The following is a 246,016-nucleotide window of genomic DNA, read 5'->3' as shown; positions in this document are numbered from 1 at the left end:
GGCCGGCAACTGTTGCAATGTCACTCGGCAAAGGACATGCAAAAACGGAGGTGTTGAATCTCCATGCACAACAAAGGCACAGAAATGTCATGGCTCCGCAACGTCCCATCTTACATCAGCCTCAGCAAGAGTGATGCTAAAGAGTGAACTGAATTAACTTCTTTCCAACGTCACACACATTAATATGCTGCTAGTAAATAATTATATATTATCTTGCAATAGCAGTTTTCAAATAAATCACTTTATCAAACATAAGTGTTGGAGAACAGCTCTGTAGATATCCGGATCACAACAGGCCGCAGCAAATTGTCCAAACCACGTCCAGTCACCCGAACGCCACGACTACGGGCCTGGCGTAGTTATGGGGGAGCAGAGACTGATTGGTTGGGATTGGGATGACCATACTGTTGAGATAGTGAGGCTCAGAGGGGACCTCCAAGCGCAGGGTGTAAAAGGACTTTTTAAAATGGTTTTGAACATGATACTGACTGTTGCTTGTAAATGAAATGTACTATTTGTATGAATGTTATAAAGATGTGATGTTACAGAAATGAGTATTCAACAGCAACAGTGTGCAACCTCTGGGGTTGGGTTCGAAAGAAACAAATTACATGTACTCACATTACTGTAATAGAGTACATTTATCTGCAAGTATTTTACTTTGCTACCTTGGAAAACCCCCTCATTATTGAGTAAAAAATGAAGAAGAAAATGCAGTGATTTATTGTTATGTCAGAATCGTTATTTTTATGGTTACGTACCAACGAAATTGAACGCAGCAAGGTGAAACGTAAACGCGTTAAAATTAATTTGTGAATCGGGATCAAATGCTTAAAGGGACAGTGATATGATACAATTTGATATGGCACACGTGAACACGTTGAGGTGACCGACCTGTATCAGCCAGACAAATTCAGCACCTTTTTCTCGCCACTGTAAAACCCGCCTATCAGCCCAATAACGGAACCTGATACGACGGTGAAGGGTTTAACGTGTATGACGTTTTTTGACGCAAAATAAAATAACGAATCTACAAAACTAATTTATTTATCAACCGGATAAATAGTCTTAGATCTGTATAATCTGACTCCAATATAACTACCAAGACTATTCACTTTAGATGGGTAGTTGGAATGAAGAGAACAATAGGAACTGAATAATTTATAAAGTCAGGAAGAACTAAAGACTCTGCAAATTTGCATTGACTTAACGAATCTTGATCAGCAAAACAGTGGCCAGTTAATAGATCAAGTATAATTAATAAAATAACTTTCTACCATGCGGATTTGCACCGACTGATAGGCTGATCACACCAGGGGTAGGAGAAAAGGAACTCTCTACGGTTCACATAAAATACCTACTTACGTGCTATGGGATCAAGAAGTTCTTTAAACATACATAAATCTGGCGTGTTGCCATACGATCAGAAAGTTCCCCCTATAACCAACAACTTTAGTTGACAGAATATTCTATAACAAGACTGGAGATTAAGGATATCAATAGTTACATTTATTATGATACATAATCTTCACAGTTCTACAGATATAGTAAATGCAGTTCCTTAATTGTCCAAAACAAAATAGAATGATAGAATGAAAATCAATCCAACATACCCAACAGATGTTACACACAGCACTGGATTAAAGAACAGGTAGCAGAGCTCTTAAAACCATCGCATGTGTGGGAGAACCTGAATGCAGTAACTCCTAGAACGGCATGTCACCTTCCCTTTTGTATCCTCGATCTGGGTCACTTTGGGGGGGTCACTATACGACCCCCTCAAGTGTTGGAGATCTTTGATGTTGTTTATGATTTGGTTTTAGTAATAACATATTTGTTGTATCTTATATCTGTTTAATTTATGTGACAGGGGACATAAGCCAATGAAAATCAATCTAAACACGCATGTATTGTCATGATACCTCCATATATATATATTGTACTCAAGTTAAACACTCAAGGAACCTTTCTGCTTCCCCCAGAGGTGAGAGGGGCTTTCCCGCCATCCTCAGGATGATGAATCTGTGGGAGAGATCTCATCCACCTGTTCTCGTGACCATTTGGTAATAATTGTCCGTGGGGGTCAATCTTTGATCTTGTGACCATTTGGTAGAGAATAGTCTGTGGGATCGATTACGTTTCCTGGTTCTCGTGGTTTTTCTGAGGTGTCAGGATGTCCCCTGCTGGGACAGGCCTGGTCCTGCCGGGAACCTTACACCCCCAAACTTCTGACAAACATTTCATCTAAATCGAATGATTCCATCTTACGGAATCTAGAAAACGACGAGCATGCTATTTGTGTCATAATTTATGGGTCCATAATTCAGGCTCTTGCTAAATGTAATGTATAGAGGGCACTAAAGGAGTTGCTGCATGGTGAGGAGGCTTGGTGGTCCAGGACTTTTCCCAGTGAGGTACAGGAACCTGTCCTCTCCCAGTATCCGTATCCAGGTGTCCCGCTTCTCTTCCAGACCCTTCATGCATGATAAGCGAGACTGGTGAGTGAACATTAGCGAGATGTCCAAGCAGGCATATTCATGCAGGTTATCACAGTTCGACTCGGGGAAAGCAGGAAACACGTAATGGTGCCATATCTATCCCAGGACTAATTTCAAGAGCCAGATTGGGTCACAACCATCACACAGAAAGTGGAGAACGGCCCACAAGTCCAGCTTCTCCAATATCACATACACTACATAGAGTTCATTTGGACAGTCTTGTTTGCATTTACCGTCCTGCATAAGTGAGTATAAGTCGTAGGGCTCCATCTCTTCTATCCTTTATAGAAATGCCTACACAATGTGGGTCTCCAGATTGCCCTCATCCGCTCTCTACTTAAAGTAGAAGACCCCCCTTACGGCAACACCCAACTCATCACAATACTAATCCATCAAATACACAAAGTAGGCATCGTGTCTATGGTACATTGCTTCATTCATGGCATGTTCAGGTAAATAGTACCGTAAACGTGAACGTAATTGCTCTAGTTGCACAACAGACTCTTTTTTTTTTAGATACCCCAAAAATATTTTTTCTAATTCCATTTAAAAAAAAAGAATATATCATATATATATTTAAATATATATTATAATTTTTGCTTAAATAGATGCTATTTAAAAAGAAGAAGTCTGTCCGGGACAGACGTTTAAACTTCACCTGAGCGGTGAGAGAAACTTCTTTAATGCAGCTGATTATCTGCACATAATTAGTGTTTTATTTAATGCATTATTTGTCATTTATAATTATTTTATCCAAAAAGTCTGCATTTTAGAACCTGCTGCCACAGGAACAGATTATACATTTTGAATGTATATTGTATGTTTTTTTTGTTGGTTTCTGACTGTGATTTTGGTTCCTGTCCAACTGAAAAGCCTGAACGAATATGGTGGACTTTCCTTCTAGACACTGGCTGCCATGGTCCATGAACTTTCTGTTTATTTTCACCCCGGTCTACTAAAAAGTAGACTGACGTCTCTCCGTCAGGAAGTCCAGGGTCCAGTTGCAGAGGGAGGTGTTCAGGCCCAGCAGGCTCAGCTTCTCGACCAGGTGCTGAGGAACGATGGTGTTCAATGCTGAACTGAAGTCTATGAGCAGCATTCGTGCGTATGTGTCCTTATTGTCCAGGTGGGTGAGGGTCAGATGCAGGGTGGTGGCGATGACGAATTGCAGTGGGTCCAGGGTGGAGGGCAGCAGGGTCTTCATATGTTTCATGACCAGCCTCTCAAAGCACTTCATCATGACAGGTGTGCTGTCCTCACAACACTTGACCATGTGAAGCTAGACAGCCAGCGAACAAATAAAAGAGGTCTCCACACAAGGCTTGCTTTTCTTGCTTTTACTGAAGATCTTTTATAAACTCATATTTTAACAACCAAAAAGTGATTCCAATACATATCTGCATGCTTTATGAACACATCAATACTCACAAAGATGAAAGTTTCCGGAGGCACAAGCGTGTAGGGCACATTTAGCGTGTACGTGCGCTGTTTCCTCCCTTAATTCTGCTGAAGCACTCGTTCACATTTCCGGAGAAAATACGTCAAAGCGGCAAAGACAAGTCCATTGTGAGAGCGTCCATTCGCTCATGTTTCTGCACGTACAACGCAACTCGGATCAGATTTTAAACCCAAAACATTTTAACAGTTTTTAGCATGAATTTACTTTTTTTTACTATTTTTAATTATCACCTTATTTATGAACTAATTACTGCCTTTGACCTAAAGGCATCACACTCCCCGCTTGATATAACCGCATTATATCACTACAAGGATCAATACACAAACATATTAGGTCATTTTGCATCAAAGAACATTCACTCAGTCTCTGCAAGCAAAACGATAATCTCCCAAACTGGTCTGAGAAACACTTTAACAGTTCCATCTTGTACAGTCCGCACTTCCACTTTGCGGACCTTCCCGTCGCTGCTGGGGAATGTTTTTACTACTCGTCCCATTGGCCATTCGTTCCTGCTGACTTGAGAGTCCTTTAGCAGGACTACATCTCCTTCTTTGACATTAGGCCTCGTTTCAGTCCATTTTGTACGGCTTTGTAAAGTGGACAAATATTCCCCTTTCCACCTTTTCCAAAAAGTATCAGCGAGGTGTTGAACATGTTTCCACTGTTTTCCAAACAACTGCCCTGACGAAAAGTTCCCAGACGGAGCAGAAACGGCACTCATCTTCTGCGTTAGTAACATTGCTGGTGTAAGTACTGCAGGACTGTCAGGGTCAGTGGATATGGGGACAAGAAGCCTCGCATTAATAATTGCCATCACCTCGGCCATAAAGGTGCTTCACACTTTGTGACGTGTTTGTTCAGTTTGTGACATCATTGTGTCTAGAATGCGCCTGGCGACCCCTATGAGGCGCTCCCACGAGCCTCCCATGTGAGATGCGTGAGGAGGGTTGAACGTCCAAACACATCCTCTCTCCTGCAGGTACTTTCCTACTGCTGTGTTTTCTGAATCTAGGCCCAGTTCCTTACAAGCTCCAACAAAATTAGTGCCTCTGTCTGAGCGCAGAAGCTTGGCTGGGCCCCGAATAGAGAAGAACCTTCTTAATGCATTGATAAAACTATCAGCAGACATAGTCTGCTGAGAAAATGCATGGTTCCTTTGCATAGTTCATTTACTTCCATTGTGCTTGATGAACCTGGGCTGTAGCACTTTGGTATTTGAAGGTTTTCAAAAACTTGCAAAGAGTCTTTTCATGAGACCCACAACTCATGTTTTTCAGGGGGTAAGGGTGTGTCCCAGTCAATCTCGTCAGATGACAGTTCTCTAAGTAGTGCTTTGCCCTGCATTATTATGAGAGCGACAAAGCCTAAAGGGTCATAGAGGCTATTAACCGTTGACAACACGCCCCTACGTGTGAATGGTTTGGTCTCTCTTGATACATGGTAAGTGAAGCTGTCAGATTGTAGGTTCCAACAGAGTCCTAAGCTTCTCTGAACTGGGAGAGGGTCTACTCCTAGGTCTAAATCTTTCAAGTCCTTTGCACGATCCTCAGCAGGGAAAGCTTCCATGACTTGACTGCAGTTTGATGCCACTTTGTGAAGGCGTAGGTTAGACTCGGCTAACATGTTTTGCGTTCTCACAAGCAGGTCAATTGCTTCTTCAGGTGTGGCGACTGATATGAGCCCGTCGTCGACATAAAAGTGCCGCTCAACGAACTGTCTCGCCTCAGATCCATGTTCTCCTTGACCCTGTCGTGCTGCTCGTCTCATGCAGTAAATGGCAACAGCAGGTGACGGGCTGTTCCCAAACACGTGGACTTTCATTCTAAACTCAACTATGCTTTTTGTGATGTCATTATCCTCATACCACAGATAACGCAAATAATCTCTGTGGTCTTTGTGCACCACAAAGCAGTAAAACATTTGCTGCACATCAGCCGTCAGCACTTGGTTGAGGAAAGTTCCATCACATTCTGCACTTGAATCAAACACGACCCGTATTTGTTCTGGCTTCTGTGGGTGGTATACACCAAACGTGGGCAGATACCAATGTTCTTTATTTTCGGGCAGGGGTGGAGCAAGCTCAGCTTGATCGTTATCCAACATTTTTTGCATGAATTGGATGTAATGATCTTTCGTTTTCGGCTTCTTTTCTAAAGTCTTTTGAAGAGAGCGGAGGCGTGTTAAGGCTTGCTCTCTGTTGTCTGGGAGCCTTCTTCTCGGAGAGCGGAAGGGTAAAGGTGCAACCCAGCTGTTCTCTTGGTTTTGATGAACTTCATTGTCCATTATTGTCATGAATGCTTTGTCGTCAATAGACATAGCTTGTTTATCATCACATTCAGCTCTAACAAACACAGAGTGTCCTAAACTGTCTGTGTCACAGATAGTGTCTATAGTGACCCCATAATCCTCCTTGACATGAATGGTGTTTGGGCACGGTTCAAAGTAAGATGCACGGCCAATATCCAAGGAGTGTGTTTTGTAGACGTTGACCTCTGACTGACTGTGTGCTTTTCCTAAGCACACCTCCCCCACAATAACCCAACCCAGGTCTGGCCTTTGGGCGTAAGGTGCATTATTGTGTTCATTTATTTGCTCCCGTAACTTATGGACCCTAAGGATGTCCCTTCCCAGGAGTAAAAGGATAGGAGCATGCTGGTCGACCGGTGGGATGCTGTCTGCAACTGGGAGTAGATGTGGGTGATGCTGAGCTATCTCTGCAGAGGGTATTTCTGTTCTATCGTCTGGAATAGAGTCACATTCGATTAAAGGAGGTAACTGGATGTTGACTTTTCCATCCATGGACTCGAGGAAGAAGTTTACGGCTCTCCTGCCTGATGTCTGTGCTTTGCCAGAGCAAGTCTTTAAGGTGTATGGAGTGGGTCTAGCTTCAATTTCAAAAAGGCTAAAAAACTCTGACTTAGCCAGTGAACTATTGGACTTTTCATAAATTTTATTTATTTTATTGCTCTCTCTTTCTGGCCTGCAGGATATGCTTTGACTAAGCTGATCGTAGAACATGAGCGTGGGCTATCGCCTTGGCCACATACCTCTGTGCACTTTGACATGACTGAAGGTGAGTTCTCAGTTTGCTCTTCACTGTCATTGTTGTCTGGTGTAGTGCTCTTTGGAGCAGGACCAGGATGCATTCCTGATAAGTGTTTAAGGCTGTCACACTCGATACACTTAACCACTGCCTTACAGTTTTTTGCAATATGTTGGACAGACCCACAGCATCTGTAGCAAATGTGATGCTCTTTTAGATAGGCCTGTCTTTCTTCAATCTGTTTGTCTCTGAAAAGCTTACACTTTTTGAGAGGGTGTGGTTTTTTGTGGATCGGGCACTGCCGATCTGGTTCCTCCATCTTCTTTGGACTAGGACTATTTTGGTGAGGCTCTGCTGTAATATCCATTTTGTGAGTTTTTTTCATTTTCGCGTGCCGCTGGACAAATTGCGTGAATGCTGAGAAAGGAGGAAATGACACATTATGAGTCTCTTTGTACTGCGTTCCTACAGTTGTCCACCTTTCCTGTAGGTTGAAAGGAAGTTTCTCAACTATTTGTCTGACTCCTCTAGCTGTGTCCAGGTATGCAAGTCCTGGGAGAGCACCATCTTGTTTATCACACTGTAGCTCCATTAAGATGTCATTAAGCTCTTGCAACTTAATATTGTCTTTATTTGTTAGTTTGGGAAAGTCCTCTACCTTTTTCAAGAGTGCGTCCTCAATAGCCTCAGCTGAGCCGTAGCACTCTTCAAGGCGTTGCCAGACCATGTTGGCACCTGCAGCAGGATTGAGGGTGTGTACAGCACGGATGTGTTTAGCCTGTTCAGATGACTTTGGACCCATCCATTTTGTTAACAAGTCTAATTCCTCTCTGGGGGACAGATTTAGGTCTTCGGTTGCACTAATGAATGAGGTTTTCCATGCCCAATAGTTTTCAGATTTATCATCGCTCACTGTGCTCACTAATTCTTTGCGGATTAGGTATCTTGCAAAATATTGTGCATTGTTTAATTCGGGTATGAAGTTGTTACGGTTGCAGGTGTGCTTTGGAGGATTGGGCAGGTATGTGTCGATTGTACATGTGTTCACTGTTTGCTCCTGTTTCATTCCTCTATTTACGTTTGAGTGTTGGTTGTAACAGGATTAGTTATTTGTGTACTGTCTTGTACGTCTACCTCATGGTTATTTCTTTCAACAGACTGTACTGTATTGTGCTGAGTGTCTGGGAAGTGTAACTCACATTGTTGTTGAACGTATTCATTAGTACACTGTACTAATGGGCTCAGCTTCCTCACAAAGTTCTCTGCAGAGCTCCCCGCTCTGGATTCCTGCTTCTTCATAAACTGAAGCCTCTGCTTCAGCTGCAGCTATAGCTTTTCGGCAATGTAGGACATATAGATGAGCATCGAGTTCTGCCCTCTGTCTCATCATGTCGGCTTCCTTTTCAGCGTAGGCCAGTCAAGCTCGTTCTGCTTGAGCTTTAGCATAGGCCCTTGCAGCTGCAGAAGCTGTAGACGATGAGGATGTCTGTTGAGACTGCCTTGTGGTTGCTCTGGATACCTGCGATTTGGTGTCGAATGGTTGTGACCGTTGCTGCATTGTAGCTGGTTGAGTGATAACTTCATCTAGCTGTTCAGCAGCGTAGTCTTTGAGATAATTCCTTCCTGAGCATAGACTCATGTTGCTTAATGTAGCTCTGTATGCTTGAACGTGCCGAGTAGTCGTCTTTTTACTGTGCTGTCCTCACAACACGTGACCATGTGAAGCTAGACAGCCAGCGAACAAATAAAAGAGGTCTCCACACAAGGCTTGCTTTTCTTGCTTTTACTGAAGATCTTTTATAAACTCTTTTCTTATATTGTAACGGAAACATACAAAAAAGGAAAAATAAATGACTAGCTAATACACACGTTTCAATGCCACACTTAATTATTAGCCTAGCTTAAACACATGCGCATTGCATTACATTAGCGTCATATTTTAACAACCAAAAAGGGATTCCAACACATATATCTGCATGTTTTATGAACACATCAATACTCACAAAGACGAAAGTTTCCCAAAGCACGAGCGTGTAGGGCACATTTAGCGTGTACATGCGCTGTTTTCTCCCTTAATTCTGCTGAAGCACTCGTTCACATTTCTGGAGAAAATACGCCAAAGCGGCAAAGACAAGTCCATTGTGAGAGCGTCCATTCGCTCATGTTTCTGCACGTACAACACGACAAGATGAGTGCCGTTTCTGCTTTGATACAGATGTCCCATTCGGATCAGATTTTAAACCCAAAACATTTTAACAGTTTTTAGCATGAATTTACTTATACTATTTTTTAACTATGAACATATTTATCAAATTATTTATGAACTAATTACTGCCTTTGACCAAAAGGCATCACAACGGGTGTAAGTGCAGCGGGGCGGTAGACATTAAGACACGACACTGAAGACTTCGTCAGCTTGGGCACGACACGTAGGAACAACTCAGTGGGTGTCTAAGATGTCGGTGAGAACATCTGCCAGCTGGTCTGCACATTCTCTGAGCATCTTCCAGGGATGTTGTCTGGTCCAGCAGCCTTTCGTGAGTTAACTCTGCAAAGTTGCTGTGTTTATAACCACGGCCGATAGACACATCACCTGATCAGTGGGAGGAGGGCTGGATTTCCTTGCAGTCACGTCGTTCTGTTTGTTGGATCGTGCATAGACGTCATTCAGTCATTCCCTGTAGCTTCTCTACTTTTTGGCCTTTTACCATTTTTAATAGAGCTGCCTTGGCTATGAGCTTCTCCCCTAATGACTGCTTTAGTTTCATCCCGTACAATACTAGGGTTTTCCTCTCCGTTGTCATTATCCTGTTTGAGGTCTGTCTCCATTGCCCTACTGAAGGCAGGATCATTCAACAAACCAGTATTTAACCTCCATAATGTCTTCTGAACATCTAGATGCCAGAGTGATCAGAAAGATCCCGCTGCCGCAGTAAAGTAATCTAGTAATCTAAAAGTAATCTATACTTCAGTGCGCTGCATGTGGTGCAGAGTAAAATGTGCATCCTGGTGTTGATCCAGATGTAGCTCGCCATACTGAGGTCAATAAGGTGATTTTTCACCTCTCAGCTACAGAAAGATGTGGTTCCTGCCAGAATGCCACGCTTATCCTCTCCTTTTTTATTCTTGCAATAAATCTACTTCTTTTAAATGGTTATTTAACCCATTTACGTCTTAGAAGCTTGTATTAAAGATTTCAAGTTTTTGAAAACTTTGGGGTCCTCATAGTTAAATATTGATGAATATGACTGACGGATCATAATGTTAAAAAATGCATAAAATCAGTACTAAAGTCGGTACGTTATTATTATGTCAGGATCTTTATTTTTATGGTTTAGCACAGACGAAACGGAACCCATCAAGGTAGAACGTACACGTAAACACGTTAAAAATGAAGTGATTCACTATTAAATGCTGAAAGTGAGATGTTTGATGTACCTGACCTGCATCACCAGACTCTTACAGAGAACGTTTACTGCCACCAAATTCAGCATGGCCTTATCTTTTTCTCACGTCAACATCTGACACACATTTCCTGTATTAGAATGTGTGTAAAATACGGTAATGATTCCTTTGCCGTCTCCTCTGATCCATTCAAATAATCTCATTGAAAAGGAAGACAGGATTGAGATTGATAGGAACTGGTCGGTATTTTGAGATCTCTAGAAATTCCCTGTAGTCAGGGCACTAAAGGAGTTGCTGCATGGTGAGGAGCTTTGGTGGTCCAGGACTTTTCCCAGTGAGGTACAGGAACCTGTCCTCTCCCAGTATCTGTATCCAGGTGTCCCGCTTCTTTTCCAGACTCTTCATGCATGATAAGCGAGACTGGTGAGTGAACATTAGTGAGATGTCCAAGGTGGAATGTAGATGCCAGCTATCATATCTGAACCAAAGTGAACTTTGAGAAACGTAACAGACCCACATCTATCCCAGAATTATTTTCAAAAGCCAGATTGAGTCACAACCATCACACAGCATGTCGCGCAGGGCCCACAAGTCCAGCATCTCTAACATCACAAACACTACTTAGAGTTCATTTGGACAATCTTTCAGCTTACCATTCCGCATTAATAAATATAAGTTGTGGGGCTCCGACTCTTCTATACTTTATAGGAATGTCTACATATTGTGGGTTTCCAGCATACCTTGAACCGCTTTGTCATGAAAGAATTAGGTTGCAAATGGGGCATCCCAAAGACGATTCTTATATTTGTCCAGCAAGTACACAAAATAATCATCATGTCCGTGGGATAATGCTTCCAACATGGCATCATCATAACTGAGGTTTAATAACGATGAGCGTAATTCCTCCAGTTGTTCTAAAGACTCTTTGTTTTTCAAACGTTCTTTAAATTGTTGTTCTTCTTCCATTTTTTTTTTTTGTAAGAAAATCTTGCTTAAATAGATGAGTTTGAGACTCAGAAGACTAAAAAGAAGACATCTGTCCGGGACAGACATTTAAACTTTGCCTGAGCAGAAAGACAAAGTTCTTCAATGCAGTTCTTTATAATGTGCTGTTTATTAGCACATAACTGTAACCACAATTAGTTCTCTTATTCTTTATTTAATTATTTTATCCCAAAGTCTTAATTCCTGATCTGGACCGACCACCAGAACCTGATCCACATCCGCTCATCCAAACAGCACAACCCCCGGCAGGCTCGTTGGGCTTTGTTTTTTGAATCTTTCGATTTCCAGCTGGCCTACCGTCCCGGATCCAAGAACACTAAGGCAGACGCCCTACCCCGTGACCGCTCAAATCAACCCGGTCGCCTATCGGCTGCGCCTCCCCTCATCTCTCACGATTGTCTGTGTGGTTACACGCCTGACAGGGGTCCTCATAGTTTAATATCGATGAATATGCCTGATGGATCATAATGTTCACAAATGCATAAAATCAGTACTAAATTTATTATTATGTCAGAATCTTTATTTTTATGGTTAAGCACAGACGAAATGGAACCCAGCAAGGTAGAACGTACACGTAAACGCGTTAAAAATGAAGTTCTGATTCACTATCAAATGCTGAAAGTGAGATGTTTGATGAACCTGACCTGCATCACCAGACACTTACAGAGACCGTTTACTGCCACCAAATTCAGCATGGCCTTATCTTTTTCTCACCTCAACATCTGACACACATTTCCTGTATTCGAATGTGTGTAAAATACGGTAATGATTGCTTTGCCGTCTCCTTGAATTCATTCAATAATCTTATTGAAAAGGAAGACAGGATTAAGACTGATAGCGACTGGTTGGTGTTTTTAGATCTGTATAAATTCCCTGTAGTCAGGACACTAAAGGAGTTGCTGCATGGTGAGGAGGTTTGGTGGTCCAGGACTTTTCCCAGTGAGGTACAGGAACCTGTCCTCTCCCAGTATCTGTATCCAGGTGTCCCGCTTCTTTTCCAGACTCTTCATGCATTATAAGCGAGACTGGTGAGTGTACATTAGCGAGATGTCCAAGGAGGTATATAGATGCTGGCTATCAGAACTCCACCCAATTGAACCGTGAGAAACGTAACAGTCCCACATTTATCCCAGAATTATTTTCAAAGGCCAGATTGATTCGCAACCATCACACAGCATGTCGCACAGGGCCCACTAGTCCAGGATCTCTAACATCACAAACACTACTTAGAGTTCATTTGGACAATCTTTGAGCTTACCATACCGCATTAATAAATATAAGTCGTGGGGCTCCGACTCTTCTATACTTTATAGGAATGTCTACATATTTTTGGTTTCCAGCATACCTTGAACCGCTCTGTCATGAAAGAAGTAGGTTGCAAATGAGGCAGCCCAAAAACGATTCTGGTATTTGTCCAGCAAGTACACAAAATAATCATCATGTCCGTGGGATAATGCTTCCAACATGGCATCATCATAACTGAGGTTTAATAACCATGAGCGTAATTCCTCCAGTTGTTCTAAAGACTCTTTGTTTTTCAAACATTCTTTAAATTGTTGTTCTAATTCCATTTTTTTTTTTTAAAGAAAATCTTGCTTAAATAGATGAGTGTGAGACTCAGAAGACTAAAAAGAAGACATCTGTCCAGGACAGACATTTAAACTTCGCCTGAGCAGAAAGACAAAGTTCTTCAATGCAGTTCTTTATAATGTGCTGTTTATTAGCACATAACTGTAACCACAATTAGTTCTCTTATTCTTTATTTAATTATTTTATCCCAAAGTCTTAATTTTACAATCTTCTGCCTGAATGAATATTGTGGACTTTCCTTCCAGCCACTGGCTGCATGGTCCACGTTCACCTTCTGTTTCCCTCCACCCTGGTATAATGGAATCAAAAATTATTCACTTTTGAAAAAATGTCTTCATGTGTCCAGTTGTCACGTCCTCTCCCATGAAGAAAACGTCACCGTACGACCTTCTACTCTTACAAACAGCACCCAACCCGTCAATCTAATCTATTTACATGATGTCATCCCGTACAATACTAGGGTTTTCCTCTCCGTTGTCATTGTCCTGTTTGAGGTCTGTCTCCATTGCCCTACTGAAGGCAGGATCATTCAACAAGCCAGTATTTAACCTCCATAATGTCTTCTGAACATCTAGATGCCAGAGTGATCAGAAAGATCCTGCTGCCGCAGTAAAGTAATCTAGTAATCTATAAATAATCTATACTTCAGTAATGATTGCTTTGCCGTCTCCTCTGATTCATTCAAATAATCTTATTGAAAAGGAAGACAGGATTAAGACTGATAGCGACTGGTGGGTGTTTTGAGATCTCTACAAATTCCCTGTAGTCAGGACACTAAAGGAGTTGCTGCATGGTGAGGAGGTTTGGTGGTCCAGGACTTTTCCCAGTGAGGTACAGGAACCTGTCCTCTCCCAGTATCTGTATCCAGGTGTCCCGCTTCTCTTCCAGACTCTTCATGCATGATAAGCGAGACTGGTGAGTGAACAGTAGCGTGATGTCCAAGGAGGAATGTAGACGCTGGCTATCAGAACTCCACCCAATTGAACCGTGAGTAACGTAACAGTCCCACATTTATCCCAGAATTATTTTCAAAGGCCATATTGAGTCACAACCATCACACAGCATGTCGCGCAGGGCCCACTAGTCCAGGATCTCTAACATCACAAACACTACTTCTAGTTCATTTGGACAATTTTTGAGCTTACCATACCGCATTAATAAATATAAGTTGTGGGGCTCCGACTCTTCTATACTTTATAGGAATGTCTACATATTTTGGGTTTCCAGCATACCTTGAACCGCTCTGTCATGAAAGAAGAAGGTTGCAAGTGGGGCAGCCCAAAAACGATTCTGGTATTTGTTCAGCGAGTACACAAAAAAATCATCATGTCCGTGGGATAATGCTTCCAACATGGCATCATCATAACTGAGGTTTAATAACCATGAGCGTAATTTGTCCAGTTCTTCTAAAGACTCTTTGTTTTTCAAATGTTCTTTAAATTGTTGTTCTAATTCCATTTTTTTTGTTTTTTAAGAAAATCTTGCTTAAATAGATGAGTGTGAGACTCAGAAGACATCTGTCTGGGACAGACATTTGAACTTCGCCTGAGCAGAAAGACAAAGTTCTTCAATGCAGTTCTTTATAATGTGCTGTTTATTAGCACATAACTGTAACCACAATTAGTTCTCTTATTCTTTATTTAATTATTTGATCCAAAAGTCTTAATTTTACAATCTTCTGCCTGAATGAATATTGTGGACTTTCCTTCCAGCCACTGGCTGCATGGTCCACGTTCACCTTCTGTTTCCCTCCACCCTGGTAAAATGGAATCAAAAATCCATCATTTTAAAAAAAGATATAATGTTTTGAAAAGGGAGATAGCATTAAGGCCGATATAGACTGGTATGTATTTTTAGATCTCTATAAATTCCCTGTAGTCAGGGCACTAAAGGAGTTGCTGCATGGTGAGGAGGTTTGGTGGTCCAGGACTTTTCCCAGTGAGGTACAGGAACCTGTCCTCTCCCAGTATCTGTATCCAGGTGTCCCGCTTCTCTTCCAGACTCTTCATGCATGATAAGCGAGACCGGTGAGTGAACAGTAGCGAGATGTCCAAGCAGGAATATAGATGCCAGCTATCATATCTGAACCAAAGTGAACTTTGAGAAACGTAACAGTCCCACATCTATCCCAGAATTATTTTCAAAAGCCAGATTGATTCGCAACCATCACACAGCATGTCGCGCAGGGCCCACTAGTCCAGGATCTCTAACATCACAAACACTACTTAGAGTTCATTTGGACAATCTTTGAGCTTACCATTCCGCATTAATAAATATAAGTTGTGGGGCTCCGACTCTTCTATACTTTATAGGAATGTTTACATATTTTGGGTTTCCAGCATACCTTGAACCGCTCTGTCATGAAAGAATTAGGTTGCAAATGGGACATCCCAAAGACGATTCTTATATTTGTCCAGCAAGTACACGAAATAATCATCATGTCCGTGGGATAATGCTTCCAACATGGCATCATCATAACTGAGGTTTAATAACCATGAGCGTAATTTGTCCAGTTGTTCTAAAGACTCTTTGTTTTTCAAACGTTCTTTAAATTGTTGTTCTACTTCCATTTTTTTTTTTTAAGAAAATCTTGCTTAAATAGATGAGTGTGCGACTGTAAATGCTCCGCGCACGTGAAGGTTGCAGTCTCGGATGTTTCTCTGGAACTTTCCCCCTGCTCTGAGGACATCGAGCTTGTTCTCCAGTGACTGGACGTTGGCGAGCAGGATGCTAGGCAGAGGTGTGCGGTGTGCACGGGCCCTCAGCCTGTTCCTGACGCCCTCGGGGCCGCCGCTTTGCGTTGAGTCCTCCTTTGTTCTTCCTCAGCTATACAGGTGTGTGTGTGTGTTTTGTACAATACTGACCTGCGCGGGACACTGTGGCAGGTGAGGCGTTTCGTAGATGGTGGCTGACCTCAAAAATCTGATTAACAGACGTAATACACACAAAAACCACATGCTGAATGGAATGGTCCGCTATTAAATAGACGCGCAAACACAAATCTTAAAATGCCAAAAGACCTCAGTTTTTTGCCATTTGTTCTTTTTTAGGCAAAAAAAAGTCACATGAAACATTTATTACCATCGGCAGAAATTCGGATTAATTTGATTAACTGAACACATTAACTGTACCTTATCATCCATGACTGTTTTCAGAGACTCACCGACATCACCATCCAGCACAATCCACTTCGTTCCAGCATGTGTGGTGTTATGTAGATCACGCATGATGCTCGAGAAGAGACCTGCCACAGCAGACGATAGAGCAAATACAGACCAAAGTCAGACAACATTTTTCTTAACCTGTTTATGCCATGTTTTAGAAAACCGATTTGGCGGAAAAAGAAGATTAACAGCAAAGTCATCATACACATGAGTCCTTGAAAATGTGTATGATGTAATCACAAGACATGAACACCATCTTTCCACTCGCGTGTGGCCAGGCTCGTGATGCCGAACAGCTCCTTGCAGAGTTTGTACAGGGTGATAAGCTTCTTAGCCAACCTTCTGGTCTTGATTTGGAAGCCTTCGGCCACCAGCATGGTCTCACAAATGAGCTCGAAGTCTGGGACCACCATTGCACATGGACTGGGAGAGAGAGAGAGAGAGAATGTCACTACAGCACAGTCTATAGTTCAAGGCAGATAGAGGATGGGCCTTCACTCACCGGAAAAGAGCCTTAAGATTCCCTGGCAGCTCGGTGCGGCCAGATCATGTTGTTCAGTGAATCATCTACACATTTTATTGGCTCCAGTTTAGCTGATGAAATAACCCACTATGAACCTGGTTCCACAGGCAGTAATAGCAACAGTGGGCATTCCATATCAGCAACATTTGACTGGTAACTCATAAAAGAATTCCATTCATCATGTGTGCATGGACGGCATAAAATGGCATAGAATATAAACAGGTATTAACACTTACTTGCAATGCTACCATTGCTACCATCCTCTACAGAGATCCTGTTGAACTTAAAGCAGCCCCAAGCACCGGTCTGGGCCAGACCCTTGAAGATGTTTCCACAGGACTGAAGGAAAGACAAAAAAAAAATTATTTGTGAAATGAATTAATTGGAAATGACAAACCAAGTGAAATAAAGCAGTCTTTACTATGCAGCAAATTGTTACGTTTAGTTTGGGGTGAACAAATGCAGTAACTTCCACCAGGAAGCTGAGCAAGTGCAGCAGTGTTATCTTGTAGTCCATCTGCTCATAGTGGTTAAACATGGAAACCATGATGCCCAGGGCCCGACACAGATCTTTGATGGTCTCTGTTTTGCCAGTGCCTGCAGGTCCAACTAGGGCTCCGCCCATGTCAAGGTGAAGTGACTGAGTTACAGTTATATAGCACCTGTTACACACACACACACACACACACACACACAAAATGATGATTTCTCAAAGCTCAAATTTGATGGCATCTTAACTTCACTTTTAATTTGTGTCTGACATACTTTACAAGGAGTGAAACAGGAACATCATAACCTGCTGCGTGACTAACCCGTCAGTTTGGGGGGTGATGACCAGTCGTGGGGTGTTACCAAAGTACTCATAGGAGTAAGGGAACTGGGCATCGCAAATGTTAACAAAGCAGTCCTGATCTGTCTCATCCCAGCGGTGTCTGAGCTGAGATAGCCACAGAAAGTCTAGAGAGTTCTCCAGCTGCAGACCAAGGACATGTTGAGCCAGTTATTCTACTTATAATCAGGCAATAAAACTGGCAACATGCACAAGACACTGCGCACATATAACCAACGACCAACCACTGGAATGAACTCATAAATGGGGGCATATTCATAAAATGCAGTCATCATTCATCCTGAATAGTGCAGTGACTTCCATATTTTGACCTGCATCACCAGACACTTACAGAGACCGTCTGCTGCCACCAAATTCAGCATGGCCTTATCTTTTTCTCACCTCAACATCTGACACACATTTCCTGTATTCAAATGTGGGTAAAATACGGTAATGATTGCTTTGCCGTCTCCTCTGATTCATTCAAATAATTTCATTGAAAAAGAAGGAAAGATCACGGTCGATATAGACTGGTCGGTATTTTTAGATCTGTATAAATTCCATGTAGTCAGGGCACTAAAGGAGTTGCTGCATGGTGAGGAGCTTTGGTGGTCCAGGACTTTTCCCAGTGAGGTACAGGAACCTGTCCTCTCCCAGTATCCGTATCCATGTGTCCCGCTTCTCTTCCAGACTCTTCATGCATGATAAGCGAGACTGGTGAGTGAACAGTAGCGAGATGTCCAAGGAGGAATGTAGATGCCGGCTATCAGAACTCTACCCCATTGAACCGTGAGAAACGTAACAGTCCCACATCTGTTCCAGAACTATTTTCAAAAGCCATATTGATTCGCAACCATCGCACAGCATGTCGTGCAGGGCCCACTAGTCCAGCATCTCTAACATCACAAACACTACTTAGAGTTCATTTGGACAATCTTTGAGCTTACCATTCAGCATTAATAAATAATTTTTGTGGGGCTCCGACTCTTCTATACTTTATATGAATGTCTATATATTTTGGGTTTCCAGCATACCTTGAACCGCTATCTCATAAAAGAACTAGGTTGCAAGTGGGGCAGCCCAAAGACGATTCTGATATTTGTCCAGCAAGTACACAAAATAATCATCATGTCCATGGTATAATTCTTACTTTATCCAGTCTTTGATTTTCGAATATTCTTTTAATTCTAATTCCATTTTTTATTTTTTTTAGACAAGATGATCATGCTTAAATAGACGAGTGTGAGGCTGTGGAGCAATGTTATTACATCAATAATCTGTCCGGGCATTGGTCACAGCTGTGGGCATGGAATTTGTAAAATGGGGCTTCTTTACTGTGGTACTGCAGTATCACTTCAAAGAAGTTTTATTTTACAAATCCGTTGTTTCTTTACGTTTGACGGTCTTCGCGTGGCGGTCTTTAACGTTCTTTAATGTTCTTTTTTGCCATTCTCAGCACAATAATAAATGGTCTGTCTTCCTGACAGACCCAATAATAACTAAAATAGGCCGGAATGAATACAGTGTAAAGTTATATACCTCAAAGTAGCTGGGACCACAGTCACCAAGAAAACCATTGGAAACACATTACACTGCAATGGATTAAAATCCTGCAGTGCTCGCAAGGTCCCCCTGCTCAAGAAGACACATGTGCAGGCCCGTATGAAGTTTGCCAATGAACACCTGAATGATTTAGAGAGTGACTGGGAGAAGGTGCTGTGTCAGATGAGACAGAAATTGAACTCTTTGGCATTAACTCAACTCGCCGTGTTTGGAAGAAGAAAAATGCTGCCTATGACCCCCAAAACACCGCCCCCACTGTCAAGCATGCAGGTGGAAACATTTTGCTTTGGGGGTGTTTTTCTGCTAAGGGCACAGGACAACTTCACCGCATCAACAGGAAAATGGACAGAGCCATGTATCGTAAAATCCTGAGCGACAACCTCCTTCCCTCTGCCAGGAAATTGAAAATGGGTCGTGGATGGGTGCTCCAGCACAACAATGACCCAAAACATACAGCAAAGGCAACAAAGGAGTGGCTCAAGAACAAGCATATTAAGGTCATGGAGTGGCCTAGTCAGTCTCCTGACCGTAATCAAATCGACAACCTATAGTCATTGCTGCGATCAGCGTTGTTTCGTATGTGTATGATACATTAAAGGATTAAACCCTCGAGTCGCTCAAAAGATAAAAATTCCCTTGCATGTATCATATTTTACATTTTTTAAGTGTTTAAATTGATTCGTGTAAGAATTTAAATTCTTTATTGAAGAGTTTCTTTAATGATTTTCTTTATTATTCTGTGTTCTTTTAGTTCCCTTTAGTTTCACTGGAATAGAATCTCTGTGCTTTAATTTAAATAAAAAGGATCTACATATCCTAAAAAAGCCGGGGACTGTAGAAACTGAGGCATTTCTAAATCCAGATCCACTCCAACAAGGTATAAAATGAACATAGACTAATTACTGTATCACTTACAATGTGGCATGTAGATATGGCTGGCACAATAGATGAACTCACAAACCAAACTGTAACCAGTAATAACCAAGATTTGTGACATTTTAGATTACCGGTATTACATTGAACATCATGAACCATGTCCCACAGTGAACAATTTTGATAATAAGTGATCAGGGATTGGAAATCACCCACCCACTCTCACAAGGGTGATCTCAGACGCCTGAAGATTGTAAAAGACACGGAACCACCACTATCGGCTAAATTTGAATTCCCAACTGACCAGGAAGGACGAACAAACAGATACACAACCATGAACCAATTGTGATCTCCCTGAATACTCGAGTGCCCCAGGGGATCAAGCGGCCGTCTGTAAGATGGGGCGTCGCAGGGCCAAGGCCTTTCTACGCTTTTGTTTTGCATAGCGGCAGTCTGTAAGAAGAGATGTCGCGGAGCCATGACATTCATGTGCCTTTGTTGTGCATGAAGATTCAACACCTCCGATTTACATGTCTTTTGTCGGACGGCATTGCAACATTTGCTGGTCCTCCCCCGAGCCAAACGTGTGAGGTGTCGGCCGTCGGTACCACCCACTCTCTTTGTCTTCCCCAGACAGGAGGCACCGGGGCGTGACGTCAGAAACAACAGGTTCTGATTGGTCTGTGACAACTTCCTGTAGGCCAGGTGTATAAAAGATCTGTTAGGAAGGGACTGGGCTTTCTTGCTCAGGGGTTTTTCCATGGAAAGCCTTCTGGCTTCCGAGTCTTATCTCTTCTCCCATTTTTCTCATAGCTTTTCTCTCTCTCTCTCTCTCTCTCTTTACTCTTTCTTTCCATTTTAGATTTCTCTGTAACATTGGTACCTTTTTACATCCAATATTCACATTTAACTGCAATAATAATTTCCTGGTGTTAATAAATTAGAAACTGTTCATCCTTTTAACCTCTATTGTGCCACGCCTCTTTCTGCCAGGTAACATCAAGTTGGAGTGGTTTGAATACAGTGCTTTTGCCTTCTGGCGGTGGAATCTGCTTCTACATTAACGAAGGTTGGTGCACTGATGTCACAGTGTTACAGAAACTCTGCAGCCCAAACCTGGAAACTTTTTTCACCCACTGCAAACCATTTTATTCACCGCGTGAGTTCTCTTCCTTTGTTCTGGTCGGAGTTTACATCCCTCCTCAGGCCAACGCTGGCTGACCAGATCACCACCCTGGAAAGGAAATTCCCTGATTCTCTTTTTATTGTCCTCGGGGACTTCAACAGAGCAGAACTGAATCACGAACTCCCAAAATACAGACAACATATCGATTGCCCCACCAGGGAAAAAATGACACTGGACCACTGTTACACCACCATAAAAGTTCCCCGGGCAGCTTTGGGACATTCTGATCACTGCCTGGTCCATCTTATTCCAGTTTACAGGCAATAACTCAAACGGGCCAAGCCTGTGGTCAAAACTGTGAAGAAGTGGACCAATGCAGCAAAGCAGGAACTGCAGGACTGTTTTGACTGCACTGATTGGTCTGTTTTTGAAACTGCATCTAAAAAATTTGGATGAACTGACAGACACTGTGACATCATACATCAGTTTCTGTGAAGATTAGTGTGTACCAACCAAGACCTTCTGTACATACAACAACAATAAACCATGGTTCAGTCCCAAACTGCAGTATCTTCGCACGTTGAATACACGTTGAAGATGTGCGTCGGCTGTTCCAGAAACAGAAGACCAGGAAAGCCGCAGGTCCAGACAGTGTCTCCACCTCCTGTCTCAAAGCCTGTGCTGAACAGCTGGCTCCCATCTTCACCCACATCTTCAACAAATCCCTGGAGCTGTGTGAAGTTCCCACCTGCTTCAAACGCTCCACCATTATTCCGGTCCCCAAGAAACCCACCATCACTGGTCTGAATGACTACAGACCTGTCGCCTTGGCGTCTGTGGTCATGAAATCCTTTGAACGCCTGGTTTTAGCCCATCTAAAGAACATCACGGGACACCAGCTGGACCCCCTGCAGTTTGCCTTCCGGGCAAACAGGTCGGTGGATGATGTAGTGAATATGGGGCTGCATTACATCCTGCAACATCTCGACCGCCCGGGAACCTATGCCAGGATTCTGTTTGTGGACTTCAGCTCGGCGTTCAACACCATTGTGCCTGAACTCCTCACCTCCAAACTCTCCCAGCTCAGCGTGTCACCTGGTACCTGCCAGTGGATCACCAGCTTCCTGACAGACAGGAAGCAGCAAGTGAGGCTGGGGGAGATCATTTCTGGAACACGGTCCCTCAGTACTGGTGCCCCTCAAGGATGTGTCCTCTCCCCACTGCTCTTGTACACCAACGACTGCACCTCCAGAAACTCAACTGTGAAACTCCTGAAGTTTGCAGATGACACCACTGTCATTGGGCTCATCCAGGATGGTGATGAGTCTGCATACCGACAAGAAGTTGAGCGGCTGGTACTCTGGTGCAGTCAACACAACCTGGAGCTGAACACGCTCAAGACTGTGGAGATGACGGTGGACTTCAGGAGACATCCCTCAACATTGCTCGCCCTCACCATATCAGTCAACCCGGTGTCTATTGTGGAGACCTTCAAGTTCCTGGGCACCACCATTTCCCAGGACCTGAAGTGGGAGAAGTGGGAGATGCAGGTAGCCCTGAACCACTTATCCCTAACCACCTACTCACCATAAAACCTGTGATGACATTACCACCTCCTGGGAGATTCATCAGAGAAGACATGTATGCTCGCAAGCGGTGGCGTCATGTTCAGTATCTTGCAGAGCAATTCTTGAGTTGATGGAAAAGAGAATATCTCTCCAATATTGCTACCAGACAACGCTGGCATACTCCAATAAGGAACTTGAAGGTCAACGACATAGTCACAGAGAAGACCGATGACTTGCCATGGGGTGAGTGTAGGCTGGCTAGAGTTATCGAGACAGTGACTTCTAAGGACGGACTTGTAAGAAAGGTAAAGATACATTTTGGAGACAAGAAGTTGGGACAGGAAGATCAGCATTCCAGCAGGCCTTCTGAAAATTGGTTATGTTGCTAGAGACTGTTTAATCATTCTTTCGTTCTAGTTATATCCTTTACACCAAATGGGTTTATATATTGACATTCTTTGAATTCTTATATAGCTACATGATCATACTGTTTAGTAAATCTTGAAGAAGAGTAAGGTCATTTTTGAGTTTTGAAATCATTCATGTTTTAGTTTAATTTATATGTAAAACACTCATAATTTGGTGGGAGTGTAAATGACTTTTTCTGGTTATTGTGTAACATGTTTAAGTTTTGCTATCATAACTTTACTTGTGTGCCTTTATTTTGTAAGTTCCTGTGAGACGGATACTTTTATTTTGAAAAACGTAAGTTGACGGCATTAGCGCGGAGAGCGAAAGTTAACCGGGTAAGGACATAAAACAATGGAAAACACGGAGATAAAGGGAAATAGCGTTACAGAAAGTGTATTTTTTATAGTTTTCTTTGTTTAGCTCCTGTCGATAGTGGACACAAGGTTTGTTGGCATTTCCTGTACATTTATTTCAACTCTTTATTTATGTTTAAGAGAGCCAAAACTACGGCTATACCTAGCTTGTTATAATGACGGTTTATTTGGTTTTAGATTGTTAATTTGGATACAGTGCTTTTGTGTGTATAGAGAGAGAGTTTTTTACTGGTTCTCTCCAACGTTTTACATAAGTTTAAAAGACAAAAACAAGATAAACGGGGTTGGAGCAGTCCCGACGGCACCTGACCTCACCGGCGCCATCTTGGCCACGCAGTTCCTACCTCTATCAATCAGGAATTTTAGGCCTATACTTCCTTAGGAACCTTACTTATCTTTTTTCATTTAATGGACCAAAATGGTGTTTACTCTTCTCTAAATAATTTCACTGAAATAATGATTGCAAACAACCATTCTGTCATACGAGTGTTTGTAGTCCATATGCTGCCATATGAGGGTGTGAGGCTGCGCGGTCCCTTATGCGTCCACCTTCGGCATATTCATGTCATCAAAGGTCAAACACATGAAACACGACAAACGTTCAATCATGTCCTCACTCGACACACATCAATAGGTATCGAATGAAAGGGAATGGAAAGATGTTCCTCTTGGTTTCCAGGTAGTAAAACAGTGCTTCCTCACTCCAAGCTAGCCTGCAGCAACACATGGGTCAGGTGTATGTGTGTGTGTGTGTGTGTGTGTGTGTGTGTGTGTAGACAGGAAAGAGCAATTCTCACACAGGAAAAAGAAATGATGCTTAAAGGGTTAAACAAAATACCCCATAGATGTAAACAAGAATCAATATGTCCATGATAATTATACACCTAGCACTGCTTAAAAAATGTAACAAACTAGTCCACACCTCCCCCTCAGGTCCTCTAGTCCAGGTTGCTTGTGGCCTCAATAATATCGGAAGGTTTTTTGTGAAGGTTGTCAGCCAGCTCTTTAAAATCTGTGTTGATGCCTTCAAAGCATCTGGAGTCCTGTGTAAAAGAAATTATGTTTGCACAGCCAGTTTTTATCAAACATATACTCTGTCTTGTTCTAACCTCAGGTAACTGGGAACGAATGACTTAGGAGCCAATGAATATGCTCTCCAGATGGGACCAGGTCCTCTTTACCTCCAACCAAATGGAGATGACTGAATGAGCTGTGGAGAGCGGCAGCTGCCTGCCAATCTCCTCTTGAAGGTGAGCAATGTGTTTAAAGGTCTCCGAGAGGTTCTGAAGCTGTACTCCAAGGTCTCCATCAACTTATCATCGCCCTTCAAAAGAGATAAACTTGGCTTCACTCCTGTGTTAATTAAAAACGCCACCAAAATTAATTTGAAAACATTTATTTTTGCATTCTTACATTTAAATTTCATATTGTTTTAATTTAAATGTAGTAGAAAATTAAAATGCCCCGACCAGACGAGGGTCTTAATAGATTCCGTGGTGATCAGGTCAAACACCTTCCTACAAAAACCTTGTGTGTTACCGTACCGGGAAACCCAGCTTTAGGATTTTTCACCTCTCAGCTGCAGAAAGATGTGGTTCCTGCCAGAATGCCACGCTTATCCTCTCCTTTTTAATTTTTGCAATAAATGTACTTCTTTTAAATGATTATTTAACCCATTTACGTCTTAGAACCTTGTATTAAAGATTTCGAGTTTTTGAAAACTTTGCCGTCTCCTCCGATTCATTCAAATAATGTCATTGAAAAAGAAGGAAAGATCACGGTCGATATAGACTGGTCGGTATTTTTAGATCTGTATAAATTCCCTGTAGTCAGGGCACTAAAGGAGTTGCTGCATGGTGAGGAGGTTTGGTGATCCAGGACTTTTCCCAGTGAGGTACAGGAACCTGTCCTCTCCCAGTATCCGTATCCAGGTGTCCCGCTTCTCTTCCAGACTCTTCATGCATGATAAGCGAGACCGGTGAGTGAACAGTAGCGAGATGTCCAAGGAGGTATATAGATGCTGGCTATCAGAACTCTACCAAATTGAACCGTGAGAAACCTAACAGTCCCACATCTATCCCAGAATTATTTTCAAAGGCCAAATTGAGTCACAACCATCATACAGCATGTCGCGCAGGGCCCACTAGTCCAGGATCTCTAACATCAAAAACACTAGTTAGAGTTCATTTGGACAATCTTTGAGCTTACCATACCGCATTAATAAATATAAGTTGTGGGGCTCAGACTCTTCTATACTTTATAGGAATGTCTACATATTGTGGGTTTCCAGCATACCTTGAACCGCTATCTCATGAAAGTAGAAGGTTGCAAGTGGGGCAGGCCAAATATGATTATGATATTTGTCCAGCAACTACACTTAATAATCATCATGTCCATGGTATAATTCTTACTTCAGCCAGTCTTTGATTTTCGAATATTCTTTTAATTCTTATTCCATTCTTTTTTTTTTTTTGAGACAAGATGATCACGCTTAAATAGACTAGTGTGAGACTGTAAATGCTCTGCGCACGTGGCTCAGCGGCCATTTAAAAAGAAGACATTATTCGCTTTGCTAAATTAATTGTGATCAGATACGATATTTAAGTATAAATGTAGATGTTATTACATTAATAATGGATTGACCTCTTGATATGGGTTGGATAGAGTAATAAATGTAATATAAATCAAATAGGCCGGCATGAATACAGTGTAAAGTTATATATAGAATAAAGTTTGGTCTACAAAAGAGGTGGAACCTCTTTTGTTTCCTTTTTTTTTTTTAAATAAAGCTGAAATAATTTTTGATCATAACCACATAACATGTTGTCAAGGGAAGTTCCTCTCCTCACACGCAGTAGCAAATCCATATGTACCGGTCTGTATTCTAACGTTGGTCATAATGGTGACATGTTTGGACGGTGGTGTTCATGGCGTTAAGATGAGTTTCTTTGACCTTCTGTCCGGACCTGATGTGCTCCTCCATTGCTGAACACTCACCTCTTATTGTTCTTCTTGCCCGAGGGTGGCGGAGACTTTTTAAAAGGCTTCCTGCTCAGGGCCAGTGGGTCGGTGCTGTCTCAGGGTGTTGTTGTAACTGTTCTAAATGCCCTTCACGACGTTCAGCATCTTCAGGATCTTTTCTCATCTGTCAGGGACCGGACTCTCCCTCATCCTCCCTTCTAAGCCACGCCCTGCCACACTGGCCCTGTCCGGCTGCCCCGAATCTGCTCTGGCCAGTGACTTTTTCACCTGTTTGAAGACTTTGCTGCTGGTATTGTATTCTCGGGTTTGACCCTGTCTGAGATTTCTGTTATCAAGGCCATCTTCAAATGATGAACAACCTTTTTTCAACTAAATCAGGGGACTGGTTGCCAGATCTGTATATACTTGTTTGTCCAGAAAGCTGGGGAACGTTGTGGCCTGATCTTCTAGAAATCTTGATGTGTCAGGTGCTGCAGAGCTGGTGCATTTCTGGTGCAGAATCCGGAAGCTTCTGCTCACCTTTAAAAGAGACGTAAACAGATTTAATCACAAAATGCACCACAGACACCATGGCAGGATCAGACTGGAAAAAATCTCCGGTTTTCTGCTTGGAGTCAGCTTATGCAAACATGATGAAACGCATGTTCACCCAGAGCCCAAACTAATGCCTATGAGAACCGGAGGGAGGTGCCAGGGGGCGGTTTTAATGGCCAATGGCATCACGGGCAAGTGACATTGGAGGACTTAACAATGGACTGTCAAGCTTCAATTCAGAAGAGGACATACTCTCAGTTCATTACGCGTGTTTGGAGTAACCAGGAGCGCTCCAGAACACACAGCAATACCCACAGTGTCTAAAGATGCAGTGAGGACAATAGAGGTCAGGAGGTCTAAAAGAAGTCGAGAACAGGACAGGTCAAGCCACACGACATATCAATTACAGCATTGTTTTTCCAATTGGAGAAACATTTATTTTTGCATTCTTACATTTAAATTCAAATATACCTGCTTTCATATTGTTTTAATTTAAATGTAGTAGAAAATTAAAATGCCCCGACCAGATGAGGGTCTTAATAGATTCCGTGGTGATCAGGTCAAACACCTTCCTACAAAAACTTGGTGTATTACCGTACCGGGAAACCCAGCTTTAGGATTTTTCACCTCTCAGCTGCAGAAAGATGGGGTTCCTGCCAGAATGCCACGCTTATCCTCTCCTTTTTAATTTTTGCAATAAATGTACTTCTTTTAAATGATTATTTAACCCATTTACGTCTTAGAACCTTGTATTAAAGATTTCGAGTTTTTGAAAACTTTGCCGTCTCCTCCGATTCATTCAAATAATGTCATTGAAAAAGAAGGAAAGATCACGGCCGATATAGACTGGTAGGTCTTTTGAGATCTGTATAAATTCCCTGTAGTCAGGGCACTAAAGGAGTTGCTGCATGGTGAGGAGGTTTGGTGATCCAGGACTTTTCCCAGTGAGGTACAGGAACCTGTCCTCTCCCAGTATCCGTATCCAGGTGTCCCGCTTCTCTTCCAGACTCTTAATGCATGATAAGCGAGACTGGTGAGTGAACAGTAGCGAGATGTCCAAGGAGGTATATAGATGCTGGCTATCAGAACTCTACCCAATTGAACCGTGCGAAACGTAACAGTCCCACATCTATCCCAGAATTATTTTCAAAGGCCAAATTGAGTCACAACCATCATACAGCATGTCGCGCAGGGCCCACTAGTCCAGGATCTCTAACATCAAAAACACTAGTTAGAGTTCATTTGGACAATCTTTGAGCTTACCATTCCGCATTAATAAATATAAGTCGTGGGGCTCAGACTCTTCTATACTTTATAGGAATGTCTACATATTGTGGGTTTCCAGCATACCTTGAACCGCTATCTCATGAAAGTAGAAGGTTGCAAGTGGGGCAGGCCAAATATGATTATGATATTTGTCCAGCAACTACACTTAATAATCATCATGTCCATGGTATAATTCTTACTTCAGCCAGTCTTTGATTTTCGAATATTCTTTTAATTCTAATTCCATTTTTTTTTTTTTTGAGACAAGATGATCACGCTTAAATAGACTAGTGTGAGACTGTAAATGCTCTAGAGGCGCACGTGGCTCAGTGGCCATTTAAAAAGAAGACATTATTCGCTTTGCTAAATTAATTGTGATCAGATACGATATTTAAGTATAAATGTAGATGTTATTACATTAATAATGGATTGACCTCTTGATATGGGTTGGATAGAGTAATAAATGTAATATAAATCAAATAGGCCGGCATGAATACAGTGTAAAGTTATATATAAGAATAAAGTCATAAGAAGTCGAGAACAGGACAGGTCAAGCCACACGACATATCAATTACAGCATTGTTTTTCCAATTGGAGAAACATTTATTTTTGCATTCTTACATATAAATTCAAATATACCTGCTTTCATATTGTTTTAATTTAAATGTTGTAGAAAATTAAAATGCCCCGACCAGACGAGGGTCTTAATAGATTTCGTGGTGATCAGGTCAAACACCTTCCTACAAAAACTTGGTGTATTACCGTACCGGGAAACCCAGCTTTAGGATTTTTCACCTCTCAGCTGCAGAAAGATGGGGTTCCTGCCAGAATGCCACGCTTATTCTCTCCTTTTTAATTTTTGCAATAAATGTACTTCTTTTAAATGATTATTTAACCCATTTACGTCTTAGAACCTTGTATTAAAGATTTCGAGTTTTTGAAAACTTTGCCGTCTCCTCTGATTCATTCAAATAATGTCATTGAAAAAGAAGGAAAGATCACGGCCGATATAGACTGGTAGGTCTTTTGAGATCTGTATAAATTCCCTGTAGTCAGGACACTAAAGGAGTTGCTGCATGGTGAGGAGGTTTGGTGATCCAGGACTTTTCCCAGTGAGGTACAGGAACCTGTCCTCTCCCAGTATCTGTATCCAGGTGTCCCGCTTCTCTTCCAGACTCTTCATGCATGATAAGCGAGACCGGTGAGTGAACAGTAGCGAGATGTCCAAGGAGGTATATAGATGCTGGCTATCAGAACTCTACCCAATTGAACCGTGAGAAACCTAACAGTCCCACATCTATCCCAGAATTATTTTCAAAGGCCAAATTGAGTCACAACCATCATACAGCATGTCGCGCAGGGCCCACTAGTCCAGCCTGTCTAACATCAAAAACACTAGTTAGAGTTCATTTGGACAATCTTTGAGCTTACCATACCGCATTAATAAATATAAGTCGTGGGGCTCAGACTCTTCTATACTTTATAGGAATGTCTACATATTGTGGGTTTCCAGCATACCTTGAACCGCTATCTCATGAAAGTAGAAGGTTGCAAGATGGGCAGGCCAAATATGATTCTGATATTTGTCCAGCAACTACACTTAATAATCATCATGTCCATGGTATTATTCTTACTTCAGCCAGTCTTTGATTTTCGAATATTCTTTTAATTCTAATTCCATTCTTTTTTTTTTTTTGAGACAAGATGATCACGCTTAAATAGACTAGTGTGAGACTGTAAATGCTCTGCGCACGTGGCTCAGCGGCCATTTAAAAAGAAGACATTATTCGCTTTGCTAAATTAATTGTGATCAGATACGATATTTAAGTATAAATGTAGATGTTATTACATTAATAATGGATTGACCTCTTGATATGGGTTGGATAGAGTAATAAATGTAATATAAATCAAATAGGCCGGCATGAATACAGTGTAAAGTTATATATAGAATAAAGTTTGGTCTACAAAAGAGGTGGGAATCCTTTTTTTTTTAAAAATAAAGCTGAAATAATTTTTGATCATAACCACATAACATGTTGTCAAGGGAAGTTCCTCTCCTCACACGCAGTAGCAAATCCATATGTACCGGTCTGTATTCTAACGTTGTTCATAATGGTGACATGTTTGGACGGTGGTGTTCATGGCGTTAAGATGAGTTTCTTTGACCTTCTGTCCGGACCTGATGTGCTCCTCCATTGCTGAACACTCACCTCTTATTGTTCTTCTTGCCCGAGGGTGGCGGAGACTTTTTAAAAGGCTTCCCGCTCAGGGCCAGTGGGTCGGTGCTGTCTCAGGGTGTTGTTGTAAGTCTTCTAAATGCCCTTCACGACGTTCAGCATCTTCAGGATCTTTTCTCATCTGTCAGGGACCGGACTCTCCCTCATCCTCCCTTCTAAGCCACGCCCTGCCACACTGGCCCTGTCCGGCTGCCCCGAATCTGCTCTGGCCAGTGACTTTTTCAGCTGTTTGAAGACTTTGCTGCTGGTATTGTATTCTCGGGTTTGACCCTGTCTGAGATTTCTGTTATCAAGGCCATCTTCAAATGATGAACAACCTTTTTTCAACTAAATCAGGGGACTGGTTGCCAGATCTGTATATACTTGTTTGTCCAGAAAGCTGGGGAACATTGTGGCCTGATCTTCTAGAAATCTTGATGTGTCAGGTGCTGCAGAGCTGGTGCATTTCTGGTGCAGAATCCGGAAGCTTCTGCTCACCTTTAAAAGAGACGTAAACAGATTTAATCACAAAATGCACCACAGACACCATGGCAGGATCAGACTGGAAAAAAATCTCCGGTTTTCTGCTTGGAGTCAGCTTATGCAAACATGATGAAACGCATGTTCACCCAGAGCCCAAACTAATGCCTATGAGAACCGGAGGGAGGTGCCAGGGGGCGGTTTTAATGGCCAATGGCATCACGGGCAAGTGACATTGGAGGACTTAACAATGGACTGTCAAGCTTCAATTCAGAAGAGGACATACTCTCAGTTCATTACGCGTGTTTGGAGTAACCAGGAGCGCTCCAGAACACACAGCAATACCCACAGTGTCTAAAGATGCAGTGAGGACAATAGAGGTCAGGAGGTCTAAAAGAAGTCGAGAACAGGACAGGTCAAGCCACACGACATATCAATTACAGCATTGTTTTTCCAATTGGGATTTTGATTGGAAACTGTGTCAAGCTTTTAGAACATTTGTGTGATGTTGCAGTCTTGGTATGATGGGTTTCATTTCATGGATACCCGGAAAATTATAATAAGACACTCTTAGGTCTCGAAAGGTCACTGTCGCTCGTAAGACGTCTCAGATGCGGCCCATGTCGGAAGGATGGCTGTGTTCTGCCCTCATCCCGGAAGCGTGTCAGTGTGTGATAGGCTGTGAGCCCTTGTGCGTCAATGGGTCTTCCTACTGCACATTAACAAACTGCTTATACAGCCAAGCGTGTGTGTATGTGTGTGCAAAGGAGTGGTCCACCTCTCACACACACACACACACACACACGCACGCATATGAAAACATGTAGATTTACCAAACAGTGGATGAGATTGTGCCCTGTAACGTCCTTAAATGTAGTGTAGCAGTGGTACAGTGTCCTTTCGCCCCTGGTGGGGCAGGTGACGTGCTGGTGGAAGTTTGGCGCTGCACGTTTGAGGCTGGCATTATTAAAATCTGGTGCTGTGTGAGCGCCTCCTGCAGCTCGCATAAGGCAGTGTCCGTGTCCGCTGATGACGTACTCCCGAGGAAGGTAAAAGGGACGACATTTGATGGACAGTAGTTCCAGGTTGGGTGAGCAGGAGCGTGTGAGGGGAACAACGCTGTTTCACCAGCTGTTGTTTACCATCAAGCACACGGCGCCTCCCCGTGTCTTCCACGAGTCCCGTGTCCTGTCCACACTCGACACACATCAATAGGTATCGAATGAAAGGGAATGGAAAGATCTTCCTCTTGGTTTCCAGGTAGTAAAAGAGTGCTTCCTCACTCCGAGCTAGCCTAGCAGGTGTGTGTGTGTGTGTGTGTGTGTGTGTGTGTGTGTATAGACAGGAAAGAGCAATTCTCACACAGGAAAAATAAATGTTGCTTAAAGGGCTAAACAAAAATCAATATGTCCATGATAATTATACACCTAGCACTGCTTAAAAAATTTAATAAACTAGTCCACACCTTCCCCTCAGGTCCTCTAGTGTGGGTAATAGTCCAGGTTGCTTGTGGCCTCAATAATATCAGTTTTTTTGTGAAGGTTGTCATCCAGCTCTTTAAAATCTGTGTCGATGCCTTCAAAGCATCTGGAGTCCTGTGTAAAAGAAATTATGTTTGCACAGCCAGTTTTTAATCAAACATATACTCTGTCTTGTTCTAACCTCAGGTAACTGGGAACGAATGACTTAGGAGCCAATGAATATGCTCTCCAGGTGGGACCAGGTCCTCTTTACCTCCAACCAAATGGAGATGACTGAATGAGCTGACGAGAGCCGCAGCTGCCAGCCAATCTCCTCTTGAAGGTGAGCAATGTGTTTAAAGGTCTCCGAGAGGTTCTGAAGCTGTACTCGGTGCTCCTACAAGGTTTCCATCAACTTTTCATAGGCCTTCAAAAGAGACACACTTGGCTTCACTCCTGTGTTAATTAAAAACGCCAGCAAAATTAATTTGAGAAACATTTATTTTTGCATTCTTACATTTAAATTCAAATATACCTGCTTTCATATCGTTTTAATTTAAATGTAGTAGAAAATTAAAATGCCACGACCAGACGAGGGTCTTAATAGATTCCATGGTGATCAGGTCAAACACCTTCCTACAAAAACTTGGTATATTAGCGTACCAGGAAACCCAGCTTTAGGATTTTTCACCTCTCAGCTGCAGAAAGATTGGGGTTCCTGCCAGAACGCCACGCTTATCCTCTCCTTTTTAATTTTTGCAATAAATGTACTTCTTTTAAATTATTATTTAACCCATTTACGTCTTAGTACCTTGTATTAAAGATTTCAAGTTTTTTTAAACTTTGGGGTCCTCATAGTTTAATATTGATGAATATGACTGATGAATCAGTGGTGGCCTAGTGATTAAGGAAGCGGCCCCGTAATCAGAAGGTTGCCGGTTCGAATCCCAATACACCAAGGTGCCACTGAGGTGCCAAAAAGACGAAATGGAACCCATCAAGGTAGAACGTACACGTAAACGTTAAAAATGAAGTTGTGATTCACTATCAAATGCTGAAAGTGAGATGTTTGATGTAACTGACCTGCATCACCAGACACTTACAGAGACCGTTTGCTGCCATCAAATTCAGCATGGCCTTATATTTTTCTCACCTCAACATCTGACACACATTTCCTGTATTAGAATGTGTGTAAAATACGGTAATGATTGCTTTGCCGTCTCCTCTGATTCATTCAAATAATCTCATTGAAAAAGAAGGAAAGATCACGGCCGATATAGACTGGTAGGTATTTTGAGATCCTTATAAATTCCCTGTAGTCAGGGCACTAAAGGAGTTGCTGCATGGTGAGGAGGTTTGGTGGTCCAGGACCTTTCCCAGTGAGGTACAGGAACCTGTCTTCTCCCAGTATACGTATCCAGGTGTCCCGCTTCTCTTCCAGACTCTTCATGCATGATAAGCGAGACTGGTGAGTGAACAGTAGCGAGATGTCCAAGCAGGAACATAGATGCCGGCTATCAGAACTCTACCCAATTAACCCGTGAGAAACGTAACAGTCCCACATTTATCCCAGAATTATTTTCAAAGGCCAAATTGAGTCACAACCATCACACAGCATGTCGCGCAGGGGCCACAAGTCCAGCATTTCTAACATCTCAAAAACTAGTTAGAGTTCATTTGGACATTCTTTGAGTTTACCATTCCGCATTAATAAATATAAGTTGTGGGGCTCTGACTCTTCTATACTTTATATGAATGTCTACATATTTTGGGTTTCCAGCATACCTTGAACCGCTATCTCATGAAAGAAGAAGGTAGCAAGTGGGGCAGGCCACAAATGATTCTAATATTTGTCCAGCAAGTACACATAATAATCATCATGTCCATGTTATAATTCTTACTTCATAAAGTCTTTGATTTTCGAATATTCTTTTAATTCTTATTCCCTTTTTTTTTTTTTTTTTGATAACACTTAAATAAATGAGTGTGAGACTGTAAATGCTCCGCGCAAGTGCCTCGGCGGCCATTCAAAAAGAAGAAATTTTTTCTTTGCTAAATTAATTGTGATCAGATACGATATTTAAGTATAAATGTAAATGTTATTACATTAATAATGGATTGACCTCTTGATATGGGTTGGGTAGAGTAATACATGTAAAATAAATCAAATAGGCCGGCATGAATACAGTGTATTATATAAGTTATAAATATAATAAAGTGTAAAACCCGGGAGAACAGAGTAAAAAAACACAAAAGCACTGTATTCAAATCACTCCAGCTTGATGCTTCCTGGCAGAAAGAGGCGTGGCACATTAGAGGTTAAAAGATGGAACAGTTTCTAGTTTATTAACACCAGTAAATTATTATTGCAGTTACATGTGAATATTGTTTGTAAAAAGGTACCAATGTTACAGAGAAAACCAAAATGAAAGACATGAGAAAAAGATAGAAAAGGACAGCGCAGCCTTTAGTCTTTTCTCTCCTCCCATTTTTCTCCTGGATCAGGTGATTAAGGTGATCCAGAAGAAAAATGGGAGGAGAGAAAAGACTCGGAAGCCGGAAGGTTTCCGATGGAAAAACAGCTAAGAAAGGAAAAAAAAGTCCCTACATGTGAACAGATCTTTCTACATATGGGGTGGTAGTAGCCTAGTGGGTAACACACACGCCTGTGAACCAGAAGACCCGGGTTCAAATCCCGCTTACTACCATTGTGTCTCTGAGCAAGACACTTAACCCTAAATTGCTCCAGGGAGACTGTCCCTGTAAATAAATATTTTTTTAAAAAAGTCCCTGATTGTAAGTCGCTCTGGATAAGGGCGTCTGATAAATGCTGTAAATGTAAATGTGAATGTACATCTGGCCTACAGGAAGCTGTCCACACCAATCAGAACCTGTTGTTTCTGACATCACGCCCCCGGTGTCTCCCATCTAAGGAAGACAAAGAGAGTAGCACACATATGAAAACCTGTAGATTTACCAAACGTGGTGCTGTGTGGTGTTGTGTGAGCGCCTCCTGCAGCTCGCATAAGGCAGTGTCCATGTCCGCTGATGACCGACTCCCGAGGAAGGTAAAAGGGACGACATTTGATGGACAGTAGTTCCGGGTTGGATGAGCAGGAGCGAGTGAGGGGAACAACGCTCTTGCACCAGCTGTTGTTTACCATCAAGCACACGCCGCCTCCCCGTGTCTTCCACGAGTCCCGTGTCCTGTCCATGCAGTGAACCGACATTTGATGGACAGTAGTTCCAGGTTGGGTGAGCAGGAGCGAGTGAGGGGAGCAACGCTGTTGCACCATCTGTTGTTTACCATCAAGCACACGGCGCCTCCCCGTGTCTTCACCGAGTCCCGTGTCCTGTCCATGCAGTGAACCGAGAAGAACTCGGCCAGCTGGATGGCGTTCGTCCATGTCTCGGTGAAGCAGAGGAGGTTGCAGTTCCGGATGTCTCTCTGGAACTTTACCCTGGTCCTGAGGACATCGAGCTTGTTCTCCAGTGACTGGACGTTGGTGAGCAGGATGCTAGTCAGAGGTGTGCGGTGTGCACGGGCCCTCAGCCTGTTCCTGGCGCCGGCTCGCTTCGCCGTCCTTTGTTCTTCCTCAGGATCTCACTCGGCCAGCTGGGATCCAGAGAAGTTAAAATATACGTATTGTAAGTGCATTGTATACTACTAGAAACAAGAGTGTCTCTACTGTACTCAATGCGCTCAATGGTGGTGGATTTGCCGGTGAAGCGTTGTTGAAAATAGGTTTAAAAGACAAAAACAAGATAAACCTCACCGGTGCCATCTTGGCCACAAAAAAAAAAAAACATTTTTCCCCTGGTAGTAGTTAGTAAAATATACTTTATGTCAAAAATTATTGATGACTTATTGATATAAGGTGTGATTTATTACCTCCTTACCTCCCCCTGTTTCCTCCTGGACACCTGCGCATTCCAGACCGTTCTCTCTCACAACCTCTGACCTTTCTCTAACCCCATCCCCTCCCTATGGCTATGGTGATGTGTGTGTGTGTTTGTGTGTGTTTACCATGGTGGCATAGGGTAATAAAAGAGAGTTGTCTCTGAACAGAGTACGACAGATTCTGTTACAATGGCCAGCCCGCTTGCCGCAGCTATGAAGAGACTTATTACACCTACGCCTGTTACAAACAGGATAGTTTGTGATACACCATTTGCGGCAAAAAGGAGTAGGCCTCGATCCTTGGTGAATTTTCTTCAGAACCCTGGTGGCTGTGAAGAATATGAATGCATGTTATCTGATGGACGTGTCGGCGGTTATATTTTTGACAAGAAGGAGCGTCATGTGAGACTGTACTCGGTGGACACGGACCAAGAGTTTACACCGGACAACCAATTGTGTGTGTCGTTTTATGCTGAAGACTGGAGTTTGTTCAAGAATAATGGATGGAAAAATACGGGGCCATTTTATATATTGTGGGCCGGTGCTATGGATCAAAACAATTACTACATGTGTGGTGGATGTCAAGAGAGGGAATCAGAGGGAGTCTCACATTTACGTGTGTAGTGGTAAGAATGTCAGTCGTGTGGTGCCAGACTGTGAACGCCGTGTGTATGGATTGCCACAGGATGTGAAAGTGATGTACCCGTGGAGAGATGTGGCCATACTCCACAACGTCTTCAAGAAGTTTGACAGATTGTTTAAATGGAGCGAGATTTTGCCGGATACAACGAAATCAGGGTCTGCCTTTTTCATGAGGAGGTGAAGTGTGACAACGCCGCATCACACCCTGAACCACCGCCCACACCGGCTAACCATTAAAAAGCAGAACAGGCCCTCAGACCCCAACACAAGCTGATTGATCACAGATTCTGTTAAACCATGGCTGTAAGACTGAATGGTGCATTCGGTGCTGCTGAAGACGGTTGTTGGATCGACAAACTGGCTGACAGTCTGGGGATGCAGAATTTGACATACATACCTGGACCATTGGTAGACAACCCGTCACTGCAAACCTCTGATGAGAAGCCACCGCCGGCAGCGGAACATGCGTGCGATGCCTTAAACCCATGGGGTGGTGACGAATTGGATTGTTCGACACTAAAGGCTTTTAAACTCATAAAGGTTTGCGTGTGCAGAATCCTCCAAAACCTGTTATGGCTGCATGGTGGACCATCCGAGTCAGAGCCAACACCCATGTCTCTATGAGCCGGAGGGATATTTCTACACGACCAACATGGACAAGATAAAACAGAGGCTTTTCCAGCCGGAGACACATCACCTCATCACAAACGTTCTAAGATCATGCGGCGTCTATGTACATCCTCAGAAAATCAACGGTGCCATGGGGGCGTACGCCTACAAATTAGAAGATGACCCTTTCTTTCTTCAGAGGTTGGATCAGATAACTGAGAGGCTTGCTGACTCACAAAGCGCTGATGTGATTTATGAAGCGCTAAAAAGTTGGGGTGAGAAGTCTGTTCTGTAAACATGGGTTTCGGTCCGTCAAAAGATTTTGTTAAATCTGAACTAACATCATTGTTGTGTAATGTTATTGCAGATGAAGTGTTTGATTTTAACACTATTTATGTGACATCTACATTTAAATTTTTTACATTTACAGCATTTATCAGACTCCCTTATCCAGAGCGACTTACAATCAGTATTACAGGGACAGTCTCCCTGGAGCAATTTAGGGTTAAGTGTCTTGCTCAGGGACACAATGGTAGTAAGTGGGATTCGTTACCCACTAGGCTACTACCACCCATATCTAGCATACGTTTGGACAATCTTAAAAAACACATGATGTTAGCCAGAAGAATTTCTATAGTTTGGTCTAATCTTGTACATACGTGTGTAAATGCTGACGGGTGTTGTCATGCGTCTATACGTCGGATCATAGAAAGCATGTTGTGTAATCATAGTTTTAAAATAGGCCACATCATAACGCTGTGTGCTTACGTAACCAATGTCTGTATTGTTAAACTGCGTGAAAATGTTATAATGAATGTTTATACCATCGTCGAGATGTTCATACCTTATTGAGAGAGATTTAGATATGTGTGAAATTTTTACAATACCTCGACAACGCATAATTCTTTTTGAAAAGAAATGTTGTGTAACCATAACAGACTGTGTCATTATATCACGAAGCAACCCATCATGATGGACCTTTTAAAAACATACTACTATACGCCAGACAGCGAGGGCTCCTTCGGTGGTAAAACAAGGTTAAAAGATGCCGTGTTTAAAAATACAGGGGTCAGACTGTCTAATAAGATGGTTTCTAACTGGTTATCAGGGGAGGATGCATACACGTTACACAAACCAGCGCATTTAAAATACAAGCGGAATAGAGTCATGGTGTACGGTATAGACAAACAATTCCAAGCAGATCTTGTTGACATGTCTATGTATTCAAAGGAAAATGATGGTTACAAATTCATGCTTATGTGTATAGATGTTTTTAGTAAACACGCGTGGGCTCGTATTTTAAAAAACAAGACAGGAGCCGAGGAAACTAGAGCATTTGAAACTATTCTAAAGGAAGGTTGAGTACCTCAAAAATTACAGACCGATCCTTTTCAACAAAGGATTTCAAAATGTAATGAGAAAACACGGTATCACCCATTTTGCCACAAGTAGCGAGTTAAAGGCTAGTGTCATCGAACGTTTTAACAGGACTATTAAGGGTAGAATGTGGCAATATCTGACATCGGTCAATTCTAAAAGGTTTGGGTGGTAGTAGCCTAGTGGGTAAGACACTCGCCTGTGAACCAGAAGACCCGGGTTCAAATCCCACTTACTACCATAGTGTCCCTGAGCAAGACACTTAACCTAAAAGTTGCACCATAGGGGGACTGTCCCTGTAAATACTGATTGTAAGTCGCTCTGGATAAGGGCATCTGATAAATGCTGTAAATGTAAATGTAAAAGGTATATAGACGTACTCCCTGATTTAATAAAATGCTAGTTACCATCGAAGCATTAGGATGAAACCTGTAGAGGTATGCTCTGGAAATGAAGCGCTAGTATTTAAGTCATTGTACGGCGTGAACGATGCAAAGCAGAAAAATGTTACGTGGAATTACAAAACAGGCGACATTGCAAGAATTTCTAAAGCACGAGGTGCATTCTCATAAGGATATGAACAAAACTACACAGATGAATTCTTTACTATATCAGCATGTATCCCGTGTAATCCACCGGTCTACAAATTGATAGATTATGACGGTGATATAATAGACGGTACCTTTTATGAAGAAGAATTGCAAAAGATCAAACTAATCAGTAATAAACCGTTTAAAGTTGAGAAAATTTTGGAAAGGAAGAATGTGGGGAAAAGACGTATGGTCTTTGTGAAGTGGTTGGGCTGGCCTGCAAAATTTAACTATTGGGTTGATGAAAAAGACGTAGTAGATATTTAAATTGTTTGTTCCAGAATCAGTCTTTCATTCACAATAAAAACAACGCCATGGGGGACGAGGGCTTTTATGTAACCCTGCCGTGTAATGCCTCACAGAGCGTATACCCGATAATACCATTTCAAAGTATAGGACCAAACTCGCGAGACCTATCATATTAAAGGGCGATTGGGAAGTGGCGCTTATTGAATTCCAGTACCCAAGATCATTTCCCGACTTTTGGAGAGGATGACAAAATCATCTTTTTGACCAATAATATAACAGGTCAGAGAATGGGTGTTACAATACGCGTAGGTTATTACACAAGTATCATGGATATAGTCAAAGAGATCAACAGCTACACAATGGTACACAGTGTTACATTTGGTTATGATGACATTATTAATAAGGTTTATGTCGATTCGGACAAACCTATCACCATAGTGATATCAAGCAAATTTAGGATTATTTTAGGATTTAAGAACAGCGAATATTTTGACACAAGCATTACCGTGGATCCGTTGGGTCGATCATATGCATCATTCCCGGCCGACCTGTACGGTGGCGAATATAGCCTTTTTGTCTATACAGACTTTATAGAATATCAGGCAGTGGGTGACTATTTTGTACCCCTTCTACGATGTGTACATATAATGGGGAAAAACAAAGAGTTTGTCACAGTCAAGTATGACAGAGCACACTACGTACGTGTTTAGAGCGATATAGCTGTAGAAGTGAAATCAGATCAGAATCGTGCCATACCATTTAAGTACGGCAAGGTGGTTACAAAACTACACTTCAGACCCACGAAACAATCTCAAAGAATTTGAGAAACTATGAAGGCGTTTAATCCGTACACGATAGACCCTCATCGTTATGTGGCGTATTATCAAAACCAAGCGGCCAGTGGGATTCCCGTTTTTTACGGCGCGCCTTCCATGTACGGCGCAGGGCTTGGTGGTATTTTTCAAGGTCTTTCGAATGGCGCTACCGCTATTGAAAAAAGGTTTCGCTAAAGCAAAGCCCCATCTACAATCACCGGCGAATAACATTGTTACCGATGTAGTAACGAACGTCATGAGACCTAAACAAAGTGATAGCGGACAAGATGGTTCGGGAATGATGGTAATGGACAGGAGATATGGACACAAACCACCGAGTGTAAAAAGAATCACACATGGAAAGAAAAGCAAAGTAAAGAAGAAACAAAACTCAGTGTCAAAAAGAAACTTGAGGGGTAAACAACGCCTGCACGAGTATCAGACTAAAAGAAATGTAAAAACCATCTAGTCATGGCGTTAATACATGGGATGTCGGATGAATGCGTAAAGTTAGAGCTGGATTTGTTCACAGTCCCCATGACGCAGTTGTCTATAGAAAAAAGTACATACATCGAAGTACCGCCTATCTCGGCACTGGCTGACTCTGCACCCCTGGAGTTTTTCATAGCTGGAAACGGTGAAGACTATGTTGATTTAAACAATACACTATTATACACAAGGCTCAAGATCACTAAACCGAATGGCACAGACATAGATGATGGTGCAGCAGTCGGATTGATTAATTATCCCGGAGGTCGACGTATCCCTGGGGGATTGGTTGATCTCACAGAGTTCAAATACATACCCGTACAGAAGTAGAGTGTTTCATAAATTATGATCGCCACACCCTGGAAACGCTTTTCTCTATGGGCCTATTTTATAAGGAAACTGCGGGTCATATGGATGCTGCAGATCCGACTGGAGCAAACCGGGGATTGAACAAGAGGGCCGCATTCACTAATGCTAGTTGTTACGTCCCCGGACGTATGCTCCCACGTGTTCTGTGTGTCTGGCTGTGTTTTTTGCGTCCTGTCCCTTTTAGGTTGACTTCGTGGGAGGAGTTGAGGCCTACCAGCTCCATCTGCCATTGGTCACCTCCACCTATTTAAAGAGACTTCAGATGGTGTTCGGGAGGTCCCCAGGGTCTGCTAGAAAAGCTGCTTGAAAAAAAAAAAAAAAAAAAAAAAAAAAAAAAAGAAAAAAAATACTCTGTATTCGTTACTGTTACTGTTTTTGTATTTAATGTTATTCTTATGGGTCAGAGAGTAACGTAATTTCAATTCTCTGCATGTCCTGTACATGTGGCAGAATTGACAATAAAGTTGACTTGACTTGACTTGACTTGACTAGGCCCTTATGCTTTTGGGAGGTCCCCAGGGTCCACGGAGATCTGCATGGAGCTCCGTTGGGGATCTCATTCGTGATTCTTGTTGCTTTGTGTGATAGACCCTTTGTTGTTAGCCTGTTAGCTGTTAGCCTGTCATGTGCCGTTTTTGGTAACTTGTACGTGTTTTGAGATATCCCTGCTGTTATCCCATCCCTTCCTTTAGGCTGTTTTGATGTTAGTTAGCTGTCCTGAGTCCTCTGTCTTATTGAACCTGTTAGCACACTGTAAATAAAAGCACTGTTTGTATCGTTTGTTTGGTTGCATGTGTAACAGTGGACCTCCTCCTCTCCACACCCTTGTTGCATTTCTTAGACCCCTAGACTTAGGAACGTGACATAGTAGTGTTGTTGAATTATTATCTCCCATACACAGTGACATGTTTTTTAAAAAAAAAACTCATGTTGAACGGCGTAAATAAAAAATTTTGATTAACACGTGCTAAAGACGAATTTTGCTTAATAAACATACTAGCAGCGTCCATGTTTGTTAAAAAGGTTTCGGTGTCACCAGCTGTCAGGACACGCACAGGCCTTACTCACAGCAACAGCTAAATATCCTATCGACAGGGTTTACTTAAAAAATTTCTCTGTGCCCACCGGAACACACGTCGCTAATCAGGAAAACCTGTTTTTGGGGACACTACCAAAAGCCATTGTGATTGGGATGGTTGATAATGACTCATTTTCAGGATCTTGTGCTAAAAACCCTTTTGCATTCAAACATTATGATTTAGAATTCCTAGCAGTGTATGTGGATGGACAGCAATTCCCGGCCAAGCCGTTTCAACCACAGTACATAGAAGGATCTGCTATAAGAGTTTTATCAGTTGCCGTTATCAACCAGCAGACATCTAAAAAAACGGGCATTGTCTATCGACAGAGAGGATTTCTTGAATGGATACACACTCTACGCTTTTAACCTCATACCGTACGAGGAATGCAGCCAACACAAGTCGTTAATTAGATCAGGGAACATCAGGTTGGAAATGCGTTTTAGACAACCGCTTCGAAACACTATCAATTTAATAGTCTACACTATATTTGATAGCATAATCGAAGTGTCCAATCACAGGCAGATTCTTGTGGACCACTACTGAATTAATGAACACCGTTCAACTATTAAATATTAAGGACAAAATCTCCACAAACACGTGTTTTTTTAGGCATCCTGCCGTCCGACCAATTACCCAAAAGACCTGTGTTAACATTACCAGCATCTGTGATAATTAACACACACAGTTCGGACCAACCGGGTGAACACTGGTTAGCTGTGTACATAACTGAAGACTGTCGGTTGTTTTTTTGACAGTTTTGGAAACAAGCCAGACAGCAAGATGTTTCCATCAACCGTTTATACATTTCTAAAAACTACATGTTACAATGTACAATTTTCAAATAAACAGGTTCAGGATTTATCATCGGTTACGTGCGGCGAACACTGTGTATTCTTTCTCTACCACATGTCAAAGGGTTTGAGCTATGAAGATGTTTTATCTAAATATTCCAGCGACTTGACTAAAAATGATAAAAAGGTCTCGTTATTTGTGAAAAAACTACACCCGCATGTCTATAATTGTGATATGTTTAAAAACTCCCAACGTATACAATCTGGTGAGGTGTTTATGAAAAAATCTTATTCTAAATAAATGAGTCGAAAAACAAATACATGTATCATTGAGTTTGTTTATTGTCATTACATGTTCAAACACATTTAAAACAAGACTGTATACACTTTTTTTTTTTTATGTAACCATGCACTTGTATCTAAACGCGGCGATGAAAACACAAGTGGTTCCGAATCATCATCATCACGGGTGGTAAAAGTCTTGTTAATGTTTTTAAATGAATCGACCTCATCTTTAACACGCCTGTTTCTAACCGTAGAAAGAGGTATGTTCAACATTGCTATAGCACTCAGGAATTCACGCCACCCCTTGGGTCTCCTATGAGGATTCATAGCTTGAGGGGTGGTAACATTCTTAACCAAATCGAAAATGTGGGATCCTGGAATGACCGTACCATTGAAAACAAATTCACCCTCTCTACCCCATGCAGCAACCCCCTGTGATTTCATCATTTTTTTTCCTAATATATACCGGACATTCCATTTACTTCTCTGCAGTACATTTTGTAAAACCTCTTCATCCACGGTCGCTGCTTCTGTGGGTGATGTCTGTACATTTTCAGATGCCTGTGGTAGGTTAAGCGTTATCGATTTAGTCTCATGATCACCCTGCTTAACCAACGATATATACCTCTGCAAGAGTGACGAGTATAATTTCACTTTTTCATAATCCCCCAAATCAGTTCTGTCCAAAACGCTTTTTATCGATGCATCCAAATCATTTTCCGCACGCTGTCTCAGAGGCATAGGTGCACCATCGTTTTTTAACCTGTCCAGCTGTTGCTGGGGTACCAAATACATCTTTTCAGCGTGTTCCATTATCCCCCCTGTCTTGATGCGATTAGGCTGCTTATAAAGGGGATGGCTACGCTTAACAGAGGTAAAAGGAACCCACCCTCTTGATTGATCACATATTTTTTTTCTTAATAATTTTTTTATCAGCTATGAATTTTATAGCTTTTTTCTTTTTTTCCAACTTTTTATATTGTGACAAAGGTATTGTACCGCTGAGCACGTTCAAAGCCACTTCGCAAAAGGTTAGAATTAACTCATTCGAAGATTCTTGTAAAATGAGACATCTCTGCATCGGCTTAGCCTTAAGTAAGAGTTTTAGAAGCGGCAGGTTTCTATAAAGACGATTAGACATGTCAGCATCTAAACTTTTTTTTTCTGAACATAGACCGCCGGATACTGTGAAAGCAGATCGGTTCTGAGACGAAAAATGTCAGGCGTTCTAGATTTATAATCAATCATGAGGTAACCAAAGGGTTTTTCAGTAGCGTTTTTAAAACATTCAAGGAAGAATTTGGTATTACCAGGATACATCTGTCTCGCTAATACAGCAATCTGTGTATTGTCTCTTGGGTTTTTGAAAAGTATTAGGTAATTGGTGTTTAAACTGATTGTTCTGCTGGATTTCCCCTGAAAAAACAAATTCTGAACCATGTAGATAGCGCTGAGATTTCTATGATGCACGTATTGTGTAAACACTTTTTCAACCTGCTTATTGCCACTTGCAACATCCATTAAGTCATCGATAATTAATAGCGATGGTTTGGTCGGCGGCAAGAGTTGGTCATCAGCTAATGTGTCAGGGATCCCTTCTATAAATTTGATGCTTCTGATTTTTAACAACTCGTCATAAAGAGGTTGCCAGCAGTCGTAAATGTAGACTATGTTTTCAATCGTCGTAGATATTAAGCGGTCGGCATTGGCTATTAATGTTTTCACAAAAAATGTTTACCCAGAGTTTGACGGTCCGCTTACTATACACGAGAACAGATGTTGCAATCTGAGGTCAAATCCTGAGATGATATACACAAATTTTTATTGTAGAAAATTACACACAAGCATATAATAGCATAAAAAAATACAAATATAAATATACAAATGTTACAGACATATTGAAAAATCACACATACACAAATAATAGAAACATTCATATATAGAATATGTTACAGACATGTTGAAAAAATCACACAGATACAAATAATAGAAAACTGTACATATATACAAATGTTACAGGCATAATGATGAAAAAGAAAAGGTTTTATTTACATAGTTACCTGCGACATCTCTCAAAGTCATCTTGCGTCAATACCCATAGGGGAGCATCGTAAAGTCTGGGAGCAGGACTCGTTTGGTGTACACAGCTTTGAACCTTTTGACATCTGATTTGTTATGTAATGTGAGGTGTCTTTTATTCCTGGTAATTGTGTCTGTGCGTGTTAAAATATGCTGTCTCTATCTGTTACATAGCTTTTAACCAAATCAACCAGAGAGCGTAGATTTACAACTTTTGAATTCTCAGCATTGATAGTGATTCATGGATGTCTTACCGTTAGCAGTGATGTAACCATGTTTTCGGACCACCTGAACAAAATTCTGTAATGTAATCCCCGGGGCCTACCTCGTCAGTAAGATCACCCAGATATGGACCTAGGGGCGGCTCCCAGTGACCATCTTTTGAGACAAAGATTTCTCCATCACAGAATATAATTCTAGGCGTGCATGAGCAGTTGTAAACGCTCCAAGAAACACATTAATGTCGCGCATTTGAGCGCCATAACCGTCTGCATAACGCCACTGAACCAATGCCACTTCGTCCGAGACAAATGCAAAATCTGTGATTTCATGACCACCCCCAAAAATGTAGCGCGCAAAGTCATCAGGATCTTTCAACAGCTCTGTGAATGGAAGGTTTTCCCGCATTGAAAACCGGCCCCAAAGTGAATTCAAAAGGAGTTTGTTAATACTTCTCCTTGCAGGGTTTGAGCAGATTTTTTCAGGATTCAGACGGATACCCTGTTTTTGAAAATAATCTTAGATGTAGGCATGCTTTTCAGCATCCGTCACAACCCCCGGCGGGTACCCACTGGCTTCCTACTTGTATTGTAGAAACATTTTCACATAATCTGTAAACAAAGTTTCTGATCTTTGTTCAAACAGCCACAATTCAATACTAACCCAACAACCCGAAAGAGATCTCTCACAGTCAGTATGAGTACATGGTGATGTTTGATTCTGAAGATGACATGTTCTACAAAGCAGGAACATTAGTTTGCCGCCACATCGGTAAGGCAACACAGGGTGTAAGAGACCCCGTGGCAGGTACACCGTTGCTTTAATCAACCTGTAGTACTTTTCGAGACTATCAAAGTCTTCAAAATGATCTGCGGGTGGCCGATCGGATATTCCTTTGATGATTGACAAAATGGGTAGAGACTGGTGAAATCAAAGTAATGGATTTTTTCACCATCTAATGTTTTGTGATAGAGTTTGTTCGTTCGACCGCCAAAGAGACTGTCTCTCGCCTTTAAACGACTGGGATGTGTATATGTTGACATGAACTCTATGACTGATGGGTCGACCTGTTTTAAACGAAGCCACTGGCACTCCCACATAACTTCGACATTTAAGCCGTACACCTTGGTGAGGGTTTCAATCTTATCATCAAAACCCCTCCTTAAAACACTGTACGGGAGCCTTGACAAAGGATGAGATTGGGTGGGTGTGTATTTACAATCATGTCCATGATGCATACACCCATTAAATTCTAAACCATGTTTACGACCATTTTTTTCATAATAGCCGTCAAGACAGTATTTTCCAACCACCACCTCACCCTCTGTCAGAGCGTGTTGGATGTTCACATGCCTGGTTGTTTTGACATATTCCAGCCATTCGATGCTAATATCTGAAAATGCTTTGTTTTGGCATGTGTACGCGTTGTTATGTGTAAGAGCGAGTGTATCACGTGGTAGGTAGTGTGTTTTGTATATAGCCATGCAGCACGATGCCAACGTGGTCTGACCAAAAGGGTCTAGAGCCGTGCATTCTATAAACTCATCACGGTATTTCAGACACACATCTCTTAACAGCACAACGTCGTTTCGACCGTAGAAACGGAGTTCCTTCTGAAAGTCAAAAACACCGCACGCAGCTTCATTGTACCAATCATCAAATTCACGTCTGCCAGCATTAGACATGTTGTCATATCCATAAAAGGTCTTATCCGGGTATGGCCCTATGTAGTGGTTGTTGTTTTCTGTGGTGGTGAGATTTAATGCCACTGTTCTTTTTGCCAGACTCATCGGTAGAAAAGAATAGCTGTCGATAAAACGCTGCTTAAAACATGCATCAAACATGAATATCAGACGGCATCCAGTCATTGTCACATCTAGTTTGATCCCGTTTTTGGAATAATTTTCCAAAAGTATGAAATTGTCAAACCCTGCAGCATTGTGTGCTAATAATGTGAAACCTTTGAACCTTGGTCGACGGAGCCAATTCACAAATTCACGCACACATCCTTCACCCTCGGCCGTGAACTCCACACCTGTAAATGTAATTGCGCAAACAAAATTTGCATGATGTTTGCCGTTCTCGAAACGTGTTTCAAAATCAAAAAACATTTATCGGTTATCTGTCTCCTTCAATCTAATGGGTTGTATGAAACATTCATGCTTGGCGTCCGGAATCAGTGAACACAGCGTGGCATCGGACACGTGTGCGGTTTGGGGTTTTTAACACTAACGTGGTAACGTCTGTTACAATTCGTACAAAATTTTGTAAGATAGCAATTTGACGCTACCACGCTAGGATCGCTCTTCACAGAACGGGGCTGTTTATGTTTGTCAAAACAAAAATCAGACTTGCAAAACCTCCCACAAGACGAGCAATATCTCGAAACAGCGACCCTTGAAGGGCAGCCGGGGTCGTTACAAACATCACACCTATATTTGCAACCATGGTCTAGGAACGAAGTGTAACCGGCATAGCAGAATTCACAGACGTATGGCACCCCCATGAACGCTTTGATGTTTAATATTCCATAGTAATGGTTGTCGTGTATGTATAAGAAGGGTGTTTTTGCATGCGGTACAGTGCTAGTTTGAAATTTCTGCAACACCCCGGCGTCTGACCTGTAAAAGATCACAATCTTGATGTCCAATAAGCTCTCAAATTTTGGAACATCATTAAAGCCGACTTTATGGTGAATAGGTAGCCCGCAACCTATTCAGCATTACGATTAGTTTTTGTGTGGCATATCATCTGAAAACCATAGAATAGACACCTTTGGAAAATGGGTTGTTCATAAAACAACATTATGATTAGTTTATTTATCAGTAGGGGTATGAAATTAACTTTGTTTGAAAAGAGGAATAGTTTCTACTCTCTAGAACTTGAATCCTTTCACATTTTCTTTAACTAGAAACAATTTTAAAACCTATTTCATTAAAATAAGGTTTCTGTTTTAAAAGTTAGTCTGTATGTGCGCAGAACATTTCCTCTGCATGGTGACAGGGTGCGTTCAGAGGTTGCGAGAAAATGGTGGATAGATGGGGTCATAGACCATCGGCGATGACCCTAGTTGTAAACAAGTGAAAAGATTCAGAGTGTTAAAGAAAGGTCAGAGGTTGTGAGAGGATCTGCATGTGTGTGGGTCAGGGAAATCATAAAAGGGTTCGTTTATTTTAGCAGTAGGGGTATGAAATTAACTTTGTTTGAAAAGCGGAATAGTTTCCACTCTCTAGAACTTGATTCCTTTCACATTTTCTTTGACTAGAAACAATTTTAAAACATATATCATTAAAATAGGTTTCTGTTTTAAAAGTTAGTCTGTGTGTGTGTGTGTGTGTGTGTGTGTGTGTGTGTGTGTGTGTGTGTGTGTGTGTGTGACAATACGATCTCTGCATGATGTCTGTGTTGCGTTCAGAGGATGTTAGATAATGGTTTAGGAGGGATGGGGTCATAGGCCATCGGTGATGGCCATAGTTGTAAACAAGTGATAAGACATCTGTTTTTTAAAGCTTGTCTAAGTGATTTTATATGGCATCTGTAATGCAACACAAAACTCAGAGTGTTGGAGAAAAGGTCAGAGAGGTTGTGTGAGAATGTAAGAGGATGCGCTATTAAAGCTAGTCTGTGTGTGTGTGTGTGTGTGTGTGTGTGTGTGTATATATGACATTTGTAAGGCCACACATTGATTCAGTGTTTGCGAGAAAGGGGTAAAGGTATACCGGCTTATGACCTCTCCCACAACAGCCATAGTTTGTAAACAAGTGATAAGACATCTGTTTTTTTTAAAGCTTGTCTAAGTGATTATATGACATCTAAGAATGTGAGCGGATGTGCGGGTGTCCAGGGGGGAGAAAGGGGAGAGGGAAGGAGGTCATAAATCACACATTTTTTCCTTATATCGATAAGTCATCAATCATTTTTGACATAAAGTATATTTTACTAACTACTCCTGGTCCTGGAAACATGGTTCCCCCAAAAGCCCAGACAGTGGCAAAGACAACATAGAGCTTGTAGAGCTCCATGGGGCTACCAGGCGGCGTCTGGTCTGGGGTGAGCAGGCTCTCCAGCAGATAGCAGAGCGTCTGCACCATGCTCTGCTCTGGGACTGGAATGATCTTCTTAAACCTGCACATCACATAAGAAGTGATTACAAAGCAATAAATGTATAAAGCTGTGGCTACTTAGCTTTTGGAAATCAAACATTGTGAAAGAAGAACAAAATAATAAAAAGTTGGTCTGTTAACATAATAATCTGAAGATCTGCTAATTTGTCATTATATGGATTTTTGTAAACTTCACATGTACTATTTTATCTGGTTCTAGTTATAGTATAGTGTGTCTGAGCAAGAAACACGCAGGAAAGTCCAAATGTGTGGAGTTTCCCCCACAAAGGAAGTGTTAGTGACAGAAGAAATACCTTACCTGCACAAATATAACCAATTACCAAACACTGAAATAAACCCATAATCTACATTAATCTACATTAATCTAGATTAAAATGGCTCATTTGAATTCTGCCGAAGGCATTCAGAATATGTGTGCTACCCAAATAATGACTAAAAGTAAGTCTTTGAGAACGGGTTTCTCAAGCCAGGTGACGCATTAGACCAGGGGCTCATCTCCTGTTTCCAAAATGCATCACAAACTGCTTGAGAAAGCTGTTCTACTATAATTGGTGATGAAAATAAATTATGTTCAATAAGATGTACTTGTGTTTACCAACTGTTTATTCAGTTAAATAGCTGCATCCATGTTACCACGTCACGTTTGATGTGGTAATTTCACAGTTCGAAGACTCGTTCTCGCCCCCTACAGTGCAATTCGGCTAGGTATACATCCGCGCTAAAATATCAAGGTGAAAGTCATCATAGTGTAGCGGTTCTTCTTCTGCGTTGTGTAACTTTTTGATTTTGTTTCTTGAACCGCAAATGATGAGCTGACACCCAAGAGATTTTCTGTGCAAAGTGTATTCTGTACAAAAAGCAAGGTCGCGTCAGAACATCGCATCACACATCGCGTCTTTCTGCACCTCTCTACTCACGCCATGTGTCCAAGAGAACTGAACATTAACATAAAGCATTCACAATTTACAATACTGCATTCCTGTACAAAAAGCAAGGTTGCGTCAGAACATCGCGTCAGAAAATCGCGTCACACATCCCGTCTTTCTGCACCTCTCTCTACAATATACAGTATTAAAAGAACATAAAAAAATTCACAAAATAACACACATGCAAAATATTCCTAATATGTACATAAATTAAAATGAAGGAAATAACTTTTGGCACACAAACCCCACGCACCTCTCACAACTCACGCCATGTGTCCAAGAGACCTGAACCGGGTCTCAAAAACAAAATAAAAGTCTTTAGAAAATAAGAAAATAAAAGAAGAAAAAAGAAATATACTTATAAATCTAGTGTAACCATTTAACTCCAGCACAATAGCTCCAAACACAACTTTGTGAATAGATTAACAGCGATATTTTTTTTATCGCCAATAAAAGTCTCACGTTAACGCAGCATGTTTTTAATCAAGCGATAAGAGGCTCACGTTAACGCAGCACGTTAACGCCGATAACGGCCCACCACTAATATATATATATATAAACGTTCGGGAAACAAGTATTTATTAATAATAATAAATAAACACAAATAAACGCGGCTCGGTGGCAGAAAACAGTGCAACCTAACCGGGTAAAAATACAAACGAGTCCGCAGGCGTGTGGCGATTGCCAGAACGCAAAACACACGTTAACAGAAACAGGTCAAGTTCACACACAGAGTCCTCAAAAATGCCATCTCTGTAGTGGGGCGGAGTAACAGGCTTTTAATAGCTGTCAGAATGACACCAGCTGGCAACCTCACCTGGAGCAAATCCTGACAATGGTGAAGAATAAATGAATGCTTCTGGACACCTTCTCATTCAACATGTATTCTTTATCTTCATGACCATTTACGTTGGTAGATTCTCACTGAAGGCATCAAAACCATGAATGAACACATGTGGAGTGGAGCGGTTAAGGAGGTGGCCCCATAATCAGAAGGTTGCGTGTTTGAATCCCGATCCGTCATGGTGCCACTGTCACCAAGGGAGGAAATGTGTCACCGTGTGCTGTGCTACTGTGTATCACAATAACTTCACTTTGTTATTAAGAAAAATTTGTTAAAGTGGAGCATCCAAACGATGACCTGATCCCGCTTGCTTTTATAGTTCGGTGAGGTTTCATTTGTCACATACATGATGAAGTAAAATGTGTATAATATAATTTTAAATAAATAGAAATGTATAAATGTAGAATAATTTTTTTATTGCTTAATTTTTTTATATTGGTCTAGTTGGCCCATTAATTCTGTATATGACGTCTTGGTGCAGAATTACAGCCACTTTGATCCAGTCCCACAATGAGATTTCCCAGGACGCGCTGTTTCACCGTCTGTAGCTGTAAATGCTAATGAGGAGGAGAGAGGGCGGGGCCAGTTGAGGAGAAATTCGCGCAAATTCACAAACCACGATGTTTGGCGACGACAGGAATTCCAGATCTGACCTTCTGAACGCTCTCTGAACTGTGAAGCAGCTATCGATGTAAATTTCCCACTTGTGGGACTAATAAAGGATCATCTTATCTTATCCTCATTTCTAGCCACTGCAGGACCACAGACAGGCTAGTGGAACTCGTATTAATGTTAAATCATCTCACAAAGTCACATTTTCATTCGTATATGGAGATAAGATGAATTTATGGAGCCTATATGGGGATAAGTAGATGTTTGACCTTGCTAACCTGGTTGTTGGTGTGTGTGTGTGTGTGTGTGTGTGTGGCAGGTGTCCAGCAGGTGTATGTCTGCGAGCACTGCGAGAGGTGTGCCCTGCTCTACAACGACCGGCCCTGGAGACCGGCCCAACCCGTGCAGAGCAGAGCAGAGCCAGGTGGAAGTCCACCGGGGGGACCAGTGGAGGGGTCTGAGACGACCACAGGCATGTCGATGTCGCCCCGGACTCCACCGCTGTCCGTCAGCGCCCATAACCTTGCCCCACGCCTGCACCAGTAAGGCTGGCAGATGCCAGATAACCACACTTCACCAGAACTGTTGGATCGGGCTCCCCCTGCTGGCTGTGCGATGTAGCACAACAACACCAACGCTCAGTCACAACTAATAAGATTTAAAGGTCCCCTGACATGAAAATGCTCACTTTATGAGATTATTTAACATTAATCCCCCAGCCTGTCTATATGGAGATCATTTACTTTCATATTTCACAAATAAATATCACACCATGGACAAATATATCATACAAATAAATATGCATTTACAAACCACCGTATATATTTGTGAATAACATCTCTTTGTGGATTTATGAAACTTCCTTGACGGCACTCTCCTCCTCGTCCTCATTAGCATTTAAAGCTATAGATGTTTTCTATAGCCTGGGAGGTGCTGTATTTACATTGACATTTACAGCATTTACCAGACTCCCGTATCAGTAGTTACAGGGACAGTCCCCCCCTGGAGACACTCAGGGTTAAGTGTCTTGCTCAGGGACACGATGGTAGTCAGTGGGGTTTGAACCTGGGTCTTCTGGTTCATAGGCGAGTGTGTTACTCACTAGGCACACCATTTAATTGTGGGACTGGATCACAGTGGCTGTAATTAAAAGGGGACCAACAAGACCGATATAAAAGCCATAAAAGAATCTTAATGTCACGGGACCTTTAATAAAAAACGTAGTTTATTTGTAACATGTTTGACATTATTGATTATTAGAAAGTGGGGTAAAAGCGCAGCTTTGCATGGCCCCGCTGGGTCTTTGCAGGATGCTGGTGTGACGCCGTGGGCTCCGTTCCCTCGCAGTCCAGGGACGGGACCCAGTGGTGCCACCCTAAGCCAGGCACTGGAGGCGTAGGCTGTAGCCTCCCCGGCCGTGCGCTTGTCCTGGACACTGTGACGCCCTCACTGGGCACCAAGCTCCTTTAAACCATGTCAAAGGTCAGCCACATACGAACACAGCTCGGTCACGTTGACAGGCACTCTGGTGACGAGCTCTGCCGAGGTCTCGTCCACGCGACGCCGAACGAAGGTGCGGTGTTGGCGCTGTACTGTACGGGCGGGTAATATTACAACCGTATTCGTGACATGGCTATAATTTTGTTATCGATTGCTTCACAAGTTCTGGTGATTATTATGAACCAACAGGAAAGTGCAGTTGTAGAGGGAAGAAGTTGAAGGGCCTTCGGTACGCTGTTGAAGATTCGTATGCGTACGCTCACGTTGCACGTTTAACGCACAAGGTTCGATCTCGTACCGACGGCGATCGCGGCCGGCGTGCTGTCGGAAGCCACGCCGTGCTGCTGGTCCAAGTCCGGAAGGTGGCCGTCTCTCAGGGGACACACGGCGTCTACCCCCTGTCCTGGACGAGCCGAGGGTGCGCCTGTCCCGTCCTCAACCCAGGTAACCCAGGAGGCTCCGCTTTACTTAAAACCCCGCCCTTCGCCGACACCACCGTCCCATTGCAGGCGAGGAGTACCTGCTGGGCGGACAGGTGGCGCCAGAGAGCCGGCGGCTGCTGGTCACCATGCGGAGTCTGGCTGTCCCCTGGCCGCTGGGGACGCACGTGAACGGCGCACTGCGACAAGGCTGCCTCTGAAGAGGGACCGCGCACGCACAGCAGCGAGGACGTTCACGCTTTATTCATCAAAGCGGCCGGTCTACCCGTTCTTCTGGAACGGTCTAGAACAGCGGCACATGGCCTTCCATACTCTCACCCTCACGCTGCAGCGCTGGGTGGCTTCACATCATCAAAAATGTAGGGGTATTCTGTTTTAATCAGGGTTTTTTTAAATTTTTTTATTCTAGATCAAAATGTAAAGATAATTATTTATTTATTTTACTTTTTGCTCAAAATATGCCGTAAATGCTCACCAGCCCGTCTGGCCACACCCACTAGAAATGTTAATCAGTTTGTCACCTCTTGGATACGTTAACAGTCGTTTGTAATATTTTAGTGTCGAACGATTCGCACATTCACACTAAATTTGGGTCTTTAAGTGTTAAAGGTCACGACCCCTGGTCTTACTGATTTTCGTAGAAAAGCCAGGTCGCACAGGATCTCTATCAATATTGCTCATCACAAAGCATGTCTGACTTACGATGTTTTTTTTGAATAGTAACGAGAATGATGATTTGTGGCGGAACAGAGAGAAGTGCCACCGTTTTCTGTTTAATCGTGACAGATTAAGACAGGGAGGACATTAAGGCGTCGAAGAATCCGCCGCCTCCTGCTGGTTCCGGGACCCAGCGCAGAAGCGGGCCCTTCGTCACCGCCCCCATCACGGGGTGAGACGTAGAAATGACGAATGACGGAACACAAAAGTGACTTGACGACCACTGATCTAAACTGACAACCACTGTTTAGCTACGGATTAAAAACGCGGCACCGGATCGCGGCCGTTAAAGTCTTTCTGGGCCAGAACCCTCCACGAAAACCCGCGCCGCACGGCGCCGGCGTGGGAAATACGACACTTGTTCGTTTGTGGAGGCCGGGCGGTGGCCGCAGTCGGTCTGCGTGATGAGCGGGGAGCGGAGCGGGGCGGCACTAGCTCGCCGAGGGGCTGTCTGGGGGCAGCTGGTCCTCGGAGGTGGAGGGCGGGGCGGGGTCAGAGTCAGTGGGCGGGCTCTCGGCCTCTTCCTCCTGGGGGTACAGCTCGGGGTACTTCTGCATGCACTCCTGCATGCCGCGGAAGTTCTCCACGCAGTCGGCGCCCTTCACCTCCTCCTTGCTGTAGTGGAAACAGGAGAAGGCTTCTTTGAACTGCTGGCCGCACGGCCCGCTGGCCATCCCACCCAGACAGGGACAGTTCCAGTTGATGTCACCGTTCGGCAGAATTAGACCTTGGAAAGAAAACACAGGGGGTTACCAACAGAACGCGGGAAATATCCTGCATGGTGGCACTGGTAGTGGGCAGGGTAGGGTGTGTGAGAGCTGTCAATCATTACCTACAGGCTCCTCCCCCTTTTAAAGTCCCACACGAAAAAAAAAAAAAATCAATAAAGTTTATCTTTTGGGTTTCAGGAACCATTAGAGATCAACAAGAACCATGTGGACCACATAGCTAAAGTTCTCTATTCAACAGTCACGCGAGATTTTCTCTGCCTCATTAAACATTTACCAGACGCCCTTATCCAGAGCGACTTACAATCAGTAGTTACAGGGTCAGTCCCCCCTGGAGACACTCAGGGTTTAGTGTCTTGCTCAGGGACACGATGGTAGTTAGTGGGCTTTGAACCTGGGTCTTCTGGTTCATAGGCGAGTGTGTTACCCCCACTAGGTTACCTCCACCCAAAAACAAAAAGCTAAATTGTGAAAATGAGAAGTAACTAGTCCAATTTAAGGCGTCTGCAGAGGCGTCAAACTAATAGCTACAAATGGGAAGACTGAATAATTTAATACACATTAATAATGCACATTTCAACTGTGGTCAGAAGTTTTACATCCACGTACATTAATTGGCCAGTGGTGGCCTAGCAGTTAAGGACATTGGTTCGAATCGGCAGGGTCCCCTTGATGAAGGTCCCGTCCCCACACACTGGTCCCCCGGCCGCCTGTCATGGTGCCCACTGCTCACCAAGGGTAGTGGTTAAATACATTTACGTCATTTACCAGACGCCCTTAGCCAGAGCGACTTGCAATCAGTAGTTACAGGGACAGTCCCCCCCTGGAGACACTCAAGTGTCCTGCTCAGGGACACAATGGTAGTAAGTGGGGTTTGAACCTGGGCTTCTGGTTCATAGGCGAGTGTGTTACCCGCCAGGCTGCCACTACAACCCTCAAACCAATACATGGAGGTTTCTGAGTTTTCTGTCGAATACAGAAACCAGCAGCGCTGGTCCTGAGTCCTTCATTCCGCCGCTCACCGTGGTCCTCGTACGGGTCGTCGGGGTCGTCAGCGACGAGCTCCGCGTTGCTCGGGGCTTCGTGGTCCTCCTTGGTCACGAAGATGATTCGATCCTTGCCTGCAAACACGACGTAAAAAATTACGAACCAAGTCAGAAAGTTAAAGTATAAAATTGGGAACTGGCGAGAGGATTTATAGAAGCGCAACTACCGCAGGTCTCACGGCTTCCTGCATTAAATTAATTCCCGACGCGTTTAATTAACGCAACAGAACACGCGGCCACGCCTGCACAACGCTAGCCGCTAGGCTAACGCTTCCGGCGCGGAAACCTACCCTCCTGTCGGCAGTAAGACATTTCCGCGGCCGCAAGCACGACGCAAACCCGCACGGCGACCTCCGTCCGCAGCCCAGCAGCCTGGAAGACGCCGGCACGCCGCCACCCTTCACCTTCACCCTTCCGCCCGTGTGACGGAGAGGACCCCACTTCCGCCACATGTGCTCGGGCGGTCCAGAGACGCGCCTGCACCAAATTCAGACCCGAAATACCGAATAATATCTACAAATATTATATAAAAAAAATCGAGTGAGTTTCATTGAAATTTTATTTTGTGTAATGTACCAACAATAATAATAAAGAGATTGTCATTGTGAGACACTGCAGCACAGCACACGGTGACGCGGTGAAACGTGTCCTCTGCATTTAACAGTCCCCCTTGGTGACAGTGGGCACTATGACAGGCACCCGGGGAACAGTGTGTGGGGACGGGACCTTCATCACGGGGACCTCAGTGGCACCTTGGCGAGTCGGGACTCGTACCTGCAACCTTCCGATTACGGGTCCACCACTGCGCTATATACGGCTAATACACACACACACACACGTTCATCAACTACACACAGAAGCTTTATTTATCCACCACTGACGCTTCAGTGTTTTTTCATCATTTTTTATCATTAGGAATTTAAAACGTTTATATAAGTTAAGCAGTAATCTGCATTCAAGACCAAGGACAAAACACAGGCAAATTTCTCTCAAAACGTTTTTATTTACAGTTGAATAGCAATTGGCTCTTTGAGAATGTTGACCGTCATAAAAACATACTGATACAAATATTTATATTAATACCTGATGCGCATGTTAACCCTAACTGAGGCGAGCTGGACGCCGAACCCCCGTTCATGCCGACCTTGAGACGTTCGTCGAGAATTTTAACCGCTTTTCGCGGCGTAAAAACCGGCAGAGAGGAGACCAGAGACCAGACGAGCTCGGGCACGTTCCCTACTCTCACCACCAGAGACGTCCAGTCTGCACTTCAGCCCTTAGGGCTACTGAGAAGAAGACAAAATAAATGAGATGCTAGAACAAGTGCATCCATAAAGCAAAACATCGATCGTGCGCATAGGATTTAAAAAAAAAAAAAAAAAAAAAAAAAGAAGTATTTATAGCAGAATTGGGTTTGTCTGGGTGGCCGACGGGATTCTTTTAGAAGAGAAGCGCTCCCATGCTGCCAACTTCACTCTGCTCTTTCACGAAGATCTCAAAGTACTGGTAGATGATGGTCACAGCCAGTAAGATACCAGTTCCAGATCCGATGGCGCCAAGGAAGTCGGCCATGACCGAGAGGCCGCCGATGCAGAGGCCGCCGAACGCGGCGGCGGTGGGGATGTACCTGAAAGACGGCGACGTAGATTCAGCCGCGGTAACAGAGCCGTGTCCATTAAAGCGGTCGGCAAGAGTCGAGCTCTTACCTGTTGAGTTCATGGACCATGGAGGTTTCTCTGTGTCCCCGCATGACCATCTGCTGCTCCTTCAACTGCTTGGCCACCTATTTGGAACAAGCCAGTTCAGACACTACAAATAAAAACAGATACGAAGAGACAAAAATAAATGAAAAAGAAAAAAGGATTCTAACATCTTTGGCCGAGGATCCGGAAACCTCGATCCACGTCTTGGAGAAGAACGCGCACGAGCCCAGCATGAAGACAATGTAGATGATGGCGTGAACCGGGTCGTTCAGCACCGAGCCGAATGATTCTGGAGGGGAGAGGTAGTAGCACAGACCACCGACTGGGTAGGCACGAGCTGGTCCTCCACTGGAGGTGTCCTGTTCGTTACGAGAGAGAGAGAGAGATCGAAATATCATATATAAAGAGAGTAGCAGAGCGGTTAATAATAATGCAATAAAATTTTAAAAAAGAACGATTCGCCTTGAATGAAGTAAGCGGAATACTTACAGACCAGGTTCCGAGCAGGTTAACCAGGAAGTTTCCACTGAAACGAGTGGACAGCATCTGAGAAATGACATACAGGTTGGACACCAGGGCCGACTGGAGGATGATGGGAATGTTGGAGGTGTAGAACAGCTTGATGGGATAAGTGTTGTACTGGCCACGGTAGCGGGCGGACTTGATGGGGAGGTCCACCCTGAAGCCCTGTGGACAAAGGTCAGGTGAAAAACCGGGAAGGGACGTGCAGGGACGTGTGGGAGAAGAGGGACAGACTCACACACCTGGAAGTATATAACTACGGCAAACACGAACACGGTGGCAATCAGGTTCATCAGATTGGGCAGGTTCTGGCGGTAAAAGGCCTCTCTCAGGGCGCGGACCTTGTCTGAGCGGGTGGCCAGCAGATGGAAGAGGGCGATGATGGCTCCTTCAAACTCGGTACCTAAACACACAAAAAAAAACGTCAGATGCCTCCCAGAGGGATTAATAAAGTTCTACCTAGCTACCTAACGACAGTACACTGAAGAAGGTAACGGTCCCCTGGCATGAAAATGTTTAACACTAATACGAGTTCCCCGAGCCTGTCTAAGAGTGTTTTGGTCGTTGTGCTTCACCGTTCAAATAGCGGCAGCTCAGACGGTCGGCTCTGGAATTTGTCCCCTTATGATGTCATAAGGGGAAAGGTTTCCGCCCAGAGAAATTTATATATTTTTTTTAACCTTACTAACCACCTTCATCCAGGGGACCTCAGTGGCACCTTGGGATTCGAACCGCAAACCTTAACCGCTAGGCCACCATACAGCCCTCCCTTAAAACATTATCTCCACCGACCATCACGGCTTCCAAACGTGCGAAGCACTGCAGTGATCGGATGTAAAAGTGAGCACAAATGTTTGGTTTTTTTGTGGTTGGTGACGGCATTTCCGCGAATGTCCCCTCAACTTCTATAGGCCACTCCTCGTCCCGCCCCTCTCCTCCTCATTAGCATATAAAGCTACAGACGGTGAAACGGCGCGGGACTGGATCAAAGTGGCTGTAATTCTGCACCAAGAACCTTCAGATACAGAATAAGGGGACCAACAAGACCGACACAAAGGGGAAAAAAAGTCTTCATGTCCTGTCAGGGGACCTGGTGAAGTAAAGGTTTAGAGTTCGGCCATGTTGGACAGTTGTACCTCGGCCAGTGTTGACCGTAGTGGGGCTGAAGGCTTTCCAGACGATGGTCTCGCAGATGTTTGTAGCGATGAAGAGCGAGATGCCGGAGCCCAGACCGTAGCCCTTCTGCAGCAGCTCGTCCAGCAGCAACACGATGAGTCCGGCGACAAACAGCTGAAAAAGAGAGTCCCACCGCGGCGTGATTACGTCCTCCTCTCTCCCCCCGACTGACCAATCAGCAACTGATAAGAGGGTCTCACCTGGATGATGATCAGAAGGCAGATCCCGGCGCCCATCTCGGAGGGGTCTCCGTACATCCCGGTCATCACGTACACGATGGCCTGGCCGATGGTGATGATCATGCCGAACACTGCAACGCAGCACAGCGGCGCGGTGAGACCGACCGCGAAGGCCGCGGCGGGAGGCGGCGGCGGCGGGGCCGCGACTTACGTTTCTGGGCGCCGTTGAACAAGGCGCGGTCCTTGGGGGTGTCACCAACCTCGATGATCTTCGCCCCGGCCAGCAGCTGCATGATGAGTCCGGAGGTGACGATGGGCGAGATGCCCAGCTCCATCAGCGTACCTGCACACCGGAAATTACACGTAAACGCCGTTTCCTCACCGCATTACGTCAGATTACGGCGACCAGGCGGACGAACCGACCTCTGTTCGAAGCCAGAATCACTCTCATCCAGTAGAAAGGGTCGGCCGAGTCGGAAGACATGATTCCAAAGAGCGGAATCTTGAGAAGAGAAGAAGAAGGTCCGTCAGCACCACGAAGCGAAGATGATTATGATGATGGGGGGAGGAAGAAGAACTCTTACCTGGCAGCACACTAGAAAGATAAAAAGAGTGATGGCGGTCCATAGCACCTTCTCCCTGAACTGGATCTGCAGGAACAGCACAGATCGGGTTCATTTAAAATAAAATAATAAAAAAAAACGATTTTAAATGTAAAAATAAAATAACACCCACCTTTCTCTCGGGCTTCTGGATCTCCGGCAGAACCGCGCAGAACGGCTTTATCACTTCCAGAAATTTAACTGCGGGCGGAGAAGACGCGCGGCGTTAAATTAGACCGAATTGGAGTAAAACGCGTCGTGATATAAACGCCGCGGTTAGCGTTAGCCGGCTAGTCCGGGATTAAACGCGGGCGGGACGGAGGCTGCCGCCGACTCACTGGCCATGGCGGAGGATCTCCTGCTGCTCCTGCTCCTGCTCCGTCTCCTGCTGCTGGTCCTGGTCCCGCTGCTGGTCCTGCTGCTACTGCTCCTGCCGTCCGGGGAAGAGGGAAGATCGCGGCGCGGCGCGGCGCGGCGGACGGAAGAAAGAGCGACACGTCATCACAGCCGCCGCTGATACACGTCAGTGCTGCGGCGGCGCGCCTCGACCCCGCGGCGCCCGGACGAACGGCGGCGCGGGAGGGCGTTTTTTTTTTTTTTTTTTTTTTTTTATTCAACTGTTCCTTTTTATTCGTTTTATTTACGTAACGGTGTCCATAGCCGCCTAAAGTGCGTCTACGCGTTATGAGTTTCACACGCGGACTGATAAAAATTGTAAAGAATTCGTGGCGGGGCGCCGTTCGACCAACGTCGCTTTTTTGTTCATGTAAAAAAAAAAAACCCGCGCTGTGCCAAGAAAGGAGTCTTGGGACCTCATTTGATTAGAAAATATTTTATATGGTATACAAATCTTGAGAAGATCGTTCAAGCACGTCCAAGCAATTTGCTTTATTTGTACATTATTCGACGTTTACTGGGAGGAAAAAGTACAAAAAGCGGGCAACGTTACACAAAGTATTATCGCTGGAATGTCTGACGGCGCAGTTCGAGGGAAGTACTTCCGGGTGGCGGCGTAGCGGGTTGTTGCTTATTCTTTTATTCTTATTATTTTATATGTGCAGCATAAAAACCCAGGGACGTCACGGTTATTGACAACGACTCGGTTATTTTCACTGATTAACTAATTACGAACACTGTAGGTCTGAATCATTAACTAAATTAAATCCGCTAAAACGCCCAATCAAATCAATGAAAACCAAACGTTGATAAAATGTTGATTTAGTGTTTGCTTCATAATTTCCTTATTTGTCGTGAAAGAGACTGAGCTGCAGTGCAGCCTTGTTCTCCGTCTGTACACTTTTGCTTCTATGAGATAATTAATTATTTCCCAGAGTAGCAAGGAACCGAAAAACGCGTCTCTTCATTTTTAATAAGAATTTCCACGAATCGCTCATTAGAACAAAGAGTAATAAAAAAAACTGCACCCAGAAAAAACATGCTGCTTTTTATTCACGCGATTTTGCTGCGATCACAGAAATATTGCATTCCAGTTTCGAGATCATGGAGTATTTATTTATTTTGTAATTTGTTATGTTTTTTTTTAAATATTTTAAGTTATTTTAAACGCCACGTTTGCGTTGGGACGCTGCTGTGCTGCGTGGCGTCGGCAGGTGGCGCCACTAACATGGGCGTTTAAGGATTTTTATTTATCCCCCAACAGCAGGATAAATAAGAGGACAGATGTTGTAACTAAACACTAAAACAAATCGTATGACGTCATACAAACAAGAACACAGCCCTTAGTTTCAGGCAAAATATCTGCGATAAATATGTGTTAGTGGCCTAGTGTGTTTATCTCACAGTCCCCCTGTTAGACACAGACAGAGTTAAATTCACCAGTTAGGCTGTCCTAGTTAGGGTACCGGGCCACTGTAGCACCAATATACCATTATAACCACGTATTTCAGTATCGGTCGTACAGTGCCACCGTCTGCCGCTGCTTCTGTTTGTTTTTCTCCGAGACACGGAATCAGGCGCCCAGACTACTGGCAGACCCCAGTGATCAGACCAGCAAATAAATCCTGGTTCCTGACAACTGCTAAACGAGGACAAAACATGAAACAAACCAGAGGGTCACCACAGCCACCACCACCGTTACAACTACAGCTCCAGGGATCTTCAAGTGGACCAGTAACATCATTATGGACACGTAATCTAGACCATGACACTGACTACATCCTGGACTTCTCCAACCCTACAACTGTAGGACTTATTATTATATCATCCCCAACCCTGCACTGACACCATTTGCAGGCTCACTCTACCCTGGAAGGGGGTCCCTCTCTCTATCACTCCTTCCCAACGTTTCTTCCTCTCTTTTTTTCTCTCTCCTAGAGATCCTTGTGTGCAGAAGGGTCAAGTGTGGGGGGGTCAACTGTAGGGCCTGTCAAAGCCCATTGAGTCATACTGTATGTGATTTTGGGCTATATAAGAAATAAATGTTGTTGTTGTAGTGGGTAACACACTCGACTATGAACCAGAAGACCCAGGTTCAAACCCCACTTACTACCATCGTGTCCCTGAGCAGGACACTTAACCCTGAGTGTCTCCAGGCGGGGACTGTGATTGTAAGTCGCTCTGGATAAGGCCGTCTGTTAAATGCTGTAAATGTAAATGTGTTTCTGGACATGTCTATGTCCTGTGCTCATGGAGGGACCCCTTCATGCTGGGCTCCGGCCTGCTCCTCCACAAAGCCGCGCTTGTCCGGCCCGGTTACATAACGCGTTATCACACTTGTGAGCGAGCACAGGGACGGCGCACTTTACCCGCAGTCTCCCGCCACTGTTCACGTGCAGGGGGACAAGTCCCTGAGTGTATTTTACTCCGAGAACACGCCAACGCGGCAGCAGGAGCAGAATAAAACCCGACCGCGATGACCGTGCGAGGTGAAAAGCTCGCTGTGCGCGCATGTGGGCCGCTGCCCCGCCCGCTCCCAACGGCGGACGTTTCGTGGAGGGCGTGGGACGCGTAGGCCTTTTCCAGGACAGGAATGTGCCGGCGTCCAGGATCGTCGTTCTGTGTGAAATGGGACAGTTCGCACCCGAAGGTCCCCAGAAGACACTGCAAGAGAGGAGGATGGAGCGTGATTACGGACGGTTACGTAAAGCCGGCCTCCGGGCCACCGTGAGAGAGCAGCGGTGGATTCCTTCATCCGTCCCATCCAGACCCGTGTGTGTTTGAGACCAGTTTGGGTCTGGAACTGTTATTAATTATTACCCGATATCGCCCGGCGGAAGTCGGAGGGTCAGCCCGGAGCGCAGTGCTAATCCCGCGTCACCCTCGCTCTTATGTAACGTCCTAATTCGCTCTTGGACCGGATTTTTCTCTTTTTCATCCATGTGGAGACTCCGCCGCAGGTTCGCGTTGTTTAATTACGACCAGTATTGACACGGACGGAGATATTTGGTGGTCAAAGTCGATGTTCAGGGTTCAATTGTGGGTCTGCTGCCCCGGCTCCAGTCTGGAGCAAGTGGGGGAAGACGGGCGGCCCGCCGGGATGCGACCGCAGGCCAGTTTATGTAACCCGGCCCCCGGGGAACCAGGACGGTTCCGGTAAAACGGATTACTCACCATGAATCAAGATGCAGAAATAAGACGTGAAAACACTAACGTAGTAAAATGTCTTCTTTTTGGTTTCCGTTGAGGGTCATGAGACAGAAAATGAGGAACCACGTGTGAGGAAAAGCAGATTTACATTTACAGCATTTACCAGACGCCCTTATCCAGATCGACAGGGACAGTCCCCCCCCTGGAGACACTCAGGGTTAAGTGTCCTGCTCAGGGACACGATGGTAGTAAGTGGGGTTTGAGGCCACTACCACCCTGGCCACTACCACCCTGGTTTAGATCTTTGGAGGGTGGCATGTTGTCATGTTGAACTTTCGGAGAACTTTCCTCCCATCAGGTCCCTTCTTCTGCAGATGGGTGGTGGACCATGAGCACCTCTGCTCTGGTCCATGAGAAGACGTGTTTCAGGTATTCCTCACAAAAATTCCAGAAATGGAATCAGGATTAAATCTTGGATCTTTATTCTTCTCATTTAATGACGTGCAAAAACCCATGACTCAGTGACTGCTGACTAAGGCGAAACGTGTTCTTCTGGAACAAATCCGTCATTTGTTGGAAGGATTTGTGTCACTCAAGGACATTTCGGAGCGAATGAATGAGAACCTAATGCGCTTTGAGCCGGAAAGGTGCGTGAAAACACCGGCCCAGGTCTGAAGGTCCTCAAGATGGGAAGGACACTGGAGTCCTGCTTTTTATGGTCAGTGAAAAGGTTTCACTACAAAAGTTCCTTTACTGGGATGGCTGTTGCCGCCCAAGACCTCCATTCACCAGATCCAACTTCTGTCCATTCGCATTACCCATTATCTCATTTTAATGTGGCTCGTAATCCTTGTTCATGTTGAAAATCAGAAATTATTCCACGCAGATGATGAGGCTCAGACGGTCGGATCTGAAAAACGCTGATTTGTCCCCTTATGACGTCAGAAGGGGACAGGTTGCCTCCCGTTTCTCATGCTTTTTCTGCCCCGGCCCTAAAACATGATCTCCGCCGACCATCATGGCATCCAAACGTGTGAAGCTTTGCAGATGCTCGGTGATTGGGTGTAAAAATAAGCAGAAATGCATATTTCTTGTGGTTGGTGGGCGGTGTTGACGACGTCATTTCCTCGACTGTCCCCTCAACTCCTTTTGGTCGCTGTTCTCATCAGCATTTAAAGCTACAGACGGTGAAACCTCACGGTGGGACTGGATCAAAGTGGCTGGAATTCTGCACCAAGACAGAATTAGGGGACCAACATGACCGACATCAACGCCAAAAAACATTCATGTCCTGTCCAGGGACCTTTAAAAGGTGGAATTTATTCACGGTACAAAACCAAAGACACACAATATAACACAAACGTTTTATTGTTTCGTTCCTCCAACATACTGCTCACAACACCGCTGTACAGTATAGAGGTATCAGACACGTCAAATAGTTATTAATATTATTATAACATTAATAATATGGAATGTAGCTTTTATTTTAAACCACAATTCGCCTTTTAAATGTCCTTTTAGTCTTCTGTAAGTAACGTGTCGCGTAAAGGTCCGTTCAGACTCTCTCGAAACGCCCGGCGGGCCGCGCCGGATTCCCTTACAAACGCAGCCGTCCCCCCTGCTCACGGCGGGGCGTGGCGCAAGTTCCTTCTGGAATGGGGCCGGGACTCGGCAGCGTCCTCGTAATAAATAGGCGTAAACAGGAGACAAAGAGACGCGTCTTCGGCGTCCCGCACCAACCCTTTTATATCCTCTAAGTCAACTTAAACTGCGAATGGCGGGAAAAGAGAAAATAATAATAAAAAAAAAAAAAAAAGAGGACACGAGGGACACCGCCGACGCCACCGTCCCGTTCCGCGGACGGAGGGGGACGGACCAGGCGCGTCCCCCCTGCGGCACCAGCGGCCGCCTGGAGAAGAAGGCTCCGCCGGAGCTTTAATCCGCGCCGTGGTCCTCCAGCTGGGAGATGATGGTGATGAGGTTCTGCAGGCCGAAGATGTAGCCGCTGTCCTGTCCCTCGTGCACCACGCTGTCCTCGCCGTAATGCCGGCAGGTGGTGTGGGCGAAGTCGATCATGCGCACGTCCACCGCGGGGCCGTCGGAGCGGCGGGACGGGCCGCCGCTGGCGCCCTCCTCCTCTCCGTCCTCGTCCTGCTGGTCCGGGGGCCGGCGGGGACACGCCGGGGCGCCGTCGTAGATGATGAGCAGGGAGCTGGAGTAGAAGCGGTACGACTCGCAGGCCTCCAGCGCCGCCTGCATGTCGCGCAGCCGGCGCAGCACCGGCGCCAGCAGCTCGCGCCGCAGCCGGCGGCCGTTGTGGAAGAAGCGGAACAGCGCCTCCTTGAAGCCCGGCAGCGTCAGCTTGCGGCCCTGGTACTTGTTCATGAAGATCAGCTGGCCGACGTCGGGCTGGTACACCTGTCCGGGGGGGGGGAGAGGGACGGCGGTCAGGGCGGCCGGGGGCGCGCGCGGCGTTACCGTGGCGACGGGACTCACCTGCATGCCGCACAGGCGCACGCCGATGCCGGCGGACGTGCTCTGCTGGCACTTGCGGATCTGCACGGCCTTCTTCTCCTCGGAGGCGTCGTCGCCGTGCTGCCGCGTGCCCATCTTCAGGTCCAGCACGCACGGCACCGCGTGGCGCCACGTCAGGTTCTCCAGCAGAATGAATTCTGGGAAGGCGTTCGGGTCGAGGAGAACAACAACATGTGCCGGGGAAAAAACCCGCTTACGCAAAGCCCGCTGCAAAACCGGACCGCGGCAAAGCCGGCAGGCCTGACCCCATTCGGGGACCGGGAACGTCAGGATACTGTACTGGTTCCGGTGCTTGGCGTTCTCCTTCATCCGCTGCAGGTGCTGCTGGTGGCACTTCAGGCTCCAGGGGTTGTGCTTGAGCTGGGGGGCGCCGTGGTTCCTCTCCAGGCCGCAGTACAGCACCTCCGCCGGCATCAGCCAATCGCGCTCGTCCTCGCGCTTCAGGCTGAAACGGGAGGCGGACACGTTTATCACCGAAAAAAAGATCCTTTCTGTACGTCACACCACGTGACCCGCGGGGACACGCCGCTCGCAATCGCCCTCCAAGGTCCAGGCCGAGTCACGCCCGCGCCGGCCTGGTTACGTAACCCCGGCGAACTTTGGACGCGCGGTGAAATGTGTCCTCCGCATTTAACCATCACCCTCGGCGAAGGGGGTCCTCACCTCTTGTCCTTGTCCTTGCGCGCGTGCCGCGCCCGGTCCTTGCCGTAGCCGTCGTTGTCCAGCAGCAGCGCCGGGGGCATCTTGTTGGCCCACTTGGCCTTGTTCTTGGGCTCGCCGTCGGCCGCCGGGTCCACGTTCTCCAGGTCGCCCAGCTTGTTGTGGAGGGGGTAGGCGATGAGGCACAGGTTCCCCTCCTCGTCCTCCTCGAAGCTCACCGACACCACACCTGCAACACAGCGGACCCGGTCAGACACCGTCCCCCTGGTCCCGGACTCACTTAACCAGCGAGAGAACAAATACAAGCACCACCGGGCAGGAAATGTCGGCACAGGACGCTTTATTAGCAGCAAAGAATACAGACAGACAGACGTCCGCCGTCGGCGTACAGCGAGCGCGTCAAGAGTGCCGGAGAAGAGTCCAGAATAAAAAGATGGTCTTCAGGGGACACAGGGACGAAAAAAAAAAAAAAAAGAAGAAGAAGTCCATCAACTGAAAGAAGGTGGCAGGCGGTGGAGGAGTCTGAATCCGGGTTTCCCCAGACAGTCCGTGGAGGTGGCCGCTCGGTCCATCTTCCAAAAAAAACCACCGTCCCCTTCCCAAATCCATCAAATTCACACCAAAAAAGAAAAAACAATCACGTGTGTGACGCCAGGAAAACAAGCAGGAAACACGGGCGTCCAGATCAATAACCTGCATCCATCGCTAGAGCAAGAGAATCAATAAAAATAAAAAAATTAAAAAAACACAGCAGGGTCGGGCTCTAGGACCCGGAAGGACGCCCTCGCAGGCGGCCCGGCTGAGTGACGTCACGGCGGCGCAGGTTTAACTCTTCCCTGCCCGCGTCCCCAACATGGCGGCAGCGCCGGAAGAAGGGCTTCCAAGCAGGACTGAACCGACTGGTTCCGTACGAGCCCGTCACGGGCCGATTTCCCCGCCTGGAGTTCAGTAAACATGCGACTGTGCGCCGCTGAACAACGTGACAGAATAATAACAACAATAACGATGATGATGATATTAATAATAACAATACTTACCCACAGCGCCCTCCAGCAGGCCGCGCCGTTACTGCCCCGAACCCACAGCCCCCGCCGGCCCCCGCACACGCTCACCTCGGTACTGCGGCGTGAACCTCCGCATGGCCGCGGGCAGGCTCTTGTAGAACTGGTGTTCGCGGGGGATGAGCGGCTTGCAGATGGTCTGCTCCCCGAAGCGGAGCACGCAGGAGTGGCCGCCGACCTGGTGCACGAAGGGCTCAAGCAGGACGCCTTTCCCCTCGTACGGCTGCTGCTCTGCCTGCATCGCCTCGATCGCCGGACTCATCCTCCACGGGCATCAGAAACGCGTTTCCCCGGGACCGGCGGCCGCTTCTCTCGGTCTGTCTCTCGGTGCGCGGCGGAGCTGCTCTGACGCCCGAAGCGCGTCGCCGACTGTTAAAACTGTCACGGCTGGACGCGACGCCCCGCCCCCCGGGGGCCGGCCGGCCAATCGCGTTGCGCGCCGGCCCGGGCGCCGACCAATCGCGGAGCGAGACGGGCTGTTGAGTGGCAACGGGCAGGGCGACGGCAGAAGGCAAACAAAGGTGGAGAGAGGGAGGGAGAGAGAGAGAGAGAGGCGGGGGGGGGGGGGGGGGGAGGAGAAGAAGAAAAGCAGCAGCAGAAAAACACAGAGACTCAGCTCTTCTGCTGAAGACTCACAGGCACATCGTGGCAGTGTGATGGTCACGGTGACACCAAGAAATGTGTCCTCTGTATTTAACCGTCACCCTTGATGAGCAGTGGGCACCATGACAGGCGCCCGGGGAGCAGCGTGTGGGGACGGTACCTCCATCAAGAGTGGTAGTAGCCTAGTGGGGGTAACACACTCACCTATAAACCAGAAGACCCAGGTTCAAACCCCACTTACTACCATCATGTCCCTGAGCAGGACACTTAACCCTGAGTGTCTCCAGGGGAGGACTGTCCCTGTCACTACTGGTTGTAAGTCGCCCTGGATAAGGGCGTCTGGTAAATGCCATAAATGTAAATCAAGGGGACCTCGTGGCACCTTGGCGGATTTGAACCAGCAACCAGAAGGTTCCTTGTCCGCTAGGCCGCCACTGGCCATCCGCTGCCCTATATTTACATGTCCTTTTGTGTAAAAAATGTCACAATACATTTAGATTGTAGTTAAGTAGTGTCTCGTGAGCGCAGCAACACAGTGTGCAGGATCCTTCCTCCCAGCAGCGTGGACATTTCATCCCCTGTGGTCCCGTCTTAATGCCGATTAGAGGTGGAAAAACAAGGCCGGGATTAGGCAGTCCCACCGCGGACGTGTGCGTGCACGCATGTGTAAAATCTCAGCGGTTTTAGGAGCCTGTTCGAGAGGTAGACATTTACATTTACTGCGTTTACCAGACGCCCTTATCCAGAGCGACTTACAGTCAGTAGTTACAGGGACAGTCCCCCCCTGGAGACACTCTGGGTTAAGTGTCTTGCTCAGGGTCACAATGGTAGTAAGTGGGGTTCGAACCTGGGTCTTCTGGTTTATGGGCGAGTGTGTTACCCACCAGGCTACTAGCACCTCGGTAGACATAGTTTGGGTGACCGTTTTCCCACTCCGCCTGTAATCTCCGTAATCCCAGCGGGGGGGGGGGGAAATGGGACAGCAAGTTCTGCACCAGACCAGCTAGCGTGCCAGGTAGACACCTGAGTCGGGTGGCAGACAGACACCTTCAGACAGGTTAATCCGAAGCTAAATGTGCGACGCGGTGCGCGCGTGTTGTAAATATGTCACAGGGGTTCATGCGAAGATCCCGGCCGAGAATGGACCGCGAGAGTAGCGTTTTCGGCTCAGACGTGCGTTCTCAGCAGACAGACTGGAATGTGGAATCAGCAGTAGATTAACAGGTTACTCCGTGCCGGGGTGGTGACTTGGTGTACCGAGCGTGTAAGAGATGACTGGCAGGGAAGATAAGCTACTTGGACTCCCCAGACGATAAGACAGCATCACGTGGGGAAGAACGAATGCTGACAACAACAGGACACGATAATGGCCCGATACTAAAAAAAAAAAGTGAATACACAGCAGCACACGGTGCACACAGTGAAATGTGTCCTCTGCATTTAACCATCACCCTGAGTGAGCAGTGGGCAGCCATGACAGGCGCCCGGGGAGCAGTGTGTGGGGACGGTGCTTTGCTCAGTGGCACCTCAGTGGCACCTTGGCGGACCGCTAGGCCACCGCTGCCCCCAAAAGACTGCCGAGACCCCGGACTCGAACCGGGGTTGCTGCGGCCACAGCGCAGAGTACCAACCACTATACGATCACGACGATGCGTCCGTTCCGCCATGTTGCGAGGAACCCATGTCGATTTAACAATAGAGAAACGGAAGTAAAAAATTGTTCCTGGATCTGGAGGCAGCAGCCGGGTGACCGTGGAGCTGTCAGGTCGTTTCTGACATTTACATTTACATTTACGGCATTTATCAGACGCGACTTATAATCAGTAGTTACAGGGACAGTCCCCCTGGAGACACTCAGGGTTAAGTGTCCTGCTCAGGGACACGATGGTAGTAAGTGGGATTTGAACCTGGGTCTTCTGGTTCATAGTCGAGTGTGTTACCCGCTAGGCTACTACCACCCTGACCACCCGATGTCTCTGGTTCCGCGTTCCACGGCCGTTAACGGGGCCATTTAGCAGAGTTCCTGCGTCCCGGCTGCCGGGCGAAGCTGGAGCAGCCCTCGCATGAAACTGATCCGACGTGGTGCCGCAGGAGGAGCTGGTCCAGACGTGACCCACACCACAACATTAACACGGTCACGCCAAATAACGCTCCGGTACAGCACAACATGAGGGACAGTCTGACCCATAAAATATATATAGGTAATATTGTAATAATTACAAATACTGATTTCGGATCAGCCAGTACAGTATCAACATAATTATAAAACCCCAAAAACAATCCTTTTATGCATAATGAACGTTGCATATATGAAGAGTTAACTTTTTAAAATGTAATTATGAAAATAAGTGACCTTTTCCACAATTTTCTATTTTTGTGAGGCAACGATGAAGCCATGGGTCAAACTGGCAAGGACATTTTTTGCGGTAAAGACATTTCACACGTCCTCCGAGATGGAGGACATGGCCGCCAGACACGCGTGAAGAGCTGTGCCTCCGTCCATAACTCTCTTGTGACAGAGGGTACACAGGGCAGCGGCCGGCATCCTTTGCCCGTGGCGCCAGGTGCCTGGTGACAGCGCGGAGAAGTGAAGCGGAACTTCTGAGGTAGAGAGAGGGCCCGACTTGTGTGGGAGGTCTGCCGGCGGCATATAGACGAGGAGCTTGGCAGTCGTGCCGGTGCCCACGTGAGGGCCGGGCCACGGGCAGCGGAAGAGGATTAGCCGGGGGGGGTAAATATGAAGGTGAAGAGAAGATGAACACGTATGAAGAGCGCTAGATTTACATTTACAGCATTTACCAGACGCCCTTATCCAGAGCAACTTACAATCAGTAGTTACAGGGACAGTCCCCCCCTGGAGACACTCAGGGTTAAGTGTCTTGCCCAGGGACACGATGGTGGTAAGTGAGATTTGAACCTGGGTCATCTGGTTCATAGTCGAGTGTGTTACCCGCTAGGCTACTACCACCCAGTAGTTACAGGGACAGTCCCCCCCTGGAGACACTCAGGGTTAAGTGTCTTGCTCAGGGACACAATGGTAGTAAGTGGGGTTTGAACCTGGGTCTTCTGGTTTATATGCGAGTGTGTTACCCGCTAGGCTACTACCACCCAGTAGTGACAGGGACAGTCCCCCCCTGGAGACACTCAGGGTTAAGTGTCTTGCTCAGGGACACAATGGTAGTAAGTGGGGTTTGAACCTGGGTCTTCTGGTTTATATGCGAGTGTGTTACCCGCTAGGCTACTACCACCCTGTAGTTACAGGGACAGTCCCCCCCTGGAGACACTCAGGGTTAAGTGTCTTGCTCAGGGACACAATGGTAGTAAGTGGGGTTTGAACCTGGGTCTTCTGGTTTATATGTGAGTGTGTTACCCGCTAGGCTACTACCACCCTGTAGTTACAGGGACAGTCCCCCCCTGGAGACACTCAGGGTTAAGTGTCTTGCTCAGGGACACAATGGTAGTAAGTGGGGTTTGAACCTGGGTCTTCTGGTTTATATGTGAGTGTGTTACCCGCTAGGCTACTACCACCCCGGGCTAGATGCCCGTCATTCTTCCCAGACTCTGAAGTGTAATTGATGATAATTAAAAAAAATAAGATGGGACATAATAAGACTGCGAGGCGCGTGTCCAGCGACCGAAGTCGGGCGTGTCCTGATCCAGAGCACGTCTGCCAAGCGTCCTGCCGTGGAAAATATTCACCTGCTGCCCGACGGGGCCGAGCAGATCCTCGCAGGTCAGAGAGTAAACCCCGCCTAAAAATAACGCCGGCCACTAGGCCTAATAATACACACGACCCCGAAACACACACACACACACACACACACACACACACACACACACGTGGTACGAACCCAGGTACGAGCGCTTTAAACCGTTCAGGTCTTTACTAATGCACGATGTGCAGAAGCGTCACGTATCCAGAGTCCATCTAGAGTCCACGCTGAAACGCTGGTACGGACTCATCTACACCCGAAAATGCGCACATGAGGCAGGACCACGCCCTTGCACGCCATCACGTCACCTTTACACATGTGGCTTTCATGAATAATTCACTGTGACAGTAGAGTCACGGTCCAAATACGCAGCACGGGACGTCTCGAGTCCCAGTTTGGATCAAAATACAGGTCGTCCCAGCTAATTGGCTACATTTGGCGCCTGATATAATTGCATCGATGTGAATAAATTATTAATATGAATAGTGACTGTCATCTAAATACTGGCTGCAATTGAGGTTTCAGATTTTCTATCACATTTTAAAATGATTCTTCTAAAAGTTATTTTGAAGTAACTGTCTTGTAAAACATGTACAGAGGGCCGTTACGTAGTTACATTTCCATTTAGAGCATTTACCATCCAGAGAGTCTTACAGTCAGTTGTTACAGGGACAGTTCCCCCCCTGGAGACACTCAGGGTTAAGTGTCCTGCTCAGGGACACGATGGTAGTAAGTGGGGTTTGAACCTGGGTCTTCTGGTTCATAGGCGAGTGTGTTACCCACTAGGCTACTACCAGCACCAGTTACGTCCACCCTCTGGATCTATATAGGACGGACGTAACGCCACCCTGGACGAGTATTGAACTGTGCTTGTGAAAGTGGGCCGTTGGACACGCACACACACAATATGGGACATGTGTTTCCCGTCCAGCATCCTGCCCGGTCCTCTCTCCCACCCGCCGCTTCCTGCCGAGGGGGGTTCTCCCCGGAGAACGTGGCCATTTTCACCCGAAAGGAACGTTTTACACGAAGCAAACGGCAGAGCGATAAACACGGTCCTCCAGTGTCAGCGTTCTCCGGTGGCTCACGGGGTGAAAGGTCACCGGCTCCAGCCCCTCAGCGGGTCGCTTTACAGGAACAGAGCGAGGAGCATGTGTTCGCAGCAGGACCGGCGGCGGAGTCTCTGCGTGAGTGTGGGAACACAGGTGGTCCCACGATGCTGTGGTCCACCCCGGGGCTGTGAGGAACACCGCGAGGACCGTATATTATGTCCCAGCGCTTGTCCTTGTTAAGACAGAAACAGGAAGTGATCTGTATGTTGGAGAGGAGGAGCTAACTACCCACCCAGACATGTTCGGCTGGTGCGTAGATATTTATGACGCTCGGCGGATATGAAGACGAGGAAACAAGTTTGAGTAGCCTGGTAGTAGCCTAGCAGGTAACACGCTCGCCTAGAAACCAGAAGACCCAGGTTCGAACCCCACTTACTACCATCGTGTCCCAGAGCAGGACACTTAACCCTGAGTGTCTCCAGGGGGGGACTGTCCCTGTAACTACTGGGTGGTAGTAGCCTAGTGGGTAACACACTCGCCTATGAACCAGAAGACCCAGGTTCGAACCCCACTTACTACCATTGTGTCCCTGAGCAGGACACTTAACCCTGAGTGTCTCCAGGGGGGGACTGTCCCTGTAACTACTGGGTGGTAGTAGCCTAGTGGGTAACACATTCGCCTATGAACCAGAAAACCCAGGTTCGAACCCCACTTACTACCATTGTGTCCCTGAGCAGGACACTTAACCCTGAGTGTCTCCAGGGGGGGACTGTCCCTGTAACTACTGGGTGGTAGTAGCCTAGTAGGGTAACACACTCGCCTATGAACCAGAAGACCCGGGTTCGAACCCCACTTACTACCATTGTGTCCCTGAGCAGGACACTTAACCCTGAGTGTCTCCAGGGGGGGGACTGTCCCTGTAACTACTGGGTGGTAGTAGCCTAGTGGGTAACACACTCGCCTATGAACCAGAAGACCCAGGTTCGAACCCCACTTACTACCATCGTGTCCCTGAGCAGGACACTTAACCCCGAGTGTCTCCAGGGGGGGACTGTCCCTGTCACTACTGATTGTAAGTCGCTCTGGATAAGGGCGTCTGGTAAATGCCTTAAATGTAAATGTAAATGAAACAAATTCCACCTGTCACCTCCTGGTATTTGTTCTAGAGGGGCGGACCGTGTCACACGCCCGGCTTTTAGAAAACTGTAGCAAATTTTTGGCTCCAAGCGAAATGCTTTGTCCATCATTCAGACAACAGCAGCCATTCCACGACGAAACCGCAGGTCTGAGCTCTGCAGGGAACACCCTGTACCGGGGACATTTGTTTAGCGTTTGAATATGGCGGCGCAAGGCTTCCTGGTTGAGGGAAAGTGGACGTTGCCGTGGCGTGAGCGTGAGAGTGACAGAAGCCCCCACCCTGTCACACGTCAGCCCATCTACGGCACATCTGGCAGCTTTATCAGCGGTCGCTGCCCGTCCTCAAGCTCCTCCGTGTCCTACATTTTACACACACACACACACACACACACTTCCAGATGCCAATCCCCACGCAAATAGCTCACCAGCCAGGCGAAAATAAGCACCGCTCTCATTAATAAAGCTCGGGTCGGACGTAAACACGGCCGAGTGACGAGACCCAGAGAGAGAGAGAGACGGAATGTCGGGTGTTACGGGGCCGCAGGCTCTCCGGCCTGAAATTAAGACCCCCGCTTTGAACTTTTGCACGGAAATGCGATCGCGCTCGATCGTCCTCGGGGTGCCATTAATAAATGCGGTAGCGGGGCGGGAGAGGACCTCGGAGAGCACACGCGTCTCATGACACGCGGCATGCATGTTCAGGCCCACGTCACACCGTGGCAGGCCGGAATGCAGCCGGACCGCCTGCGGGGTCACGTGCAGACGTGCCGGAGGGTGACGGCACCCCGATGGGAGACGAAGGCGGGCGGCGGCGCAGTGTGTTTTGGTGCCACGAACCCGGCGCTCTGCAGCGGTGTGAGGAGACGCGCATGTGTTTCTGCAGAGCTGAGCGGCGAGAGCCCCTCCCACCCGGCCAAAAATCCCAACGCCCGCCTCCCACTTCACTCCCCCGCTCTGCATTAATCCCCTGCACTGCGGCCCGGCTTCCTGCTGCAAACCTCCGTTCATCTTTTAATACACAAATACAGTGTGTGTGTGATGCAAGCACGTGAGGGTCTCTGTGTGTATGTGTGTGTGTGTGTGTGTGCACGCATGTGTATTGATGTGCCACTGGATGTGTGTGTGTGTGTGTATTGATGTGCCACAGGAGATGTGTGTGTGTGTCTGTGTGTGTGTGTATTGATGTGCCACTGGAGATGTGTGTGTGTCTGTGTGTGTTGATGTGCCACAGGAGATGTGTGTGTGTGTGTGTGTGTTTATTGATGTGCCACTGGAGATGTGTGTGTGTATGTGTGTGTGTGTATGTGTTTTGATGTGCCACAGGAGATGTGTGTGTGTGTGTGTGTGAGTGTGTGTGTGTGTGTGTTGATGTGCCACTGGATGTATGTGTGTATGTGTGTGCCACTGGATATATGTGTGTGTGTATTGATGTGCCACTGGAGATGTGTGCGTGTGTGTGTGTGTGTGTGTGTGTGTTTTGATGTGCCATAGGAGATGTGTGTGTGTGTGTGTGTCTGTATTGATGTGCCACAGGAGATGTGTGTGTGTGTGTGTGTGTGTTTATTGATGTGCCACTGGATGTGTGTGTGTGTTGATGTGCCACTGGATGTATGTGTGTATGTGTGTGCCACTGGATATATATGTGTGTGTGTGTGTGTGTGTGTGTGTGTATTGATGTGCCACTGGATATGTGTGTTTGTTTGTGTGTGTGTGTGTGTATTGATGTGCCACTGGATATATGTGTGTGTGTGTGTGTGTGTGTATTGATGTGCCACTGGATATATGTGTGTGTGTGTGTTTGTGTGTGTGTGTGTGTGTTTATTGATGTGCCACTGGAGAAGTGTGTGTGTGTGTGTTGATATACCACAGGAGATGTGTGTGTGTGTGTGTTTGTGTGTGTGTGTGTGTGTGTGTTTATTGATGTGCCACTGGAGAAGTGTGTGTGTGTGTGTTGATATGCCACAGGAGATGTGTGTGTGTGTGTGTGTGTTTATTGATGTGCCACTGGAGATGTGTGTGTGTGTGTGTGTGTGTATTGATGTGCCACTGGAGATGTGTGTGTGTGTGTGTGTTTATTGATGTGCCACTGGAGAAGTGTGTGTGTGTGTTGATGTGCCACAGGAGATGTGTGTGTGTGTGTGTGTTTATTGATGTGCCACTGGAGATGTGTGTGTGTGTGTGTGTGTGTGTGTGTGTGTGTTTATGTGTTTTGATGTGCCACAGGAGATGTGTGTGTGTGTGTGTGTGTTGATGTGCCACTGGATGTATGTGTGTATGTGTGTGCCACTGGATATGTGTGTGTGTGTGTGTGTGTGTGTGTGTGTGTGTGTATTGATGTGCCACTGGATATACGTGTGTGTGTGTGTGTGTGTGTGTATTGATGTGCCACTGGATATGTGTGTGTGTGTGTGTGTGTGTGTGTGTGTATTGATGTGCCACTGGATATACGTGTGTGTGTGTGTGTGTTTTGATGTGCCATAGGAGATGTGTGTGTGTGTGTGTGTGTGTGTGTGTGTGTCTGTATTGATGTGCCACTGGATATATGTGTGTGTGTGTTTTTGTGTGTGTGTGTGTGTGTGTGTGTGTGTGTATTGATGTGCCACTGGAGATGTGTGTGTGTGTGTTTATTGATGTGCCACTGGATGTATGTGTGTATGTGTGTGCCACTGGATATATATATGTGTGTGTGTGTGTGTGTGTGTGTGTGTATTGATGTGCCACTGGATATATATGTGTGTGTGTGTGTGTGTGTGTGTGTGTATTGATGTGCCACTGGAGATGTGTGTGTGTGTGTGTGTTTTGATGTGCCACAGGAGATGTGTGTGTGTGTCTGTATTGATGAACCACAGGATGTATGTGTGTATGTGTGTGCCACTGGATATATGTGTGTGTGTGTGTGTGTGTGTGTATTGATGTGCCACTGGATATATGTGTGTGTGTGTTTGTGTGTGTGTGTGTGTATTGATGTGACACTAGATATGTGTGCGTATGTGTGTGAGTATGTGTGGGGGTCAAACTGACCGCTGGCTAAAGAAGGGCAGCCAGTCCTCCATTTGAGGTTGATGATGGACCCGTCTGGCCTGCAGCCACCGCCCTCTTCTCTCCCCCTCCTGACCCTCGGGTAACTGCGCGCTGGTGATACGTTCTGAGAAGCTGAAGGTCACCGGCGAGCTGGAGGTGTCACGACCGAGGAACCCCGCCTGCCCCCCCAGTATCCTTTATTTTCCAGACACTGACACACACTCAGCGAAAGAGAAACAACACAAGACTCGAGAGAAAACTAAACCTGGGTGTGATGCAACCGCTGCAACCATGGACACGTTCCCAGAATGCAAGAGGAGATACAGGGCGGCCAGGTAAACAGCAGCAGTTTATCAAAATGGCCGATATCATTTTTATTAATAACCATTAATGTGGTTCTGGAGGGCCAGCTGAGGTATGAGCCACATCCAGCCCTTTAAATGGCACGAATCCCCACTAAACCCGCTTGGACCTCTCACATGCTGCCCACTGTCCCCACCAAGACTGTCTGCGTCCCTATAAATATCTGTCACTCGGCCCCCTCTACAGTTGCATAAGGCAGCCGTCTGAGCCACCAGCCCACAAAGAAACACCGGTGACCTTCTGGAAAAGTAGAGAAAAGGGGCACAGATGGAGGTGGCTCTGGGGACGGAGGACGGGGACAGGGGAGGGAGCACAGATGGCGCTTGCTGAGGATGTAACCTGAGAAAACGGGGCCAAAACCATTAAAGTGGGCCGTAAAAGTATAAATACATTGTAAATAACCGCCGTTGGCTGCCGGATCAGAACCGGGTTGGGAGGGACCCCCGCGGGTCCGCGCAGGACAGGGTCCTGCCGCGCGTGTTCGCGTTGGGGGTGGAGGCCTGCTGATTTACGCCAGGAAACCCGCTGTTTATATTACACAAGTCGGCACGTTTGAAAGCGAAAAGGAGCGGCGTGTCTCCGGCCCACAGGAAGTGGAATGCGACGCCGTGGCTCCAGCAGGAAGTCGCTTGTGTCTATAGGAGGAAGAGTCTTACGTAACGCGGGTGTAATGCTATCTCGCTCGGGACTCCGGCGCGGGGGACACAGATTTCTTCCCCGGCACGGTTCCTTCTTCTCCTCAGATCCGCTCGGATTAAGGAACACGGTGTTCCAGGGACCAGACTTCTGCATTCGGGTCATTGTGGCTCATTTGTCCAATAAAAAGCACACGTGCAATCGATACGGCTCCGGCTCCCATCCTGGAATATAATTAGATGGTCATATAAAGGATATATTGCCGTATGGCGGAACAGAGAGAAATAGGTAGAGAGAGAGAGAGAGAGAGAGAGAGAGGATTGCTGAAGTGGGGGAACTGCCAGAAATGCCTCCACCGCTGCCAAAGTGCGGGCCGAGTTTAAATATAAGCCCGTCGGACCACGGCGAGGGACGGGGACATGTAATGGCATGGATGAGAGAAGAGCTTCACCGCGAGAGGATCGGAGTTCACTTTCCGCCCACAAACAGACGCTTCGCGGCGAGCCCAGCACGTCCAGTTCCGAGCCGGCCAGAACACAACATACACATCTCATAATACACCGGCACGTTTCACGTGCAAATAAATATATACGTTCAGAACGTTTCATGCCACATCATCTTTAATTAGACACGGACACGGTGAAAGCGGGGGTTTTTTATTTTATTTATTATGGGATACTTGCGTAATTCAATTCACTCTCAATCACTCCTGGACTCAAGCCTTGCACAAACTTTTAATTGAAGTTTTAAATGTTTTTACCTTGCACATTTACCTTGTTATACTTTGTCACTTTATACTTTATACCCATTTGCACACCTTCGCCCTACCTGTAACACATATTTTAGGTTTTATGTTAAAGACATAAAAGTGTAATATTTGGTCATGTTTGCAATATTTGCATGTTGGTTTTCATTGTTTACTTGCAACATTTGCAATGCTGTGGTCAGTAACAGTCGCTAGAGCATCTCACTGCAGACCATACCGTGTATGCCACAAATGAAATTTGAATGGCTGTGCATCACACGTATGCGGGCGGGCGTGCATGCGCGGCGTCGGTTCAGGTGTGTCTTGTCACTGGTTTGCGGAAACGTGCACGGAATCCCCTTTGGCTCATGTTGGCCTGTCCTCGTCTCACCCGCGTAGCGTCCCCGCACATGATCCTCCTATAGATGAGGCAACCCCGTTCGTTTTTCCGTCTGCCCGCGCGTGTGTGTGAGTGTGTAAATATGTCATGGGCTAAATTTGGAAATATTGGGCCAATGCTTAGAAAGTGCGTATTAATAGACCCGCTCTGCGGGCTATATAAGGACACGGCAACCTGCGAGTGTTTGCACACTTACACACAGATTCACCCTCGTCCCGCGTTCCCAAAGTCCACGGCGCCCTCAACGGCCATAACTCAACAACAACCACTGTCCCAGCAGGCCGAGAGGCCGCACGGTGGAGCCGAAATCCGAGAGCAAACATCAGGCGATCAAAGATTGCCAGGCGCTGACAGCGGGGACGACGAGAGCCGACTGGACGCCGGCCAGAGGGAGCCGGGTCAGAAGAGACCCGGAATACGGCGTGTGTCGGTGGCTGGAACAGAAGGGACATGCAGGTCACATGAGGGTTTCCAGGAACCTCTGATCTGGGGAAAAGGGCTGAAAGAACAGAAAAGAAGGAAGAACGCGAGCGGTGGCCCGGCGGTTAAGGAAGCGGCCCCGTAATCAGAAGGTCCCCACACACTGCTCCCCGGGCGCCTGTCATGGCTGCCCACTGCTCACTCAGGGTGATGGGTTAAATGCAGAGGACAAATTTCACTGTGTGAACCATGTGCTGTGCTGCTGTGAGTCACATGTGACGGTCACTTCTCTTATAAAAACACAGCGAAAGCGAAAGCAGGAACAGCACATCGCAGGAAGTGGAAGTGAGACCAGCGATCGACAGGAAGTGTTCTCACAGCCGGAGATCCTCTCCTTCACCACCTAACATTACGTTGTGGTTGATGATTTAGTCTTGAAGACGTCGCTGTCCGGGCGTCACCCCGTGCCGCGTGACTTGGGCTCAGCGCCGGCATCTGGTCGCGACATAATGGCGGCATTCTCCACCGGTGTGAGAAATAAGATGAAGGCCCGGGTCACGTGGCCAAAAATGACCAGGAGTCACGGCCCCAGAGTGAGCGTGAATCGGCGTGAGTCGCCCGTGCACTAGTACGGCTAAACTCGTTCAAACATGAATAAAAAAAAAAGGGCAGCCGTAGGAAAAAGTGGGATTTGGTGCTCGCAGGTATCAGATTCCGGCTGTGAAGTGATGCCACAATGCCGCCAAAAGTCTGTGGAATCTCACACACACGTACCGTGGGCTCCATTTTACAGCATTTACCAGACGCCCTTGTCCAGAGCGACTTACAGTCAGTAGTGACAGGGACAGTCCCCCCCTGGAGACACTCAGTGTTAAGTGTCCTGCTCAGGGACACGATGGTAGTAAGTGGGGTTCGAACCTGGGTCTTCTGGTTCATAGGCGAGTGTGTTACCCGCTAGGCTACTAGTTGTACCCAGAGACACGTAATGACACCTCGGAACAGAGAGGGTTCCTCAGTCGGCGAGACCACCAGGTCAGGGAACCCGTACAAAGGCCTCATACGCACCGGGCCATCGTCAGGATTTCACGGAAAGATCCCGGGTTACGGTCTGAATGAAACATGTCTGAGTTGGCGTGAGACTCGCTTTGAAACCAGAGGCTTGTAACGCGAACCCAACCGCGACGGAGGCAACGGGCGCTCGATGGCGCGCCGCGAAGAGTCGGCGTGGCCTCGCCGCGCCCGGAAGGAGACGCGCGGGGCGGTGGCTGGTCGCCGGCGTGGCCTTCATCCGGGGAAACTGGACTCCCGCTCATTCAACATGGATGAGAGAGACCGCGCCAGGCCCCGGGACACCGGCGCCAGCGCGGTTCTCCTGATCCGCGGTGCCGAAATAGCACCAATCAATCCACTGACGCAGGTCCACCGGCGCTGGCATTTCAAACGAGTCGGGTCACGCAGCGGCTTACGCCAGCGGACCTGCTGCGGTGGAGATCGTCTCGCACGCCTCACACACGTCCTGGTTTTGGGGAAATGGCCCCAGAACCCCGGCACCACGTTGGCCCCACGGATAATGGTGGCCATCGGCCGCGCTCCTTTAAGAAGCGCTGTTACGTAACAGGCCGATACCCAGAACTGGGGGGGGGGGGGGGGGCAGGAGAACCAGATGTTGCGAATTCCTCAAGAGCACAAACAGGGTCACCGGGGTCAAGAGAACCGGCGCAACGCCAGCGTGAAACGCGCATTACTCTCAGTTACCAAGAAACAACGAGTCAAAGCCGGAACGTTCCACGTCCAGCTTCCTGGGATCCACTGACTGACCGCGCAGACCGTAACTTGTGATAAATTATTACGGATGTTGCCGCCGGTTGGACCAGGTCCGCTCGGCTTCCTCCATGTTACTAGAGAGGAGAATAAAGCAGGTCACGGGTTCCAGGGAGCGTCAGCTCCACGACTAAAAGGACGGAGGAGCGTGAAGGTGTAAGAGGAGCTCGCCGGGACGGCAGTCCCCCCGGAGCCCCAAACGGTACGGCGGGGTACCATGGGCCTCCATTACGTCTGCAGCTACAAACGTGAGGAAGACGATCCGCCTGTTAAGGTGGCACTTCTGGCCAAATATGGCTCCAAGGGCGTCACGTTACGCTCCTAAATAATGAATAAGTGCTGGAGAGGGACACGGTGAAAAATAGATTTGTCATTAACAGCTCATTAGTCCTCCTAATAACCGCGTTTGTGCGCTGAATCATGCAGACGCACAATAAGTGTTTACGCAGCGCAAACAGGGGCCGGCCGCGGCGTGAAAGGGCGCTTATCGCGGCCGCATCGGGGCGGACGCCGCTCGGCCGGCCTGTGTGGGCTCTTTGTGCTCGCCGGCGTCACTTCGGGGACAAAGCGGCCTCCTCACTGCTCCTGCCACCGGGGACACTTCACATTCTGTTCCTTGACTCTTGACCCCGCCTTTAGGCATTTGCGCCGAATAACGGCGATAACGAAACGGTCTGGTCGGTAAAAAAAGACCACCTGGCGTATTCCTGTGAGCGTGAGTAAGCACTTTACGCCGCACGCCGGCTTATCACAAAAGCAGCCCCGCCCTCGGCATCAGCTCATTTTCCCATCAGCCACCTCCGGATTTGGGCCGATGGAGCCGCTGCTGCTGTTACCATGGCCACCATGGGTGTTAGTAGCCTGGCGGGTGACACACTCGCCTATGAACCAGAAGACCCAGGTTCGAACCCCACTTACTACCATCGTGTCCCTGAGCAGGACACTTAACCCTGAGTGTCTCCGGGGGGGGACTGTCCCTGGATAAATGTAAATAAAGCGGCGGAGACGCCGTGGCACGGGGCCGGGCACACCGAGGCCGTAAGTCAGCGTTATGCAAGCCGGCGGCCGGGCCAAGTGTGCCGGCATTCCTGCGGGGAACGTCTCTTCCGCTCCGGACTGGTGATTAATTGGCTGCAGGTCCAGGGCCCGTTATCGAATCAGCCCGGCTTGTGCTCGAACTGTACAGAGGGCAGCGTGGAGGGTGAAATTCCACTCAAAACGCCAGGCAACGACCTTTAACTCGTGATGGAAGAGCCGCTCGATTTGAACTTGCATGATGACACGCATGAATTAAGTGGCGTGTTTAGTGGACGTTTGCCGCGTCGAGGCGGATTCTGAAACTGAAAGTACAGATTGTCCTCTGACTGGCAAGCAACCGAATCGCAGCACCGCAACCTAAACCGAGGAGAACAGGGTCCATTACGGACATCGGCACCTCGCCGCCAGCTCTCCGACTCGGAACATTATGCCCTGGGCCGCCCGTCTCCGGTCTCGGCTTTTATTCCCGCTCCTTTTGTGTCTCTGTTCAGCAGGAGTGCATGTGCCGATGAGGCCTTCGCGGTAAGGGGCCGAGTGAGTGGGCCATTCACCGCGCTCTCAATGGCCATGACGCAAATGTCCACCTCTCCGGTCCAGCCAAGGCCAAGTCCCTCACCCCCTGTTCCTGCTCGTTCCTCAGGCCTCCAGAAAAGTGGCCCATTGGTCAGCATGACGTCTGAAGAGCAACGAGGTCTGTAGGAGCTGCGTGGCACGTTGGCGCCCCCTCATGGTAGACCCGGGAGTCGTGCAAGCAGTAAAAGCCAAAAAATAAAGCCAGAATTGACGTGTGCGTCTAAAATCTGTATCCTGTTCTCTTTCATTTTTAAATAAGTGCCAAAAACAATATATTGAAATTGTAAAAAAAATAATTATTAACCCTAGATAGGTAATATTAACAAAATATTTTAACAAACGCAATATAATACAATGCACGGCGCAGACCGCTGGTTATTTGGCTATAAATGAATAAATGCGAGTTTGTTTCACGGGGAGAGAAAAGTAGACGCCCGTCGCCGGCTGCCGAAACCCGGGATCGAACCAGGGACCTTTAGATCTTCAGTCTAACGCTCTCCCAACTGAGCTATTTCGGCCAGCACGCCGGGGCTTCGCGTCACTTCCGCTTTATCACGCCGATCGACGTCACCCAGTTTCAGCTCCTAAAGCACAGTAAAAGGCAATGGTATATCATTATATCGAAAATATTGATTATAATGATATTAAATTTGCCTGTTTGTTTAAAAGACCAACATAACAGTTAAACAGGTAACGGTCCTTTTTTACAGAAGGCGTACTGAGGCATCCTAGTCCACGACCTTTCATCGTCAACGTCATATTTTCATAAATATCAACTTTCGTTAAACAATTCTTCAGATATTGACCGATCATCAGCTTTTGCGCGCATGATGTGAATTTTAGACACCAGGAGGAGATTATTAACTGTAGAGAAATCTCATCTCATGCCACCAGGCAAAAGAAATGGCTTGTTCATTCCAAAAAGCTCAGGGTCATAGGTCAAAGCATAAAAGCGTAGATGGAGGCCATCGCCGATACTCTCAGTTTATGGTGTGCGCTTTTTGTTGTCTGTTTTCATCAGATTGTGACACGTTTTTCTTTATGGTAGCTGCATTTCATGGTAAATGCAGTGTGTGCAGGTTACGTGAGAATGCATGCATAAGTGTGCTTATGAATGATATGGGTGGGCTGATTGTGTGTGTGTGTGTGTGTGTGTGTTTGCGTGCACCACGGCCTGTTGTGTAAGTGAACGCGCTCTGATTTCTCTCGCCGCGCTGCTGCTGCCCACACAGTTGGGATGCATCGTCTCTCGGCGAGAGAGCAAGCTTGAAAACATCGGCCTTTTCGGGCCCGTGTGAAGAGGCTGGCTTCGCGCCGAGCGAATAACCTTCATCCGGAGGCGCACAGGAGGAGCTGGGACAACAAAACACCTGCACCAACGGCCAAATTTATTGGAACGGACGTACTGCACATACAAGAAAACGGCACATAATTACAACATTATGTGTACATGCAGTGCATGGACATCGGATGTGCAATTGTCTGGACACAAACACGTCGTGTGATAAACCTATTAGACAACACCACGCCTCCGCAGGAGCCCGGCCTACGTTACATCGCTCCTCTACCTTACCCTAGCAGGAAGATTTGTCCATAAAACACACATAATAATAGCTCTGAACGTGGTAAGACAATATTCAATTCCCAGGAGACGTTAGAAAAATAATCTGTAGGTGTTCTCTCTCTGAGCGTTTCGTGGTGAAGTGATGGGATTATTGGAACATTTCACTTGGTGTGTTCATGAACTAACTTTCACGTGTGTCTGTAATATATATAGATATATATATATACTTAAAATAGACAATGTGTGAATGAGGTAAGTCAATATTGCACATGAAGCAATGCACTGAAAAGGATTGTACGGTGGTTATAATTAGCGTTTAAACCTGACCCTGAATCTGGGACTATGTACATCCATCCGTTTTCCAACCCATCCAGTCATCCGCTCAGTCGTGCAGTAAAGCCTCGAGACCCATTAAATGGAAATTTCGCAAAACCGGCAACATTCCGTCCCGAACCGTACAGGCAGAACGTTCGGAACACAGTCAGCACCTTGGGTACCCGCTGAGAAGAATTAAGGCATCAGTCGCTTTTCAACGTTGCGGCTTTCCAGAGATTGGATCCTTCGTCCTGTACGGGAGAAGCTGTAGGACGGACCGTCTGTGTAAACATCGACTTGTTGTGAGACCACACAGCCGCTGTGTGGAGGGGCGGGTCGGACGGGTTCGAGGTTGCTGGTGCTCGCAGGGTGGAAAAAGAAAGAGGCGTCTCCTGGTAGCCTCAGGACTAGTGGACGTCTTCGTGGACACGGGACACGCTTCGTACAGGGGGGTACTCTATCGGACGACGCTCAGGAAAGGTTTGGTAGAAGCTATGTTACACACGAGTGGAAGATTTACATTCATGAACACATGACGGAGGCCGCTGCCTCGGGTGAAACACCGTATTGCTGTGCTAGTGTTCGCGAACCTGCTGAACCCCGTTTTTTCGGAACTCTTGCCCTTTAGGCAGCTCCGGCGTGGGGCGCCCCGGCTCCTGATTGGCGGATCGGTCTGCAGTCGGAAGTAAATGTCGGCGGCGGCGGGGGCCCCGCCCGTCCTGGAAGCTCCGGGCCTCAGAGCGGCTCGGTCAGGCAGCGGTCGGTGGCGTCGCTCCCCTCCAGCCTCAGCTTGCGGCCCTTGCGGGGCTCCACCCACGAGTTGTGGATCACCGTGCCGCCGGGCGAGGGGTCCACTTGCAGGAGGGACACCACCCGCTTCTTCACCTTGGCCCGGAGCACGCGGCGCAGCTTCTGCCGGGTGAAGGCGTACAGCAGCGGGTGGGAGATGGTGGTTCCGTAGGCCATGACCAGGAAGCAGAGGCGGAGCCGCACCAGGGTGTCGCTGGGGCCCAGGCTCAGAATCAGGACGTTGGTGACGGAGATGGGGGCCCAGCAGCCCAGGAAGGTGGAGATGATGAGCAGGGACATCTTGAAGACGCGCCGCTGGCGCTCCCGCCGGTCGCGGTGGCGCTTCACCGCCCTTCTCAGGGCGATGATGGCGGAGACGGAGGCCTGGACGCCCACGGAGGCCGGGGCGGGAGACGCAGCGCTGTCGGTGCCCACCAGGGGCGCTGTGGACAGGGGCGGTGGGGATGTCGCCGTCGGGGTGGGCGAGGATATTAGGGGAGGGTGGGACAGGTGTCTGGCGCGGTCCGTTCCCTCGATCTCGGCCAGCTCGCCCTTCCTCTTCCTCCCACGGCGCCCCCTGCAGCCCAGGCCCCCGCGGCGCTGGGTCTTCCTCATGTGAGAGCCGATGCGAATGTTCAGGGCGCGCAGGATCCGCGAGTACGTGAAGAGCATGACGAGCACCGTGGCGAAGAAGATGGGCACCTGCAGCAGGAGGTGGTAGTACATGCCGAGCCCTATGTGGTAGCCTTGTCCCCCGACGCACAGCAACGTCCGGTTCCGCCACGATGGTGACTGTGCGTCACCAGGCGCCTCGGCCTCCGACTCCGAAGAGAAGAAGTCCACCTCGATGAAGGGGATGAAGAAGACTGCCAGTGACACCGCCCACACAGCGGCCAGCAGCAGCCCCGCGTAGCGCGGCGTGAGCAGCCGGTTGGCTGGCCGTACGGAGATGTCGTAACGATCCATGCTGATGACCAGGACGTTGATGGCTGTGGAAATGCTGGCGAAGGTCACGCAGGCCTCGTGAAAGCAGCAGATGAGGGCCAGGTCGCGACCTGGGGGCAGTAGGACGATGACCACCGTCAGGGGCAGGCAGAAGACGCACACAACAATGTCCAGGATGTGCAGGTTCACCGTCACCATGTTGCTGACCGAGTCCACCAGGTTGGACTGGGAGCAGTAGAGCACCAGGACGGTGAGGTTGCTGCTGAAGCCCAGCACCAGCTCCAGCATCAGGAAGCTGGTCATGGACACCTGGAAGCTGATTGGGTAAGGCATGTACCAGCCTGGGGGTGAGGAGGAGGAGCCACCTTGGCTCTCCAGGGTCCCGAAGCTGGCCACTGTCCCTGTACCATCGCTGACCGTCTCCATGACGACACCCTCCTGCGGTGCTTTACCTCACGCACTGGCAGGACCGCTGGCCCCCGTGCAGGTGTGTGTCCATTTCCTTCCTACCAGTCAGAGAGCTGGGACAGTCAAGGACAGTCCTGTGGAGAGAAGAAGCAGACAGATGTTTACTAGGTCATTAACATTACGGGCACTTCCACGTCTCCGGATCGCCGTCGCAAGCACTCCACATTGTTTTGATTGTTCCTTTCCACCTGACCTGTCCATCATCCAGAGCTCTCTGCTGGGTACCTGTCCAGAGACCGTCCATGCTGTCAGACCCGCAGCTGCTCCGTCCGGGCAGGGACCGTCCCCTGATTCTAGTCAGACAGCGTTACTGTCATCAGCTGTCACCCCCTCCCAACAGGAGACAGGTTGTCCTCGTCCAACCGCGCACCTTCCAAATTAATGAGCGTTATTGGCTGGCTCAGAGTGGGTGGGACGGGTTGCGTTTATTCAGGCATCGTGCCACTAATCGCCAACAGACGCTGGCAGTGGAATCTTACAGGCTCGTGTCAGAAGGACATAAGCACTCCCCTGAAAAGACCCTGAGGTGACCCAACTTTCCTTCCTCACAGGCTTTTCAGGGGTTAACGTGGCAAAAAATGTAAAAGAGTCCTTCTCTTACTATTGTAAGGATCTGTTATAATTTGTTAGTTAAAGGTACCCTGACATAAATTTTTTTACTTTTATATCGGTCTTGTTGGTCCCCTAATTCTGTATCTGAAGTCTCTTGGTGCAGAATTACAGCCACTTTGATCCAGTCCCACAATGAGATTTCCCAGGACGTGCCGTCTCACCGTCTGTAGCTTTAAATGCTAATGAGGAGGAGAGAGGCGGGACAAGGAGGAGAGCAGCCAATAGAAGTTGAGCGTCATCACCAACCACAATAATTGGCGCAGACAGGAAGTCGTGTTGTGTTTTTCCAGAAAAAAAAAAAATGAGATGATGTTATAGGGGCGGGGCCGGAAAAAGCATGAGAAACGGGAGGTAACCTTTCCCCTTATGACGTCATAAGAGGACAAATTCCAGATCCGACCGTCTGAGCTGCCGCTCTCTGAACGGTGAAGCAGAACGACCAAAACACTCTTTACACGACCGCCATTTCTAGCCACCGCAGGACCGCAGACAGGCTGGGGGACCTCGTATTAATGTTAAATAAGCTCACAAAGTCACATTTTCATGTCAGGGGACCTTTAGCAATCCAAGCGTATCAATCATTTGTTTTCTTGTGCATTTCCCTGGAGGATGCAACAAAGCATGATGACAGAAGACTCATTTTCCATTGCAGATCAGTCCAGAGCGCCACATTACAGCCCTTCCAAGCCATTAGAAAGGACGAGGGTCAAGGGTCCCTCTGCACGGGATCCAGGACGCAGACCTGTTACTAATGCGCAGGATTGAGCTTTAATGTGACGAAATGAAAAGGGACAGTGGCTGACGTGACGGGGACCGCCGCAGTGTGTACGTGGGGGGTCCCGGTTAACCGGCGATAAGAGAGGAACGCTGAGGAACAGCGCGGCCTCAGACTATTGTCTTTAGAAAACGATGTCAGAATCATAATTGCTTTACTCTCTGAGTTCCTCAAGCATGTAACAAAAGGCAGCGTGTTGAAAACACACACACACACACACACACACACACACACCCCACCGAGCCGCTGTCTGGTGTTGTTGTTCCCATAGCAACGGTGCTGCAGTAGGTAGTAATGAGTGGAGAGATGCTGGCGGATGCTGCCAGCGGAGTGCAGGGTCCTTCAGAATGTCACCACGTCGGGAGAAGTGACGACTCGGTTGCGGCGCGGTACGAAAGGTGACGAAAACAGGACGGCAGTGAAGGAAGCGTGCGAGCGCAAGTGACATTGACGGTGTGTGTGCGGTGACTCCTGATTTCCAGCTGCCACCGTTCATGATCAGAATGACACACACACACACACACAGACAATAAAAAGGACATCAGTAGCGGGGACAACTTCAGTGCCTGGTGACACTCGCCTCCATTATTGATGAGCTTCAGGAATCCCACGGCACTGCCGGGGCAGTGTGTGAACGAGGGAGGAAAAAGAGAGAAGGCGGAGGGAGGGAGGGACAGGTAAACACCGCACTCCGGGGATGGAGGGACGGACAGAATGAGGCTGTGTTTGTTTTTCCTCTCTTGAAGCCTGATACCCCCCCCGCGCCTCGGTGACTGGCCGGACCGCCGTGCCGCCGTTCCCCCGGTGACAGTGATGGAGTCGAGATGAGTCGGGCGAGATAAGCTGTCCATTTCACATCACGCCACTGCGAGGCGATTGGACTTGACCTTCATCTGACCTCTGGGCTCAGTGCCGCGCGTTTGGTTTTCCGCACAGCGGCGTATTACGTTCGCTGTTGAGCAGCCCAGGTGCTAATTAGCTCGCCGGGGAGCTCCGGGCCCTCAGGTAATCGGCTTTAATCACTTCCGACCCCCCCGAGAGACTCGCGGCGGAACGGGGCCGGATCACAACTCCCTATCTCAGGCACGGAGACGGCCTGTCCTGACCTTTAATTGCTTATTATGGTCATTCTTTACCTGTAAGTGTCAGGGCGCCTGCGGCGAACGGCTGGAGCCGGGAAGGACCTTTTCTTCCAAGCTCGCCCCCAATTACACAGGTAAGGACGGAAAAAAACGTCCCTCCATCCTAACAAGTAATAATAAAGAGCAGAAGGAGATCTATCGGCCGGATTAATGCTCGTCTGAATAGGAGCCACGCGACTAACGTTACGTTTCTCAGCAGAACCTGCACTAATTTCATACTCTCATTATACTGCCGCTGCCTATCACACTTAATAACTAATAATTACATTCAATTCTGCCTCTCTCCATTTACCTTCTCTAATCAATCTGCACGCCTGCATGGCTTTCATCGGCATCACGGCACATGCAGGAACTTTTCAGGACAATGTACTGATCAACAGTCTTGTCATTCATGGGAGGGCCAGCGCCACGCCCAACGACCAATATTGTCCTGCCATCGTAGTTAAATACCCAAATGGTCTGAAGGACAGTCCGCTTCCACTCTTGCACCGTATACGACTCCCCTGAGTCCATCGATTGCGCAGGGCAGAGGGTGCAGTCATTGTCCAGGATGGACAGCATCTATTGTCCATTAATGGATGTACTGGAATCCATTGATGAAGGCCCGATAACTCAATATCTCATCATAGCTGCAGCCAATGTTGACTCCTGACCTCTCCGGATCTCCTGAGACCAGGCCTCTAACGAAGATGAAGTTTTTATTGGTGTAGAAAATAGCATGAACGACGTCCTTTGTTCACATGTGCAGTACTGACCTGAACTCACTTGCTTGCTACCCAGATACAACCCGTCCAACATCGAGCTACCCAGATACAACCCGTCCAACATCATGATACTCTGATACAACCCGTCCAACATCAAGCTACCCAGATACAACCCGTCCAACATCGAGCTACCCAGATACAACCCGTCCAAGATCGAGCTACCCAGATACAACCCGTCCAACATCGAGCTACCCAGATACAACCCATCCAAGATCGAGCTACCCAGATACAACCCGTCCAACATCAAGCTACCCAGATACAACCCATCCAACATCAAGCTACCCAGATACAACCCGTCCAACATCGAGCTACCCAGATACAACCCATCCAACATCAAGCTACCCAGATACAACCCGTCCAACATCGAGCTACCCAGATACAACCCGTCCAACATCGAGCTACCCAGATACAACCCATCCAACATCAAGCTACCCAGATACAACCCATCCAACATCGAGCTACCCAGATACAACCCGTCCAACATCGAGCTACCCAGATACAACCCGTCCAACATCATGATACTCTGATACAACCCGTCCAACATCAAGCTACCCAGATACAACCCGTCCAACATCGAGCTACCCAGATACAACCCGTCCAAGATCGAGCTACCCAGATACAACCCGTCCAACATCGAGCTACCCAGATACAACCCATCCAAGATCGAGCTACCCAGATACAACCCGTCCAACATCATGATACTCTGATACAACCCGTCCAACATCGAGCTACCCAGATACAACCCGTCCAACATCGAGCTACCCAGATACAACACGTCCAATATCAAGCTACCCAGATACAACCCGTCCAACATCGAGCTACCCAGATACAACCCGTCCAACATCGAGCTACCCAGATACAACCCGTCCAACATCAAGATACTCTGATACAACCCGTCCAACATCAAGATACTCTGATACAACCCGTCCAACATCGAGCTACCCAGATACAACCCGTCCAACATCAACCAACTTCATTTCCTGACAGATACTGATGAAACTGTGGCTGGTCTGATCTGGTTTCAACATTACAATTTATACCAGACAAAAGAAGAACTTATTTTTCGGCCCATGTGTCGTAATATTTGCCAGGACGGCTCAGATTTGATGACCTGGGTTTAGTTTCTGGAGGTTTAAAAGGCTCAAGTGAGGTGAACTTTTGTGATTTTTTTTTTTTAAATAAATCTGAATTTAGAAGATACATGCTGTTCCCGTATCGAGCTCCCCAGTTAAACGTGTGTTTGGAGCCCCGGAGATTGCACTTCTGAGCTTCGGCACATTAAAGATGGAGCTGCTCTGGCTTCGGGTCCGCTGTCCCACGCCCGTAAATCACTCACCCTCTCTCACGGCGTCCCACTCCATCACACACTCGTGCACAACCACAGCACATGCCGTCTGTCTTACTGAAGCCACTTTACACGTCTGCAGCACCAGATGCGAACGACCGTACACACACACACACACACACACAACCTTCACGGTGAACCCTGCATTAGCCGATAAAAACAGTGAAGGTGCAATATGAAGAATAAGCTGATATCACGATGATGGTGAATACAGTGAGCTCCACTGAACCATTTTACACACAAACTCCAGTTGATGGTGGAGCATCACATGATCCATAGATATGGGTCCTGAAGTTCTGCTGTCGCCACCTGGGCCGGAGCATGAAGCATGTCACCAAGCCACCACGCCGCGCAGGACCGCTGGTGCCGATGGAGGTTCGCATTGTCCTGCTGTTGAGCTGCATGAATAATTAAACTGCACTTTTACAGGAATATCTTAGATAGGAGGGAGGCGGAAGACAGAGGAGCAGATAGAAGCCAGGGGGGGTGACAGTCCCGTCTCGGTCCCGGCAGAACCCAGAAAACCCCGCCCCCTCTCCCCACCCGCCTGCCGCACCTGCTGCTCCTTCTCCAGGGAATATTCCCGGCGTTCCCATGAGGAACAACACACACAGCGTCTCAGCACTCCTGCGGAAGGCTGTTTTCCTGGTCACCCTCAATGGAGCATCTCTCGAAGGAACCCAGGACACACTCACACACACACACACACACACACACACACACACACAGTTTCTAAGCCAACATCAGACGAGGAGAGAAAATCCATGTGGTGGTGAAGGACATGAGAGGAATATGTTGAAGATCTCTCTCCCTCTACCCACCTCCTCCGGTGCCGCTACATCCTCCTGCAGGTGTCCGCTGCCCCCTCACCCCCCGCGGGCTGCGACCAGCTCCAAACTTTACCGCTTTATAGTAATATTATAAATAATATTGTAATAATTTAATGTCCTGCACGCATGGCGGTTCTTCCCTTCGTTCCTCCCGATCGGCGCGGCGGCTGCGTCGCGGACGCTGGAGACGCTCCGTCTGCGGGCTGCGGGGGAGGGCGGGGCCTCGCAGCGCAGGGGGAGGAGCTACGCGCTGCGTGCAAGGTCATCGGAGACTCCTCAAGGGTGGACGTGTCTGGAGGACGGGGGTCTCCTCACACACGCTGGAGGGGACCGACTCACGTCCCAACGCCCTTGACGGTCGGCAATCGATCAGGAACAGAAGCAGCAGGAAGAAGAGAGAGAGGCATTTTACACACACACACACACATACACACCACACACACGCACACACACCTCACACACACACATACACACCACACACACAAACAGACACACCACACAAACGCGCACACACACACACCACACACACTCACCCACACACCACACACACACACCACACACACACACCACACACAACATACACACACACCACACAAAACATACACCCACACAACACATACACTCACACACACACCACACACAACACAATACACACCACACACACAAACAGACACACCACACAAACGCACACACACACACACACACTCTCACCACTTACACACTACACTACACACACCACACACACACACCTCACACACACAAACAAACACACCACACACATACACACCACCACACACACACCTCACACACACACAAACAGACACACCACACACACACATACACACCACCACACACACAAACAGACACACCACACAAACGCACACCACACACACACACACACACCACACAAACCACACACCACAACAACACACACAACACACACACCACACACACACACAAACATACACACCACACACACGCACACAGACCTCACACACACACATACACACCACACACACACAAACAGACACACCACACAAACGCGCACACACACACACCACACACACTCACCACTTACACACTACACTACACACACCACACACACACACACACACATACACACCACACACACACACACCACACACACACATACACATCATTCACACACACACCACACACACACACATACACACCACACACACACAAACAGACACACCACACAAACGCACACACACACACCACACACACTCACCACTTACACACTACACTACACACACCACACACACACACACCTCACACACACAAACAGACACACCACACACATACACACACCACACACATCACTTACACACACACACACTACACACCACACACATACATACATACACACGCACAAATAATAAACAAGCTCCAGAAGGAAAACTATCCACACTGCTGACAGCGTGATGGATCATCAGCACTGATGGCCTACAGGACGGAAGGAACATCTCCCTGAATGTGGGCGAGATCATCTCAAACACTCTGAACTCTGCCTCCCTTCTCGAAAGGGAAAATTTTTTTTTTCCTACATTGTACTTGCAAGACACCATCTACCGGAATCAAATTCCTTGTATGTGCTTGCACTTACTTGGCCAATAAATACGATTCTGATTCTGAAGTGAACGTGAAGTGAAACACCGCACACAGTGAAACGTGTCCTCTGTATTTAACGTCACCCTTGGTGAGCAGTGGGCGCCCGGTGAGCTGTATGTGGGGATGGTACCTTCATCAAGGGGACCTCGTGGCACCTTGGTGGTTCGCGATTTGAACCAGCAACCTTCCCATTATGAGGCCACCACTGTCCCTGTGTTGGTGTGGAGTTACATGTCATGCAGGCGCAAAGACTACAAAAGAATCAGGAATGGACCACACGACATGGACACATCGGTTTTTATTTCAGCCGCGCTTCTCTTATTATGTGACGTATTGACAGGAGGAGGAAAGTGGAAGTGGGGTGTGTGAGAGCTGTCAATCAGGCCTACAGGCTCCTCCCCCTTTCAAACATTGTTTATCTTCTCGACGTTCCGTACTGATGACCTGAACGGCTGGATCTTCTCTTCCCAGCGTGAAATCAAAGTCGGATGAAAGGAGAACAAGCAATTAGCTAAAAGCCTAAAGCTCCGCCTCCCTCCTGTGAACTCACCTGTACGGGGCCTGACCTAAAGCTCTGATCCGGCCCAGTCGCCCTCGTTCATGCGGGGTCAGGGGGTTAATCCTGCGCATGGGGTCAGGAAGGTTGCTGCACGACCTTCATCCCGCTGCCGCAGGGATTTCTCATTCCTTAAACCGGACCGGGAATTTGGATTCCCGTCGCCGCATAGCAACCCGACAGTTTCATATTCATCCTTTACAGCAACAGTTTACTAACGCGTTCATAATACCGACTCCAAGCAGGAGAACGCAAGGTTGGATAATCAGGGTTCTACATATTCATCTTTTCTTATTTCAGGAATGAAGCATGAATCATAACCATTAGAGTTTGTTACTTTAAACAGGAGAATTTATAAAAGTTCCTCCTGAACCCGTAACAGTTGTACATTTCATGGTTTTCCCGTCTCCAGCCGGGACCGAGGGGGTGAAATTCCCCTAAAAGCCGCCCGGCGTTCTCCCGGTCATTAAAACCCAGCTTCGGACAGGCCAGTCAGAGCAGCAGAAAAGCCGCCGCAGGAAGATGGAGGTTCCATAACGAGTCCTTTATTGCCCAACATAAAAATACGGAAGTAGAATAACACAGAAGAGGTGACGCTGGAACGTACAGGAACGCGAGTGCGGACAGTAGCAGAAAATACTCGGAATGGACACGCACTCAAACATTCTAAATAATAATAATAATAATAATACTAATAAGTGCTTTTCATGCATGTCAGCAGCAGCAGCAGCACGGTAACAGATCCAGAAGAGGGGTGACCCCGCCCCCACACTCCGCCACGCCCTTTCCTCTAAAGTCCAGTCAAAAGCTGCTCCTGCCCCACAGCAGGCCGGGCAGGTGTCGGTCCGCCGGGGCCTTCAGGTGGCGCTCCGCCGCCGCCGCCTCCTCCTCGTCCAGCAGCTTCTGCATGTAGCACGAGGTCCCCACCAGGACGTGGCCCGTGGTCTGCATGGTGAACAGGGTCCACCGGAGCGCCTCCCTGAGGGGGGTTTTAACGGACTTTAACGTGACGCGCTCCACTTCACGATCAAATTACATAAAATAAATGATAATAATAATAATGACACGCTTACTTGATCATCCTCTTGGCCTCGTAGCAGCGAAGGTCGTAGGACACGGAGTAGATCCCATAAAGCGTGGCCTTCACATTCAGGCAGCCAATAAACTCCTGGGGGTGGTTCTTGTACAGGTCGAAGGTCAGCTTGGCCACGTCCTTCCTGCGCGCCGGCTGCCGGTCGGGGCGCTGCGGCACTACGATGTTCGTCTGGATGCAGGGGACGAACACACAAGATCTAGAAATGCGCGGTTCTGCGGGTTCCAAAATTTCAACGTCCTCCAATGCGTAAAGGGACTTTAAATTAAAAGGGATTTTAAATTAAAAGAGAAAATTGCAAAAAAGATCATTCACAAAAGCTGATAAACCCTGAGTGTCTCCAGGGGGGGACTGTCCCTGTCGCACACTGACCTCCAGCGGTGTCCACTTCTGTCCCTTCTCCAGCACGATCAGGATGGTGTTGTCCTTCAGGGTCTGGAAGAACTCTTCGGTGTCCACCCCCGTCCCGTCTTCATCCAGGACCAGGGCACTGACGCAGGACACATGCAGCCCGTCCATCACCTGACCACAGGAACAAACAGCACAGTCGTCCACCCGCGTCCCTCACGTCACCGCCGGGCCGAAAACGCCACACCCACCTTGTTCAGGAGGTCGCGGAGGCTGTCGGCCATTATGCCCTTCTTGATGGTGCGGTCGGCGTTCCCGACCCGGAACGGCCTCATGCGCGGAGTCACGCCCAACAGCTGCTGGGTCATGGAAGCGCTGGCCGAGACGCTGGCAGTCACACACCTGCCAAACACACACACACAGGAGAGACTCTTAAAAACACACACACACACCCGGCCCCCAGTCTAGAACCAAACACACACACACACACAGGAGAGACTCTTAAAAACACACACACACACACACACACACACACACACACACACACACGGCCTAGAACCAAACACACACACACTGCCCCCCCGGTCTAGAACCAAACACACACACAAACACACACACGGCCCCCGGTTTAGAACCAAACACACACACACAGGAGAGACTCTTAAAAACACACACACACACACACACACACCCCGGCCCCGGTCTAGAACCACACCCGGCCCCCGGTCTAGAACCACACCCGGCCCCCGGTCTAGAACCAAACACACACACACACACAGGAGAGACTCTTAAAAACACACACACACACACCCGGCCCCCAGTCTAGAACCAAACACACACACACACACACACACACACACAGGAGAGACTCTTAAAACACACACACACACACACACACACACACAGGAGAGACTCTTAAAACACACACACACACACACACACACACACAGGAGAGACTCTTAAAACACACACACACACACACACACACACACACACAGGAGAGACTCTTAAAACACACACACACACACACACACACACACACACACACCCGGCCCCCAGTCTAGAACCAAACACACACACACACACACAGGAGAGACTCTTAAAAACACACACACACACACGGCCTAGAACCAAACACACACACACACGGCCCCCGGTTTAGAACCAAACACACACACACAGGAGAGACTCTTAAAAACACACACACACACACACACACACACACACACCCCGCCCCCGGTCTAGAACCACACCCGGCCCCCGGTCTAGAACGGGCGATCTTACTTTGAAAGGGACGTGGGCGTCAGCATGCTGAGAGACTTCTTGGCGTAGTCCATCGTCATCCAGCTGAAGAGCTCTGGGGGTTCAGAGAGAAGCGAGTCAACGTCCTGCCGCGGTTCCTTACCCCACACACACACACACACACACACACACACACTTTAACAGTCCAGGCCCAGCGACCCCTGCGTGCCGTCGAGCTCCGGATACCTGTTCTCAGGATCCCTGCGTCCGGGCGAGTCCGCGGCTCCGCCCTGACGCCCCGCTTTTCTGTCTCGCCCGCTCCCCACGCCACTCCCTCTCTCGCTCACCTTTGACCCAGTGCAAGTGCAGCGTGTTCGCGCGGCCACGTCGTTATTGAGCAACAGCGTTTCCGCTGCTCCCGCGCGATCACGTTTCCTGCTTCAGACAAAAAAAATTATAATAAAAATCCCAGAAAACAGATGAGACCGGTTCTCCACAGAAAAACGTTTACGAATCGAAGGGGATTATTTGTTGTGTCAGTACTGGGTCAAAGGTCACTATGACAAACCAACGGCCGAGCACATGATCCAAGCGCCAGGGTGTAAAATTAATGGCCCCGATCACTGAAGTCAGCATCTTATCACCCATCACGTCACAGAGTTCCACACCAGATTATATCAAGCAAGCAAGCGGACACTTTATACAGATTTACATCAAAAACATCCCTTCATACAGAGTCCGGGAACGAATACGAGTACCAATACAGACAGACAGGCAGAGAGCGAGAGAGAGGGAGAGCGAGTGAGCCAGACAGAGAGCCAGACAGACAGGCAGAGAGCGAGAGCGAGCGAGCGAGCCAGACAGACAGGCAGAGAGCGAGAGCGAGCGAGCGAGCCAGACAGACAGGCAGAGAGCGAGAGCGAGCGAGCGAGCCAGACAGACAGACAGGCAGAGAGCGAGAGAGAGCGAGCGAGCCAGACAGACAGACAGGCAGAGAGCGAGAGAGAGCGAGCGAGCCAGACAGACAGACAGGCAGAGAGCGAGAGAGAGCGAGCGAGCCAGACAGACAGACAGGCAGAGAGCGAGAGTGAGCGAGCGAGCCAGACAGACAGGCAGAGAGCGAGCGAGCCAGACAGGCAGAGAGCGAGAGAGAGCGAGAGAGAGCGAGCGAGCCAGACAGACAGGCAGAGAGAGAGAGCGAGCGAGCCAGACAGACAGGCAGAGAGAGAGAGCGAGCGAGCCAGACAGACAGGCAGAGAGAGAGAGCGAGCGAGCCAGACAGACAGACAGGCAGAGAGCGAGAGAGAGCAGCAAGTTATATTCTGCGGTGTATAAAGGACTCATTTGAAGTGATTAGGAGAGCGTGAGAAAAACGCTAAAATGCATTACGATGAGAGACGCCTGCTGTCTTACACACAGACACACACACACACACACACACACACATCATTAGGGTCCCGGAGACACGCGTGGGGACACCCGCTGGGCCCGAGGCTTTTAACGCAAACCGGGGAGCGGCAGGAACTATTAAAAGTCGGAGGTCAAAGTGCACGCAGGGGTCGCTGAAAATGTCGCGGCGCTCACCGGGGGTCCGCGACGTCTCCGTCCAGCTGCTACATCCCGGGCGACGGAGCTCCTGCACATGTCGGCTTAACATGAAGCGTCGCGTCGCGTCCCGTCCGCCGCAGACCCACGACTCCCCGCGTCCCGCAGCGCCGCCGCGTTTTCCCGCGCCGCGCACCTGCCGCGAATTAGCGAGATTCCCCCACTCATTACCCGCACCGAGCAGGTCCACGTCACGCCGAGCAGGTCCACGTCACGCCGAGCTTCCGCGTGAAAACAGCGAACCTGGCAACCCGGAGCCAGGCGGACACAGGGGGCCCTGGGGGCCCTGATTATTGCTGCATACGTCTACTGTCCTCACGTTTGCACACATATTCACATTTATCGCACAGGGCACGTTATTTGCGCAATATTTTAAGGAAGCGGCCCCGTAATCAGAAGGTTGCCGGTTCGAATCCCGATCCGTCAAGGTGCCACTGAGGTGCCACTGAGCAAAGCACCGTCCCCACACACTGCTCCCCGGGCGCCTGTCATGGCCGCCCACTGCTCACTCAGGGTGATGGGTTAAATGCAGAGGACACATTTCACTGTGTGCACAGTGTGCTGTGCTGCTGCGTATCACAAGTGACACTTTTTTTTTTTTGTTTTACTTTCCTTTACTTGGCAGACGCTTTTATCTAAAGCGACTTACAAGAGGAAGACACCGGCAGTTCTCGTTCGGTTTCTATATTGAGTTACAAAACTGAGAGTCCTGATAAGACACAACTTGTCAAGAATAGAACATGCAGGGGAATTGTTATATGAATATATATATTGTTTTGTGCATGTTAGACTTTTGAAATACAAGCGAGTTTTCAAATGTTTCTTAAACGTGGTGGAAGTCTCGGCTACTCGTCCTGTCCACTATTTACCGTGGGCTTGGATTGATGTGGATGCAATACTCGGCAAAATGGATTTGTGTCTTGTGGTATAAAAGAGGGGTAGAGAGGTCAGATTGTGCATAAAAATAAGAACGAGACGAGGCTGCTGCACGCGAGAGAAGGGACAATATCCGCTTCCCATTGTCGCTTTATCTCTACGGCGAGATCTTCCGCTCGGTCGGCAGGCGCCGCTTTTGAATGAAAAGGCGCTGGCGTCATCACTGCGCACAGACACGACACAAATATATTTCATTTTATTTTACAGTCGGCCAACACGCGCTTTTAAGTAAAGGAACAGAGTAAAATGAACCGACGTGCACTACGATAAATTGGCATCTACACATGTAATTGCATACAGATCTGTGGGCGCAGATACGTTCACTTCCTGCCTCAGTCTCTGGTCCAGCGCCTACTTCCTCCTGCCGATACGAGCCATCAGCTCCGCGTTGGCGGCCGCCTTGGCCCTCAAGTCGTGGTGCTTGGCCAGGTCTATCAGGACGCTCAGGATGGTGGTGGGCACGTCGAGGGACAGGGCGAAGCGGGAGCCCTGCGAGGCGGGACGCAGGCCCCTGCCCTGCCGGAGGAAGCCGGCGGCCAGCCGCCCGTCCAGCGGCTGAGAGCGGGCGCGGCCGGGCAGCAGGAGCAGCAGCAGCAGCAGCAGCAGGTGGGAACACGGACCCGTCATCGCCACGACCAGAGGCTGCTCGACATGGAACATTTACTGTCATTGTCACTTCTCAAGGAACCAGGACATTTAAATAACAAACACATCAAATTAAAATCTAAACAATATTCCTATCGTCATCCAATTAAACATAAAACTCAATATCAGAATTTATTTGATCCAAAAGCCCTAATGTAGCTTCCAGTGAAAAGTCGAAATATTTATTCAAATTTGATGTCACATACACAGTCATACACGGTACGATATGCAGTGAAATGCTTTTAGCGACTGTTACAGACCAGATTATTGTGAATATTGCAAGTAAATAATGAACCAATATGCAAATATTGTAAACATGACCAAATATTACACTTTTATGTCTAATATTTGTAGGGTGAAGGTGTGCAAATGGTATAAAGTGACAAGGTATAACGTATAAAAGAAGACTCCCTCACCAGATATTTCCCGGCGGATGCAGCGGACGGTCCGAGGAGGAGCTGGATCTTCTCGACTTCCCTCCGCGGCCGCGCCTTATGAAGGACCGCCGACCGAGCCCAGCCTCCGCCTAATCGTCCCCGTCTCTCCCCCGTCCAATTGCTCTTCATTTCCTCCCCCCATTCAGACAGTCGAGTCACGCTAATTACAAATCTGTTCCTGCGCCCCGCGTCCTCGTTGGGACAATGGGGACAGGGGGGCCTCGAGATCCTTTATGAGAGCCACTCTCCGTCTTTAAATGAAGGCATGATTGCCTTTCATAACGCGAGACGCCGGGGTCATAATTCACTCGTAATGCTGGACGAAAGACAGGATGCGACTTTCTCCTTTCAAATTGGGACCGTATTCCATGTTCAGTCAGATGAAGACACAACAGCTCTGGGCTGCGGTCGTATCGTTTATCTGAGGTCACGACGAGGAGGAGGACGAAGGGACAAGACTGTCGGCCCCAGTGGACACAGGAAGCGGAGACGAGCCCCTCGGACTCCTCCGGCCCTGAACATCAAGGCATCGTCTTCATCTACCTAATGATGGCCTTACTGCGCGGGCCGCATGTGCACGTCGGGCCCCGGGGCCAAGGTGGACGCCGCCGTCGCTCCTGCTGCGTGGGACAAGATGGCACCCACTGGGGACAGAGAGACTCACGCGAGTGTGACGGAACAGGTCGGAACGTGACGAGAGAACTTGGCCATTTAATTTTCCCTTGACACGGAGCTTTGAGGACGAAGGTGCGAGTGCCGCGGTGCTTCAGCGGCGCCACGCAGACTCCGCCCACGTAAACCGGAAACGGCGCGTTTACGTAAGCAGCGTATCACATTTTTATATTTACGACTCGGCAACGTTGGCCGAGGACGTCATCCCGCCTCCAGGCGGCTCATTACGGAATGATGTGTTCAGGAATATGGAACATGCCGGAACATGTCATAGAAGTGAAGTGATTGTCATATGCGATACAAAGCAGCACAGCACGCGGTGCACACGGTGAAATTTGCCATCTGCATTTAACCATCACCCTTGGTGAGCAGTGGGCACCATGACAGGCGCCCGGGGACCAGCGTGTGGGGACGGTGCTTTGCTCAGTGGCACCTTGGCGGATCGGGATTCGAACCGGCAACCTTCTGATTACGGGGCCGCTTCTTTAACCGCTAGGCCACCACTGCCCTGTTTGTTTCCCTGTTACCTGCACAGCGGAGAGGACGGTTGAAACCGGACGTGTAAATAGTGCCAGTCACATAGGACATGCACACATGGACGGGCGACAAGCACAGAGTCCCTAATAAAAACGGCACGTACACCGAACAACAGGGGGGACAGAGAGGACGGCTGAATGAAACCAACGGTCCATTTTCCACTTCTTCATTGTAAAAAGCGGGGGCCTAGCGGGTAATGAAGTGGACTCGTGCCGAGGTGCCACCGAGGTCCCGTCCCCACACACTGCCCACTAATATGCAGGGGACACATTTCGTCATGTCTTTCAAAAAAGTAAAACGTCAAACAGGATATTTGAGGCGTTTTACTGAAGTTGGTAGCGAGAGCTTCCGTTATGTACGATCGGTGACAGAAACACAGCACGTGATGAACAGCGCGACGCGGCGAGCCTCGTGCGGCGCCCTGGTTTCAGCGCGTCGCACCCCCACCCGAATGAAAACGGCCAGGACGCCAGGACGCTGTTTTACAACCTTTATCAAGAGGAGACGATTCATGGTGGAACACAAATCTGAACACGACAAACCGACACATGTTCTCGCATTCATACGAGCAAGCGAGGGAACAGGAGGAGCGAGGAGCGCGGTGGGTTTAGAACCGGAGCCAGAACATTGCACTGCGCACTCTGTTGTAGTCCGGCAGCTGTTCGACGGGACCTGGGGACAAAAAACGGAGCACGTTTGGATTAATTATTATTAACATTCCCAGAACGTATAACTACAACGTCCCCGCGCGCAGATGACAACTCACCGACTGCGGACACGGCCGGACACTTGTCGTAGATGTACTTGCTGCAGACGTCGCGCACCACCTTGGGGGTCACGGCCTACGGCAGAACAAAGTAGAGAACTTTTAGACGCGGTGCATTCTGGGAAACCGGGACGAAACCAGGACTTGGGGAGAAAGAAGAAAAAAAAAAAAAAAAAAAAAAAAAACCACTCACGTCGATCCTGGAGTCCCACTCAGACAAGGGGATGCGGCGGCCGTAGAGCAGAATGTGCCTGCCGATGTCGTCACACACCGGGGTCGTGCCTGGCGGGGGAGAGAGAGAGAGAGAGAGAGAGAGGATCTAGCCGCTGTACTCTATATTCGCTCAGGATTAATCGGCGCGCTGGCGAAACACGGCCGCCTCTCACCATTCAGCTGTCCCACCAGACTGGCCTTCAGTGCATTCTTGGCTCGGGCCACGTCGCTGTCTGTGACCGTGGTGCACAGGTTCATCCTGCAAAACCAGGACACCGCCGTCACATTCGAGCAGGAGGGCGAGTGACTGGCTTAACGGTGCAGAGACGCAGAATTTGGGCCACAAATTCAGGGTTCTCACACATTTTTACAAAATTATTTCCCATCACTTTTCAATTACTCAAAGGCCAATTTTCACGACCATACGTTCTTTGTAATTTATGTGCAAATTTGAAGGGGGGGAGGGCGGCTCCATCAGTTTTGGGTACAGATCATCAGCTGTAGGTCTGGGATACGGGATCAACGCGCTCACAGCACCACGCGACATGGTTCTCTGCGTAAAGCCAGCAAAGACACTATTAGCAACATTTCCCACCTCGACCCAAAGCCGGACTAAAATTTCCCTGACTTTTCCATGTTCAATATAACGTTTGGCCGCTGAGCAGAAAAGGGCGTATAAAAGGAGCCATAGAATTCAAAACTGGATTGACGATGTCACCGTTGAATATGGGCAGCTTGGACCCGATGAATGGAACGAACCGTCTCGGACATCCTCTACACGCATCTTTCGTTTGATCATTTGGGCTGAGCCAGACCTACGGTTCTTCATTTCAAGCCAAATCTCTTGAAATGTACACTTGCCTGGCACGTTTGGTAAGTTAAATAAGATGAGATCAACCTTTATTAGTCCCACAAGTGGGAAATTGCATTTGTTACGGCAGAAAGTGGACAGAAACAGAGGTAATAGCCGCCAAAAAATTACAATTGAGATCTACACATGTGCAATGGGTAAAGTAATGGGTAAAATGCAATGGGTACACCTGTACAGTTGGTAATTACCGTGACGTATTTGAAGTGTGTGTGTGTGGTCAACGGTGAGTCTGACAGTGGTTGGAAGAAAAGTCCTTCTGAACCCAAGTTAGCGACTATATGCGACTAACAAAATGTAATCACATAAGGAGTAGTTTTCTCGAAGTATGTAGCTCCGGTAAAACATGTTACACATTCATGAATCGGTCAGATTTCACATTTCCGGAATTCCAAACTTTTGAAGACCTGGAATTTGGCATTTCCAGGTTGTTCACGGACACGGGAAGCCTGTAATGAGTTCGGAACCATCGGACCGCGGACACTGACCAGGCATTCTGGGACCAGTGCATCATGTCCTCGATGTTGTGCCTGTCGGTCACAAAGTAGATCCCCAGGAGGCCGGTGTCGCTGTACGGGGAGAGGAAGGTCTGGAAGCTGTGGCACAGGCCCAGTTCGGCTGCCTGGCGGGCCAGGCGGCTGCTCAGGTTCTGCGGGGAGACGGGTCAGGTCATCAAGCGCACGCGGGCACCGATTAGCGGTCCGCTCGCGCGGCCTCACCGTTCCGCCGCCGTAGGTCACGTCGTAGCTGCCAACGATGCTGTTGGCCACCATGAGGGGCACGACGTCAGGGCTGGTAGCAGGCGGGCCTTCTACGGCGATGGCCACGTGCGCCAGGGGCAGGGCATCGTCACGGAAACGGATCTGTGTGCACAGAATCCAGATTTGGGTCCCTGGTCGGGAAGGGAGCTTGGGGCCCCCCCCAGGACGGTAGACTCGTACCTCGCTTCCGGTGAAGCGGCAGGGAGCCAGGACGGGAACGGCGTCCGCCTCGTACTCGAACGAGACGCCGCTGAAGTGCTTCTGGGCCAGCGCCACCAACTCGTCATGCTGCACGCCTGCAGGGCCAACGTAAGGAGAAACTCAGACGATTGCAGAAGGTGGCGCAACGCGGCGCCAAGCGTCTGCAACGCTTCAGCTAGTGGGCGAGAGAGCGAGACCCACCGCCGGCAGCTGCCAACACCATGCGAGGAGCCTTGAAGTGGCTGCTGATGTACTCCACCAGGTCCTGACGGGTCAACGTCCTGGAGACACAAACCCACCACCAGGAGTCATACTTTATTTATCGCGGCTATCGCTCACAAATCTGCCCATCCTGACGTATAGTGTTGTTTAAGTCAACAACATTCGTGATGAAATATTGAAGACGAGACGTGAGATAAATGCTAGTCATGTGACGATAAGTATAACAAAAGTGAAGTGATTGTCACTTGTGATACACTGCAGCACAGCACACGGTGACACAGTGAAACGTGTCCTCTGTATTTAACCACCACCCTTGGTGAGCCGTGGGCACCATGACAGGCGCCCGGGGAGCAGCGTGTGGGGACAGGACCTTCATCAAGGGGACCTCGATGGCACCTTGGCAGATCGGGATTCGAACCGGCAACCTTCTGATCACGGGGCCCCTTCCTTAAACTCTAGGCCACCACTGGCCCCCCCACCACAAAAAAAAAAAAAAAAAAAAAAAAACAGGGGAGAGCACAAACTCAGTCCCCCACTAACAGAAATTATGATACAGTATGAGACAAGCACGTCCCGCTGGGTCCATCAAAAAAAAAAGGGGCCTAGACAACAGCAGCATTGTATCTGGGTTAAAAAATGGCTGCCGGTTAAGGGAGCGGCCCCGTAATCAGAAGGTTGCCGGTTCGAATCCCGAGCCGCCAAGGTGCCATCAAGGTCCCCTTGATGAAGGTCCCGTCCCCACAAGCTGCTCCCCGGGCGCCTGTCATGGTGCCCACTGCTCACCAAGGGTGATGGTTAAATGCAGAGGACACGTTTCACCGTGTGCTGCGCTGCAGTGTCTCACAATGACTATCACAATCTTCCGAACATCACTTCCAAGCACAAAGACAGCCTTCTTCTGTTTCAACGTTACAACAAATTCACAACTTAGGACGAAAACAGCGACAACGTGACTGCTGTTACCGAGAACGTTGCCCCAGGTGAATGGTGGCTGTCAGCTACTTCGCATAAATGTCAAACTTGCGGCCCACAGGCCACTCTATATAGATCTATTATTGTGGAGCGCTGATAACACGCAAACTCCAAATCCCACAATGCAGCGCTTCGGGTGCCTCGCCGAACGCAATCCTCACAGCCGAATCTGTTAAAGGAGCCGTTTCCAGGTCGACGGCAACTAGGTCGTGAAGCAGCTGGAAAGGCGCCGTGCGCAGGCGGCAAGGTGCACACTGCATTATGGGATCTGTGGTTTCGTGTCATCGGTGCGCCATGTCGCCGGGCCATGATAATAGATCTATATAAAGCGGCCTGGCCGAGTTTGACACGTGCTCTAATCCCACACGGCCACGGACCGTTCTGATCACTAGATTGCTTGGCTGAGCACAGCGGATTATGATAAACAACTGCCTGCGAATTTACATGCGAGTGCTTATTTACATCCAAACACTTCAAAATACTTAACCTCTCAAGGTAGTTCAACGTTCATCACCGCTTACTTTACATTTACAGCATTTACCAGACGTCCTTATCCAGAGCGTCTTACAATCAGTAGTTACAGGGACAGTACCCCCCTGGAGACACTCAAGGTTAAGCGTCCTGCTCAGGGACACAATGGTAGTAAGTGGGATTTGAACCTGGGTCACAGGCGAGTGTGTTACCCGCTAAGCTACTACCACTCTGGGGGTTTTTGTGCAGGCATTAATGAAGCTCATACAGCTTACTTTAGATTTGTGTTTCTTGTACTCATTTGTAATAAAACGAGCCCAGTTTAGGTCACAAAAAGGCATTATTTTAATCGATAGATAGGTTGGAGTGAGTATGAACTCCGGCAAGGGCGACAAATCTGATAAAACAGTAATAATAATTTTAAACATATTATTAAATTGAAAACATAAAACATAATATCAAAATAAAAATGTAAAGGTGGTTCTTATACCTGGCATTGCTGGACGGGCCCAGGGGACTCTGTCCCATCGGGGTGCCCTGGAAGGCAGTGGTGTAGAGCAGGTCGAGGCAGACTTCCTGCAGGTTCCCCTCTACCTCCTCAAGCTCCTTCAGCACCACGCCGCGCTGCTGCTCCAGGTCCGCCTCGCTCAGAGAGCTGCTCTGCACCACCTCCGACAGGAGCTCCACGGCTGTGCGGAACACCAACCACGTGAGACGTGATCACACGTTGGGCCCAGGAGCAGCCACCTGCCACTCACCTTTGGGAAGGTCTTTAGCCAGGGTCTTCATGTAGTACGCGGTGTGCTCGCGGGAGGTGTACGTGTTCAGATGGGCCCCCATGGATTCCACCTCTTGCTCCAGGGCAGTTTGGGGGTACTTCTTTGTTCCCTGTAAAACAGACACGTGAGTCACACGGGGACCGGTGACAAGTGACACTTGGTGACAAGTGAAACTGATGTGCGGACACCTTGAATGCCATGTGCTCCAGGAAAAAGCCGGTGCCGTTGTTCTTTTCAGACTCATAGCGGCTTCCGCAGCCAATCCACAGTCCAACCTGTGCGACAAAGTCACAAAATCAAAGTTTAACAAACCACAAACAGCAAGACGTGTGTAACACAGGCCTTCAGCAACTTTCCGACTTACTGTGCACGTAGGCTGGCCTGTCTCTTCAGTCGCAACCCGGAGGCCGTTCTCCAGGGAAGTCAGTCGAGCGTCCGGAGCCCCCAAAACACTCTGGGCGTAGGTGACCGTCGCCTGGCCACGTCTCAGCGACAGAATTACGGGCTGGACATGCACACGACAAAGCACACACCCGCCCATAACTCACTGCTCACAATTCGTTTCGTGGGCCATAAGAGCAATTCACTTGATGTTTTCCTTTTGGTAAAGGCTGGGGTGGGAGTAGCTGAGCTCTGAACCAGAAGACCCAGGTTCTAACCCCACTTACTACCATGGTGTCCCTGAGCAAGACACTTAACCCTGAGTGTCTCCAGGGGGGACTGTCCCTGCAACTACTGATTGTAAGTCGCTCTGGATAAGGGCGTCTGGTAAATGCTGTAAATGTAAACCACTGTCGGAATGACCTTGCTAAAATCTGATGCTGGCGGACAATATTTTCGGTAGGAAAACAAATTAATAAGTTCATAGATAAACATTACTACACGTTACATGACAATGATGACGATTATTTGAGATGGCAGGGCTTTCATAAATGTTGACCTTCCCGAGACATGCTAACGCTAACCGGCTGCAGCGCTGCCTATGAACAGCGCTAGCTTAGCCTAGCCTAGCCTAGCCTAGCCTAGCATGGCTACCGTTGGCCAGCGTCATTCAGGACACCCAGGCGAAATACGCCCGTACACGCAGATAAAAAAAGCGGCGTTTGGACTCAGATTAAGCCGGTACGACGGACTTACGCTGCGAGCTTTAGCGAGGGCCCGACCCACAGCACTCCCGGCTCGGCACACGGACGCTGCCATCTTTTCCCAGCGGAGAGTCTGTGAGCTCGGCGACGCGCACGTAAACTGTCGTGGACGCGCACGTCAAACCGTGACGCGTCGAGCGCCGGCGCGAAGGAGGTCAGAGGGGTGAGGGACCCGTCTTCATGTGGAAAAAACGCACGTACGCTCACATCCGTTCACACTCTTCCCCATTCGGTAGGTGATGTTCTCAGCAGCAGTATTGATGAACGTGAAAATGTCAAATGTGACAGTAAAAGTGAAGTGATTGTCATTGTGATACACTGCAGCACAGCACACGGTGACACAGTGAAATTTGTCCTCTGTATTTAACCCTTGAGCAGTGGGCGGCCATGACAGGTGCCCGGGGAGCAGTGTGTGGGGACGGCGCTTTGCTCAGTAACCGAACCGGCAACCTTCTGATTACGGGGCCGCTTCCTTAACCACTAGGCCACCCGTGTCCCACTGAGCCCCTCGGGATAAATACAATTTTTCTTACCTTATCTTACACAAACAGGTTGTTCTGAAAGGAGAACGTCTTTCCTGCGTAAATCATACCTGCTTCTACCCAGAATCAGAAACTAAATTAGGAGAACTACTGAAAGTGCCTATTAATCCTATCAAGCCCAGTTGCCAATTAATACAGGCACAAAGACAGCTTTTGAAGGTAGGTTGAGTGTAATACGTGATTCTGTGACTGGTAGTCGCCCCTAGTCTCCCCTCCCACTCTGAAGTCTCCCTTGCTCCATACACTACTAGTCGAACCTTTGGCTGTACCTACTCATGTACTTTGTACATTATAGACACAGGACTATGAAATAACACACACAAGTTTATGCACTAAACCAAAAAATGGCACACGAGGCAAAAAGTTGAAGATTTGAGGCTCTCTGAAGCAGGGGAAAACTGCTTCATGGAGACTTAGATGGAGCCGTTATGAAGATGGAGCCGTCAAGAAACACATTTCGTATTTGTAGTACGAGGAGCAAGTGAAGTATGTCCGAGGAATCTGCTTTTTCCTCTTTTTACCTTCATGGCGGCTTTGTGCATGATTGTGATCATCGTCAGCCGCTCGATGCTCATGAGTGAGGGATAAGAAAGTGTTCAGCACTTCAGCACGTCCCTGTTGTCCAACTTAAGGTGGTGGAGAGAAGACAAAATGCTGCGGTCGCGGTGAGGACAGGCCTAATATGTCAATTGCAGCCAATTGCTGTTGAAGACTATAGTTTATAATAAAATGAATAAGTCTAGCCTTGGTAGGTATAGGTGCAGAGGCTATTTAATCTGTGCAAAATACATTTGTTGTAACAGAGAACCCATTTTAATACCAGCACACTCAGATATTATTCATGCCCCGTCCAGCTCGGATTGTCCTGCGCTGATGGTGACGGGAGAAGTTCTGTAATCTCTGGCCCGTCTGTGGCACGATTGGAGAACGGCTCAGGACGTTGGAGTCTCTCTCAGAATCTTGAAGGCCAATGACCTCCAGGGGAAGAACCGGCCCGCGGCGGCCCTCGGCACCTGGACGTGCCGGTCCTGGCCTCGCCCCTGGTTTCTGCCAGGAGACATCTAGACTACGAGGTAGATTCTGGGCCGGGACCGCTGTAAGTTGGCTAGGAAGCCTCCACGTCTCCATGGCCTGTACAGGCCTCCGTGGCACGGCTGATGGCTGCACCCTGGAGGTGCTCAAGGTGAGCTGCCTCACGACAGCTTTAATCCACCTCTTTGGGGGCGTCTTCTTCTTCGCCGCCCCCACGTCCTTCTGCTTGCGTTGGGGGCGGACAGAGGCTGGATGGACAACGTGAGGCTCGGCGGCCGCAGAAGACTTTCGAGCACATGGTCGCCGTATCTGGCATCCCTCGATGAGCAGATTGACGCCCAAATACTGCGGCACGTCAACTGCAGCCTGCGGTGAGACAAAGGGCATCAGGGAGGACTTTTTAAAGGTCCCCTGACATGAATTTCTGCTTTTATATCCGTCTTAGGGGTTTTTCCAGAAATAAATTGTCCCCTTGTGACGACATAAGGGGACAAATTCCAGATCCGGCCGTCTGAGCTGCTGCTCTCTGAACGGTGAAGCAGAACGTCGCCATTTCTAGCCACTGCAGGACGAGCTCTGGGAAATACTCATGTCGGGGGACCTTTAACCGTCAAAACGAGAATTTGCTCACCACACCTGTTTATAGATGAGCTGAAAGCCTCCCGTGTTGGCGTTTCGGTCAAGCCGCCGGTCCAGGACGACCCTCAAGGTGTCTTCCTGCACTGCTGCACAAAGACGAGCGGTCACCGCCGTGGACGGCGCCATGGTCGGGCTGGCGTTGATCTCGATCAGCCAGGGCCGCAGGTCTGGACCCAGCATGAAGTCGGCCCCGTAGAGCTCAAAGCTGCCGCGCCGGGACTCCACCAGGTCCTGGGCCGTCTGCAGCGCGCGCACCACCGCGGCCTTCATTCCCGGGAGCGCCGCGCCGGCCCACTCGGCGGCCTGGCCCCGCTCCGACAGGTAGGCACGGAACCGGCCGCAGGACCATATGTTGTCCTGTGGAAGTTCGGGGTGGCGCTGTTGCGAGGGCTGGAAGTGCTTCTGGATGGAGTTGTTGCACAAATGCACGGCACTGCGGAAAAAAGCAACCAAAGTTAACCAAGAGAGAACCCGAGGAAGAACGTTGTTGAAAGAGGTGGGCATCTGCCCCTGCTTCACCTGTCCATCGTCTCTACTGTGTAAGGCTGAGTAGAGAAGCGGACGTAGCATTTGTCGTAAAACCACACCGTGAGAGGGTTCCAGTCTGTGACCAGGAACCACTGCCGCAGGTCAAACTTGGTGCCATGAACCAACAGGGGGCGCTCCAGGTACTTCTGCGCAACCCACTTGCTGTCCTTGATCAGTGATGGGTCGCCGTCCACCAATCTCAAGATCTCATCCAGGCGTTTGGAGCAAATGATCCCTAAAACGATGACAGAGCAATATGGCGTCGCGTTGCACCAAGTTTCCCGAATTTGGTTTGGGTCCAACGTCTCACCTCTGCCACGGGACATGGCCCCAGGCTTGATAATCCAGATGTTGTGAATGCCATCGGTGTCCAGCTGTGGACTTACCTGTCTTAGCTTGTGGAGCATGGCCTGGCAGCGGTCAACATACTGAGCGCTGCTCTCCACCTCAGCCCCATCGCTGGAAGGAAGACAGAAATGTGGAAGCCACCCGACCAACGGCCCGATGTCCCCTCCAAGCCACTCGAAGCAAGGACACTTACTGAACCGCCAGGTAGTAGGCGTGGACCAGCTCTGACCACCGTCGCTCCGTCAAGGCAGGTAGCGCTTCCGAGGAGATGTCTATGTCACTGTGGTCCAAACTGTCCAGGAAGTCCTGGCAGACCTTCAGGGCACTTTCAATGATTTTGGAGGACACCATGCCTTGCCGCTTCCATGCTTTCTTCTGAGCTGGGGGAAGAAGCACAGACCAAAGAAGCTTCATAAGTAGTTCCCTTGTGACTCTTCTTCTTGACATGATGCTCACCATCTGTATACAGCTGACCTACAGAAGGGTTTCATCTCAACTCATGAAGACGTCATGAGTGAAAAGTACTGAATGTCTCGTTCCTGACCTTGTTGTTCTGGTTCTGTCGATTCCAGAGATGCGCTTTCTTCTCCTGCCCCGCACTCCCCTCGGCCTCGCTCCACAACGCACTGGAGTAGGCTTGAGCACGCTGTCCTTCTAAAGTCCTCTACAGAATGGACATCAGCAAAGAAAAGGTCAAGGATGCAGAAGGGTTGGTAGTTGACAGACCTCTAAAACAGGTTCAGAAATGGAGCGCTGACCAATGAACGCGTGTTTCTCATCTTCGGCTCCTAATCTGTAGCAGCGCGGGAAGAACGTGTCCGGATCCGCAGCATCGAACCATCGCAGGTTTCTCAAGTTCACACACAAGCCCACCTGCAAAAGAAGGAAAGCAGCGCTTTTACAGGACACAGGCGAAGATCAGCTCACCCATCCAGGCGTCATCTCTGACCTTCGTGGTGAAGGTCCCTGCCTTCGCAAAGTGATTGGTCATCTGTTCTTTCTTCAGAAGACGGGTGTCAACAGTGTCTCTGCGCGTTGTCCAGAAAAAGAAGGGCATCTCATTCCTGACCATTCGGGACTGCAAGAACAACATATTCCACAAGTGTGTTTGTAATGTTAAACCATGGCGCTGTTGTTAAGTGAACTTCGGTGATGTCCTGGGATGCAACGGATGCCATTAATATCGTCAATTACGATTTTTTTTTATATGAATCAGAACTGGCGTCATTACTTAAACCTCCGGCAGACTACAGTCATTTTTTTCAACAGGCATCTCAGCAGGCAGCCAATCCCCTGGCTACCTGGAGGACCCAATGTTTACATAAAGTAAAGTGAAGTGATTGTCACACGTGATACACAGCAGCACAGCACACGGTGCACACAGTGAAATTTGTCCTCTGCATTTAACCCATCACCCTTGGTGAGCAGTGGGCGGCCATGACAGGCGCCCGGGGAGCAGTGTGTGGGGACGGTGCTTTGCTCAGTGGCACCTTGGCGGATCGGGATTCGAACCGGCAACCTTCTGATTACGGGGCCGCTTCCTTAACCGCTAGGCCACCACTGACCCCGCTGGGGGACGTATCAGATATTAAGCTGATAAGAACAGATTCTACACTTGATCTTAGCCAAAAGGCCGAGAAACGACATGAGAGGCGCATAATTCTTAATAAAAAAAATGAAAAAAGCAGGAAAGCTGGAAGTAGTTCGGACATCAACCAAACAAATGAGGAAGCCCGTTTGCATGAATTAGATTAGATAGTAATAATTATAATGATTATTATTGGAGTTGCTTCTGTCAAGCGGTACTGTTAATTGTAAGAATGGCTCTGTCTCTCTCCGTGTCTAATAATGATCTAATTAAACGATGTTTGTCACTTCTGCATGTGAGAAGTGAGGACTGCTTCTTCAGTTTGACTCCAAAACGTTTAAATACATTTCTTTCATTATTATTCTTTATTTTTATTTTTCCTCCCTCTGTAGTATCATCATCAGTATTGGTACCGAGTTAGAAACTTAAGCCTTGGTGCCATATAACATGACCCCTCACCATCAAATCATGCAGGTCGTTGGGTTCGTCTTTTTCCACGTCCTCTGGACCGTCTGAGGAAGGAAATGGGACAATCCACTCACTGGGACACCAGAGGTGAGAACTGAGAAGTGGGGTCTTCTCCTTACCGACGTCGTCGTATCCACTGTCGTCTTCGTCGTTGCCGTCGTCGTCGTCTGCATCTCGGTGCCGGAGACGAGGTGGACGCGGCAGGCGCCGCTCCACCCAGCCCCTGTCCCTCAGGGCGCTGCGGACTACCGGGTACGGGCCCTGGATGGAAAAGACCTTCCGCATCTGGCAAACAGAAAGGCCGCGTTACGGCGGGATGCGCGGGAGCAGGACCTGGTGAGGAAGAGCGGCACCACCTTCACGGCGTTGTCCACCAGCGCCTTGGCGGTCCTGTGCCTGTCCAGGTTTATCACGGGAAGGCTGAGCGCGCTGCGTCGCACTTTAGCTTCTGTGGGTGGCGCTGAAGGGCAGAAAACCGGCTGGTCAGTTGCTGTCGTGTCCATTAAAAAAAAAAAAAAAATCTTCATCTCTGTCCTGCTCGCGGGGGATCAAGAGAGCGGCGCCATGAAATTCGAACACTTTAATCTCTTACCGGTCACTTCATATTTAATTCAGCATTGCGTTCAAACACTCAATTGTACACAGCGCAGTGTTACAGGGACAGTTAAGTGTCCTGCTCAGGGACACGATGGTAGTAAGTAGGGTTTGAACCTGGGTCTTCTGGTTCATAGGCGAGCGTGTTACCCACTAGGCTACTACCACCCTACTTTCAGTACCCCACCACCCTTACAATCAGTAGTTACAGGGACAGTCCCCCCCCTGGAGACACTCAGGGTTAAGTGTCTTGCTCAGGGACGCGATGGTAGTACGTGGGGTTCGAACCTGGGTCTTCTTGCTCATAGACGAGCGTGTTACCCACTAGGCCACCACCACCCTATTTCTACGAGCTACGGAAGTGGAGAATGATCACTGGGCATTACGAGTCTCCACTTCTTCCCCACGAGCCAGACGTCCACTAGAGAACGTGGATTTGGGAGCCGTCCGGTTTGCCCAACTCACCGGCGGAGGTGGCAGAAGGTGGCAGGTGGTTTTCTTCCGTCTGGACCGTCATCTTCAACTATGGCTCCATCTGCTATTCTGGGCCATGTTTCCTCTCCTTTCTGGTGTTAGTCCGTCAGTCGTGTTGCCTGGACATCTAGGGAAGACATAAGACGGATAGAAAGGATTATAGTTGTGCAAATCCACTATGAGAGAGAGCGGGATGAAATTCGGCCGCATGCAGCAGCCGTTCAGGCGTACGGATCCGGATTCGGAACAGGAGCCGGATGGGTGTCACTGGTGCTGTTGATGGGTAAGAAGGTCAAATTGCAAAGCAGCAGACACCTTGGCCACACCTGTAAGACCTTTTCACACCGACCATGCAGGTCCAGGCGACACACCTGCCTGACAACCAAACAATGGCCTGGTTCTAATAATACCCCTGATACGGACAGAGAATAACAGAACCTGAAGAAACCGTCCCCAACAGCCATTATAATCCTAATCTATTTTATATAATTAGACCACATATTACTACAAGCAATTAAGCACTAATGAGAGAAATAAATGGGGCCTATTTAGATGCATTATGACTGGTGCACTCATTAAAATCTGTTTGTCTAACAATATGATTAAGATAAGATAAGATTTTATTAGTCCAGAAAGTGGGAAATTTACTATAAATTTACTATTATTGCTATATCTTGGGGCATGAACCAGAATACCCAGGTTCGAACCCCACTTAGTACTATTGAGTCCCTGAGCAAGACACTTAACCCTGAGTGTCTCCAGGGGGGGACTGTCCCTGTAACTACTGATTGTTACAGGAGATGGTAGTAGCCTAGCGGGTAACACACTCGCCTATGAACCAGAAGACCCGGGTTCAAATCCCACTTACTACCATTGTGTCCCTGAGCAGGACACTTAACCCTGAGTGTCTCCAGGGAGACTGTCCCTGTAACTACTGATTGTAAGTCGCTCTGAATAAGGGCGTCTGATAAAAAATGCTGTAAATGTAAAAAAAAAATGTAAATATTTTTTAGCCGTCGCGAGTCGGCCGCCATAATTCACCACGCTGTTGTTATGTATGGAAATATTGAATAACCTGCTCCTGTCGCTGCATCGGCGCTTCTCCTTTATTCCTGGTATCCGCCGTGAGCGCGTCTGGTGTGTCCACCGTCTCCATAACAACTGCGCGTAAAAATGCGCCCGAGGACACGACGTCGCCGTGTTAATTAAACGTCTTATAATTACTTATTATCCGACGTGAGCGTGTGCGCGCTTTACGCGCGTCTCGTATGTCCGCCGTCTCCATAACAACTGCGCGTAAAAATGCGCACGGAGCGCGGAGACGCCGCGACAACACGACGTCGTTATGTTAATTAAACGTCTTATAATTACTTATTATCCAGTTGTCATCATCTGCAGAGCGCCGAGAGCGTCGAGCTGTTTATCACGCACCGCTCTGCATCGCATGCGACAATATATCGTCGCGCCGCTAGGAGGCGCCGCACCGCAAGTTACGCTGCGAGAAGAGACGGAGAAAGAATCTCTTGTAAATTGGGAACAAACGTTTTTCTTTGTTGTTTTCACTGAACGTTCTTTGTTTGGTGGAATATAACGAATGCAGCGGCGGTACGAACGTCCATATCTCGGGGGAAAATGTCGTTTCTGTGGGGGTCACTGTTCCCTTCCCAGGAAGATGAGGTGATGCTGCTCATTTCTACATTTACATTTACAGCATTTATCAGACGCCCTTATCCAGAGCGACTTACAGTCAGTAGTGACAGGGACAGTCCCCCCCTGGAGACACTATGGGTTAAGTGTCTTGTTCAGGGACCCCATGGTAGTAAGTGGGGTTTGAACCTGGGTCTTCTGGTTCATAGCTCAGCTACTCCCACCCCAGGTGATATCAACCTTTACCAAAAAAAAAACAACCAGTGAATTGCTTTTATGGCCCTTATCCAGAGCGACTTAGAATCAGTATTTACAAGGACAGTCCCCCCTGGAGACACTCAGGGTTAAGTGTCTTGTTCAGGGACACGATGGTAGTAAGTGGGGTTTGAACCTGCGTCTTCTGGTTCATAGGCGAGGTTCATTTTCTCCACCCTACTTTTATCACAGAGCCTCGCACATGTAGACAAACGGACAGATGGACGAAAATCCCCAAAGCTGCATCATGTCCCTCTGGCAAATCTAAACGTGAAAAAAGGGCGGCCCGGCGACCTGTCAACACGGCGTGGTGGCGTGTGGGGAGATGAATGGGCGCGGGTCTGAACAGGGCCCGGCTCTGTTTGTTCTTCTCGGGCAGGTGGGCTCGGTATTGTACCTGCTGTTTGCTCAGCGACTCCCATCTGCCGCCATTCGTTGGCTCCTGACGTCAGGCTCGCCGAACGCCTCCAAAACGCAGCCCTGCTCTGGGGCCACCATTGTTCGCCTGCTCAAGAGAGCGGCCTCTGTCTCCACGAGGTCGCGTCCCACTCCGCCTCCGTCCCGGCGTTCCAGAGGCCGCGCCGCGCTTCTGCCCGCTGCCGCGCCCCGGCCGCTCCGGCACAGAGGGGCATTGTGCTCCGTGTCAATGTTTCTACTATTGTGATGTCATAGTTTGTCATCCTGGGCGCCGAGGTTCCCAGCATTCCCTGTCAACGGCCCCGCACTGTGATTCCACTGTAACCTTCGCCCTTTGACCCTCGACGTGCATCATTTGAGTCTCATTTGCATGCCATTTGCCTGGCAGTTGGAGCGCTCGTTGCGCTTCCTCCGCATTCGGCGGCGGATGCAAATGGGAGTTTCTCCTGACCGAGGAGGCCGGCGTTAAATAAAGAAAAGTGAAGTGATTGTCTCTTGTGATGCACAGCAGCGCAGCACACGGTGCACGCAGTGATATTTGTCCTCTGCATTTAACCCATCACCCTTGGTGAGCAGTGGGCGGCCATGACAGGCGCCCGGGGAGCAGCGTGTGGGGACGGTGGGGACCTCCTGATTACTGGGCCGCTTGCTTAACCGCCAGGCCACCGCTGGCCCAAGACAGGCGGGACTGGGATTGTTCGTGCTCATGTCACGTAAAACCATATTAATACAGCGTAAAACCGTCACACCGGAAGCAGGGAACACTTCGCTCGCCGCGTAATGAATAACGATTTCGTGAAGGTCCACCGTTTTAATCACCACTTTCTAATTTGGCGTCGCGGAGGTCAGCGTGACGGCGAATGGCGGAGGCCGGGTGTGGGGGGGAGTGTGCAGATAAGAGGAGAAATGTGGAGTGTCACGCGGCGGCCTGCTCCCCCCCCCCGATCGCCCTCGCCGGAGATAACGGGCCGCGCTGATACCGACGCTGTCAATCATTCCGGCGCGCACGGCGTGACTCCCAGACGCCACCAGCGTGCAATCAGGGCCGTTACATCTGCAGGAGAAGAGAGGAGAGGAGGGGTAGAGCAGAGCAGAGGAGAAGAGAGGAGAGGAGGTGTAGAGCAGAGGAGAAGAGAGGAGAGGAGAGGGCCGGGGGAGGGAGAGAGAGCCACTTGTCTAAATATAGCGAGTGCGGGCCTTGTTCCCCTGTCCTTATAAAGCACTCTGGTGGATCTGCGCGGCGTCTTCCCCTCCGCCGCTGGGAACCGGGCCACCGCGCTTTTTCTTTCGGGCGGCTTTTTCTTTTTTTTTTTTCTCTGTCTTGAAAGTAAAAAAAAAAAAAAAAAAAAGACGATTTTATAGAATCTTTATCTGCTTCCACAGGAGTAAACAGTGCGGAGGGGAAACAGACTAAAATAGGGAGAGAGATGAGGAAGAGCGCTCCGCTTGGGCAAAAAAGGAGAAGGTTTTTGAAGAGCTTCCTCACCACATCATAAAAAGCTCACAGTAGTTTCATTCAATCCTAAAATTGTCATTGTGAGACGCTGCGGCGCAGCACGCGGTGACGCGGTGAAACGTGTCCTCTGCATTTAACCGTCACCCTTGGTGAGCAGTGGGCACCATGACAGGCGTGTGGGGACGGGACCTTCATCACGGGGACCTCGGTGGCACCGTTCCGATTACGGGTCCGTTTCCTCACCCGCTGGGCCAGTGTCTCCCAACCCGACCTTATGTAGGCTCAGGTTTTAATAATGAGTGTGGCCGTTTGTAAAGATGGGCCAGTGGTGGCCTAGCGGCCTAGTGGTGGTAGTAGCCTAGTGGGTAACACACTCGCCTATGAACCAGAAGACCAGGGTTCAAATCCCACTTACTACCATTGTGTCCCTGAGCAGGACACTTAACCCTAAAATTGCTCCAGGGAGACTGTCCCTGTAACTACTGATTGTAAGTCGCTCTGGATAAGGGCGTCTGATAAATGCTGTAAATGTAGCGGTTAAGGAAGCGGCCCCGTAATAAGCAAGGTTGCCGGTTCGAATCCCGATCCGCCAAGGTGCCACCGAGGTCCCCTTGATGAAGGTCCCGTCCCCACACACTGCTCCCCGGGCGCCTGTCATGGTGCCCACTGCTCACCAAGGGTGATGGTTAAATGCAGAGGACACTTAAGAAAAGAAATGTGGGTTCAAATGAAAACTTACTGGCACACCAACATGATATTCTGGGGGTGTAACCGCACTCTACAGTATAACGTATTGCAGTTCGACGTGTTCCCGTGAGCGTTTCAGGGCGTCTCCAGCAGCCCGCAGCTGTCTCTGAGGAAGGACACGGACAGGAGCGCAGGTCAGGGGTCATCCGTGCACGAGGGCACCTGTTGCCTGCCTCGCACCCGCACACAATGAGCCTCACAGGAGGGCGCCGCCCTGGCGGTTTTCTCTCTGAGTTCAGGCCTGCCGCAGGGTTACATAAAGCGCCTGCCGGAGTGTGTGTGAGTGTGTGTGTCACCGTGACAGATATACGACAGGACCGCTGTGTGTGTGTGTGTGTGTGTGTGTGTCACGACACAGCAGATGGAACGCAGCCTTTTCTGTGACTCTTCGGTGCTGAGTGGAGGGTCCTGAGCTCCTCCGCCAGGTGGTGAAGCTTTACACAGCTGCGGGGGACGGGGGCGTCTTCTACAGACCCCTCTCTGTCTCACTGTCACTGTCCTCAACCATCAAATCTTCACCTGACAGCTGCTGCAGACGCCAGGCTCCACAAGGCAAACACACACACACACACACTCCATTTAGAAAAAGCATACTTGCTAACTGTCGCTTTTAATTGACTCCATGCAACTGAGACGATGTGGGAATCACAGGGAATCCCGCTTCACGATATCGATATGCTGCAGAATATCATCACAGTGTCACTGAACGGGAAAAAGTACCTGAAACTACAAATGAATCGTGCCATTCTTTCAATTGAAAAGGTTCTGTTTTCCCCCTAAACTGCCATCAGGGACAGGTTTAAGCTTGATTGGTGACGATTGATGATATCAGCATATGGATTATTCATCTCCAAAGATAGTCTCAACATGTACTGCTGCATGCATGTTAATCCAAACCCGCCACAGATCAGCTCTGCACTTACACAATTCAATAAATTCACTTTTACATTTCCAGCATTTACCAGACACCCGTATCCAGAGCGAATTACAGTCAGTAGTTACAGGGACAGTCCCCCCCCTGTCTTGTTGAGGGACACGATGGTAGTAAGTGGGATTTGAACCTGGGTCTTCTGGTTTATAGGCGAGTGTGTTACCCCACTAGGCTACTACCACCCTGTAAATAACCCAAAAACAACGATCTCCTTGTCAACAGCAACTAACCATCGTGTATGAAATTCAGACACATGCAATAATTATATTAGGTCATGATTCATACACTGCATTCCAAATTATTATACTAATAATGTTTTTCTCTGGTTTTCCTAAATAGTCGATGCAAATCAGAGAGACTCTTTAAAGGTTAAGTAGGTTTATTGTCATTCCAGCCATACATTTACATTTACAGTATTTACCAGACATCCTGTCAGTAGTTACAGGGACAGTCCCCCCTGGAGACACTCAGGGTTAAGTGTCCTGCTCAGGGACACGATGGTAGTAAGCGGGATTTGAACCTGGGTCTTCTGGTTGAGTTCCCTATTGAGTTGCTGAGGTTGTTATATACATGTGCAAAATGCAGAACAGAGTTAAATGGCAAAATAAATAACAAATAACTTGTTCTTTCCCATATTAATAATAATAATATCATTAATAATGTGGTATGCCCTTATTCTTCTTCTTAGTCTTTACTTATAAAAAGCCCTGAGACACGAAACCGTTCATCTCTGACACTTAATTTGCATAATAATTATTTGGTGTATTTATCGTACAAGACAAATGTAACGTGTGCGGGACGACACCGGGCCTGCCGGGGACAGCAGAAAGGCGGTGACATGTTGGGGACCAGATGCAGCCTCCAGATAATAAAACCTGGCAAAGCGTGGAGGATCTGCAGCAGCTGAGCGTGTGGACACGTGTAGGACACACAGAGAGAGAGAGAGAGAGAGAGAGAGAGTACAGGACCGCTGGCCACGCTGCGCTACTGACAGACATGGAATCCCCACACACACACACTCACACACACACACACACACACTCTGCTGGAGTGGTTTAGAGGGCGGGGCACGAGGGCGTTTTCAGCGTCACAGCCTGAGCGCTTGATAACTGGCCTTGAGGAGGAGAACCTCGCATGAAATTACAGAGCGTAAGACACCAGTGTTCCGAGGGGGAAAGAGACACCGACACACACACACACACACAGTTCAAACACGAGTATCTGTGTGCGGATCTGGCAGACAGTCAGGAAACTTCCTTCATTATCACTTCCCGGGCCGAGAAGGTCCATCAGCGCTGCAGATAAACGGCGTCCCCGTCCCCAGCTGGTCACTTTATCTCCGGCCACTCAGAGGCGCGCCGCCGAGGCCCCGAGTGGCCCACTAAATTTAGCCGTCGTCCACGGGGGTTTATCTGTGGACGGTACCCACAATGCACCTGAGCTTGCGCCCTCTTCTGCTTCGTATCAAGCCATCCGGGACGAGGGGTCGAGGCGCGGTTACAGAGGCGGCGTTCCGTCCCCGGCCTGTTTATTTAAGGCCGTAGCTCCAGGAGAGAACCACCTCGCTGTAGCGCTGCCAGCGGTTCAATTTGCACGTTCCCCTTGTTTGGAGACGGTCAACAAGCAGCGGCGTCTGGAGGGAACGTCTTCTTCCAGCGGGGGCCGCGACACCACTCTGCCCGGCAACAGCGGCGTTTTCGGGGTTATAAAGGAGCTGCTGCGGGGAGATAAGCAGGGAGCCCCACGACCGTGACCTCCATCACACAGATAACACACACACACACACACACACACACACCCCAGAGTAACCACGTAGATCGAGCCAACCCGCGAATAACCAGAACCAGCAGCCACGGAGTATTAAATACAAATACTTTATTTCCAAGACAGTAGATATGGCTTCTTCGCAGATACTGAAAAGGGCACGACCGCGACTCAAGGCCACAGGGACGCCTTTACGTTGAACATACATGCAGCGCAGAACTTTCTTTTAAAATGTGATTCAAAAAATAATTATAATAATAAAAAAAAAAAAAAATACAATACAAAATGTCCACTTGTAGCACGTCGAGTGAAAATAACAGAGATAAATCTCCAGATGTCCACGTAGACGCAGTGGAAGCGACGTCTGAACGGATCCAGTGCACCTGTTGAGTTACCTGCCCCCCCTCAAAAAAAAAAAAAAAAATCCACAGGATTTTCCTTCAAATATCTCAACATAAATACTGCAAAGTGTCCTCAAAACCGCGTCCACATTGTGGACGCCGCCGCAGACGGACGCCGAGCTGCCTCGACGCCGATCATCTGAGATAAACATGGGTCAGCTGGACGGGTGGACGTCTTCAACAGTAGTCCTGGTCCCCCGTCCGCGCGGGACGAGGAGGGGAGGACGCGGCGCCCCCTGCGTGCGGGGTCCACGCGGGTGGCCGCCAGGGACCGTCCCTTCCGGGTTTCGGCGCTGCTCGGCAGCAGTTTGAAAAGCCCCGCCCCCCCACACCCACACCTGCCAATCACGTGAGGTTCACGTCGACTGAAGAAATGAAGAAACATGGAGAACGTCGATAATCAATGCGGAAAACATACAGAAACATGAATAAAATAGAGATTACCTTCGTAATAGTTGTACTAAAAAGTGATAATAATGATAATAGAAAATTGAACGAGATAAAATAAAACACAGTCCTGAACCTCTGGAAGCCCTTCGAAAGCGAACACACACACCGTGAACAGCCCCGCCCGTGTGTGTGTGTGTGTGTGTGTGTGTGTGTGTGTCTGTGTGTGTGTATGGGGCACCACCCCGTGAACGGGCTTCATCCGATTCCGACAGCGCCATTTTGAGGGCGGGGCCTCACTGCATGCGGTCGGGCTGCACGTGCTGCTGCGGCGCGTACTGGATGTAGGCGGGGGCGGGCGTGGTCGCCGCGGCCAGGCTCTGCTGCATGGTGGCGGCGGCGGGCGCCACCACCTGAGCGCCCGAGCTGGGGCTGGCGGCGTAGCCGTAGCCCACGAAGCCCGGGGACGCGGCGTACGGGTACTGTTCGAAGGCGGCGGAGGCGTAGTGGGCGTAGGCGCTGCTGTAGTCCAGGTACTGGGAGGACAGGGAGGACGCCACCTGGGACGGCAGCACCAGGCTGGGCTGCACAAAGGCTTGTGGGTAAACGTACTGCTGCGCCAACCTGAGGACGGAGGTAGAAGCGGGACGTTAGAAATACACACGCACACACACACACACACACACACACACACACACACACACACACCAGAATAACACAAACCAGACCCGCCACCAGACTGGACCGCCAGACGCGCGTTATAAAGGGGGAGGGGCTTCTCTCGTTTCAACAGCGCACACACACACACACACACACACACACAAGCTGCAGTACGGTGCAGGATGTCCCCTGCGTGGAGGACGAGGACTCAGGCAGCCAGTCTGCTTCGTCACGCTGAGCCCACACACACGCCCCAGATCTCCGTCTTCTAATAACTAGGGTGGTGGTGGCCTAGTGGGGTAACACACTCCCCTGTGGACCAGAAGTCCCAGGTTCAAACCCCACTTACTACCATCATGTCCCTGAGCAGGACACTTAACCCTGAGTGTCTCCAGGGGGACTGTCCCTGTAACTACTGATTATAAGTCGCTCTGGATCAGGGCGTCTGGTAAATGCCGTAAATGTAAATAATTTGGCAGAAATGACCTTGAAACAAAATGTCACCTTTAACTTTACTTGTAGGGTGCAATATTCACTCAAAACACAAAAACACCACAACAACCACCACCGCAAACCATGCAAAGGCAGGAGGGAGGGAGAGAGAGAGAGAGAGAGGGGGAGAGAAAAAGAGAGAGAGAGAGAGAGAGGGGAGATAAATCACGTCCTTCCCTCGTCTCACACACACACACACACACACACACACACAGACAGACAGCAGTACTTAAAATCTGTCAAAACACACTGCACTGCACTCTCAAGCAATCACCAACACCTCCGGCGGGCCTGAGCTCAGCCGACGCCTCCTGCGTCTTCTCCGCGCCCGGCTCAGTCTTCAGCTGGGGGCGACCAAGAGGGCACGGTGGACAGTGGTGGTTAGACAATATAATATCGCGACTAAAACACACACACACACACACACACACACACACACACACACACACACACACACACACACACAAGAGCTCTGTGGTGGGCGGGGACGCTGGACAAGCGTCCCTCACATCGCTGCCGAGATGAAAGAGGCGGCAAATTTGTTAATGTCTCGTTGCCGATGCAGCGGTCAAGGGTGTTTTTGTTCGCTCTTACACACACACACACACACACACACACACACACGCTATTCAAAACACCCTCTGTTACAGCTGCACACCATTCTTCTCAGAGCGGAGCGTCCCACACGTCCACGACAGACAGGTAGCGTAAACACACACACACATTCAGAGGAGATGCTCGTCCACATTCTAGAACAATCCTTCCATTAACATGAAGAAACTGAGGAGACGCCGCGGTCTCGGGTTCTCCGGGACGTTGGGGGGACGTGGGAACGCAACGCGTGGTGCTCGACTGGGAATTCTAGGACCCAACAGACAAGGTCTCGCGAGTCGAGCCCGGTTTTAAAACTCGGACTGTCGTCATGGCGACTAAACAGCCACTCCCCCAACAGCAACCAGTCAATCGCGCAGGAACAACGGTTCGTTTTTACATGAATTACCGCCGCATCGTAAACCGTAAGCAGAGGATCTGAGTCACATGTTGGGGACAGCGGGGAGTCCCCTGCGGCCACCCCCCAGAGACGGCGGCGGTAACTTACCCGTACTGCCGCTGGATCAGAGCCGGGTGGATGGACTGGACGCCGACGGAGAGCCCTGAGAGACCGGGAAAGACAGATGGTGGGACGAGGAGGGGACGGCGCGAACTCTCACACACGCCTTGTCGGGACGGGGACGACGGCGGAGGGCCGTCTTCTCACCTGTCTGGAGGCTGCGGGGCTTGGCGCCGAGGTAGGCGAGGTTCACGTTGGCCTTCCGTCCATCGATGATGGGGTTGGGGTCTTTACAGGCGCGTTCCGCCGCACTCCTGTCCGTCATCGTCACCTTAATGTCACAACATACAGATCGATTTTAGATCCACGTTCAACTCATCTTTTAATGACTTTAAAATAAAGCGGAGACGCAGGAACGAGCAGGAACTCCGACTCGGGCCGGAACAGGACGGGCCTGTTGTTCCTCCTGGTGGGGGGCAGACCACCCCGGCGTCCCGGAGCCGGTCGGACCTGAAACGCCGGAAGCTGCGCCGGAGCCGTTGGTGACGGCATGTCCCCCACCCTCCGGGGAGGGTTCCACTCCGGGCGCTTCTTTCCATCCCAAGTTTGGCTGCCATGTGTGCTGGTGGACGCCTCCACGCTCCCCGTAAATATTTGCATATTTGCGTGGGGACTGTGTGCAGGTTAATTAGGCGACACCCCCCGCTGGTGACGAGTGGCGGGGACCCTGAGAGCGACTCTGGCTGTCGTGACAGCTCCAGGTCGTGTAAACACCACGCACAGGCCCGAGTGGGGAGCAGCTCTAGAACCTAGAACGCAACAGGTGGCCGGTACTCACGAAGCCGTATCCCCGCGACTTGCCGGTCTGGCGGTCGGTGATGACCACGGCCTCGTCGATGTCGCCGAACGCCTCGAAGTACTTCCTGAGCGACGCGTCGTTGGTGTGGTAGGGCAAGCCGCCCACGAAGATCTTGGTGAAGGTGGTGTCCTTCTGGAGCGCGGTCGGGTGCATGGCTTCCAGCGCGCCGTTCACGAACTGGTGCAGGAGCATCTGGCGCCGTGGGGGTGGCGGGTCGCGGATTGTCGCGTTGTCACCTTTATCCGGCGCGCCGGGGGCGAGATCGCATGGTTCTTACTTCCAACCTTCTACTGGCGGGCGAGTTCCGGGAAGGTTTTTATACCGACTCGGCAGGCCCCGCCCGGGCGCCGCGCTGGCCAATGAGCGGAGCGCCCAGTGAGCGCGGGGCGTGTCTGCCGCCGCGGCTCCGCCCCCGAGATCTTGCACCTGCTTTTGTCCTTAAATCAAACAAAGAAAGGATCCGAGGATCGTCGCGTCGCGTCCGTCCGAACTTTCCTGCACTGCCACCCCCCCGAGACGCGCCGACAAACGGCGGTTCGAACGCAGTTCTTTCCGCCAGCGACGCGTGGGGACACACAAAGCGCGAACACGTGTCCCCGTCCACACGAACTAGCGGCTAATTGCGACCTGCGCGACGTCGCTTTGTGTGTGTTTTTATTAAGATTCATTTGGATAATTTCGCTAATTTGGATAAATGTGCTCGCCGTAGGCGTGGAAACCTGAACACAAGTTTGGGTCGTTAAACTCGGGGAGGGAGCAACAGTTGGCCCCAGGTCATTCATTTTCATTTCATTTAATGCAGCTCCATTGTTGCCTCCAGCAACGTTGGGTTCCGTTCCGCTGACCCGCCTCGGGGTCATGTCAGCGTGCTCTCGCAGAACATTCGCCGTATTCTGGTCTGGACATCAATCAGCTGTGACTGTGCGGAAGCGAGAACGTGCCAGGGCGAGCAGGCCGGACCCTGCCTGACACCGACCTCCACCCCCCTGCCTCTCCATCTTGACCTGAAGAAAGTAAAGGAACGCCTCTGGCCGCCTGTCCAGAGGCCTCACGGGGGATTTCGGACCCGGGTGCCACCGTCTGGGCCTTGCCTCCTTCCCCGCTTCACAGCCCTGTGACGTTCTAATGGCCACAATAAAGTGGCCCCTTTCACACCTTGTCCCCTGTGAGCACCACGGACCTTCACACCTGGCCTTTGTGACGCCGCCCCCTGGGCCGCATTCGTATCCTTCCGACAGATCCCCGCTTTCTCACGTTGCTCGCGCTCTCGCGCCCACCACTCCCGAGCTTTGATCCCCGACCTTCGGCTCGCCACGCGGTCAGCCGCATGCAGGCTACTCCCTCTTGTGGAGGCCCGCTGGAAAGACAAGGTGGTCGACAATTAAAATTACCACGGAAACAAAAAAAAAAAAAACGGTCTGAATCGGGGGTCCTGGCAAGTTTATTTATTGATTTCACATTTAGCTACAGCACGTAATGACAGAAAAAAGCACAGGTGACCGTAACCCGTAATCCCAGGAGAGCCACGTGTAATAAAAAAAAAAAGACCAATAAAACATGTGCATCCATAAGACCCGGTGCCCTCCTGACTGGTCCATACACGGTACGCCACGCCACGCCACTGGTCCAGGTGTACGCCAGGACGGGCCTCTCCGCCGCGGTATATACACGCCAACGCCGCTCCGGAGACGAGGGATCTGGAGACAGGAGGGGGAGGAGTCAGTCGCCGCCCCCCCCCGGTAAAGCGGGAAATGTGAAACTAAAACCTATATGACACATATAGGTCGGCTCCAGGCCTGAAATCTACAGCCGGTTCCCGCCCCTGCATGCACGGCACCATGGGATGCCTTTCTCACCATTTCTTGTTCCGAGGCTTCAGCTCCTCCGCGGCGTTCCGGAGGAAGATGTAGTTCTTCTTCTGGGGGTTGTAATACTCATGTCCCTGAGATTTAAAAAATACATTTAAAAAAATATATAACAATAAATGGCATGTAACCGCAAACGATGCCGTTCTACCTTCGACCAATCGTAGCTGGAGGAATAGGCAAAAATGTTCCCGTTGTGGTTGAAGCAGCAGGCAGTGATGGGCTGGTCCAGCTGCTCCGAGGTCTTCAGCTTGGTCCGCGCGTCCTTGTCCCAGAAGCTGAAGCGGCCGTCCGAGCCCACGGTGGCGAGGGTGCCGTGAACAGGATGGAAGGCGATGGCGTTCACCTGGAGCCGCGACACGACGAGCATTAGTGGACGATAATCGATTACTTCATGAAGGCACAGCACACGGCGACGCGGTGAAACGTGTCCTCTGTATTTAACGGTCGCCCTGGGGCACCATGACGAGCACCCGGGGAGCAGTGTGTGGGGACGGGACCTCAGTGGCACCTTGGCGGATTGCGATTCGAACCGGCAACCTTCCGATTGATCGGAGTTCGGCCTCGTCCGCGTTTTTACGCCATTCGCCTGACACCGCGGCCGGTTTGAAAGCGTCATGTGACGCGACGCGTTGGACCGCGAGACCAGCGTGGGGTCACGGGGAGAAGAACCCTTACAGCGTAGATGTCCTGTGGCGTGGTGGTGTTGGTTCCGTTGGACCTGTGGCACTTGAAGGTGAAGTTGTCCTTGGCTCTGAAAGACAGGAGACAGGACGCACGCAGTTTAAATCTCGGCGTCTCGTGAGCGGCGCGGACTCGAAAGGGGCGGCCGGTACTGACGGGTTCGGTGGGTTGATGTAGTGAATGGCGACTCGGCCCTCGATGCTGCCCAGGGCAAAGCCGGTAGGCTTGTTCTGCTTGTCCTTGAAGATGGCCACACAGCGGTGCTGCCAAAAAGACGGCGGGGAGGTCATCAGAAACACTTTCGTCTGAACAAGTGACACCTGTAACCGTGACACCTGCGTTTTCCCTCCAAATTACCACGTACACAATTCCGAAGTAAAAAGGTTAAAAAAAATTTAAAAAAATGACAAAAGTCAGAAGCAAAAAAGTGAAAAAAATGACAAAGTCGAAAAAAAAACATGTCAGATTTGTCAGTTTTTCCTTCTGACTTTTGTTGTTTTTTAAATCAGTTTTGTCAGTTATTTCCCTTTTTTACTTCTGACTTTTGTTTTTTTAACTTTGTCATTTTTTCCACTTGTTCACCTAAGTTGGAATTGTAAAATGCTCAAAAATCTACAAAGTCGAAAAAAAAAAAAAAAGTCAGAAGTAAAAAGGTTAAAAAAAATGACAAAAACTGATTTAAAAAACAACAAAAGTCAGAAGTAAAAAAAGTGGAAAAACTGACAAAACTGACATGTTTTTTTCGACTTTGTCATTTTTTTTCACTTTTTCGCTTCTGACTTTTGTCATTTTTTTTTAACCTTTTTACTTCGGACTTTTGTTTTTTTTTTTTTCCGACTTTTTTCCCCTGGAGGGACTGTCCCTGTAACTACTGATTGTAAGGGTGGTGGGGTACTGAAAGTAGGGTGGTAGTAGCCTAGTGGGTAACACAGGTTCAAACCCCACTTACTACCATCGTGTCCCTGAGCAAGACACTGAACCCCGAGTGTCTCCAGGGGGGGACTGTCCCTGTCACTACTGACTAAGTCGCTCTGGATAAGGACGTCTGGTAAATGCTGGAAATGTAAATGTCAAAAACATTACATGAAAGATTACTGTTACTGTTATTGTTACATGACCAGCATTTAGGTCCGTGGACGAAGATATGAGGTCCTACATTTTTGTTGATGAGAACCACTTTTCAGGTGGATTTGTCCTTGAATAAAAGGTGTTATTATAATTACCGTAATGTGTTGTTCTGTTTCTGAACTACTGGGACTAGTCCTTTTCCCCTCCACTTCTCGAGCCACCGTTGGTAGGTTGGTCGTCATTTGGGACGTTTCTGCCCTTACCTGGTGCTTGAGTGGAGAATCGATCCGTCGGAACTCTGACGGCTGGTTCTCCAGCTGATAAACGATCAGGCCCCTCTCCGCCGTGGCCACGACGGCCATCGGATACACCTAGCGGGCAGACGGGCCAGAGCCGGATCAGAACCCCCCCCTTCACCGAGCGCGGCGGACGAGGAACGCGAGCGCAGCGCTCACCACGTCGGCACAGTAGCAACGCTCCGGCATCTGCAGCGACATCATGGGGTTCGGCGACCGGGTGTCCCAGAACTACCGGGGAGGAAACGCGGGGAGTTAGAGGAGGCGGCGGCGTCCGAAGACCTCTTGGACGGACTCTCGGACCACCTTCGCCTACCTTCAAGGTCTTGTCCCAGCTGCCGGTCATCACGCAGCTGTAGTTCGGCGCCTTTATCCAGTGGATCGTCCGGATCGGGCCGTCGTGCTGAGGGCGGCGGGAAGGAAGTGGTGAGCGGCGCGAGCAGCACCGACGGGAGGCGAGCCGAGCGCGCCCGCAGCCTCATACCTGCGCGATCTGCATGGCCTGGTTGCTGTTCAGGTCCCACATCTTGGCCGTCTTGTCGCAGGACGCGGTGAAGACCTTGCTTCCGTCCTAGCGGCACGGGACAGAAGGAACAGAGCGCCGTGAGCGTTAGGCGTAAAACCTCGGCGAGCGCTTGCTCGTGTAAATTAAAAGAAGAAGAAGCCCCAGCCTCACGTCGCTCCAGCAGACGTCCAGCACCGGGCCCGTGTGCATCTGCTGGGCCTTCGGCACCGTCTGGCCGTTGTCCTGCACCTCCCAGCAGCGGACCTGGCCGCCGGAAAAGCGACAGGTTAACGGAACCGTTACTCTGGATCCTGACCATCGCCGGCGTGGTAACACATTTTTAAAAGCACCATTTCAACATGTTCATGGCCGTACGTTCTCGGCCTTTTGTGAACTCTGTACGGATGTAAAAATCCTCTTTTTGAATGTTTTAAACGCTTTTTAAACGGCCGACTCACATCGTTCGCCCACGAACCCCCGATGAGGAAGTTTCCGGGCAGGCTCGGCGGGCTGAAGGCCAGGCAGCTGATGCTGTCGTCGGGGGGAGACGTCACCTCCACATCCTGCCCGCAAACACGCATTTATCAGCAGAGTGAAGACGGCGCGTCGTCCCGGCCCGGCTCTGCCCGGCGGCGGCTTTACCTTCATCGGGTTGTGGCTGTCGGTCGTGGTGCTGCCGAAGACCCCGGTGCCCCCGGTCCCGAAACTGGAGCTCGTCCCGAACAGGCTCATTTCACGCCGACCCTGACGCACAAGACACGGACACACGCACAGTTCGACATTAGCACCGCGACGCGGGCGCGGGAAGGCGCGGCGGAGTTAGCATTAGCATTAGCCGCCGCCGCCTGGAATCGGAGCGAACACACCGGTTCACACCGCGGCCACGGCAGCGGCGACAACGCGCACACCGACCAGGGACTGACCGGTTTTAAACGATCCCCAAAAGGCCCACAAGAACTAGAGAGCCGCCGAGGAGAGCGCCGAGGCGGAGTCCATCAACCAGACCCGTCGCGTCGGTGACGTCACGGCTACTCCGTGACGCGTGTTTTCGGCGACGCGCGACACGTTCTAACGAAACGCATATTTCTGGATATATTATTTGTTGTTTTTAATGGTCAATTCGTACTTTAGAAGCCGCCCGCGTCGGCACGGTTAAAATAAAACGGAACATTTTCTCCTACTGGAGAATACGGCGTTAATATAAATGAAAGCTTTACGCCTCCAGGTGGCGTCGCACGACAAGGTTTTTACGAAACATGCATTATTATACGGTTTCTCAAATGTTCCCAAATTGCAAAAAAAAAACAAACAAACAGCAAACTGTATAATATGCTCAGTACGTTCATCATCCACATAAAACCAGTTGTCTGGGAATAACTATGTAAAATATAACAAAACATATTCTCTGAAGATGGACTCTCGTTAAGAACAGATTCATTACAGTTGAGGCTGTTCAGCACAATTCAAGAGGCCAAAAAATATGTTGATATGGTTCTTTAGTCTGAACTCACGCCGAAATAACAATGCGGATCAGCAAGGAATTTTGGATCATTTTCTCGAATTAGCTTTGCATAACTCTTCCTGAAGAGCAAACATGATTCATTCGATGTGCAGAGTGATTCAGAATTGCTTTCTTTTTGCGACTGAGTCAGTGCAGAAAACAGCAGATGGCTGCAGATTATCGTCACCTTAGTGAAATGCTAAGGTTCGGAGCACACGGTGCCCCCTTTCCTGCTCTGTATGAACATGTGCTTTAACCAAAAGGTCTTCTCCTAATCAGCCACGAAGCTCAGCTTCATGCTGAAGGCCTCTGTGGTGAAACGGAGCCTCCGTGGCACTTTGATCTGCTCCTGCCTTCCCAGCACCAACCTGCTATTTATAGGGTATGAAATGACAGAGACTAATTTCAGTTCCTTACAGACATTTTCATGTCCCTCAGCTATTGCTGTGCTGAAGTTCTATAAAGCTCTATAAATAGACATGTGCATACATGTTTCCTCTCTCTCTCTCATTCTCTCTCTCTCTCTCTTACACACACACACGCTTGGATGCACACAGAGGTGCACAATCGGGCCCGTTTCTGCTTCAGCCCGATAATGACCAGAGTCGTGTGGAACCGCCACTGACTCATGCAAGGCGATGTAATCCGGTTAACTTTTGCTCGTACTCGGTTAATCATTCGCGGAGACCCTTTCCCGGTGAATCATTAACGCGGTGGGTTGTGTGCCGAGAGTGAGAGCCGTTCCGACGGGAGGAAGGTCCCCGCAGGTCTTGTGTTGCACTTAACCTCCAGCGAAGCCAAATGACGCAGACGGTTTTATTTCAAGGCCGCCCCTAATTCCTCGGAGAGAGTTGGAAACAATGTCGGCCCGGACTTTTCCCGGTCTCTTCTGTCCCGGTGCCCTGCACGCCATGTGGATATGAGCCGGCCTGGAGGTGGATTTTTGAATTTGTTTGCATACAGCCCTGCTTCATCCTGGAAAATGGTGCAGCTGGACAAATGTGCTCATGTATGAGAAGGACTTGTTTTCTCATTACGCTGCCACAGACAGCCATCTTGGCTTAGTGGCCGTCACCATGGAAACTGTTGTCTTGCGTTGGAGCGCTTCCGTACCCGTTTGTTCATGAGAGAGCATGGTTATACATTTGCATTTACAGCATTTACCAGACGCCCTTATCCAGAGCGACTTACAATCAGAAGTTACAGGGACAGTCTCCCCCTGGAGACACTCAGGGTTAAGTGTCCTGCTCTGGGACATGATGGTAGTAAGTGGGATTTGAACCTGGGTCTTCTGGTTCACAGGCGAGTGTGTTACCCACTAGGCTACTAGCACCCTATAAAGGTCAGCTCACGATTGTGCTTTAATCTCGACTCTCCTGCTGGGTGTTGGCTACAACTCATTTACACTAATAAATCCCGCTCCAACACAAAAAAATGAAAGTTTTATGTGTAAATGGAAATTTATACCACTCGAATAAAAGTAATTGGCTCATTTGCTGAAATCAGTCGGACAGGTTGACCCCTGGTCCCCTCCAGAGGTCACTCCGGCCACAGCTCGTGTCTGGGCGCGGCGGTGGCGGCTGCTGAGGGCGCGAAGCACAAACAATCCTCGGCCGTGTACTTTACGTGCCACTGTGATGAATTGGAGTTGCTTCGCAGGGTCTCTCCTGCTCTGTCTGTTTACCCCCTGCAATCCTGGGCTTAACATGGACCATGTGTCCAAGTACATGTGGCCCGTCACCCTGTTATATATCATCATCCTCGTCGTTTCCTTCCAATAAGACGGAAGGCCGTATAACGACACAACAACGGTTTCACCAAACCGTCTGTCTCTGTGCCGAGGCGGCTTGTGGAGCTGCCCATGCTGATGAGAACAGTGTGCGGGACAATCGAAACGGCAAAGACAGGCAAACGTTAAATATGTCTTCTATACCACACTTTTCATCCACAGGCACCATTTGACTGGTACTGACTGGTACTTCTTGTTACTGCTGCAGTGATCGATAAGTTCATTCATGTGTAGTTTTATCTCTAATAGTTCTTTATTGATATTACTGATTTTTGAACTGTCAAAAAGAATTTTCACAGTAGCAAAGAATTGAAAATACATTCCTCAGAAATAAAACAGCATAGATCAAAATGCAAAACTAGGAGATAAGCATAATTTATTCGTCTAATTTTCCATTCTTTAGAAAATATTTGAAAAATATACAATTTGATTCTTTCATTTCCTTCGCACAACAATGTGTTGTGTGCCATCAGTTCTACAATAGCTACTGTTACCTTATTACAGTATATTAACAAACGCTTTATACAAAGACGGAACTGTCCAAATCAGTCAGAGTGATGCACAGAATCGTCTTTCAGTCCCAGCTGATTGCATTTGTCCCGGCAGTCAGGAGTGGATTCCTTCTGCAAAGCCGATTTATAAAAACAGGAAGCTGCTCAGGCCAGTTCCCCTTTAAAAAGGGTCTCTTGTCTCTATGGAAAAATAATCATACTGTCTCTCTCTCTCTCTCACACACACACACACACACACACACACATACACACTTGGTCAATGCAAAAACAAATGTGGTACCAGAAACAAAAGAAAATGATGTTGGAAAAAGTGCTCTTTCTGAATAAAGACGCAGGCCGCACATCACAGTGGCTGCACATCCCTACACAACTCCGGCTTCCTGAACAGCAATTTAGTTGAACATATTTGCTCAAGGGCATGTTTGTGAGTGGCCAGGCAAAAAAAAAAAATATATTTTTTTTAAATAATCAGAATTGATGTGGACAGTCACAATAAAGTGTTTATGTATACAGGGATCCTGACGCACTCATTCAAGACCACACGCTGTACCTTCATGGTACCTGGACACATACGTGTACATATACTGACTTCAGGTGCATATAACTAAGGCAAAAGTTGAGGAAGAGAACACTAGGAAGAAAACAGCAAACTGATCCTTATACAAAGTGGATTCCATAATGCCTACATCTACTGTGTGTGACACACTAACATATGTTCTAAAATACAGTACGGGCCAACAGCTTGGAGACACCTTCTCATTGAATGTGTTTTCTTTATTTTCATGACCATTTACGTTGGTAGATTCTCACTGAAGGCATCAAAACTATGAATGAACACATGTGGAGTTCTGTACTTAATAAAAAAAGGTGAAATAAGTGAAAACATGTTTAATATTCTAGTTTCTTTGCTCTGGTTACTGCTTTGCACACTCTTGCCATTCTCTCGATGAGCTTCAAGAGGTCGTCACCTGAAATGGTTCTCCAACAGTCTGGAAGGAGTTCCCAGAGGTGTTTAGCACTTGTTGGTCCAGCTCACCCCAAACCATCTGGATTGGGTTCAGGTCCGGTGACTGTGGAGGTCAGGTCTCCACTTTTTGTTAAGTACAGAACCCCACATGTGTTCATTCATAGTTTTTGTGCCTTCAGTGAGAATCTACCAACGTAAATGGTCAAGAAAATAAAGAAAACACGTCGAATGAGAAGGTGTGTCCAGATTTTTGGCCTGTACTGTACCTTTTACTTTAGTCCTTGGTCACAATGTCCACAAACTCTGTGGAGCGTAGTAGGAAGGTCAGCATTCTGTAGAGTAGAAGACGTTGTATTCATCCATGTCTGCTGAAATTCTGTGCCTCGCGGTTTTGCATTTGTGTTGCTTCGTGTTGGTGTGATAACGGTGAACCTTTTCATTGGTATTTCCTCTAGACCATCTTTAGCTCGCGCTGTTATAGGTGTTGGGGCAGACTCGCTGAGTCACATGGTTCTCCTGGACACTATTCTGCCCAAGAAGCCTCTGGGACATCTCCAGATGATTGTGGGCGCGCTGGTAGTTGCTATTGCTGCTCACGTAGTCTAGCAGCCGGTCAGAAGGGCTGGACTCCGCGCCATCATGGAGGTGATCGTCTTCGTCGGTGTCAGCATCGATGTACTTGCTGATAGACGCGTCGTGGAATGTGAAGACCGTGGGTGCCAGGATCTCGGGGGTCTTTGGTGGGGTCTTGCTGCTGGCCGTTGTGTAGACTGACACCTCGGGGCTCATGAGCGAACGGTCAGAGACAGCAGAGCTGTCCGAGAGGGCGGCACCCTTCTGTGTCGGGGAAGGGGAGTGGCCGGCCTCCCCAGCTAGAAAATTGACCTTGAGAGATCGTGCCCTCAGAGGGTTGAACAGGTGCATGCCATGCCGTGATCTTTCCGTGGTTTTAGGTGCTGTCTTGGTTGTGCTTGTTGGACTTGGTGTGGATTCCCCATGGTGCTCCAAGGTGGTTTGTAGGCCAGGATTGGCGCTGACTCTTCCGGGCAGGTTCGTGATTGGGCTGTGGGAGAAGCGTGAGCTTTCAAGGAAGTCAGTTGCACAGCTGATGAAGCTGTCGATGCTGGACATGCTCCTCATGTCTGTGATACCTTCAGCAGTGGTTGGCGCTGTGTCCGTGGGGAGACTCCCCAACTCAATCTCATCCTTCTGCTTTACCATTTTGGAAAACGGAACTCTTTCTTTGCTATTTAGATTAGGCTGGGACTGCGTCTTCGCCATCATGATATACATCTCTTCCAGCTTCTTCACGTCGAGGTGCTGGGGGCTGGACTGGCAGTTTTTGTCTGGAGAGCTTGGTTCCTTCCCATCCAACGACTTAATGGACCTGGTCTCTGAGGCATCAGGCTTAGGTGCCCATTTCCAGCGGCTGGGCGACAGATGGTTGTCATGAGCATTTTCGGTCTTTTCTGGGTCCTCTGAGTTCTTTTCCACAACTACGTTCATGAGCTCAACACTGCGGCCAAAGTTCTCCTTGATATTCATGGAGACAATGCTGCCATTTCTCTTGGCTCTCTCCAGGGCCTCGCGCCGTTTAATAGCCTTTTCCTGTCTTTTCTGCTCCTTGTAGAACTCTGAAAAGTTGTTGACGATGATGGGAATGGGAAGAGCAATCACCAGCACTCCGGCAATGCAACAAAGACCCCCAACAATCTTCCCAAGCAGGGTCTTTGGGTAGATGTCACCATACCCTACTGTTGTCATGGTGATAGTGGCCCACCAGAAGGACGCGGGAATGCTCTTAAACTTTGTGTCTTCTTCATCTTTCTCAGCAAAGAAGACCAGGCTGGAGAAGATCATGATGCCCATGGCCAGAAACAGGATGAGCAGGCCCAGCTCGTTGTAGCTTCGTCTCAGTGTGAATCCTAGTGACTGGAGCCCCGTAGAATGGCGCGCCAGCTTTAGAATGCGCAGGATCCGCATGATGCGGAAGATCTGCACCACCCGTCGAACGTTCTGGAACTGCAGAACACTCTTGTTGGATTCAGTCAGGAAGATGGTGACATAGTACGGCAGGATGGCCAGCAGGTCAATGACGTTCAGAGGACCCTTGAAGAACTTCCACTTGTTGGGCGAAGACAGGAAGCGCAGTAGGTACTCCATAGTGAACCAAGCAATGCACACAGCTTCAACATGAGCTAGCTTAGGGTTGTCAGTCACTTGTCCAAACTCATCCGTGTCCTGGAGCTCCGGCAGTGTGTTTAGAGACAGGGCGATGGTTGACAGCACAATGAACAAGATGGAGATGATGGCGAGGACCTGCGGAGACACAGAAAATACAATTAGGTTATTAGTGTCCAGGAAAATTGGGGAACCGGGAGCCTTTGTTCTAAAAGGATCTCAGGAGACCACAAAAGAAAGAGGGCAAAAGCTGGCACTTCCGTACAGCAGGATCTCTTCTTTCCTTGCCTGCTCAATAATGATGCTATAAAATTTTTAGAAGTACTTAGAGACCGGGAGCTAGTATTAAGAGTCTTTTGTATGGCTGATCCTTGGAACACATTATTAATTTATACTCCATTTATTGAAGTCTTAGCACAAAGGACAGGGTAATAGTCTTTAAAGAAGCTGTGGGTGGAATTCAGTTTGGCCCTTGGCTGTAAAAATCTCAATAATTTTGTACTGTCTTTTACCAGATGAGATCATGTGCAAAATTGTGCAATTAATTAAGACATTCTGGTAAATGGTAAAATATATATAACATATAAATAATATATAACATATATATAACATATGTATATGTATGTATGTATATGTATGTATGTATGTACATATATGTGTGTGTGTATAGACACACATATATACACATATACATACATACACATACATATACATATATGTGTGTGTGTGTGTATAGTTAATCAGGCATTACACAATTATTTGTTGTAAAGTAGGTCAATAAGCCAAATACGCACCAAACTATTGCCTGTTCCCTAGCAACCAATATTGGTTTAACTACGGCATCCTCGATACGATATGTTTTGACATGGGCGACAAGGGAGGGTGATGAACCGGCTGCGATTGATGTCATTGCTCTTGTTTCAGAGCCGGGTGTTTTGGCTGGTGATGGTGTGTCCTGTCCTCAGGTATCATCTCTGGGGGTGAACCTTCTCATTCCGTCTCTGTACCGAGACCCAGTACCTCACGTCTTCTGTTGTATTTCCTCTCTCATGAGCTTATCTATCCCACACACCCTCCCATACCTCCTCCTCCATTCCACCCTCTCCCTTGTCTCGCTTTCTACACACGAAAGACATGCAGCAGAAGCATAGATTTAAATTGGCCAGCTGTAAAACAGGAAAACAATCACTTCCTAGAAATGGTGGTGAAACGGTGGGTCATAAACAGGAAGGTCACTGGGCCCATTCTTCCTGGCTGTAGATCGAGGGTGGTAGCGGCCTAGTGGGGTAACACACTCGCCTATGAACCAGAAGTCCCAGGTTCAAACCCCACTTACTACCATGGTGTCCCTGAGCAGGACACTTAACCCTGAGTGTCTCCAGGGGGGGACTGTCCCTGTCACTACTGGCATCTGGTAAATGCTGTAAATGTAAAATCTGCAGGGTTTAGGTGGTCAGGATTAGTCCTGGCCGCTGCCTGGAGAACTCTGGCCTTTCTAGGGACGACCTCTCCAGGGCCACCGATGGCCGTCCCGCACTGCAAATGCAGTCTGGAACTCAGTCAAAACGTATTCTTAGTCTAAGCTGTGGCAGTCAACGGTGTTCATCAGAACTCCGACCTCGTGGGAACGGGCCGCCCACTGACCTCGCGGTTTAATCCTGACATGTTTAAATAAGGCTCAAAAAGCTATTAAATCACGTTAATTAAGCGCGCGCCTCGAGTTACCGCCGTCGGGCGTATCACGCTACGTCCTGGCGGGCGGAACAGGAGCAGTGATGGGTTCCATTCTCCCGTTTCTTCACCGCACGGCCGAGCATTAATTCAGCGAGGGGCCAAAAGAATGGCGAACTCGTGCTTCACCAGACTGAAGCTCTTATTTAAATTTCCCAGCGAATTATACACCTCCGGCCACTTGAAATATTGATTGAATGAGCTCGGTGTCTCATCACGTATCACGCTGGTCTCTTTTAACCCTGCGTGGTACAACAAAGCCGGGGCGAAATAAGACCCGGGCGCCGCACCTGGCTGCAGTCCGGGGAGCAGGTGGGCCGGCCTGCCGACGGGAGAATAAAGATTTTATCGCCGGGAAGCAAACGCGGGCAGAATCCACTCACGCCGCGCTCCCGGCGTCCAACCAGTCACGGCGAGCCCTGCAGGCAACCGAAACTAATCACCGGGTGGTAGTAGCCTAGCGGGTAACACACTCACCTATCAACCAGAAGACCCAGGTTCGAACCTCACTTACTACCATCGTGTCCCTGAGCAAGACACTTAACCCTGAGTGTCTCCAGGGGGGGGGACGGTCCCTGTCCCTGTAAATAGTGATTGTAAGTTTGGGTGCTAGTAGCCTAGTGGGTACCACACTCGCCTATGAACCAGAAGACCCAGGTTCGAACCCCACTTACTACAATCGTGTCCCTGAGCAGGACACTTAACCCTGAGTGTCTCCAGGGAGGGACTGTCCCTGTAACTACTGACTGTAAGTCGCTGTGGATACGGGCGTCTGGTAAATGCCGTAAATGTACGGCCATCCGAGGGGGGGCGTTAATGGCGGGAGCATGTGGGGCGCGCTTTAAAACCCTCACCGCGCCATGGAGACCGCGGGCCGCTCAACACGCACGCCGACGGAAAACAAACACCAGCCGCGGCCGACAAGTGTGTTTAGCTTAGCGCATTTTTAGCTCGACGCCGAGCATAACGTGGAAGATAAACAGAGGCGTGGCGCGTGATGAGTGCTAATCGCTGAGCGCATCTGCTCTTTCCCAGCAGGAGGGGGGTCAGTCTGTAATGAGGTCGTAAACAAGCCACCCGATCTTCATCCTCCTCCTCCTCCGATGGAAGGCGGCTGAATATTTCATATCCCTCCGGACGGCGAGGGTTGAGTGTGCGCGTCCAGTCGGGCGTGAAGGACCCCGAGGGCAAGCAGCTCCAGTCCAGTTTCTCGGGACGGGTTCCTCCGTGCGTGCCAGAATCTCCCATCATGCCCCGGTTGTGGCGGAGGCGTGACAGATGTCGGCCCGGCCGGAGCGCCGTGGCGCTTTCGTGGGAACGGGAATAACGAGTCTCCCCGCAGGCTCCGGGCTTCAGCGGGAAATGTCCTTTTTAAACTGGCATCAGGGGGACGCCGGGGTGGCTTCCACCGCCACACACTTCTTCCAGGGCCAGCGGCGTCCTAGCCGGTACGGAAGCGGACTCAGAAAAACGATTCCTGCAGTTCCTACGTTTTGGGGGACATTTGACCGGGATTACACAATTTTGGACAAATGTCCTGATCACCACGGTACCTCTGGGCACACAATGAACCCACCAAACAAGCAGACAACCTGGGGCAGTGGTGGCCTAGCGGTTAAGGAAGCAGCCCCATAATCAGAAGGTTGCCTGTTCGAATCCCGATCCGCCAAGGTGCCACTGAGCAAAGCACCGTCCCCACACACTGCTCCCCGGGCGCCTGTCGTGGTGCCCACTGCTCACTCAGGGTGACGGTTAAATACAGAGGACACATTTCACTGTGTGCACCGTGTGCTGTGCTGCTGTCTATCACATGTGACAATCACTACACTTTCACTGCAACATCAAAGTTCAAATCCCCTCACCGAAAATGTGCTAATTATTGTCCAAAATCCGTCTGTCGGCTAAATGTCAATAGTGGGGGACAGGTTCTTGCACCAGGTCCGCGGACAAACGTTCACCACGACGGAGGCCGTCCCCGACCGAATTTGGACACTTTTGGCTTCATGCGTTTTACATTCATTACAGTTCACAGTCGGCCTCTGCATTTCTAAAAAGGGAATTCGGGGACCGAGGGGGGGGACGCCGGGGCGCCGAACCACCGACCCGGTCAGGCAGAAGGACGGCTGAAAACGAGCAGGTCCTCTCCCCCACCTGTGGAGACACAGAACCACCTTGCCTCAAGCTCAGGACTGGGTTTCCCTGAGCTGTTGCCGCTGACAGGGACAAATGGCCCTGCAGCGATGTCCTCTGTGGGTGTGAAGGTGTGTGGAACGTTCACAGGCGCCCCATCTCTCATTCAAAGGTCCGGCAGGTTCTACGCGTCCAGTGGTTCGCTGGCCTTGGCGGTGACGACTGTTAATCGCGTGATTTGACCTCCGGCTGGACGGAGAAGATCTCGGTGAAGAAGCGTTGTTGTTTGGGGATTATGAGTTATGGACATGTCCCGCTTGCAGCAGGCGGAGCTGCTGGACGGACCGATGACCGGTGCACAGAGCGGCTCCTACCCGACACTGTTTAAAACCAGGCGGCCAAGCGAGAGACAGTCAGGTAAAAAGCGAGAGGGACGCTTGGCCAAGGGCATGCTGGGAACTCTTGGCGGTGGAAAAACAGACAGATTGCAGGGAGTCATCTAACACTAATGGAATAAGTACGGCACCAGCGGGTGAATGATGCACCGTGGGCTCTGGTGGGCGGGCTTGGAAGCGAGAGGCATTACAGGATGCTCTGGGTGTGTGTGTGTGTGCGTGTGTGTGTGAGATAAGGTCTCAATGTGGTGTTTGTGCAGATTTTCCTCTCTGATGATGGTAGTTGAAAAGGGGGTTTAAAAATTGGGGTTTAAAGGTCCCCTGACATGAAATGTGACTTTGTGAGATGATTGAACATTAATCTGAGTTCCTCCAGCCTGTCTACGGTCCTGCGGTGGCTAGAAATGGCGGTCGGTGTAAAGAGTTCAGCTTCAGCAGCTCAGACGGTCGGATCTGGAAATTGTCCCCTTGTGACGTCATAAGGGGAAAGGCTACCTTCCGTTTCTCATGCTTTCTCCACCCAGAGAATTTCCGGCCCGCCCCTAAAACGTCATCTCCACCGACCGTCATGGCTTCCAAACGTGTGAAGCGTTGCAGTTGCTTGTGACTGGACGTAAAAATCAGCACAAACGTATTTTTTAAGTACGGTCATGCGAGACTCTGAAGAACCAGTTTGTTCATTTAATTTTTTCTGGAAAAATATCAACTGCGACAAACATTGTGGTTGGTGGACGGTGTTGATGACGTCATTTCCCCGAATGTCCCCTCAACTTCTATAGGCCGCTCTCCTCCTGGCCCCGCCCTCTCTCCTCCTCATTAGCATTTAAAGCTACAGACGGTGAGACGGCGCGTCCTGGTAAATCTCATTGTGGGACTGGATCAATGTGGCTGGAATTCTGCACCAAGAGACTTCAGATACAGAGTTAGGGGACCAACAAGACCGACGTAAAAGCAAAAAAGAATACAGAAAATAAAAAAAAAAAATGTTTGCAGTTAATTTATGTAAATCAACAGTTTAATTCAGTTTGTGTGAAGCTCATCATGTGAAAGAATGTGAGGAAACTGTATTGTGACCTTCTGGAATCGTCTCGAATCACAATTTGAACGCATCGTCGCATCCCTGTTCACTAGTCGAATTAAATTGCTCCTTGTTTCAGTCTGAATCAGGAATCTTCACACCCAGACGGCCGGATTAGCTGTGACCGGTCACCACGGACGCGGTGACACCGACTGCCGCGGATGGCGACATTCTGCCGCCGTTTCGTTTGAAAAAACGCGGGTTTTATTGCATAACCGGCCTCTGCTCGTTACGTAACGACTGTAAGTGAGCGCGCGGGGCCGTCCAAAGCGCTGTCCTCACAAGACACAGAGACATTTTTAATAGAATATTTATTCACTTTTATTCATCTCTTTTTAACCAGCCAACACGATGTTGGCATTTCGTGGTTGGTCAAAGCGCAGCGTCGGCTTGGCCGTCTGTCCGCCGCGGTGTCCAGTTATGGGGCCTTCACCCGGTCGTGCTGAAGCTGTCCGTTCTGAGAGGACGTACACACCAGTGACGCCAGCGTTCTGCACGCTTGTCTCGGCTCGGATACAGGGAACAGGGAATCTGGTCTCGTCAAGGCAGCGAGACGCTGGGACAAAAAGACGCCGGTTTCCTCTGACCCCTAATTAACGCTCACCATGTGACCGAGCACCGGCAGGATCCGTCCGACCCGCGGCATGCAGAGAGAGTTACCCGGTCGGGTGCCGGACGCACCGGATGCTTGTGGTAACCGGAGCGTCTTCCCTGGTATCGGGTGTCTGGTCAGAACGTGATTCCACCCATCAGAACGTTCGCATTGAAGTCCTTGAAAATCTGTATTTTGGCCTCGGTAGCTTTATCGCCCTTTTATGGTCGTGGCGTAGAATATTAGTAGTAACTTGTATTTGTAGTGGGAAGTTACGCACTACATCGTGAGAGGGTTCGGTGGAAGGACGCGGTACGGGACCTGGAGCGGTAAGTGGCGTAGTCTGGTGCTGCAGAATTATTAAACATATTTTGGCATCAGGAGCGAAAGAAAAGTGACCAAAGCACATTTAAAAGTAGTGTAAAGTACTAGGGTGCAGCTTTATTTGGCTTTTTACATGGCCTGACATTAGCCTGACGTTAGCCTGACATTAACTTGATGTTAGTCTGACGTTAGCCTGACATTAGCTTGATGTTAGCCTGACGTTAGCCTGACATTAGCTTAACGTTAGCCTGATGTTAGCCTGACGTTAGCCTTCCTTTGAATTCTTTATGTGTAGGAATAAAGCGGCCGTGGGACATGTGGTTGTCCTCTGTCTACTAGTGTTGTTTTTGTCAACAAAATTAATGATGAAAATTTGTTCGTCGAGGAACCCATTTCACGTGACAGAGACGAGACGTAAATGCTGGTCATGTGACGATAACTAGAACAAAGTACATCACGTAATGTTGTGGGCGAATAAAAAACAGACTAGATATGGTTTACGAAATAAAAACGAGACAAAATTCATTTCCTCGCTGAGCGTTGTGGCATTAATAGGATTTCATTAGATACGTGCGGTCAGTTATCAGAGGCGATCCTGGGTTCTGTATACTTGGTGAGCAGCAAAGCGTCCCGGGACGCTGGAAGCGAGCGGAGGCGGAGCCTACGTTCTTTATTTGGGGTGGTACAGGGACGCGCTGGAGCGGCACACCCCGCAAAGAACACGTGAGAACAGTGTTCAAAAGAACAGTGGACCTGAGTGGAACTTTCTCTGGATAAGAAATAACCTGGTGAACGGAGAGGAAGTTGGATGAAGAATGGAACCGCGTCCAACTGCGACGTGAGGCGTCCTTTTCAGCGTAATCTCATTAGGAACGTGTTTCATGACCCCGCGTCCCCGTGCGTGCCCGGCAACCGCTGGATGTGGCAGGCCCATTAATCGCACGCTGTAGTCATGACAACCCACTTCAGGCGGCGGTCGCGGGGGACGGCTCATCTTCACCACGTCGTGGCTTCACCTCCTCCGCGCTGTGACGCGGCCACCTGGTCCGCCCAGAATGCACCTCTGTCTGTCTGAGGACCTTCTGCGGCAGAAATGACCAGCGGGAGAGTCTCACCTCTGCCTGAGCTCAATAATTCATGGCGCGCCGGTCGCGGAGAGCGGCGGGTCCATCGTGCCGCGGCTATATTTGGCTCTCGCCCTGCTGCCGGATGGCCGGGAAATGGGAAGAGTCTCCCGGGCCCGTGCGAGATGACAGGTCGGAGGTCACGTCTGCAGGCTCAGATTTACTCCTGCATTCAGGGTGGACGCACCGGGGGAACGTCCAGGTTTGGACGCAGGGCTATAAATAATGGAGCCGCGGCCGCGGTGCGGCCTCCCCGAGTTTGTTTGTGGCCGCCGTGCGTGGGCCACAAACATCAGAAGTGACCTCGTTTCCCTCGGCAGCGCGACGAACATTTGAAAAGGCCGTTTTTTTACAAAATTCCCATCTGAGCAGAAGAGGACGGCGCCGCGGCGCCGCGAGGCTCCCCCTGCCAGAGAAAGCTCTCCTGCAACTACCCTGCCAGGATCGTCCACAAACAGAGACCTACAAACAGGAAGCAGGAGGACCTGAGGAGCATCACAACCTGACATTCAGCAGAGAACCGCTCAGAGGGAAATAACCTTTAAAAATTCGCACCGAGGCGTTCAGGAGAAGACGGGTCACTCTACGTTTTCTGGACTGACTAACTAACTATTAAGTGGTGAAGTGATGGTCACACGTGATACACAGCAGCACAGCACATGGTGCACACAGTGAAATTTGTCCTCTGCATTTAACCATCACCCTTGGTGAGCAGCGTGCTCGGTGCTTTCTGTAGATACCAAGCTGGTATCCTTAGGGTCGAGATTTTGGATTACTCTGCACACCCAGACCTTTTTGTTTTTAATTATTTCTGACAACCAGAACATGAACTTTTTTTGAATAAAAACAGGGGGAGGAGCTTGTAGGAATAACTGACCGCTCTCACACACCCTTCTTCCTCAATCTGGACAATAAACGCCCTCTTAAAACTCTTCTCAATATATGACACGTACCAACACGTCCCTTTCAGGCGCTCTGATGGTCGATCGTGTGCTACAGCTGATCCGGTTCTAGAAAAACGCAGTCGAGGGCGAAACTTCCAGAAGTCCGTCAGCTGGGTAAGTAACGAGCGAACAGACGGAACTTTGCGCCCCGGCTGCCGGGCCCGATCTCTGGACAGCCTGGCCGCCGGCGTCCCCTCTGTCAGGGACTACAGGGCGTCCTGAAGCTCCTGGCCGGCCCGGTCTGGCAGATAAAGGGTGCGGGGAAATGTGGGGGAAAACGGGAGAAGCCACCGCGCCGACACATCCCGAAATCTCCCAAGTACACAGTGACACGGCAGGAAGTGGACGATCCAAAAAGGCCGTAAATATTGAGCTTTCGGGAATGCGGCCGTCACACAAGCTGCTGAGCTGTGTTGTCGAACCTGGCTCCACGTCAGCGGCTCGTCTGACGCGTCTCTTTAATGGGACGTGGAGCCGAGGTCCACGACCGCGCCGGTAAACATGCTGAGGGCGAGTAGACAGCTCAGAGATATTCGCCGTCTTGTTATGTTGCCGAGTGGGACGTCGCCTTGGTGACGAAGAGGAAATGACATCAGCTCTTCCTTTTTGGGACGGAGACTTCCGTCCCACTGACGAATAAAGGTTTAAATTAAACCTTTTTTTCTTTTATTAATTCTTGAATGAAAGTGAATGATAATCATCACTGATGTTCTTTTCATCCGCACGGGTCTCCACCAACCTGCACCATCTCCACAGTCATGGGCACACGGAAAAACAGGCAGGAAGGGATCTGATTCCTCACTGAAGTCTTGGCCTCAATTGAATTATTTATTCTCGAGGTGTAAGAGGAAACCCTGTGAGACCCCGAGACAGACACACACACACACACTTTACATTCTATATGCACTAACTGAAGTGAGGTCGGTCTTGCAGACGTCATCTTCTCGCCGGTTGGACGTCTGGCCCCGGTGGCGGTGAGCGCGTGATTTACAAGTGGAACGAAACCCTAAATCGCAGCAGGATGGATGTGGAGGAGGAGCCGGTGTTGGGACCGGCGGCAGGTGTTGCCGAGTATGATGGAGGGAGCGTTCTGCAGAGTCCTTGTTTAGCAGCGCCGTTACTCACCCGATGGGAAGCAGAACAGACGTCGGTGCGAGGCTGACACACACAGCACGCTGCCCACATCCACTCACTGCTGTGTAAACAGCGCGTCACTGTGGTACGCCGCTGCGGCTCTCCTCGCCCATACAAGGACAGCATGACCCACGGGTGGCACCACCGATTCCCACAAAGTGGGACTGCGCTGCTCTTACAACGAGGAAGTTAATCACCCATCCGATTAGTGTTGTTTTAAAGACAGGACCTGACAGAGTTACACTCACAGCATTTACCAGACACCCTTACTCAGGGCGACTTATAATTAACAGTGACAGTCCCCCTGGTAAGCGTCTTACTCTGGGACACAGCGATAGTAAGTGGGGTTTGAACCTGTTCTCCCATCAGGACGCTGGAATTAAAGCGCCTGATAACCTGCATGTTAGTGTTGGTTGTGGGCGTGGTCACGTTGACTGGAATTAAAGTGCCTGATAACCTGCATGTTGGTGTTGGTAGTGGGCGTGGTCACGTTCACTAGGAATTAAAGCGCCTGATAACCTGCACGTTGAAGGTGGTAGTGGGCGTGGTCACGTTGACTGGAATTAAAGCACCTGATAACCTGCATGTTAGTGTTGGTTGTGGGCGTGGTCACGTTGACTGGAATTAAAGTGCCTGATAACCTGCATGTTGGTGTCGGTAGTGGGCGTGGTCACGTTGACTGGAATTAAAGCACCTGATAACCTGCATGTTGGTGTTGGTAGTGGGCGTGGTCACGTTCACTAGGAATTAAAGCACCTGAGAACCTGCATGTTGGTGTTGGTAGTGGGCGTGGTCACGTTAGCTGGAATTAAAGTGCCTGATAACCTGCATGTTGGTGTTGGTAGTGGGCGTGGTCACGTTGACTAGGAATTAAAGCACCTGAGAACCTGCATGTTGGTGTTGGTAGTGGGCGTGGTCACATTGACTGGAATTAGAGCGCCTGATAACCTGCATGTTGGTGTTGGTAGTGGGCGTGGTCACGTTGGCTGGATTTAAAGCGCCTGATAACCTGCATGTTGGTGTTGGTAGTGGGCGTGGTCACGTTCACTAGGAATTAAAGCGCCTGATAACCTGCATGTTGGTGTTGGTAGTGGGCGTGGTCACGTTGGCTGGATTTAAAGCGCCTGATAACCTGCATGTGGGTGTTGGTAGTGGGTGTGGTCACGTTTGTGTACAGGGGGCATTAAGAATGTAGAGAACGGAGGGAAATGGAGGAGATGGACTCTGCGTTACACCTGGGCGTGTCACATATTGACAGGAGGTTAAATTGTCCAGAATGGGGAAGGAGGGGGTGTGAGAGCTGTCAATCACACCTACAGGCTCCTCTGTATGAAGTATGTCATGAAGTTTTGAGCTGAAATCCCAGAAACATAACCAGCAACCGAAAAATAAAGTAAATGGTGAACATGCTGCCAGAAATAAGAATGCTGTTGTGATCTGTGGGGAACAACCCTTCCCGACAATCACTTATCTCCTTAAATAAATCTTGTTTTGTCTGGTTGCTAGGCCATCTCTGCTTTCGGAATGACGGCATGATATGTTTGTGTTTGAGGGTTTCTTCTTTGTCTTCTGTCCACGAGGTACGTCCTGACATGTCGGCCCAAGACGCCACGGTGGGCGTGGCTTTCAGAATCTAATCACCTCCCCCTTTTCCGTCACACCTGACGCCCTGCATCAGAAACACAGAGAGTGAAAGCTGTGTTTTAAAGGGCCTTCACTGGGCTTTGATGTTCTCGGATCAGATGATTCTCGGCTAATGAACCACCCAGCCACCGCGGCTCCTCTCAGTGTGATGAGGTGCAACACTTCCCACCCTCCACAGGGAAGCTCCGTCACCATCACGGCCTTGATTGGCCCCTCCTGCAGTCTGCCATGTATTTATAGGGCTGTGAAGCCTTTTAAGGTTGATGCAGAGGGACCTGAAATGCCACATGGAAGGTCCACAGCTCGAGCCTCTTGAGGACTTTAGCCACTTAAATCGTCCCTGGGTTCTCACAGGCTTCCAGTTTAAGGTCCATCGGCTGAGCTGCCCGTAGAGTCAACATCCACGGGGACTGAGGGACGCGTCATTTATGGAAGACTGCAGTCAAACCAACCAATGGCGGCTGGAACGGCGCACAAGCATCTAACATTCAACACTGTAGTTAAAAGCATGAATAAATTAAGAAAAGATGGTCGATGACTAGATGGAAATTAAAAGAAGCCATAAAAAAAATCAATTTCTAGTCATGTTTCAAAGAGCGATTTTTAAAGCTTTCATCTTCCTGGATATTCCCAGTAAATATTGTGGGGAGGGTCAGGCTTTGGTCTCATGGGGGGACTGGCCACCTCCGACCGAGTGGCCCATTTAATGTCCTCTGAGGACGTTCCCAGCTCATTCCCTCCCGAAATCGACCGACCTTTGACCTCCAGTGCATGGCATGGTAGGCGTGGCATTGTGGGGCCTTTTTGCACCTGTTTTTAAATAGAAACTGAACCAGATGCGACCATCACTGCGGTGACCTAGAAAAGTCCCTTTCTCCCCTCCTCTCTTTGTCTCTCTCTCTCTCTGTCTCTCTCACACTCCCACTCCGCGAAGACTCCGGGCTGCTTTTCTCCGGATGTGGCACAGCTCATTCCTGCAGATCATTTCACCGCTCGGCTGCCTAACAAGTCCAGGTCTGAAAATAAACCTCTGCAGCGCGCTCCACCGCAACCAAAATCCCCATTTTCCCATCGTGCAAGATGCGTCAACACCGTAAACGCAATAAAAACGTCCCTGTTCCATTCGCAGCATGTAGAGACGCAGAACCCCAGAACCTTCTGCCGCGAAAGGCTCTGTGCAGGGTTCCCGGCACGGTGATCTGGGCGCCATCGGCGGCGGTGTTGGGGTGTGTTCCGGCCTCCGGGGGCGCGTGTGAGTCTGCGTGATGGAGACGAGCGCTCAGGTAGAGAACGTTCCGGGCACCGGCCGCCTCACACAACTCTTCCTAATTAGGACGGGCAGCTCGCAGCATATTATTTACCACGCCGCCCCGGCTCCGTCTCCAAGATATCGCATTCATAACAAACACAAATCCTCGGCCCACGTTGGTGTTGTGGAACAGTGAGGGAACGTGGGACTGAAGGCCGATTTTCAGCCAGCCCAACATCGCCTTGGAAACGTTTGCCGATCTCTATGGCAACCAGCGCTCCCACCGTCCGCCGTCTGTGTAGGTGAATGGGAATTTGGGCGCTCCCGCCCCTCCTCCCGGGCGCCCACCACATGCGAGCAGGAGGCCACGCCCCCCCTGGAACCCGCCGCCATCATCTTTTTAATCCCCTTTATTTGCAGAACCGTCAACAGCTTCATTATCTCTGGGGTTTGATTTAATTAAAAGGCGTCACTTCTGATGCATGAACGTCCTAAAATAGACATCATGTTTTTATGGGGTTTTATTTTGCATGCGTGGTAATACGAGCCGGGCGCTATGCTGCTCTGCTGCTCTGCTGCTCTGCTGGCCGCCTCCTGCTCATTTAAATAGGACTGTGGTATTGAAATGACCAGCGTGTTTGGCACGGTGTGTAAAGAGGCTTTTCCCATCTGGGTCTTCATACCTTCAAAAATACTGGAGAACATCTCCTCCCCTGTCTTTCTAAAAGTCATATTTTATATATATAATATTGTATTATGTATTGTTTATATACACACATACACACACACACACACACACACACATATATATATATATATATGTGTATTATTTTAGATATATATATTCATATAATGAGATCTTATTCTCAGGAAATTGTGGTCACCCCTGCTTGTTCCCATCTGGTTTCATAAATTAAAAAAGCTGCCCTGTCGGCGGCCGGGTCGTTCTTTGGTGCTCCATGTAATAAATCCCCCGTCTCGTGACGCTGCGCGTATGCGTCCTCCTTCCTCGCCATGTCCCGCCACCGTGACATTTGATTCCACGGATACGTTCCCCCAAAATGTTCTCAGGATTAAATGTTCAACAGTTCAGAAGGGACGCAAAACGCTGAAATATCGTAAAAATGACCCTTTTTCTACTTTGATGTATATGCATTTAATGCTGACGCTGGCCTACAAAGCCAAACATGGAGTAGCACCATCCTACCTCACAGCCCTTATTACACCTCGCACTGCACCTCGTATACTCCGAGCCTCCAGTACTGCTCGCCTGGTCCCTCCATCTCTGAAGGTAAAAGGAAGACGCTCATCTAGACTCTTCTCCGTCTTGGCCCCTCGGTGGTGGAATGAACTTCCCCTCGAGGTCAGAACAGCTCAGTCACTGAGCACCTTCACACGGCAGCTCAACACCTTCCTCTTTAGAGAAGATTTAGATGAACTTGTAACCTTCTTCTTGTCTGACTTCTGTATAGAAACTAGAACAGAGTGAATAAAAAGATTGTATTCATAGTTGGGGGTCCTAGTGAACCAGTCCGCCAAATCCCGTAAATGTAAATGTAAATGAATCACTGCATGGTTAGTGATTCTCTGGACCAAAACGTTCCTTTGGTGGACGGTTCTGTTATTCAACAAGAGCAAAATGAAAAATGACAAAAGCACTCGCAGGTCAGCGAGACGTCGGTTGTAACTGGCCGCGGCGCAGTCAGACCGCAGCACTTAGGCTGCTCATTAACGACTGATGAGAAACGAGCGTTTCTGCCCATATCATGACGAGGTTCACCAGTGGAGCAAGTTCTCCCCGTCCCCGTCCCCAGCCTGGCACCCCCTGCAACGTGAAGCTGTGCTTACGGCGAACGCCGCTGGTTAAACTGGTTTTATTGGTCAGGCCTGCAGCCGCCGGTCTCGCGTTCCGTATCCGACAGCCGGCAGTTTATTCCTGGTTTCATCCGCTCCAGGGTGGAATTGTGGAGGGAACGGTGTCGCGAGGAACCGGCACAACAGTGGACATGAATAATGGGTTAAATTGTCCACGGGACCTTTTCCCGCCGGGCTGCAGATGTATTTATGGTGCGTTCTGATGAAAACTGATACCGGCTGCAGAGATCAGCTCGGTTGAGCTTCATCTGACGGAGCTTCAGGACTGGACCATATAATCCAGATTTTTTAATTACAATCCATGTGTTACACGAATACAGTGTAGCGTACGGTTCTCACTATTTGGTTGCTGTCAGAGTCGTTACCGTTACTTATTCCTCACATGTTGTCCATGATGTAGTGACGGTACAATATATCATTCTGAAGAACGTTAAAGCATAAAAACGGTGCTAAACTGGTAAGGTCTCTGAGGCGGCCTGACTTGACCTGTGACCCCTGAAACATGAAGGCACCACCAGCTGGTGCAAAACAACTCCTCTGATGATCAAGAGAGAAAACGTGACCCCTTTCTCTAACACTGCTTAGTCTACATAGTGTCGGTGTCTCTGTGTGTGTGTGTGTTATAACCCGCACCACGCTACAGCACCAACGCATAAAACCTAAATATATGACTTATGATAATCAGATCTCTTTAAAAATGTGGAAACCACATCCAATCCACCACACACACACACACACACACACACACCACCAACGCAAACATCGACACGTAATGAGATCATCTGTACATACACAATTCATACTGTATATCTGTTTATGAGGCTTTAGACTTTATAAAAAGGAATACTCTATTCCACTGTGTTGCTAGAGAAGAACCCCGATCCCTCCCAGATGCATCCATATAGAAATTAGAATCTTGTCCTGCACTTCCTGTATGTGGACATGTCTTGACTCCGCCCAACTCTCTGTTCTGCATGCATTGGATCTGGCAAATGAATACGTGCAACAGTATTTTTTTCCCCAGCTATTCGTCCGATCTTCTTTTACGTTCCTGTCCTGGACCAGGACATAACAGTCTATGATTCTGACCTTCTATTCTCAGTCTGCCGCAGCTTTAAGGGGGGAAGATCTGGACGATTCCTGATGAAAGTGCTCTCGAGGACTTTGGAGAATCCCTCAGGATCAGTAAATGTGACAGAAGGAGCAAGTGCTGCCACCATCACACACCCTTCCTGACCGACTAGTTCCTCGGCCCGCTTTACTGACTGCCGGCCCGCCTCTCCCGGAACCCTGCAGGCCAGCATTCATCTTCATCTTCCTGCTCCTGCTCCTGCACCGTCGGAGGTGACACCCCAGTTCGCGGCGCCATGAATCACCGCGCCGTCCTCCCCGCGCCTTCGTCCGCTAGGCGGGGAGATGGATGTTGATGAAATGAACGCCGCGTGTTGCCGCGTGTCTCAGATTTACAGCCACATTACGAAGGGAACAACACCGACTATCTCGGATTTTTGGTTCAAAGTGAACGGGTTGGACGCAGTGTATTTGACAAGTGAAGTGATTGTCACTTGTGATACACAGCAGCACAGCACATGGTGCACACAGTGAAATTTGTCCTCTGCATTTAACCCATCACCCTGAGTGAGCAGTGGGCACCATGACAGGTGCCCGGGGAGCAGTGTGTGGGGACGGTGCTTTGCTCAGTGGCACCTCAGTGGCACCTTGGCGGATCATAGTTGAGGGTCCTAGTGAACCTTCTGATTACGGGGCCGCTTCCTTAACCGCTAGGCCACCACTGCCCACAAGGACCAGGCTGTGAAGGATGGATGGCTGGGTTGAGCAGAAACGTAATACGAATCCCAGATACGGTGTCTGCAGGGCAGCGCTGCACTTTCAAAAACCGTCATCAGGATTGTCGTCGTTCGGAATTTGTCGGTAAGTGTAACTCGTGGAGAAAAATGCTGATTCTGCTCAACCATGATGTTCCTGGTCTGCAGAGGCCTGAAAAAAAAGGCCAAAAACTGCCTGACAATTAAATTTACTTTCGGATGAATCATCTCTCTAACTATGTGATTCTGATTAGCATATTGAAAAGTCAAAATGACAATTTATTTAAGTTAATGGTGGCACCCTGTGCATTCATAACCAGATCCTACATTTCTCCGCCTCGTCCTAAACCAGCTTGCCACTATGCCTACGTCCCGGCCAGAAGAAGAGATGGTTGTAGAAGAGATGGTCACAACAGGCTACGCAGCTCCTCGTCCAGGCAACGGTCACCTCTAAACTGGACTATTGTAACTCTCTCCTGGCTGGAGCCTCTGCGGTCACCATAAAACCCCTCCAGATGGTCCAAAACGTGGCAGCCCGCCTCATCTTCAACCAGCGGAAACACACCCACGTCCCGCCTCTTCTCACCTCTCTCCACCGGCTAGCTGCTCGCGTCGAGTTTAAATCCCTGATGTTGCCTACAGGGCTGTAAATGGAAGTTCTGCCTCTTACACCAACACACTACTAGCCAGATACACTCCTGCACGCCCTCTCAGATCTGCACACGAAACGAGACTAAAAATCCCCTCTTCACGGGGTCTCCGGTCCCAATCCACTCTGTTCTCCTTTGTTGTCCCTGGCTGGTGGGACAACTTGTCCTGCTCCATTCGACTAGCCGAGACCACCACCACCTTTAAGAAGCAGCTGAAAACCCATTTATTCCAAAAATACTTCACACAAGTCTAACACACACACACACACACACACACACACACACACACATAAATAAGTAAATAATTTAGTCTAGCACTTCCCTGCATGTTCTATTCTCAGTTTTGTAACTCAAAATGTATAGAAATCGCATGTGAATTGCTGGTGTCGTCCTCCTGTAAGTCGCTTTGGATAAAAGTGTCTGCCAAGTAAAGTAAAGTAAAGTAAAGTAAGGGGCAGTACTGATATGATTGGCAGCCATGCGTCCAGGTGGGGCGGGACAGGGCGGGGCCGAGCTCTGCTTTTCTGTGAGCTGGTCCACCCGCAGGTTTTAAATTTCGGCACTTGACCTTGAAAGGAGCAGCGGAGCGAGGGTTCCTTCCACCCCGACAACGGGCCTAAAATGGCGGCGAAACCTTAGCCCCCCCAGGCACTTCTGGGCTTTTTCCCCTGCGCGGGTGTTGCCCGCGTCCCCTTTAAGACACGGCCGCACGTCCATCATTCAGATACTGCGTCACGCCATCGGTAAGGAGAGACCCGACCAGGAAGTATGAAATCGATGGCGCGCCGCCGTGTACACAGCCGAGTTGAGCTCGTGTTCCACCTGGACCGCCAGTTCGGCCGATGGGCTGCATTTTCACCAAAGTTCCCACCGCGTGGGGAGACTCATCTATAATTAATATGATAACAGTATAAAACACGTGTTTGTGCTTCTTCTCGGTCTGCACCGCTGAATTATTCACGATGGAGGTCCACATGCCGCAGATTTCCACGCTGGGCGGGACGTGTGACCGCGAGGTCCTGTGGCCCAGGAGGGTCCACGGCAGCGGGTGACATCTGTGGTTATGGATGTTCCGGTTAGCACCTTCCCTCGCCCGGCACAGAGTCAAGCATTACTGATGTGCAATTAAAAATTCATCGGCACTGAAATATGAATGGGGCGGAGCCAGTGGCACGGCAGCAACCCATTTTAATGGCGCCTGCCTTCAATTAAAAGCGGGAAAAACAAGCTCGCAGCCATTAAACCCCAGTGTGACACGTCCACTGCTGCGTACTGGGAAAATAACCAAATGTATATATTTATTCCTGTTGGAGATAAGCTTCTCAGAGCAAGCAACTCAAATCTATAAAAATCTGTGGTTACAGAGTCCAATCTGAACCTTCTCGTCCCTCAAATTTAAAGGACGCAGGTTTCGTAGAGTCGGTGGACAGTAAAAAGCTCCTCTCGTGTCTCTGAAGACCTCGATTATCGACATCATCCTGCACCCCAGACTCAAGTTCCCTTCTGCTGCATTAAAGCATTTTTTTTTGTTTTATTATAGACCACGCGCTCTTCAGCAGGCCGCTCCCATCCCGCCGTCCCGGCCAGAGTCAGGATTCTCGCGCCGCGCCCGGCAGCCTGTAACGGTGGGAGGCTGTCTGGACGGCCAAATCTGGAAGGAGGCTCCGGAGAGAGAGAGAGAGAGAGAAAGGGGGAGAGAGCATACGGTGGCACGGTCGAACGAGGCTACTGCGGAAGTTCACCGCAGACGTCAGCAGCTGCCGGGAACTCCGAACGCGTCCAGCGCCATCGCTCAGGCATAGCGCATTCTTTCAGATTCTGACGGCGTGGGATCTGCGCAACGGCACATTTAATTACGGCCATCCGGACCCCCGATAATGCAGCCATTACCGTAAGAGCCACTTACAGTCTCAGAGGCTTCTGCTCTCAGATTCCACCACTCGCCGTGCGATTCGGAGAGGAAAGTTTCTGCCAAGTAAAATTGCCTTTTTATATGATGTTCCCTGTTCTCAAAATGGCTGTGTCCTTAATGATATTCCAGAGATTTACGAATAATTGTTCTAATCAAAATAATTGTGCTAACATATAAGACGTGGGAAGATGGGAACAAGCCAACCAGCCATTTTAGATGTAATGAGTGTTTAAGAAGATTTTAAAGGGGGGAGGAGCCTATATGTGTGATTGACAGCTGTCACACCCCCTACTTCCTCATTCTGGATGATTTAACTCCCTCCTGTCAATACATGGCACACCCAGGTGTAGCACAGCTTCCATCTCCTCCCTTTCTCCTCCTTTTCCCTCCGTTCTCTACACTCCTAATACGTGACCACGCCCACTACCAACACCAACATGCAGGTTATCAGGCGCTTTAATTCCAGCGAACGTGACCACGCCCACTACCAACACCAACATGCAGGTTATCAGGCGCTTTAATTCCTAGTGAACGTGACCACGCCCACTACCGACACCCACATGCAGGTTATCAGGCGCTTTAATTCCTAGTGAACGTGACCACGCCCACTACCGACACCAACATGCAGGTTATCAGGCGCTTTAATTCCTAGTGAACGTGACCACGCCCACTACCAACACCAACATGCAGGTTATCAGGCGCTTTAATTCCAGCGAACGTGACCACGCCCACTACCGACACCAACATGCAGGTTATCAGGCGCTTTAATTCCAGTCAACGTGACCACGCCCACTACCAACACCAACATGCAGGTTATCAGGCGCTTTAATTCCAGTCAACGTGACCACGCCCACTACCAACACCAACATGCAGGTTATCAGGCGCTTTAATTCCAGTCAACGTGACCACGCCCACTACCAACACCAACATGCAGGTTATCAGGCGCTTTAATTCCTAGTGAACGTGACCACGCCCACTACCGACACCAACATGCAGGTTATCAGGCGCTTTAATTCCAGTCAACGTGACCACGCCCACTACCAACACCAACATGCAGGTTATCAGGCGCTTTAATTCCTAGTGAACGTGACCACGCCCACTACCAACACCAACATGCAGGTTATCAGGCGCTTTAATTCCAGTCAACGTGACCACGCCCACTACCAACACCAACATGCAGGTTATCAGGCGCTTTAATTCCAGCGAACGTGACCACGCCCACTACCTACACCAACATGCAGGTTATCAGGCGCTTTAATTCCAGCGAACGTGACCACGCCCACTACCTACACCACCATGCAGGTTATCAGGCACTTTAATTCCAGTCAACGTGACCACGCCCACTACCAACACCCACATGCAGGTTATCAGGCGCTTTAATTCCAGTCAACGTGACCACACCCACTACCAACACCAACATGCAGGTTATCAGGCGCTTTAATTCCAGTCAACGTGACCACGCCCACTACCAACACCAACATGCAGGTTATCAGGCGCTTTAATTCCAGTCAACGTGACCACGCCCACTACCAACACCAACATGCAGGTTATCAGGCGCTTTAATTCCTAGTGAACGTGACCACGCCCACTACCTACACCAACATGCAGGTTATCAGGCACTTTAATTCCAGTCAACGTGACCACGCCCACTACCAACACCAACATGCAGGTTATCAGGCGCTTTAATTCCAGTCAACGTGACCACGCCCACTACCAACACCAACATGCAGGTTATCAGGCGCTTTAATTCCTAGTGAACGTGACCACGCCCACTACCAACACCCACATGCAGGTTATCAGGCGCTTTAATTCCTAGTGAACGTGACCACGCCCACTACCGACACCAACATGCAGGTTATCAGGCGCTTTAATTCCTAGTGAACGTGACCACGCCCACTACCAACACCAACATGCAGGTTATCAGGCGCTTTAATTCCAGCGAACGTGACCACGCCCACTACCAACACCAACATGCAGGTTATCAGGCGCTTTAATTCCTAGTGAACGTGACCACGCCCACTACCAACACCAACATGCAGGTTATCAGGCGCTTTAATTCCAGTCAACGTGACCACGCCCACTACCAACACCAACATGCAGGTTATCAGGCGCTTTAATTCCAGCGAACGTGACCACGCCCACTACCTACACCAACATGCAGGTTATCAGGCGCTTTAATTCCAGCGAACGTGACCACGCCCACTACCTACACCACCATGCAGGTTATCAGGCACTTTAATTCCAGTCAACGTGACCACGCCCACTACCAACACCCACATGCAGGTTATCAGGCGCTTTAATTCCAGTCAACGTGACCACACCCACTACCAACACCAACATGCAGGTTATCAGGCGCTTTAATTCCAGTCAACGTGACCACGCCCACTACCAACACCAACATGCAGGTTATCAGGCGCTTTAATTCCAGTCAACGTGACCACGCCCACTACCAACACCAACATGCAGGTTATCAGGCGCTTTAATTCCTAGTGAACGTGACCACGCCCACTACCTACACCAACATGCAGGTTATCAGGCACTTTAATTCCAGTCAACGTGACCACGCCCACTACCAACACCAACATGCAGGTTATCAGGCGCTTTAATTCCAGTCAACGTGACCACGCCCACTACCAACACCAACATGCAGGTTATCAGGCGCTTTAATTCCTAGTCAACGTGACCACGCCCACTACCAACACCAACATGCATGCGGTTAAAGCCCAAGGTATGAATTGAGTACATTAATGCTACAAGAAAAATGATCCAGCGAAATTTGCACTGGTGATGATTTATGCTGATCATGTTGCAATAACAAAGTTGAATCGATTTATATTTCCCAGATTTACATTTCACTTGTTTCACCCGTATCATCTTCACTGTCACTGAAAAAATACACCATCTGGCACTTCAGCATCCCTTTTGGTACTGTGTTTTCACACACACACACACACACACACACACACACACACACACAGCATTCATCAGTGCTGCCAGATGGGTAAAGACATGTAAGCTCAGCGGCGGCCCATGTAATGATTACACTAATGAAGATGGCTGCAGGAAATCATCAGAACATGCGAATCACGTCCCGCCACAGCAACAATTAAAAAGACATGAAGCCGTCCGCCCCGCCTCAATGCGGTCAGCAGAGTGTAATATTACAGCTGCACAACAGTCATATTCTCGCCGCTTCGGAGCATGAGGACCATCAAATGGACGAAGAGCAGATCATGAGAGCTTCCTTATCATTGATATTACGTCTGGCCTGCACTGCTTCACACCACGTTCTCCCTTCATGGCCGGACCTGACGGTGGGCCTACCTTCGCCGCCAGAGACGAGCTGGGCTTCTCTAGCAGGTCCCAAAGTTTCTTCCTCTTCTCCGAGCAGCAGGTGTTATCGAACTCCTCGCCCTCCCTGTCCCTCATGGTCTCGGCCTCCCGCTTCAGCTCCTCGTTCATCTGCTCCTTCTTCTGGTGGTAACGCGCCTGGCAGCACGACTCCAGGTAGATCTCGTCGATGCCCCAGAAGTCCAGCTCCTGGCTGAAGGACAGGGCGCACATCTCCTCCATCATGTGCAGCTTGCCGGTGCGGTAGAAGTTGAGGATGGAGGTGAAGGCCCCCGGGTGGCGGTCGAAGAAGTACTCGTTGCCGTCCAGGCTGTAGTCGTCGCAGACCTCCATGATCTCGCCGTGCGTGTTGCACTCGCGCAGCTTGCCCAGCCGCGTGCGGGGCAGCCGGTCCAGCGTCCTCCACAGCACCTCGTGCAGGAGACCTCCCACGTTCAGCCGGGCGCGGCGGGAGCCCGCCTTGCTCCGGACGATCTCCAGCGGCTCCGGCGGCAGCGAGGCGGTGGACTGGGAGCCTGCCTTGTTCATCCTGGCCGACGGTCACTTCTCACTGGAGGGAGATAAAGAGCTTCTGCCGGGTCGAAGGTGGGGTGGTCAGTTCACGCTTGTTCTCCTTCATGTCTGCACCTGCCAGGAAGACAGGAGAAGAAGTGGTAAAGCCATCATTCATTCTGGTCTCCCAAGGCTATGAACCAGAGGACCATCGTGTCCCTGAGCAGGACACTTAACCCTGAGTGTCTCCAGGGGGGGACTGTCCCTGTAACTACTGATTGTAAGTCGCTCTGGATAAGGGTGTATGGTAAATGCCGTAAATGTAAATGTACTGAATGTAAGTCGTTCTGGATAAGGGTAAATTCTGGTAAATGCTGTAAATGTAAATGGTCTCAGAAGAACGCGGATCTCCCAGAATTTGTCCACCGGTCTCGACCAGTCAGCAAGGAGCATATGGAACAGCACGAACCAGAAGGTTCTGGCAGCTGTTAAAAACCCCAAGTAAAACCCTGCGAGGTGTTCTGGGGGGATGAGGAGCTGTCCACGCCGAGGGTGCTGAAACGAGGTCCGGCACCATCACGGCAGAACTTTCACAAAACCCCCCCATCTACAAACCCCCCCCATCTACACCCCCCCCCTCCAACAAACCCCCCATCTACAAAACCCCCCATTTACAAACCCCCCATCTACACCCCCCCTCCAACAAACCCCCCATCTACAAAACCCCCCATTTACAAACCCCCCCATCTACACCCCCCCTCCAACAAACCCCCCATCTACAAAACCCCCCATTTACAAACCCCCCCCATCTACACCCCCCCCCCCCTCCAACAAACCCCCCATCTACAAAACGCATACAGGCAGCTTTCAACATGCATTTTAATAAGCAGCTGGTGAAAATGCGTCGGTTAATTCCACCTGAACAGTAAAGGACGAGTAACGATTAAAAAGAAGAACGTGGCGACGCGACTCACACGCTTCCCAGTCGGATCCAGGGCGGCGTCGGATCTCGTCCAGCTTCGGCGGGACGCAGCGCCTCCTCGGACGGACATGTCTCCGCGCCGCGCCGCTCTCGGCTCTGGACGGGCGGGGAGAAGAGGATCAACAAGTCCGCGGGTCTCCGCTCCTCTCCCTGCGCCGCGGCGAGCGAACGACAGACGGGCGCGGCGCGGAGCGGCTGGGCGCGGAGTTGCCAGGTCTTGGTAAAATTACCCCGCGTTTCTGCGAGGGGGTTAAGTGGATTCGAACCACTGAGTCCGGATTCAGCACGATGAGTGCAGCTGATGTGCTTTAATGGGAGAAGAAACGGAAGTGCTTAAAGCCCCTCCCTATATCTAATCTACTATACTGAAAGACTACTAAATGAAGACTACTGAAATCTACTAAATGAAAGACCATGTGGCACCTTTACAATTATGTTATATATAATAATAATAGACATAATAAAATATTCCGTTCCAATCACTGAGTTAGTATGGACAGTATGTTATGTACTGACACAATATGAAAAGAACATAAGTTTAGTTTGGTGGAATCCTATTCGGTGCGTGGTGTTCGTGCCATAGAACATAAATTTAGAAGACTTTCGTTAGAAACAGTGCAGCATCACAGCATTTGGCGTGAAACCAGCGACTCTGGCAACCCGCTAAGAGACCTGTTAACCCTTACCTGGCGATAGGTGGGTTGGGCGAACAGGTCACCACGAGTACCACATGGAGAAACTTTTCACTGTCCTCAGCGTTTGGTTACATCACTGGTTTCTCTCCATGTTGCCAGTGGCAACGTATACAACGTATACATGATGAATGATCACGACACACCCCTCTCGAGCAGGCCACGACTCGGCTGGTCTTCAGAACATCAAACCTGTTTGAAATTTGACGCCTCTGGGGCAGTTTTTGGGGCAGCGGTGGCCTAGCGGTTAAGGAAGCGGAAGGCTGCCGGTTCGAATCCCAATCCGCCGAGGTGCCACTGAGGTCCCGTCCCCACACGCTGCTCCCCAGGCGCCTGTCATGGTGGCCACTGTCACCAAGGGTGATGGTTAAATACAGAGGACACGCATCACTGCGTCACATGATGGTTCGAGATGCGTCCTTCTTTCAAGCACGCCAGTTATAACACCTGTGACAGTTTTATTAATATCGGCGATGGTGAGAAGTGTTGTGGTTGGCCAGTTTTTACTTATAATCCAGCGTGTCCCTCAGCGACCCTGAACTCAGTCCTCAGGTGGGACACCCAAGTTGGACAGGTTTTACAGTGGAGTCCTGACAAAGTGCAATCCAGTTCTAGAGTGGCCCCGCCCCACCCATTTCCCGCCTCCGGCGCCACGCCCGTCTGAGTGGGCCCCGTTCTTTATTTACAGAATCCCGTGAAGAACAAAGCAATGTGGACAGAAACATTTATTAATAAATGTGTACAGTAATTATTCCAAAAACTATATACAGACAATATACACACATAACAATGAAGCTACATATCAAAATATTCTGTACAGAGCGAGCGTTCCTTCATCCTATAAAACGTTCTAAAAATAAATACGTCCTGTCAAGGACACACCATCAGAGGGACTCCTCGCTTTTCACTTTGTATCTGATGGGCAGGTCTCCCACGGGCTGGACCATCCCGAACCCGTACCGACCCGGGTCCATCGCCGGAACGCCGCTCGCCGGGTCACACGGCTCCACGTCCAGGCGGGACACGACCAAGAACACCAACCTGAGCACACAGGCACGGAGAGAACCGGTCAACAGACACGAACACACAACACATCACCACAACTGGGGAGTGAGTGAAGGAACTAAATGGGGCCCACTCAGGTTCTAAAGGCTGAAATCTGCACCGTCTTATACCACCGGCACGTTCTAAAGGCTGAATTCTGCACCGTCTTATACCACCGGCACGTTCTAAAGGCTGAAATCTGCACCGTCTTATACCACCGGCACGTTCTAAAGGCTGAAATCAGCACCGTCTTATACCACCGGCACGTTCTAAAGGCTGAATTCTGCACCGTCTTATACCACCGGCACGTTCTAAAGGCTGAAATACGCACCGTCTTATACCACCGGCACGTTCTAAAGGCTGAAATACGCACCGTCTTATACCACCGGCACGTTCTAAAGGCTGAATTCTGCACCGTCTTATACCACCGGCACGTTCTAAAGGCTGAATTCTGCACCGTCTTATACCACCGGCACGTTCTAAAGGCTGAAATACGCACCGTCTTATACCACCGGCACGTTCTAAAGGCTGAAATACGCACCGTCTTATACCACCGGCACGTTCTAAAGGCTGAATTCTGCACCGTCTTATACCACCGGCACGTTCTAAAGGCTGAATTCTGCACCGTCTTATACCACCGGCACGTTCTAAAGGCTGAAATACGCACCGTCTTATACCACCGGCACGTTCTAAAGGCTGAAATCAGCACCGTCTCATACCACCGGCACGTTCTAAAGGCTGAAATCAGCACCGTCTTATACCACCGGCACGTTCCAAAGGCTGAAATCTGCACCGTCTTATACCACCGGCACGTTCTAAAGGCTGAAATCTGCACCGTCTTATACCACCGGCACGTTCTAAAGGCTGAAATACGCACCGTCTTATACCACCGGCACGTTCTAAAGGCTGAAATCTGCTGAAATACGCACCGTCTTATACCACCGGCACGTTCTAAAGGCTGAAATCTGCACCGTCTTATACCACCGCCACGTTCTAAAGGCTGAATTCTGCACCGTCTTATACCACCGGCACGTTCTAAAGGCTGAAATACGCACCGTCTTATACCACCGGCACGTTCTAAAGGCTGAAATCTGCACCGTCTTATACCACCGGCACGTTCTAAAGGCTGAAATCTGCACCGTCTTATACCACCGCCACGTTCTAAAGGCTGAATTCTGCACCGTCTTATACCACCGGCACGTTCTAAAGGCTGAAATACGCACCGTCTTATACCACCGGCACGTTCTAAAGGCTGAAATCTGCTGAAATACGCACCGTCTTATACCACCGGCACGTTCTAAAGGCAGAATTCTGCACCGTCTTATACCACCGGCACGTTCTAAAGGCTGAATTCTGCACCGTCTTATACCACCGCCACGTTCTAAAGGCTGAATTCTGCACCGTCTTATACCACCGCCACGTTCTAAAGGCTGAATTCTGCACCGTCTTATACCACCGGCACGTTCTAAAGGCTGAATTCTGCACCGTCTTATACCACCGCCACGTTCTAAAGGCTGAATTCTGCACCGTGTTATACCACCGCCACGTTCTAAAGGCAGAATTCTGCACCGTCTTATACCACCGGCACGTTCTAAAGGCTGAAATACGCACCGTCTTATACCACCGGCACGTTCTAAAGGCTGAAATCTGCACCGTCTTATACCACCGGCACGTTCTAAAGGCTGAATTCTGCACCGTCTTATACCACCGGCACGTTCTAAAGGCTGAAATCTGCACCGTCTTATACCACCAGCACGTTCTAAAGGCTGAAATCAGCACCGTCTTATACCACCGGCACGTTCTAAAGGCTGAAATCAGCACCGTCTTATACCACCGGCACGTTCTAAAGGCTGAATTCTGCACCGTCTTATACCACCGGCACGTTCTAAAGGCTGAAATCTGCACCGTCTTATACCACCGGCACGTTCTAAAGGCTGAAATACGCACCGTCTTATACCACCGGCACGTTCTAAAGGCTGAAATCTGCTGAAATACGCACCGTCTTATACCACCGGCACGTTCTAAAGGCTGAAATCTGCACCGTCTTATACCACCGCCACGTTCTAAAGGCTGAATTCTGCACCGTCTTATACCACCGGCACGTTCTAAAGGCTGAAATACGCACCGTCTTATACCACCGGCACGTTCTAAAGGCTGAAATCTGCACCGTCTTATACCACCGGCACGTTCTAAAGGCTGAAATCTGCACCGTCTTATACCACCGCCACGTTCTAAAGGCTGAATTCTGCACCGTCTTATACCACCGGCACGTTCTAAAGGCTGAAATACGCACCGTCTTATACCACCGGCACGTTCTAAAGGCTGAAATCTGCACCGTCCCATTTTGAAGGGCAGAACAGGGCTCTTTGGAGGAGACTCACTGCCTGATGGCGTTAATGGCGAATGGTTTGCCAACACAGCCGTTGGCGCCTGCCCCCCATGGCATGGTGTAGTACTTCAGCCTTTGTCCTCCTTTGTAGAACTCTCTCTTCGGCGTCCCGTCGCTGTTCAAGAAACGGTTGTACTTGAATTTCTGTGAAGAGGACGAACAGATTTTACCACCAAATGCACCAAATTCAACTCTCTGCTACATTCACTAAGTCAATAGCAGGCCACCTGACACCCGGAACCGTGCCCGAGTTCTGCCTTTTTCTTTAAGCAGTATCTATTTTGGGCTGAATGACGGGCCGGGCAGCACCTTCCCACGCTTCCTAGCATCTACTCTGTGTGATTATCGGGGGAACACGTTCCGTATTTGCGCCGTGTCCACAGAGGACAGAGAGCGGACGCACCTCGGGCTCCTGGTAGATTTCGGGGTCCATCTGCGGGCTGACGAGTGGGAAGAGGCACACTCGATCCCCCCGCCGGAGCCGGTACTCGTGCCCGGTGGCCATGCGCAGCGTCTTGTCCTGCAGTACCTCTCTGGTGATGAAGGGGGCAGCGGTGAGGCGTAGCGTCTCCTCCAGGGCGCTGTCTGTGCAAAAGAAACCGACAATCACACTTTAAACAGAGTGATGCACTGTGTGTGTGGTACTACATAGGTACTACACGAGTACTACATGGGTACTACACGAGTACTACATGGCTACTAAATGGCTACTACAGGTTGAGTCTGACGTCTGGGCCATTTTACTCATTGAAAGTCACTGCCAGGTTCCTCCTGGGGGAACATCTGCCTTGGAGCTCAATTTACAAACCCCTGATGGAACCACAAATGACCTGCCACTCACCGCTGGAGTCACGTGACCAGACGCGAACAGATATTTAAAACAAATTTACAAAACTAACTCTGGAACGCATGCGGCATGCTATCCGTCTCACCAAACACCGGCGTGGGCTGCTGCTGCTCCAGTCTGTTCCCCCCCTGCGCCGCCCGGCCGAATTCCCTCCTCACCGCCGCCATGGCCTCCGGGTGGGTCAGCAGGAAGGCCAGCAGCCAAAAGGCAGCAGGTCCAACGTTGCCCTGGAGGAAAAGTCGGCGTGAAGCGTTACGTCTGAACAAAATCTTCTATTCCTGACAAGTTGGGCCTTATCGGGGCTCTTAGTTTTTTCTAACTCAAATTCTATAGAAACCAAACGAGAATTGCTGGTGTCGTCCTCTTGTAAGTCGCTTTGGATAAAAGCGTCTGTAAAGTAAAGTAAAGTAAAATAAGGTAAAGTAAAGTAAATTTTTACATTTACAACATTTCCCAGACGCCCTTATCCACAGCGACTTACAATCAGTAGTGACAGGGACAGTCCCCCCCTGGAGACACTCAGGGTTAAGTGTCCTGCTCAGGGACACGATGGTAGTAAGTGGGGTTTGAACCCGGGTCTTCTGGTTGGTAGGCGAGTGTGTTACCCGCTAGGCTACTACCAGCCTGGTTCCATATTCATTTACAGTTCAATTTGAAACATTGTTTCTCTGCTTTAACCTGGTGGTGGCCTGGCGGGTAAGGAAGAAGACCCGGAATCAGAAGGTTGTCGGTTCGAATCCCGAAATGCCACGGTGCCACCGAGGTCCCCACACACTGCTCATGGCTGATCACTACGGGTCACCTTTGTTTCACAATGACAATCACTTCGCTTTCAGTCGTCAGCCCTGCACGTGTAATAGAATTCCATAAATATATTACAGCGTGAAAGTGCATCACTTGCCGTTCTTTCCATTCTGGTATTTGGGTAAATAATGAGGTGCACCACGCACGAGGGGAAGCACCTGATCCCCCTCCCCACAATAAATTATGCAGAGCATGAGGAACACGGCCAAGTTCTGTATGAGTCCAGAGAGGAAGCTCTAGGAGGGGGTTGCTAAAAAAGGAGATGTGAAGTTGGAGAAGAAACTAGACAGCCGTAGATGGAGAAATGATCCGTGATGATCGTGCTGGTAAAGTTGTAGTAGATCCGACCTCTGACGACCCAATCAGGAGCCAGACAGGCAGCACAAACTGGCGCATAAAATGCAAATGAGCGACTGGCTATGGTCTGCATGCTTCTGCACAGGTGCATCCATTTCCATGACCACAAGAAGATGGAGGCGGGCTGAAGTGAACCCTGTTTTTGAACAGCCTACAGCGCCCTCTGGTGGATGACAGGAACTAGGGTGGAAAGGTGTTGGGGGGTCCTGCCTTGTCCTGGTTGGAGGGGCTTTAGAGAAAAAAGGTCGGGAACCACTAGTTTACAGGAGAGTAAATGCTGCTGAATTCCAGTCCAAAGGCCTTAGAAAGCAAATCTGGGATTTTAGAAACGAATGAAGAAACGTTTTCAGGGACATTGTCCTTATTTAACGTTTTTTTTTTTTTTTTTAAGTGAAGCGAATGTCACACAGCAGCACAGCATGCGGTGCACAGAGTGAAATTTGTCCTCTGCATTTAACCATCACCCTTGGTGAGCAGTGGGCAGCCATGACAGGCGCCCGGGGAGCAGTGTGTGGGGACGGTGCTTTGCTCAGTGGCACCTCAGTGGCACCTTGGCGGATCGGGATTCGAACCGGCAACCTTCTGATTACGGGGCCGCTAGGCCACCACTGGATTTAAATGCCCGGTAACAGCTTTCCCCTGGATTTAAACGTCCCGGTAACAGCTTTCCCCTGGATTTAAACGTCCCGGTAACAGCTTTCCCTGGATTTAAACGTCCCGGTAACAACTTTCCCCTGGATTTAAACGTCCCGGTAACAGCTTTCCCCTGGATTTAAACGTCCCGGTAACAGCTTTCCCTGGATTTAAACGTCCCGGTAACAGCTTTCCCTGGATTTAAATGTCCCGGTAACAGCTTTCCCTGGATTTAAATGTCCCGGTAACAGCTTTCCCTGGATTTAAATGTCCCGGTAACAGCTTTCCCTGGATTTAAACGTCCCGGTAACAACTTTCCCCTGGATTTAAACGTCCCGGTAACAGCTTTCCCTGGATTTAAACGTCCCGGTAACAACTTTCCCCTGGATTTAAAACGTCCCGGTAACAGCTTTCCCCTGGATTTAAACGTCCCGGTAACAACTGTCCCTGGATTAAACGTCCGGTAACAACTTTCCCCTGGATTTAACGTCCCGGTAACAAGCTTTCCCTGGATTTAAACGTCCCGGGAACAAGCTTTCCCTGGATTTAAACGTCCCGGTAACAACTTTCCCCTGGATTTAAACGTCCCGGTAACAGCTTTCCCCTGGATTTAAACGTCCCGGTAACAGCTTTCCCTGGATTTAAACGTCCCGGTAACAGCTTTCCCTGGATTTAAACGTCCCGGTAACAGCTTTCCCCTGGATTTAAACGTCCCGGTAACAGCTTTCCCCTGGATTTAAACGTCCCGGTAACAGCTTTCCCCTGGATTTAAACGTCCCGGTAACAGCTTTCCCCTGGATTTAACGTCCGGTAACAGCTTCCCCTGGAGGTAAACGGCCTACACTTTCCCTGGATTTAAACGTCCCGGTAACAACTTTCCCCTGGATTTAAACGTCCCGGTAACAGCTTTCCCCTGGATTTAAACGTCCCGGTAACAGCTTTCCCTGGATTTAAACGTCCCGGTAACAGCTTTCCCCTGGATTTAAACGTCCCGGTAACAGCTTTCCCCTGGATTAAACGTCCCGGTAACAACGTGAGGAATTGTGGATGCCTCGCCTCTAAATGCAGCTGATCGCGGTATGGGTGTGGCACGTGTGGGCGTGGTACCTGCGTGGCCCACAGCTGCAGCAGCATGGCGCGGGTCTGGGCGTCGCCGTCGGCGCCCTCCCGCAGCAGGTGTCGGCGGTACTGCCGCAGCCAGGGGCTGGACTCTCCACTCAGGCCCTTCAGGGACAGAAGCCTCCAGAGGCGCTCCGCCGGACCCCACCACCTGCCGTCTTCTTCTCCCCTGTGACAGAGGCGGGGCGGGGCGGGGCAGATATGAGGCCACCGCCAAACAGACATGACTGCACACACCGTGAAAAAAACGGGCGTGGCCCGCCGGAGAGGGAGCCAGTCACTCCGAGACCCGCCAACACACACATATCGCTATGGTGACAGGAAGTGGGTGTCAGAAGGTAAACAAGAGCCCTGGCGCGGTGGAGTTTGCTCACGATGACACAGGCTGTGGGACTGGGATGATGTCACCTGGAAAAGCGGCACGAAGGAACCCAAACTCGACCCGACACACGTCCGGTAAGGTCACCGGTGTCACCGAGGTTGCGTGTGACATTCCTACCTGAATTCAGCGTGGTCCGGGCCATCTTGGTCAGGAGGCGGTCGAAGGTGCGGTACTCCTTGTACACGAGGCCGGCGTCCGAGCCGTTGTTGTTCTGCTCGCCGCCGAACAGCGTGAGGAACCCCGCCCTGTGGGGACGCGGTCAGACGGTGAGTCCCGCGCACAGGACCCGGCAGAAGGGGAGGGCGGCGGCGCGTCCCCCGAGGGAGCCACATACCGGAACAGAAGGCTGTAGCACAGGCTGAAGAGCCCGTCCCTCTTCCAGTCCGTCCGGTTCGGGGCCACCTCGCTCGCCAGCAGGGCCTGGAGGTTCGCCAGCATGGTGGCGTTGAGGGCCGCGAGACTGTCGCCCTGGAAGTGCCTGCGGGGACAGGCGGGTTAAAGGCCACGTGGGAGACGCACCTGCGTCATCTTTATTAAACGGCTGTTGTCCCCGGGTTCACAAAAGGAAGTCGGCTGCTGGCTTTGTTCTAAGGGGCGTGGCCGTTACTGCACTGCCCGTCCACCCCATTCATCTCGCGCCAGCCGTGACATCACCACCTACGTCCTCATGATGGCCTTCTCCTCGCCGGGGTTGTACTTCGGCAGGCGCAGCTTGAAGATCCGGTCCATCAGCACCTGGGCGTAGCGGGAGAAGTCCAGGGAACCTCGGTCCTGCAGGACCGCGTCGAAGGAGTGCGGGTCCAGGAGGACGGTGACGTAGCGGCCAGCGACGCGCACCTGCGGTGACAGACCCGGGTGGCCCATGACATCACAAAAACCTGCACGCAATGCACAAGGCACACGACACACGGAGCAGCCGTCCCCACCGTGAAAATGTCCCCGTGCTTCTTCTTCATGCCAGTTACAAAGCTGGCCGCGTCCCTCCCGAACTCCAGCGCGTGACCCAGCCACGGAATGGCACCTTTGTCCAGAGGAGGTTCTCTGTTGGACCTGTAACGGGACGGAACGCAGCCCTGTTTACAGGCTGGGCGGATGTCCCTCAGCTGTTGTGTGTGTTCGGTGCTGAGAAGACGGTCCAGTTCCGTTTCATTATTTTAATAAAAGGGTGGTAGTAGCCTAGTGGGGTAACACACTCGCCTATAAACCAGAAGACCCGGGTTCAAATCCCACTTACTACCATTGTGTCCCTGAGCAGACACTTAACCCTGAGTGTCTCCATGGGGACACTGTCCCTGTAACTACTGACTGTATAAGGGTATCTGGTAAGTGCCTTAAACGTAAAAAAGTTTAAATAAGTCCCGCACTCACACCACAGACGCGGGGGGACAGTCGTCCACTCACCTGGAGCGCCGGGAGAAGAGCAGCAGGAGCAGCAGGCTGCTGACCAGCAGCAGGACGAGGACCGTCCACAACATCTCGAGTAGGAGCGCGGACACGAGCGCCGCGTCGCGTCACGCCGCTTTTCAAGCGCGCGGGCGGAGCGTCGGCCGTGACGTCAGCGACGGCACAAGCTGTGACGTCATGGGATTTCTCAAAATTATTTACATTTATAGCACTTACCAGACGGCCTTATCCAGAGCGACTTACAGTCAGTAGTTACAGGGACAGTCCCCCCCTGGAGACACTCAGGGTTAAGTGTCCTGCTCAGGGACACGATGGTAGTAAGCGGGATTTGAACCTGGGTCTTCTGGTTCATAGGCGAGTGTGTTACCCACCAGGCTACTACCGCCCTACTTTCAGTACCCCACCACCCATACAATCAGTAGTGACAGGGACAGTCCCCCCCTGGAGACACTCCGGGTTAAGTGTCCTGCTCAGGGACATGATGGTAGTAAATGGGGTTCGAACCTGGGATGAAGAGATCAGTTCCGGTTCATTAGGACCCCCAACTATGAATACAATCTTTTTATTCCCTCTGTTGTAGATTCTATACAGAAGTCACCCACTAGGCTACTACCCACCAACTTATTAAGCCACTTTTACAGTGTGGAGCTCTGATCAATTTCTTCTTCTATTATTATAGATGTAGAATACATATAAATCATACATATAAATAAATACACATGTAAATCACCACACCGCTCATTAATTAAGGTCACCAGACGCGACACGTGCCACCAGTCACAGGGACCGGTTTTACTCTACAGCTGTTGCGACACTCAAAACATCTTTAACTTTATGGCCATTGTGACAATTACAATGAAATTAGGTGCCGTCCCCGAGGGGACATGCAACACTGTGTAAAAAAATAATAATCCAGCTCAAGAAGACATACAGAAATATATTACAAAAGAGTTAGAGTTTAAAAAAAAAAAAAAAAAGGTTTTTAATGTATGATTAATATTGACTGGGCTTCAGTGGCATTTGATTTATTTATTAGGATGTTTTATGGTGCGGTTGTTGAACGTGCAGTGTTGATTTATTATAATTACTACGAGGAGCAGCAGGAATAGTACATTATTCTGTAGTCATTACAGGTGGAGGAAGGAGCGGTGTCGTTTCAGGGCGTCTCCCGGCCGGGGTCACCGCTGCAGCCGAGCCTGAAATCCAACCCGTGAAGGAACAATGCGCTTTATTGAAAAGATCGGCGGCGATGACGACTCGACAGTCCACCGATGGCAGCTGCGGCGGACATCCTGCTGCGTGCCTGCCAAGAAACGTCTTTCGCGCCGACGACAGAGATGAGCTCAAACGATTCACGGAAAACCCCCCCAAAAAATCCAGTCATTTCCCGGCAGCCCACCCCGCCCGTCCAGGCCAGGGACGCCAGGGACGCCAGGGACGCCGATATCAAGCGTTTAATGGCCCACCGACCTCAGGCTGGAGTCGCTCAACAGGTCCGGCGAGCGGTGAAGTAAAGTAAAAGTGGCGTTACGGAGAATAAATACCATTTGTTGCGCCGTACACAGTTTAGACAAGTCCATATAAACCAGCAGACCCGCTCAGATCTTACGGGGTGACTAACAGCTCTAAACATCTACAGAAGCTCCTCTTCTTCTCCCTCTCCTCGGCCCTCGGCTCCGTCTTCCGCCGCGGCGCCGTGGACCCACCCGGTGCGTTTCAGGACGTAGACGGCGGCGTGCAGGCCGCCCACGTTCACCCACACGGTGTGGGACCGTCTCCACAGCCCCCCCATCCTGGACAAGGCCTGCAGGGGACAGGAGCAGAGCTGGAGTGACAGACATCTCAATAACTAGACTTACATTTACAGCATTTACCAGACGCCCTTATCCAGAGCGACTTACAACAGTAGTTACAGGGACAGTCCCCCTGGAGACACTCAGGGTTAAGTGTCCTGCTCAGGGACACAGTGGTAGTAAGTGGGATTTGAACCTGGATCTTCTGGTTCGTAGGCGAGTGTGTTACCCGCTAGGCTACTACCACCCATTAAACCAACCAACATCGGCCAAGTTCCCGCCGCGCTCTCCACCACAGGAGGCTCGAAGCAGGGACACGGCTCCACGTCACCGAACTTTCGGAAAAGCTGCGAATCGGACATTTTTAGACGATCCGGCTGTTCCGTGCGTCTCTGGCCACGCCCCCGTCCCTCGGTTTACTCCTGGCTCGGCTCCACCGGCCTCTTCCTGCCTGCCCACACAAACAAAGCCTCGGCAGCCCGGCTCCGCGGGGAACGTGGCCCACAAGCCTACCAGACCAAGAGAAGACGGGCGGTTCGGGGACGAGGACGTGCACCGTTACCTTGGCGAAACATTTCTTGTCCTGCGTCAACAGAACGGCTTTGCCCGTGGCGGGCCGGCACACGCGGGCCATCTCCCTCAGACACGAGGGGTACAGGTCCCAGTTCTTCTTCCTGGAGCCCATCCTGAGAGACGCAGGAAACAGATCAGCCGCAGGACCCCCCCCGTCCCCCGTCCCCGCGGCGGAACCGGAGCGCGGGAACCGCACCTCTTTCCGAACGGCATGTCCGTTACGATGATGTCCACCGAGCTGGCCCTCAGCGGCAGGCGGCACAGGTCCCATCGGGCGGTGTCCATACGGAGCCCTGGGGCAGAGCTGACCAGCACGACACTCACAACGCCGCTTACGGTAATAATTACGTATCCGTTTATGTGGAAAATTTCGCTTTTACGATATTTTTTAAAAAATGGAAGAAATGACGTCCTCGCAGCACAGAAAATAGGAATAATTTATCCTGGACTCTCACCTGCCTCCTTCTTGCCTCCTCTTCAGGATGTGGTTGGTGTTGTTGACGGTGCGATTTACCGCCATGTCGTTATTGTCCCCCGCGATGAAAAACGACTGCTGCCATTCAATCGCTCCCTAAACGGGTTACGGCAAAAAAAACGAATTACCGGGGACGGGCTTACGAGCAAAAAAAAACGTGAACATGAAGCGCTCCGGCTCGGGAGGTGACCTCCACTGGGATGGCGCCGGTGCCACACATCGGGTCCACGATGACGTCGGAGATCTGAGGTCTGCAGAGCCTGCGCACAGGATAGACCAAGTCCGTTTAAATGCGCCGTAAGGACAGCGGGGGGGGGACACGCGTCCACCGGGCGGACCTGAGCATGCCGTAGGCCAGCGTGGAGCGCAGAGTGGTGGGACCGAAGTGGGTGATGTTTCTCCTGTGTAGGCTCTCCTCAGTCAGGGCGATGCCCACCACCAGCTCCTGGTTGTGGATGTTCAGCAGGACCTGGGGGTGGGACGTTTTCACATGCATGACGAGGGAAGAAAACGCATAATAAGGCGTAAAGACAGAAATCCCTGAATAATAAGCGTGTGAATAAAGGTATTTTGTTGTTTGGAATTTTTTTTGCATATCTGGATCATATCGCACAGCGAGCAGGAAGGGAAGTAAAATGTGCCGTTTGATCTCCAGTAATGACAGAAGCTCGCATGCGTCCGTTTCTTGAGCCATACGCCACGCGTACAACCGAATTAAATTGTGACAAAACCGAATTAAGAATGAATGTTTGAATTTTACGTGTGATTTCATGGGCTGATCTAAAACCAGACAGCGCCAACTAGTGGTGCTTCCTTAAAAGCGCATTTGGAGCTTGTAACCTTACATAAGTGGAGTGAAGTGTCTGGTGACCTCACATGTGATGCACAGCACACGGTGCACACAGTGAAATTTGTCCTCTGTATTTAACCATCACCCTGAGCGAGCAGTGGGCGGCCATGACAGGCACCCGGGGAGCCGAGTGTGGGGACGATGGTTTCACTCAGTGGCACCTCGGCGGATCGGGATTCGAACCGGCAACCTTCTGAATACGGGGCCGTTTCCTTAAGCGCTAGGCCACCGCTGTCCCAACGTTATAGTGACACCGTTTCAAACCGAAAAGACACTTGAAGTATATTCTGGAAAAAGAGTCATCAATTGCGGGATTATTTGCCACCTTGCAAATGTTCATTTGTGCCCAACAATAACCTGCACATTTACCTCAATATCAAACTTGGTCATGTCCGCCTTCCACTGGAAGAACTCCTGAACGGCTCCCCCGAAGTCCCTGGCTGCGTCGTTGGACGTGAAGCTGTGTTTGTCCCCAGCTCTGTTGCAGGTCACTCGGAATTTCAGGGGTTTGTCGGCAGCGTCCCGCTCGGCCGGAGCGCATCCGCCTCCGTCTTCGTCCCTTCCTTCCTCGTCCTCCGGCCGAGGGGAGTCTGCCTCCGTGTCCCCCTCTTTTGAGACGTCACCTTTGGGTGTGAGCACCGAGCTGTTTCCGCCCCTTCGCCGCCCCCGTTTCTTCTTCAGGGCGTTGTTCATCTTCCAGACTTCCAGAGCAATGGTCCACGGCAGCTGAGAAGCCAGCTTCTGTAAATCTAACAGCGTTTCCTCCTGATGATGAAAGAGAACAATGAGCCACAGGACACAAGGACAATAGAGCGTCCATAAAGGGACATGCCGTGCCCACCTTTGACTCTTTGAACTGGTAGTTGTTGTACTCCGCCACCACCACGAAGAGGTTGTCCACTGAGCGCAGACGATGCACCTGGAACGGGGTGAAGCACAGTCACTTCCTGTCCCACAGAACTAGAACGAGTTCCATCAGACCATCAGACATGACACCATCGCGGAGTGAAGGAATCGCCGCAACACACTGCTGGGCGGGGCATCAGTGATTCATACTAATACGACCGCGACGGAACGGAAACGCAGCGGTTCTAGAACTAAAAACCCTTACCATGAAATGCCGTCGCCAGCACCGTCCACCAAACACAATGTTCGGTGCAGACAGGAAGTCGTGTCGCGTTTTTGCAGAATGAATAAAATGAACCCGCCGGTTCTTCAGAGTCTCGCGTCACGAAACTAAAAAAAATACTTTTGTGCTCATCTTAACGTCCAATTAAAGAGCGACTGCAACGCTTCACACGTTTGGAAGCCATGACGGTCGGTGGAGATCATGTTTTAGGGGAGGGGGCGGAACATGCATGAGGAACGGGAGGTAACCTTTCCCCTTATGACGTCATAAGGGGACAAATTCCAGATCCGACTGTCTGAGCTGCCGCTCTTCGGACGGGCAAAGCAGAACGACCATTTCTAGCCACTGCAGGACCATAGACATCCTAGATGAACTCGTATTCATGTTAAATCCCCTCACAAAGTCATATTTTCATGTCAGGGGACCATTAAAGAGCAGAAAGGACAGATACTCCAATCAAAAGATTCTTCAAGGTTAGGAAATCTCTAGAAATCAAATTGTAGACTGATCATTTAGCTTATCTGCATGACTACAGGTGTCTGTCTGGGCTTGTTATTAGTTTCATTATGGAGCGTCCCTATGATGCAACATGCAGGCGTTTCACCGCTGAGCCAGTTTTAATAAAGCAGCTGGTTCCTTGTGTTTGTTATGGACGTCTCCGGATTCCGAATGAAGAGGCGAAATGAGTCGCCCTGGCGACGCACCTGGACACGCTTATCTCCACCACAACACACGATACCACGGGAGACGTGCACCGGGGGCGTTTTTCCTGAATGACGTTTTATATTTTGTTTTGGTGATTAAGGAAAAAAAAAAAAAAAGAATTTTCCCGAAGAGGTGAAATCACTGCAAGTTTCCATGACGGTTCTCACGTCGGCGCTTGCGAGTTGGAAACAGGACGTCTAGAACCTGCCGCCTGGCCCGCGGTGGAACGTGCGGGAGGCACGTTCGGCCAATCTGACGCGGCAATCAGCAAAATGGCTCCCATACAAATGACACCAAACTAACCAGGACATCTACACTCGGCACGAATCAATGTCCAGGGGTGAAACATTTGTAATGATCACATTACTGAATTAAATAAGGGAAGGTTGGGCTAAAAGGATGTTTTTGTTATTTTTTGTAAATAGCAAAATACCGGCCCTAATTTTTGCAGTGTTCATAAAGAGTTAAATTGCAAAATGGAAAAAAAATTGGTTAAAAAAAAAAAAAACGTCCGTTAAAAAGTCTTTTTTTGAAATGCTAACAATATTTGCGCAGCTTGATGTGAGCCCATTGAGACATACTGCATGAGATTTTGGGCTATATAAGAAACACACGTCGTTGTTATTGATGTAATTCATGTGCCCTGCAAAGAAAATGTGGAATCAAATAAACAATATTAGCAAAAAGATGAAAACGGAGCGACATGGTTTTGTGTTACGTGCCGTAAGAGCGACAAAAGCAAAAACTTGGAACCGGCAACTTCAACTTTTTCCAAATAAAGGAAACAGCCGCACGCGATAGTTCAACACATGGATGCAAGCGTTAAAAGGAAGTGCGAATGACAATGACACGATAACCTATGCGGTCTGTATACCAAACTGCACCTGCTGCACACCTGTTACCAGTTTAGGATGAAGTACGACTGGCAAAAAAAATTAATAAAATCATCCATTCTCAGATATGAATCGATGCTATTTACATTTGCAGCATTTACCAGATGCCCTTAGTAGTTACAGGGACAGTCCCACCTGGAGACAGGTTAAGTGTCCTGCTCAGGGACACGATTGGTAGTAAGTGGGGTTTGAACCTGGGTCTTCTGGTTCACAGGCGAGTGTGTTACCCACTAGGCTACTACCGCTTTCTATACTACCTAGTTAGTATAGTATACTACCTAGTTACCCGCTAGGCTACTACCACCCTATACTAAAATTTTGTGAAGCTCTTGATAGCAACTACATTTACATTTACGGCATTTATCAGACGCCCTTACCCAGAGCGACTTACAACCAGTAGTTACAGGGACAGTCCCCCCTGGAGCAATTTAGGGTTAAGTGTCTTGCTCAGGGACACAATGGTAGTAAGTGGGATTTGAACCTGGGTGTTCTGGTTCATAGGCGAGTGTGTTACCCACTAGGCTACTACCACCACTGGCACTTGCATTGCTATTTAAATAACAACTACAGCTTCAGGGATCTTCAAGTGGACCAGTAGCATCATTGTGGACACGTAATCTAGACCATGACACTGGACTACATCCTGGACTTCTCCAACCCTACAACTGTAGGACTTATTATTATATCATCCCCAACCCTGCACCGACACCATTTGCAGGCTCCCTCTACCCTGGAAGGGGGTCCCTCTCTATATCACTCCTTCCCAACGTTTCTTCAGACTTCTCTCTCCTAGAGGTTTTTTGTGTGGAGATTTTCCTTGTGTGCAGAAGGGTCAAGTGTGGGGGGGCTGTCAACTGTAGGGCCTGTCAAAGCCCATTGAGACATACTGTATGTGATTTTGGGCTATATAAGAAATAAATGTTGCTGTAGTTTGAAGCTTTAGTACCGTGACAAGACTTGAGTAAAGGAACCTTTAAAAATGCCAGTGCTGTGGGCGATCTGGGTCTGTCCCACGATCTGAATCTAAATGGCGGTCCTGTGCTCTACCAGCTGAGCCACGGGCCTGCATCGGCAACGTTCTGCCTCGCTTGTAATAATTAACGTGTGACGCACTCAGCCCAGAATACCAGGGGCTGCATTAAAACACGTCATTACGCACGAACACACACTGCAGTAGCGCTCATCCTCTCGTATTCGCAATATCGCATTTCACTGATGCGTCTGAAGCTGCAGAATCCCCATGCATCACGTCGGTCGAAGGCGGCCGGTTCGGGTTCAACTGATGCATTTCTGCGGCACGGCTGCAACACGCCGCGCATTTTATTTGTCTATAATGGGCTGAGTGTTGGCCTAGTGGTTAAGGAAACACCCCAGTAATCAGAAGGTTGCCGGTTCGAATCCCGATCCGCCAAGGTACCACTGAGGTGCCACTGAGCAAAGCACCGTCCCCACACACTGCTCCCCGGGCGCCTGTCATGGCTGCCCACTGCTCACTCAGGCTGATGGTTAAATACAGAGGACAAATTTCACTGTGTGCACTCACTTCACTTCACTTCACTCATCCGTCCGTTATCTTTCGTCTGGTAGTAGCCTAGTGGGTAACACACTCGCCTATGAACCAGAAGACCCAGGTTCAAATCCCACTTACTACCATCGTGTCCCTGAGCAAGACTCTTAACCCTGAGTGTCTCCAGGGGGGGACTGTCCCTGTAACTACTGATTGTAAGTCGCTCTGGATAAGGGCGTCTGGTAAATGCTGTAAATGTAAATGTCTGAGGACTAACGGCAGTGAACAGCGCCCCCTGGCGGCCGACAGCATTCCACTCATATAAAACCGTATTCTGTATTATACTACTGTATATTACTTTCCGACCCGGGTCGAACCCAGACGCCTGCGGTGACGCCTACAGGACAGAAGCATTTAGCGCCAGCACGAACCGACCTCAGTAAAGCGAGCAGAGAAAACACGTAAATCTCCACTTCCACAAAGTCACGCACAGTAGAGGCCAACAGTCTGGACACCTTCTCATTCAACATGTTTTCTTTATCTTCATGACCATTTACGTTGGTAGATTCTCACTGAAGGCATCAAAACTATGAATGAACACATGTGGAGTTCTGTACTTAACAAAAAGTGGAGACCTGACCTCCACAGTCACCGGACCTGAACCCAATCCAGATGGTTTGGGGTGAGCTGGACCAACAAGTGCTAAACACCTCTGGTGTTGAACTCCTTCAAGACTGTTGGAGAAGCATTTCAGGTGACGACCTCTTGAAGCTCATCGAGAGAATGCCAAGAGTGTGTAAAGCAGGAATCAGAGCAAAGAAACTAGAATATTAAACATGTTTTCACTTATTTCACCTTTTTTGTTAAGTACAGAACTCCACATGTGTTCATTCATAGTTTTGATGCCTTCAGTGAGAATCAACCAACGTAAATGGTCATGAAGATAAAGAAAACACCTTGAATGAGAAGGTGTCCAGACTTTTGGCCTCTACTGTGTCTGTCAACTTACAGACTTTTTACATACACACTGGCCTGTGGACCAGAAGACCCCACTTACTACCATCGTGTCCCTGAGCAGGACACTTAACCCTGAGTGTCTCCAGGGGGGGACTGTCCCTGTCACTACTGATTCTAAGACGCTCTGGATAAGGGCGTCTGGCAAATGCTGTTAAATGTAAATGAAGAAGCGCAGCGAGTGGAAGAGCGGCTGAATTATTCTGCATTTTCGTGCCCGGTCACGGTGGAGGGGGTGTGTTTGCGGTTCTCCATCAGCAGGAGGAGGAGGAACCAGGACGGAGTGTCCGGTGAGGCCCGCAAACTGACCAGTGGCAGTTTATCGGCGCCGATCCGGAAATATATTCTGCCGCGGTCTTTGCCGATTCTGGCTTCCGCTCCAATCTTCTCGCCGACCTCCTCAGCGGCGGTGGGCTCAAAGCCAGTCGGCACGGTGGCCCCGATGGTGACGCCGGCCCCCGGGTCCGGGCCGCTTCCTCCACGCTCCTCCGTGGACATGTGGACCTCGGAACCTTCTAGCACCGCGGCCATGGCCTCATCCGGGATATCTGGGGGAGAAGGCAGGAGAATTCCCAGGTGCTAAACTGTCCAACTCAAAACGCCCCAAACTGATACGGACTCTGTTCAAACTTGTCGGCTAAAAACGACACACACCGTCACAGAAGCCCACAAGGAGAAGGAGATGAGGGGGCTTCCGTCGTGAACATTTACAACAGTTCAATACAAGCGCAGCGCGGAGTAATAAAACAGAAACTCACCCGCGTACGTTGCAAACGTTTCGATTTTTTTTTTTTTTTTTTTTTTTTTTTTTTGAAGTACCAACACGCCACCTGGGACGAGGACGTCTGTCCACGCAGGACACCAGACGGCTGCTGCGTGTCGCGGACCGGGAGGAAGTGTTTCCGGGTCACGGCCCGCTCGCCTTCGCCGCTGGGTGGCGCTGCAGAGTCGCAATAAAAAAAAAAATAAAAATAAAACGAGCAACTCACGTAAAATTCGTATGAGTGCGTGTCGCTGTTTTACCCATGAATGTGCATATATAAATTGCTTTTTTTACGTTATACGAGGTTAAAAATCTATATATTTTTTTTATGTGCCACGAAGGTCTACTTCATTGCAAGTGTTTATTTGCTCAGCGGCTTGTGGAGAATTCGGAGGGAATTCCGACTGCTTCAAAGGCCTTCAGAAGTTTTTCTTGTTTTCTCGCCTCCTCTCCTCCCTGCCTGGCACGACAGCAGTAAAAAGGGTTCATCCGGAAGCCCCCCGGAACCACGCTCTTTGTACCGTGGGGGCTTCTGCGGGACCGTGGCGCATTTTTATAAATCACAACGTGGAGGGAGGAGGGAATCCGCTTCAGTTCCATGACTGAGCTTCTGGGGTCCAGATGGGGCTGCTTGTGGCTCCCCGCTGCAGCAGGGCCCAGGCCTCGGGCCGGAAGCGGAGACGTGGATGCGGGCGTGTCACAGGCGGGGCCAGTCGCTCTCTGCTTAATGCCTTCCCTTATGTTTGTAATTAAGGGAAGTGGAGGACGCTTGCCCGCTGGCATGGTTGCCTGGAGCCGCGCATTTCTGAGCAGTCGCACCAGCCAATCAGACAAACAAACAGCGACCTAGAAACGCTCCTGTGTTACTGCAGTCGTGCAGGGGGGTATTTTTATACTGCTTCTCTTCTTAATGTACATCCACTGAATCATATCTGCAAGCGGAGATGATTCTTACTATCAGAGTAAGCGTGCATTTACAGCATTTCGAACCTGGGTCTACAGCAGGTTCGAACCTGGGTCTTCTGGCTCATAGGCGAGTGTGTTACCCGCTAGGCTAGTACCACCCCATTGTGAAACACTGCAGCACAGCACACGGTGACACAGTGAAACGTGTCCTCTGTATTTAACCATCACCCTTGGTGAGGGGTGGGCACCATGACATTAAGGGGACCTCGAGATTCGAACCCGCAACCTTCTGATTATGGGGTCGCTTCATTAACCGCTAGGCCACTGCTGCCCCTTAACAAGAAATGTCCCATTGACCCGTTGGACCAAGAATAAACACTTTCTCAACTTTGGTCTAACGAGTCAATGGGACATTTCCTGTTAAAAAGAACATTTTCGTAACATAACGTAAAGTAAAATATATCACACATATGCTAATATGACCCTGATCTTAAACGACAAGGTACCATCGTAAATGTGTCACTGCCGCAATATCGCTGGAGAAGCTGCACCAGAAAAGGTGATAGGTCTCCATGGCACGATCATTGGAATACCAGATGGGTCCCACAATGGAACAAAGGAAAATGGGAGATTTTTTTTGGTACACTGGCCACGTCTCGGAAGATCATCACCGCTCTACATGGCACTGTCTAACAACGAGTCCAGAAACGGCTCTGGGCCGCTGCAGAGCTGGAGTGCTTCACCCCGAGGGAGGCCTTCAGGTCTTCTGCTCACCCGCCCCACTAGAACAGCATTTCAGACTGGAGCAGCATTTCAGCCTTAACTGGGAAAGCAGAATGGAGCCTCATATCCATTCATGCATATTCATGCACGGCTGAGGTACAGATGTCGGCCATAAAAAGAGACGAAGGCCGCGCCTACGCTCTGCTTCAGGAAATATTACGGATTTCTGAATGCCGACAAGATGCAGACAATCGTCAGCTCTTGGTTGGTGGACCCCAATGTTTATGACATTTTTCAATTGTGGGTTCCAAATGAGTGGAGGATCAGGCTCTTCCAGACATGATGCATTTTGCACAATAAATGTAAAAATTTGTAGCAACGGGCTCCTTGATGGGGAGCTTAGAGACATTTGACGCAGCTCAGACAAGCCTTTCATTAGCTAGTACCTTTAGAACCAGGTACCAGCATGAGAGGTCAAAAAAAAAAAAGGGCCACTGTGGAGGTATTAACCCATGATCATCACACACCCCTACCTGCTCGAGTTACTCCCCACTAAATCCCCCAACACTCACCCTAACGGTGGGTAAACCTTGCCTCACTAACCCCAGAGGCGGCCCTTATGCAAATCAGGCCAGCCCTATTGGCTGCCAATGCTACAATATGAATGAACCGGTATCACCAGCTCTATGTATCTAATACTGTGTTAAAATTTTTACGGCATTTACCAGACGCCCTTAACCAGAGCGACTTACAGTCAGTAGTTACAGGGACAGTCCCCCCCTGGAGACACTCAGGGTTAAGTGTCCTGCTCAGGGACACGATGGTAGTAAGTGGGGTTTGAACCTCGGTCTTCTGGTTCAAATCCCAAACACACAAGGACTCCCACGGTCCTCTCCTGAACTGCGTTGCAAAAGTCAAGGGTCAGTTTGGATGTTCTCACTCTCACACTTTGAACCCCTCGATACGTGTTTTCGATTTTTTATCCCCACTGGCATTGGTGTGTAGTAGACTGGTGGGTACAAAGTCCCACGTTCAAACCCCACTCACGTCCGCGTACTTCCAGGGGGACTGTCCCTGCCCGATAAATGCCATAAGTCTGCGGAAATGGGGACAGCGGTTGGGTAATTAGAACGATGTTAGAATAAGACGCATCCACACCAGCTGAGTCTGCCAAGATTTCCCGGTTGTAGGGGGCGATGTAAAGGAATGCATATTTAGTGTACTTGGCTCTCCGGCCATTCAGAGTCCGTGCGGCGTGACAAAGCCTCCTGACTGGCCCTTTTCAGCGACGGTCCCCGCAGCGTCTCCCACTCCGGCCTCGCAGAATGAATGCTGCGGGACGCGCACAATGGGGCTTTGTGCAGCAAAAACAGTGAAGTCATAGTTTCCCAGGACCCCCCCCCCCCGAGATGCTTAGCAATGAGAGAGCGAGAGGAGGAGGATGTGGAGGAGGGGGAGCTCGCTGTCTCTCCGTCCCAGACAAAAGGAGCCAAGGACACATGCGTGCCCCGCCATCTGTGGCCGCACGGGGGTCCCGGCCCCCCGGAGCGGTGGCGCAGCCGCCAGCCATCGCAGGTGAATTACAGGTGTCCCGCCTCCTTTAGTCGTTTAAAAGTCCCGAGGTAAGGACTTCTCCGGGAAGGGCCTTCTCCTCGTGAAAAAGGAGGTGAAAGGGCCAGAAAATGCCGGGGTGCGGGGCGAATAAACGAAACCGATGCATTTTTCATGCTGAGGGGGTGTTGCAGAAGGCTGCGGAGAGGGAGCCAAGGACGGGGGCGGAGCCTTTCGGTGTAACTGCAGGGGGTCTTTAGTGACCCCTGCCAAACTTTCTCCACCAATTGGTTTCCTCAGCCAGAAGATAGAGCAGCAGGCTGGAAGAAGGTGCATTAATCTGCTGCTGGATTCATATTTATTGCGTTCTGCACCGATCATGCATTTCAGTGTACAGCATTTAAACAGCATTCGAGACACATTATCCTCATTCTGGCGTGTAATTATAACATATCCCAGCCAGCCATCTGAAATCCAGAATGTCAGAGCTCCCAAAATACACGCAGATCACAGGGGATGCCAGAGGAACCCCACAATTTCCAGGGCCACGTTGGGCCCGCTGAGCTCCTCCCACCCACAGATAAGGTCAGCACCGGGCTCTGGACGTCCTGCAGCAATGACTCCGATGTCAAAGATTCTTTCTGAGAATGCAGTGTGTTTATTCAGAAGGTTGCCGAATCCCGATCCGCCAAGGTGCTACTGCGCCCCTGGGCGCCTGTCATGGCTGCCCACTGCTCACTCAGGGTGATGGTTAAATGCAGAGGACAAATTTCACTGTGTGCACCATGTGCTGTGCTGCAGTGTCTCACAATGACAGTCACTTCACTTTCATCTAATTTTTTTTGGCTTTTATATCAGTCTTGTTGGTCTCCTAATTCTTTCTTGGTGCAAAATTTCAGCCACTTTGATCCAGTCCCACAATGAGATTTACCAGGACGCACCGTTTCACTGTCTGTAGCTTTAAATGCTAATGAGTAGGAGAGAGGCGGGACGAGGAGGAGAGCGGCCTATAGAAGTTGAGGGACATTCGTGGAAATGAAGTCATCAACACCGTCCACCAACCACAATGTTTGGCGCAAACAGGAAGTCGTATTACCGTTTTTTCATAAATAAATAGAATTAAAACGCTGGTTCTTCAGTCTCATGTGACGAAACTAAAAAAATACGTTTGTGCTAATTTTTACGTCCAATAACAGAGCAACTGCAATGCTTAGCACATTTGGAAGCCATGACGGTCGGTGGAGATGATGTTTTAGGGGCGGGGCGGGAAATTCTCTGGGTGTAAAAAGCATGAGAAACGGGAGGTAACCTTTCCCCTTATGATGTCATAAGGGGACAAATTCCAGCTGAGCTGCCGCTCTCTGAACGGTGGAGCAGAACGACCAAAACACTCTTTACACCGACCCCCATTTCTAGCCACTGCAGGACCATAGACAGGCTGAAGGAACTCGTATTAATGTTCAATCATCTCACAAAGTCACATTTTCATGTCAGGGGACCTTTATAAAATGCGCACAGTTGACCATTTTTCCTGCAGTGGTGATCAGACTGAGTCTGTCTCTACCTTGTGATAAACTATAATGGGGCTTGACTAATATTAGACAGTCAGGCGAGTCAAGATTTCCGTAGTAAATGCAGAGCAAACGTGATAATGATCTGGCCTCATACCCTTCGGAAAATGCCGGAGGAACGCTGCGGCCCTCCACCTTCTATTTTACCGATGTAGGTCCACCTCTTACTCTAATTACTGGCAGTACTTTACTCGCACAATCTATCTCTTCCCGGCATTGAACCGCCACATCTTTTCTGCTGTGTGTGTTTATTGGTGAACATTACAGAAGAAAGATTACGGCAGAAGGATGCTGGAACAGCTAAATACATCCAGAACTGGGCGTGGTCCAGGGAAAACATTTACATCATTACATTTTACATTTACAGCATTTATCAGACGCCCTTATCCAGAGCGACTTACAATCAGTAGTTACAGGGACAGTCCCCTCCTGGAGACACTCAGGGTTAAGTGTCTTGCTCAGGGACACAATGGTAGTAAGTGGGATTCGAACCCGGGTCTTCTGGTTCATAGGCGAGTGTGTTACCCCCAGTTTTGCTACTCAGAAATGAAAATATATTTAGCATGTCACGCAATCACAATATATAATAAGCATTTATCACGCTCTGGCTGTGTGCAGATTCTTAAAAATATTTTTTGGTAATATTAATCTTCATACATGCTTTGCAAGAAAATTCTCACAATTTCTCCACAAGACAAAACAGGAGAACTGTTTTTGTGTTTTCTGTATGTGTAGTGTGTGTATGTGTGTGTTATAGTGTGTGTGTGTGTTATAGCGTGTGTGTTATAGTGTGTGTGTGAGTGTGTTATAGTGTGTGTGTGTTATGGTGTGTGTGTGAGTGTGTTATAGTTTGTGTGTGTTATGGTGTGTGTTATAATGTGTGTGTTGTTGTGTCTGTGTGTGTGTTATAGAAGAAGACCTAATTGGTTGATGGATGGGTGGGGAGGTTCTACAGTGTGTTATAGTGTGTTTGTGTGTGTATGTGTGATAAAGTGAAGTGATTGTCACTTGTGATACACAGCAGCGCAGCATACGGTGCACACAGTGAAATTTGTCCTCTGCATTTAACCCACCACCCTTAGTGAGCAGTTGGCAGCCATGACAGGTGCCCGGGGAGCAGTGTGTGGGGACGGTGCTTTGCTCAGTGGCACCTCAGTGGCACCTTGGCAGATCGGGATTCGAACCGGCAACCTTCTGACTTCCTTAACCACTAGGCCACCATTGCTAGGCCACTGTGTGTGTGTTATAGTGTGTGTGTGAGAGTGTGTTATAGAAGAAGACCTGATTGGTTGGAGGATGGATGGGGATGTTCTACAGTGTGTTATAGTGTGTGTGTGTGGGTGTGTGTGTTATAGAAGAAGACCTGATTGGTTGAAGGATGGCTGGGGAGGTGTGTTATATTGTGTGTTATTGTGTGTGTGTGTGTGTGTGTGTGTGTGTGTTATAATGTGTGTGTGTGGGTGAGTGTGTGTTATAATGTGTGTGTGGGTGAGTGTGTTATAGAAGAAGACCTGATTGGTTGAAGGATGGGTGGGGAGGTTCTACAGTGTGTTATAGTGTTTGTGTGTGTGTTATTGTGTGTGTGCATGTGTGTGTTATAGAAGAAGACCTGATTGGTTGAAGGATGGGTGGGGAGGTTCTACAGTGTGTTATAGTGTGTGTTATTGTGTGTGTGTGTGTGTGTGCGTGTGTGTGTTATAGTGTGTGTGTGTGGGTGAGTGTGTTATAGAAGAAGACCTGATTGGTTGAAGGATGGGTGGGGAGGTTCTACAGTGTGTTACAGTGTGTGTGTGTGTGTGTGTGTGTTATAGTGTGTGTGCATGTGTGTGTTATAGAAGAAGACCTGATTGGTTGAAGGATGGGTGGGGAGGTTCTACAGTGTGTTACAGTGTGTGTGTGTGTGTTATAGTGTGTGTGCATGTGTGTGTTATAGAAGAAGACCTGATTGGTTGAAGGATGGGTGGGGAGGTTCTACAGTGTGTTATAGTGTGTGTGTGTGTGTGTGTGTGTGTGTGTGGGTGAGTGTGTTATAGATGAAGACCTGATTGGTTGAAGGATGGGTGGGGAGGTTCTACAGTGTGTTATAGTGTGTGTTATTGTGGTGTGTGTGTGCGTGTGGTGTGTTATAGTGTGTGTGTGTGGGTGAGTGTGTTATAGAAGAAGACCTGATTGGTTGAAGGATGGGTGGGGAGGTTCTACAGTGTGTTACAGTGTGTGTGTGTGTGTGTGTGTGTGTTATAGTGTGTGTGTGTGGGTGAGTGTGTTATAGAAGAAGACCTGATTGGTTGAAGGATGGGTGGGGAGGTTCTACAGTGTGTTACAGTGTGTGTGTGTGTGTGTGTGTGTGTGTGTGTGTGTTAAAGTGTGAGTGTGTGGGTGAGTGTGTTATAGAAGAAGACCTGATTGGTTGAAGGATGGGTGGGGAGGTTCTACAGTGTGTTTTAGTGTGTGTTATTGTGTGTGTGTGTGTGCGTGTGTGTTATATAGTGTGTCTGTGTGGGTGAGTGTGTTATAGAAGAAGACCTGATTGGTTGAAGGATGGGTGGGGAGGTTCTACAGTGTGTTACAGTGTGTGTGTGTGTGTGTGTGTTATAGTGTGTGTGTGTGGGTGAGTGTGTTATAGAAGAAGACCTGATTGGTTGAAGGATGGGTGGGGAGGTTCTACAGTGTGTTATAGTGTGTGTGTGTGTGTGTGTGTGTGTGTGTGTGTGTGTGTGTGTGTGTTATAGTGTGTGTGTGGGGGTGAGTGTGTTATAGAAGAACACCTGATTGGTTGAAGGATGGGTGGGGAGGTTCTACAGTGGGAGGAGTCTCGTCTGACTCTCGGCTCGGCTCGATTCATCTCGCTGTGCTGCAGGAAGGTCGGTGTTGCGCGCAGAACCCTGAAGAACCCGGAGCAGACGCAGCAGAACCCGGAATGGACGCCTTGTGGTTCTGAGCTGCCTGCGCTCCTGCTGCATGGAACGAGTCTCCGGTTCGGCCCGAGCTCGCAGGTGAAGTCGCCCGTTCAAGACCACAAGACGCACAGCGAGAAGAAACGAGAAGAAGGAACCATGTCATCTCAAGCTCGATTCAAGAAGGACAAGGAGATCATCGGGGAGTACGAGACGCAGGTGAAAGGTACGAGAACCGCCGCGGGGCTTTCTGGGTACAAGCGTCGGTCGGATGGGCGCGACTCGGAACCTTTGTTTACACGTGACGCGCCGAGAACCGGGTCCGAGAAGGTCCACGTCGAGGAGAACCCGACGACCCTGCTCCGTTCCAGCCGCAAATCAAACGCTCCGCATGCAACGCTTATGCACAACGTGGCTGCATATTCTGTAAAAAAAAAAAAAAAAAAAAAATTGGCCTGATGTCCAAAGTAAGGACAGGCTGTCCTCGGCGAGCCGTGCACGATTGTCCACTTTCCTGCAAAACAGAAGCGTCCGTCCAGCCGGTGTAAAGAACGTGGGACCCACAATTTAATAAATAAATTCAAAAATTTTATATATATAAATATAAATTGCAACATTGTAACAACATTAATGGAGCTAAGTTCATGCAGTGCTGGTCTGGGTTCGTGCACCGTATACATCCTCACACCGTAAATCATCCAGACTGAGCCCAACCCTCGTAAATCCGGATTGGCACACTTGCCAATATGGTTATTTAGCGCAGCCCAGCGAGGATATTAGCAGAAGTCTCCATCCCTGCTGCCAAGTGTGTCAATCAGATGTCCCCGCCGCGACGTGGCCTTGTCGTGAGGACTTCTTTAGGAGCGCCGTGAATCATGCGGGTCGTCGGGGTGAATTATGGAGCGATGGAGATTGGGAACGGGGCCCCGTAAACATGCACCTGCTCAGGGCCCGGCGGTCCGGCCCCCCTTTGTTGTCTTGGGCGTGATTTACTGCGAGTGCATCCTCGTGCACGGCCCATAAAACCGCGACGCTCGTAATGGCCCGTCTTTATTTTAATAACGTCTCTGTCACCGCCGCCGAGCCACGTATTACACACGGCGACGACCCGAGCAGGACGCAGAGGGACGGCCGTCTTCTGCTGGGCGACGTGTGACAAGCCCCACCTTACAGAAGATGACATGCTATTCACGTTCATAAAAGGAAGATCAATTTAGGCTGCAGCTGCAGCAGCAGCACGGAAGCATGAAAGACGAAGCTCGCCAAGAGCTGCTTTTATAAAGTGTTCATTTATGAAAAAGATCTCCATGGATAGAATATTGGATGGAGACGAAGGGCCTTCCACCTGAAGACGCATCACGGCGAATCTCGTAGACGCTGCATTCGTTCCAACCTCAAGGCAGCAGAAGTGATCAACGTTCCTCCCGGCACGATGATCACCGGCTTCATAAATCCATACAAGGACCCGAAGCGAGACGTGCTGCGTCGCCACCGCTCGCACGCGCTCGGATTACTTCGTGTTTGATGCGCAGCATCCTCAGAACATCTCCAGCTCTGTGGTCCACAGTGGGATCAGCCCACCGTGACCCAGGCCCAGATTTTCTGATGTTGGGTTCTGTTTTGCGTTCATTTATTAACCAGAAAAAAACGTCCAACGCTTTGAGGAGACCCAGATAAAGGAGATTGATTGGCCGTTGGAGGTGCTTAACGTCTTGTTCCCCGATCGTATCTCTGGCTTTCAGAGATGTCATCACTCTGCAGCCGAACGTTCTAAAGGGGCCGCTGCCCTTAATCCAGGATGCAACTAGGCCCGCCACCCGGCCTCCTGCCGGTCCAGTGCTGCGTGCATGATGGTTTACCTGCCAGAATACCCGTCCTGGCCATACGTCACCGTGCAGGAACGAGAGCGACGTACCGGCGCGGCTGGGCCGCGGCCAAGGGCTCCGTGATTCACGACCTGCACGCGCTCCGCAGCGAGCGAGCGGCCGGTGCTGCAGTGCAGTCCTTCACGAGGCCCGAAGTACCCGAATTCAGCCCGTTCACAACCGGAGCGTCATCTCAGCTCGGGTGAAAACTGAGGCAGCAAAGGCGTGAGATCTTTGCTGTTAAGATGCGTATCTTGGTTTCCTTTTTTTTTCTAAGCCTCCAAAGTCCTACAAGGTTGTTATTATCGTCTGAAGTCTTTAATTTAACGACCCGTTCTGTTGAGATGTTCAACAAGGAACCCGTGTCACCTTCATCCAAGCTGTTCAGCTGCCAGGGAGCGCGATTTGCATTTAAATAGAGAAGCTCCATGCTGCCAGGGCTTTAGGAGAACTTGGTCCTCCATCCCCCACACGGCCTGACCACTGGAGACCCGGCAGCTGGTCAGCAGACAGAATTAATGGATCTCCTTGAGTGGACGTCTACTGAGCTACTTAGGCTTGTCCACACAAGAATGCTTTTCTCTAAAATGAGTTATAACCCCCGTCACACCTGTAGGTGGCGCTGTAACTCCCCGCTGTCCTTGTTGGTGGAAGTAGCGGTGTACGGTGGTAGTAGCCTAGCGGGTAACACACTCGCTTATGAACCAGAAGACCCAGGTTCAAACCCCACTTACTACCATTGTGTCCCTGAGCAGGACACTTAACCCTGAGTGTCTCCAGGGGGGGACTGTCCCTGTAACTAAAATGTTGTTAGGAGAGAACGTCCAGAACTCTGTTATAATCCCCCTCCACACCTGTAGGTGGCGCTGTAACTCCCCGCTCTCCTTGTTTGGAGAAGTGAAGTGATTGTCAATTGTGATACACAGCAGCACAGCACACGGTGCACACAGTGAAATTTTTCTTCTGCATTTAACCAATCACCCTGAGTGAGCAGTGGACAGCCATGACTGTGCTCTGCTCAGTGGCACCTTGGCGGATCGGGATTCGAACCGGCAACCTTCTGGTTACGGGGCCGCTTCCTTAACCGCTAGGCCACCACTGCCCCAGAGAACGTCCAGAACTCTGTTATAATCCCCCTCCACACCTGTAGATTGGCGCTGTAACTCCCCACTCTGCTTGTTTAGTTTTCCCAAAAAATAGAAACGCTTCGCCGTCCACACGATACGCAGAAAGGAGAAATTCTCTCTGGAAGCCATTTTAAAAAAAGGACCGTTCCGGGTTCCCTGAAACGGCGTCTCCGTGTGGACGTAAGGCCGGATGGAGAAAAACCGGGTTCCTGGTGGACGCATCGCGGTGGATTTCAGCTCTAACAGGGAACCGTGGATCCGCTGGATTTCAGTGGTCGGTCGTACGTACCGGATCCCGCGGCTCGGGACAGAGCAGGTTCCCTGCCCTGGCCTCGCCGGGCCCTCGCACGTCCACTTCATCCCCGGCCCCTTTATGAGGGTCGTGAAGCTTTAACGAGGAGCCCCGTAAAAACGCCGGCGCGGAAAACGGCGCCCCGCCGACTTGCACTAAATCAGCGCTCGACTCCGGAAGATTATTTAACCGGAAAGCGCTCTCGGGCCTCTTCCTGTCCGCCTGCTTACCGCCATCTGTCGTGGAAGCGCGGCGCTCTCCTCCCGGTCCATGTTCCGTATCGCAGGGAAGCGGAATATTTTATTCATCGCAGTCAATATAAAAGATTTAGCGATTCGGGTTCTTATTAGAACCACACGGGCAGCGCCGCGGCTCCATTTTATACGCCGGTCGGGCGGCGGCCACATCGCGGCGGGCCGCATGCTGTTCTCGACCGGCCCGGGGGACTCGTCCTCTGCATTTAACCATCACCCTGAGTGAGCAGTGGGCACCATGACAGGCGCCCGGGGAGCAGTGTGTGGGGACGGTGCTTTGCTCAGTGGCACCTTGGCGGGTCGGGATTCGAACCAGCAACCTTCTGATTACGGGGCCGCTTCCTTAACCGCTCGGCCCCAATGTCTCCATGGTGTCTTAAAGACACCTTGAGAGGATGTAGAATGAAATTGACTGCGAACAGAATAGAATCTAGTTACAGCCACGCCCTCTGTGTCCTTCTACGTCAGCTGTCCATCATGGCATAACCTGTGAAAACTGTGATGCAGGTACAGATGTGTACACGTGAGGCAGCGCTAGTGAATCGTGAACAGCCGGAACGTAGAGACGTCGTTAATTAACGGCCAATTACCAGCCTGCTTATTATGGAATACTGGAGCACTGCGGGTCGGCGCGAGATGAAAATACCAATTAGCTGTCGTGAGAGAAGAGGCGGCGCATGACAGTGCAGGGTGGTGGTGGCCTAGTGGGTAACACACTCGCCCATGAACCAGAAGTCCCAGGATCAAACCCCACTTACTACCATCGTGTCCCTGAGAAAGACACTTAACCCTGAGTGTCTCCAGGGGGGGACTGTCCCTGGGACTACTGACTGTAAGGCGCTCTGGATAAGGGCGTCTGGTAAACGGCGTGAATGTAAACGATGTCTAGAGCCGGGGTCAAACAGCCGTTTGAGTATAAAAAGAAGTACGTAGTTTGCTGCTCGTCAAATTTTACTCGTGCAAAGAGATTATTTCTGAAAAAATATATGGCAAGTGCGGCTGGTTTGGGGAGGTGAGCGCTGCCAGAATGCCGATTTCTTTACGCCGTTTTGTTACCGGCGTGAATATGACGTGACGAATGTGTCAACTAATCAACTTAAAATCAGCATATGCAAATCATTAAACACCAAATATTACTAAATATTACCCAAGAGGCATCAGATTTTGACACGCGACTCTAATTTAAAGACCTGATTAACAGCTCCGGTGGGCGTGGCCAGACGGGGTGGCCAATCAGATTTGAAGGGGGGGGACTTAATCGACCTGACATCGATGGACGGCGATCTGTGATGCAACAAAAGCCGACACACCTCGCATTTTAACGTTACAAGAAAACACTATAATCTTCAACATTTCAACTACAATTGAAATAAAACAAACGACAGATGAAAATTTAATACACTTTTCCAAAGAGCCGCAGTCTAGAACTTCAGAGCCAGAACACTGGTTCCAAAACGGGCCGGGCCTGTAGAAAGGGTCCGGTTCTGGCCTCCTGCTCGGCAGGGACTGAGGGGAATTTCTTCTGAATAATTGATGCCGCTATAAAGGATTAATTTTCCTTAACAAGTGGAGAGAGAGAGAGAGAGACGCTGCTTTGTTCTCGGCCGCGCCCGCTCAGGACGGCGGAGCGCGGAGGACGCCATCGCGGGCGGACCTCGGGGAGCACAGGGGGGAGGAGGGGGCCGTCCTGTCACGGATCCGGTGTGGCCGCGGTTCAGTGGAAAGTGACACTTGCGTAACGTTCCGTCCCGCGGCAGGAGAAAGCGGCGAATGTGGGTTCCGTCGTTTTTTCTGGCCTGTTCTGCCGTGTGAATAACGCATCATCATCTCATGAATATCACAGAAATAACAGATTCGGCGAGAAATGGACCGGCATCTTTTAACCAGCAGTTAACCAGGTCATAACTAAACATACATAATTGTAATAGTCATAATCAATAATATGGCTCCGCCCATCCCCACATGTCTATTACGCCATTTTTAACGTAGCGCTCGGCATGGACTCCAGGGACACGCCCGCCGCTTTACATTATATCCTGCGCGCCTGCAGCCGGGAACAAAGGCGGAGTGTGGGGGGGCGGGGTCAGCGAGTCGTGTCACCAGACCTCCCCTCCTCCCCGCCGCGGCGGGCGGCGGCGCCGTCTCCCGGGAGAGTGTTGCCGGGGAGACGGCATGCAGCCTGCCCCGCTGCAGCCTTTAAAGGGCGTGGTCTCCCGAGAGCAAGTGCGCGATGGCGATGGTGAAAATTTGTCTTTGCCGCGCCGCGCCCTCTGCCCAGAACCTTCCGGATCGCGATCGTGTGTCTCAGTGTGCAGATGCAGTGGTGAACACCACGGCGTCCATTTTCCACCATTCTGTCTTTTTAAAAAGGACAGTCGGCGAGATCACAGCCGTTCAACATCAGAAACCACGACGACCCCCCCCCCTCTCTCTCTCCCCTCTCGCTCTCTCTCTCTCTCTCTCCCTCTCCCTCTCTCTCTCCACGGTCTCTCACTTCTACACAGGAGTACAGTCAGAGAATCCCACCACCAACACAACAACATTATTTCCATTGTTATATTAATTCATATTTGGAGTTTTGATTGAAATGTTATGAAGTGAAAGTCAAGTGATTGCAGCACAGCACACGGTGACACGGTGAAACGTGTCCCTGTATTTAACCGTCACCCTTGGTGAGCAGTGGGCACCATGGCAGGCGCCCGGGGAGCAGCGTGTGGGGACGGGACCTTCATCAAGGGGACCTTGGCTGATTTCGGGCCTGCGTCCTTAACCACTAGGCCACCGCTGACCCATGAGTGTCCACCTGAAGATTATCAGCATGTGTGATTGTGTGTGATATTATTATTAATTTACGGGACCAAGTGCAGGACTGCTTACTAAAACCTGGAATCGATTTAACCGGATTTTCAACATTTTTACATTTACAAGCGTTTACCAGACGTCCTTATCCAGAGCGACTTACAGTCAGTAGTTACAGGGACAGTCCCCCCCCTGGAGACACTCAGGGTTAAGTGTCTTGCTCAGGGACACTATGGTAGTAAGTGGGGTTTGAACCTGGGTCTTCTGGTTCATAGGCGAGTGTGTTACCCGCTAGGCTACTACCACTACCAACACTCATATCAAGTGATTTATTTCTATATTTGTTCATATTTATTACCGTTTGCCTGTTGTTATCTTTGCACCGTGTTATTGGGGATCTAGCTGGAGAGTACGAGAATATGAATTCTTCACCTGTGGGGTCTGGATTTACCGCAAGCTTGAAGCCTTCATGCCTTGCAGCAATATGCAAGACTTGAACACGGACTCCGGTAACCAGTTACGCAGGCGGCGGTGGAGAAGCAATTTGCATGAAAATGCCCTGCACTCTGCCAGATTTGCATTGAGTGTATGCAAACGTTACAAATGTTGTTTACCGTAGCTCGGGGGTGAGGTGTGTGTGTGTGTGTGTGTGTGTGTGTGTGATCGTACATTGGCACGGTGAGCCTGGTTGACGAGGACGCCAAGAATCCCAGTTCCTCGCATGCGGTTCCCGTGACACGCCATTCATGCTTATGGCGGCTCCACCCTGACGTGTAAAACGCCGCCGCCGCGTTCCTGGGTTTGGAGGCGGGGCCATGAAGCGGGCCGCGTTTACAGCCACAGACTTTTCCCTGACTTGGTCGCTTCACTTTCTACTTCGCCATGTGAGCGTTCCGGAACTTTCTACACAGGCGAGTGTGCCTAATGAGCCCGGAGGACGATGATGATTACCGTACGGTGGAAAGTTGTCTGTCTGTCGTCTCTTGTCACAGCTTCAGGTCGCATCAATAAACGCGCCTCGCCCGCTAATAAGGGCCCGGCGCTCAGGGTTCCTGCCGTAATGAAGGAGCGTTAATACGGCCGCGGGAGGTTAACGCATTCCGTTTCAACTTAATTGGCTGCAGGGGCCGTTACGTAACGAGCTCGGCCCCGCCCGGGTGCGGCGAGCGGATTGGAACAAGGGGAGCAGCCAACTGTTGACCTTTTTTTGACCGCCGCGGCGGTAATTTGTCGGTTGAGGATTTTTAGCCGAGCGGATGTCGGCCCTAATGATGTTCCGGGAGCCGCGTGAGCGCGACCTTTCATTAGATGAAGAGCTGGATAAGTGACAACCGATAACCGGCGGCTTCGTGGTGAATGCGCACAGATTACTGCACGAGAACTTTATTTGCAAGAAAATAATAATAATGTAATGTAATATGCAGTATGCAAATCGGCATTAATTTATTCATGTAGGACTGCTGTTTAATTCATTATTTTCCCCCATATCTCCGTGTGCCAGATTAAATGGAATTTACGGCCCGGAGACGTGACCCGACCCCCCCCCGGGACAATTTCGTTTTCGTCCCTCTTTCCGTCTGACTACAGCAGTCATGCGTTGCCAGTGCCGCTTTTCTTTCCCAGGGTCAGAGGTCAAGGCTGTCCCGTGCATCCTGCCATTGTTCTTCCTGGTTGTCCGCCATTTGAGAGGGAAATGTAGAAACGTCCAGAAAGACGGGTATTCGTGGAAGCTGGAGATAAACGGTGTTGTAGAAGGTGAAGGTGAAGGCCAACGCGTCTCAGTTCTGCCTGTCTGCTGCGTTTGATGCCTGGTTCGAATAAAGAAGGAGAGAACGATTGAAGATTTAACGCAGGAAAGCGTCGAACAAGGGATGGGATGCATCGTGACGTATTGCTGATGGAGTCGGAAGGTGAAGGCTCACAGCTCTAGTTTGAAGTGAAGTGATTGTCACACGTGATACACAGCACAACGGTGCACACAGTGAAATTTGTCCTCTGCATTTAACCCATCACCCTGAGTGAGCAGTGGGCAGCCATGACAGGCGCCCGGGGAGCAGTGTGTGGGGACGGTGCTTTGCTCAGTGGCACCTCAGTGGCACCTTTGCGGCTCGGGATTCGAACCGGCAACCTTCTGATTACGGGGCCGCTTCCTTAACCGCTAGGCCACTCACAGCTCTAGTTTGCACACATGCTCGTGTTCTGATGTTCTGGAGATGATCGTAGGGCTGGGCGATCACCTCCGCCTGACAGCATGAGCGCAAACTAGAGCTGTGACCCTTCACCTTCCGAGTCCATCAGCAATACGTCACGATGCATCCCATCCCTTGTTCGAAATCGCTTGCCGTTACATCAGCGCGATGAGAGTTAGCCGCCGTTTCTCGTTCGTATGCCGTCAAATAAACGCAGCACGCACTGCATGGCGCTGCCATCAATTTCTACAGTCCAGCAATGGTTAATAGACGATGCATTTCGGAGCGTTTAATTGCTTAATTTGCATATCAAAGCGAGCTTTGTGTAAATCGCTCCGCATTGTTTCTCGCCGTGGCGTGAAATCTGCCCCCGCCTGCACCCGTGGGGCCGGGCATGATCGGGTGGACGTATGTCTTGTCCCTGCTGCTTTACCGAACGACATTAAGAACTGCGGCCTTCAATTAAAGGCTAAGCGTTATGCAATCAGCTCTGGTCCTGTCTATTGCTGCCGTTTCGGGAGCGGGGATTTTATACCCGTTATAATAATTCCGTGTAAAATATGAGATGGATTCCACGTTTTGTCCCGTGTCTTGTCTTAACACGTGCAGGAATGTGCTTGATTCGCGGCCCTCGTCCCCCGGCCTGAAAGGAAGCGCCGAGTGGGGATGGGAATCCGAAGTCTGAATTACTCCGAGATGAAAGGCGCCGCGCGTGACCTATTTTCACCAAACGTGTCTGTCAAGTTCCCCTCTCACGTGACGAGGAAACGGTGTCGGATTTTCCTTTCTTCTTCCGGCCGCGGTGGGAATGCAGCGCGAGAAAAGGAGGAAGGAATAAAAGGAACGAGAATCTGCGGCCGTCCTGGGAAAAGAGGCTGGAATGCTCGGGAACGCCGGGGTGTGTGGAGCATTCCGGGTTCTCCCCGCCGCCGTGGCGCAGGCCCAGCTTCTGAAGGCAGGCCGCCAGCGGCGGTTAACCAGAGATCGTGGAGCCCTGCTGGCGTGGAGGGGCGTCCTCGGAATCTGGACCGATTTATCCAGGGCTGCTTTCCCTTCATGTTCAGATACATGCGCCGATGTTAAATATAATAAAAGGAGGAGGTTACTAGGGGTGCACCGACGCACCATGAAATATGTACTGAAGAGCCCCACATCCATCCCCTTACACGGAAAGCCAAGCTAAAGAATCGTGTTGATGGCCAAGTTGAGTCACGCTGGTTTGATGTGGAACGATGGCTGGACGTGACGATGAAGAAGGACGCGTACGCATGACGTCACAAAAGGGGTTTAATACATGATGAACATTTAAAACAACGACCCCGACGGTGAACAGACACAAACTGGGCGGCTTTATACAATCTTACACAGGTGAACACGATCAGGAAACATTACACAGGACCAACGTGGAACACGCAACCCCTTCCGCACCGGATCATGACAAGTTGAGTGCATCCGTACATCCCTGGAGGTTACTTTTGTGTTGTAAAACCTGCAGAAAATTAAAATTCACATTTTATTTGTCGGTATAATACATGGTATGATGTAAAATGCAGTGAGAAATGAGGTGGTGGAGGCCAACAGACGGAATAAAACGCCTCTCGGCCTGATGGAGTTTTGTGATGGTAGATAAGCTCACAGCTAACCTCGACGCTGAGGAACGTTCCCTCGCAAAAATGCACCACCTGTACAGCATACACCACCTTTCACACTTGTTTTAATAATTACGTTATTTCTTGGTTCTAGCTTCATTAAAAAAGGCGTCAGAGTAAGAGAGCCACTTCCACCTAGATGGTCCGCCTGGATGCAGCGAACGTTCTGAGCGCATTGTGCGACATTTCCCCCTGTTCAGGTGCACAGGAGAGGAACTTCTGGGGCGTTAATGAGATTTTCCAGCTCCGCTCAGGAAGGAGTTATCTTACTGCGAAGGAGCGACTCTCACTGATGAGTTTAATCCGTCACCCTCCTAACGGGCCCATTTGTCACCGGTTCTTGTACATACACGTTTCATATTTAATATTTATACGTTTATGAACATTTGAAACAAAAAAAAGGGTCTGTCAAAAATAACGCAATCATCACAGGGGGAAAAATCATTTTTAAAACCTTTAAAAAAAAAAAGAATGTTGTACGCCTGCCATGCAGGGAGCATGGGCGGCAGCACCCAGTACTCCCAACCTATTGGCCAATCGTTATGCATAAGGGAATTGACTGGCTGCCGCCTTTTTCTGCATTTTTGAACCACTTCCACATGCAAAGCACCGGACCCATAATTCAGTTTGCTGGTGCATGATGTCAAAAAATTGCTCTTAAAAAAATGCAATGAATGCTGAAGTCCATGTCGGGTGTCCATGTCTGTTCCATGATGCTGGGACAGCCGCCAATCATTTCATTCCCATTCCCTTTACTTCGATTTGTAGATTAGAAAAAAATTACATTTACATTTTATATTTACATACCATGGATGAAGTGATCAGTTCTGGTTCACTAGGACCCCAACTATGAATACAATCTTTTTATTCACTCTGTTCTAGTTTCTATACAGAAGTCAGACAAGAAGAAGGTTACAAGTTCATCTAAATATTCTCTAAAGAGGAAGGTGTTGAGCTGCCGTGTGAAGGTGCTCAGTGACTGAGATGGAAGTTCATTCCACCACCGAGGGGCCAAGACGGAGAAGAGTCTAGATGAGCGTCTTCCTCGTACCTTCAGAGATGGAGGGACCAAAATGTGTAATTGAAAGACATGGCGGTGGGTGGAGCTAAAAAACCATACTGCAGCCAACCAGAAGGGGCGCTAGATGGTGCCGGTATGACCTTAAAAGTCAGTGGTAAAAAAACGGCGTGAAAGCGGAGTACAATATCCACGTATAATATCCATGTTGGGCTTGTTTATTATAACTACCAGTTGTGACACCAGCGTGTGTGAACTGTGACAGTGAAACGGAGACCCTGGTTTCGGTCGGTCTGTGTCCAACCAGCTATTAAATCATTCACTAACCGCAGTTTAAAAAATGTCTTCATTTCTTCAGTCCTGGTCTTGGTGGTCCACAGTGTGTGGGACTCCGGGGCCAGGCCTGAAGCGTGCGCTGCGTGTCTCACACCGGTCCCTCCTTCTCGTGGACAGAGATCCGGAACCAGTTGGTGGAGCAGTTCAAGTGTCTGGAGCAGCAGTCCGAGTCTCGCATCCAGCTGCTGCAGGACCTGCAGGAGTTTTTCCGCCGCAAGGCCGAGATCCAGCTGGAGTACTCCCGCAGTCTGGAGAAGCTGGCCGAGCGCTTCTCCTCCAAGATCCGCAGCTCTCGCGAGCACCAGCAGTTCAAGTGAGTTCATGGGTTCGCTCTTTTCAGGCTGTGGATGTGCATGAGAGCTTCAATAATTTGCTGTTATATTCCATGCATTATTATTATTATAATATTTTGTATAGTTTGCATTTGCCTGAGCTCGTATTCGGAGTGAGTATGTAGATAAATCACAAATCAACATGTTGTCGGGTTAACAGTGGTGATCAGGACCTATCATGTCACCAGAATACCAGATCATGTGACCTGTCTGTCAGAAACCCCATAACGTTTCTATCTTCATAATGTTTATAATATCATGAATATAATCTGTCAAGCATGACAGAATGAGCAGCATGTGGGAAGCTGGGGGCGTGTCTTCTGAAACCACGCCCCCTTTCACAACGGGGAGCCAACAGAAGAGAACCACTGATGCTGAAGTGATGATCCGCAGCACAGGTCCACTCTGCAGGGCTTCATGCGCATTTCGGTTCTGCAGGTCTGTAGTTCTTCCTTCTAGTGGACCATCTTCAGACACGTGTCATTGTGCCCGTTGGCGCCATTGTACAATAGGCAACTTTCTGTAGACGGCGTTATCTGTTGTGGCAGCTTCCTGGTCTGCTGGGTTCTCCTGGAACCCCCCCAACCGCCTCGTGTATTTGGGACTCGGCCGGCGGCCAGCGTCCCAGATGAATGTCGGTGTGTGTTTTCGCGATTCCGAGTGAGGCTGCCAGCGTCTGGAGTTATCAGTCGAGAAACGGCCCCTGCGTTTCAGATGCAGACGTCCTCCATGAGCCGAGCCGGGATTAACCGAGCGCTCTTATCTCGGCAGTAAAGTGGAGCAGGGCTGAAGGTCCAATCAGAAACGTGGACGCTGGCGGATGGAATTCTTGCTTGAAAGACGGGAAATGGCGCGCTTTCTTCTTATTCCGCGCTTTGTGCACGACGCAGTTTGAATTTGGGGAATGCGGCCATCGGGATGGCGTCCTCTGTCCGGCCCTGGTACTAAAAACCCCGCCTCCCAGCAGGCACGGGCCTGAGGGGCGTGTTCAGCGGGACCGGCCTCTGTAATTGGGCCCAGATGTTGGCGCCGGGACGCCAGGCCTCTCACTCACGCTTTGCGTGGAAAAGGGACGAGCGCGTCTGGTTGGTCATAGAAAACGGAGGCTTTTTAAAGCGAGCAAATGAATCTTGGTCTTGATCTGGGATTTTCCAGCAGAGTGAGCCGCGTACATGCAAATAATGGAAAAAAATTGTGCAAATTATCACGTGCATCTCTTTGGCTGTCGGAAAGTGGATGTAAATTATGGATTTGGAATGTGCAGATTGTAAGACTGATTCCTGGCGCTAACTTCTATGCCAAAAGCCACGACTCCAAAATGCAAAACGCTGATGTATTTCCTGAACTGCTGCAGTCATTTCCTCGTTTATTCAGCGTTTTGTTAGTGCCTTTATATTGCAATATGAAACGTGCACTTTAATGCCGCACCGTCGGTCGGTTGGCAGCGTCGTGGTGTGACATTTGGATCACGGGCGGGTCTTTACATCAGCTCCTCCCACATCGACGCGAGGCTGCGCCATGACGCCTCCCATGATCCTCATCCTGGTAACGCGGCCCGCTGGCCTCCTTCACATCCTTCCAACACGAGTTCATGCAAATTCGCCTCGTCGCCGCGCTATTGTAATATTCTAATCCGTTAATGGCGCATTAATCAGACCGCTGGTCAGCGGCCGGGTTCAAACACAGAGCTCATTAGAGAGGCTGAAGTATCTCGTTCACCTGCCTGAACGAGATAAGCAGCCGTTTGCATGATTGACTTTTTGTGTGTGGATGGGTGCTTTTGTCTCAGCCACTATGCGTGTGTGTGTGTGTGTGTGTGTGTTTTATAGGTTGCAGAGGGGTCATGACATTCTGTCCTATCTCTGCTATACAGCCTCGTCCAGGTCGTGGCTCCAGACGGAGGACAAGCGCTCCCTGTTTTATTCTTTCTTTCTTCACGCTTTAATCTTCAATCGCTCCCTGACCATTTCATCTCGGCCATTGTCACTACACAGGCTACTCAGCGGGGGATGTAGAACAAGTTTTCTACTTTTGTATGTTTCTCCGTCTCTCTCTCTCTCACACACACACACACACACACACACACCACACGTACACACAGTTGGTTTAAAAGCTGAGTGCAAATTTGCATGGTGGCCGAGTCTCCGGCTCTTTGATGTGCCGCTGCTCTCTTATTACTGCGTTCTTTCCTCGTCTTTATTAGACGCCCATCCCGCCGCTGCAGACCAGGAATGCTGATGGCAATTTCAACGCGCACGACACACGGAGCTTTTACCGGGTCGTGGGGTTAACAACGAGCTTCAGCCTTTATCGAAGATACAGGGAATAATAATGAAAGCTTTTACGTTCGGTTCTGTTGTTGTTTTTTGGTCACGTTGCTGCTTTAGGACTCCGGGCCACTAGTGGCCACCACCTCTAATACTCCGTAATACTCCGCAATACTCCGCATGCTGTTCAGTAAACTGCTAGCTGACCTTTAATACAGAATGTTTGCCACTTTTGAAAACTGAATTATATTTTAAATTATTTGACATAAAATTATATTTTTGGGAGAAGAGGAATTGCAAAAAAGACAAAATAAAGTGGAAAAAAAAAAGATTCACGTTGCACTGGACATTTCACATTTAATGTGACTGATGTAGACGTAGGCCATCATTTTTCTTTTGCCTCTTCATGTGCACACTGAATCTCCAAATCTTCGCAATCTCGTCTCTTGTATATAGTGAGATGACAACAAAGTCGCCCTTAAAGCAGAAAACTAGCGATTAGACTTTTCGCCATGATCTGTCGTACGTTAAGAATACTGCATGATGTGCTGGATGCACGTGAATGTGTGCTGAACGTGACATTTCCAGACAATGTTGTGACACAGTTTGGACAAGCTTCTCCACAGTCTTAACTTTTCTCTTTAAATGAGGTAAATTACCATTTTAGTTCCCCATAGCTCGTTCTTTACAAAATAAGTTACTTGAGGCTCCTCATAGGAGACGATTGACAAGTTACCGTTGTTGATTAATTTCATATTTGTCCTTCGCTAGAGAAGCTACTTCTTATTTGGTTGTTTGGTCTCCAGTTTTATTACTAAATTCTCGTTTCAGTTTAGCCCAGTTTACCTGGGGATCCCTGTTACCTCTTCACTTTGTGTTTTTGTCTTGCACTACCAGGTTACTGCAGAAACATCCAAGATGGAAAGATTTTCACACTCTTGTGTTGTCGGTGTTCAATTCCAGACGTGCTGAAAATGGTCAAATAACGCTTTAAAAATGCATTAATCCCTAAAATGGTCAAATAATGCTAGTAGGGGCAACCCATATGCCCCATAGGTGCAATGGTTTGTTCGAATCCCGAGCTGGTCTCGAAGGTACCGTCCCCACACGCTGCTCCCCGGGCGCCTGTCATGGTGGCCACTGCTCACCAAGGGTGACGGTTAAATACAGAGGACACGTTGCACCGTGTGCTGTGCTGCAGTGTCTCACAATGACAATCACGGCACTTGCCCTGAGTGATAGAAGAATTATAATTTCCAGTGGTGGTCTTATTTGACATTTTTAGATGTACAGGGGTAGTCAAAAGCCGTCTTCATGGGACAATGTGAGCAGCTGCCTGGGGTTTGGCTTGAAGTCTCCGGGGATGTTGAATGAAGTCAGGAGCACCACTGCCACCAGACTGCCAGGCCTGGAGTATGTCGTGTGTGTGTGTGAGTGTTGTGTGTGTGTGTGTGTGTGTGAGTGTGTGTGTGTGTGTGTGTCGAGCCCTGGAGGATTGCAGCTGGTTGCGATCAGATGTTGGCGGATGGTGACAGACATGTGAATGGCGGCGCTGCTGCGCATTGAACCCGAGCTTGAAAGCAGGAAAAGGCATTTGAATAGTGAATTTTGTGGCGCGCGTGTACACACACACACACACACTCACACTCTCTCTCTTTCTCTTATTCCTTTTGATTCAGTAGCCTTCTGATAAGCCTGTTCAGCCAGAAGCGAGTAGATTAGAGGGTTTCTGGTAGAGGAGCTTCATGGAATTGAGAAATGCGTTTTTATTCAGCCTTCTGAGACGTGTTCGGTGCTCTTGTGATGTGTGTGTGTGTGTGTGTCACCAGAGCCCGTTGCATGTTGGCCACGAGTGTTTGAACATGCGCCGCATCACAGAAAACAGCTTATTGTCCTTGTAGTGGAGGATTAAAACCGCACCCTCCACGTCCCCTGGAGCAGCGGCCACCGCCGTCTCCCGGCCCCCAGGAGCTGCTCCGATTGGCCCCTGCCGACGGTCACAGTGGAGCGGAAGCCGGCGCAGCGGCGGGAATGCGGCGAGGAAAAGTGGCACGTGCCGCTCCGCAGTCACGCTCTCGCCCGATGAATCCTCCCTCACAACAGGACGAGCGGCGCTCGTCTCCCAGGAAACGCTGACACCGGTTTGGACCCAATTCCACCGTAATGAGGTCGGAATTAGACATTTAAAAATAAAAAAAGAGGCTCCCATCCTGTTATAAAGCGAAATTAGGACTGTCTAACCATTACCATTAACCATTAAGCAGTCACCCGTTCAAAAATAGTATATGTGGGTTCGAATTGTGAAAATGTCCTAAAAAAAATCGATTTCAGATCCTGCCATGCAAGAGACGAACATGAAGTATTTTTTTCTGTAATAGAATTCAGAGACGGGTTTTCAAACGTTGAAAACCCGTCAGAAGGAAACGTCGGGTGCATAATTCAGGCGAAGATCGTTCACGCGGGGACGATGGCGCTGGCGGTGGTGCCTGCGTTTGATCTGCGTTGCCCTCATTGTGTGGAAGAAATGAGGATGAGGGAGAAGAGGAGTGGAAAGATGTTCCAATCTTGGCTGGAGATGGTGGCCCGAGGCGCCGTATTCAGCATGACCCATTTCTGACAGATGGACCAGATGAACACGCGTCCCGAAAGGAGACAATCAGCTCGCGCGTCGTCTCCGCCCCACGCCTCAGGCTCCTCCCCCTTTCACCTGACGCCTGAACACAATGCAATACAGCAAATAAAAATGGGTCACGGAGAATAAGTTATTGCATATTGAATATGGCACGTTTTTTAAACCCGTCAAATCTGGGTCAGGTGACATTCCTTTTATTCTCCCCAGGGCCTTAAGCCTGAGCACTTTTAAATCATTAATGATTGTTATCTGCCTGATCATGGGCTCTTTGTTGAGGGTGTCGTGTCGGCTCCCATCGTGTAATAGAGCGGTAATGTCGTCCACACACAGACTAACAAGCACACCGTGTTTATATATCCACTCTGTACAAATACAGATTTTAATACACTTTAATATCCACAGTTATTTCAAACGTGCACATTAAACTTTTACAATGTACTGTCGGCAGTCTTTATGCTATTTATTTTGTGCTGCTCTTATCTTATCTTGCTGTAGATTTCCCACTTGTGGGACTAATAAAGGATCTTATCTTAAGCAGTTCCGTTCTGCAAAAACGGATGAATTATTGCGTGAGGTTTAATAATCGCATACAAATTAAAAAGCAATAAAAGAAGGTCTTGCATTAGCATTGAGTGTGAATATGCAGAAGAGTTCTGTCTCCATTTCTCTGTAACCTAAATGGCAGCAGGTCAGCTGGATTAATGCGGCGGAGGGAGCGGCGAGTTTATTCGGCTTTTTATCTGCCGTAGCCTGTCTGATGGGCGTCCCCGGCGTCCCCAGGATCGGCAGGGTTGAAGGCAGAATTTACCCGTGAGACGAGGAGATGAGCGGGCCACGGCGCTGCGGTTCTAAAACTGGCAACACATTCACACACACTGCAGAAATGCTGCGCACGGTGGCTAATGGTTATTAAAATGATTGTGTATTGGTAATAAATTGGCATTCGTGACAGGGTTGTTTTGTGCCTGTTGGTTTTTTTACGTGAACGTCGGCCTGCGGGAACACATTTCTAGAGTTGTAAGGTTTGAAAAAAGCATTTTTCCCTCCCGGTTGAGCAGATGTTTCAGGTGATAAAACGGTGGGCTCCGTCTCTGCAGAAAATGAATGTGTCTTGATATAGACTTTACCCTCTTCCTGCGTGTCTCAGGAAAGACCAGCACCTCCTGTCCTCCGTGAACTGCTGGTACCTCGTCCTGAACCAGACGCGGCGCGAGAGCAGAGACCACGCCGCCCTCAACGACATCTACATGAACAACGTCATCGTCCGCCTCTCCCCAGATCAGCGAGGACGTCATCCGGCTCTTTAAAAGGTCAGTGTCCGGCCGCCGAGCCCTTTATTCGGCACAATGGCCGCTCTGTGTGCGAATATTATTCATATGCAGTGAATGAATATTCTAAAATGAGGGCATGTCACTAACGTATGGACATAAGTAAGTCCACTGAAATGTCCTCACAAATACATTAAAATGTGAGATTTGGAGGACATTTTGCTGTCCCCCCCAGAAAAAAAGACTGTATGTATACACACACACACACACAAGATGCAATTGGTTTTACTTAATGAGGGTAAGGGTCAAGTAATTACAGTAATTATTAGATATATTACTTACCGTCTGTGATGCCCATTAAAGGTTTTAAGATGTGTGTGGTGTGTGTGTGTGTGTGTGTTTGCACCGAAATTCATTCCAACCAACGTCTGTGTTGCATTTTGTCTGTCTGAGGAAATTATGAGACTGAAAAAAGATAAAAGATAAAAGGACCAAGACGGACGGCGTATGAAAATATGAAAATATGATACCATCTACCGTTTTTCAATGTGTGGAGCGTCATACTAGGTGCATCTAAAAATATATATTTTTTTGTGAAAAGGGTTTTCAGTCATTAATTTATATATATTACATGCATTTCACATAAAGTGGTGATAAAATGGTTATTAGAAAAGTTCCCGTGATCAATAAAGAAAGCAATCAAAAGTATGTTCGTTTCAAGTATTCACGTGCATTTTCAATGGAATTATGAAATCAAATGCTGCAATTTTTGAGACTTTGAATTCTTCTCCTAAAATATTCCTATCGTAATGGCACGTGACAGTTGTGTGTCACTCGTGCCCGCTGGCCGGTCAGCGCGTGCTCTACGTGGTTTACACCTGGCCCAACTTCCTGTAGGCGAGGCTCCATCCGGATGTTTTAATGTGGGGTGCGTGTTGTAGCCTGGGGCTAAACGTGTGGCCCCTCTGCTTCTCTGCCCGGTAATAACGGTCCCCCGATTCGCCACGCTTTTTTTTTTTTTTTTTTTCATGCGGGCGATTAGCCGCAATATCTGGCCGGATGTGGAGGTGCGCGTCGTTGCAGGGCATTGCATCAGGGCGGTCCTCCAATCCCATTGGCCGACTGCGGCGCAGCCCGAAGCCTCCGCGGCGCGGCTGACAATCAATTTCGGCATCGGTGCAGAATACGAACGGCCCCGACTTCCTCCTGAATGTAAAACACGAGCCAAATATCAACATGAACGGTCACGTCTGTGCCGGATTTTTGGGGCGTGGCTCCGGGAGAGCACTGCGGCTGTATTGATTTGGGGGCGTATTAAGGCCCAGTATGATTTATGCAGAGAGAGGCCACCTCGGGATTCTGGGTAATATGCATCTCTCTCGTACGCCATCTGCACAGGGAGCGTTCGAGCATATGGTGCTGCGGACGAGGCCGCCATCCCCCTCCGGTCCGTCCAGGTGCGTGGGAGGCGGGAGGATTTGTCCCTTTCTGAGGTTACGTCTCCGTTAAAGTCAAGTTGTTGTTTTTTTATTGCAGCAGAGAAAAGTTTGTCTAAAAAAAAGTTTTAAGGCAGTGAAATTCCAATGAAGTTTCTGAGATAAATATTCCTTTTTGTCCTGCTGGAATGATGGACACCGTCCTTCCAAAAGACCTTCTCCCAGTTGTTCTGGGGACGATGGCGGGCTTGTTGATGAAGGTCACGTTTTTCACCATCGATGGATATTGATCGCAACTGAGCCCTCTTGTTAAGGGGACAAGTCTTCTTATCGATTAGGCGCGACAAGAATATTTCGGGCCAAACGCGTCGTGTTCGAGCGTTATTAACGCGTCGAATTTAAAGCCGCCGAGGTTTCCTGTAGCCGCTGCCACCGCCGGAGCGAATCGGTAACGAGCAGCTAAACGCAGGCTGCCAGCATTCCCAGGAAGGAGGGCGGGGCCATCGAGTGAAAGAAGAGACCAGGCCGGCACGGCGGCGGGAGGAAGTCCGCCTAATCGCGTTACCGTGATAGAGCGTCCGTCCGGCTCACCCTTTTAGAGGAGATGTGCGTGATCTTGTGTCAGCGCGCTCTAAATTACATTTGTGATCCAATTATGGACGTGACATGTTTTCCATCAGATCCGGTCTGATGCTAATGTGCACCCGGTGACCCCGCCGCAGACTGTGGCGCCGCTGAAATGACGCCCGTCGGACATGATGGGCCTGAGTGGCATCTCTCACATCACGCTGTTCCGTTCCCTCTTTTCCAGAGCAAAGACATCGGAATCCAGATGCACGAGGAGCTGGTGAAGGTGACCAATGAACTCTACACTGTGAGTGTGACGCATTTCAACCACGCATTTCAACCACCCCTGCCGCAGTGGCACCCGATGATTTCAAAGAGAGTTCAGTGAGCTGCTGACCCATACACATTAACTTACACACGACCCCTAACTTACACACGGCCCCTAACTTAATCACACCTCCTTACTTACACACAATCCCTAACTGACACACACTCCTTAACTTACACACGGCCCATAACTTAATCACACACTCTTACTTACACACAATCCCTTACTGACACACACTCACCAACCTACATGCAGTCCTGAACTTACAAACACCCTCTAATTTACACACACTCCCTACTCTACATGCATACACAATCTACAATCATACACGCAGTCCCTAACTTACAAGCACCCGCTAACTTACACACAGTCCCTAACTGACACACACTCCTTAACTTAATCACACACTCCCTAATCTACCTGCAGTCTCTAACCTACACACACACCCTTACTTACACACACTCCCTAACTTACACACGGCCCCTAACTTAAACACACTCCCTAACTTCAACACACAGTCTTCCCTTTCCTGTACTGCTAACTATACTTATGCTTGATGCATCATTATTCAATAATCAGAAATATTTCTGATTGTGCCAGTGTTCTGTGTTGAATGAAGCAGCATGTCATGCATCTCATTTAAATATCTCCTCATTTTGGCACCTTCATGCCTCAAAACATAATCATAATGTACAATTAATATATTACGACATTTATTTCCTGCAACGTAGAAGAGAATCTCTCTGTTGCATTAGTCTCTGTTGATGGCCGCATCTCTCGGAATGCTGACTGCAGATCCCTGAGCCCGTGCCAGCGTTCTGCAGCGTGCCGCACTGCCGCTATCAATGTCTCTCTCTCTCTCTCTTTATACACGGCCAACTTCCCCGCGTATCTCTCGGGCCGATTATAACCGAACTCCTATCGAGGCTAGACCCATTCCTCCCGGTTCCGACTCCTCCTGGCATCCGCGCTTACGCCGGAGAAGGTTTATTAATGCGGCGCGCCCGATGCCACCCTTACAGGTCGAAGGTGTCATCTGTTCCGTCCGAGTGTGTGTGTGTGTGTGTGTGTGTGTGTGTGTGGAAGAACACTGTCAGCATCTCTCTCAGCCACAGATAACCGCTGCCGTCCCCACCCGCTTCACATATTAACAACAGTATGTACTCAATGTACTCAACAACAGTACATAGAACTCATGCACTTTCACCTCCAATCACTCCGGACTCTTTTGCACAAAATCACTTTGCACAAAACCACTTTGCACAAAATGACTCTGTGCTTTTTACCTTACTGCTTTTTTAAAAAAAAAAATTTTTATGGCTTTTCTTTAAACATTGTAAAAAAAAAATTAAAAAAAACTGTAACTCATTTGCACACCTTCACCCTACCAGTTACACATATTTTATGATAAAGACGTAAAAGTGTAATATTTGGTTATGTTTGCAATATTTGCATATTGGTTCATTGTTTACTTGCAACATTTGCAATACTGTGGTCTGTAGCAGTCGCAAAAAACATTTCACTGCACATCATACCGTGTATGACTGTGTATGTGACAAATAAAATTTGAATTTGATATTAATGCAGTAAATGGTTGTGAAAGGATACAGAACTTCCAGCCTTTTGACAGGTAAAAGTGTACCAAAAATTATATTTTTATCATTATGCATCACCGCTGGACTTGTCGGCACAGCTGGGAGCAGTGGTCAGAAGGTTGCCGGTTCGAATCCCGACCCGCCGAGGTGCCACTGAGCAAAGCGCCGTCCCCACACACTGCTCCTCGGGCGCCTGTCATGGTGCCCACTGCTCACTCAGGGTGATGGTTAAATGCAGAGGACAAATTTCACTGTGTGCACCGTGTGCTGTGCTGCTGTGTATCACATGTGACGATCACTACACTTAAAAAAAAGTTAAATTACTGTTGTAGCCGCCGCCATCAGCATAATCAAATAAGCATATTAAAAAAAGCTAGTTTAATTTCGAATGGCCGAAAGAACTCCTGGGAACCTGTCGATATATTAGATTGACAGGCAGAAGCCTAATAAAACATTACAGGCCACGTGCCATCCAAAAGATCTGTGGTGACCTGTGCGTTGACCTAATGTCACCACGTGTGACATTAGAACAGCCTGCTGTGCCCTTGCCGTTTCTTTTTAAAGCGAGGAATACCGGGGCAGGGCGGCACCTTTTTAAAGTGATGTGATTGTCACATGTGATACACAGCAGCACAGCACATGGTGCACACAGTGAAATTTGTCCTCTGCATTTAACCCATCACCCTGAGTGAGCAGTGGGCACCATGACAGGCGCCCGGGGAGCAGTGTGTGGGGACGGTGCTTTGCTCAGTGCCACCTCGGTGGCACCTTGGCAGGTCGGGAAGACTGGGAATACTGATGCCACCTCCTGTCATCGGCCGGTGACGAGCAAAGGGCGCTTAGAGCAGACGTGGCGCTGCATGACTGACGCGTGTCGCTGTGTGTTGTGGGGCGTGTCCCTGTCTCTGCTCCCCCTGCAGGTGATGAAGACGTACCACATGTACCACACCGAGAGCCAGAGCGCCGAGAGCAAGCTGAAGGAGGCCGAGAAGCAGGAGGAGAAGCAGTTCAGCAAGTCGGGGGACCTCAACGTCAACCTGCTGCGGCACGAGGACCGGCAGCAGCGGCGCAGCTCCGTCAGGAAGATCGAGAAGATGAAGGAGAAGGTCAGTTTCCCACTGCTGCTCTGCCATGGTCCCATCGGGGCCGACAGAACGGGGTCCATCAGTATACCGTAAATTGTCTCGGGGCGCAGGCCTTAACGCGTACCGAACCAGAACAGGATCGAATGCAGTGAATTTTGGGTAAATTTCGATGCCGTTTTCACAGTTCCGTACGATTAACGTTCGCCACCTCCTGTGTTGTCTTCTTATTCGCCTTCGGCGACTCCAGTGCATCAGTATGTTGTTTTCAAGACGTAATCGTGCTACATTTTCAAAATGTACGTTTTGCCTAAAGTGGTAAATGCATGAAATATAATATATAAAATCGCCATGGCAACAGGCGATTTACTTACATTTAAATTACATTTGCATTTATCAGACGCCCTTATCCAGAGTGACTTACAATCAGTAGTGACAGGGACAGTCCCCCTCTGGAGACACTCAGGGTTAAGTGTCTTGCTCAGGGACACGATGGTAGTAAGTGGGGTTTGAACCTGGGTCTTCTGGTTCATAGGCGAGTGTGTTACCCACTAGGCTACTACCGCCCTATACTTCTGTCATGTCCCTCCACAACAGCAGATCTGCTTCCTGTATTTACAGCTGACCAATCAGCAGAGAGAACGTTCTCGCGTTATACGATGTCCAAACCTCACCGACTGAAGTGTATAAAGCCTTGTAGCCTTGTAGCCGCGCGCGTCTCCAGCGGCCCCGCCCGCCTCGGAACATCTGGCCGGCACGTGCTCTGTCCACGATAACGGTACGCCAGCCACGCCGTGCAGAACGTCCCCCTGCGCTCACGTCTCGCTCTTTTTTTACCCCCCCAGAGGCAGGCCAAGTACTACGAGAACAAGCTGAAGTGCACCAAAGCCCGCAACGACTACCTGCTAAACCTGGCGGCGACCAACGCCGTCGTGGCCAAGTACTACATCCACGACGTCTCCGACATGATTGACGTAAGTGTGCGGCTCGGCGTGTCCACAGACGGGTCCCACCTGAAACCTCGAGTGCTCTGCTGCGTCGGCGAGCTGGCGAGTCGCGTCGGTCGGTCGGGGACTTGACCTGAGCGTTGAGGGGTCGTGGCGTCCCTGCTGACGTCCATCGCGGTCGGACGCGGCGCAGGCCTCGAAAAAAAACACGTCGGTGTTGAAATATGGACCAGGGTGGGGACAAGCTGGACGGTTCCTTTAGGGAAGGAAGGATGTGGCGAGGGACGTTCCGGCAGGGCGTTGCACCTCTGAAGGTCGAGCGCCGTGCCAACATTAACCGGGAAATATGAAATTACCTTTGGTCACGTTGGTAAGTGGGTTTTGAAAACCACTAATTGCTTTTCGGACAAGAAACCAAAACATGTCAGGGCGGCAGCCGGCACCATAAAGTCTGCTGCGGTCAGCTGCAGACCTCCGATACCTGGTTTCTTCTCGCTCAGGTGGACCTGCTGCTGCATGTGGGGGGTCTGGAATAAGGATAAAGGCGGCAGGCGGGGGTCACCGGTTGTACCGGTCAAGTGCAGGGCCTGGCGGTTGAGGGTTTCAGGGCACCGTCCCCACACGCTGCTCCCCGGGCGCCTGTCATGGTGCCCACTGCTCACCAAGGGTGACGGTTAAATACAGAGGACACATTTCACTGTGTCACCGTGTGCTGTTCTGCAGCGTCTCACAATGACAGAAGTTGACAGTATTTTAATATGTCTTCAGTATTTAACCACAAAATGGCCGCTTCCTTGTCATCTGTATGCTGGTGTGTAAATATTTGACGAAAAGTTTGACTGCTCTCACTCATTTACATTTATGGCGTTTACCAGACGTCCTTATCCAGAGCGCCTTACAATCAGTAGTTACAGGGACAGTCCTCCCCTGGAGACACTCAAGGTTAAGTGTCTTGCTCAAGGGTTTGAACGTGGGACTTTGTGATCTTCGTGTTTATAGGTGAGTGTCTAACCCGCTAGACCACCACCATCCTCCTTCCTCATTCTGGACGATTTGCCCCCTCCCGCCAATACGTGACACGCCCAGGTGTAGTGCAGCGTCCATGTCCTCCCTTTCTCCTCCGTTTCCCCCTGTTCTCCACACTCCTGATACCCCCTGTACGCAAACGTGGGACCACGCCCACTACCGACACCAACGTGCAGGTATTCCGGCGCTCCAGTGGGGGAACTGGTGAATGTGACGTTACTGGGGAAACTGGGCCCAGCGTGTCTGTTTGTGCCGTATTACCCGTGTGTAAACAGACAAGCTGAAATAAACCATTCCGCCCAGTGTTTGCCGTTTGAATGGTTTTGCCGTCGGTCTCCTTGTCCCAGGTGCCGTGCGGGGTATCGGCCCGTCGCAGCGCTGTGCTAATCAGCCCCTTCCCGCCCGGCGCTCCGGGGATTTCCACTCGCTCGGCTGCAGCTGCTAACTGGCTGTTGAATAAAACGGTCGCATCCACACCTCCGGCTCAGCACGCAGCGCGGCTGTCGTCACAAGCTGCACCGGGGTGACGGGCTCTGAGGGGACCTCGCCGGGGGTCAGAGGGGTCACCTCAGCGGCCTGCGCCATTTTATACACCTTTCTCCTGCCGTGGTGCCACTTCGAACAGGAAAACGTCCATTTCTGAGCCATGTCATGGCCCATAACCGTAAATCGTACTAGAAGGTGCTGGATGGTGTAGAAATTGAAAGACTTCTGGTGTGTGGTGCACGGGTGGGGCGTCACTGTATACTGTCCTGATGTACATTTACATCATTTACCAGACGCCCTTATCCAGAGGTAGTTAGAGGGACAGTCCCCCCCTGGAGACACTCAGGGTTAAGTGTCCTGCTCAGGGACACGATGGTAGTAAGTGGGGTTTGAACCTGGGTCTTCTGGTCCATAGGTGAGTGTGTTACCCGCTAGGCTACTACCACCCCTTCTGAGGTATTTAAATATATTCAACCTGTGCATAATTAACTTTATACAGAACCTTTTGGGGTTTTTACTTATTACATTTAGAGAACTGGTGTGTTGATATTATACCAACATATGCCCACTATTGTCCTGATTTACCGCGATAATATAATATATAACTGTCATTATAAACTCCAGACAACAAGGGACCTGTTGCAGTGATTTAAAGAAAACAAGTTCACTGCAAACCGTGGCTACGCCGAGTCAGCCGTTTCACGTCTGAGGACCAGGAAAGCCCTACACTTAAAAGGATGTGTAATGGAGGCTAATGGGGCCAGTGGGCATTAGTGGCAGTAAACATTAAAATGTGATAAAACAGCCTTAATGGTTATTTCATGCTGCTTACGTCTTACATATTTCTACGGCAGCCATTTTTTCATCGTTTCGTAGATTAACGCTCCAGTCACTTCTCTCCCGGCAGTGCTGTGACCTCGGTTACCACGCCAGCCTGGCTCGCACCCTGCGCACCTACCTGTCGGCGGAGTACAACCTGGAGACGTCGCGCCACGAGGGCCTGGACCTGATCGAGAACGCCGTGGACAACCTGGACCCCCGCAGCGACAAGCACAAGATCATGGACATGCACAACCAGGTCTTCTGCCCGCCCATGCGCTTCGAGTACCTGCCCCACATGGGAGACGAGGTGCGGCCCCTACCGAACCGGTCCCGATGTACGCGGAGGCCGCGCCGCTCTTTCTCACCCGACGCATGTGTGCCCAGGTGTGCCAGGTGAGCGCCCAGCAGCCCGTGCAGACCGAGCTGCTGATGCGCTACCACCAGCTGCAGTCCCGTCTGGCCACTCTGAAGATCGAGAACGAGGAGGTGGGTAGCTCAGCGTTCATTACAGAGGTGCATCTGGGACCGGAAAAATGGATTGTAATCAAATTACAGACCGGATCGTTCAATACATATAAAGACTTATTTCTTCTGCCTGAAGCTGATTATGAAAACCAACGACAGGAGACATCAACGGTGAGAGAAAACATACAAAAATAACCATAGACTACATATCTGTGGTTATAATATGATTATAGCCCATATAATTAAAACTATTAAGTTTGCTTCAGTGACATAAGAGAATCCAGGTAGGCACAACGCAGACAGATCGTTTCCAGGAACTTGCACAGTTGACGGTGTGTGTCGGGGTCCCCTGTCGGCCATTTTTCGCTGGGCCATGTCACTCGCTGCCTGGAGATCTGGGCCGGCACTCGTTTTCAGCTGTCGGTGTGAGTGATGGCCGACCCGTGGGCAGGTCCCCGACCCGGTGGAGAAGCAGCGTTGAGTTAAACAGGTTTGCTGATTCTTCTCTTCCTCCAAGGTACGTAAGACCCTGGATGCCACCATGCAGACCCTGCAGGACATGTTGACGGTGGAGGACTTTGACGTGTCCGACGCCTTCCAGCACAGCCGCTCCACCGAGTCCATCAAATCCGTGGCCTCGGAGAACTACATGAGCAAACTGAACATTGCCAAGAGGAGGGCCAACCAGCAGGAGACCGAGGTCTTCTACTTCACCGTGAGTGCCCCGCCCACACATACTTTATATTGTATTTATATTGTAATTATGATCTGATTATTAACATTCAGTGCATCATGACCATTTTATAAAACATTATAAAAGCAAGGCAGAGGTCCCCAGAGGTCTCCTGTGCAATTAAATTAAATGTCCAATAAATAATGAATGATTAAGAGAAGACAACGTTAACCACAAGCCATTTGGTGAGCAAGTGACAGATTGCAGTTGCTAGGCAACATGTCAGCATGAGCGGTGCATGTGAGGAGTGATTTATATTTACATTTTTCCGTTCACTTTAACTTTTATGTTTTTCTGGGTTTAAACCAAGAAGGAAAAAACATAGAAATTCCGCTTCCCACTGATTTTCAGTCAGTTGTTCTGGAATAATATCTTGTGGAGAGCACTGGGGTTATATATAAATATCACCCCATATATATATATATATCTATTGATCATCTGTGAACTTGTTTTCCCTGCAGAAGTTCAAGGAGTACCTGAACGGCAGCAACCTCATCATCAAGCTGCAGGCCAAGCACGACCTGCTGAAGCAGACGCTGGGAGAAGGTGAGGAACGTCTGGAGTTCCCCGCCTTGCACGTTAACCTCGAATCAGGGGAAGAGACGAGGAACACACAGGCCCGGCGCTCTGAGAAGGTCGCCCCGGCCAAAAGCACTTTACGCCCAATCAGTCAGCGGGTCCCACGATGGGTCCGATTCTCCAGCTGCTCGGCCACCAGAAATTAGTCTAATGGTGGGGGTCCACGAGCCGCCGCAGCTGAGACCAGCCGCCCGGTGCACTGCGGCTCCACCCGCATCTCCATTATTCATGCAAACGCTGTCTGTTAATTAGTCGTCTGGAATCGGGCGCGGTCACTCGCGTGATTTTGGTGGGTGAGCGCCACCTGGCAACAAATCGGCTGCGCCGGCCCCCCGATTTCAGTGTTCTACAACAAAGAAAACGACATTTTACCCAGAAGCCCCAACATCCCAACGTTGTTTACAGAAGTAAACATGAATCAAGCGTGAATGCGCGTTGGACACACTGTTCACACCGTAACAGATGTTCCATTTACAGCCAGGGACAAGCGCTGCTGCCTCAAAATCCTGTTTTTTATGTGTGTGTGTGTGTGGTGACCTTTGACCCTCAGTATTCCACGTTTGTCGGTGCACATGGTCAAGTCGCTGTGCACATTTGCATTCATTTAACGTCTCTTCCTTTGTGCACAACTGTGCATGGGAGAGTGTGTGTGTGTGTGTGTGTGTGTGAGATCTGGCAGCACTGTCCAGTGCTCCCTGATGGGCAGGGCTTAGGACAAAGAGCTCACTGAGCCGGCAAAGACATCGCTCAGTGTCACTAGTGTGAAAAGCTCCCCGGTCCCCTCCCCTTCCCGGACCCCGGTCCCTTTTCTTCCCTCTGAGAGTGCGCCCCTGCACCCCACCAGCTCGCCGAGGTTTCTACGGCGACCACTGAAAGCCTTTGTCTCAGGAACGGTGTTTGCCGCCAGCCCATTCATCTCGGCCTCAATGGCGCTCGCAGCCCTCATTAAACCCTCCAGCGGAGCCGCACAGAGGGCCGTCCTGCTTCTAACCGGGCTTCCTTCTCCTCTCCTTCTCTTCCAGGCGAGCGCGCCGAGTGCGGAACCACGAGGTGAGACGCCTTGCCGAAGTTTCACCAGCAAATCCAGAGCTGTTTCCCCGCTCATTTGCATGCAGCCCCAGATACGGTTTTTAATTTTTTTAAAAAAATCTGTTTACGTTCCATCCTGCCCTCATAATCCGGTCTCTGTGTTCAAACTCGGAAGCTCGGAAAACAAGCCGGAAAAGCACCAGCCAGGGCCGGCGGTGGGCGGCATCAATGAGCCGTCACTGGCAGCCACCCTGAGCATGCTGGGTAGTTCAAGGGCACAGAACAGCAGTAAACAGACGCTTCCGGCTCATTCCCAGAGCCTTCTCCTTATTTAAGAACATCTGCATGCACATAAATCTGGCAGCACGTTAAGAGAGACACCGCGGTGCGGGTTTATGATCCGAGTTTTAGATGTTCTCTTTATAGGGGAACATGTCGGCAGGAACCCCGACTTCTGCTGTTTGTGGGTTCTTATATATATATATATATATATATACATATATAAAATAAAGAACACAGTACACAATTTCAGCCCGCTGCATCAATATACAGATACGTTACGTTGTTTTTGGCGGCCTGTCTTAATTCTAGTTTTAGTTTAGTCTTGGCAATAAGCTGTCATTTTAGTTTTTATTAGTCTTAATCACGTCCACACTCATTTTATTCTAGTCAAGTTTCAGTCGACTAACAGTCTGAGCATTTTAGTCTAATTTTAGTCGATGAAAATTGTGTTTAGTCTTTTTTTTTTTATAAATTACCCGGTAGAACATACAAAAACTAAATATTCTTCTAGTCAAACCCATTTCATAATTAATGTTGTTATGTTTATGTTGTTAAAAATGTGAAAAAACAAAGAAATTTTTGTGCAGTTTTTATTTCGTAAACCACGTTTATTCAAATTTTTATGACGTTATGTTATTTTCACATGAGGTTACGTCTCGTTTCTGTTTCACTTCATAAAGGTTTATTGACAAAGATATTTCACCATAAATTTCGTTGACGAGAACAACACTAGTGGTGCTCTCATTAATATTCCAAAACCGGATTTTAATTACGGAACGTAACACCTTTCTTCCTGTTATTACACATTTTATAATGCAGTTCCCGTCATACAACGCATGAATATTGCACGAATCCTCTTGTTAGTTTGATGTGTTACTGTAGCTGGTGTTTTGTGTGTGTGTGTGTGTGTGTGTGTGCGTCAACTCTCCCAGACCCCCCACTCTACCCCCAAAACCACAGAAACTGCGGAAGCCTAGGCCACGCTCCATCTATAACCATAAGCTGTTTAACGGCAATATGGAGACCTTCATCAAGGTACCCGGTGTGGTGTGTGAATGGACGCCCCCTGCAGGGCTGGAGGGGCGGCTCGGCCCCCTCTCCCCTCACCGCCGTCCCCCATTCCGCCGCACAGATTAACGCCTGCGCTTTATCCCCCTGGCCCGCTGGGGGCGCTGTCTGCTGCTCTCTTAACTGTTAACGGTTCTTCTGCTTCCCTTCCTCTGCTCCTCCTTTGCTGTTTTGCTGCTTTCTGTACCAGGGGACGACGGAATGCCCGTACCCGCAACCAGGTACCTCCCCTTGGGCGCCACGCCGCGCCGCACTTTCCGTTTCTCTCCCATGAGTTAATCATGCAGCTTCGGCAGAGCATTACATTACCATTCAGCGTAACGCTAACAGAACCTTCGGTTTAGAGACTTCTCACACCTTTACTCTGCTTCGCTTTACTAAATGACCACTTCTATTCCTGGAATGGTGCGTGGACCCCAAGGGACTAAAACCAGGCCCCACTGAATCTCTGGTGTCTTTTCAGGACTCAGGTCAGCCCATCCCGCTGGTGGTGGAGAGCTGCGTTCGCTACATCAATCTATACGGTGAGGGCGTCGGTTCGAGCTTTTTAACATTCCGATCATGTCGTGCCAGTTCTGACCTGGTGAACGTCTCCGGGACCACAGCGCTCCCACAGTTCCCCCGTTCCACACTGGAACGTTTTTTTTCTGTCCAATCGGGCCTTGCGTCCACACGGAAACGGCGTTTCCGGGAACCCAGATGGTTTCTAGAGTGGATTTCTCTTTTTCTGCGTTTCCGTGTGGACGGCAAATCGTTTTTTTTTTTTTTTTTTTCCAACTTGACCTTTAACCCCAAGCGCGTCCTACATACAACAATGGCGGACTTTCTCGTGTGGGTGGGGCCTTAGCTGATCCAGGGTCAGTAATGACCTCAGCGGTGCACGGCTACAAACCTGACAATCTGACAACAGCAGCATATGGCACAAATGTTCAGATGCGTATCATTTCTGGCAGAAGTGACATAAAAGCGGAATGGAATCTGTGTCTTATTAAGATAAAAAAAAAATGACTTAGCCTGACTCCAAAATGGCCAGGAGGGTTCAAGCACCTTTAAACGTGAACTTTAAAAATGGCAAAATGTCTAAAATAGGCCAACCGAATATATGTATCTATATATTATTCACTTGTAGAAATCCTTGGTTTTATTTAAGAGCCAAGCGGAGGTGTTAAGGCCAGCAGAAATGTTCTGAGTTCCCTGCTAATTCCGATTACAGGTTCTAACCTCCCCCGGTGCAGCGCCGCGCCCCTGATCCTATGTGTCATTTCATCCAGAGGGGCCTTGGGGCTCTCTGTCCGTCTGACCGCGGCTTTAATGAAAGCTCAGGAACCGATTATGGTTCCTTTAACGAAGACCACATGCCTCCAAGTTGAGGGGCGGCGGGATTCCGGGTTGCTTTCATGTCCTCGACTCTCTGGTGTCGGCATAATGTCCTCGGCTTCATGTTCCCCTCTCAGGTCTGCAGCAGCAGGGCATATTTCGAGTGCCAGGCTCTCAGGTCGAAGTCAACGATATTAAAAATTCATTTGAAAGAGGTCAGTCCCGGTGAGACGTGCCGTAATTGTCTCCTTTTTTTACATCCCTGGCTTGGCCGGCTTGTGACCTCACGCTGCCTTTTCTGCAGGTGAGGACCCACTGATCGACGACCAGAGTGACCATGACATCAACTCCGTGGCTGGGGTCCTCAAGCTGTATTTCAGGGGTCTGGAGAACCCTCTGTTCCCCAAGGAATGCTTCCTGGACTTCATTTCCACCATAAGTGAGTCAAAGTTTTTGAAGAGCTGCCAGGCTTGGAGAACAAGCGCTTTGTGTCTGTATCTGGCGTCACCATGGTTCCTGAGTGAAGGTGATAAAAGATCAGGGTAAATTTAGAAAGGAATGGTGCTCTCAGGACGATAGATCTCAGACTCGGCCCTCACCGAGGTGCCGGTGTTCCTGTCTCTGGAGAATTTGGTACCTGGTAGAAGATTCAGGCTAGTAGGCCAAGTTCCTCTGACCCTGAGATGTTCGTCTCGTACCTCTTGAGCTTTCCTGGATATCAGCAGGCCTTGCAGAGAACCCCACGTGGAAACCATCAGGCCTGCTGGGGTTTAATGGAACCCTGAAGAGTGAGACGCCGCCATGCTGGTGTCTGTGACCCCGCCCTGAAATGGGAAGATTGAATGCAGGCGCAGAATCGTTCATCTAAGGCCTTCGCTCGCGACCACCATGCATGAAATTGTTCTCATTACTCCCTAATTGTGCTCCTGGTGTAAATGTGTGCCGGGGAAATTATTCCTCTGTTCATAAATCGTCTCCTTCGCGACAGCCGGGTCTGGTGCGATAATTGGTGGACTTCCGGTCTGGCAGGGACGCAGTGAGATGATCTCCGTGTCCCCTGTGCGTTTCAGAGCTGGAGTCGTCCCTGGAAAGAGCGCACCACATCCAGCAGATAATTGTGACCCTGCCCCGCACCATCATCATCGTCATGAGATACCTCTTCGCGTTCCTCAACCAGTGAGTTTGGAGTCTGTTCATTGTTTCGGGATTAAACGTTGTTCCTTCCATATGTCACCATTGTCATTTCGGCATGTGGCCTTGCCAGAAGTTGCCTGATTATTGGTTATAGATATTTTCCTATTTTTTTGTCTTCTTCGGCCCGAGTTGTGTGTGTGTTCCGTGGTGGCCTAGCGGTTAAGGAAGCGGCCCCGTAATCAGAAGGTTGCCGGTTTGAATCCCGACCCGCCAAGGTGCCACTGAGCAAAGCACCGTCCCCACACACTGCTCCCCGGGCGCCTGTCATGGCTGCCCACTGCTCACTCAGGGTGATGGGTTAAATGCAGAGGACAAATTTCACTGTGTGCACCGTGTGCTGTGCTGCTGTGTATCACATGTGACAATCACTTCACTTGAACACTTTTAAAAAGACAAGGACCGGTTCCGACAAGTACAGCTGATCTAAAAGCCTGAACCCGGCCTGCCTGACCGGACCAGCATGCTTTGCGCGCTACGAGCGCTAGACCAAGAGCGAAAGCAAACGAGCGAAATGAGCGGTTAAACGCAGTTTAGTGTAGTTGGGCGTGGCATACTGTTGACTCCGCCTACCAGCGTTTTCCTCCTCCTGGTTGGGCTCTAAAATGCGCACATTTCCACGCCTCAGTGCAGCTAAAATGTAAAATGGCCAGAGGCTGGCGTCCATTTCACCACCTCAGCGTCCATCTGCCGTGGCTGGAAATCCGGACACATTTGAGTGGCAGCGGCCGCCGTGTTTGGGGACTCGTTTGAGCAGGTACAGGACATCACGCCGCCAGCCGGACGTCCGTTTTAACGTGTCCCTCTTCTGCAGTAGTATGCCTGTCCCCCTTTATTGGCTTGTTAACCCCGGTGCAGCTGCTTGGCCCTGCGGTGGAACAAAGCGCCTGATTCCACGTCCCAAAAACCCTCCATTTTCTTCTTCCCTCTGCCCCTGGAGTTTGGAGCTGGTCCAGCACCGGGGCGCCGCGGCTCGTCTTCCTGGAGTAGACGCACGCTAGATCTGATTAGGCTTGTCTTTTCACCGGGAGGAAGGTAGCAGCCGCAGGCTAAATAAGGAGATAATAGGGAGAAGGCTGCTGCAGGAAGCGAATCTCCTTAAATAGCCGTGTGGAAGGACACTCCTAGAGGGCTTCCCAGAACAAGGGGATTATTGGTAAAAAAGAAATAAAAAGTCACATTTTGGGATTATCTGATTGGATTCTGCTCAGCAGGGTCTGTTTTTGGCACTTTCATGTTTCTGGACCCTTTGATGTCACTTTAGGAGCCTGGTCTTGGTTGCCAGATGTGGTCATTTAACGTTCCGATGTAAACATCCTGTTCCCTCCTCCGCCCCGTCTGTCCAGCCTGTCCCAGTACAGCGATGAGAACATGATGGACCCGTACAACCTGGCCATCTGCTTCGGACCCACCCTCATGCCCATCCCGGACGGCCAGGACCCCGTCGTGTGCCAGGCCCACGTCAACGAGGTCATCAAGACCATCATCATCCACAACGAGGTCATCTTCCCGAGCCAGCGCGAGCTGGACGGTCCGGTCTACGAGAAGTGCATGGCGGGAGGGGAAGAGTACTGGTGAGCGAGACGATCTGCGTCTGCCTGAGCCCTCACTTCTGATTGGCTGGTCTGTCCTCTGGCTATAGCTGTTTTTGGGGGCCTGTCTTAGTTCTAGTTTTAGTTTAGCCTTTGCATGAAGCTGTCATTTTAGTCTTTATTAGTCTTAGTCACGACCAGACTCATTTCAGTCAAGTTTCAGTTGACTAAAAGCGATTTAGCCCAATTTCAGTCAGAATTATCCATGAATATTTTAGTCAGTGTGAATACAGTGTCGGAAGGTCACCTCGTCCTTTTCTCCCAGCCATCTGCCCTCCCACCAACCGCATTCGGAAATCTGAATAATGCGGACGAGATGGGAGACACACCTGAAATACTAAAATTAATAATAACGCGATTAGACAAGGGAATTCTCATCAACACATTTTTTTTACATTTACGTTGCATAGTTATCATCACATGACCAGAATCATCACAATACAGAATATTGTTTACTTCCGACTTTGCTCAGACGCCGGTCTGAATTCTCAGCATTATAAGGGAACATTTCATAAATCCCAGGATAATACGAGTGTTATGCTGCGTTCTCCATTATTTTACACCTTGGCAGAGCTGCATTTATTCTGCATGATTTTTATACTTTGTGCTATAAATACAGAAACGCTGTGATGGAGAATTCATCTTCCGTTCGGTAGCATGAATAGTGTTTGTGGTTCTTATTTTGTGCGATGACTGACGTTTTCTCTCTCCGCCCCAGCGACAGTCCGCACAGCGAACCGGGGACCATCGACGAGGCCGACAACGGGACCGAGCCGCACACCAGCGATGACGGTGAGAGCCGCGACGCGGCAACCAAAAGCACCTTCCCCCCATCCAGGCGTGTTTGTATTGGTGCAGATAAACGGCAAATTAGCCCAAATTTTGACATTTATTTTGCATCCTAATGAACCGTCTTTTGACCGCGTAATTTGGATCAGATGTAGGAAGAGCCGTGGGTCGTGCAGCAGTCTAATGTACACACAACGGGATTTTTTTAACAATAAGATGGGATTTTGTGGGGCGGTACAATGGTGACCCCCACATCTGGCCACCCGGCGAACGCAGGCTGGAGCCGCTCTGCATGGACGATCGTTCTGTAAGCAGAGAGGCGGAATGTGAACAGTTTTACTGACACTGTGAAAAAGACCAGGCCTAGTGTGGCTGGTGAATGCTGTGTGGTGTGTGTGTGTGTGGCTGGTGAATGCTGTGTGGTGTGTGTGTGTGTGGCTGGTGAATACTGTGTGGGTGGGTGTGTGTGTGTGGCTGGTGAATGCTGTGTGGTGTGTGTGTGTATGGCTGGTGAATGCTGTGTGGTGTGTGGTGTGTGTGGCTGGTGAATACTGTGTGGTGTGTGTGTGTGTGTGGCTGGTGAATACTGTGTGGTGTGTGTGTGTGTGGCTGGTGAATGCTGTTTGTGTGTGTGTGTGTGTGGCTGGTGAATACTGTGTGGTGTGTGTGTGTGTGTGGCTGGTGAATGCTGTGTGGTGTGTGTGTGTATGGCTGGTGAATGCTGTGTGGTGTGTGGTGGTGGTATGTGGTGTGTGTGTTGTGTTGTGTATGTGGTGTGGTGTGTGTGTGTGTGTGGTGTATGTGGTGTGGTATGTGTGTGGTGTGGTGTGTATATGGTGTTGGTGTGTGTGGTGTGTTGTGTATATGGTGTATGTGTGTGGTGTGTATGTGGTGTGTGTGTATATGTTGTGTGTGTGTGTGTGTGTGTATGGCTGGTGAATGCTGTGTGTGTGTGTGTGTGTGTATGTGTGTGTGGGTGTGTGTTTTGTATATGGTGTGTTTGTGTGTGGTGTGTGTGTGTGGTGTATGTGGTGTGTTGTGTTGGTGTGTGTGGTGTGGTGTGTATGTGTGTGTGTGTGTGTGGTGTGTTGTGTATATGGTGTGTTGTGTATGTGGTGTGTGTGTGTGGTGTGTATATGGTGTGTTGTGTGTATGTTGTGTGTGTGTGTGTGTGGTGTGTGTTGTTGTGTTTTTTTTTTTTATGGTTGTTTTTGTGGTTTGTGTGTGTGTTGTGTGTTGTTGGTTTGTTTGTGTTGTGTGTTTTTTTCTGGTGTGTTTGTGGTTTGTTTGTGTTCTTTGTTGTGTGTGGTGTTGGTGTGTTGTTTTCTGTTTGTTTGTTGTTTTTTTTTTGGTGTTTTTGTTCTCTTGTGTGTGTGGTGTGTGTTTGTTGTTGTTTCTCTGTTTTGTGTTGGTGTTGTTTGTGTGTGTGTGTTGGTGGTGTGTGTATGGTGTGTGTGGGAGCCCGCACCCCCCTCTTCCCTTCAGCAGCAGTTGACCTTTTTGTCTTGCTGCCCTGTAGGAGACAGCGGATGGGCTGTGACAGCTCAGGTCTGTAAGAGCCACGCCCTGTCACACTGCAGACAGACTTTTTTGCACATTTTTTATGCCAAGTTTCCTGTAGAAAGAATAATTTCTCATTCTACGGTGACGTGCTGCGGACAGGCAGCGCGGACGCAGGATCTGAGTCGTGCTCCGGGTGACGGGCGTGTCCGTAATACGCGCAGACACTCCGCCCGTTCCCCGGAGTGAAATCAGGGCTCCTTCCTGACCCCCCAACCGCTCCAGCTACTGGCCTCCGGCCTTCTTCCGTTCAACTGCAGCGCTCTGAGCAGCGGCGACCGCCATCGTTGCCGTGGCAACAGACCCCCACACCGTGACACGGAATGGAAAAGGAGGGGGGGGCGCGAAAAACGCACAGCGGAGCCCTGAAAGCTCATCTTGCTCGGGGTGGAAATGGGCCAATCAGACGCGAGTTCCAAGCCTGTTTACCCCGTCCTCAGTATCCGGGGGACGGGTGCTGATGGGTCCTCGTTTCCACCGCTGGTAATTTCACCCCGTGGTGCCTGCTTGAGTGGGACTGATTGGTTTTCCGGTTCGTTTTATACGTGAACGTAACCCTGACCGCCGTCCGATTGGATGAGGAACGCTGAGCCGCCGTGTTACGCATGTTCCTGATCGACAGAAGCTGAGAGGCAGACGTGGTTCCCTCTGTTCTCGCCTTCCTGTGTGTTTCTTTATATTACATCTTCAGATTGGGGGCAGTGGTGGCCCTAGCGGTTAAGGAAGCGGCCCCGTAACCAGAAGGTTGCCGGTTCGAATCCCACTGAGCACTGCTCCCCGGGCGCCTGTCATGGTGCCCACTGCTCACTCAGGGTGATGGGTTAAATGCAGAGGACAAATTTCACTGTGTGCACCATGTGGTGTGCTGCTGTGTATCACAATGTGACAATTTAAAACTTCTATACCCGTGTGTTTGGCTGTGTGTGTATGTGTGTACGTGCGTGTGTGTGTGTGTGTGTGTGTGTACCATGTTTGGAACCCTCGGTAAAGCATGTGAAATGCGGCAGACGCTCATATTTACCGATGAAGGAAGAGGAAGTCGCTGCGGTGATGGCGACAGCTGGGCGGTATCCCCCCGCCCGCATTATACACGGTGAACAGCGTGCTGTAGACTGGGTGATATAGAATGAAATAAAGTCCTAGTCAGTATTATATACGGTATCACCACTAGATGGAGCTCTCTGCTCGTAGTCTGATGCTAATGCTAATGCTAATGTCGCTTCTCATTGGCCGCAGAGGTGGAGCAGATCGAGGCCATCGCCAAGTTCGACTACGCCGGCCGCTCAGCGCGCGAGCTGTCTTTCAAAAAAGGGGCGTCGCTGCTGCTGTACCACCGCGCGTCCGAGGACTGGTGGGAGGGTCGGCACAACGGGGTGGACGGCCTCATCCCACACCAGTACATCGTGGTGCAGGACCTGTAAGTACGTCCGGGAACCTCCCATGGTGCATTGCATGGCCTCGCTGTTACGTTCGACAGATTTCAGCCGGAAAAGCATTTTACAGCATTCACCAGACGCCCTTATCCAGAGCGACTTATAATCAGTAGTTACAGGGACAGTCCCTCCCTGAAGACACTCAGGGTTAAGTGTCCTGCTCAGGGACACGATGGTAGTAAGTGGGGTTTGAACCTGGGTCTTTTGGTTCATAGGCGAGTGTGTTACCCGCTAGGCTACTACCACCCTATTTTCAGTACCCCACCACCCATACAATCAGTAGTGACAGGGACAGTCCCCCCCTGAAGACACTCAGGGTTAAGTGTCCTGCTCAGGGACACGATGGTAGTAAATGGGGTTTGAACCTGGGTCTTCTGGTTCATAGGGCGGTAGTGGCCTAGCGGGTAACACACTCGCCTATCAGTACAGCGGGTGGCCGTGAATGAAACCACTTGACCTGTATCTCGCCACGCTGGTTCCCCTCCACTCTGCGGGCAGCAGGACGAGCGACGCCCGTGGATATGAATTATTCCAGTAAAAACGAAGCCAGTTGTCGAGAACTTTAAAGTGACCGAAGGCCAGAAGACGTAGTTTTTTTTTTTATTTTTATCATGATTGCTGTCGTTTAAATGGAAAATATGGAGCATAAGATGTGAGTCTCAGCGGGACGGTAAGTGAAATTGACCTTTAACCGCGTGATGATTGGCCGATTTTCCGCGTTTCTCAGGGACGACGCCTTCTCAGACAGCCTGAGCCAGAAGGCCGACAGCGAGGCCAGCAGCGGCCCCCTCCTGGACGATAAAGCCTCGTCCAGGAACGAGCTGCAGTCCCCCTGTGAGCATTCACCGGACTACAGCTTCGGCGGAGGGATGGGCAGGCGAGTGTTGAACCGCAGTCTGCGTTGCCGTGGTGATAACGTGGTAATAACCCGATTTAATTAAACAGCGCTGATATCCGCAGGGTGAGACTGCGCTCGGACGGGGCGGCCATACCTCGCCGCCGCAGCGGCGCCGACGCCCACAGTCCGCCCCGGGGCGCGGACACGCCCCCGCGAGCCGCCGCCTGTCCCAGCAGCCCCCACAAAATGGCGGTCGGCCGCGGCCGCGTCGAGAGCCCGGAGAAGAGGCGCCTGGGCACGTTCGGCAGCGCCGGCAGCATCAACTACTCCGACAGGAAGAACTACCCCGAGGGCCACCCGCTCAGGCCCGTCCCCGGGGCCACGCGCCACAGCAGCCTGGGAGACCACAAGTCCCTGGAGGCCGAGGCCCTGGCAGAGGTGAGCGCCGGTGTCACCAAGTGAACGGGGCCTGGTTCACAAGCTTCGACATGACCAGGCGTGGCCAGAGCAGCCGAGATTCCGGATGGGTGTGTGTGTGTGTGTGTGTGTGTGTGTGTGTATGTGGTGTGTGTGTTCACATGCTTTTCCGGGGGAAGTAGGCGCAGAGGCGGGACATAATGAACATGAAGGATTTATTCAACAATAAAGAAAAACGGGGGAAATGCGGTGAGAGCTTAAACCAGGCCGCCGGCGCGTGGCGATGGCCAGAACTCAAAACACGTCAAACAGTTGGCGGGTCCACAGAGAAGAGTTCACAAAGAGGCGGCGGCGCCTCTATCCGCTGTCTGGATTGGTCCCCAGCAGCAGCCAATCCTGACACTTGGCTTATTGTCAGTACAACAGTATACACGTCTGGAAATAACAGACCCGCCCCATAGTCCAATATAAAATACACGCTAAAACTAAACTATACGAACTACAGGAGAAAAGGAAAACTGAGCAGGACGTAACTGGACAACATCATGTAGACGCTTGTAAGTGGATATGTTGGATATTTCAAACAGGACACACAAGACAAGACAAACATGTGCAAAAGAGCAGAGATGCGCAAGGTCTGGTGCATAAGGCCGGAAGTGTGTTGTTGTTGAGTTGACACGCCCTTCCAGGGTAGAGTGAGCCTGCACGTGGTGTCAGTGCAGGGCTGGTGGAGAGAAAGTCCCGCAGTCGAGGAGGTGGACCCCTACACACCTCGCCCGCATGTCAAGTCTGAGTCGCGTGTCTCGGGGTTCTGTGTGTTGTGTTGTGTTGTTTGCCCGGGTTCTCGTGATTAAGGGTCTACATCTGAGAGAACAAATGATCTTATGCATGCTAATTATACGTGTCATATCTGATTGGGGGAACGGTGTCATGTGATTTGCTGCTACGAGTGAATGTAAGATCTACTGGCGGGAAGAGTAAAGCATGTTAAAAAAAAAAAAGTTAGTAGTCGCGTGTAGAGAAGTAAGAGTGGAGTAAAATGTTTTAATCCAGCAGTACGTATTTAACGGAGTAACGGTTGCAATGTTGCATGCTGCAGAATCCTGTTGGGTTAAATTGAGCATAATTCTGTGTTATTCCGCTATGACAGTAATAGCCAATCATGCGGTGCCGTCAGTAAGTGGACATCGATGCGGCCGCGAGCAGAGCGTCTGGTCACTGTCGCCACGGCGATGACGCTGAGGCACAATGGTGCGTTTTAATAGCCGTCCTCGGGTTAATGGGGGATAAATGAGATGCGCTGTGGTGATGGCGCCTTGGTTTCCAGCGCGCTGCCTCACGCTGAGCCACAATAAAGAGATTTCGCAGTTTATCGTTAATCCGTAATTACCACTCGCCGCTCCTGAACGAGGGGTAACATCAGGGCATCTTCACCGTAGTTGGATTTTGTATTTGTTCAGTTGAGGAGCGCTGCAGGTCGCCCCGGGCATCCTGGGAAATGTCAAGCCGCAGCCATTAGTCTCTCTCAATGGGACGTGTTTTAAAAATAGTAGTGGCAGTGGTGGCCTAGGAAGTGGACTCATAATCAGAAGGTGCCACTGAGGTCCCCTTGATGAAGGTCCCCCAAAGTGTGAGGTGCAGTGGTGGCTTACCGTAATCAGAAGGTTGCCGGTTTGAATCCTGATCCGCCGAGGTGCCACTGAGGTCCCGCCCCCACACGCTGCCCCCCGGGCGCCTGTCATGGTGACCACTGCTCACCTAGGGTGACGGTTAAATACAGAGGACACATTTCACCGTGTCACTGTGTGCTGTGCTGCAGCGTCTCACAATGACAATCACTTCACTTTCATTATTTCCTGTGTGATAAACAGTTGTGACCCCTGAATCCCGTACACCAGGGGTGTCAATGCGGCCTGCGAGCCACTTTATATAGATCTATTATTATGGCCTGGCGATTTGAGGCTCTCATGAACACAAACTACAGATCCCATAATGCAGTGCTTCAGTTGCCTTGCCGAACAGGATCTTTACACTGCAGCTGGACCTACACAAGAGCAGTTTCAAAGGGTTACGAAGCAGCGGGAAATCCTCTTTTAGTGCTTCAAAGTCACCCTCAGTTTGTGCGCACTGCATTATGGGATCTTTGATACACGTACCACGTGATACACTGTTGTCTTATTTTGTAGGATTTATTCTTTATTCTGTCTTTGAGCTTCATGGTTGATGTATGAAAATAATCGGATGATAGGACCCAACTCAATATCTGTTGGAGATCTTGGAAGGTTCATGGAAGCCAGGGCAATTAAGGTTTTTTTCTGATTGATCTGTACAAGAAGATATGAATTAGAATGCTTTCTTATGCTCATATGAGCATGCGATAATTCAGTCATCATCAGTTGTTGGTTCTGAATTAATCCTCTTCCCCTTGTGCTGTCCTGCAGGACATTGAGAAGACCATGTCCACCGCCCTTCATGAGCTGCGTGAGCTGGAGAGGCAGAACACAGCCAAGCAGGCCCCGGATGTGGTTCTAGACACACTGGAACCCATGAAGAACCCCATGAGCTCAGAACCGGCCAGTCCTCTTGCACACCATCATGATCCGCGACCCTGACGCCGCCCTGCGCCGCCCCAGCAACTCCACCAGCGAGATGATGACCACCTTCAAGCCGGCTCTGTCCGCCCGACTCGCCGGGTCGCAGCTCCGCCCCCCGCCCATGCGGCCAGCCCGCCCGGCGCCGCCTCAGCATCGCACCAGCAGCTCCAGCTCATCCGGCGTGGGCAGCCCTGCCGTCACCCCCACCGAGAAGATCTTCCCCAACAACAACGCTAACGCTAATACTAACGCTAACGCGTCCTCCGCATCCAGCGATAAGTCTGGCACCATGTAGCAGCTGCAGACCGACCCCCTCACCCCGCCCGGCCCGCCCCTCTGGGCGGAGCTGCAGGTTCCAGGTTCCAGAGGTGAGCCTCATGCTGCCCAGACCTGGAGAACAGGAGAAGAAGAAGAAGACCTGATATCCTCCCCTCTTTTTAACTTATTATTGTTGTTCTTTTTTTTTTTCCGAGTTCTAAGAACTCCTGCTGTGACCCTGGGTTTCCATGGCAACCGGAGAAACTGAAGAATTAGCACGGAGCTTTGTGAAGCATGCTGAAAATGGAAAAAAGAACGATGTGTCCAATCGTCAAAAGTTAAAAGGACGATGGCGTGGGCCACGCCCACCTGAATGCTGTTACGGCGCTCTGAAGATAGCCACTCCCCCGAGCAGGGCTGCGTGCTCGTGCTCAAAGACTGTGACCTTTGACCTGTACATAGAGACTTGACTGTACTTGAAGTTGTTATGCCTTCTGTTTGTAGTATAAAGGATGTTACAGTAACAGCATAGCCAAGTTGTTCACGTATATGAGATGCAGACGAACAAACAAACAAAAAAAAAAACGACTAACTATCAGAAACCTGTGGAAAAAGAAACAAATATGTAGTTTAACTTGTATATAATTTCTGATAGATCCTTTTTTTTTGAAGTATTAATCTTGTATAGTCCAGTACAGATCCGGCACGGTGATGAAGAACTGTCCAGAACCAGAGAGAAGAAAGTAAATGGCGTTTTTCTTGTTTTTTTTATTATAGGGAGGCGGGGTGCTCACTCCCCTGGTTCCGTATTTGTAGATAAATCTCAAAGCACTGTTGCACACAGTAGTCTGTTTACAGTCTTTTGTTCCTTTAAGGCATTTTAAATATTTTAATGTTTTTTTTTGTTTAAATGTATGAATTTAGGCTGACTTGGCCCATCATCTGAGTGATTGCAGAGCCTCTCATTTTCGCAGGATCCATTCGATAGGGCCTGAAATTATGCAGATGCTTTTGTAATATTTGATAATTGCCACCCGGTTCAAACTGACATTCTCAGCTAATGAGCAATTCACCAGATCACGTCTCGTTCTCATGCTCCTGGAAGAGAGCCCTTCACCTTTTTTTAAATAACGTGTTTTAATCTGGGGCCCTGAGCGCGTCTGTAGTGAACCAGACCCACCAGCCCAGGCGTTCTGAAGGACCTGCTTCATTAGACTTGTGCTAGATGTCTTCACTGTAATACTTTGGCCTGCAGTCGTACCGCTGTGGAAAAATCCACCGAATTCACCCCCATTTGGCACCTACGGCGCATGGCCTCCACCATGTATCGTCCTGAAGGAACACCTTCAAGTTCATGAACGCGAGCTGTAGGGTTGGAGGCGTGTCCGGCTTTAAAATGCACGACGTGCAATATGGGCACCGGGTTAAATCTCAGGAATGAAAGGAGCCGGCGCTCCAGTCATGTTCTACTGACCTCTGGTGGCCAGGAAGTCCCATCACCGCATCAGTGCATGAAAAGCTCAAAATGGCCCTGGGAATAAGCGCGTCAGCGGATGCATGGCAGGCTGGGTGAAAACCTCAGGAGCTGATGTGTGGGTCTCCAGATCGATGACCCGAATTGCTCATTGGCCGACATCTCAGATGCGTCTGAAATACGCCGTGTTCAGGTCACACTTCATCCCTTTCCAAGTGCCTTCGGCGCACATCATTCCAGAGGTCTACTTGAATACAGCTTATTCCCTCTCACCGCTTAACCACAATTCTGGTTTACTGTGATGCCGGAGCATATAATCTGGAATTTTTTATTTATTGTGGGTAGTTTTTATTCTTTTTGTGTGATTAAAAGCTGCGCTGCAAATGGCTTGAAGAAAGGAAGGCGCCGGGTCTGGCTGATGAGATCGATATTAATCACAATATTCGGTGGGATTTTGGGGAACATTATAGGAAGGTGATGTTATTGGTGATGAAGGTGGCTGATCTGCTCGTCTGCTGCTCCCTGCAGCATGAACGTGTGCCGACGTGACATGTCTGTCTGGGGCGTGGCTCGTGGACCTTGTCCCTCCTCCTGTCTAGTGGTGCTGTCCGTTAACGCGTGTCTGAATGGTCCGGTTTCCTGTCGTGTATATAAATATCATGCCACTGTTTGGATGTCCAAATAAATGCAACGTTCTACGTTCTGGCCCGCTACTAAATACCAAGTAAAAACTGTGGTCCAGATGAGACTTCAGATGAAAGCCTGAAGCTGCGTGTGAATGAGTTTTTATTTTTACTCGCATGTCTTCGCGGTGTCGGCGTCAACATGTCCCATTGTGGACAGACTTGGGAATGACACAAGTAACGCTTTTCGCAAATGTTTGCTGCTTCAGGGTTTTGAGATGGTTTTGTCAGTTTTATAAAGGCTTTTATTGACAATTACATTACATTACATTTACAGTATTTATCAGACGCCCTTATCCAGAGCGACTTACAATCAGTAGTTACAGGGACAGTCTCCCTGGAGCAACTTAAGGTTAAGTGTCTTGCTCAGGGACACAATGGTAGTAAGTGGGATTTGAACCCGGGTCTTCTGGTTCACAGGCGAGTGTCTTACCCACTAGGCTACTACCACCTCAAGACATCAAGACCTCTGCATTTCGGCCCCTGACACCCTGTCAATCAACTTAAGGAGCCAAATCCTGACTGACTGGAGACCCGTTCCTTCAAGTTCTCCGTTGGATTAAGGCCCGGGGAGTTTCCTGACCATGGAGTGCTCCTGATGGAGCGCGGCTCTCCGTCATGCTGGAAAGGCAGCGTTCTTCACCAGACTGTTCTCGGACGGCTGGGATGCCCGCGTTCTGGGGTGAAATTGTGAGTGAGCCCCACTCCCTTGGATGAGAAGGAGCACCACACATGAATGGTCTCACCTTCTCTTCTCTGCGCAGTCATTTTCCAGATGCCCCAAACTATCGATGATCCGATAGATGGTTGATTTAGGCGCAATGTTAGTAGCAGCCATGTTCTTGCCTGTGAAACCGTTTTAATGCAGCGCAATGATAACGGCGCGTGTTTTTCTTGCAGGTAACCATGGTTAACAGAGGAAGAGCAACGATTTCAAGCATCATCCTCCTTTATAAAGCATCCTGAATGATCTCCAGCCTTGTGCTCCTCAACACTCTCACTTGTGTTAACGGGAGAAGCACAGAAATGATCTCAGCAGGTCCTTGAAATGCTGAGTTAATTTTTTTAATGGTAAAGAGGGACATTTTTACTATTCATCTGATCACTCTTCGGAACATTCTGAAGTTGTGAAAGTGATTGTCACATGTGATACACAGCAGCACAGCACACGGTGCACACAGTGAAAATTGTCCTCTGCATTTAACCGTCACCCTTGGTGAGCAGTGGGCACCATGACAGGCGCCCGGGGAGCAGCGTGTGGGGACTCGAACCGGCAACCTTCTGATTACGGGGCCGCTTCCTTAACCGCTAGGCCACCACTGCCCCACAAATTATATGCAAATTATATGCGGTATGCAAATTGGCAAAATGAAAACGGAAGCAGCAACCTCTGAAAACCACGACTGAACATGTAAAAATCTGAATGAGCTGTAAATAAAGCACGCAGCAAGTAAGCCGAGCCGGTCCATCTTCATTATGAAGGACGTGTGGCATGAGAACGGGGGACTGGACCAGCTTTCTCCGGAATGATTGGTGTTCGGGGGCAATTTGGGAATTTGAATATAACGAGAGAGACTGACGACTTTGTGGTTTATTAAGAGATCAAGGAATACCGACATTCTTTTAAAAAATTTCGTCCATTATGAGCAAATATTCAAAGATATCAATGTTTAAGGAGAGTTTTTATTTGATATAGGACCTTCAAGACCACAGCGGGTGCTGTACCATCTACTTTTTTGTAGAACTTTATGCAGGACAATGCCAGCACTGACAGAAGCAAGAAGGTCCAATCGCTGCTGGGCGCTTGGCTTCCAGTTTACTGAGAAAAGATGATGTCCAGAAATTTGCTTAGTGAGCTCAGATGTGAGTGGAATTTAGATGAATTTCTGAATATTATTTGCTTTGTTGGTTTTAAAGGCAGTGCAGAATCTGCACAGCAATGTCACAAATGTACTTAAATGACAGATTAGTCCTGATGTCCTCTGGGGCAATTCTGCTGTCGGCCACATGATGGAGATGCTACATCACGTTCAGGTGGAGTCCAGTTTCCTCATCTCCCCACAATATTCCTGCAATGAATGACTGAAATCGTTTTATTTATCCTGCTGGGACAAGCAGGATGAGGAACTATGAAGGTTGTTCGTCCCCGTGGGAAGGGAAAAGTGTCCCTTGCTCTTCTATTATCGGCTCTGCTCCAGCGCCATATCTCTCCTCTTGGCTAAGTGCTGCAAGGGAGGAGCATGCTGTGGAACAGAAAGGGAAAAGTGTCTGTCCGCGGGCGCATTGTTGATAACAGCATGCAGATTCTGCAGGACGAGCTGCGCTGCATTACAATAGATTCCCACTGCGTGCAACGTGGAATAAGTAGAAATATGCGGCAAGAACTGGTGAGATGTTTCATATAAAAGCCTCAGGTGTCTCATGTTCTCCTACTTTTTCACTACCCCGTATTCCCCTTTCATTGTCATTTATTTCCCCCTTTTTATTTATTTTAGGACTTGGTATCTTATCTTTATCAGCCCAAAACAGCGATTCAGGATGCTTGTAATGCACGTGACGAACACAACACTTCATATTAGATGCACAGCATGAAACCAGCTCCAGTGGGACAGTCACAAGCCATTTACGTCTTCCTGAAAAACACAGTTTTCTTTATTTGGTTATTAATTAAGCAGCCGGTAATTAAAGGTTCTAATTTCGCCTCCATCAGCCTCTGAATCGAGCCCCTGTCCTGAGTGGATGAAAAAAGAAACCGGATCTCCACAGGCCTCGTTCGGCTATTTCTTCACAACAATTAGAGTGTAAATGACCTAATCGTGCTTAATTCTGCGCCCGCATGTCACAAACATCTCTCCTCGTCCCCACGCCTCCCGTCTTCAGTCTCCCGTGGGGACAAACGCACCCCGCCGAGCGACTTCTCGCTTAATCGAGAGCCCTCAGGGAAAACTGGGCCGCGCAGCGGAATCATTTGCCGACATTATAACCCAATCAAAAAAAATATTGTCTGGACGAGGACCAGGAGAGTCACGTGGACACCGCAGATGAGACGGGCTTCATTAAATCTCGAATTCTGCCCCTCTCTCCGTGTTTACGTCTCAGCTGCTGGAGGACATCCGGACCTACGAGTAAAATATGACGTGTGCCATCAACGGCATGTCTTCACTCGGATCTCTGCGGTGTCCTCGGCTTGATGTGTGTTGGGGGGGGCAAATCTCTTCCACACACAGGTTCTGAAGGCCCTTTACCTGTCCCACATCCCCGTGGGAAGAGGGACCCGTTTCGCAGCAACCCAGGAGACACTGGGTCAGGGACAATCCAAACCAATGCAACAAATCTGAGCTCACTAAGCAAATTTCTGGACATCAGCAGCATCTTTTCTCAGTAAACTGGAAGCCAAGCGCCCAGCAGCGATTGGACCTTCTTGCTTCTGTCAGTGCTGGCATTGTCTGCATAAGTTCTACAAAAAAGTAGATGGTACAGCACCCGCTGTGGTCTTGAAGGTCCTATATCAAATAAAAACTCTCCTTAAACATTGATATCTTTGAATATTTGCTCTTAATGGACTAGTTTTTATAAAAGAATGTCGGTATTCCTTGATCTCTTAATGAACCACAAAGTCGTCAGTCTCTCTTGAGCTCAAGCTGTGGCATTTTCCTTGTCCCCAGTGTCCCAGAAGAAATGACGCAGGTGACACTTTTTTCTTCCAGGGGAGGACACGCGGCGAGGAGCTGAAAACGTGAAAATTGATTCTGTGCATTGCAGAATGGGGGACGGGGAAGTCGGGGACGTGGACGCAGGTGCCACGTGCCTGGCTGTTCGGCACAGCCTGTTCCCTCTGCGGCCTGGTAATAGCCCTGTCTGGCAGTCGGTGCGGACAGATGGCGGCACGAAGACTTGATTCGGACAATCGGGACGCTTCGGCCGACCCTTCAGAGGGTAAATATTTAACCGGGCGAATCTCACACGCCCCCCTGGCAGCGTGCATTCTGGGGGACACGCGGGTCCCAGAATGCTGCATCATGACCATTACGCGTCCTCCGTCTCCTGGTGCGGCCTGATAAAGTCTGCCGGCAGATCAATGCCGGCGGCTATGCCGAATTAAAGGCGCGTCAATGCGGCTTCTGTCCAGAATAAACGCGCTGTGGACTCATAATGTCGGTGGAGTGCATGAGTGACGATGAAAACCCGTCACTTCGTCACGGATCTGACCGACAAATCACTTCATAAAGAAACCGGCGCGTTGGGCCTTTAGGCCGTTCTGTAAATAAAAGCTGCGCGGCTGCAACGCTGCATTTCTCATTCTGCCGTGCAGGAGGTTCTACTCAAAGGGACCACGCCCGCTCCTTCACCTTCATCATCCTCACCGGCAAATACATACATCCATTTAATTTGAACACGTGTTAAACACAGTTTAATTTATAGTTGAATGCGTGATTTATACCGAATGTGTTGTTTCATTGCATTCTGCGCCGCGGCAGTTGAGGAAGTGCAGTCATCTGGTTCCAGGAGGACGTGGAGTGCACATCTCAAGCATCTGACATGTACCTGTGCACTGATGTGTGTGTGTAAACAGCGCCCATCTGCCACTTCGCCGAGGGACGATTACACAGCGGCAGGCTCAAGATATGCAGTGTGTGTGTGTGTGTGTGGTGTGTGTGCGTGTGTGCAGAACGTGGCTGGCGAGTGTAAAACAGATCAATTCTCCTGTATACAAATCAACCTGCTTCTCCAGGGCTGATCTTCACGGCAAAATCACTCCCACGTGCGCCGCCATCTTTCATGTGACATTTCAGGATCTCCGCGCGAGGCGGGTGGTTCGGCGCAACCGAATGAGAGCGTAATCACTGGCGGTAACGAAGCTGAGGCTCATTTCAACGTCCGCCTCTGTCTGAACTGAACTCATCATTTACATTTACAGCGTTTACCAGACGGCCTTATCCAGAGCGACTTACAGTCAGTAGTTACAGGGACAGTCCCCCACTGGAGACACTCAGGGTTAAGTGTCCTGCTCAGGTAGTCAATGGTAGTCAGTGGGATTTGAACCTGGGTCTTCTGGTTCATAGGCGAGTGTGTTAACCACTAGGCTACTACCACCCCCATCAGTCAGAGTCACTGGGTCGGCCACACGCCATGCGCCACACGCCATGCGCCACGCGCCACGCCATGCGCTTATTTAATTATCTACAGGGCCAATAATGAGTTTCACCACAGTCCCAGTTACTCTGTTTAACTGGGAGCGTGCAGACGTCCAACTGAAGGTCCAACCATTGCGAGCTGATGAAGTTTTGGGAAGTTGTCTCTCAGTGTCACGTCCTACCTCGACTACACTACTTCTCCTGGTCTTGCCATGATATTCAGAAACGGAGACGGAGACCAGTAAATAAACGTCAGTGTCCCTCTCTGTGTGAGTGGAATTTCCGCTCTGACCTCTACACTGTTCCTACGCGGGGAGCCAAATCCCAGGACGTTAAACTGTCGGCTCCCCACTCGTGGTCTGGGAGTTCGTGTCTCAGTAACGGAAAACCATTTCGCCCTCTGTGGGACATTTTCGGCAGTTTTTTACAAGTATAATATTATAATAAGTAACGATTTTTCCTACACTGCAGGGTCATTATGCTAAATCCTGTCTTGGTAAATGAGTTGGAATTTTTCTCGTCTCTTTTTAAAAGCTGGGTCTCATTGTACTGTAAGTAGATTCTGTGGATTTAGCATCTGATCAATCTTTGTTCATGTCTGTATTACACTCTGGTCTCAAGGTCTTCACTCTTCCCCTCAAGTTCGTTTGGAGCGGTGTAATTTAATTTGTTCTGCGCTTTCGGCAGAGGTTACCATGCCAGTGATGAGAAGGGCTCTGGCGAGCGGAGGGAGGAAAATGAAAAGACGCCACCTGAAGTGGCGCCCGCTGGGGCCGCTGTAATATAAGGCCGTCAGGACGAGAGTAAATATTTTATGCCCGCTCATGCACGGGGCTCCATAAATCCAAACGGCCTGCTACGTCAGGGAGGTAAATCAAGCAGTTTTACCGCATTGCAAAAATGCATCAGGTGCAGAAAGCCTTTCATCTGGGGAGGAGATTTTAATTAGAAACAAATTAAGAAGAGCGAAGAGCTCTCACGGGGGGGACACTTTGTCATGCGGCCGCAGACGTGGACTCGTGACATATTTCCTCGGGTATTTAATCAGATGAACTAATGAGATGAACGGGCCGCTCAGCTCCGATCGGCTCTGACATTCACGAGCCCCCTGAGAGCAGCAGCATTCAGACCTGCTCATTCAGGGTGACAATAGAAACAATGGTGCTTTTTAATTCATCTGCCGCCAAGGCAGACCTGCCCCGTAGTAAATCACTGATCGAATACATCATTAAACTAATACGTAATTGTTTCTTTTTTGGGTCGGGAAAAGAGGAACGATCCATTGGACAAGCTCTCAGAATCTCAGACTATAATTCCGAATTCACCCGTGTGTCCTGGTCCTTGCCTGAGTCCTTGGAAACGCCCCTGCAACAGTTTGCAAAATAGAATTTAATACATAAATAAAATTCAGAGATTTTTACAGATTTTTTTTTTGGTTGTTTTCATGCATCTCAGCAAAAGTCGGAATGCAAAATGGACGTCTGTGCTCAAAAGGCACATTGTTTCATAAAGATAACAGCCTGAATCAGTTTGGTGTGTGTGTGTGTGTGTGTGTGCATGTGTGTGCTTGTGTGTGTGTGTGTGCGTGTGCATGTGTGTGCTTGTGTGTGTGTGTGTGTGTGCATGTGTGTGGGTGTGTGGGGGTGTGTGTGGGGGTGTGTGTGTTGTGAGTGTGTGTGGTTAGGAATTGTTCAGGGTCCATTATGATCTCCCAGCAGGAGATGATTCATTCTGTTCGTTCATGTTCATCTGCACACCTGCAAGTGGAGGAAAAATGAATGGAGCAAAGAGTGAATGTATGCGCTCCTTTTATCATTATCGGTTACATGTATCGTTATGTATGGTAAGTAGTAATGAAGAATAATTTGCATTTTATTTTCATTTCATATGGCCGCTGTATTTCACTCAGTCACTCATATAACGTTTGTCAAGACTATTTACCTGTGGTGTGTCAATAATGTGGTTTATTACTGATTATCACTAATTACTAATAGTGTAGTATATAAAAATTATGCAGAACATTTTGGAGATGTTATTCAGACGTGTCCCATAACGACGTAACTTGAATGCAGTAGAACGTGTGGAAAGAACATTTTCAGAATTGCATGAAAAAGCAAAAATGTACTACGATGACTTGACCAAACGGGCTTATTATCTCCTGCTTGATGCATTTGCATCAGGCCGCATCCTGTCAGATAGCAGTAATTTTTAAATACTCTCTCATCAATTACCAGTAGTCTGAGTTGTGTCCAGAGGAACCACACAATATCCAGTTTCAGAGCGCTGGCATCCGCCGTCCTGTACTCTCTCGTCTCTTTAATAAGCGCGAAAGCTAAAGTAAGACAGATGGTCATCCACTTCACTGGGCAGCGTTCACATTTTCCATTTTCCAGAGTTATGGTGGATTATGAGGATTTCAATTACTCACCACTTTAATTCAGGTTACCTCACATGCTGGGGGAAAGGGACGTTTTTCTTATTTCCAGTAACTAGTGTAGATTAAAGAATGTCTATAGGTAATAGACTGAAATAAACGGTATCTGGGTACGGTTTATCAACCACCAGAACTGTTCGTTTGGCTGCTCCCCCTGCCCTGTACCACAGGCTTAGGAGTCTGTAGGCCTGGCTAAATCCCCCCCAAAGAGTTTAATTACACTGTTTATAGCTCCGTGGGCAGTTTTACTGCGGCCGAGCTGCTCCCACAAGCTGCATGAGGGAGACGGAGTGGAAAAGGTGTCTCGGCGCTGGGAGAGGGAGATGGAATCGTCTGCATGATAGAATAGAATAGGTACAATAGAATAGAATAGGTACAATATGCAGGTATGAGAACCCCCCCTAATGAGAAAAGCAGCTCCTTCCGTGCAGACATGAATGTAGTAAATAGAGCACGAAAATACAAAAATACAATACAATAAGGGGCAGGAATTACAAAGTGAAGTGACAGCGCTATATACATATGTGAGGAATAAATTAATAAGTATAGTTTTCTATACAGTGTATATTATACAGTCATGGCCAAATTTGCCCCACTGAAATTTTCCCAGAAAATCATCTATTTCTCACAGGAAAGTACTGCATTAACACAAGCGACTGATTTCAGTTTTTTTTTTTTCCAAAGGGTGTGCAACCAAATATTAAGTTAAGGCTGACAATAATTTATTCCAGTCCATTTTTGGGGTTTTGTGAGACATTATGTCAAATTCATTTTTTTCCTGTTTTTGTTTTGTTCTAATAAACACGAAGGGAATAAAAATGTGTTAATTTTTGGTGTTTCGATTTTGATTAATCAATGGTGTTGTCACGACTACGGACTTACGGGGGATGGAAGCGCAGAGGTCTGACATTCTGGGAAGGGGTTTTTATTTTTAAACAAACAATAAACTCAAAGAAATACAAATAAACAATGGCGCGGTGGCCGAAAAACAATTTAACTTAAATTACGAACATAAACTAACCCGTAGGCGTGTGGCGATTGCCAGAACTCAAAACACATGAAACTAAATCAGGTCAAGTTCGTGCAGGAGAGTTCACGAAAATGCCAGAGACCCAGAACGGGCGGAAAACTTCCGGCATTTATGGGGCGTCAGGATTGGATTCAGGTGTGGAGCCCAGCTGCAGGCAATCCTGACAGAGCCCCCCCCCCCCAAGGGCTACGTCCTCGGAGCCCCAGCAGTAACCATCAGTTGGAGGCGGCGGGGCGGACTGTGGCAACCACAGGGCTCCTCTGCCCTGCTGTATCCTCCCCTTGGAGGACCCGGTCCCTCAGGCTGGCTCCCCGGCGTGGTCAGGCGTGGCGGCCCCGGTCCCTCGGTCTGGCCTCCCCGGCGTGGTCAGGCGTGGCGGCCCCCGTCCCTCGTGTCTGGCTCCCCGGCGTGGTCAGGTCGTTGGCGGCCCCGGTCCCTCGGGCTGGCCCCCCGGTGTGGTCAGGGCGTTGCGGCCCCGGTCCCTCGGCCTGGCTCCCCGGCGTGGTCCCGCTTGGCGGCCCCGGACCCTCGGCCTGGCCCCGCTTGGCGGCCCCGGACCCTCGTCCTGGCTCCCCGGCGTGGTCAGGCGTGGCGGCCCCAGACCCTCGGCCTGGCTCCCCGGCGTGGTCCCGCTTGGCGGCCCCGGACCCTCGCCTGGCTCCCCGCGTGGTCCCGGTGGCGCCCCGCCGGACCCTCGTCCTGGCTCCCCGACGTGTCAGCGTGCGGGCCCCACCCCTCGGCCTGGCTCCTGCGTGGTCAGGTGTGGCGGCCCCGGACCCTCGGCCTGGCTCCCCGGCGTGGTCAGGCGTGGCGGCCCCGGACCCTCGGCCTGGCTCCCCGGCGTGGTCAGCGTGGCGGCCCCAGACCCTCGGCCTGGCTCCCCGGCGTGGTCCCGCATGGCGGCCCGGACCCTCGGCCTGGCTCCCCGGCTGGTCCCGCATGGCGGCCCCGGACCCTCGGCCTGGCTCCCCGTGTGGTCCCGCATGGCGGCCCGGACTCTCTCGTACCTGCACACAATAATCAGGGCCGATCCATCTGGGTATGTGTGGGCCCGTCTCCACACGTCCCCTCTGACACTTCTTGTGTCACCCCCTGCAACCGCGCAGGGAGATTGTCCCAGAGCCTCCGGCGACTGTTCCAGGCACCCCAGGCTGGTGCCTTCTGGGACTATATGCAGCCCCTCTCGCTGCACGGCCCTGGTGCCAAGGGGGGGGGCATTGCCAGACCATCCGGCTAGCCCCTTCTGCGTCCGTTGGGACAAGCAGGCCCTCTTCCTGTCTGTCCCAGCTGGGTCCTCATGCCTACCCGGGGGCTCTATGGCGCTCCACCCCTCTGGAGGCAGACGCAGGCCCATGCCTGGCCCGCCCTCCTCACTGGCTACCGGAGGACCCAGCTCCATCGCTTCCCCACCTCCCCTCCCCTCAGGAGGAGTCCCCAACCGAACTGCACCCCCCAAAAAATTCTTTGGGGGAGCACCCCCCCCGGCTGGACTTAGGGGTACCTTGGGGCTTGTCCACCTCGCTTGGACCAGCACATTCGGGTCAGGAACCTCCTCCCTGGGGTTCGGCTCCGCGGCTGGGTCGCCATCTGGTGGACACAAAGAGGGGAAGTTGGGGGCGACATATGGACACATATGCCACTCACCACACACAGACAGAGACAGACAGAAGAGAGGGTCGTCTAGTTCCCTCTCTGAGCACTCCGGGACCTCCTCAGGGGGCACAGCCAGGATCTCGGGAGGTGCGACCTTCTCGTCGCCCGCCAGTGGCTTGGTCTTCTTGCCCCGGATCCTGACTGGCGCTGGATGTGGTGGAGGGGCAGAGTTCGATCCCTGGCTCAGGCTCTGGCCGATCAAACTCCGCCCTCAGTCTCTGCTGGAAGTCCCGAAAACTGCCGTCTGTCTCTCCCTGCTTGCCAGAGGGCTGCGCTCCAGCCCCATGCTGACCCAAGCAGACACGAGAGGATGGTGGTGGTCTTATTAGTGTCTGCTGCCCCACTGAAGGGTCCCGGGACAATTGGGCTGTCCCACACGGGGCTGGGCACGTCGCTGGAGATGGTGGTAGGTGTGTGGTGTGGAGGGGGGTGGACGTCTTCTCCAGGCAGGTGTGGGCGCTGGGTGCTGCGCTGCCATTTTGCTGGGGAACGTCCGGGCAGAGGGAAGGCGGGTCGGCGACTGGAGCAGGAATGGAGGATTCCCTGCGAGGCAGTCCCGGCAGCGCAGTTGCTGGCTGGCGACCTCCCGTCGCCCTCTTCCACCAGCTTTCCTCACACTGCTTGGAGGGACGTGGGTCTCCACGGACCTCGTGACGATCCTGAATGGGCGCGATGGGCGGAGCCATCCCGGCACCGACTGCCCAAACGGCGTCATCCTGGTCGTCGTCCGTGTCAACCTCGTACCCCGGAAGTCACAATGGGTCATCACGGACGCCGCGTTGATCTCGGACGCGCACGCTGGGCGAGGCCATCCCGGCACCGACCGCCCACCGAAAATCCACGTCATCATCGCTTTCGTCATCCGTGTCCTCCCACCGGTGACTCCAAGGGTCGTCCCACCCTGCGGACATCCTGGACCCATGGCGCGATAAGCTCCCATGGGCAGTACTCTGCCATTCGGGCTGGAGGCTGCCCACCTCCTCGCTGGAGGAACGCCGCCGTTGTTGTTGTTGCCGCTTCTCACCCCCCTGGAAGTGACGTGGGTCCCCACGGACCTTGCGACGATCGCAGACTGGCGCGATGGGCGGAGCCCAACTCTCGTCTCCCGTGCTCTCGTCGTCATCCGTGTCGTCCCAGTCCACGGGGAGCCTTGCCAGCAGAGCGCAGAGTTCTTGGCTCGACATGGCGAAGATCGTGGGGGTCGCATCTTCTGCGCTCGCTGCCCACGTCACTTCTCCTCGCTGCTGCCGACGCCAACGTCCTCGCTCCGCCCACTCACCCGCCGACGTTGTCGCTTCCGGGTTTCCGCGGAGGTTTCCCGGGGGTGACGGTCATCACGCGCCGCCGCGTACCCACGGCTTCTCGGGGAGAAAACGCTCCCACCAGAACAGCCGGCGCGTCTCTCCCCTGCCGTCCGCGTTCGCCGCGCCGTGCTGCGTCCTTCGCGGCGTTTCTTCTCTGCTTTCCACCTCTGCGCTTTTGGGGGGGTCTCTGGCATTCTGTCACGACTACGGACTTACGGGGGATGGAAGCGCAGAGGTCTGACATTCTGGGAGGGGTTTTTATTTTTAAACAAACAATAAACTCAAAGAAATACAAATAAACAATGGCGCGGTGGCCGAAAACAATTTAACTTAAATTACGAACATAAACTAACCCGTAGGCGTGTGGGCGATTGCCAGAACTCAAAACACATGAAACTAAATCAGGTCAAGTTTCGTGCAGAGAGTTTCACGAAAATGCCAGAGACCCAGAACGGGCGGAAACTTCCGGCATTTATGGGGCGTCAGGATTGGATTCAGGTGTGGAGCCCAGCTGCAGGCAATCCTGACAGGTGTTTCATCTTAACATAGTAAAGTAGAGTTTGGTGTTCCACAAGGTTCTGTCCTAGGTCCGTTACTTTTTTCTCTATACATGGTACCTTTAGGCGATGTCATCCGCAAACACGGTATTAGCTTTCATTGCTACGCTGATGACACACAGTGTATCTGTCAGCAATGCCAGATCAGAGGCAGCAGCTGAACAAAATAGAGAATTGCCTGAAGGACATTAGACAGTGGATGCTCACCAACTTTCTCTGTTAAACC

General features: G+C 49.4%; 12 protein-coding genes, 1 non-coding gene and 2 pseudogenes across 27 annotated transcripts; 1 reads left to right on the top strand and 14 right to left on the bottom strand.

The window, feature by feature from the left end:
• Nucleotides 1-53,579: 53,579 nt before the first annotated feature.
• LOC114800884 (mitochondrial intermembrane space import and assembly protein 40-like) lies at nucleotides 53,580-57,228 on the bottom strand. Its single transcript, XM_028998743.1, has 3 exons — nucleotides 57,094-57,228; nucleotides 56,780-56,878; nucleotides 53,580-55,756 (listed from the first exon to the last, which is right to left on the bottom strand). Exons 1-3 carry the CDS (start codon nucleotides 57,113-57,115, stop codon nucleotides 55,461-55,463), a joined length of 417 nt encoding a protein of 138 aa, XP_028854576.1. The 5' UTR covers nucleotides 57,116-57,228; the 3' UTR covers nucleotides 53,580-55,460.
• A 558-nt stretch (nucleotides 57,229-57,786) lies between these two features.
• LOC114800550 (protein transport protein Sec61 subunit alpha-like 1) lies at nucleotides 57,787-61,524 on the bottom strand. Its single transcript, XM_028998048.1, has 12 exons — nucleotides 61,324-61,524; nucleotides 61,119-61,186; nucleotides 60,968-61,033; nucleotides 60,807-60,885; nucleotides 60,595-60,726; nucleotides 60,405-60,514; nucleotides 60,165-60,318; nucleotides 59,271-59,431; nucleotides 58,996-59,193; nucleotides 58,674-58,865; nucleotides 58,510-58,586; nucleotides 57,787-58,430 (listed from the first exon to the last, which is right to left on the bottom strand). The coding sequence occupies exons 1-12, from the start codon at nucleotides 61,328-61,330 to the stop codon at nucleotides 58,244-58,246; spliced, it is 1,431 nt and encodes a 476-aa protein (XP_028853881.1). The 5' UTR covers nucleotides 61,331-61,524; the 3' UTR covers nucleotides 57,787-58,243.
• A 4,359-nt stretch (nucleotides 61,525-65,883) lies between these two features.
• Nucleotides 65,884-69,162, bottom strand: LOC114800712 (inositol hexakisphosphate kinase 2-like). Of its 4 annotated transcripts, XM_028998423.1 has the most exons (5): nucleotides 68,839-69,162; nucleotides 67,730-67,955; nucleotides 67,342-67,511; nucleotides 67,028-67,203; nucleotides 65,884-66,949 (listed from the first exon to the last, which is right to left on the bottom strand). In XM_028998423.1, the coding sequence occupies exons 1-5, from the start codon at nucleotides 69,047-69,049 to the stop codon at nucleotides 66,467-66,469; spliced, it is 1,266 nt and encodes a 421-aa protein (XP_028854256.1). In that variant the 5' UTR covers nucleotides 69,050-69,162; the 3' UTR covers nucleotides 65,884-66,466. The 4 variants fall into 4 exon arrangements, with proteins under 4 accessions (XP_028854256.1, XP_028854254.1, XP_028854255.1 ...); XM_028998421.1 differs by having other exon boundaries at nucleotides 67,028-67,511; XM_028998422.1 differs by having other exon boundaries at nucleotides 65,884-67,203.
• Nucleotides 69,163-84,754: 15,592 nt separating this feature from the next.
• trnaf-gaa (transfer RNA phenylalanine (anticodon GAA)) lies at nucleotides 84,755-84,827 on the bottom strand. Its single transcript has one exon. It is a non-coding gene; the product is annotated as a tRNA-Phe (tRNA).
• Nucleotides 84,828-85,676: 849 nt separating this feature from the next.
• LOC114800875 (G-protein coupled receptor 22-like) lies at nucleotides 85,677-94,041 on the bottom strand. 2 transcript variants are annotated; one of them, XM_028998727.1, is made up of 2 exons: nucleotides 93,850-94,041; nucleotides 85,677-88,464 (listed from the first exon to the last, which is right to left on the bottom strand). In XM_028998727.1, exon 2 carries the CDS (start codon nucleotides 88,346-88,348, stop codon nucleotides 86,924-86,926), a length of 1,425 nt encoding a protein of 474 aa, XP_028854560.1. In that variant the 5' UTR covers nucleotides 88,349-88,464; nucleotides 93,850-94,041; the 3' UTR covers nucleotides 85,677-86,923. The 2 variants fall into 2 exon arrangements, with proteins under 2 accessions (XP_028854560.1, XP_028854561.1); XM_028998728.1 differs by lacking the exon at nucleotides 93,850-94,041 and adding an exon at nucleotides 90,017-90,305.
• Nucleotides 94,042-96,571: 2,530 nt separating this feature from the next.
• On the bottom strand, nucleotides 96,572-100,674 carry LOC114800956 (cell death activator CIDE-3-like). 4 transcript variants are annotated; one of them, XM_028998888.1, is made up of 7 exons: nucleotides 100,314-100,673; nucleotides 98,976-99,167; nucleotides 98,772-98,844; nucleotides 97,739-97,889; nucleotides 97,512-97,661; nucleotides 97,120-97,310; nucleotides 96,572-97,025 (listed from the first exon to the last, which is right to left on the bottom strand). In XM_028998888.1, exons 3-7 carry the CDS (start codon nucleotides 98,828-98,830, stop codon nucleotides 96,848-96,850), a joined length of 729 nt encoding a protein of 242 aa, XP_028854721.1. In that variant the 5' UTR covers nucleotides 98,831-98,844; nucleotides 98,976-99,167; nucleotides 100,314-100,673; the 3' UTR covers nucleotides 96,572-96,847. The 4 variants fall into 4 exon arrangements, with proteins under 4 accessions (XP_028854721.1, XP_028854719.1, XP_028854720.1 ...); XM_028998886.1 differs by lacking the exon at nucleotides 98,976-99,167 and having other exon boundaries at nucleotides 100,314-100,674; XM_028998887.1 differs by lacking the exon at nucleotides 100,314-100,673 and having other exon boundaries at nucleotides 98,976-99,517.
• Nucleotides 100,675-103,866: 3,192 nt separating this feature from the next.
• On the bottom strand, nucleotides 103,867-110,099 carry LOC114801320 (cytochrome b-c1 complex subunit 1, mitochondrial-like). Its single transcript, XM_028999448.1, has 13 exons — nucleotides 109,952-110,099; nucleotides 109,179-109,319; nucleotides 109,003-109,089; nucleotides 108,794-108,923; nucleotides 108,526-108,724; nucleotides 106,572-106,651; nucleotides 106,350-106,465; nucleotides 106,128-106,271; nucleotides 105,897-106,057; nucleotides 104,714-104,799; nucleotides 104,521-104,609; nucleotides 104,328-104,403; nucleotides 103,867-104,233 (listed from the first exon to the last, which is right to left on the bottom strand). The coding sequence occupies exons 1-13, from the start codon at nucleotides 110,012-110,014 to the stop codon at nucleotides 104,169-104,171; spliced, it is 1,437 nt and encodes a 478-aa protein (XP_028855281.1). The 5' UTR covers nucleotides 110,015-110,099; the 3' UTR covers nucleotides 103,867-104,168.
• Nucleotides 110,100-111,250: 1,151 nt separating this feature from the next.
• On the bottom strand, nucleotides 111,251-117,623 carry LOC114800751 (tubulin monoglycylase TTLL3-like). 3 transcript variants are annotated; one of them, XM_028998504.1, is made up of 13 exons: nucleotides 117,248-117,623; nucleotides 116,164-116,299; nucleotides 115,461-115,564; nucleotides 115,224-115,389; nucleotides 115,096-115,148; nucleotides 113,998-114,126; nucleotides 113,807-113,921; nucleotides 113,593-113,712; nucleotides 113,242-113,428; nucleotides 113,011-113,159; nucleotides 112,692-112,935; nucleotides 112,170-112,605; nucleotides 111,251-111,899 (listed from the first exon to the last, which is right to left on the bottom strand). In XM_028998504.1, the coding sequence occupies exons 2-13, from the start codon at nucleotides 116,213-116,215 to the stop codon at nucleotides 111,330-111,332; spliced, it is 2,325 nt and encodes a 774-aa protein (XP_028854337.1). In that variant the 5' UTR covers nucleotides 116,216-116,299; nucleotides 117,248-117,623; the 3' UTR covers nucleotides 111,251-111,329. The 3 variants fall into 3 exon arrangements, with proteins under 3 accessions (XP_028854337.1, XP_028854336.1, XP_028854338.1); XM_028998503.1 differs by having other exon boundaries at nucleotides 112,692-113,159; XM_028998505.1 differs by lacking the exons at nucleotides 115,461-115,564; nucleotides 116,164-116,299; nucleotides 117,248-117,623 and having other exon boundaries at nucleotides 112,692-113,159; nucleotides 113,998-114,076; nucleotides 115,224-115,298.
• Nucleotides 114,593-114,693, bottom strand: LOC114801497 (uncharacterized; annotated as a pseudogene).
• A 5,935-nt stretch (nucleotides 117,624-123,558) lies between the features above and the next one.
• LOC114800631 (RNA-binding protein 38-like) lies at nucleotides 123,559-127,554 on the bottom strand. Of its 4 annotated transcripts, none has more exons than XR_003751417.1 (5): nucleotides 127,219-127,554; nucleotides 126,588-126,711; nucleotides 126,429-126,483; nucleotides 125,610-125,673; nucleotides 124,668-124,801 (listed from the first exon to the last, which is right to left on the bottom strand). XR_003751417.1 is itself a non-coding variant. In XM_028998267.1 (4 exons), exons 1-4 carry the CDS (start codon nucleotides 127,429-127,431, stop codon nucleotides 124,474-124,476), a joined length of 720 nt encoding a protein of 239 aa, XP_028854100.1. In that variant the 5' UTR covers nucleotides 127,432-127,554; the 3' UTR covers nucleotides 123,559-124,473. The 4 variants fall into 4 exon arrangements, 2 of the variants coding, with proteins under 2 accessions (XP_028854100.1, XP_028854102.1); XR_003751418.1 differs by having other exon boundaries at nucleotides 124,702-124,801; nucleotides 125,604-125,673; XM_028998267.1 differs by lacking the exon at nucleotides 125,610-125,673 and having other exon boundaries at nucleotides 123,559-124,801.
• Nucleotides 127,555-128,776: 1,222 nt separating this feature from the next.
• LOC114800738 (mRNA export factor) lies at nucleotides 128,777-132,689 on the bottom strand. Of its 2 annotated transcripts, XM_028998468.1 has the most exons (13): nucleotides 132,581-132,689; nucleotides 132,300-132,401; nucleotides 132,116-132,220; nucleotides 131,829-131,921; nucleotides 131,637-131,723; nucleotides 131,469-131,555; nucleotides 131,312-131,383; nucleotides 131,120-131,227; nucleotides 129,945-130,051; nucleotides 129,783-129,858; nucleotides 129,256-129,450; nucleotides 129,096-129,181; nucleotides 128,777-128,936 (listed from the first exon to the last, which is right to left on the bottom strand). In XM_028998468.1, coding segments are annotated over exons 2-13 (1,107 nt in total). In that variant the 5' UTR covers nucleotides 132,390-132,401; nucleotides 132,581-132,689; the 3' UTR covers nucleotides 128,777-128,935. The 2 variants fall into 2 exon arrangements, with proteins under 2 accessions (XP_028854301.1, XP_028854300.1); XM_028998467.1 differs by lacking the exon at nucleotides 128,777-128,936 and having other exon boundaries at nucleotides 129,092-129,181.
• A 3,914-nt stretch (nucleotides 132,690-136,603) lies between these two features.
• Nucleotides 136,604-162,329, bottom strand: LOC114801271 (potassium voltage-gated channel subfamily B member 1-like). Its single transcript, XM_028999354.1, has 3 exons — nucleotides 162,035-162,329; nucleotides 160,540-161,193; nucleotides 136,604-138,745 (listed from the first exon to the last, which is right to left on the bottom strand). Exons 2-3 carry the CDS (start codon nucleotides 161,092-161,094, stop codon nucleotides 136,889-136,891), a joined length of 2,412 nt encoding a protein of 803 aa, XP_028855187.1. The 5' UTR covers nucleotides 161,095-161,193; nucleotides 162,035-162,329; the 3' UTR covers nucleotides 136,604-136,888.
• Nucleotides 162,330-163,439: 1,110 nt separating this feature from the next.
• On the bottom strand, nucleotides 163,440-171,926 carry LOC114800684 (prostacyclin synthase-like; annotated as a pseudogene).
• Nucleotides 171,927-172,725: 799 nt separating this feature from the next.
• On the bottom strand, nucleotides 172,726-181,493 carry LOC114801360 (THUMP domain-containing protein 3-like). Of its 2 annotated transcripts, XM_028999538.1 has the most exons (10): nucleotides 181,409-181,493; nucleotides 180,960-181,198; nucleotides 176,244-176,321; nucleotides 175,772-176,167; nucleotides 174,891-175,021; nucleotides 174,743-174,812; nucleotides 174,533-174,648; nucleotides 174,274-174,381; nucleotides 174,067-174,190; nucleotides 172,726-173,515 (listed from the first exon to the last, which is right to left on the bottom strand). In XM_028999538.1, the coding sequence occupies exons 2-10, from the start codon at nucleotides 181,179-181,181 to the stop codon at nucleotides 173,345-173,347; spliced, it is 1,416 nt and encodes a 471-aa protein (XP_028855371.1). In that variant the 5' UTR covers nucleotides 181,182-181,198; nucleotides 181,409-181,493; the 3' UTR covers nucleotides 172,726-173,344. The 2 variants fall into 2 exon arrangements, with proteins under 2 accessions (XP_028855371.1, XP_028855370.1); XM_028999537.1 differs by lacking the exon at nucleotides 172,726-173,515 and having other exon boundaries at nucleotides 173,527-174,190.
• Nucleotides 181,494-188,979: 7,486 nt separating this feature from the next.
• On the top strand, nucleotides 188,980-232,366 carry srgap3 (SLIT-ROBO Rho GTPase activating protein 3). Its single transcript, XM_028997709.1, is given in 24 exon segments — nucleotides 188,980-189,284; nucleotides 200,705-200,900; nucleotides 206,966-207,092; nucleotides 207,094-207,132; nucleotides 209,334-209,396; nucleotides 211,933-212,118; nucleotides 212,940-213,068; nucleotides 215,461-215,682; nucleotides 215,760-215,861; nucleotides 216,358-216,555; nucleotides 217,035-217,119; nucleotides 218,175-218,202; nucleotides 219,722-219,752; nucleotides 219,995-220,055; nucleotides 220,986-221,063; nucleotides 221,153-221,287; nucleotides 221,919-222,024; nucleotides 223,386-223,613; nucleotides 224,350-224,423; nucleotides 227,217-227,397; nucleotides 228,141-228,290; nucleotides 228,374-228,689; nucleotides 231,110-231,250; nucleotides 231,252-232,366. Coding segments are annotated over 24 exon segments (3,249 nt in total). The 5' UTR covers nucleotides 188,980-189,217; the 3' UTR covers nucleotides 231,558-232,366.
• Nucleotides 232,367-246,016: the final 13,650 nt, after the last annotated feature.

This window comes from Denticeps clupeoides, chromosome 12 (genome assembly GCF_900700375.1).
Source record: "Denticeps clupeoides chromosome 12, fDenClu1.1, whole genome shotgun sequence".
Taxonomy (NCBI): domain Eukaryota; kingdom Metazoa; phylum Chordata; class Actinopteri; order Clupeiformes; family Denticipitidae; genus Denticeps; species Denticeps clupeoides.
Note: the sequence above shows the minus strand (reverse complement) of the source record. Positions and strands in the feature narration are given on the sequence as shown.

What these genes read in the sequence shown, in the direction of transcription:
- LOC114800884 (XM_028998743.1), bottom strand. Translation starts at nt 57,115, where the DNA reads ATGTCTTACTGCCGACAGGAGG. An exon ending in GTCTTACTGCCGACAGGAGG is followed by an intron (nt 56,879 to 57,093) that starts GTAGGTTTCCGC and finishes TCGTGTTTGCAG; the next exon opens with GCAAGGATCGAATCATCTTC. An exon ending in CGACCCGTACGAGGACCACG is followed by an intron (nt 55,757 to 56,779) that starts GTGAGCGGCGGA and finishes TTTCTTTCCAAG; the next exon opens with GTCTAATTCTGCCGAACGGT.
- LOC114800550 (XM_028998048.1), bottom strand. An exon ending in GCCTTCTGATCATCATCCAG is followed by an intron (nt 60,319 to 60,404) that starts GTGAGACCCTCT and finishes TCTCTTTTTCAG; the next exon opens with CTGTTTGTCGCCGGACTCAT. An exon ending in CCGTAGTTATATACTTCCAG is followed by an intron (nt 59,194 to 59,270) that starts GTGTGTGAGTCT and finishes CTTTGTCCACAG; the next exon opens with GGCTTCAGGGTGGACCTCCC.
- LOC114800712 (XM_028998420.1), bottom strand. Translation starts at nt 69,049, where the DNA reads ATGAGTCCGGCGATCGAGGCGATGCAGGCAGAGCAGCAGCCGTACGAG. An exon ending in GTTCACGCCGCAGTACCGAG is followed by an intron (nt 67,956 to 68,838) that starts GTGAGCGTGTGC and finishes GCTGTGTTGCAG; the next exon opens with GTGTGGTGTCGGTGAGCTTC. An exon ending in CGCAAGGACAAGGACAAGAG is followed by an intron (nt 67,512 to 67,729) that starts GTGAGGACCCCC and finishes CTCCCGTTTCAG; the next exon opens with CCTGAAGCGCGAGGACGAGC.
- LOC114800875 (XM_028998727.1), bottom strand. Translation starts at nt 88,348, where the DNA reads ATGGAGACGGTCAGCGATGGTACAGGGACAGTGGCCAGCTTCGGGACC.
- LOC114800956 (XM_028998886.1), bottom strand. Translation starts at nt 100,386, where the DNA reads ATGTTAAGCCGACATGTGCAGGAGCTCCGTCGCCCGGGATGTAGCAGC. An exon ending in GGAGACGTCGCGGACCCCCG is followed by an intron (nt 98,845 to 100,313) that starts GTGAGCGCCGCG and finishes CTGAACCCCCAG; the next exon opens with AGCTCTTCAGCTGGATGACG. An exon ending in TCCGCGACCTCCTGAACAAG is followed by an intron (nt 97,662 to 97,738) that starts GTGGGTGTGGCG and finishes TCCTGTGGTCAG; the next exon opens with GTGATGGACGGGCTGCATGT.
- LOC114801320 (XM_028999448.1), bottom strand. Translation starts at nt 110,014, where the DNA reads ATGGCAGCGTCCGTGTGCCGAGCCGGGAGTGCTGTGGGTCGGGCCCTC. An exon ending in GCCGCTTCACCGGAAGCGAG is followed by an intron (nt 106,272 to 106,349) that starts GTACGAGTCTAC and finishes CTGTGCACACAG; the next exon opens with ATCCGTTTCCGTGACGATGC. An exon ending in CACTGGTCCCAGAATGCCTG is followed by an intron (nt 104,800 to 105,896) that starts GTCAGTGTCCGC and finishes CTGGTTTTGCAG; the next exon opens with GATGAACCTGTGCACCACGG.
- LOC114800751 (XM_028998503.1), bottom strand. Translation starts at nt 116,215, where the DNA reads ATGACGGTCCAGACGGAAGAAAACCACCTGCCACCTTCTGCCACCTCC. An exon ending in ACAGTAGAGACGATGGACAG is followed by an intron (nt 112,606 to 112,691) that starts GTGAAGCAGGGG and finishes TTTTTTCCGCAG; the next exon opens with TGCCGTGCATTTGTGCAACA. An exon ending in TTCAGCTCATCTATAAACAG is followed by an intron (nt 111,900 to 112,169) that starts GTGTGGTGAGCA and finishes GTCTCACCGCAG; the next exon opens with GCTGCAGTTGACGTGCCGCA.
- LOC114800631 (XM_028998267.1), bottom strand. Translation starts at nt 127,431, where the DNA reads ATGCTCCTGCACCAGTTCGTGAACGGCGCGCTGGAAGCCATGCACCCG. An exon ending in AGTCGCGGGGATACGGCTTC is followed by an intron (nt 126,712 to 127,218) that starts GTGAGTACCGGC and finishes TGTGACATTAAG; the next exon opens with GTGACGATGACGGACAGGAG. An exon ending in CTGATCCAGCGGCAGTACGG is followed by an intron (nt 124,802 to 126,428) that starts GTAAGTTACCGC and finishes CTCCGTCCTCAG; the next exon opens with GTTGGCGCAGCAGTACGTTT.
- LOC114800738 (XM_028998467.1), bottom strand. Translation starts at nt 132,389, where the DNA reads ATGAGCCTGTTCGGGACGAGCTCCAGTTTCGGGACCGGGGGCACCGGG. An exon ending in ACAGCCACAACCCGATGAAG is followed by an intron (nt 132,221 to 132,299) that starts GTAAAGCCGCCG and finishes GTTTGCGGGCAG; the next exon opens with GATGTGGAGGTGACGTCTCC. An exon ending in GGGGTTCGTGGGCGAACGAT is followed by an intron (nt 131,922 to 132,115) that starts GTGAGTCGGCCG and finishes TCCGGCGGCCAG; the next exon opens with GTCCGCTGCTGGGAGGTGCA.
- LOC114801271 (XM_028999354.1), bottom strand. Translation starts at nt 161,094, where the DNA reads ATGAACAAGGCAGGCTCCCAGTCCACCGCCTCGCTGCCGCCGGAGCCG. An exon ending in GCTCGTCTCTGGCGGCGAAG is followed by an intron (nt 138,746 to 160,539) that starts GTAGGCCCACCG and finishes GTGTCTCCGCAG; the next exon opens with GTCCTCGCCATCATCTCCAT.
- LOC114801360 (XM_028999537.1), bottom strand. Translation starts at nt 181,181, where the DNA reads ATGGCCGCGGTGCTAGAAGGTTCCGAGGTCCACATGTCCACGGAGGAG. An exon ending in GCGCCGATAAACTGCCACTG is followed by an intron (nt 176,322 to 180,959) that starts GTCAGTTTGCGG and finishes ACCCCGTTCCAG; the next exon opens with GTGCATCGTCTGCGCTCAGT. An exon ending in ACCAGTTCAAAGAGTCAAAG is followed by an intron (nt 176,168 to 176,243) that starts GTGGGCACGGCA and finishes TTTCATCATCAG; the next exon opens with GAGGAAACGCTGTTAGATTT.